General features: G+C 44.4%; 1 protein-coding gene across 5 annotated transcripts; it reads right to left on the bottom strand.

The window, feature by feature from the left end:
- Positions 1-51,849: 51,849 nt before the first annotated feature.
- Positions 51,850-276,562, bottom strand: LOC309557535 (neurabin-1-like). Of its 5 annotated transcripts, none has more exons than XM_082260296.1 (19): positions 276,279-276,562; positions 268,107-269,846; positions 210,407-210,539; positions 208,980-209,100; positions 194,115-194,219; positions 190,376-190,505; positions 186,781-186,930; positions 184,189-184,242; positions 182,858-183,087; positions 170,020-170,116; positions 147,151-147,322; positions 140,683-140,834; positions 122,497-122,641; positions 113,956-114,034; positions 102,685-102,756; positions 93,711-93,897; positions 81,963-82,079; positions 59,649-59,837; positions 51,850-52,549 (listed from the first exon to the last, which is right to left on the bottom strand). In XM_082260296.1, the coding sequence occupies exons 2-19, from the start codon at positions 269,664-269,666 to the stop codon at positions 52,385-52,387; spliced, it is 3,858 nt and encodes a 1,285-aa protein (XP_082116422.1). In that variant the 5' UTR covers positions 269,667-269,846; positions 276,279-276,562; the 3' UTR covers positions 51,850-52,384. The 5 variants fall into 5 exon arrangements, with proteins under 5 accessions (XP_082116422.1, XP_082116418.1, XP_082116420.1 ...); XM_082260292.1 differs by having other exon boundaries at positions 122,311-122,641; positions 276,279-276,559; XM_082260294.1 differs by having other exon boundaries at positions 122,311-122,641; positions 268,107-269,843; positions 276,279-276,559.
- Between the last annotated feature and the right edge of the window lie 11,796 nt (positions 276,563-288,358).

Genomic DNA, 288,358 nt, shown 5'->3' with positions numbered 1-288,358 from the left:
TAGCCCAAATTGATTACACTCACAAAGTTCATAAAACATTAGCCCATGATATAAAAAGAAGGGGTCTGGGGTGTTCTCCCAGTCTCCGCCACCTCCACAGTGGTATACCGGACCTCAGAGAAACACCGCTGCTCACCCGTTCGCCTCTTCCGGTATGCCATGTAGCCACGAACTGACGCGTTTCGTCACATCCGGCTTTGTCAAAGGGGGGTGGCTACACTGCACGGCAAGCCGGTTTATCAATCCTCTCATCATCCATCTCATCAGTAACCCCTTCTGAGCTTAAATTGGAGACACCGCTGTATAGTAAAATCACTATGGAGCGCTTCAGCACTTGGCTTATCCATCCATCTGTGCAATTAACCCTTTTACAACCCCCGCCATCCAACATGACAGAGATCACTAGACGGTACAGGGTAATAAACCCCTGCTCACAGCAATTACTCGATAATAGACATAAAGAGCAAACGCGCTCCAGAACTTGGCTTATTCATCCATCTGTGTAATTAACCCTTTAACAACCCACGCCATCCAACATGACAGAGATGAATGGACGGTACAGGGTAATATACCTCACAGCAATCACACGAGCAAAAGACCTACTAGCTACTTGAGTGATATCAATTGACAATAGCGCTCCTACTACCAAAAGAAATTATAATCCCATATTATCGCGGCTCAAAGTAAGCTCAGAACAGCTTTTACAATTAAAACACAAACTATTAAATTATCAATGGGCAGATACTAATCCACCAATATACGGGCTTACTCCCTTTATAAACAAACAAGATGACATTATATAAATACACATAATAATAAAATATATTATATCCACCCAAATATAACTCAGTTTTGGGTGCATGCTATTGGATTCAGTCACCTAACACCCCAGTAAGGAAACCTTTTACAAGAATCTATCTGTTAGAGAAGTATTATTCTGCACTTTTCCTATAACATGCAATGATGGGATCAAACCCTGCCATAATCTGCCTAAAATGGAATCCTTCACTTGGTTTTGTAATTTGTTTACTTGTATACCAGATCTGCACATAGCCCCCCAGTGTAGATTTTTTTTTTTTATGACTCCATAATGCATCCATAAATGCTGTGTCAGTTTTGAGGTTTGGGATTCTCTTGATCGGCACTCCTATCATTGTGACAGGACAGTGCTGCTGATTTCAGCCTTTAGAACATTTTCTTCTTTTGTAGCCTCCAAGTCATGGGTTCAGTAAGTGTTTCTAAAATCTTTGCACTGTGCAGTGCTATGCTGCTATAGCTGCTATTTCAAGATATGGTAACTGGACAATTCACAACCTCTTCCCGACTCCCACCCCCCCCCCCCAACCAATAGAGTTTTGGGGAAAGTCTAGCCCCATTATTAAATACTCAGTTGGTCTTTTCCCCCTTCTGTCAGAACTTTTTGTACTCCTAATAACTTAAGGTCATCTCTGAATAAGGGGTAATTGCTAGAGTCGCTGTCCATTTACTGTTTCTTTGTGTTCTACAAATAATACATCTTTGGGATGGTGTACTGTGCTACAAAATCAGAGAGAGCAATTTGTAGAAAAGCCATAGAAGTAACTGCAAAGTGATTTGTCGCTGGTGATCTTTTCACTAACAATGTAATGCTGCTCAATCTCAATCACTGAGCTACTGAGTTACAAATTACTGTAAAGTTAGAAAATAATTGAAGGAAAAAAAGATTGCTGCAAATAAATTGTCTGACATGACTTTTAGATCTGTTAGTTTATTTTCAAATATGTCACCACCCACAATAGTCTCCACCCAGAATAGGTAAAATTTGTGGGGTTCCTTATTAATTAGTGCAGTGTGTTTTTGGTTTTTGATTGTATAACTTTCATAGTAGATGTTAATTTGCTTTGGTTTATAACTGTCATTCATGGTGCCTTTTCTTTCGTTTATTGACAGACACCGCTCCAGAATCTTCTTAACTATTGGGTTATGTTGCCTCCTACAGGAGTAGGACACTAGGCAGAAAAAAGCTTTACCACGCCTATAGGGCAGTCCCAGGGGGGTATACTCCCACTTCCTGCTACAGGCATTCAGCTTTTTTTCTGCCTAGTCAGGACCTATTTCCTTGCTGGGATCTCTGGTCCTACAATCAACTGCTGGACTGGGCAACGGACTGGATATTCTAGATCTTTAAAGTATCCCCAGTCCAGCCAGCGAGCGCGCACAGGCTTCAGCTCCTCGCTAGGTCGGCCGCGACGTAGCCCCACTGGATGGGGGCTGGCCTGAGAGTTAAACGGCCTGAGTCACAGCTTTCCTCCTGACCAACAGCACCCATATTTTGATGGAGAGGTGACATGTCCCAGAGTGGTGCCCACCTGGTTCCATGGTATGGTAAGTAGTCCCCCCCCCCCCCCCTCTCCGCCTCCTCCCTGGTGGTTGTGAGCTGGCTTTTGCCTTGTGCTCTAAAGGGAGGCTTTCTTTGGGGCTGCTGCTGGCCGGTTTTCTCCGGGCGCACACCTGGGGTTACAACAGAGTCCTTCGTCACCCTGGGGGTTAGCGGATAGGTTCACACCCGCGGGTCCACGGCTGAAAATTTAGGCCGTGGTGCAGACAGCTTGGCGTCTTCCCTGGGGGGCGTTATGGGGGTCGTCACCTTATTTGATGACCGCATGCTGCCATTATTGCGTAAGTCACCCCCCTTTAGCGCTGCGGACCATCTGGGTACCTTTTCCAGACCTTTAGGGGGCTATTTATTTTCATGCGAGCCTCTGTGGAAGGGCTCAGCGGGTGACCCCTTCTTTTTTTTTTTTTTTTCTGCGGGGTCCAGCAGGTGGTCCATTCGTGGACCCTGGGTCGGCTTCCCCTTGCGGGATCGCAGTCGGCGACCATCACCTGCCTGTTTTGTGTCTGTGACAATCCTGATTGTTATGTTTTGGGGTGTGCTTGGTACGTAGCATCCCTACTGCATTTATGCACTTCAAGTGCTCTGATAGTGAGGATGATTCCTCTTCTACTGCAGCCACGCATGAAACGGTGCTGGTGGATGTATCAGTCCGGGCAACTTTAAAAATTGGAGGCTGCTGCTGCTGCTGCATCGAAGATGCTGATCCCCTTTGGTACGCGTAGCTCCCCAAAAGTGGCAAAAGGTATCCCCATTTTCCACCTACGTTGACAAAATGTCACGAGTCAGTGAGCTAAACGTAATATGTCGGTGCCTCATCGATTTTGCTAGACGGAATCCCTTTTGAAGAGTCCCGGGTAAAAAAAAAAAAAAAGTGGACAGTCCCACCTGTGGTGGATTCTTAGATTTTCAGGCTGAATAACTCCACTCTAATCCCGGGGAGGAGTCTCCGGCTTTTAAAGACCCCTTTGAGAGGAGAGCCGAGACTTTTGTCCGCCACATGTTTACTGTAGCCGGTTCGGTCCTTAGGCTGGTGTTCACCATAGCATTGGTGTCCCCGACTTTAACAGAGTGGGAAAAGCTTTTTGCACTAGGATTTGGAGGGGAAACAGCTTCTTCCTGCCCTTGCGAGCTGGCGGACCAGTTGGTCCAGGAGTTGCAGTTTGTCTGTGGTGCCTTTCTGGATACGACTCCCTTACTGTCTGTACTGTCCGTGATGGCAGTGGTCCTTCGGCACATGACATGGCTGAAATGCTGGTCTGTGGACCAGTCTTCCAAGATGGCCTTATCTGTTCTCCCCTTTTTTGGGGGATCACCTGTTTGGATCTTCCTGGATGATATTATTAAGGGTGTTAAAGAGGGGGGAGAGTACTCTTTTTCCACAGGCTGCCAGGGGTGAGGAGTCTCGTCACAAAGAGCTGGTTCCTCCAGACCTGCAAACAAGCTCTCTTCTGCCTGAAGGGGCGCCTCACCCGTGTCTGAGGTGAGGGGACATCTTTGCTTCTTTCTGGATCCATGGACCTCCGCTTATTCAAGACAGGTGGGTCCACAAGCTGATCCGATCTGGCTACAAGATCGAGTTTTGGTCTAATCCTTCAGTGAGGTTCTTTCCTTCCAATTTATGTTTGTCCCCAGACCACCTGCGGGGTATCTTTGGGGCGGTGTAAGACTTTCTCCTACTAGGGATGATTGTTCCACTTCTAAAATTGGAACATTTTCAAGGTTTCTAGTCAAACCTGTTTACAGTTACCAGGAAGGAAGGCAAGGTACGTCCAATCCTGGACCGCAAGGCTTTGAACAGCTTGTGCGGATACAGAAGTTCCGAATGGAGTCCATTCGTACAGTAGTGGCATCTCCACATCAAAGGAGGCTTAACTTCATATTCCAATATATATCGGTCATCAGCGTTTCCTCCGCTTGCCGTGGGTGAGGAGCATGATCAATTCATGGCATTACCCTTTGGTCTCGCCTCAGCTCCTCGGGTATTCACAAAAGTGTTTGGCATTGTAGCGGCAGTGGGGAATTGTGGTACTGGGTATCTGGACTATCTTCTTCTGCGAGCAGAGTCTCCAACTGCTCTAAAGGACAACCTGGAAATTAGTAAAAAAAGTATGGACTTTGCAGGAGTTCGGTTGAAAATTGAACTTCTAAAAATCTGCTCTGGTTCTGTCCACGAAGTTAGACTAACTGGGTCTGACTGTGAATTCGGCTTCAGCCAGGGTGTTTTTTCCAGGGGAAAAATAATCCAAAGCTGCAGGATGCGACTCGGCTCCTGTTGTTCAGCAGTTGGTCTTCTTTCAGGACTTGCATACGGGCGCTGTGCCTGATGGCGTTTACCTTTTGAGGCGTTTGCATTTGCACAATTCCACTGGAGCCTCTGCAAAGGAAGATTTTTGCCAAGTGGGACAAAAAACCACAGTCTCTAGATAATCTGATCCTGTTGAACCGGGATTGGAGAGCGTACCTGATATGGTGGCTTTGCTCTCCGGCACTTCGACAGAGCAAATCCTTCCTTCCACTGTACTGGACAGTGGTCCCCGCGGTTGGCAGCCTGTCCAGGTGGGGAGGCATTTTTGGCACTGATGTGCTCAAGGGGTCTGGACTCTGGGGGAGTCAAGACTACTGATCAATATACTGGAACTTCAGACGATAAGATTTGTGTGGCTCATTGGACAAATCACCTTCAGGAGTGCCAGGTAAGGATTTAATCAGACAATTCTGACACTGCTTGCAACTAAACTGAATGCCTGTAGCAGGAAGTGGGAGTATACCCCCTGGAACTGCCCCAAAGGGATGGTAAAGCTTTTTCCTGCCTAGTATCCTACTCCTATAGGGGGCAGCATAACCCAATGGTCAAGAAGATTCTGGAGCGGTGTCCGTCAAACATCAGAGAAAGGGATTTTACTGTAAGACAAAAATCCAATTTTTTTTATTCTGTATGTAAAAAAGTAAATTGTTATTAAAAGGATAAATAGGGTTTTAGCCTACGTTCACACTGAATGCGGGTTTGAACTCGTGCAATTTCAAACCTGCATTTCAGTACGAGTTCAGGGGAGATTTGAGACACATCTGTGCGGGTTCATGCACAGATACCTATTGAAATCGCCCCCAAAGTCACCAAAAGTAGTGCAGGAACTATTTTTGGGAATTGGTGCAGCGCCGCAAAGTCGGCATCACACCGTCGGACGGTGCCTTTGCCAGCAATAGGCTCCGATTTGGCATGCGATTTGACATGTCAAATCGGCCCGATTGTGAACAGGGGCTAAAGAAAAGCTCAAAAAGGTTTCACTGTATAGATTTTGTGTGCTGGTTGGATCCTCTTATCAGCCCATATGATGAATTCACTAGCAGGTGACAGAAAATGTTAAGTTAACCAGCCAGTTCCTTGGTTGAGGGGTTATCTGCTAGCAAGGGACAGTAGGCTGTCCAACTCCCCTCAGTGATCAAATCCTTTCTTATGTAGAGGTTTTAAATATATAATGGAAATTGTGTTGTCAGATGTCATGCTCCTGTTGTCCATGTTGCTGCTGTGCACAATGGGGGGAATAAACAAAAGCTAGTGTAAGACTTCTTGCCAGTGGCACTCTTCGAAGCTGAAACAGAAGATCCTGTTACTAATTAACAAAAGGGGCTCAAGCCCACTGGCTAATTAGGAGTGATTTGTTTTATGCTGTGTCTGTAACAGACATGACACAGACCAGTTCAGCTAGAGCTGCACACCCTGATTCCCTTTCCCTCCCCACTCAGCAAAGTGTGGGAGGAAGGAGGATTGTTAACCTTGTATGTTCTGCTTGTGCAGTGTAACCACTGCACGTGCAGAGAGAGGAATGTGAGCTGTCTGCAGACTGTTCACATCCCATATTCCAGGTCTGATTTAGGGGAGGTCTGCGGCAGTTTTCTATACAGTAATCTGCCACAATCCCTTTTACATTGAGAGTACCAGTTTCTGTTTCAATCTGAAATGGAAACTGACGTGGGTGGCGCAGAGAGACCTGAAATGGGCCGCTACAATAGCCAGTTTCCTGTGCCATTATAATGATGCAGGAACCTTTTTATTAATTCCCCATATTGCCTTGTGGAATTTAGAATTGCTTCACCTGCAAACCAGGCAGGTTGGTAACAATTCCATATTTTCAAAACAACTTGGACATATAGAGAGGTTTTGGTAAGCTCCGATGCATTGAAAGATTGGTCAGAGAGCCGTGATGTGCACTAACTTTTGGCAGCCAATCCGAATTTAACGTTAGTCGGAATGGTCTGAACCTGTTTCAGATCGTCTTTTATTTTGGGGGGGGGGGGGCGAGAGGGTTACTGTATACCAGAGCCCCCTTCAGACTTGTGCTCAGTGTTTTTAGTTTTTGATAGTGTTCATATTTTTCATTGTAAACATATATTTTGTTGTTATCATGTGTGCAGGGAATTTCAGTCACATACTGTTTGCTTATTTTCTTAAATTAAGGTGAATAACTGTCCTATAATTTTTATTTTTGAAACAAGTCCAGTGTGAATAGCAATATCTTGCTTGCTTGAAATTTTGTTCCAGTAAATTTTTATCAATCTGTGAAAACTGTCTTTATTTTCTTCACCTCTCTTTTATACATGTATATGGACATTTCATTTTATTGACCGTATTAAGGCTTACCTATAGGTACTGTAAATATCTTTAGGAGATATTTACTGTACGTGCAACCAGTGACGTCACTGGCGCATGCGCTCTGAAGGAGCTGGGCCATTCCTTTTAGAGTCCTGTGCCATAAGCGGGAGCTCCCGCGTGCTTGCAATGGGATCATGTCATTGCGGCTCCGGCACTCACACACCTGGAGTCCACAAACCCGAAAGGAAGATTGGGGGAAGATGGAAGCCCTCTCAGCGGTGACAGCGTGGAGCTGGAGGGTTTCATTGTAAGTCTCACATAATCGCACACTAGCACATTATGGCTTTACCTTGCAGGGAGCAAAGAAAAGGAATAAAAACGATCAGTGTAAACGTTTCCTAATGCTGTACATCTTTCATTTTCATGGAAAATCTTAAGCGGGCTGCCGGTGCCACTGCAACTTACTTTACATTCAGCTACTTATTCCCCAGAAGTCATGAGATTCAATAAAATTTCTGGTTGGAGATGGTCAGCACACCTATGTTATTTTTTATCTAGCTGAATGTACAATGCCCCCCAATCTAGTATCTAATGGTATATGCCATTTTCCAAAAAAAAGAGAAAAAATATTTACTCTTCTTGGCAACTATTTTTGATTAATTTATAGAGACAGAAAGCTAAATATTATGCACTGTAATCAGTCCTACTTCCTGATGTTACTCAGCATAAATGTTTTTGGGGTGTGTGTATACCTAATTTCTGAACTTATTTGTTTTGGTTTCTTTGTATGTATGGATTGCATTTGTTGTTACCGACATGTGGTGAAAATTTGATGTCAATAGCACCTATTTACCCAGAAAAATGGTGACGTATTCAATACTTATTTCTCTTTCGTTCATCGACAGACACAGCGCTCCATAAATCATAATTAGTGGGTTATATTGCCACCTCAAGGAGTAGGACTAAGCAGAACAAAAAACACCTGACTGCGCCCATGGGCCGTGCTCAGCTGGTATATAACCCCCTCTCTGCTCTAGGTAATCCGTTTTAATCTGTCTAATCAGGGGTAAGGACCTAGGCTCCCGGCTCGGATCTCTGGTCCTAGCAATTTTCTTCCTCCTTACATCTTTTTTTGTTTTTTCTCCCAGGAGATCTACAATCAAGTGTCAGGCTGGATTATCTAGATCCAGTGGTCCCCCCAGCCCAGCCAGCGAGCGAGTGCAGACCGCAGCTACACGCTAGGTCGGCCGTGACATAGCCTAACGGACAGAGGCTGGCCCGCAAGTTAAATGTCTCGCGGGGTCGCATCCGACCGGGCTTGGGTCTTGAGTTGCAGCGGTCCCTTGGCCGACAGCTCCCCTACTTCGGTGGCGAGGAATTCTGTCTGGAGCGTTACCCACACCATGGAAGGGTAATTACAATCCCCCCCCCCCTTCCCTTTCGATGGTTTTCTTTGGGGTGGACGCAGGTAACCTCCAGGGACCAGCGGACCTGCCTGCACCTTCCCTTCTCCCATCCTTAAATCCCTCACTGAGCTGGGCTTCCCCCACTTCCACCCCCCCCTGTCTGGACCTAGAGTCTGGTAGGGGTCTCAGGGCAGAGAATGCAGCAGAGACCCCTGGGGTCTCCCCCACTATCCCCACTCTGAGGGTCCGGGGATAGTGTGTGTCCCACCCTGGTAGTCTGGAGAGGTCCCAGTGTGGAAGACCCCTAGGTGCATGCCCTACTATTTGCAGTGTGGGTATAGTGCAGGGGGTCCCAGTGTAGAGATCACAGCAGAGTCTCGCTTAAGCATGTGTGCTACCTTCACGGGGAGTCCCCTTGCAGAGGGTGCAGGAAAGATCCTGGCAGCATGCTTCAGTGTTTGTAAGGGCCATTTTCCCTTAGCCTGGCTGGTCTCTGGTTGGCGGCCATGTTTGTGTAGCCGGATGATGTCACGGGGGCCATTTCCTAGTCTGGCTGGTCTCGGGTTGGTGGCCAGGTTTGTGTAGCCGGATGATGTCACAGGGGCCATTTCCCCTTAGTCTGGGAGATGCTGAAGACAACTGAAGCCCTGTGGGGATGCCAACGCTCTTCCTTCTTAGTTTCCTCTTGCTGTGCCCAGGACATATGAACAGGGATAGCATCCATGATGATGCTGGGTTCGAATTCTCGGCACTCCTCCGGTCAGTAGGGTCTTTGGGGGTCCCTGTTATCTTTCTGCTGATAAGTACCCTGAGCCTTGAGAGGATCCTTTTTGTGGTGCTAACAGATTTTTTTTGTACTGCAAGGTTTTCCTTTTCCTTATGGAGTCTCAGGGTCACATCTTCACCACTGACCCCCTCGTAGAGGTGGCAGGTCCCTTGGAACCCCAGCTTCCCATGGTTGCACTGACCTTGGTCATGCAGTCCTCAGTGTCCTGGGTGGAAGTGGCGTGTGGGCAAAGGCCCAGGAGGAAGCATCCCCCGCCTTCCCCTGCTCATGCTGTCTCATTTGATTCTGAGCCCGAAGCTGCTGTGTACGCAGCCTGTCCAGAGGGATTTAATATCACACCCCCTAATCCATCCGATAGTGAGGAGGATTCCTCCATGGACACAGAAATGAATGAAAAAGCGCTGGTAGATGCACTTATCACTGTGGTGCGTGAGACTTTAAAAATGGAGGATGCAGCTGATATAGCCATGGACGTGGCTGTGTCGTTTGGTACGCACAAGCCGTACCATACTCCAAAGGGGTTTTCCTTATGTGCCTTATTTTAACAGGATTTCCTATAAGGAATGGGAACAATCAAAATTACCCTTTGTGGTCCCCAAACGTTTTAATGTACATTTCCCTTTTGAGGAGTCCTTTTTAAAAAAGTGGGCTAGTCCAGTGGGTTCCAGGTTGAATAAAGCAACCATGATCCCAGTAGAGGAATCCCCATCCTTTAAGGACCCGGGTAACAGGAAAGCGGAGGCTGTGACACGCAGTATGTTTACTATTGCTGGTTTGGGATTGCAGCCAATCTTTGACTCAGCCCTGGTTGTCTCAGACCCTAACTGAATGGGCCAAGCTTTTCTGCCAGGGCCTGGGGAGTGAGCAGGTCCCCGCTGCTTATGTTGATTTAGCCAACCAGTTGGTCTACGGGCTGCAGTTTATTTGTGATGCAGCTATGGATACAGCTTCTGTGCTGTCCACACTTTGTTTCAATGGTAGTGATTAGGAGCATGCTGTGGCTTAAGAATTGGTCCGCAGACCAAGCCTCTAAGAAAGCTCTCCTTGATCTGCCCTTTCAAGGGGATTGCTTGTTTGGGGCAACCCTGGATGATATTAAGGGTATCACTGGGGGGGAAGAGTACCTTCCTGCCACAGTCGAGGAAAGGGAAAGAGCCTCGCCGCAGACGGAGGCCCTCCTTCTCAGCCCATAGAAAATTATTTTGTGCTTCCGGGATGGAGAATAAGGGAAATAGTACTTTTAAATCTTCCCCAGGAGGTTCCAAGCAACCTTGATCTGGTAGGCCTAGAGCTAGCTTACCCGGACCAGCAGACAAGACTCCTTCAGCGTGAAGGTCAGCCCTCACCCATTATTGGGGCAGGGGGACATCTTCCCTGGTTTCTGGCCCTGTGGACTTCTTTGGTGAGCGTCAAGGAGATTTGTGAAATTTTTCTTTTGGGGGTACCCAGAAAGGGGGACAAAGCTTGTCCTTTACAAGTTTTTAGGGTCCTGAGTCTCCTTGTGCGAATTTAATTCCCGCAAAGGTTCAGGTGATGGCTGAACTACCTAAGGTCCCCCCTTTCCCTGTGCAGGAAATTGATTTACCTAGGTCTGATTCTATTTCTGACCAGGGTGGTCCTTCCTCTGCACAAACTTCAGGGACCACAGGCCGTGATTCAACGGCTGCTGTCACGCAGATATTTCTCTCCCATTTTGCATACAGGTTCTGAGTCTGGTGGTATCCACCTTCAAGACCGTTCTTTTTGCACAGTCTTACATGCATCTCCTTTAGCAGGTTTGGCTCCACAGGAGGATACCGAGGTTTTTGATGAGGTCACGGGGTCCTCTGACAGACGCCGCGGGCGTCCAAGGGCCAGGGTAAGGCCAGTATCATCCACGGCTAAGGCTTCTTCCGCTGTTCCTGTGAGGAATCAAGAGCAAGCATCTTACAATCCTCTTGGGGGGGGGGGGGGCTTCCTCTCAGAGAAGACCAGTTGTTCCAAGGGCTGATCTACCGTCCTGCTTTACAGTCACTGGTTTTAATGACTTAGCTGCTGAAAGCCAGGTACTGAGGGATACAGGTCTGCCTGGATCAGTGATCCCTACTATGGTGAAGGCGAGGAAGTCTTCTTCCAGCAAGATATACCATTGTATGTGGAAAGCGTAAATTTTTTGGTGTGAGTCGTTTGGCGCTCATCGTCGATCCTTTTCTTTGGCTCGGATCTTAACCTTTGTTTAACAGGGCATTGATCAGAAGTTGGCCTTGAGTACCATCAAGGGCCAGCTGTCTGCCTTGGCAATCTTCTTTCAGTGACCCCCAGCCACGCACTCTTTAGTTCATACCTTCATTCAGGGGGTTTGACATGTGGCTCCACCTGTGTGGTCTCTTTTGCTGCCATGGGATTTAAATTTAGTGTTTTCGGTTCTCCAGAAACCTCCTTTTGAGTTTATTCGAGAGATTCCCTTGCTTACATTATCCCTGAAGGTGACATTCTTGGTGGCTATTACCTCGGCCAGCAGGGTATCGGAATTGGCGGCATTATCCTGTCGCAGTCCCTATTTATTGGTTCATAGGGATAAAGTGGTTCTTCGTCTCTGACTTCCATTTGAATGAGGACATTGTGTTGGCTTCCTTGTGTCCCAAGCCGGCTCATCCCAAAGAATTTGCCTTGCATACCTTGGGTGTGGTTTGTGCGATTTGGGTGTATCTGGCAGCTACTGAGTCCTTTCGGATGTCAGACTCGCTTTTTGTGGTTACGGATGGACCAAGAAAGGGGCTGGCCGCTTCTTCTGATGGATCAGACAGACAGTGACTCAGGCCTATTCTATTAAAGGTCAGGTTCCACTTTTCCCTGTCACGGCGCATTCTACTCGGGCACTGAGTGCTTCTTGGGCCTTCCTTCGTCAGGCTTAAATATCGCAAGTTTGCAAGGCGGCCACTTGGTTGTCCGTGCATACCTTCACAAAATTCTATAAGGTAGATACGTTAGCATCTGCAGATGCTTCTTTTGGCTGCAAAGTTTTGCAGGCTGCTGTTTTGTTTAAGGAGGGCTGTTCTCTCTTGAGGGGTGTTTTTTCTTTAAACATTTATTTTTTCAGACGGGGCTCCTGTGACCCGGTTAAAGCTTCCGTGTCCTGGTTAAGGACACTTATGTTTAGCCTTGGGTTATTTTCCCCACCCCTCATTTTTCCTTTTGGCACTGCTTTTGGGCGTCCCACTAGTTATGATTTATGGAGCGCTGTGTCCGTCGAACAAAGGAGAAAATCGGATTTTTGTACTTACCGTAAAATCCATTTCTCTGAGTTTGACGGACACAACACCCACCCCTTTATGAAGTTCTGATACTTCTAATACTGCTACTAAACCGATTACCTAGAGCAGAGAGGGGGGTTATATACCAGCTGAGGACAGCTCATGGGCGTAGACAGGTGTTTTTATTCTGCCTAGGCCTACGCCTGGAGGAGGCAATATAACCTAGTAGTTATAATTTATGGAGTGCTGTGTCCGCCGGGAAACTCGGAGAAATGTTTTTTACGGCAGGTACAAAAATTCTATTTTTACCCTCAAATATGTATAGCTGTAGCACCCTTTGTCTACCTACCTGTTATTTCTTACCTCTCTGTTTCAGCAGCATGTCATTTAGTGGAGGAAAACTACAAGCCAATACCGCCTCCACTAATACTTGGCTATACTGCACTAAAATGCTGCAGTCATGGAGCAGAGCTGCTCTGTTCTATCATTAGATAAGAAAGAGTTCTCTACCTTTTTTTTATATGGAAGCTTCTACCTGATCCCAGAACACGATGGTCACTGAAAGCGAAGCCTGTGGACAAAATTGAGCAGGGTTTTCCTTTTTAAGAATTTTCTACTTTGTACAGTGACTTTGGAAAACCTTATACTGGTGCTTGCTACCTGAATATTACAGGATTTGTTTACATATGAATGTTTCCAGCAGTTCATTATATACAATTTTATACAGAACATTTGAAGAGAGGTGATGCAAAGATGATATACTTTTGTATTGTATATCCTATTATTATGGAAATGAGCAATGCGTAAAGCCTAAAGTGGTATTAAACCCAAAGCAAACATTTTTTATATTGCAGCTTACCAATTCTTAGACTTTATGGCTACATTCGTTTTCTTATATAGGCATTCTTTCTTTTATTGTCATATGACCATTAAGTCTGTTTTTCAAAAGAACAAGCTATCCTGCAGAATATATCTGTTACAGGGAATAGCCAAACTATTTAACACTAGCAGGGGTGTTTACAATGCTCAGCCTTTATTCATGTAAAACCTTTATCTGAAAAGGAAAAAAACAGTTTGCTGTTGCTGCTTATAAAATGTTAGCTGGAGTTTAGCTTTAATGTGTTGGTGTCTCTAAATCTGCTAGTCTATCTAACACTCCCCTTCTCCCAGACTGACCATGCATGCTGTCCAAAGGTGCCCCCTGTGCTCCTTAATCCAGAGCAGGAGCACTCTGAGAGCCGGTTCACATGCAGGCGACCTGACTTGCCGGGGCGACCAGTGAAGTTGCGGTGCACAGCGCGCACCGCGACCTCGGAGCGACATGCACGGACTTCATATCATTGAAGTCAATGCAGGTCACCCCAAAGTAGTACAGGACCCTTTTTCTAAGTCGGAGCGACTTGTGTTGCTCCTATTAGAATGGGTCTTGTGCTAATCTATGACAGGCGACTTGTCAGGCGACCAAGTCGCCTGACAAGTCGCCCCAGTGTGAACCGGCTCTAATAAGGGCATGTGTTACTGGCCAGATTCCCAGGTGAAAACAGAGGGAAAGAGGCTAAAGAAAAATGCATCCAACACATCTGATGATTGGTAAGCTGCAATATATCACATTTTTGGTTTTGAGTTTAAAGAGGAAGTAAACCCTCCTCTGACACTTTTACCTATAGGTGATCCTATGATAAGGCTTACCTCTAGGTACTGTAAATATCTCCTAAACATGTACTGTTTAGGAGATATTTACCTTACATGTAGCCAGTGACGTCACTGGCGCATGCGCTCTGAAGGAACGGCCGCTGGTGCCGTTCCTTCAGAGTCCCGTGCCGTGACCGTCGGCTTTCGTGTGCGGGAGTGACGTCACCGCGGCTCCGGCCAATCAGATGGCCGGATGTCGCGATCCCGGAAGATGGGCGACTGGACATGTTGCCCGTCATACAGGTAAGCTTGTTCTAAGGTAAGTATTTCATAATGAGCTAGTATGCGGTGCATACTAGCTCATTATGTGTTTGTCTTACAGGTTGCAAAAAGAAGAATTTTTTTTTTTTTTTCAGGTTTACAACCTCTTTAATACAGCTTTAATTGCCTTATAATGTTTATTCATGTTGGGCTGTTCGTAAATCATTCAGTCAGGTGTTGGTTCTTAATATTTCCAAGTAAGTAATTTTCCCATGTTCAGATATTTTACTTTTTAACTTAAAACTGCATATTGTACATATATATACATAAACAAAATCTAGAAGCAGCTAAACTCTGTTGCATGGTAAGTGACTGAAAACCCCCTTTTTTGTAAAAAGTGCAACAACGCCCAGACAGATTTAGGTTGAGTGAGGCTGGAATCCATTTTGCAACTTGGAAAGTTTGCAGTCCTCTGAACTTTGCATAACTGTGGCCCGGGGCTGCTGGGAAGCTGTTCTTAATCATTTCTGTGTGGGTACACTAGAGAGCAGTAGAGTGCTGGAGCATGGTATTTTTTTTTTTTTGCTTTTATAGCAGTCAACAAGTATGCCTAAGGCACATGAGCATAAAAAATAAAAAAAAGTCCAACTTTTTTTTTTTGCCTTTGCAGTTTGAAAGGCCTATGTGGCCATGCACATTAGGAGTTTAGATCTGTATTTTAAGAGCAGTGTAGCATATAAAAAAAGAAGCTTATGAGCATAATTTATTCACCTAAGCGCACATAATTGCACATGAAGATCTGCATATGCATGTAAATGTATTCTAGAATAAATTTATATTCTGGCTAGTAGGAGTTTACGCTTATATGTTTCTACATTTCATATGGCTATAAACACGCTTAATTAACTATGCACCAAAACAAGCATTTTTTACACTTTCCTGGCAGAAAGATCCAGTGTAAATATTTTTTTTTGTTCTCTTTTTTAATATGCCTGTATGCATGTAGCCTTCTTGTATATGATTCTGCTATGTATTAGTATATTGCCTTGATTTAAAGCTTGTCAAGGCAAACAAAAAAAAAACATGCAGTACATCTCTACAATACATGGAACGTTGCTGGTGTTTTGTTCCTGTTGATCTGCCAGAAATGCACTTTGCGGCTCTTAAGCCACTCTTGTAAAGAAACACACAGCATATTTTTTGTGGACTGAGTGCTGTCCGTCCTGTCTAGTGCCTTTTACTAAACTACTCAACAGTTCCTATACTTAAACACTTTAAAAACCTTAGGGTTTATTATTCTTGAGTCCTAAATAAGAACCGGAAGAGCTAAACAGCCTCTTTGATATAAGATAGGAAATGCGTAGAGAACAACTCTGAATTTCTTCCAAAATTAAGATGCATTTTTTTTCTTTCTTGAACGTAATAAACAGATAAAACAAAATGTGTCCAATGGTCTATTTAACATTCTAAAGGAGGGATGGCGATCCTTGGCACCCCAGATGTTGTGGAACTACATTTCCCATAATGCTCAAATACACTACAGAGTGCATGAGCATCATGGGAAATGTGGTTCCAAAAGATCTGGGTTGCCAAGGTTCACCATCACTGTTCTAAGGAGAGCAAATAAGAGTTCATTGTTAAGGATTGCATACACTTTATAACATTCTACATGTGCAAACAATTTACTTGGCAATCTCTTCCAACAGGCACAGACACTAATAATAACTTAACATATGTTAACTTTAATCCCTTCCCCTCTATAAATGATGTGTTATAAAATTTGGTTTGATTGTTGACTGTGTCCTTTTTTCAAGTGATTCCCCCCCCCCCCCCCTCCTCATCATTTCTGGTTCCAGTGATCAGTCATCATTATGGGTAGTGATGGGTAAGTCCAATTGAGACACAGTTGACAATAAAAAATGATAAAGGTTCCAATTTTTCCCTATTTTATCCTTGACAAAAAAAAAAGAAAAATAAACAAAAAACAGGAAGTGACAACGCAAAGGTGCTGCCAGACTATGTTCACACTGATCTGACACAAAAGTCATATGACTTCCGCTCCGACTTTGCCCTGCGACTTCATATCCGACTTCCATGCGACTTCAATGACTGGGATCTGACCATACCAGGTCTGGTATCAATTATGAGGGGGAAACTCATGCCAAAATGGAAAAAAAAAAACCGGGTGGGGTCCCCCCCCCCAAAATCCATTCCAGACCCTTTTCCGAATGCAGCCCAGCAGGTAAGGAATGAGGGGGGGGGGATGTGAGCGAACACCAAAGCATATCGGGCCTTTTCCTGACAACAATGGGTGGTGGTTATGGGGTCTGTGGGAAGGGGGCTTATAGGAATATGGAAGCCCCCCCCATGTGAATGAGTATGGGGTACATTGTACCCCTACCCATTCACTCCTAAAAAAAAAAAGACGGTTTTTGAGTCCTTGTTAAAAGTGAAGAATGTCTCCTGTCGTAGCTCTAACGTGTCTTCTTTCTCCAGTTCTGCCAGCGATTTGTTCTTCCTCTGGTCTCCCCCCTCCGGTGCTGTGTTCTTCCTCTGGTCTTTTTCCTCCACTGCTGTGTTCTCTGCCGCCGACCCGGTCCACCTCCGACGCTGGCCCCCGCCTTTGTCCTCTCTTAAGTCTGCCAGTTTTTAAATAGCCATGGGACGTGGCCATCGTGTGAATACACCATGAGACTCCGCCCTTGTGGGGCACATGCCGATACAAGGGGCAGAGTCACATGGTGATGTCACCGAATGGCCACGCCCCATGGCTATACACACTGAACAAAATTATAAAAGCAACACTTTTGTTTGCACCATTTTTCATGAGCTGAACTCAAAAGATCTAAGACTTTTTCTATGTACACAAAAGGCTTATTTCTCTCGAATATTGTTCACAAGTCTAAATCTGTGTTCGTGAGCACTTCTCCTTTGCCGAGCTAATCCATACACCTCACAGGTGTGGCATACCAAGATGTCAAGATGCTGATTAGACAGCATGATTTTTGCACAGGTGTGCCTTAGGCTGGCCACAATAAAAGGCCTCTCTAAAATGTGCAGTTTTATCACACAGCACAGCCACAGATGTCGCAAGGTTTGAGGGGGCGTGCTGACTGCAGGAATGTCCACCAGAGCTGGTGCCCTTGAAATAAATGTTAATTTCTCTACCATAAGCCGTCTCTAAAGGCATTCCAGAGAATTTGGCAGTACATCCAACCGGCCTCACAACCGCAGACCACGTGTAACTACACCAGCCCAGGACCTCCACATCCAGCATCTTCACCTTCAAGATCGTTTGGTATTAGTCACCTGGACAGCTGCTGCAACAATTGGTTTACAAAATCAAAGAATTTATGCAGAAACTGTCTCAGGGAAGCTCATCTGCATGCTCGTCGTCCTCATCGGGCTCTCGACCTGACTGCAGTTCTTCGTTGTAACTGACTTGATTGGGCAAATGCTCACATTAGATGACGTCTGACATTTTGGAGAGTTTTCTCGTCACGGATGAATACCGGTTTTCACTGTACAGAGTAGAGGGTAGATGGCAGACAAAGTGTATGGCGTCATGTGGTTGAGCAGTTTACTGATGTCAGTTTTGTGGATTGAGTGGCCCATGGTGGGGTTATGGTATGGGTAGGCGTATGTTATGGACAACGAACACCAGTGCATTTTATTGATGGCATTTTGAATTCACAGAGATACCTTGACAGGATCCTGAGGCCCATTGTTGTGTGATTCATCCACGACCATCACCTCACGTTGCAGCATCATAATGCACGGCCCCATGTTGCAAGTATCTGTACACAGTTCCTGGAAGCTGAAAACATCCCAGTTCTTGCAGGGCTAGCATACTCACCGGACATGTCACCCATTGAGCATGTTTAGGATGATCTGCATCGGCGTATACGGCAGTGTGTTCCAGATCCTGCCAATATCCAGCAACTTCGCACAGCCATTGAAGAGGAGTGGACCAACATTCCACAGGCCACAATCAACAACCTGATCAACTCTATGTGAAGGAGATGTGTTGCACTGCATGGTCACACCAGATACTGACTGGTTTTTGGACCCCCCAATACAGTAAAACTGCACATTTTAGAGTGGCCTTTTATTGTGGCCAGCCTAAGGCACACCTGTGCAATAATCATGCTGTCTAATCAGCATCTTGATATGCCACACCTGTGAGGTGGATGGATTAGTTTGGCAAAGGAAAAGTGCTCACTAACACAGATTTAGACAGATTTGTGAACAATATTTGAGAGAAATGGGCCTTTTGTCTACATAGAAAGTCTTAGATCTTTGAGTTCAGCTTCTGAAAAATGGGGGCAAAAACAAAAGTGTTGCGTTTATAATTTTGTTCAGTGTAAGAACTGGCAGACAGCGGAGAGAACACAAAGGCAGAAGCCAGCATCGGAGGAGGACTGGGTCAGCGAGTGGGAAGACCGGAGAAAGAACAAATCAGCGGCGGAAACAGAGAAAGAAGACACGTTGGAGCTACGACGGGGGATATTCTTCACTATTCGTCTCTTATTTTTATTTACACTACACTGATTTTTATTAGGGGTGAATGGGTAGGGGTACAGTGTACCCCATACTCATTCACATAGGGGGAAGAGGCACAGAGCCCGCCTGCCCCAAAGCACCCACCCCCCATGTTGAGGGCATGTGGCCTGGTGTGGTCCAGGAGGGGGGCACTTGCTCATCCTCCCCCTTTTCTGACCTGCTGGGCTTCATGCTTGGATATAGGTCTGTTATGGATTTATTGGGGGGGGGCACGCCTTTGTTTGGCGTGGGGTTTCCCCTCAAAAGTCATACCAGACCCTTGGTTTTGGGAAGAGGGGTTTCAATTTTGGCGTGAGGTTTCCTCTCAAGATCCTCGGAGCACAAGTCACATGCCACAAGTGGGATCAGGTAAAATGATGATTCCTACTTCCATTTAAATCAATGGGCTGAAATTGTGTCCAAGTCAGATCAAAGTAGTGCAGGAAGCATTTTCAAAGTCGGACCAACACAAGTTGGACCAGTTTAAGACAGCTCTTTTATTTTGACATTTCATGCGACTTGTGCTCTGGAAGTCGGAGCACATGCTGGACCAGTGTGAACTGGCCCTTAGGGTTTGTCCTCACTGCTGCTGAAGTTCGATCTGTGCCAAAAACTGAGGTTGTGGTCAATATTTTTTTGATGGAGCACCTGGATTTTGGGGGATCGTTGAAGATAATTCAAGCATAGGAGGGACTTGGGACCACTTTGAAGGTAACCCTACAGGTTTATTTTCACTTTGTTTCATATATATATATATATATATATATATATATATATATAACCACTTTATCTAAGGGTGGCTTCACACCGATCTGCTGCGCTTTAGCAACAGCGCAGGTGCAGAGCGATGTACCCCCCGTTTTCGTGCAGGTTAGCTGTGCTTTCCCCTAGACTTCTATTATATCCCATGGATTTGGTGCCATTTCAGAAAACTTGAAAACAAAAATCGCGAACATACTGCGCTGTGGCCAAAGCACAGGGGATCAGTGTAAAGCTGTCCTAAGCGAAAACTGCTTTATGGTAAACCTATGATGACAGAAATATGAGGCAGATGGGGGGGGAGCTCTGGCGTGATAATGTGCACGCCCGCTCTGGAGTTAGCCGCTCGCCGATTCGCCCCGCTGCATCGGCTTCCCTGCTAACAAGCGGGGCCGCCGGTGGCGTGCGCTCGCCCCCTACACTCCCGAGAGTACGGCGATTTGCCTGGGAGCAGCTGTCTGCCGCAGTACATCTGCAGCGGGCGGTCGTAAACTGGTTAAATACATAACCGATCCCATCTGTGATTAAAGATGAGGTAAATCTCAAACTAGTAAAGCAAACCAACCTGCCCCCAGCCTGGGCGGCATTCTGCATTATATGTCAGCAGAGACTAGTATGGTGGAAGAAGGGCCTGACCATCCTAAACAAGGGGCCCCAGGGCGGCATGAGATGGGAAATCAAAGACCCATAATGGAAGAGCCTCCAGTAAGGAGGATTAGTGGCCCAGGGGTAACTAGACCCAAAAATATCTGTCGGCTGAGACTCTGGCAAGAAGAAGACTTCTTAAACCCCTGACAGACCTCCTGCGGGCTTCCAATACTCCCTATCGGTGGGGTTTTCCGGCTTGCCTTAAAGTAAAAAGAGAGGTCCGCACAGTGGTTTTGAGATTTCCAGAAGAGCTGGGAGAATTCTGCAACAAATTGAACTGACCACTGCCGGGGTGGGAGGGGACCCTGGACATTCCAATGACACAGAGGGAGGGGGGGTGGTCTTGGGTGGGGAGGGGGTAAGCGGGGGGGATCATGAGGTTATCTCCTGTCCTCCATCCCCGATCCCCACTTCCCTCGCCTCTGCTGCCGTCTTTTTCCTTAATGGGGGGGGTTGGGGGGCTGTTGCTCCGATGGGTAGGGTTAGACTGCCAGAGTGGTTTCCTCACAGGAAGGTATGGATGGGAGGTGGTTCATAGAGGTGGGTCACCAGGTTCATACAAGGAACAAGATCTGGACATTTGTCCAGCCCTCTGAGGGGTTATCTCTCGGGAAAGGTGTTGGGGATGGTTGGGTTCCCCCTTTTTTTTTTTTTCCCCCCCTTACTCTATACGGGACCTCGCTCTGGCTAAGGATATGCTAGTTGCTCCGGTGGATGCCCATGAGTTTGGTTAATTTAGTATCATATATAATGTTAGGGGCCTAAATACACCTAGTAAAAGGCATAAGGTTACAGGAGAACTGCTCCACTATGGGGTAGGAGTGGCTTGCCTACAAAAAACACACATCACATATGCCTTTAGGGATTAAATCATCTCGTCCCTTCCCAATGTGGTTTTATGGGGACGTGGTCTCAAGCCACTCACGATGAGTGGCGATTGGATTTGATAGAAGTATCATATTTATGCTCCAGATCCCGAAGGAAGGTATCTGTTTATTAAGGAAAAACTATTTGATATGGAGTGTACTCTTGCAAACATCTATGCACCCCATAGAGAGCCAAATACGTTTTTGAGGAAAATTTTGAAAACATTGATATTTAAAAAAGGGAGGCTCATTGTAGCGGGAGACTTTAATAGGGGGTTAGACCCACGTATGGATTCATCGACGGGATTCTCTTGTCTCCCTCTGCAATAGCAGAATGAAATTAAAAGCTTACAGGGGGAATGTCAGATGGTCGATGCTCGAAGGATTAGACACCCAAAACTGAGAGATTATACTTCTTATTCCTCTGTACATGGGTCTTATTCAAGGTTTGATTATATCCTAATAGAACAATTATTAACTTCCCTCAAGGATGTGACTATTTTGCCTATTACACTCTCTTAATTATCAACAGTAGCACCCAGAGAAAGGGCCAGGAAATTGAAGTCCCACTGAGATTCCACTCATATTATAGCCAGTTGTATAACGTCAGACAGAATAAGGAAGGCAGTAAAGGTGAAAAGGAAGATCTGAAGGTGAGGGAATACCTGTGGGAACTTGATCTCCCAAGGCTGCCCAAGGAGAAGCTATAGGACTCCCATTACACATGAAGAGGTGGGATGGGCAATAAAGAATATTGCCCTGGGGAAGACCAATATTCTATCATATACTATAAAAGGTTTCAAAAAATGTTATTCCCTAAATTATGTATGTAATTTAATACAGTTGGGAAAGGAGAGAATCTAAGAGAAGAGTCTCTGCTTGCTTATATAACGCTCATTCTGAAGGAAGAGAAAGACCTGTCGTAACCGACAAGCTATAGACCAATCTCCCTTTTAAACAGTGATATAAAAATATAAAATTATAGCAGAAAGGCTAAAACTCTTATTGCCAAGATGGATACACAATGATCAGGTAGGCTTTGTTTCTGGACGAGAGGGGAGGGATAACTGCCTTAAGTCACTTCTTTTGATCCATGTCTAGGTATTGGAGATAGGATGATGCGTTGGATCTCTGCTTTTTATCATCACCCAAGGGTGAGAATAAGCATGAATGGCAGCCTGTCCTGCCCCTTTGAACTATATAATGGAACTAGGCAAGGATGCCCCCTTTCCCCTATGCTGTTTGTTTTAGCTTTAGAACCCCTATTGGCAGCAGTTTGTAAAAATACAGACATCAAAGGGGTGCGAGTGGGGAATAGAGAGTACAAAGTGGCAGCAAATGTGGATGATGTATTATTTTATATAACCAACCCTAGGTTCATTCTCCCATTGGTGCTAGGGGAAGTGGGGAGATATGGGGAATTATTAAATATTAAAGTTATTAAAACGAAATCAGAAATTTTGAATATCACAATATCAAAGAAATAACAAGCAATCCAGCCCAAATTCCCCTTTATATTGTGTAGAGAGAAACTGGGATACCTCAGAATTAAACTAAATCCTTAGCAACCCTATTTAAGGCCAATTACACACCCATATTGAAAAAGGTGAATGAACAGTTGAACCTCTTGAGATATAGCCCCCTCTCATGGTTGGGCAGTTAATGCAGTAAAAATAAATATTCTCCCCAAACTTATATATATATATATATATATATATATATATTTCAAATGGTCCCAATCACCCTCCTCCAGGCTTATTTCAGAAAATTCAGAGCAATGACATTAAAATATTTATGGGCACATAAACATCCTAGAATTGCTTATGCAGCATTAATAAAGGGGAAAAGGGGGGTTTCAGCAACCGATTTTCAGAAATATTATTAGGCAATTTCTATAGCACGAATAGCAGATTGGACTCATAATAAGGAGGGTAAGAGTTGGGTGGGAATTGAAGGTATACAAAGTAGGACAGATTCGGGAAAGATGATTTGGATTCGATGGGCATATCGGGATTTGGGTGGGAATTGAAGGTATACAAAGTAGGACAGATTCGGGAAAGATGATTTGGATTCGATGGGCATATCGGGATTTGGCTAATGGCACAAGTATGTTGACTAGAAACACGTTAAGAATATGGGACAGATTATGTAGAAAAGCGCACTGGGATTATAATGCACCTTTGAGCTCATTAATAGACAGAAATTATTTTAAACCAGGGAAAGAATTTTTTTTTTTTTTTTGTTAGATGGTTAAAGTTTTTTTTAAGCAGTGCTTGAATATGATTGGTAATTTTTGTAACAAATTTAATTGTTATACATGCTTTTTGAAAAACGAATAAAACATGCATATACAAAAAAGAAATATGGGGCAGTCATTGCTAACCTTCTAATAACATTTTCTTGCTTCAGCACTGAGGTCATCGTCATAATGGTGATCCTTTGATGGGGACATCTGGGCAATGACAGAATCAGTGAAGTGCATCCACATAGGGCTGCAAGAAGCGCACATTTCTCTTTCATTAATTGACAGACACAGCTCCTTATCTTCTTGAAAGTTGGGTTATGCTGCCCCCTACTGGAGTAGGACACTAAGCAGGAAAAATATTGACTACGCCTATGGGGCAGTCCCAGGGGGTATACTTCCACTCTCAGCTATAGGCATTTCGTTTTTTTCTGCCTAGTCAGGAGTAAGGGCCTAGTTCTTTGTTGGCATATCGGGTCCTGGCTATTTTTTTCCTTTTAATTTAGATTTTTTCCTATCTTTGCAATTTTTTCCTGTGAGAATCTACTATCAACTGCTGGACTGGGCAATGGACTGGATAATCTAGATCCAGAGGGTCCCCCCCAGTCTGGCCACTGAGCGCTCGCAGGTCTCAGCTCCGTGCTAGGTCGGCTGTGACATAGCCATCAACCAAAAGTGCAGCGCAATTTAAAAATAATAGTAAAGTCAAAAAAATCCCAAAAGATCCAAGAGGTGCACGTGGGAATGGAAATCAAAAGGAACCCTCCACCAGTGTGATATGCACCGCGCTCAATCAATCAATAAGCGCCTGAATGAAAGATATCCAGATGGCAGAAAGGACTCCCACATTAAGTTCCAGATAGCCACTTCCTGATACAGAAATCTCCTCATAGAAAGGACTCCGAAAATAAGGTTCCAGACAGCCACTTCCCGATACAGGAATCTCCTCACAGAATGCACACTCCAGCCAAGACCATATAGCATAAAAAGAACAGGGGCAGGATCTAAGTGCTGACTGTTTAAAAACTTTTATTTAAGAACACATAAAAGCCACTCACATTAAGAAGATGAAATCCAGCATAAAAAGAACGGGCAGGATCTAAGTGCTCACTGTTTAAAAACTTTTATTTAAGAACACATAAAAGCCACTCGCATTAAGAAGATGAAATCCAGCATGTAACAATGAATCGGATGGCACGAGCGGTGCAGACACACTAGCTGCGGCTTCCGGCTTCATAGACGTATGAGGATGGCAGAGGGAGACAGGCAGCTCCACATCCCCTACGCATATCGTCCAATTGGGACTGTGACATAGCCCCATTGGACGGGGGCTGGCCTGTGCGTTAAACATCTCACGAGAGTACATACGACCTGGCCTCGGCCTAAGTGGCAGGGCTCCTCTTGGCCGACAGCCGCCCACATTTCGATGGAGCAGTAGTCTGTCAGGAGCGGTGCCCACCCTGTTCCTGGTATGGTAAGTAGCTGTGGACATGGGTCCCTCTCTGGGACGGTTGGACCCCCAGCCCCTCTAAAATCTTGGTGGTCACTGTGGGTTTTCAGGTACTTACTATTGTGAGGAAAGGGGAGGTAATATGGCGCTGTCAGGCTAATAAATAGGAAAAAATAAATAAATATGTCTTAAAGTGCACTGGTGATAAGGTGAATATAAATCAAAGTGTATAAAACTTCATATGGTGAATCCTTAAAAAGTGTAAATAAGTTTGAAGAATTTGGTAAAAAAATGTGTATCTAGTTATTTATAGTTTGGCCCACTAGCACAATATATATCTGATTAATTAGCACTTTAAGTATATATGGAGGATATTTATAACACCACTTTATAATTTTTTATATAGTCATACATATATCTTTAAGATTACACATTGATTTTAATAATTTATCACTTATATCTTAATTTTCCTATCTATTTATCATTATATAGATACACATTTTTTTACCAAATTCTTCAAACTTATTTACACTTTTTAAGGATTCACCATATGAAGTTTTATACACCTTGATTTATATTCACCTTATCACCAGTGCACTTTAAGACATATTTATTTATTTTTACCAAATTCTTCAAACTTATTTACACTTTTTAAGGATTCACCATATGAAGTTTTATACACTTTGATTTATATTCACCTTATCACCAGTGCACTTTAAGACATATTTATTTATTTTTTCCTATTTATTAGCCTGACAGCGCCATATTACCTCCCCTTTCCTCACATTTACCAAATATAGTTATCTATATTTTTGAGGTAGGCTGCAGTCATTTATTTACTTAATTTCCTCCAATAGCGCGGAAACTTTCCCCCTATATTCAGGTACTTACTATTGCCCTGGTGTCGCAAAATCTGACCTAGTGGGCTAAACATTCAGGCTGGGACCTGGAGGGGAAACAGCTTCCCCCTGCCATTGCGGAGCTGGTGGATCAGTTGGTCCAGGGACTACAGTTTATCTGTGATGCCTCTTTGGATGTGGCTCCTTTTGATTTCTAGGCTGTCTGTATCAGCAGTGGTCCTTTGGCATATTATCTGGCTGAAATGCTGGTCTGCGGACCAGACTTCTAAGAAGGACTTATCTGATCTCCCCTTAGTAGGGGATCACCTCTTCTTCCGCAGGCTACCAAGGGCAAGGAGCCCCATTGTAGACGTGGGCCATTCTTCTCCGCTCATAAGAGGCCTTTTAGTCTCAAGTCAAGGGATCTAAGCCCTTCAGGGCCTCCACCAGAGGTTCCAAAAGGACCTGGTCTGGCAAGCCACGAGTGGGCTCTTCCAGACCTGTGGACATGGCTTCCTCTGCATGAAGGGGCGCCCTCACCCATATCTGGGGTGGGGGGACGTCTTCGCTGGTTTCAGGATCCGTAGACCTCCCTGGTACAGGACAAGTGGGTCCACAAAGTCATTTGGTCCGGCTACAAGATCGAGTTTTGGGCTTATCCTCCGGAAAGGTTCTTTCCTTCCAACCTGCACTTGTCCTCTGGCTGCTTACGGGGTCCCTTTGGGACAGTGCAAGACTTGTTACTTCAAGGGGTGATTGTCCCAGTTCCGACTTTGGAACGTTTTCAGGGGTTTTACTCATACCTTTGTACAGTTCCCAGGAAGGTAGGCAAGGTACATCCAATTCTGGACCTCAAGGTGCTAAACTGCCTTGTGCGGGTACAGAAGTTTTGAATGGTGTCCGTTAACACGGTAGTGGCATCCCTACATCAGGGGGATTTTCTTGCTTCTATCGACATCAAGGACGCCTACATTCACTTTCCAATATGTGCCGATCACCAGCGCTTCCTCCGCTTTGCCGTGGGTGAGGAGCATTATCAGTTTGTGGCGTTACCCTCCACTCCTCGGGTCTTCACAAAAGTGTTGGCCCCGGTGCTAGCATTGTTGCGTCAGCGGGGTATCGCGGTACTGGGGTAACTGGACGATCTTCTTCTGCGAGCGGAGTCTCCGACTGCTCTGATGGACAACTTGGAGATTACTCTGCAAACTCTGAAGGAGTTTGGTTGGATTCTGAACCCTTCGAAAGTCTGCTCTGGTTCCGTCCACAAAACTGGACTATCTGGGTCTGATTCTGGACTCGGCCTAAGCCAAAGTGTTTCTTCCTCTGGAAAAACTCCATCAGCTTCTGTTGTCCAGCAGATGGTCATCCCTCCGGGCTTGCATGTGGGTGCTGGGCCTGATGGTGTCTACCTTCAAGGCGGTTCTGGTTGCACAGTTCCACATGGGATCTCTGCAAAAAGAGATTCTGGTGAAATGATAGAATAATCCACAGTCTCTAGAGGTGGCTTCCTTCTCCGGCACTTGGACAGGGAAAATTCTTTCTCCCCCCTGTACTGGACGGTTGTCCCCACAGATACCAGTCTGTCCGGGTGTGGAGGCGTCCTCAGCACAGATTGTACCCATGTACCGGAACTTCGAGCGTTCAAATTCAATTGGACAATGCCACAGCCATGGCCCATGTCAATCACCAAGGGGGCACAAGAAGTTTCCTGGTGGCTCGGGAAGTAGCTGGCATTCTAAAGTGGGCAGAATGATCGTTCTATCCCTCTCTGCTGTACACTTTCCATGGAAGGTACAGAGGTTTGTGGCACGATCTCGGGATCCTCTGGCCGATGCCACACACGCATTAGTGGCTTCTTGGAGTAAGTATAGAGTAAAAAAGGTGTATATACCGTGCTAACCATAAAAAAAAAGTTGCTAGCACTACCAACTGACAAAATGATTGGTGAAAAAAGTAAGGATATAAAAAGTGCAGCGCTAATATAAAATGAACAAACTAAATGTTCATATATTAAGTGAAAAAACCTAGAATGGACATATCCATAAGAAAGTCCTAGAGAAAAGTGAATGGAATAAGTCCCATATGAAAAATAAAGTCCATATGTGGAAGTGTTAAGTCAAATCAGTCCAAGAATGAACTTAATCTGTATTGGATAAACATAGTGAATCTAAAATAACTTAAAATTCCAGAAGAGGTGTTATATTAGAAATATTATGAAAAATGTGAAAAAATAAGAAAGTCCAAATAAATCTGTAGCAAATTGAAGAAGATGTAGATATCTTGCCCTCCGTTATGGTGGTAGATAAGTGCGCTTACCAGAACAAGTGCACTTACGCTATCCTACGGTACGCAAGTCAATTGGGCCAAAAAGTTGATGTAGGATGACTCTGAAGAAGGTGTCGTCAGGCCTTATTTCCAGGATATACAATCTTCAAGAGGTAAAAGAGAAGGGGTCCCTCATCCAGACCGGGCTGTTGTAAGCCGTAAATAAAGAAAAATATATAGTGTGATACCGCTAACAACAATGTATCACATACGTGTATGCATATGTCACCCAAACACCAGGTAGAAGTGTAGGGTAATGTGAATAATGGAATAAAGACTATTCACAAAAACCAATTAACCGAGGTGAAGTGCAGTAATTAGACCAACCGTCACCAGGTATGGAGGTTAAGATATGCATTTACCAGAAATAATAAATGATATGACTCAATAGCATATAAATATAGCAGCCAAGCGGAATTACTCATCCAAGGAAGATGCTAAATCCACCAACGAATCCTTAACCCTTTGGATCCCACAACCCAACTGTCAAGAAGATAAGGAGCTGTGGCCATCCATGAACATCAGAGAAATGGATTTTAAGGTAAGTAAAAAAAACATTTTTCATAATGGATTAGTTGGCTGATTGTTTGTTTGTTTCTTTTAACCAGCTAAAAAACCCCAAAAGGTTTTGTGTATAATTTAGTTAATATGTAAAGTTTAAATAAAGACAATTTATTCCTACCTTTAAATATACAGTAGTGAATATAACTAACCAGTTATATGGTTGGGGAACAAAATATCTAATCTAAGAATAACAGACAGATCAGATGTACAGGTGCATCTCAAAAAATTAGAACCTCATCAAAAAGTTAATTTATTTTAGTAATTCAATTCAAAAAGTGAAACTCCTATATTATACAGTCAGGTCCATAAATATTGGGACCTCAACACAATTCTAATCTTTTTGGCTCTATACGCCACCACAATGGATTTGAAATGAAACAAACAAGACGTGCTTTAACTGTAGACTTTCTGCTTTAATTTGAGGGTATTTACATCCAAATCAGGTGAACGGTGTAGGAATTACAACAGTTTGTATATGAGCCTCCCACTTTTTAAGGGACCAAAAGTAATGGGACAGATTAACAATCATAAATCAAACTTTCACTTTTTAATACTCTGTTGCAAATCCTTTGCAGTCAATTACAGCCTGAAGTCTGGAATGCATAGACATCACCAGACGCTGGGTTTCATACTTGGTGATGCTCTGCCATGCCTCTACTGCAACTGTCTTCAGTTCCTGCTTGTTCTTGGGGCATTTTCCTTTGAGCATGGTCTTCAGCAAGTGAAATGCATGCTCAATCGGATTCGGGTCAGGTGATTGACTTGGCCGTTGCATAACATTCCACTTCTTTCCCTAAACTCTTTGGTTGGTTTCGCAGTATGCTTCGGGTCATTGTCTACCTGCACTGTGAAGCGCCATCCAATGAGTTCTGAAGCATTTGGCTGAATATGAGCAGATAATATTGCTGGAAACCTTCAGAATTCATCCTGCTGCTTTTGTCAGTAGTCACATCATCATCATCAATACATACAAGAGAACCAGTTCCATTGGCAGAGATACATTCCCACGCCATGACACTACCACCACCATGCTTCACTGATGAGGTGGTATGCTTTGGATCATGAGCAGTTCCTTTCCTACTCCATACTCTTCTCTTCCCATCACTCTGGTACAAGTTGATCTTGGTCTCATCTGTCCATAGGATGTTGTTCCAGAACTGTGAAGGCTTTTTTAGATGTTGTTTGGCAAACTCTAATCTGGCCTTCCTGTTTTTGAGGCTCACCAATGGTTTACATCTTGTGCTGAACCCTCTGTATTCACTCTGGTGAAGTCTTCTTGATTGTTGACTTTGACACACATACACCTACCTCCTGGAGAGTGTTCTTGATCTGGCCAACTGTTGTGAAGGGTGTTTTCTTCACCAGGGAAAGAATTCTTTGGTCATCCACCACAGTTGTTTTCCGTGGTCTTCCGCGTCTTTTGGTGTTGCTGAGCTCACCGGTACGTTCTTTCTTTTTAAGGATGTTCCAAACAGTTGATTTGGCCACACCTAATGTTTTTGCTATCTCTCTGATGGGTTTGTTTAGTTTTTTTCAACCTAATGATGGCTTGCTTCACTGATAGTGACAGCTCTTTAAATCTCATATTGAGAGTTGACAGCAACAGATTCCAAATGCAAATAGCACACTTGAAATGAACTCTGGACCTTTTTATCTGCTCCTTGTTAATGGGATAATGAGGGAATAACACACACATGGCCATGGAACAGCTGAGCAGCCAATTGTCCCATTACTTTTGGTCCCTTAAAAAGTGGGAGGCACATATAAAGACTGCTATAATTCCTACACCGTACACCTGATTTGGATGTAAATACCCTCAAATTAAAGCTGAAAGTCTGCAGTTAAAGCACATCTTGTTTGTTTAATTTTAAATCCATTGTGGTGGTGTATAGAGCCAAAAAGATTAGAATAGTGTTGATGTCCCAATATTTATGGACCCGACTGTATATGGTTTGCTTGTGTGTTTCTGTGCTATGGATGTTGACAATGTGTGTAGTGACTGCCCCTACTTAAACTAGCTCCCGTAGTAGCATCTGGTAAGTATGCAACAAAGAGTGGGTTTGGCGCTGCTCTGTTCGTACTTCTATAATGTTGTACCAAGATAATCAGAACGTGCTAAAATTCATATACAGTGTCTCATGATTTAAAGACATAATAAAGAAATATATAGAACAAAATATGTGTGTATGTATATATATATATATATATATATATAAAATAAAATATGTGAAAAAAACAAATGCCAAGTGAAAGTGGCCAGTGCTACAATTCATGCAAATCAATATTGCCATAAATATATTTAAAGTTTGCAAAATCATGTAGAGTTACCAGTGCTCCCAGTCATAAGTCCAATTTACCGTCTGGGGAGGCATATCCATGGAGGGATGCACAGACCTCTACAGGTTAGACAATGGCACTCTGACTGTCATGGGTTCCTCCTGGTGCACAACATTGCCTGGCCTAACGTATGCAGGAAGTTCCTGGAGAATGAAGGAATTAATACCATTGAAAGGCCGCCATGCTCGCCTGACCTAAATCCAACAGAACACCTCTGGGACATTATGTTTTGGTCAATCCGATGCCGCCAGGTTGCACCTTAGTCTGTTCAGGAGCTCAGTGATGCCCTGGTCAAGATCTGGAAGGAAATACCCCACGCCATACAAACTACCATTCTGAGTTGCTGCAAGAAAATTTCAACAAAATTGACTAGCTTGGTAAAATATTTTTTCACTTTAAATTTTGGGGTGTATTTGAATTCAGCCCTCTGTAGGTTAATAATTCTTATTTCCATCAAACGATGTGGCATCCTTTCGTTCCTAATACATTACCCAATCCATATAGATATCCAGCATGATATTTTTCCCCATTGAAATCTGATGTGTTTTCAACGTGTGCTTTTCATTTTTTTTAAACTGTATCTGTGTGTGTGTATATTGTGATAGGAAGTCAGGTAAATCTGTGGGTGTTGTCACAGACGGGAGATACATTTCTGCCTTGTTTAGACAATTCACCAATTACTATCAGGTGTCGGCTGCGGAGGTAGCCAGAAAGGTTTAGGACGTTGGAAAGTTTCAGCTATTCAGAATGAGGCAATTAAGGCCTCTATAAGTTATCCAGAGGATGACTACTGATTGCTGCATCCTGAGGCTTTTTGCGTTAAGGAGAGCAGTGAGCTGAGAGACTTCTGAAGGTGAGGTGGTGTTGACTTTTTCTGTGTGAAAAGAAAAACAAATAGACTATTGGTTTTTCTGCTGTATGATCAGCAGTGTCTGCCCAGAAGTAGGTTGTGACAGACTCCATAGGTAGGTTCCTGTGTTGTGAAGGTAGACGCCCCAAGTGGCCAGGGTTTAGTTTATGTTTTGTTTGATTTATGCTGTTTGGATGCTTGCACTTGTTTCCAGCAAATTGGAAGAATAAACCATAGACCATTATTTTCAACCACTCCGCGGCTGTCTCTCTGTGTAGCAAACCCACCCAGGGGGTCACCCACACCCGCTACCGAGCCAACCCCTTACAATATATATATATATATATATATATATATATATATATACACACCCACACCGTTACCAAAAGTATCGGGACGCCTGCCTTTACATGCACATGAACTTTAATCGCATTCCAGTCTTAGTCCGCAGGGTTCCATATTGAGTTGGCCAGCCCACCCTTTGCAGCTATAACAGCTTCAACTTTTCTGGGAAAGCTGTCCGCAAGGTTTAGGAGTGTGTCTATGGAAATGTTTGACCATTCTACTAAAAGTGCATTTGTGAGGTCAGGCACTGATGTTGGACAAGAAGGCCTGGCTCGCAGTCTCCGCTCTAAATCATCCCAAAAGTGTTCCATCAGGTTTAGGTCAGGACTGTGCAGGCCAGTCAAGTTCCTTTACCCCAAACTCCCTCATCCATGTCTTTATGGACCTTGCTTTGTGCACTGGTCCAAATCATTTGGTGGAGGGGGGATTATGGTGTGGGGTTGTTTTTCAGGGTTTGGGCTTGGCCCCTTAGTTCCAGTGAAGGGAGCCCTTAAGGCCTCAGCATACCAAGACATTTTGGACAATTTCATGCTCCCAACTTTGTGGGAACAGTTTTGGGATGGCCCCTTCCTGTCCCAAAATGACTGCGCACCAATACACAAAGCAAGGTCCATAAAGATATGGATGAGTGTGCAGACCAATCAAGTTCCTCCACCCCGAACTCACTCATCCATATCTTTATGGACCTTGCTTTGCGCACTGGTGCACAGTCATTTTGGGACAGGAAGGGGCCATCCCAAAACTGTTCCCACAAAGTTGGGAGCATGAAATTGTCCAAAATGTCTTGGTATGCTGATGCCTTAAGAGTTCCCTTTACTGGATCTAAGGGGCCAAGCCCAAACCACCTCAATACCAGGCCTAGTCTGACACTTCTCACATACATGTAAAAATCTTTTTTTTTTGCTAGAAAATGACTTAGAACCCCAAACAGTCTATATATTTTTTAAGCAGATGCCCTAGAGAATAAAATGATGGGTCTTACAATTTTTTATGTCACACAGTTTTTGTGCAGCACTTTTTTAATTGCGATTTAAAAAAAAAATTAAAAAATAAAACATATACCCCAATTTTTTTTGTATAATATACATTTTTTGTATAATATGAAAGATGTTACGCCGAGTAAATAGGTACCTGACATGTCATGCTTTAAAATTGCGCGCACTCATGGAATTGCAACAAGCTACAGTACTTTAAATTATCCATAGGTGACACTTTAAAAGCCTTTGCAGGTTACCAGTTTAGATTTACACAGGAGGTCTGGTGCTAGATGTACTGCTTTCGCTCTTATGTTCGCAGTGATACCTCACGTGTGTGCTGCGATCACTGTTTACATATGCATGCAGGACAGACGTGTACGTTTGCCACTGCATGAGCAAGAAGGGGACTGGGGTGCTTTAAATAAAAAAAAAAAAAAAAAAGTTTTATTTTAATTTTTTAGTGTTTTTAATTTTGGTTGCTTTTATTGCTGTGAAAAGGAATGTAAACATCCCTTTTTACAGCAATAGCAAGGGCAGGTACTCTTTATGGAAAGTTGGGGGTCTATTAGACCCTCCATCTCTCCTTTGGGCTCCTATGCAGCTGATCAGATGCAGATCGGTCTAATCAGCTGCTTCATGGGTCAATGTGGGCCAGTAAACAAAGAGCCAGAAACAATAGTGACAAAATAATCGTTGTTTGCTGGTTCTGACATCACACAGTGGGAGGAACAGCTTTAGTTTCTCTCACTGTGAGGCCGTACCTGGATGCCGCCGGCCGAATCGTTACCAGGCTTCCCGATCGTTCAGGAGAGCCTGGTAATGGCGGCGGTGGGACCCCTTCCGCCACCTGTAAAAGTATTCCAGTGACTGCCCAGTTGCTGGGAGTACTTTTATATGGCAAAAAAATCGCCAGCCCTATTAAAAAAAAAAAAAAGATACTGGGATTATCCCAATAAAACTGCTTCCCTACCACTATATGTATGTATGTATGTGTGTATATATATATATATATATATATATATATATATGTATAGTGCCTTGCGAAAGTATTCGGCCCCCTTGAACTTTGCGACCTTTTGCCACATTTCAGGCTTCAAACCTAAAGATATAAAACTGTAATTTTTTGTGAAGAATCAACAACAAGTGGGACACAATCATGAAGTGGAACAAAATTTATTGGACATTTCAAACTTTTTTAACAAATAAAAAACTGAAAGATTGGGCGTGCAAAATTATTCAGCCCCTTTACTTTCAGTGCAGCAAACTCTCTCCAGAAGTTCAGTGAGGATCTCTGAATGATCCAATGTTGACCTAAATGACTAATGATGATAAATGGCATCCACCTGTGTGTAATCAAGTCTCCGTATAAATGCACCTGCACTGTGATAGTCTCAGAGGTCCGTTTAAAGCGCAGAGAGCATCATGAAGAACAAGGAACACACCAGGCAGGTCCGAGATACTGTTGTGGAGAAGTTTAAAGCCGGATTTGGATACAAAAAGATTTTCCTAGCTTTAAACATCCCAAGGAGCACTGTGCAAGCGATAATATTGAAATGGAAGGAGTATCAGACCACTGCAAAACTACGAAGACCTGGCCGTCCCTCTAAACTTTCAGCTCATACAAGGAGAAGACTGATCAGAGATGCAGCCAAGAGGCCCATGATCACTCTGGATGAACTGCAGAGATCTACAGCTGAGGTGGGAGACTCTGTCCATAGGAGAACAATCAGTCGTATACTGCACAAATCTGGCCTTTATGGAAGAGTGGCAAGAAGAAAGCCATTTCTTAAAGATATCCATAAAAAGTGTCGTTTAAAGTTTGCCACAAGCCACCTGGGAGACACCAAACGTGGAAGAAGGTGCTCTGGTCAGATGAAACCAAAATCGAACTTTTTGGCAACAATGCAAAACGTTATGTTTAGCATAAAAGCAACACAGCTCATCACCCTGAACACACCATCCCCACTTTCAAACACGGTGGTGGCAGCATCATGGTTTGGGCCTGCTTTTCTTCAGCAGGGACAGGGAAGATGGTTAAAATTGATGGGAAGATGGATGGAGCCAAATACAGGACCATTCTGGAAGAAAACCTGATGGAGTCTGCAAAAGACCTGAGACTGGGACGGAGATTTGTCTTCCAACAAGACAATGATCCCAAACATAAAGCAAAATCTACAATGGAATGGTTCACAAATAAACATATCCAGGTGTTAGAATGGCCAAGTCAAAGTCCAGACCTGAATCCAATCGAGAATCTGTGGAAAAACTGAAAACTGCTGTTCAGACGCTCTCCATCCAACCTCACTGAGCTTGAGCTGTTTTGCAAGGAGGAATGGGCAATCATTTCAGTCTCTCGATGTGCAAAACTGATAGAGACATACCCCAAGCGACTTACAGCTGTAATCGCAGCAAAAGGTGGCGCTACAAAGTATTAACTTAAGGGGGCCGAATAATTTTGCACGCCCAATTTTTCAGTTTTTTATTTGTTAAAGTTTGAAATATCCAATAAATTTTGTTCCACTTCATGATTGTGTCCCACTTGTTGATTCTTCACAAAAAATTACAGTTTTATATCTTTATGTTTGAAGCCTGAAATGTGGCAAAAGGTCTCAAAGGTCAAGGGGGCTGAATATTTTCGCAAGGCACTGTGTGTGTGTGTGTGTATGTGTATATATATATATATATAATATAAAATCGTGGCCAGTAGGGAATCAGTTAAACTTAACATATTAACCAATTAACCACTTCTGGACCCAACAAACAGAGCTTTCTTTTGGTGGTATTTGATCACCTGTGTATTTTTTGCACTATAAACAAAAAAAAATAGTGACAATTCTGGAAAAAAAAAAAAAAAAACAATATTTTTCAGTTTCTACTATATAACATTCCCCCTCAAAAATTGAAAAATCTATTTTTTTCATAATTTTAGGCCAATTTATTCAAATAAATAAAAAATCAAAATATGACCTGGCTTACGCGTTTCAAGGGAGAACCCTCATCGGTGACGATTTTGGTTCTGAGGAAGAGGGTTCTCCCTCGAAACGTGTAAGCCAGGTCATTGTGGACGCCATCACGCCATCCAGCAGTATAGAAGTGGTCTGGAGGCAACTTGTTCCCAATTCCTACATGCATGTATACATCTTATGTTTGTGAGTATAATGTATGCTACCTATTTAGATTTTAATAAACTTTTTTAGCGGTAATGCACAAGGTCGGTGCGCCCGTCTCCTGTTGTTGCCTTTCAGGGAAGGGGTTAACACAGGGACAATCAAAGGGTTAAGTGTGAGCCTAGGGGGTGTTTTCTAACTGGGAGGGGGGATGGGTTAATGGAATCAATAAGAGACCTGTGTTCCTAAATAGCAGTAACACAGGAGCTCTGCATTAATACCAGAGAGAACAACGGTCTGCCGTGTTTACAAAAGCAGACCGCTGTTCTCTCCTCACGGGGAGCGATCGCGGGTGCCTGGCAGCAATTGCGGCCGTCAGGCCTGTTGATCGGCTTCCCCGCAGGCAAGTGGGCACTCCCCCAGGATTGCTTCCATGGAACCGCTGTACAGGTACTGGGATTCGCAGGAACCTGCCGCTGGTCGGCAAATGGTTAAGTAAACTATACACCAAACTTTTTTTTTTAAGTTTTTATCTGATTAATTAAAACAATCAGCCAACTAATCTGTTTTGAAAATAAGTGTTAGTTGCAGCCCTAGTTATAAGTAAAGTAGCTGGTTGCTGGAATTTTGCTTTATGCAATGTGACCTGGTACAGTCTATATCCTTGAAACCAATTTCAACTTTCAGTTTAAATGGGCTGGATACATTCCCGGTATGTCAAATCAACAATTTCCCTTTGGGATTAATAAAGTATTCTGTAAATCAAAGGTATGCAGTTTGTTTTCTTTATAAAGCTTCCCCTTAGCAGCATGCTGCAGACATTGGACCCTGTGTGGTAGCAGTAGTCACTGCAGAGGTCCAGCACACTGAGCCAGATATATAACCCTGCAAGCAGAGAAACTCATGCCCTCTGCTGATTGGAGAGCTCTAGCTCTGAGACAGCAGGGGTTGTGTTGAACCTCTGCAGAGAGGCCACTGTTTCCACAGAGAGCAATGGTTCTCCTTCGTAGCATGCTGATAGGGGACAAGCTATTGTAACTAGACTGTGGCTGTTTTATTTTAAGAAAGCAATGACTCATACATTGAACACCTTGTGTTTTAAAAACCTAGGTTACAGTTCATATAGCTGATGTAAACAAAGTTTGATTCAGCTGGATTCCTACATGTCTCTTCCAGGAGGGGGTTACATTAATGTGTGGTTTTGTGTGTGTTAACATGCATTGCATTAGGGCAGCACATTTAAATAGATTGGGAAAAAAAGCACAATTTTTTCCCCTGACAGCACATAATGTGATGGTGGTATACTACAACGCACATGCGTCAGGTTCTGGGGGTTAATTTAACACGGATTAATGTTCAATCCTAAGCCTTTTTCTGGCATATGTTGCTTACAAGTTAATATCAGTATTTCTCTATCATTCATTGATGAGCACAGCTCCTGATTCTTCTTAACCATTGGGTTATGCTGCCCCCCTACAAGAATAGGACACTAGGCAGGAAAAAGCTTGACTATGCCTATGGGCAGTCCCTCTCTCTGCTATAGGCAGTCACTCAGTTTTTTTTCTGCCTTGTCAGAAGTAAGGATCTATAGTTCCTTGCTGGGATCTCTGGTCCTGGCGATTTTTTTTTTCTTTTTTAATTGAATTTTTTCCCTATCTTTGTAGATTCTCACAGGAAGAAAATAACAATCGTTTGCTGGACTGAGCGACGGACTGGATAATCTAGATCCAGAGAGTCCCCCCAGTCTGGCCAGCGAGCGCGTGCAGACCGTAGCTCTGCGCTAAGTCAGCCACGATATAGCCCCACTGGACGGGAGCTGGCCTGCGAGTTAAACATCTCGTGAGGATGAATACGACCTGGCCTCAGCGGTTCTCCTGGCCGACAGCACCCACATTACGATGGAGGGGTGGTCTGTCTGGAGCGGTGCCCACCCTGTTCCTGGTATGGTAAGTAGCTGCCCCCCCTTTACTCCTGAAGAATTTTGGGGTGGACGTGGGCCCCTCCCTGGGACGGTGGCATCCCCGGGTTCCCCTCCTTTCCCCCCAGCCCCTCTAAAATTTCGGTGGTCACTGTGGGTCTTTTGCCCCCCTCCCCAGGTGAGGTTATGAGCTGGCTTTTGCCACATGCTCTTAGGGGAGCTGGTTGGAGTTGCTGCTGACCAGGATTTCCCTGGTGCGCAATGGCGGGTTAGTGACTGGGGCAGGGATGTCCTCTGGGTTCCCTGCAGTAGTTGTTGGGCTGGGGGAGTGGATAATAGAGCATCCGCAGGTACGCGCCTCATGCGGCCGGATTCGGCTAAAAATTTAGGCCATGGCTTACTAGTCGGAGACTACACAAGGCAGCCCCTGTGGGGGTGGCTGAAGCCACTGCCTCCAGTTTTGGCATCAGCCCTCCCCTCCCCTGCACCTGGGTGGTCGGCTGCGCAGGGTCTCACGTCCAATCGGCTGGGTGCCCACAAAAATTTAGGCCACAGCTTGCAGCCTACAAGGCCATGCAGCCGAGTCGGGCGCCACCATTGGGGGAGCGGTCCCAGTGCTTTTAGCTGAAGCCCCCCACTCTTCCTTTGGGCATCTGCCAAGCTGGGATCTGTGCACTCATAGCTGGGCCTCCACAAAAATTTAGGCCGCGGCTTGCCACCTGATAGGCCATGTGGTCAGCTTTGGAAAGGGTGGCGCTTAATTTTTCAATGACAGCCTTGCCACCATTATTGTGTGGGGTACCTGCACCTTTTAGCGCTGCAGGACCATCAGGGTACCCTGCCTGGGCGTCTGTGTCACGGCGGACGGGCGGCCCCCTTTTAAGGGGGCTATTTCCTACTATGCCTCTATGGAGGGCGACCCCCTTGTTTTTTGCGGGGTACAGTAGGTGGTCCATTTGTGGGCCCTTGGTCATCGTCCTCTTTGCGGGATGGCAGTTGGCAGCCTCCCCTGATTATGTTTTCCAGGTGAACTTAGGGTGCGTGGATACAGACCCAGGAGGGTCGCTATATACTGAGTGCTCAGATAATGAGGATGAATCCTCTGCTCCTCTAGGCATGCATGAAAAGGTGCTGGTGGATGCACTGTTTGTGTCAATGCGTGTCACTTTAATAATGGAGGCTGCGGCTGAAGCTGCATTGGAGGCGTCGGTCCCTTTTGACACCCACAGGCCCTCCAAAGCGGCGAGGGTGTTCCCTTTTCCACTTACTTTGACAACATTGTCACAAAACAGTGGGGTTGTCCAAAACACAGTGGTTCCTAATGAGGATTAGCTGCTTTAAAAGTGGACGGTCCCACCTGTAGTGGACTCCTCGGTTTCCAGGTTAAATAAAGCTACCTTCATTCCAGTTGAGGAGTCCCTGACCTTTAAATATCCAGCTGATAGGGCGCGTCAGAGCCTATGCCCTCCTATGTTCACCGTGACTGGTTCGGCACTTAGGCCGGTATTTACTATTGCCCTGGTGTAGCAAGTTCTGACCAAGTGGGCTAAACTTTTACGCCGGGACCTGGAGGGGAAACAGCTTCGCCCCTGTCTTTGCGGAGCTGACGGAGCAGTTGGCCCGGGGACTAGTTTATCTGTGATGCCTCTTTGGATGTGGCTCCTTTGATTTCTAGGCTGTCTCTATCAGCAGTGGTCCTTCGGCGTATTATCTGGCTGAAATACTGGTCTGAGAACCAGACATCTAAGAAGGCATTATCTAATCTCCCCTTGTAGGGTATTGCCTGTTTGGAGCGTTCTTGGAAGACATTGTTAAGGGTCTCAGGAGGGGAAGAGTACTCTTCTTCCGCAGGCTGCCAAGGAGCACCGTCATACATGTGACATGTGGGCCATTCTCCTCGGCTCATAAGAGGTTTTTTTTTGTCCCTCAGGGTCTCAAGACAAGGGATCAAAAGTCAGGGCCTCCATCGGAGGTTCCAAGGGGACCTGATCGCACAAGCCACAAGCAGGTTCTTCCAGACCTGCGGTCCAGACTGCCTCTGCATGAAGGGGCGCCCTCATCGGTATCTGGGGTGGGGGGGGGACATCTTCGCTGGTTTCCGGATCCATGGACCTCCCTGGTATAGGACACGTGGGTCCACAAAGTTATTCGGTCAGGCTGCGAGATCGAGTTCGTTCTTAAGCCCCGTACACACGTAGCGATTGTCGGCCGAACGATCGGCCGTCTTTTGTCCGGTGCTGTCCTGTCGGTTGAAAAATGCTAAAGACTGCACACGAATTTTGTCGGCCAACAACAGCCGACTGCAGAAGTGATGTCATGTGATAGTTAACTTTCCGTGTGTTTTTTCTTGTCTGAGCATGCCCAGTCTTGCTCATCTGCTGTTTGTCGGCCGAATTCTGTACTGACTGAGGAACAATCGGCCGTTCTGGTGTTGGCCAACAAAAATTTTAAAGCCTGCACACCAGATTCTGTTCGGCCGAAAAGTCGGTCGGTTGTCTGAAGCATCATACTAACAAGCCGACAAACGGCCGATCGGAGGTTGGCCGAATATTTACGGCCGACAATCGCTACGTGTGTACGGGCCTTTATCCTCTGGAAAGGTTCTTCCCTTCCAACCTGCACTTGTCGCCAGATCAGTTACTGGTCTCTTTTGGGTAGTGCAAGCCTTCAAGTGGTGGTTGTTCCGGTTTCAGAACATTGCCAGGGGGTTTTTAATTCAAACCTCTTAACAGTTCCCAGCAAGGAAGGCAAGGTACGCCCAATTCTAGATTCTGAACCTTCAGGAGTCTGCTTTGGTTCTGTCCACCAAAACTAGACTATCTGAGCCTGACTCTGGATTCAGTCTCAGCCAGCGTGTCTTCTGGAAAAACTCAGGGCTTGAATGCGGGTGCTGGGCCTGATGTCGTCCTCTCCAGGCAGTCTGTTTGCACAGTTCCACACAAGATCTCTGCTAAAGACATTCTGGTGAAATGGGACAAGGATCCACGGTTTTAAGGTGGCTTCGTTCTCTGGCACTTCGACAAGGAAAATCCTTTATCTCCCCTGTACGGTTGTCACTACAGATGCCAGCATGTCTGGGTGGGGAGGCGTCTCTGGCAGAGTCCAGACTGCTGATTAATGTTCTGGAAATCTGAGCGATCAGCCTTTGTCTGGCTCATTGGACAATTCGTCTTCAGTGGTGTCTGGTACAAATTAATTTGGACAATGCCACGTCGGTGGTCTATGTCAATCACCAACGGGGCACAAGTAGTGTCCTGGCGGCTCGGTAAGTAGCCGGCTAAGGTGGGCTGATCGATTCGTTCCAGCCCTCCCAAATTTCTGCCACGACTCCTGTGCAGGATCAGAGCAGAAGGGATGTCGTCTAGACTGACCTCGCTGGTCTTGGTACGCCGATCGGGTACGGCTGGTCGCCGATGCTCCTTGGGGACTTCCTCCCAGGGAGGATCGGCTGTCCCAAGGATTGATCTTCCATCCTGCTTTACAGTCACTGGCTTTGATGGCTTGGCTGTTGAACGCCAGGTGCTGAAGGATGGAGGTTTGTTTGAGTCAGGGATTCTTACACTGTTGAAAGCTAGGAAATCTACTTCTAGTAAGATCTACCATCGTACGTGGAAGATGTACATTGCGTAGCGTGAGTCTCTTGGGGTTCATCTTCGCTCCTTCTCGGTGGATCGGATCTTACACTGCCTTCAATAGGGGGTTGAACAGAAATTGACCTTGAGTACCATCAAGGGCCAGGTATCGGCTTTGTTGTTTTTTTTTTTTCCAATGACCTTTGGTCTCATATTCCCTGGTGCGTACCTTTCTTCAGGGTGTCTGACATTTTGTTCCTCCAGTGCGGCCACCCTGGGTTAATGCTTTCAGCTCTACAGAAGCCTCCCTTTGACAATATTCGGGAGGTTTCCCTGCTTGCACTGCCCCAGAAGGTGGCCTTTTTTGGTGGCTATCACCTCTGTGCGCAGTGTGTCGGAGCTGGCGGCGTTATCCTGTCGTTCACCTTATTGGCGATTCAAAAGGATAAGGTGGTGCTTCGCCCCGGTATTCCTTCCTTAGGTCGTCTCTGACTGTCATTTGAATGAAGACATTGTGTTGCCTTCCCTGTGTCCCAGGCAAAACATCCAAAGGAAATTGCCTTGGATGTGGTATGGGCAATTAGGTTGCACCTGACAACTATGGAGTCTTTTAGGAAGTCAGACTCTCTATTTGTGCTCACAGTCAGACCTCACAAAGGGTTGTTCACGTCTTCCGCGACCATTTCCAGATAGATCAGACAGACGGTGGTTCAGGCCCATTGCATCGGGGGTCAGGTTCCTAATTTGCCTGTCAAGGAGCAATCTACTAGGGTGCTTAGTGTCTCTTGGTCTTCTGTCATTACGCGTCAGTGATGCAGGTTTGCAAGGTGGCCATCTGGTTGTTGGTGCACACTTTTTGGCATCTGCAGATGCTTCTTTTAGCTGCAAGGTTTTCCCAGCTGCTGCTTTGAGGACCTCATCCTCTTTGAGGGTGCATGTTTTTTTTTTGCAGGTGAGATCCAGTTGTTTACGATTGTGCTACATGTTACCTGGTCACCTATGTTAGCCTTGGAAATGTTTTTCTGCTTTTTTTCCCCACACCTCATGTTTAACACTGCTTTGGGACATCCCAATGATTAATATGATTTAGGAGCTGTGTCTGTCGATAAACAAAAGAGAAAATGGGATTTTTGACTTACTGTAAAATCCCCCTTTGCTGATGTTTGACAGACACAGCAGCACCCACCCCTCTGGGGAGTTGGCTTTCTTTTGACACGGTTTGTAACAAAACTGAGTGCCTACAACTGAGAGTGGGTGTATACCCCCTGGGACTGCCCAAAGACATAGTCAAGCTTTTTCCTGCTTAGTGTCCTACTCCTGTAGGGGGCAGTATAACCCAATGGTTAAGAATTAGGAGCTGTGTCAGTCAATGAACATCAGAGAAATTAATTTTACGGTAATTCAAAAATCCCATATTTTTTTTAATAACTTTGAACCCCCAAACATTATATATATTTTTGTTAGCAGAGACCCTAGAGAATAAAATGGTGATCATTGCAATACGGTATTTGCGCAGCGGTCTTTCAAATGCAATATTTTGGGAAGAAATACACTTTCATGAATTAAAAAACAAACAAAAACCAGTGAAGTTAGCCCAATTTTTCTTCATAATGTGAAAGATGTTACATTGAGTAAATAGATACCTAACATGTTATGCTTTAAAAATTGCGCACACTCGTGAAATGGATACAAACTTCGGTACCTAAAATCTTTTTAAAGCGTCGCCTATGGAGATTTATGACGGTTACTGGTTTAGAGTTACAGAGGTCTTGTGCTCGAATTATTGCTCTCACTTTAACGATTGCAACAATACCGCACGTGTGGTTTGAACATTGTTTACATATTCGGGCGTGACTACATATGCGGGGTGCTTTAAAATGTATTTAACCACTTAAGCCCCAGCCCTATTTCAGACACTTTTTGTTTACAAGTTAAAACCAGTATATTTTCCTAGAAAACTACTTATAACCCCCAAACATTATATATATATTTTTAGCAAAGACTCTGGAGAATAAAATGTCGGTCATTGCAAAATTTTTTGCCACGCGGTATTTGCGCAGCGGTCTTTAAAACGCCATTTTTTGGGGAAAAAAAATTAGAAAAATCACATTTCACTGCATTTAAAAAAATACTAAACAGTAAAGTTAGCCCATTTTTTTTTATATTGTGAAAGATGATGTCACGCCGAGTAAATAGATACCCAACATGTTACGGTTTAAAATTGCGCCCCCCCCGTGGGATGGCGACAAACTACGGTCAATAGAGATCTCAATCGGCGAAGCTTTAAATTTATTTAACGGTTACCAGCTTAGAGTTAGAGTGTAGCTCTTTTTTTTTTTTTTTTAATTATTGCCCACGCTCTGGCGATCGCGGCGATACCTCACATGTGTGGTTTGAACAGCGATTTCATTTGCGGCTCAACTTGCGTATATACGTTTTTTTGTGCACGAGCCAACGGTGATGGGGGCGGCTACATTTTTTTTTTTTCCTATTTATTTATTTTTACTTTTTATTACAGGTTTAAAAAAAAAATCTGATCACTTTTATTGCTGTCACAAGCAATGTAAACATCCCTTGTGACACCAATATGTAGTGACAGGTACACTTTATGGAGGGATCAAGGGTCTAAAAGACCCTAGACCCCTCCACTACACTTCCATGTATGCAAAACGCCGAAAACTGCATTTTTGTATACAGCCGTTTTTTAAATTTGCGGCCTTTTGCAGCACAATAACCCGGAAGTGAGTGGCTCCCGAGCCGCATCGGTCGTTACAGACGGAAAGCCGACCGTCGGCTTCAAACCACGGTACCGGGATAATGCCTCTAGCTAGAGGCACCATCCCGGTATAACCCCGCAAAGTCTGCCGACGTATGGGCACGTCCGTATGCGGTAAGTGGTTAATTACTTTATTTTTACACTTCATTTTAAAAAAAAATCTGATCACTTTTATTGCTGTTACAAGGAATGTAAACATTCCTTGTGACAGTAATAGGCAGACAGGTGCTTTTTATGGAAGGATCCGAATCCCTCCTTCTCATTGAAAATAGCCAAATTTTTGAATGATTTTAAGAGCAGTTTTGTTTTTTTGTTTTTAAATCTGGCCCCTTTAAGGCTCCAGTACCTGGTACCTCATGACATCGCATACCCGAATTCGGCTTTGTTGGGGTCTTCAGCCAGGCAGCGGACGTGCCAGCTGGTCGCTCGGTTCTCCCAGTGGGACGCGGAGACACAGGTGAGCTGCAGCGGGTGGGGGTGGGAAAGTCCCCTCCTGCTCCTTGTAATGACAACCGAGCAGCTGCTCAGCGGCATCAGTTGTCATTATAAGAAAGCTGACCATCGGCGCTAAACAACTGTACCGGGGTGATGCCACTAGCTGCAGGCATCACCTCGGTACAACCCCCTGAAGCCAAGGCCACATATTTGCACTCCGTCAGAGCTAAGGGGTAACACAAGTGTTTCGATAAAGCACTGGAAAGGTGGAAAGAATGGACCCTGAAGGTAATCTGGCAAATAACAAACACCTCCTATCTTAGGGAGATCATGCTTATTCCTCCACCAATATCTATGAAGGCCCAAAAAGGCCTTCCTTGGGGCAGCAGCAATGTAGAGTGTTAGATAGACTTGTAAGTATTCGACTTTAATTTGTTTAGTCACCTAATTGGTTAGCCCAACTAACACTTTAAGCAGTTACATTTTTTTTTTTTTTCCCCCCTTTTGGGATAACATTTTGAATTATAATAAATGCCTACCATTGTAAGTGCTGTTAATTGGTTTGTCTCACCCTTCCGTCACTTTTTCTGGACAGCTTGGTCTGGTAAAGCTGGAAACTGAAAAATTAGAGACTTCCTGGCAGGATTAACTGGTAATAAAACTGTTACAAGATGATTGCTGTACTAAAAGGGAGTATAGTTTTTTTTTTTTTTCAATCATACTTGCCTAGGTGGATGCATCTGTCCCCCACCAGCAATAAGACCGACAACTGAGCGATAAAACACTGCTGATCGCTCAGTTCTCAGAGCTCCCTGTGCAGAAAGCTGCTGACTGTTAGTCACTGTCCAAGCTTTGGCTGTACTTCTCCTTTAATACTACTGCCAGATTGCATCATCTGTATAATAATTATCACTTGCCTTTTCTTTTTTTTGCCCTTTGTTCTACTTTACAAAATGAGACACACAAACAGAAAAGAGTCAGTTTTATTATATAAAACGCTTTTTTTTTTTTTACAAAAATGTTTCCATGTTTTGTTTTAAACATTTAGTGAACGAAAACCAGAAATTGTCAAGAAATGGTCCACAGTTAATGCAAAGAACACTATAATAATAAAAAAAAAAAAAAAATTGCATGTGAGAAAGTTTTGGTGAAATAGAAAGGTAGTTCATTCCTCTGCTGAATGGATCTCCAGTCTTTAAAAAGAATATCATGCACAATAAACACCTGACCCTCAAGAGGAAGTCAAGTCATGGAAATGTACAGCTGCCTTTACACTCATTCGCCATTGAAACTGAAGGAAAAAATGGAAATGTGCATTATAACCCAAGCTGAAGCAGACTTTGTATTGTGTTGACAAGCTGGTATGAATGGGATTCTAAGGGAAGGCTGCTGCTGGATATTATTCAGCCAAAGCATTACTTCAGGGCCTAGGATACAATGCAACAAAAGCTTTGAGGCACAATGCCTCATGTCTCAGTAAGAGACTAGGCTTGGGAGAAATGAGGTGGGTTGTATGAAGCTTTAATTACACAAACTGCTAACAGGGATGGGCTCAGGCGTGTTCGGATCCTAATCCCAACCCACCTGAGCAATCCCACCAGGAAGCACTTACTGCACAGCACCAATCATAAGCAGTAAGACATTTCCCAGCCCGCAGCTGCACATTCACACGCTACATACGACTGGCAGTGTGCAGTGGAGGCTTCCTGGCAGGATTGCTCAGGTGGGTTGGAACTACGATCTTGACATGCCTGAGCCCATCCCTACGTATAAGATATAGGTCAGTAAATCTCAGCTTTAAACACTCAAGTATTCCAACAGGCCATGTTTTCAGCATCTATAAGAACAGCTGCAGTGATTTCTGAGGCAGTAACACATAAACCTGTCACAAAGGAAACACAGGGGCTCCTACTGAAAATTCCAACTGCCTGAGCCGACCCTTCCGGGTATATACTGTACCCAAGTCACTGACCTAGAACAATCATGCAGAAAAGCCTTTGGACTTTTCTGGTTTTGGGTCAGCAACTTACAATGTATTAATGCCAAATTATGAACATAACAGCCCAGCAAGTGGCACTCTCAGAAAGTAGTCAGCAATGGGCGTCCCCACTTTACTGCTAGGACAGGTCTACTTTAAATTGCGAGGATGAAAACAAACAAAAATTGGAGCATTGGTGTTTTAATGTGTAGGCAACAGTTTAAAGAACACTGCTAATGGGGGTAATATGGGAACTGCCACTAAGCCTCCTAAATATGGCAGTTGCCTGGCTGTGTTTAGTTTCAATACTTCTAAATTCCAGCTCTGAAACTAGCACAGAGTATGTGATAGCGTTCTGTGAAGGTTCCCATTCAACCATATGGCCAAGGGGTAGGCAACCTCAGCAGAGATAAAAAAAAAAAAAATACAAATCCCAGGAGCCATGGACCAGATGACTGCTTCTAGGAATCATGCTTGTGGCTGTTGGAGGCATAATGGGATTTGGTTGCCTACTCTGGGTATATCTAGTAATAGTAAGTTGCATTCCACTGAACTTTTTCTAGACCGCTGAATTCAAAGCTTATGCAAGGCACTTCTTCAGTTCTATTTAATGTTGGGAAGATACCCCTGCACTTACATCCACACATGTACACAGCATGGACACCTTAAAGTGGTTCTAAAGGCCAGACACTTTTTTTTTTTAACAATGTATTCCCTGCATTAAGGTAAAAAATAAGATACATAGTAGTTGCATGACCCCTTTACCCACCCCCCCCCCCTTTATACGTACCCAGGTCTTCGCTCGATCCAAAGATGTGCCCATCTGCACTGGTCTCTCTCACCTCACTAGTAGGAGCAGGAAGCCAGTGGTTCCTGCTGCTGTCAAATCAAATCCTGTGAGGAAGGGAGCAGTGCCAAGCCACACAGTGTGTGCCAATGGACGCACACAGATGCTTCCTATGGTGGCATACAGAAGAGGAGGACCCAAGAACGCAGGCACGTCCCCTGAAGTGGAGGTTCCAGGCTGACTTTACAATACCATTGTAAAGAGCGGGTAAATAGAAAATCTTTATTATTTTAATTTAAAAAAAATACCATTTAATCCAACTCTTATAGCAAGGCAGTTGTTGATTTACAACAACAGGATAAAGGTAATGTAAGGTGGCTCTACAACTTTCACACCTTCCATCCTATTCGTGGACAATAAAATTTGCCTTTGCAGCGATTGGAATAAGGTAACTTTGCTACCTCTGTGGATAAACACTGATCAGCCATAACTTTACGACCACTGACAGATTAGGTAAACAACATTGATTATCTTGTTACCATGGCATCTGAAAGGAGGTGATATATTAGGCAGCAAATAAATATGTCCCTGAAAATTAGGTTTTGAAAACAGAAAAAAAAAAAAAAAAGATCATCTCAGGTTGATATGGATGGGACTATGTAGCTGCAGACCAGTCAGGGTGCCCATGCTGACCTAGGCCTACGGCCAGAAGTACCTACAATGGGCACATAAGCATCAGAACTTGATCACAGAGCAAAGCAAGAAGGTGGCCAAGTCTGATGAATGTTTTCTTTTATTCCAGATGGATGGCCTGGCGCGTGTGCATTGCTTAGCAGGGGGGAGAGATGGGACCAAGATGCAACATAAAATAAGTCAAGCCAGTGGCAGCAGTGTGATGCTTTCATAAATCTTAGGTCCTGCCATTCATTTGGATGTACTTTTCCTGTGGAGAAGTTCTGTTCGTTCTGCACTCCTGTGACCCATTTTCAGCAGACAGCTAAAGCCCACTGACATCACAGAGCTGGTTCAGGCTCAGGCAAGATCGCGACAAAGTTGGGATCTGCCCACATGCATCGAGCAGAACCCAGGCTCAGAGAGTAGCTGAGAGCCTGAGTGGGCCCCTCCTGCCCATCTTTAGTGAGCGCGGGGGGGGGTGAAGAGAAGATAGCTGACGACTGACAGTCACCAGCTCTCTGAAAGCAGAGCAATCAGCTGGGTTTGAACGCTTGGTTCTCAGTCTTCGAGGCATTGGGGGACCAATTCTGCATCAACCTAGGTTTTTTTTTTTTTTTTCAAAAAAATCGAAACAGCACAGCTTCTCTTTCAACATATACCAGCTACCTAAAGATTGCTGCTGACCAAGAACACTCCTTCACCAGAAACTGTATTCCCTGACGGCAGTGGCCTCTTTCAGCAGTATAATGGCCCCTGTCACACTGCAAAAATGGTTCAAGAGTGGTTTTGAGGAACATGACAAGTTTTCATGCTCTCAATCCATTAAGCACCCATGAAATGTGCTGGAAAACCAAGTCTGATCCATTGAGGTCCCACCTTGCAGGATCGGATACGGACAGCTTGGTGCCAGTTACCACAGCATACCTTCAGAGGTCTAGTGGTGTCAACAGGTCAGGTCTGTTTTGGCAGCAAAAGGGGGACTTACTCAATATTGTGTGGGTGGTCATTAAAGTGGTTGTAAACCCACTTTGTTGACATTTACCTATAGGTAAGCCTATATTAAGGTTTACCTATAGGTGCTATAAATATCTCCTAAACATGCACCGTTTAGGAGATATTTACAGTGCATGCAGCAGATGACGTCATCTGCGCATGCGCTCTGAAGGAACGGCCACCTTGCCGTTCCTTCAGAGACCAGTGCCGTGTAATTGCACCTCCGGCCAATCAGATGGCCGGTGGACGCGATCCAGGAAGCAGGACATGTCGGCTTTGCGGGGGGCTTTGTTTTTAAGTACTTCATAATGAGCTTTATAGGTTTTTTTTTTTTTTTCCCCCCCACATTGTTTTCAGCAGGTTTACTTCCTCTAAGTATGACTGATCGGTGTAAATGCTGGGGTATTGTCTGGACACCCTTTAGAACTGATGATGTGCATGGAATGAGCTACAAAACATCTTCAATATTACAGAACAAGTCCAGTTATATGTGACTACCAATAGGAAATTGACTACTGGGTAAGAAACCCAAATTGTTAAGTTTTATCATCAGAATTTTAGCCAACCAAATGCTATTCTCAAAAGATTATTTGGCAGCCTACATTTCTCCCATGACATTTTTTTCCATAAAAAGGATCAAGATCTTTATTCAAAATGTGTGTATACACCTACCCTCTTTAAATGGTACAGTCCCTCAACACTATTTCCATAGAAGGTCTATACTATAAGCTGTACAAAAAAACAAACACGTTTCTGATAAAATACAAAAATCGTACTTTACATAAAATGTTGCCACATGGCCATTTCAGTCTCTCAGATATGATCTCACCATACTGCATCAGTGCTTTATACTTCGACATCTCCACAGTAGAATGTTTATAAGAACACTATTTAAAAGTTCTGTAGTGGTTAGTGAATACACCCGACAATGGAAGGTGGTAGAAGTGCATTCTGAATACAATTCTTTAAAATCAGACACACTGTAGACTGCTGCAAATGCCTCTTCTGATTCTTTTACCTTTAACATTGTATCAATGTGCTAGGTAACAAGTTCTCACTGTACCATCTTAGAAAAGACTTTGCACGGTTTTATGTACCTCCAAACCTAATTAGAAGGCAAACTTCACAACAGATTACATTGGGAAAAAAAAAAAAAAAAAGTCAGATAATATTGTGTGCACTAGTTGAGGCCACAACTAAATCCTTAAAAGAGGCTCTCCATACAGCAAGAGCTTTCTTTAGAAAGTTTGTTTTTCCGCCCCCATCAGATAAAGCCCTACTTTAAACGAGATCTGTCTTGGCTATGTCTCACCATAAATTAGGCCTGCACAAGACCAGGAGGAGAGGCAGTGACATCTGTACCATAGAAAAAGTTGTGAAAGTTATCAGAGGCAACTTTAAAGACAAAAAGGGCTGAAAAGTCAGCTGGTGGAAAATCCCTTTAAGGAAAGGCTGTATCAAATGGACCAATACCTCAGAGTCCACAGTGTGTCAGATTACAATAGTAAAGAAACAAAAAAACATCCCAATCATAATCCAACAGACAAATCAATAGCAAAAAATACACACACATACGACTGGTCTTGGTGCCACAGATTAGTACCATTATTTAAAATCAGTAACACTATGAGAGGAAACAATGCCGTACAACAATTGGATTACCATTACTCTCTTGAAATGGAAGTTCCCATTAGGATTTAACAAGTGCATAGACAAGAAAGGAGATGCAGTTCATAGAAGATTTGTTCATTCTCACCAGAAGACACCAACAGCTAACATTCTGTACATGATCAAAGATTTCCAACTCTCATACTAACATACAGGACACCCGCTATTCTTCCCCCCAAAGACATTTCCAACATCCCACCAGCACACGTTAAAATACTTTCCTTCACAGGAGGATTGTTATAACATCTTGGTCACTTATCTGGGAGAAAAGCTCATGTCGCTTAAAGTTAGCAGCTTTAGATCATAAAAAAAACCTGATTGTTTGCGGCACTGGGCAGACATTAAAGTGGTTGTAAAGGCAGGTGTTTTTTTTTTTTACCTTACCGTATTCTATGCAGTAAGGTAAAAAATCTTCTGCATGCAGCCCCCGAAATACAAACCTGATCCGGATCTAGAGATGTGCACAAGAGCTGAGGCTCACTCCTCATCGGCTCAGATACAGCAACAAGAGCCATTGACTCCCCTTGATGTCAATCAGAGCCAGTAAGGAGGGAATGGGCACTCTTGCCCCCATAGCAAGTGGCTTGCTATGGGGCACTCTGCATAGGGTACTTAAGAGGACGACGATGGGGGGCTGCTTTCTAGAACATGTTTATTTCAATAAAAAAAAATTTACAATCAATAGAGATGTAAAAACCACCAGTACATTCTTTACCATCAACTACTGATGATGTGATTGAGGGTGAACAGAAAGGGTGGGTTATGCATTTCAAAACCACCAGCTCAAACTGCCTTGTTTTATACACTAGGGGTAGGAAGTACTTGGGCAGGCACTCAGAATTTAGGAATGTTCCAAGAAGTGGGGTTTAAAAAAAAAAAAAAAAAAAAACAACAATAGGCATAAAATTTGCTGGTAAGTGCTTGAAACTAAAGTAGCCATACAGAAGAGTGATACTGACAAGAACTGCACAGTAAAACTATTTTACCACTCGGCACAGACATTATACCTGCTTAGAAAGGATTTTGTTTTCACCGGAGTTCCCCTTTAAACAACCAGGGGTTAAGTAGAAAACTATACACAAGAATCATCTTTTCTTACAAAAAGTCAGAAAGCCTGCATTTTACTGGCTGTGCGTAGAGGGTTTAAACACGAACATACTATATTATTAAGTGGTTGTTGGAGAGAGAAAATGTTCAGCATTAAAATATCCACAACCTTATACACTAAAAATTACACTTCAAGAAATCATTACAAATATAGTAGCTATTTTTTTTAATAAAAATGCTAAATAAAAATGTTGATCCTTAGGTGACGTACATTTTAGATGCTAGTAGGCATTAAGTAATAATCTAAATATGTTATAGATTTCCCATCATCTCATTTTAATTGTACACCTATTTACATATACAACACATGGGCTGGAAGGGATTGTAATGTAGTGTTTTAGCAGCTCGATTCCACTGTTGCAGCGACTTTCCCAGTTCTTCTTTGTACTTCTTTTTTCGAACTTTTTTCTTTATTTTTTTCCAGTTTTTCTTGTGCTTTTTTTATTTCTTTGATTTTCTTCTTAATAGTGGCTCTGTCTGTCTGGCTTGAAACACCCAGGGCCTTTACATGTAAAGGAAAGAACAGTGAATATACATCTGTGTTAATACAGTTGGAAAATCATTAAATAACCAAATGGTATACTTCATTGGTCCTAAAACTAAGGCCCATTGACTGGATATGCTGCTGTTAGTGTGTCTATTTGGCCCATGGGGCTCTATTCCTCCCACTGACCCCAACAATCAGGCATAAATCTTCTTGCTGATATAAACAATGGGACACTATTCTTCCCAGGGACACCAAAGCTTCTTTCCACTGACTACAAGGATTGGACAGAATTCTTTCCACTGATACCAATGATAGGGGCACTATTGTACTCACTGATACCAACAATAGGACACTACTCGTCCCATTGACACCAATGATGGGACACGCTTTCTCACTAACACCAATCAAGGGCACTATTCTTCCTCCTACTGACCAGGTCGTCAGTCAGGAGGTACTGAGGCACAATGTAATTTTTTTTTTATGTTTTTTTTACTCCCACTGACCACCAAGCCTAAGTCATTTTCTATTCCTAATGGCCAGTCTGGCCCCCTAATGTCTGAAAGACAGTAAACTGGCCCTTTGTGTAGAAAGTTTGGGGACCCCCAGTATACATGGATCATACAGGAACTACACATTTTAGCCCATCTACAGTCAAAACACTCTTTTGCAGTTTGAATAGAGTGTGGAAGGGGTAGAATGTCCATATACTTTTTATTGTTTTACCAGGAATATAGGACAGAGCATCAGACTGGTTTTAGGAGCTCTGGACTCCTAAAACCAGTGACTAGAGCAAGCTTTCTTTTCGTATATAAAATTGTTCTCTCAAGATACCTACATCCCATTATCCAGCTCTTCACTGTATCTGGACAGTAATACTGGTTCGATGTCCTAGATTACTGGTTTGCTGTTCCAAGTGCCCAGTCATGGTCTCCACGTACCAGAAAAATCTGTCCAGGGAATCCAGCACTCCACAATCCTGTTTCTCCATCAAAATTACTTTCCCTTCTATCTGTGTCAACATATGGGAAATTGGTTTACCTTCTGATAGGAAGTGAGGTAAACTTCCTAGGAAGTGAGGTAAACTTCCTACCAATAGGGATAAAGGGAGAAATACAAAGTATAGTACAGCAAGGAATGGCAAGCACCTCCCTCTTAGCTCCCATGAGGGAATCTTCCTCTCACCTCCTGTAATGGTGATGGGTATCAGACAGAAGGAGAGATTAGACCCAAAATTGTTGGGATGCAGTGTAAAATTTTCATAAAAACAGACTGCAATGGTTTGCAAATGTCCTACATCCATATTTTATTCACAATAGAAAATATAAAAACGTCAAACACTGAGAAAATGTATAATTAAGAAAAAAAAATGTCATTTTTAAATGGATGGCAGCAACATGTCTCAAAGTTTGGACAGGGTAACAAGAACCTGGCAAAGTGGTACTATAAAGGAAGAGCATTTTGCAACTAATTAGGTGAATTGGCAACTGACTCTCTAAGATGCTCTATTTATACCCAATTACGTTACTGACCAGTGTGTCTAAGATGTAACGATGGGCAGATGTTCACCAATCTGTGAAAAGCTGCATCTAAAAATTGTCAATTTCAGAATAATTTTTCACTATGTAAAATTGCATTGACTTTAAATATCAGTAGAGATTCCAAGAACCTGTAGAAATCTCTGTACGCAAGGGACAAAGTCAAAACACAATATTGGATGCCCGTGATCTTCGGGCCATCAGATGGCACTGCATTAAGCATGATTCTGTGATGGACATCACTGCATGGGCTCAGGATTACTTCCAAAAATCAGTGTCTGTAAACAGTTCGCTGTGCCATCCAAAAATGCAAGTTAAAGATTTATCCTGCAAAGCAATAGCTAAATCTCAAAATGATCCAGAAAACGCCATCTTCTGTGGGTGAAAGCTCAGTAAAATGGTCTGTTACAAAGTGGAAAACAGTTCTGTGGAAACAAATCAAAATTTGACATTTTTGGCAACCATGGGCGCCGCATACTACAGAGCAAAGGGACAATCCAACTTGTTATCAGTGCTCAGTTAAAAAGCCTGCATCTCTGATGGTATGGGGGTGCATAAAGAATGGGCAGCTTGCACATCTGAAAAGGAAACCATTAATGCTGAAAAGATAGATCCAGGTTTAGAAGCAGCATATAATCCCATCCAGATGATGTTTTTTCAGGGAAGGCCTTGCAAATTTTAGCAGTGCTGAACCAGATACTGCATCTATGACAACAGCATGGCTTTGAAGTAGAAGAGTCCGGACGCTTAAGTCCAGTCCAGACCTTTAACCAACTGAAAATATTTAATGTATTAGGGAAGAATGGGACAACATTCCTGTCTCAAATCTCCAGCAACATTTACTGAGTGTTGCTAATAGAAAAGAGGATGCTACACCGTAGTAAAGATGGCCCTGTCCCAACTTTTGCTAATTTTTTTTTGCTACCATCAATTTCAAAATTAGCTTACTTTTTTCTTGGCACATTATCTCAGTTTAAAACAAATGCATTTTCTTTTTTTCTATGGTTAATAAAATATAGGTTTGAGATTTGCAATTTATTGCATTCTGTTTTTATGTAGATTTTACACAGCGTCCCAACGTTTTTGGAATTGGGGTTGTAGACTCCAATGTTTTTGGAATTGGGGTTGTAGAAAAATCTCTTCAGGGTCACACATTTTAAAGACACTATTTTCAGATTATAGTTTAAATGCTTTGTAACTGAGTTCAAGCAGTGGGGAGAGATCATTATAAACATGTAAGCTTTCTAAAGGACTTACAATTGACTAAGCGCCATTATGCTTTGCTTTTAACAGAGCAGCAAATTAGTTATTTCACCAGCAGATGGGGCCATTTAACTTAAGGCTGTCTAAAATATCACGCGTTTAATTTTCTTTGGCTTATACTTCATACAGTGCAAATACACACAGCATGCAAAATATTCCTTCCAACAACACAAAGGATGGTGAAACTAGAAACCAAAGTTTAGTGAAAATGGAGAAAGCGGCAACATGGCTTCATTTAAAAATTGATCACAAGGCACCATTTGTTACTTCTAAAACCAAATACAATAATGATGCAATCGTTTTTTAATAAACACGGCAAAAAATGTGGCCTCTTCACATCAAGAATATGAAAGAAAGACTGGCTGAGTATATTTGAGCCATAATGCCAACAGCATGAGGGATGGGCAGACACATAGCTTGCAGAGGTGTCAGGTACTGGCTATAGAATGGAACGTTTACTATAATGAGAGAACCGCTAAATAAGAGAAACATGGAGGCTAGCCATTGGCCGGTTATGCTGACCCATTGGTTTCAGTATTTTTTGAGTCCCTAGTCAGTCCTTACCTGCATAGTTATTCTGGGTTAAACCCTGATCTTCCAAACCCCAACCAGAGAATGCAAGGCAAGCTCCTTCGGACACTTAGGCCACAGGGAAAGCAACACAATGTGTTAATTCGGATGGAAACCAGAGACAACCTTAGGAAGGAACGACTGACAAGGATGAAGCACCACTTTCTCTCTGTGAACCACCAGATAAACGACAAGACAAGGCTGCCAGCTCTGACATTTGGAAGAAATTGCCACCAAGAAGGCTACCTTCTGGGACAAGGTTCTTCAGAAACCGCCTATTGAAAATATTCACGAGATTCCTCTGCTGACAAACAGTACTTAACTGAGATCCCACAGAGGCAACGGAGACAGCACAGGTGTAGCCAAGTGGCGAATCCCATAAACAAAAGGTGCGAACCAAGGAATGTGTAGCCAAAAGGAAGTTTAAAGAAAAATCGCCAAGGCCAAAACCTGGCCCTTGATGGTACCCAGGGCCAGGTGCTGATCCACACCTCTTTGGAGGAATGCCAAAATGCGAGCCACCGAAAAAGAACAGGGAGAAACCCCCAGAGATTCACACCATGCAATGCATGCTTTCCAAACCTGATGGTAAATCTTCCTAGAGGTAGATTTCCTAGCCTTTAACAGCCTGGGAATCACTGAGTCAGACAACCCCCTACTCTTCACACCAGGCTTTCAACAGCCAAGCCGTTAAAGCCAGCGACTGTAAAGCAGGATGAAAGATCGGCCCTTGGGCCAACAGGTCTTCTCTGAGAGGGAGTCCCCAAGTGAAAGCAGCCACCAGCTGTACTAGACCTGCGTACCAAGACTGGCGAGGCTACAAGAATTCCTTCTGCCTCGATCCTCTGTAGAAGTTTGAGAGGAAAGGCGTATATCATACGGTACTAGCCCCAAGGAGCCACCAGTGCATCTGTGGCATCGGCTAGAGGATCTCGAAACCTTGCCACGAATCTCTGCACCTTCCTGTTGAGACGAAAGGCCAACAGGTCCACCACGGGAGTTCCCCACCAGAGAGGCAGCTGGTGAAACACCTCCGGAGGAAGAGACCACTCCCCGTGGTCCAATGCCTGTCGACAGGTAATAATCCTGCCAATTTACCACGCTCGGAAAATGCACAGCAGAGAGCTGTAACTAAACGTTCCGCCCACCTTAGAATGCCGGCTACTTCTCAACCTGCCAGGACAAGTCTTGTGCCTCCTTGGTGACTGACATGCCACGGCCATGGCATTGTCCAATTGCACTTGTACTGGACACCCGAGGACTAACCTTCTAATGGACCAGACAAAGTCTGATCGCCTGAAGTTCCAGTACTTTGATTGGTAGTATGGAGTCCAGACCCCCCTGAGCACAATCTGTGCCCAAAACACCTCCCGAACTGGACAGGCTGGCATCAGTGGTGACCACCGTCCAGTACAGGGGAAGGAAAGCTTTTCCTCGAAGAGCCGGAGAGACTCCAGATCAGGGACTCTCTCATAACCCGACTCCGCAAGATCAGATTGTCTAGAGACTGTAGATTCTTGTCCCACTTGGCAAGAATCTCTTTCTGCAGAGGTCTAGTGTGGAACTGTGCAAACAGAACCGCCTCGAAGGTAGACACCATCAGGCCCAGCACCCGCATGCAAGTCCTGAGAGACAACCGACTGCTGGACAACAGAAGTTGAACAGCGTCCTGCAGCTTCTGGAGCTTATCCAGTGGAAGAAAAACACCCTGGCTGAGGCAGAGTCAGACCCAGATAGTCCAACTTGGTGGACGGAACCAGAGCAGACTTCTGGAATTTTAAAAGTCCAACCAAATGCCTGCAGAGTCCGCACAGTGATGTCCAGGTTGTCCTGTAGAGCAGTGGGAGACTCTGCTCACAATAGATAGTCCAGGTACCCCAGCACCGCAATCCCCCGCTGTCGCAACAATGCTAGCACCAGGGCCAAAACTTTTGGGGCTGCTGCTGACCTAGGTGAATGCGGCATCAATCCCTTGCCCCCTCTGCACTGAGAAATGAGCAATTAAACACCACTGATCGCTCAGTTCTCCTCTGCTCTGGCCCTCCAGCACTCACTGAGTGTCAAGCTGAGCAGGGGGCGGGAGCAGCTGGCTCAGTTTCCCAGTGGCTCTCAGAGGCTAAGCCAACTGCCAGTCCAGGCTGTTGGCTGGATGCCGACAATAAAGTCAGGATTGAGCCTGGGCCGACTGAGTGCCTCAGCCGACAGAGGACTGTAGCCCACTGTCGGCTGAAAATGGGACAACAATTAACCAAAAAACAGATGGAAAAACCCAACCAGATGAGGAGAAAACTGGAACAAGATGTGGTCACCAGCAAAATAAATCTGGTGGGCCAAGCCCCAGGAAACAAGGTCCCCCAAGGGAAGTTTGGACAAACAAAACACGTCCAAAAGAGAAGACCAGCTGGTCAACAGCAGAAGGCTCAAGCTTAAAGCCTGGTACACACAGTACATTTTTTTTTCGATTAACCCAGCAGGCTAAAGGGAAAAAAAAAACCCACCTCGGAGGAGCTTGCTAAAGTAGCCAAGCGATGTTCTGTGCTATTGTGTTCTGACAGGGGGAGAGGGGGTAGGGTGAGTGAGCAACACCCACAAAAAGAGTAGGCAGGGCTGAAGGTGTGCTGTAGGACTAGACTAGTGGAGACCAGCTAACACATCAATGTGGTAATCCCAACTGAAGTCACCAACGAAAAAAAAATATCAGCGGTGCATCAAGAATCTTGACTGAAGTAAATCAAGGAAAATATACCACAAAGGTAGAAGGCTAGCAAAATATTAAAATTAGGACACTGCTAAACAAGTGAGACACACTAGGGAAAGGAGTTATATGGAGCCTGGCTTACAAGTTTTTCTGTTTGCCAGTGTCCTGAACTTTTTCTGATCTCCTTTGTCCCTCACAACAGTTTTTGGGGGGGGGGGGGGAGATGAGATGTGAAACAAAGCTTTGTTGCAATACTCCACTCAACCCAAAGCCTTCTCCCACAGTAATTCCTTAACTCTTGTCTCAGGTCTTCTGGGTTGAATGATGGCCTATATCATTCAATCTACTTTCTCTAAACCCAGGCTGTCATGGAAGTTCCCCCAGCCTGGACAATGAAGGAATGAAGGAGAAGCAGCACAATGAACTCTTTCCTGCATACAGGCATGCTCCTTCCTAGCACAAACAAATTGACTCCTAATGTTGCCTTGTCTCCAAGTCTGAGCTCTGATGTATTGGAACTTAAAGAGGCAGATATCAAGTCAAATTTAGGCAATTACAAAGCTTGCACTGAAAAAAAAAAACATTTAATAATAAATACACAGCTGCATTACATTTTTTCTTATATTTCTTATATTTTTTTTGTTTTGAATAGATTTGAGATGGATTAGAACACCCAATATGTTTTTATTGCTGACTGCGTCCTAGTTAGGGAAATTCACCCTCCCTATTTGTCCTGTTTTATTTTCACCAAGATTGTACCAAGAAAAGTAAGAGGGGAATATTCCAATGGGGACACTAGATTCAGATTTTCCTATTTTGCATGGATTTCCTCTTACTTCCGGTTTGTGAAGATTTTACCATTGTTTCCTGTCCCATAGCCAATGAGACACAGCTGAAAAAAATCTGACAAGTGAAAAAAGTTTTACCTATAATGCTACTTTAAACCAGCTATAAATATAGTTTCCCTTAAACATCCTATACAAAAACTGTCAGTCGTGGACATTTTCCATTTGTGATTAGTGCGGATGCAGAAAATAGTGGCTCTTACCTTTAGTCTATCACTATCCAGTAGCATTAATTGCTGTCCATCAATGTTCTTTGCTGTGAACTCTGTGATGTATTGCTCCATATTCATTCCTATTAACCAGTGACACACCTGCTGAGCACTCCAGTCAGACACTGGCCGGCTGTGCCATTGGTTTTGCTTCCCACTGGCTGTGACATCTTCATCCAACGCCTGCAAAAAGAGAAGAGCTCTGTAACTCTGGCTAATATCTCAGAGGCTGCTCGATATTGCTATCTGGATGGCCTCCAGAGCCAAAAAGAGAAATCCCACCACAGCCATGACACTATAAAACCGTCATTTCTTCATCATCTAGTAAACTCCTGGCCCCAGTCCCACTAGTCACCCGGCTGAGCTTATTTTGTCATTTTCCTCATCTATGCCAATTTTAGATAGGACTTCAGACTATACTTTGATAAGGGAACAATATGCCTCACTTGACATTTTGTAGATTTGACACTATAAAGTCACAAGGACTGTAATTTATTATTTAGCTGGTCTAAGCCAGTCCTACTTGTATAACATTACAGACAGCCAAGTCAGAAATACACCCCCAAAACACTCCTTTGAAATAACCCAAATAAATGTGTGTATATATATATATATATATATATATATACACACACACACATACATACACACACACACACACACACAGTATCTCACAAAGGTGAGTACACCCCTCACATTTTTTGTAAATTATATCTTTTCAGGTGACAACACTAAAGAAATTACACTTTGCGTTGTTATTTTGAGGGGACGGCAAATTTACACTGTTATTCAAGCTGTACACTCACTACTTTATGTTGTAGCAGTCATTAATGTCTAAACCACTGCCAACAAAAGCGAGTACACCCCTAAGTGAAAATTTACAAATTGGGCCCAAAGTGTCAATATTTTGTGTAGCCGCCGTTATTTTCCAGCGCTGCCTTAACCCACTTGGGCATGGAGTTCACCAGAGCTTCATAAGTTGCCACTGGAGTCCTTTTCCACTCCTCCGTGACATCATGGAGCTGGTGGATGTTCGAGACCTTGTGCTCCTCCACCTTCCGTTTGAGGATGCCTCACAGATGCTCAGTAGGGTTTAGGTCTAGAGATATGCTTGGCCAGTTCATCACCTTTACCCTCCGCTTCTTTAGCAAGGCATTGGTCGTCTTGGAGATGTGCTTGGGGTCGTTATGTTGGAATACTGCCCTGTGGCCCAGTCTCCGAAGGGATGGGATCAAGCTCTTCTTCAGTATGTCACAGTACATGTTGGCATTCATGGTTCCTCAATGAACTGTAGTTCCCCAGTGCCAGCAGCACTCATGCAGCCCCAGACCATGACACTCCACTTCCACAACCATGCTTGACTAGGTAGGACAAACTCGTCCTTGTACTCTTCACGTGGTTGCTGACACACACGCTTGACACCATCTAAAACAAATACGTTTACCTTTCTCTCATCAGGCCACAGAACATGGTTCCAGTAATCTATGTCCTTAGTCTGCTTGTCTTCAGCAAACTGTTTGTGGGCTTTCTTGTGCATCATCTTTAGAAGAGGCTTCCTTCTGGGATGACAGCCATGCAGACCAATTTGATGCAGTGTGCAGCATATGGTCTGAGCACTAACAGGCTCACCCCCCACCTCTTCAACCTCTGCAGCAATGCTGGCAGCACTCATATGTCTATTTCCCAAAGATAACCTCTGGATATGACGCTGAGCATGTGCACTCAACGTCTTTGGTCAACCATGGCGAAGCCTTTTCTGAGCGGAAACCTGTCCTGTTAAACCGCTGTATGGTCTTGGCCACTGTGCTGCAGCTCAGTTTCAGGGTCTTGGCAATCTTCCTATAGCCTAGGCCATCTTTATGTAGAGCAACAATTCTTTTTTTCACACTCAGAGTTCTTGAGGTGCCATGAGAGAGAGGGAGAGCGATAACACCAAATGTAACACACCTGCTCCCCATTCTGTGTGAATGAGACCTTGTAACACTAGCGAGTCACATGACACCGAGGAGGGAAAATGGCTAATTGGGCCCAATTTTGACATTTTCAGTTAGGGGTGTACTCACTTTTGTTGCCAGCGGTTTAGACATCAACGGCTGTGTGTGGTTATTTTGAGGGGACAGCAAATTTACACTGTTATACAAGCTGTACACTCACTACTTTACATTGTAGCAAAGTGTAATTTCTTCAGTTTTGTCACATGAAAAGATATAATAAAATATTTACCAAAAATGCGAGGGCGGCACTTTTGTGAGATACTGTATATGTGTATACACACACACACGCATTATATCTTTCTATCTGAAAATTAATCAATCCTGATGTACTGACAGCCTATCATTTCTGGAGGCACTAAGATGTCAGGAAATATCCCCCAAATTCCCCCTTTTTTGGATAGTAGACAGTCCAAGGTAGTTAGTAGGCTGCACAATGAGTTTTTTGAAGCTGTAATTTTTTGTCACTTTTTTGGGAAAATAAAGAAATTAAATAAAAATGTTTTTTTTTTTCCTTCAGAAAGGAGTAGATTATATATCACACACAGCATATGCATACTTCTAATTACACACCAAAATATATTCCGTTATACCTCTCCAGTATGGGGATACCACATGGGAGGCATTCACAGCTTAAATGCATTGATGGGCCCATAACCCAAAGAGCAGCTTTGAACCCTCGAGTAGAACTCAGTAAATTATGCAGCTAATTTCCTGCCTACCTATTTTCGGAGGCCCTGGAGCACCAGGACAGTCGAATAACCCAAAAAATTACCACATTTTGGAAAACACCAAAAGTATTTTCTAACGGGCATAATTAGTTTTTTTGAAAATGTAATGTTTTACAAGTTTTTGGAAAATGCAGAAAATAGAATATTTTTTTCTTTTTTAACACAAAGTTGCCAATTAATACCATATTTTCAACACCCATCATAGGCATACTTAGGAGTAGCAGAATGGGTTTTGGGTTGTACCTATAGTATGACTTTTTCCCAGCCTAGCCCCACAGAGGGCCCCAAAATCCAAGGAGCACCTTTAGACTTTCTAGGGGCATAAATTGCACATCAAATTTCCTGACTACGCATCACATTTTTGCAGGCCGTGGAACACGAGGACATCGGAAACACCCATCAAAATGACCACATTTTGGAAAGCAAACATCCCCAGGTATCTTCTAAGAGGCATGGTGAGTCTTTTGAAGACTGCATTTTGTTTGCCACAAGTTTTTGGAAAATGGGGAATGACCACAATTTTTTTTTTTTAAGCTTATAAGATTTATTTCACATATAGCAGAGGGACATGTGGAGTGTCCTTTGGAGTATGGTGATTCAACAAGTGTGAGACTTAGGTCCCTGGACTGTGTACCAGACATTGCATCTTGTTTATTACACAAATCAACCAATTGTATCAAAACCAATATACTGCATTATAGGGCTGAAACAACTAATCGACAACTAATAGATTATGAAAATAGTTGTCAAATATTTTCGTAATCGATTAATCGGTCAGCCGATTTGTTGTCCTGCATACAGAATGCATTATTTGTTTACTTATCATAAAATACAGTGCAACACACATACAGCTCAGTACACCATCCATACATGCATGTAGATGGCAGAGAACTTGTGAATGTGTGAGTAGCAATGCCTCATGGGAAATGTAGTCCTGGGCAAGAGAAGGAACCAAGTGATTCTAAAGGCAGAGGTTCTTTTTACCTTGCGATAGGGACGCTCTATATACAGTACTATACTTTGCTGCTTCATATAGGGGCACTTTGAAGGCAGAAGGGGCCAGAAGTGCTGTGGGGGGGGGGGGGGGGGAGGTAGAAGAGGAGAATCAGTGCTGCTCTGTGCAAAATCATTACACAGGGAGGGTAAGTATGACAAGATTTTTAGAAAGAAAAAATCCAGCGTTTACAATCACTTTAACCACCGGAGGATTTTGCTGCCTTACGTCCAGGCCACTTTTTGCGATTCGGCACTGTGCAAATTTAACTGACAATTGCGCAGACATGCAACGCCGTACCCAAATGAAATTTACATCCTTTTTTCCCACAAACAGAGCTTTCTTTTGGTGGTATTTGATCACCTCTGCGCTTTTTTATTTTTTGCAATATTAATAAAAAAATGCGAAAATTTTGAAAAAATAATATTTTTCTACTTTGACAGTTAAAAAATATCCAATATATTCAATTTTTGTCATATTTAGGCCAAAATGTATTTAGCTACATGTCCTTGACAAAAAAATTCTCAATGAGCATTTTTTTAACCGCTTTAAGACCGGAAAATTTAACCCCATTCCTGACCAGGCCATATTTTGCGATTCGGCACTGCGTTATTTTAACGGACAATTGCGTGGTCATGCAAAGCTGTACCCAAATTAAATTGATGTCTTTTTTTCCCCCACAAATAGAGATTTCTTTTGGTGGTATTTAATCACCTGTGTGATTTTCACTTTTACGCTATAAAAACAAACAAAAAAAAAAATAGCGACAATTTTGAAAAAATAATATTTTTCACATTTTTTATATGAAATTCCCCTCCCAAAAAAATGTAAAAATCAAAATTTTTAACATTTTAGGCCAATTAGTTTTTGCTAGATATTTTTGGTAATAAAAAAAAAAAAAAAAAACGCAATAAGCGTATTTGGATTGGTTTGCGCAAAAGTTATCGCAGCTACTAACTACGGGAAATTTATGTCATTTTTATTGTTTTTTTTAAAATTAGTAATGGCGGTGATCTGGCGGCAATCTGCGATTTTTTTTCGGGACTGCGACATTGCGGCTGACAGATCAGACCCTTGACTGACATTTGACACTTTTGGGGTTACCAGTGACATTTACTACAGTAATAAGTGCTATAAATATGCACTGTTACTGTAAAAATGACACTGGCAGGGAAGGGGTTAATTTTATTGGAGAGGGAGGGGTTAATGTATGCCTGGTGCTTACTGACGTATGTGGGGGGAGGGGACTGAGTGACACAGGGACAGATCGCAGGTTTAGCTATGCTGAATCCTGCAATCTGACCCTGTCTGTCACTTAGGAGATTTGCCCGCTTTGTTTACACAAGCGGGCGGATTTCCACACTCGATCCCAGACGATCGGGGAAGAGCGGCGGTGATCACCACCTCTTCCCCTGGCCAGACTCCCGCTGTGACTGAAAACAGCGGGAGCACGCCGCCCACAAGGGGAGGAGTCTAGCGACGTAGGTCTACATCGCTGGACGATATCGGGCCACTCTGCCACAGTACGGTCAACGTGACCGGTCGGCAAGTGGTTAAGGACTCTGTGCTGGGAAGATAAGCATCTTAACCCAGAGAAGGTTGAGGCCGATAGACTAGAGGTGATGTAAGGCATTACAATTAAATTTAAAGTTTGCTAATATTGTGCATTATATTTTAAATTATTATATCCATGAAAAAAAAAAAAAAAGTCTCAGCTGTTAGTACTACTTAAATATAAAAATGTTATTTTCCCCCCTCCACCCTTCATATAGCTTCATGTCTGACTCCCAGTTAAAATATCCTGCATATCCGACTTCTGGGCATATTTTTTTTTATATACATACACATGATACAAGATATAATACTTTCACTGTTTCACAGTAGAAATTATAATTATATTACAGTAGCGATATCTGCTTTTTTTTTTACTATAAAGGGCAAATTTTTTTTTTTTTTTTTAACACCATCATGTCAGGTGAAAAAAAAAAAAAAAAAGCATGCTGCTGCTACTAATTGTCTTTTGCTGCCCATACACGTGTTGGATTTTTGGACCAATAATATTTGCACAAAAATTGGATGAATGTTTTTTTTAAAAATGTTCTAAAAAATGTAGTTTGCGTATGACCAGCATAAGTGACAGCAGATGCAGAGAGCTTGTATCAAGCTACCTGCCTATTATTAAGGGAGTCTGTCATGAATATTGTATAACAATCCGGTCTGAAAATTTGCAAAACAGTGTTTTAGGTCTTTTAAAAATATTGATCTCAGAGGTTTAAATGTGGTACATATCAGACTCAAATAATACATATATCTGTCTCAGAGTGAATTATCCAACCAAATACCACTGCATAAAGATATTCAAGAATATTAACTAAATTATACACCAACTTTTTTTTAGGTTTTTATCCGATTAATCGAAACCATAATCGACCAACTAATAGATTATGAAAATAATCGTTAGTTGCAGCCCTACTGCATTAGTCATCTCTATACAAGTGGTCAGGGAACATAGCTTAGTGTGCTTGGTCACCTACAGCAGTCCCTGTTCCTATTAGCTAAGCAAGCCTAGCCTAACGGTACATAGCTGCCCCCAAAAATGCCATGTTCACTGGCCAGAAAGTACAGGAAACTGAGGATAGGAAGAATAAGAGTTCCTGTGGTTCCAGGAGTGCAGTTGTCCGCAGGGGATGGCTGGGACTGATATCTTGCAGGAACTTAGACACCTGATCAGCAAAGGGTCCGTCCAGGCAGCAGGCAGAAGTGTGGTCAATAAACAGGAAAATCAGGAACACCGACTCTAGCTACACTGGTCTGGTGACACTGGCTGGTGATTGGAGAACTGTGACTGGTTGCGGCATTAGGGCTCATCCACATGAGGTTGGGAGGTGGTGGAAGGAATTATACCCCCTGTGCACCTGCCAATCGTGACCCATCCAACTGAATAAGGTTGCTTATGCGGGTTCAAGAGGTTAAAGCAGTTGGCGACGCTCGCTGCCTGTCAAATGCTCTCTGACAAGCAACCCCAACAAGAATGGCCCTTCAGAGAGCATCGCACATGTGAACAAGTCCTTATTGTGATACAATGACTGATGTGGCTGTGATCAGGGACACTAAGCGGGATGCTGGCGAGTAGGGACAATTTTACTGGTATGGTGGCAATCAGGGACACTGACTGGCGACAATATGTATGAAAAAAAAAAACTTTTTTTTTTTACATACTGTCACCAGAGTGCCACAGTCTCACTGTGGTAAAGGTGCTTTGGATTTTTATTTCACACTGCTACTGCCTATTACAGTGATGATTACTGTAAAAGCAATTGTTTTAGCAGTCTAAAATGGCTCATTGTTTACTATTGTTATTGCAGTGATTGGCTACAGGGCCGTTGCGATTGGCTCTGTACCACTTAATCTCTGTGACTAATCACAGATCACAAGTAAACTGTCATGAATGGCTTTCATTCATGCCAGCTTGGCTTAATATTGTGATCATGTGATTGGTCACAGAGATCACATGGTACCTGGAGCAATCACAGAAGCCTGGTACGGAGTACTGTGATCTGCTGTGTCAGCACCAGACAAAATTGTCACAGATTGCACCTCTGGGACATCCTCCCTGAACTGGAGAGTACCGGCTCGGCCATATATGTATACATTGGTTAAGTTAAGGTTTGACGTTTACCAACATGAAACTTATCAGTCAGACCTCCATAATTAAGACAAAAAGCACCATGCCAAGTGAAGCAATAGCAGCTGAACATAAAGTAACCTCTTATAAAGAAAACATTAGGCTCAATCCACAAAGTTAAAAACACACCAGGAGAAGATTTTTTTTTTTTTTGAAAATAAGTTTCAGCTGAGCTCAATGCGATTTGAAAACGAAAGTCACATGGCTGAGAACTGCGTGCCTCTTTGCCTGGTTAATTCTTGTAGGGGTGTTTATGATCTCCTCCAAAGAGCAATCCACTGTGGATTGCTTTTCAAAGAAGATTTGTTGCTTCTCGAATGTCCGTCTTAACCAGTGAAAAATCCCAGCACCGGGATAGAACCATGAGCATTATGCACTGCTGCGGTGCGATCCCATGTACTTAAATGGGGCATGTTTGGTACATATTTTCACATTTGGCAGACAGACCATCCCCCATTCTCACCGCGGCACAACAGCAACACTGTACTAAGTCATTGGCCACTTAGATTTACTGCCCCTCGCGTAAACGAGGCCTTAGGCGGGTGTTAAAGCAATATTAAATCCAAAAGCAAACATTTATCATAATGCAGCTTACCAATTCTTCGATGTGACAGTTGTATTACATTGTTTTTTAGTCTCTTTCTTCAATTTTCATCTGGCAATTCAGCCAGCCCAGCAAGTCTATTTTTCACAAGCTCAAGTTCTCCAGCAGAAAGTAACAGTTTACATAAATGAGCTAAACCACTTAACACTGGAAGTGGTGAATAAAAAGATCAGCTTTTATTTATTCATGTAAAACCTTTATCCCAAAAGGAAAAAAAATGTTTGCTTTAATTGATTACAAAGTGTGAGCGGGAGTTTGGCTTCAATTTGTTAGTATGTCTAAATCCAATACATTTAACACTAACCTCTCCCCCAGACTGACAATGCTGCTGTTGCCGTGCCTCCTGTGCTTGTGCATCCAGAGTGGTGTCTCATTAATACATGAGGTGTGTTACTGGCCAGATGACCAGGTGAAAATAGAAGGAGGGGGGGGGGGAAGCAAAGAAAGAAATTTCATGCAGCTACCACATCTAATGATTGGTAAGCGACAATATAATACATTTTTGGTTTTGGGTTTAATGCAGCTTTAAAGCTTTGTGTGTGAATGGTTACTTTAAAAACAGCACCGAGCACTTAGCAGGGGCTCTGCTACCTGTATGTACTTGTAAGGTTTGTATATACAGGTAAGCAGATCCCCTAAGTGCTGGTTTTCCAGCCGATTGCCTTCAATACACAGATTGATCTCTTTCTAAAATGCATTTTTTTAGCATACTCAACACATTTTTCGAACAAAAAGCAGTAACCTCTTGCATTCCAGAACACTTGATTATATATCTATATCTGCTTACTACCCAAACACCGAAAATGTATAATGGACCTAAATCTCGTATTGGAAAACAACTTGTACTACCTAAGGCCCAGCACATGACTGCCATCTGGTACCCTGCAGTCTAGCAGTGAGGGTATACAAGGTCGTGGGTTTCTGACTAGTGGATTTTCAGTGTATCCTTACGGACATTATATAAATCCTACGATCAAGTCTGGCATAAGCAGGCTTCTAGGGCAGGAGCACCCAGTAATTTCAGGTCAGTAAAGATGTTTAAGATCAAACATGACTGATATTCTTCCAAAGGGTCAGCTTTACACCAGAATTTTTGTGATCTGGCAAAGCTCCAACCTTTGAGAAAATAGACAAAAGCATTAATCCTTCCAACGATGTTGCTCACAAAATGAAAAGAAACAGAATAATGCTTAATTCAGAGATAATGAAAGAACGATCAGTTAATGCATTTAAATTCCTTTCCAAGCCTATCCCAACGCTGCTTTTTTTTTTTTTTTTTTTACTGAAAGCACATACACACTTTTTTCACACACACACACACACACACACACACATTTTAATTATATATATATATAAAAATAAATGATATGATTTACTTTGTATTATCTTTAGCCACAAAACCTTTCATAAAGCTGATTGGGCGCTACGTGTGAGGTGGGTGGTGATGTAATCACGCTGGGACTAGGTGGAGTTGTGTAGGCTGAGGATTGTATTGTGAAATGCCTGTTTTTTTGCTTCTGAAATGCATGTGGATTTTTTATATGGTAATAAATACTTTTATTAGCAATTTGCACCATGGTTCTTTTCTCCTATACGATTGACACCATGCTGAGAGCCATGGATTTGGAGTGTACAGTCAGTGGGAGCAGTGCCACTTACAACACTGCAAAGCCCTCCTTTAAATAGTGAGGCCCATTTAAGCAGGTGAGAAGACCCCCATAGGTGGGGTGAAGGGCACTGTGGTGATCAGAGGTAATTACTGAAGAGTTTCTGGTGTATGGGACTGCACTTTTTTTCACGGACATTGAATCATTAAAGGACTAGTCACTATATATTTAATACATTTACTAGTCCATCTTTTCTTTTATATATATATATATATATATATATATATATATATATGATTTTTACACAGTTTTTAGATATTTATGCACTATAATTTGAATGCACTTTATTGAAGGAGAGTGCAGCACTTTTTTTGTGAATATATATATATATATATATATATATATATATATACACATATACACACACACACACATACATATATACACACACACACACACACACACACACACATATATATATATATATATATACACACACACATATATATATATATATATTTTTTTTTATTGTATTTTTACAGGTAGTTGGATGCATAGTGGTGCTAGCTGTTTCCTGTAGTATATAGAGTTGAGGAATAGGTGGTCTATACACAGGATTAGCACGGAAAGTTTTTTCACATTTGTTTTATCTTTGCCTTTCTCCATCCACACATCTGTCACCCTCGCTATTTATGCATCCATCTCCTACCACCCCCCCTCTCCTTTCTTGTATATCTATTGGTGTGCGCGCACACACACACACACACACACACACACACACACACACACACACACACACACACACACACACACACACACACACACACACACCTAGAAAAAGTATTCATACCCCTTGAAATTTTCCTCGTTTTGTCATATTACACCCAAAAATGTAAATGTATTTTATTGGGATTTTATGTGATAGACCAACACAAAGTGGCACACAATTGTGAAGTGGAAGGAAAATGATAAATCGTTTTCAACATTTTTTTTTACAAATGTTTGAAAACTGATGTGAATTTGGAGGAGCTGCAGACATCCACAGCTCAGGTGGGAGAATCTGTCCACAGGACATTAGTCGTGCACTCCACAAATCTGGCTTTTATGGAAGACTGGCAAGAAGGAAGCCATTGTTGAAAGAAAGTCATAAGAACTTTCCTTTGCAGTTTGCAAGAAGCCATGTGGGGGACAACGCAAACATGAGGAAGAAGTTGCTCGTCAGATGAGACAAAAATTGAACTTATTGGTTTAAAAGCAAAACGCTACGTGTGGCGGAAAACTAACACTGCGCATCACCATGAACACGCCACCCCCACCGGGAAAAATGTTGGTGGCAGCATGTCGTTGGGATGCTTTTCTTTAGCAGTGACAGGGAAGCTGGTCAGAGTTGATGGGAAGATGGATGGAGCCAAATACAGGGCAATCTTAGAAGAAAACCTGTTAAGAGTTGAGATTAAGGAAGAAGTTCACCTTTCATCAGGACAACGACCCCAAACATACAGCCAGAGCTACAATGGAATAGTTTTGATCAAAGCATTTTCATTTTAGAATGACCCAATCAGAGTCCAGACCTAGATTCAATTTAGCATCTGTGGCAAGACTTGAAAATTGTTCAGACGCTCTGAATACAACCTGACAGAGTTAGAGCTATTTTGCAAAGAAGAATGGGCAAAAATTTACTCTAGATGTGTAAAGCTGGTAGAGACATCCCCAAATAGACTTGCAATTGCAGCAAAAGGTGGTTCTACAAATTGACTCGGGGGAGCTAAATACCAATGTAAGCCACACTTTTCACATATTTATAAAACATTTTGAAAAGCATTTATCATTTTCCTTCCACTTCACAATTATGTGCCTTGTGTTGGACTGTCACATAAAATGTTACATTTTTGGCTGTAACATAACAAAATGTGTGTACACACATACACCACCCCCCCCCCCCCCCCACATGCAAATTACTGTGCAGTTGTTTTAGGCAGGTGTAATAAATGCAGAGAATTAAAAAAAAAACTTTCAAAAAATCCAAGTGTTAATTTATATTAACAGAATGAGTAAAAAAAAAAAAGAAAAAAAAAAAGGGTAGATGAGTAAAAGAAATCCTAATCCATACTTGGTGTGACCACCTTTTGCCTTCAACACAGCATCAATTCTAGGTACACTTGCACACAGTTTTTGAAGGAACTTGGCAGCTAGGTTGTTCCAAACATCTTGGGAGAACAAACCTTAGATCTTGTGGCTGTGGGTTACCTCATATCCTGTCTCTTCATGTAATCCCAGACAGACTTGATAATATTGAGATCATGGCTCCGTGGGGGCCAAACCATCACTTCTAGGACTCCTTGCCAGTGGCGGCTGGTGCTCAAAATTTTTTGGGGGGGGGGGGGGGGCGCAAACAGAAGAATGTAATAGGCATTGCTTCGCGGCAAAAAACGCAGTAAAAAATTGCGTGACTTATGAACAAAAACACTCAAGGTGAGCATACACTATATAATCTGATTGTACAATCTCTGCACAATCTCCTTTAGATTTAGTAAAGCGTTGTAACAGATGGAAAAAAATAAAAAATAATTTAAGTAGTATCAAATCAGACATGCCTTAGTTGGTGGTAGATCCAAAAGATATTGTACAATCAGATTGTATAATAAATGGTAAGCTGGAGGCCGGCCATAGATGGATCAGTGTGATCAAAAAAAAAACTGAGCAGATCCTACCATCCACACAACTAAGGTGGATGAGGGAATCCTTTCTGCGGAGACATCTATGCCAGTGTAAAGATTGAAGGAAAAATAACTGCTGCTTTGAGAGATGTTGATCTTTAAATTTACTTCTTTTTAGCAGGAATGACCATAGATGGATTGAAACTCACCCGGTCCTTGCAGGATCAGTGTAAAATCCATGTTTTCTTATACCTAGGAAGATCACTAAGCCTCCATATACATGGGTTCTTTAGGGCCCATTTATATGCAGCGCGGATATTCGTGTCCTGTGCAGGGCGCTGTTATCAGCACAGGGATGTACAGGTGCTATGTGCGTCCCTGTGCCAGTGTCTCATTCTTTTCTTTTGGAACCCGCTCCTGCGTGTCATTAGGATACAGAGGCTGTGTCAATGCAGCCTCATGTCCCAGTAGATATGAATGGGATGCTGGCATAGGGATGCGGACAACACCTATGTACCCCCTGTGCTGATCAAAGACAGCCCTGCATGGGAGACACATTGCTTGCACCTCTTGTGAATAGGCCCTTACTAAAAATAAAATGTAAAAGAACAGTGGTCTCCACAGCTATATCACTAATACCAAGTGTGAAAGTGTGTTACCTGTTAGCTGAGTAGTTAGTGGCATTACTCAGCAGCACAGACACACAGAGGGGAGAGGGCACCACTCAGCAGCACAGACACAGAGGGGAGAGGGCACCACTCAGCAGCACAGACACAGAGGGGAGAGGGCACCACTCAGCAGCACAGACACAGAGGGGAGAGGGCACCACTCAGCAGCACAGACACAGAGGGGAGAGGGCATCACTCAGCAGCACAGACACAGATGGGAGAGGGCATCACTCAGCTTGACAGTAGGGCTGGAGAGGAGGGGGGGGGGGGGTGAGCGGAAAAGAGCACAGGAGGAGGGGTCACTACATAGACAAGGAATGGGCTCCTACATCGTCCAGAGCAGTGAAAGAAAAAAAAAAAAATATAAAAGAAAAAAAAAAAAAAAGGAGGCGGGGGGACGCTGGTAATGTCCCACGGACATCAGGACACTCTGAAAGACAGACAAAATAGAAGTGACAGAAATGAAGTGAGAGGGGAGGGAGAAGCCACTGTTCAGGCAAACAGAGAAGCAGGAAAGTTATCTACAATGCATATTAATCAGGAAACATTTATAACCGATGCCATCCCCACCTCATGTGCTCCACCTAATCCACTCTATTGCTGAGGGAATAGTACAGTGTGCACAGTGCAGGCAGGGGGCGGGTACTAAGATCTAGCCTACATGCAGGACAAAGCCGCTCTGTCAACTATGTAGCAGCATATTCCTTAATGGGCATGGTTGTACCTGGCAAACTGCGTCCTCTTCCCACATTACCCGAGTCCTGTCCCGCTCCGCTCAGCAGCAGTACAACATGCAAGGATGACACTGCAGGTGACGCTAGAGGAAGGGAGGTGTTGTCATAAACGATGTGCCCGCCCCCACAACACTAGTGATCCTTACACTGAACTCTCCAAAACACTGCCCCTATGACGTCGGACATCCTTATTGGTCCAGGCTGGACCAATCACAGCACGGAAATCATAAATGGGAGTGTTCGGGGCGCATCGCTCTGCGCCCAGAGTACACTCTAAATGGCCACCAATCACCTTACAAGCAAAGAGGCACATGATCAAAAGCCCCCACTCCTCCCATAGCCAGCAATGTGTCCGGCGCCCCGCTGCCATATCAAAGGTACACTTTTTTTTAATGCTGATTTCACATGGTGACTAGCCTGGGGGGGCGGCGCCCCTGCGCCCCCTACTGACCAGCCGCCACTGCTTCTTGTTCTTCTTTACACTGAAGAGGTCTTACTGACATTAGCTTTATATTTGGGGATGTTATCCTGCTGCAGAATACATTTGGGGCCAATCCTATGCCTCCCTGATGGTATCACATGATGGCTAAGTATCTGCCTGTATTTCTCAGCATTGAGGACACCATTGATCCTTACCAAATCCTCAACCCCATTTGCAAAAATGTAGCCCCAACCTGCAAGGAACCTCCATCACACTTCACTGTTGCCTGCAAACACTCATATCGCTCTCCATCCTTTTGTGAACAAACTGCCTCCTGCTAAAGCCAAATATTTCACATTTTGACTTGTCAGTCCAGTGCACCTGCTGCCATTTTTCTGCACCCCAGTTCCTATGTTTTTTGTGCATAGTTGAGGTGCTTAGCCTTGTTTTCACGTCAGAGGTATGGCTTTTTGGCTGCAATTCTTCCAAGAAGCCCACTTCTGGCCAAACTTCTCCAAACAGTAGATGTGTACCTGGGTCCCACGGATTTCCCACAGTTCTGTGCTGATGGCACTGCTGAACATCTTCGGATGTCAAAGGGAAGCATGATGGGTCTCATCTGCTGAATTAAGTTTTCTTGGCTGACCACTGCGTCTACGGTCCTCGCCTTTGCCTGCTTCTTTGGGAGTCTTCAAGAGAGCTTAAAACAGCACATCTTGAAACCCCAGTCCGCTTTGAAATCTTTCCCTGGGAGAGACCTTGCTGAGGCAGTATATCTACCTTGTGTCTTCTTGTGCTCAATATTGCCATGGTGTATGACCTGCGACATGAAACAGTCTTTTTCAACCTCAACTTAGTAGCAGAGTTTGGCTCTTCCTCGCCTAGTTTTAAGCCTCCTTTGTTTTAGCTTCTATATGCAATTTATGATTAGCACCTGCTTGGTATGATTACTTAATCACTTCCATACAGGGCAGTTACACCCCCTTCCTGCCCAGGCCAATTTTCAGCTTTTAGCGCTGTTGCATTTTAAATGACAATTGCAGTGGCGGCTGGTGAAGTTTTAAGATGGTGGGGCGCAAGACCCCGCCCTTCCATTTTGACCCCTCCCATTTCTCAGAAGCCCCGCCCCTTATAGACTCCACCCATTTTGTCCCCTGTATTTTGCTTGCGTGAACAAATTCTCCCAATATATCACATATTAAGGGGTCCATTAGTACTAACAAAAAAGGAAAAAAGTGGAAAGCCACAAGCACAAATAGCAGTACCACGGACACAGAATTAGGAAATTATGTAAATAGAGGTGTCAATTGTACAGCGCAAATGAGTGATACTCTTAATGGTAAAAGGCATATAGAAAAAACAGGGACAACCAGAACCAAAGAGGGGGAAGGCCCTAAAGCACCATATAAGAGTAAACGGGGTATGAATGAAATAGTTCCCTAACAAAAAATACTGACACAGAAATATATCAAAATGACAATAATTTATTAGAAATATACAATGTAATCCAATGGATTACATTGTATATTTCTAATAAATTGTCATTTTGATATATTTCTGTGTCAGTATTTTTTGTTAGGGAACCATTTCATTTATACCCCGTTTACTATTATATTGTGCTTTAGGGCCTTCCCCCTCTTTGGTTCTGGTTCTCCCTGTTTTTTTCTATATGTCCATCAGTACTAGTATATCCCATAATAGGGAGCAGGGGCCCTATTATGGGATATACTGTGAGAGACACCCTATTTTGGAATACACTGACAGAGTGGCACAAACCCCACAGTACAGACCCCCCTAGCACAAACCGCACAGTACAGGCCCCCTAGCACAAACCCCACAGTACAGACCCCCTAGCACTAATCCAACAGTGCAGGCCCCCTAGCACTAATCCAACAGTGCAGGCCCCCTAGCACAAACCCCACAGTACAGACCCCCTAGCACAAACCCCACAGTACAGACCCCCTAGCACTAATCCAACAGTACAGACCCCCTAGCACAAACCCCACAGTACAGACCCCCTAGCACTAATCCCACAGTACAGGCCCCCTAGCACAAACTCCACAGTACAGACCCCCTAGCACTAATCCCACAGTACAGGACTCCTAGCACAAACCCCACAGTACATGCCCCCTTTCAATGCAGTGACCAGCGTACATGCCCCTTTCAATGCAGTGACCAGTGTACACAGTTCTTAGGTCTGTACACCCACTGTGCCTATTATCAGGGGTTCCCACCATTCTTGCTTGGTGTTTCTGGGTATGTACTCCTGGTGTGCCGATTTTGAGTGGTTCTCACCATTCTTGCTTTAAATTTTTGAGTCTGCATCTGCTGTGCCCATTATTAGGGGTTCCCACCGTCCATGCACATCATTCCCAGGTCTGTACACCCACTGTGCCCATTATGAGGGGGTTTCCACCATCCGTGCACAGAGTTCCCCGGTCTGTACACCCACTGTGCCTATTATCAGGGGTTCCCACCATTCTTGCTTGGCGTTTCTGGGTATGTACTCCTGGTGTGCCGATTTTGAGTGGTTCACACAATTTTTGCTTTGAGTTTTAAAATCGACACACCTGCTGTACCCATTATAAGGGCTTCCAACCATTCCTGCACAAAGTTACCAGGTCTGTACATCCACTGTACCGATTAAGAGGGGTTTTCTACCATTATTCCTCTGCGTTTTTGAATCTGCATACCTGCTGTGCCCACTATGAGGGGGCTCCTGCTGTGCCCACTATGAGGGGGCTCCAACTATCCCTGCTGGATTTGTATCTATTTTATATTATGGAGAACGCAACAGAATGTACTGGAACACAAATAGGGTGGGAATGCAGAAAACATCTAGGTGAGCAGCGAGAGAGTTGAGAAGTTTAGCAAGGAGATCCCTCTACCAGAGTATCCAAGGCAAATAAGGAAGCCAGGTGATGACCCCTCTATAGCTATATCACTTTTTTGTGCACCAACCATTTAATGATGATTGGCGCATCTGAAAGAGCTGTAATTAACAAAATGCACAGTTGCCAACGGCGTTCCAGGGATGTCCCTGCTTGCTCCAAGAATCGTATAGTATTCATAGAAAAGGTTCAGTCCACAAAGCTAAAACACCACACACACCTCCTTATTTTCACAAAGTGACAGTTCTATTCAGAGCGATGAGAATTGAAAATGACAGTCACATGACTTAAAATAACAATCAATGCATTAAAGCTTTGTGAATAAACCTATTGTGGTGTATAAATGTGATTCTGGGTATTGTGGAGCCTCACATTCACAGGCTCATGATTTTAACATGTTGGCCACTGTGAGAGCAAAGTCTTGAGGTATACGCTGCTCTCCAATCGCTGATCCTGGCTTTGAATGCACCTGATTTTGCTGTGATGAGGATGAAGAGATGCTGCAGGCTCCCCCAGCCTCCTAACACATCTCTCCCAGCCTGGTCCTCTGTAAAGTGGTATGAAGCTTGCACAGATGAGCCTGCTGGACGGTATATGGCCCCCTCTGCCTGCACTGTGATTGCCCCTTGCAGAGGTGCCTGGGATGCAATGTGTGTGACCCAGCCGCTTACCTTATTATTAATGCTTCCTGCGGCGGCGGGAACCAGCGGGCGGGAAGGTGAGCGGGCGGCTTCTTCGTTCTACGGCGGCTGCTCCTCTCCTCTTCGTTCTACGGTGGCGGCGGGCGGGGAGGTGAGCGGAGCGGCTTCTCCTCTCCTCGAGACTCTTCGGCGGGAAGGTGACCGAGCGGTGACGGTGAGTGACTGATGCACGCACCGGCACCGCCCCCAACGAGGTCAGCATGGATGTCCTGAATCATGATTGGTCCAGGCTGGAGTCTGGACCAATCATGATCCAAGACATCACAAAAGGGGGGTGGTGTAGCGCCGTGCTCTGCGCTACAGTTATGCCCCAGAAAGCTGCCAATCGGCGCCTCTGCGGCTGGAAAACCCCACCCCCCCCATAGGCACCAATGGAGCGGGCTCCAAAAGGGGGTGGGTGTAGCGCAGTGCTCTGCGCTACAGTTACGCCCCAGAAGGCCGCCTCTCGGCGCCTCTGCGGGTGAAAACCCCACCCCCCATAGGCACCAATGAGGCGGGCGCCCCATGTGGGCAAAAATTATTTTTTTTTAATCTTTTTTTTTTTTCTTTTCTTTCCAGTGACCGGCCGCCACTGGACAATTGCGCAGTCATGCAACACCTAAACCTAAACCAAATTTATGTAATTTTTTTCCCCACAGAGCTTTCTTTTGGTAGTATTAGATCACCGCAAGGTTTTTTATTTTTTGCTAAACAAATAGACCAAAAAGTTTGAAAAGTTTTTTTTTGTTTAGGTTATAACATTTTGTAAATAACTTTCTTGCACTGACGAGCACTAATGAGGCTGCACCGACGTTGAGACACTAATATGCGGCACTGATAGGTAGCACTGATATGCAGAATTGATGGGCACTACTGATGGGCGGCACTGATAGATGGCAATGATGGGCACTGGTGGGCGGTACTGATAGATGGCTATGATGGGCAGCACTGATGAGGGCATTAACAGGCTCCCTGAGCACAAATTGGCATCCCTGGTGGCCATGGGTGGGCAATCCCTGGTGGCCATGGGTGGGCAATCCCTGGTGGCTCTAGTGGCATCCCCCATGGGTCTGCACTGGTAATCAATGCTCTGATTACCAGCACAGACCCCCCGCCCCCCCCGTCAGCAGAGCCACCGATCAGCTCTCCTCTACTCGCGCCTGTTAGGTGCAAACTGAGGAAAGCCGATCAATGGCACTTCCTATTTACTATGTGACCAGCTGTGATTGGACACAGCTTATCACATGGTAAAGAGCTTACGTCATAGGTTCTTTACTGGGATTGGAGATGTGGTGTGTCAGAGTGACACACCACACCACTGATCGCCGCTCTGCGCGCCCCCTGGAGGCACGCTGAGCAGCCAATCCCCCTGGACATCATAGGACGCCCAGCCGGGATGGGACAGCCACTTTACGGCCGTCACTTTACTATACGATGGTCGGGAAGTGGTTAATCATATACCTGACTAAAATCCTACAAAATCCCTGACTTTGTGCAAGAATTGATGCGGCTTGAACCTAAAAAAGGTAGTCACACCAAATACTGATTCGATGTATATTATTCTTCCATTTGCTTACTTTGCATTTTGTAAAGTAATAAAAATAAACAATGAAAAAAATATATTTTTGAAAGCATTTTTACTTTACAGAATTTCATCACACCTGCCTAAAACGTTTGTATAATATTGTGTGCGGAAGAATGGACTCCACTAGACTTCTGAAGATAAGCTGTGATAGCTGTAATATCTGGCACCAAGCTATCAGTAGCAGATCCTTTAACGAGGAGCTCCAATCTGTCCAAAAAAAAAAAAATTACAAGTTAGCAGCTACAAGTACTGTAGCTGCTGACTTTTACTATAAAGGACACTTGCCTGTCCAGGGATCCAACCCCGAGCCAATTCTTCAATCCACTCTGGGTCCAGGCGCCAGCAACTTCACTCAAAATTTCAAAGCTGGTTTCGTGCTGCGCTGCTGTCTCCTGGGACCTGTGTCTCCCAGGAAGGCGCGGGTGGGGGTGGGGGGCAGAAATACTTGGGAGATCGCCGCAGCAATCTCTCCCCCCCCCCCCAAGTGCCAAATGTGGCAGTGGAGTGTGCGAACAAGCGGAGCTTCCCCTATTGGGTGGAGCTCCACTTTAAGTCTTGTAAGTTGTAAGGTGGTGCCTCCATGGATCAGACTTGTTTTTTAGGCATATCCTAAAGATGCTTGATTGGATTGAATTTGGAGGCCAAGTCAACACCTAGAAGACACCTTCATCCATTGCTCTGTGTAGTTCTAATGCTCATGTGCTCATTGTAGGCGCTTTTGGCTGTGGACATGGATCGGCATGGGCACCTTGACTAGTTTTCCTTCCTTGGACCACTTTTGGTAGGTCCTGACCACTGCAGACCAGGAACATCCCAAAAGAGCTGAGGTTTTGCAGTTGCTCTAACCCAGTCTTCTAGCCATTACAATTTGGCCCTTGTCAAAGTTACTCAAATCCTTTTTTGTTTACCCATTTTTTTGGCTTTTAACTTCACATGTTCACTTGCTGCCTAATTTATGCTATCCACTTTCGAGTGCCACTGTCACAAGATAATCAATGTTATTCACTTTCTTGGTCAGTGGTCTTAACATGATCTGTGTAAACAGACACTTTTTTTCTGGCTGACACAAGCACTCCATAAATAGTAGATACAAGTACACGGATGTCAGAAACAAAAGATAGCCAAAGTATCCCACAGACCACACTATGAATGGGAGGTCTAACAACAGATTTACTGACTATGCATACACAAGCTTTAAGCACACAAGTCAGTCAAAAGTGCAGCAGAATGTCTGAAAAAGCAAGTTTTACAGGGCCAATTTACATGCCAACAGTGTTCATCGGAGTTCTCCTTTAAATGACACATATAGGTCAATTCATTGATAAATAAAAGCTCATCTTTGATGCAGTATTACTTCTTCCTTTGATCGATAGATAGGTTCACTTCTGGGTTTCCTAGCAGCCACTGCTAGTCAAGAGTAAAGTTAAACCAATATACAGAGTGGTATAGCTCAGTCTTGTGAGTGGGTCACTTAGCCAAAGCTGCCTAAAATCCAATATCCTTTGATACAAAGAAAACCTTTGAAGTCTGAGGCCTAAGCCAGATTAATCTGCTGCCCTTTAACCCCTGTCACTGGAAACACCAAGGCAGTGATGAAGTAGGTTTTTAATTAATATGTGCAAAACACAATGGAAAAAATGACTCCACAGAGGGTGAAGTAATACCACTAATGATAATTGTAATATCGTCATCTCCATGTGGCCAAATCAACTAGATTAAGGGCTCTTTCACACGGCCGCTCCGTGTGTCCGCAAATCATCCTATTTTTTTGCGGATGATTTGCGGACATAATGTAAGTCTATGGCATTGTGGATGTCAGCGGAATACCATCCGCTGACATCCGATTTTCTTCCTTTCAGTTCTGTTCCGTTTTTTGGAACGGAACAGAACCCTATTTTTTTATCCGTTCAAAAAACGGAAAGGAAGGAAAATCGGATGTCAGCGGTGTCACCCGCTGACATCCGCAATGCCATAGACTTACATTATGTCCGCATATCATCCGCAAACGGATGGGATGATATGCAGACTTACGGAGCAGATGACACAAATGTCATCCACTCCGTGAAAAAAAAAAAAAAAGTCCCGCAGCGGAGCTTTCACACGGAGCGGCCGTGTGAAAGAGCCCAATGGGAATGTATCATTTTTTTTTTTTTGGTACAAAATACAAACATTCTACCTCTGCACAGGAAGCAGAAGAGGCGCAATATGCATCTATAGCTCTAGCCAAAAATGCCTAATCTGTTTTACCCTCTGATTCTGGTTTACTTTGTTACCGAGTGATGCAGAATTTCTATGAGGAAGTTATAAGCATAATAATGGAATTCTAGGTCTCAGACGCCTATTTTTTTGTAATATAATCAGAAATGAAGTTGGGACCCCATAAATATCATGTAAAATGTGCAACTTCTAAAAGGCTAAATCTCTGAAGCAAGCTATGATCACGGACAAAAAAATAAATAAAAAAAATTCAACATTTTCAGTGCCTGCTTAATTTCAGATGAAGCAAAACTTTTTAATTACAGGTGTTCTCTATCTAATCATCCCAATGTGGTTTACCACTATTAAGTCCTAATTTTTTTTTTTTACTTTACTAGGCACTGAAAATGTTTTATGAATACATACACAAGGCTTGTCAAGAGCCTCTACATGTAAAATACAAGTTCTTATAAAGAGGCTATTAATAACATTACCATGTGTCCAAGTGTACACACCTGTGCACAAGATTATTTGCCCTTTGCATTGATATCTGCAATGCAAGATATCAGCCATGTTAGGCTGGGGAAAGGCTCAGCACGGGCTGACTGCAAAGTATTTTCATGGGACTATTGGACAGGTCAGCCATGTTTGGGAAACCATCTTACAAAAATATTTTCAGCTTAAAACAAATGTTGGTGCATGTTATTAATAAAGCTCTTTAGGCCACCTTGTAGTTTCGTTTTATTTGGTCTAGTAGTACACTAGCACGGCTCAAGCATTTTCTCCATCTGATAGATTAGGACTGCACAACAGACATGCGGTTACACCAACACAACATCACGAAGAGCACACCAAGAAACTCACCTCATTGGAGGAGAAGGTGAAAGTGTGTGAGCGCCCCGATAGGGAGGGCTCTGCCACCAACCCTGACAGGTCAGAGCAGGGGCTGTAACTGTATGAATCATCTATGACAATTCTACTCTGAAAACAAGTAGAAATAAAAATGGATTATCCATGCGCAAGCTTCACCACAACAATATGTTAATGCATCTCTGCTTTTGCCTTCTATATGAAAACCCACACACCAGCAAGAGCTGTACAGAGATGGCTGTCTTGTTACATTTATTGCAACAAGCTAGATTTGAATAACTCCTCCAGAAAATTATAGAGCAAAAAACTTCTGTATTTCTTCAAAAGATGTGTACTCATCACACAATTTAAATACCTGAAAATTGTTTCCTACCAACACAAAAGAACATTCCTACTGCAGAGGCGCCACAGTGCCCATTCATTCTTGCTTAGTTCTTAGTAGTTGTAAAGGCAGACTTATTTTTATCCTAATGCATTCTATGTATTAAAATAAAAAGCCTTCTGTGTGAAGCAGCCTCCCCCGCACCCCCCCTAATACTTACCCGAACCCCATCTCTGTCCAGCGATGTCCACGAGTCCCTCGGCCGTCGGGGACTCTCCTGATTACCTGGGACACAGCAGCAGCGCCACTGGCCCCTGGCCGCTGTCAAAGTCAGTTAGCCAATCAGGAGAGAAGAGGGCGGGGCTGAATGGCAGCTCTTTGTCTAAATGGACACAAGGAGCTGCAGCTTGGCTCAGGTGCCCCATAGCAAGCTGCTTGCTGTGGGGGCACTTGACAGGAGGGGGTGGGCCAGAAGCAGCGAAGAGGTACTCGAGAAGAGGAGGATCCAAGCTGCTCTGTGCAAAACTACTTCACAGGGCAGGTAAGTATAACAAGTTTATTAAAAAACAAAAAAACATGAGACTTTACAATAACTTTAATGACACCCCGAGCACCTTGCTAACAGACACAAAAATGCATGGCAACAAAGTACAGTAAAGCCTTGGATTCCATGCATAATTCATTCCGGAAACATGCTTGCAATCCAAAGCACTCATATCAAATTTCCCCATAAGAAATAATGGAAACTCAGATGATTTGCTCCACAACTATTTATTCAGAAGATTTCTCGTAAGTGAGCATGAAAGGAGAGGGCTGAGGGATGGCTGTCACCAGTTTGGTGATCTGTAAGCATGGTTTACATAGCGTGCAGGGTTTGGGGCAGTGGGATATCACAACAGTATATGCATCGATTTAGAAATTGGTTTCATAAAGCAGCTCCTAAGCATTTTATGGCTGTTCATTCAGCCATTTCTGCTTACTGCAGACATCAAAACCAAATATCCGGAATTCCCACATCAGCATGTAATCTGAGGCAGACTGGTCCTGGAAAAGTATAGCTACGACTGAAGAACAGAGGCCCTTGGTAGGAATAACGTATCCTGTTCACATTCGGTCTTTTTTTCACTATGAGCAGAGTATACCTTTGACAGAACAAGGCAACAATTGTACAAGATATGTGTTACCTTTCACTTATACCAACTATATAAAGCCAGTTTTAGTTTAATGGCTAGATCACATTTAAAGTAGAACTGTGACCATGCTATAGACATTCCACTATTGAAATGTTAAGCAGTAAAAATCCTTTTAAAAAAGCCTTCTGTTTCTGCAGGCACAATTAAGTAATTCATTCTTAAAGGCTTAGACCACGTTTGGAACCACGTTTCATATTACATGTTTAGGGTGCAATATGACGCATGGTCACATATACTAGCCCCCTAAACTGCTCCCACTTCATCTCAAATCACAGGGTGCTTCTTACTCCTGGTTATTTGAATTCAGAATGGCTGTGCATGGCTCTATCCTTACAGCCACATCATCCATTCATAGGCTTCTGCAAATGGGCATACTACAAGTCCTGTCTGCCACGACAGCAGATCACTGATGTCCCTGTAGTCCAATAAATAACTTACCTCTGTACAGACCTGCAGCTAGGGTTAAACAATGCAGGAGCCTGTGCATTGCACTTATGATCACTGATCACAGTTGCAATGCTCTAAGCTTGAATGTAAAACGCTATCAAGTACATATTTTTAAAGAAGTATGGTAAAAGCTCATTTGGTCATACGTCTCATGTTGGTCACAGGAGTGCATTTACTTTTTGGCATCAGATGCATTCCAGTCTTTGAATGTATCCTGACAATGTCAGAATCCACCCAGATTGCCAGCTCTCAGAGAGCCACTAACAGCCTGAGCCAGAGTTGCTTCCACCCACTGTACAGCCCACTGACCAATGAGCGCTGGAGGGGCAGAGCACAGAGCAGTGACGGTCAGTCACCACCCTGTTCAGAACAGACCCGAGAAATGAGAGACCAAACAGTTACGTCAGTTCTTAGAGCTGGTGGGGAACTTTCCACACTTCTTGAATTACTTCATAGTTGGTGTATTTATTGCTTACTTGCTGGAATATAACTTCTGAGAAAAAAAAATAAAAAATACTTGATTTTCTCTCTGTAAATAGTTTCTCTCCCCCCGTCAGCAGTGAGGTGGCAGCCTGTTCGCTTTCTAATCTCGAACATAGTTTCTAATGTAATCACAGAGCAGGTGCCCTGACAAGGGGCAGAAAGTAGTGCAGAGACCCAACTTTAATGACTCCACTCTAGCTCTTGTGAATTTTGAGGCTGTATTGCTCCAGTGTTTTCCGCTACACAAGTCGGCGAGGACTAGATATAAAGATGGCAACAATTTAAACTGACTGACTCAACCCAGTGACCTAGTGAAGTTCAGGTAGATAAATGGAGGTTGGAAAGCAGGCAGCATGCACCACCATTTTAACTCATTAGCTAACACACATAGTGCTCTGGGAATTCTTTGGGATCGGGTATTTGACACACCTGGAAGTGTCAAAGAGTTCAGTGGCACCTGTAGCTCTTCAAGAGTGAAGAAGAGATTTGCCACCTCCTGGAAAGATAAGAATTAAACATGCTGTTTTACAGGATGGCTTAAAGCGATCGGATCGCCTTTAAATACTTTATATTGCTATTCAAGTATAATAGCTCACCAAGCCCTCACTCTCACATGTATATGAGAAATATTGGTGATTATTACGCTCTCCTAAAATAAGTCAGTTAGCAAGTCATCATTAATGGAAAGTTAGCTGCTTGGAATGAAGTTTCTCTAGTTACTATTTTTCAGTAAATGACTTGGTTTAGAGTTATAAATACATGCTATAATTATCATGTGAGGAAAGTTAGACGTAAAAACCAGACTGTGATTTCACGTTGAAGTCACCCTGTGTCAGCTCTACATAAGATTCCATACACATTCTGACAATTTGCTAGTGGATATTTATTTCCCTACTTGAAGCAACCAGAGAATGGATTTATACTCTTTAATGAAATAAAGTAGGAGACAGTGAAATTTCAGCTTTTCCTGATGCACAGACTAGTGTATAAAGCATTTAGTAATAAAAGGTAAATAAAAGGATGCGCTGGCCTACAAACAGACTGCTGCACCCGAGACTCCCAGAATACCAGGAGATAAAGTAAAAAAATATCCAAATTGTGCTGCGCGGTCATAAAAAGTAAAGATCACAAAAGGAAAAAAACATATGTGAGTGTATAGGGCATAAAATCAGGAAATCATGTGCACCAAAACCCAATACACATCAAATTGTAGTGTATAACATGATATATCCAAAGTGCATATAAAAATGCACAAAACTAAAATAGAGGAAAAGTTCCAAGTAAATGCCAAACAATTTCTGTAATCCAACAAAGTCTACAGAAGGTGATTCTAAAAAGACTTCAATGGTGCTTAGGTCCTTATCCTTAAAAGTGATGCATACATCTCCACTGTGCTCTAATATTGAAATGGCTGCTTACCAGACCCATTAGGGTCAATAGGCATGTAAGCTGTTCTCAGCTTGGGGATGTCATGTGTTGAATTGTTTTGTATGTGTTCTTTCGTTTCTGAGCATGCCTAGTCTTGCTCTTACTATTTTTTTCGGCCGAAAACTGTACTAATTAAACGAAAATCGGAAGTTGTGTTGACTACGATAAAAATTTTATAGCCTGCACATGCAGTTTTTGTCGTCCGAAAATCCGTATATCGGAATCCGTAGTGGAAAGCACTATACTAAATCCGAAAATCAGAAAATCGGCAGACAAAATTTTTCTTCCGATTTTCGTATCGTGTGTACGGGCCTTTAGTCTCCAGGATCACAGATGGATATATGGAATAAAGGAGGACTTATTGTGCATTATCGCTAAAAACGGTGTTTATTAAAAAAGAGATACACTTACAAGTAGAAGTCGAGATAAAAGCACTGATACTCATGATGGCACGGTTGCCTGCAGTGCAGTCCATGCGCGCGGTTGTCGCAGGTGTCAGAAGGCGTCACATGGGATTGGAGCTCAGCCTGTGCAGTCATTACCATATCTTAAATAGCAAAAAGGAAAACCGGAACTCTATGTGACCTGAAACGGAGCCCCTAGGCCAGGAAAAAGATACTTCCTGTTGGGATACTATGGGACAACTTGTATTTAAACTGATTAAAATTAGACAAAAAATGTGTAAAAAAAATTTGTAAAGAACAGGCTAATCCCAGGAGATCAAAAGCTCCCACAGAGAAAAGCACAGGAAAAAAAGCCTACACATTCATTCATATTGTGGATGTGCAAAAAGATTTTATGAACATTTGAACCTTAAAATATTATCCAAAATAGACATCAAAAGTGCATGAGGTGCAGACAAAATAAAAAAACAAATAATAATTCACACCCCTATGCAAAATGAATTGATAAAGGATGTTTGAAAAATACATTGATATTGATATATATATCAATATTGATATATTGATCGGTAGTGTTGACTCCTCCGGAGTTCAGACCCCTTGAGCACATCCGTGCCCAAAACGCCTCCCCATCCAGACAGACTGGCAAACGTGGAGACCACTGTCCAGTACAGGGGAAGGAAGGATTTGCCCTGTCGAAGCGCCGGAGAGCGAAGCCACCATATCAGGGACCCTCTCGTATCCTGGCTTAACAGGATCAGATTGCCTAGTGACTTTGGATTCTTGTCCCACTTGGCAAGAATCTCTTTGCAGAGGTCTCGAGTGGAACTGTGCAAACCAAACCGCTTCGAAGGCACACACCATCAGGCACAGTACTCGTATGCAAGTCCTGAAAGCTGACCGACTGCTGGACCACAGGAGCCAAATCTCATCCTGCAGCTTTTGGAGTTTTTTTTTACCCTGGAAGAAACACCATGGCTGCTCGCAGAAGAGCGTCCAGGTACCAAGTACCACAATTCCTGCTGCCGCTAAAATACTAACACAGGCCAACAATTTTGTGAATACTCGAGGAGCTGAGGCAAGACCAAAGGGTAATGCCATGCTCCTAGCTCACGGCAAAGCGGAGGAAACGCTGATGACCGACATATATTGGAATATGAAAGTAAGCGTCCTTTGATGTGGGGGGGCCACTACTCAGTAACGGTACAAGGTGGTTCAAAGCCCTGAGGTCCAGGATTGGACGTACCTTGCCTTCCTGGGTACTGTAAACCGGTTTGACTAGAAAACATTGAAAACTTTCAGGTTTTGGAACCGGAACAATCACCCCTTGTAGTAGAAAGTCTTGTACCGCCCCAAAGTGACCCCGCAGGTGGTCTGGGGACAAACGCAGATTGGATTTATTAATAAATTATCAATTATTTTATTAATAAGTAAATGAGATTAATTTAGGAGGAGGATTTCCCTCTTTGGGATATTCATCCTTTTCTTGTTTGCTTCTCTTCTTGTTTGCTTTTGTTCTTTTTATGATTTTGTGCTTATTTAATTAGATTATAATCTGTTAAAAATATAATAGAGCTTATTCGAGCTATACACCTTTTAGGTCCATACATTAAGTTACTTGCCAATGGCTGAATAACTCTCTTTCGTATGTTAGTCAGCATGCGTTCATGGTAGTATTTTCAAATTTTTTTCTAATAAAATAATAAATATTTTTGTATGTAGATTATATTCTTAATATTTGTTAGTAATTTGTGTTGATATAATGCAGTTTTTTTTTAGATAATTTTGTAATTGCTCCTGTGCAAGGAGCCTTTAACATTTAATATTCATCAATGTATTTTTCAAACATCCTTTATCAATTTTGCGAAGGGATGTAAATGATGGTTTTTATTTTAGGTCTGCACCCATGCACTTTTGATGCCTATTTTGGATAATATTTAACCACTTCCATACCGAGTCATGTAAAATGACGTCGGCAAAGTGGTTGTTCTAGCTGCTACTGCGCGCCCCCGGCGGCGCGCAGCGGCGCGATCAGGGATGAGGCTCGTCCCTCGGACATAGCCCATCCCTGATCAAGGTAAACAGCCAATAGAAATTGGCTGTTTACCACGTGATCGGCTGTGTCAATCACAGCCGATCACATGAGCGGCTCCAGCACGAGCCGCTCGTTCTCTCTGCAATGCGCGCCCCCGGGGGCGCGCAGAGCAGCGATCGGGGACGAGGCTCGTCCCTCGGACAGAGTCGATCCCCGATCTAGGTAAAGAGCCAATGAAATTGGCTCTTTACCACGTGACCCCGGCTGTGTCCAATCACAGCCGGTCACAAATGTCAACAGAGAACACGGTAACTAGCTGTCACCGTGTTCTCCTCCTCACACACTGATCCTGTGTGAGGAGGAGATTGTGGTAACAGCTAGCTACCAATTACAGTGCACCCTAAACACATTGATTTGCCCCCCCCCCCCCAATAAAGAGCACCTGTCACTAGCCCATTAAAGTACCCGAGTACCTGTCACCAGCCCATTAGGTACTCAGATGACAGGTGCTTGGGTACTCTGATGGGCTGGTGACAGGTGCTTGGGTACTCTGATGGGCTGGTGACAGGTGCTTGGGTACTCTGATGACAGGTGCTCGGGTACTCTGATGACAGGTGCTCGGGTACTCTGATGACAGGTGCTCGGGTACTCTGATGACAGGTGCTCGGGTACTCTGATGACAGGTGCTCGGGTACTCTGATGACAGGTGCTCGGGTACTCTGATGACAGGTGCTCGGGTACTCTGATGACAGGTGCTCGGGTACTCTGATGACAGGTGCTCGGGTACTCTGATGACAGGTGCTCGGGTACTCTGATGACAGGTGCTCGGGTACTCTGATGACAGGTGCTCGGGTACTCTGATGACAGGTGCTCGGGTACTCTGATGACAGGTGCTCGGGTACTCTGATGACAGGTGCTCGGGTACTCTGATGACAGGTGCTCGGGTACTTTGAGTACCTGTCAACGGAGTACCCGTCATCAGAGTACCTGAGTACCTGTCACCTACCCATCAGAGTACCCGAGTACCTTCCACCTGCTCATCAGAGTACCTGACGCCTGAAGTACCCAAGTACTTGCCGCCTGCTCATCAGTACTCATCAGTACCTATCACGTATCAGTACTGATCATCAGTACCCATCAGTACAGTATCACCTATCAGTCAGTGAGTACTACTCATCAGTACCTATCACCTGCCTGTCACCTGCCTATCGGAGTACCCGAGTACCTGCCACCTGCTCATCAGTACCAGAGTACCTGTCACCTGCCCAACAAAGTACCCGAGTACCTGTCACCCTTCATACAGCCACCATGTCCAAGTCCAAAAAGGTTTATATACGTCCTCCGTTTAAACCTAAATACCGGTGTTATGGCAGCAGATAGCTGCCATAACCATGGTATTTTTTTTAAACGGTGGACGGTTGGCTTTCCGATAAGGGTGGTCCCAGCGGCGGATTCGCCGTGGGATCACCCTTCCGGGGTGGCGGAACAGGCAAACCCCCCTCCCAACGCGTTCCGGTCCTTTTCCCCGCTTACCGGACCCGCCGGCAGCGGGGAAAACGATCCGGTCCCGAATCCTCACAGACAGGATGTCGAGTGAGGGCAAGCTTGCCCTCACTTGACTCTATGGTCTTGGAGGACCGGAGCTACGGAAAATGTTGTTGCCTAGCAACCGGTTTAAAGGTCCTTTTTTTTTTTTTTCTTCATTTTATATTATAATTATTTTTTTTTTTTCTATCTTTTAGTGTACTTGTGAGATCTGAGGACTTTTTGACCCCAGATCTCACAAAAAAGAGGTCCTGTCGTGCCTATTTCTATTATGAGGAATATTTACATTTCTTTTAATAGAAATAAAAATTATCAATTTTTTTTTTTTTAAACGGTGTAAAAATAAAAAATAATAAATAAAATAAATAGTAAAAAAAAAAAAAATTAAAGCGCCCTGTCCCTGTTAGCTCGCGCGCAGAAGCGAATGCATACAGAAACCCCGCCCACATATGTAAACGGTGTTCAAACCACACATGTGAGGTATCGCCGCGATCGTTAGAGCAAGGGGAATAATTTGAGCCCTAGACCTCCTCTGTAACTCAAAGATGGCAACCTGTAGAAATTTTTAAATTGTCGCCTATGGGGATTTTTAAGTACCAAAGTTTGTCACCATTCCGTGAGCGTGCGCAATTTTGAAACATGACATGTTGGGTATCTATTTACTCGGCGTAACATTATCTTTCACATTATGGAAAAAAATTGGGCTAACTTTACTGGTTTCTTATTTTTTAATTAAAAAAAGTGAATTTTTTCCAAAAAAATTGCGTTTGGAAGACCGCTACGCAAATACGGTGTGATAAAAAAATATTGCAATAATCTCCATTTTATTCTCTAGGGTCTCTGCTAAAAAAAAATATATAATGTTTGGGGGTTCTAAGCAGTTTTCTAGCAAAACAACTGATTTTAGCTTGTAAACACCAAATGTCAAAAATAGGCCTAGGCAAGTGGCTAGGATGCATGATGATGCTCCTTGGATGTTAGGCCCCTCTATATGGCTAGGCTGTGAAAAAGTCTCACACATGTGGTATTGCCATACTCAGGAGGAGTGGCAGAATGTATTTTGGGGTGTCATTTTTGCTGTGTACATGCTATGTGTTAGGAATATCCTATAAATTGACAACTTTGTGTAAAAAAAAAAAAGTTTTCATTTTTTTCCCACATTTTCCAAAAACCTGTGGAAAAAAAATGATATGTTCAAACGACCCATAATGCCTCATAGAATATACGTTGGAGTGTTTGCTTTCCAAAATGGGGTCATTTTGTGGACTTTTCCATTGTATTGGTGCTCTAGGGCCTTGAAAAGTGTGATGGGTAGTAAGAAAGTTTTATGTGTATTTATGCTCCTAGAACGCCTGAATGTGCTTCTTGGACGTGGAGTCTTTTTGTGGCCAGGCTGTGTAAAAGTCTCACACATGTGGTATCGCCATACTCGGAAGGAGTAGCAGAATGTATTTTTGGGTGTAATTTTTGCTGTGTACATGCTATGTGTTAGAAATAGCTTATAAAATTGACAACTTTGTGGGAAAAAAAAGAAAAAAAAAATGTTTTCTTCATTTTCCCAAGAATTGTGGGAAAAAATTACAACTTCAAAAAACTCACCATGCCTCTTACTAAATACCTTGGACTGTCTACTTTACAAAAAGGGGTCATTTGGTCGGTATTTGTACTGTCCTGACATTTCAGGGCCTCAAGAAAGGAGATAGGCAGTCAGTACATCTGGTGTGATCAATTTTCAGTAATTGGTACCATAGCTTCTAGACTCAATAACTTTCACACAGACTAAATAATATACACTAATTTGGGTTAATTTTACCAGAGACATGTAGCAGTATACATTTTGGCCCAAATGTATGAAGAAAAATTTATTTTTTGCAAAATTTCATAATTGAAACTAAAAAAAAGTGTTTTTTTTTCCAAAATTTTTGCTCTTTTTTTGCATATATCACGAAAAAAAAAAACCCCAGTTGTGATCAAATACCACCAAAAGAAAGCTCTTTTTGTGTGAAAAAAATGATAAAAATTTTGTTTGGTTACAGTGTAGCATGACTGAGCAATTGTCATTCAAAGTGTGAGAGTGCTGAAAGCTGAAAATTGGTCTGGGCAGGAAGGGTGTCTAACTGCTCTGTATGGAAGCGGTTAAAGTTCAGATGTTCATAAAATCTTTTTTCCACATCCACAATACGATTGAACGTGTAGGCTTTTTTCCTGTGGTTTTCTCTGTGGGAGCCTATGATCCCCCGGGGATTAGCCTGTTCTAAAATTTTTTTTTTTTTAAACACATTTTTTTGTCTAATTTAATATCTCAATATACATAAAAGTTGTCCCGTGGTATTTAAAGTAACAGGAAGAATCTTTTTTCTGGCCCAGGGGCTCCGTTGCAGGTCACGGAGTTCCGTTTTTCTTTTTCGCTATATAAGATATGGTGATGGCGGCGCGGGTTGAGCTCCAATCCAAGTTGATGCCTTCTGAGGGGAAATGAGTCGGGTGGAGACAGCCATGACGTCGGCATGCACGGACAGCAGTGCAGGCGGCTGTGCCACCAGGGTTATCAGTGCTTTTATGTCTATGACTATCTTTTTTGTTTTTAGCGATAATGCACTTGTATACAAGCTCTCTTTTATTCCATATGTCCATCTGTGATCCCGGAGACGGAGTCCATTCGCAGTTTTACAGATCGATCCCCAAGCTGAGAACAGCTTACATGCCTATTGACCCTAATGGGTCTGGTAAGCACTAAGCAGCCATTTCAATATTAGAGCACCGTGGTGAAGCATGCAGCACTTTGAAGGATAAGAACCTAAGCACCATTTAAATCTTTTTAATATCACATTATCTGGACTTTGTTGGATTACAGAAATTGTTTGGCACTTACTTGGAACTTTTTTTCTATTGTAGTTATGTGTATTTTTATATGCACTTTGGTTATATCATGTTGCTATACACTAGAATCTGATGTGTATTGGGTTTGGGTGCACATGATTTCATGCACTATACACTCACATTTTTTCCTTTGTGATATTTACTTTTATGACAGCGCACTATTATATATATATATATATATATATATATATATATATATATATATATATATATATATAAAGCATTTAGTATTTTGAACAAGGAGCTGCATACATGCAAGATATAGTTATCCTTTAAAGCTCAGCTTCTTGTACCGCTCTGGGCCCCAGAGCAAAATCTCTGCGCAAGCATTCCCAGCTACGGTATTTTGCTACTAGATCAAAGGAGGTCTGAAGTAGGTTTGAAAAAGTTATCTAAAGTGGAAAATCTCCTAAAAAAGTTCAAAGATTTGTTTTTTTTTTTTTCTTTTTGAAGTGGCCAGGGCTCAAAGCTTAGTCCTTTGTGCGATTTTCCTAGGCAATCCAGGAACCCAATGGGTTTACCCTAGCCTACAAAGAAACACTGAATTAATCATTATTAGCCAATAAAAAAGAACATTTGATTGCACAATAAACTTGTCTTAGGCAGCCTGGTATTGCATAATCGATTACATAAACAGTTTATTTTAAAATGCATTCATTTATAGGTCAAACAGCACTTACAAACTCATTTAAAATGTCTTCATAAGATTTTCTGATTAACGAGGTGTCTCAAAGCAATGAAAGCATTGTACTAAACTAGAATAAAATAGCAAAGTGAAAGTTAACTATACAGCACTGGTCATGCACCTTGCAAAAAAAAAAGTACATACAGTTACATTTAGACCTTGTATTATTCCATTCATATGTGTAGCGAATAGACCTGCATAACGTAAACAACAGGAATGGTAACAAAGGGACTCGTGTGATACACAGGATCCTAAAAAATTGCTCTGTACAATAAAGAGCAGACAGTGAACTTCTAGGGAATATTACATATTTCAATGTTTACCTTGTTTCTGCTTCTCTCTTGTTCTGTAGACAGCTCAGAGCCACTATGTGGGAAGCTAAGGCTTCCGCTTGAGGCAGATTCTTTATGGCTCTCACCAAACCAGGAGAAGGGCATGCATGTAGGAACCGGCGAATCGGAGTCAGACAGTGACTGGTTACCACCTTCATCCAGTAATTCTCGAGATCCACTGGAAATATTTATTGAAGACGGTATTAGGAAAACCTTACTGTTATCATGCATCACACTAAACCGAAAGACAACTGCTATTTAAAATGCTTTGCTTAATTTTGGCTAGATTCACAGCATGTGTATCGCATTTAGCGCACACTGATGTGCACTAAATGCATTTGTGCCAACGTGTATGTTATGGCAAATTCCTCACCCCCCAACAGCAGGAACCAAAATTACAATTTCCTAAATGCTAAATGTGTGTTGTGATGCATTGCAGCACATTACATTGGATTTAAATGTACTATTTTCACAAAGAGCACATTAACGTGTTGCATTGATGTGAGCAGGGCTTATAGGAAAATGTATTCTTTCTTCCTGTCCCCATAGGCAAAACAGGAATCTCTGGCTGTTACTAGAACTAGTGTGCTCATTGGAAGTTTTCCCCCTATATCCCTGCTCTGGGGACAACACAAAAATAATTTAATTTACTTTACTTTTATTTTAAATGGTAAACAGAACAAAGCGAAGCAAGGAGCAAATTTCCATAAGGGGGCACAGACCGCAACAAAAGCCTGACAGGGGTTCTGAACTCTTACCAATCTATCCAAAAGTAAAAAAGAAAACGATTTGCCTTTAGTTATACTTTAAAATCTTTAAACATGTCTGCATGAATTATTCTAATCTCATCTTCTCCACTTCTTTACAGGTACAGTGAATTAGACCGCTTTATTGGGTGTCTCTAAAAACTAATCCAAGGTTTATTTTTGTATCCATACTATAGAAATAGATGTACTTCCTGTTTGTCTGATGTTCTTTACAGCCTGTCTTACCTTGGGCATTGGTGAGCTTGAGCGCGTTTGGACTAGGATTTAAAACCACATGTGTGAGCTCACCAGAAAAGATCACCTGTATGTGCCAATCATCTGCAACCAAGGAATTCCCTTCCCAGCAAGTATACATGCCCCTTGTATGCGTGCGGCTGTGGGAATGCTCTGGCTGCAGATTATTGGCCCGCACAGGTGACATTTTCCTCACTGGCTTCTCATGTGCCCTCTGGAATGTCTAACAAGCTCAACTCTACCATTTTTATGTTTATTAAACTCAGCAGCTACAAAAAAAGTGTAGCTACTGACTTTTAATAAACACACACTTACCTGTCCCACGATCCAGCAATGCGGCCGCCCAAACCCTCAGCTCTCTCAGTTGCCATATTGCATGTGAGGGCACCCGGTTATGACAACTTGCGGCTTCAAAGCCAGGTGTGTGCTGTGCCACGCCTCAATGGCCAGGCAATCTTCTGGGATCTGTGGGGTGTCCCAGAAAATAGCAAGGAGGGGGGTTGGGGAGACCTAGGCGGCTGGAGTGGAAGTGGGAGCAGGTACCTGTCAAAACTAGGTACCTGCTTCCCCCCCACCGCCCCAAAAAATGACATGCCAAATGTGGCATAGAAAGGGGTAAGGAGTGCTTAAAGCAGAACTTCCAATTTTGGGTGGAACTATACGGTCACCTTTTATTTTGTAAAGTGCTCTGCAAACTGTTGGGAGAAATGGATAATATTAAGATAGGCCTGGTATTCTACGATTTTAGGCCATTAACCACTTGCCGACCGCTTACTAATATCTATCTATCTAACACACACACACACACACACACACACACACACACATATATATATAATATAATATAGATACATATAGTGGCAGCTAGGGGGCGAGCGCGCGCCGCCCCCGTCCCTGATTGTCAGCAGGGAAGCCGATGCCTGTGTCAGGCGGCTCTGATTGCCGCCTGACACCCGCGATCATTCCCCGCTGAGAGAGGACGACGGTTGGCTGTTGTAAACACAGCCGACTGTTCTTCTCCATGGAATGGTCATAGAGCCCATGTGATCCTTCTATATAGGATGACAAGTCTCTATGGTCATTTCAGAAGCCATGCGCCCCCCACAGTTAGAATCACTCCCCTAGGCTCACATTGATCACCCACAGGGTTAACCCCTTCCCTGCCAGTGTCATTATTACAGTAACAGTGCATATTTTTAGCACTGATTATTGTAGTAATGTCACCGATATCCCAAAAGTGTCAAAAATGTCAGTTAGGGGTCCGATCTGTCCGCCGCAATGTCGCAGTCCCGTAAAAAAATGGATTTTTGTAAGATCTTACCGTAAAATCCTTTTCTCTTAAGCTCATTGACAGACGTAGTCTTCTTGATTCTCAAGAGCTGGGTTATGTTGTCTCCGCAGGAGTAGGACTAGGCAGAAAGACAAAACGTTCTGGCTCCACCTTAGGGGCAGTCCCTGAGGGTATATCCTCCCTCTCTCTGCTACAGGGAATCAGTTCTGTTCTAAAGCAGTAACAGAGAATTTAACCCAACCCAACTCAATGATAGAGGGGCGGGTACTACGTCTGTCAATGAGCTTAAGAGAAAAGGATTTTACGGTAAGATCTTACAAAAATCCATTTTTCTCTATCGCTCATTGACAGACGTAGTCTTCTTGATTCTCAAGAGCTGGGACATCCAGAAGCAGTGCCACAAAATGAGGGGTGGGATTGACAGAATCAAAATCCAATCTAGAAGGCCCAACCGGAGCCAACCAGAAGTATCAAAGGACTCATCGAGTAAACAGATGAGACCTACCCCACAAATCCTCGAGGTAGACCAACAGTCTCCTCAAACAGTGGCCTGCAGGAACCTTGCGGCCAGAAGAGGCATCTGACGATGCCATCACATAAACCTTATACAATATTGTAAAGGTATGAACCGACTACTAAACAGTCGCCTTGAAAACCTGAACCACTGACGCCTGATGGCGGAAGGTCCAGGAAACTCTAAGCGCCCGAGTAGAATGCGCCTTAACAGGGAACGGGGGATCCCGACCCTTAGATAAAATAAGCCTATACCACCGTCTGTCTGATCCATCTAAAGATGGTCGCAGCAGAACAGGCAACCCCTTCTTAGGGCCATCCGTGATCACAAACAGTGAATCCGTCTTACAAATTGAATCCGTAGTATTCAAGTATATCCTGATCGCCCGAACTACATCCAAGGAATGCCATGCAAATTCTCGAGGATGATTGGGCTAAGGACATAGGAAGGACAATACACTGTCCTTATTCAATGAAACTTTGAAACCACCTTAGAAGGAAGGATGGATTCGGATGAAGAACAACCTTATCCCTATGAACCACCAGATCTGGGGAACAACAGGATAATGCAGCCAGTTCTGACACCCTGCGTGCAGAAGTGATAGCCACCAAGAAGACCACCTTCTGGGATAAAGTAAGCAAGGGAATCTCCCTGATATTTTCAAAGGGAGGTGTCTGAAGAACCGACAGCACCAAATTAAGATCCCAGGATGGTAACGGCGCGTGCACTGGCAGAGCCAGGTGTCGCACCCCCTGGATGAAATTCCGCACCAAGGAATGAGTAGACAAAAGCTTCTGAAAGAAGATAGCAAATGCTGAAACCAGACCCTTGATAACACTCAAGGCCAGCTTCTGCTCAACTCCCTGTTGCAGAAAGCCAATATTCGGACTACCGAATAAAGATGTAGATGGAACCCAAGGGATTCACACCACACAATATAAGACTTCCATGTACGATGATAATCTTTCTGGAAGTCGCTTTCCTTGTTTTAACTAGAGTAGGAATAACTGAAGCTGACAATCCCTTGTCCTTCAGCACCTGGGTCTCAATAACCAGGCCGTTTAAAACCAGCGATCGTAAAGCAGGATGGAAGATCGGTCCATGAGACAGTAGATCCTCCCTGAGAGGAAGTCTCCACGGGACGTCCGCCATCAGTCTGACCAAGTCGGCGTAACAAGCTCGACGAGGCCAGTCCGGAGCTGCCAGGATTACTGGAATTCCTTCCTCCTCTATCCTGCGAAGAAGTCTTGGCAGTAACCCAAGAGGAGGGAAGGCATACATTAGCTGGTATTACCCCCATGGGGCGATCAGTGCGTCTGCGGTTTCTGCTAGAGGATCGCGGGAGCGAGCCACGAATCTCTGAACTTTCCTGTTGAATCGAGATGCCAACAGATCCATATCCGGGGTGCCCCATCGTAGGCACAACTGGTGGAAAACGTCTGGATGGAGGGACCATTCCAGAGTCTGACGGCTGAGATAATCTGCCTGCCAATTCTCCACCCCCGGAATGAACACCGCAGAGATTGCTGGAACAAATCGTTCCGCCCAGCGAAGAATGCAAGCCACTTCTTTGGCCGCTCGGACACTCTTGGTGCCCCCCTGGTGATTGACATAAGCCACGGCCGTGGCGTTGTCCGACTGGATCCGAACCGGGCTGCCCTGGAGCTGCTCGGTCCAGTGAATCAGACAAAGTCTGATCGCTCTCAGTTCCAATACATTTATCGGTAACCTGGATTCTTCCGGGGACCAAAGTCCCTGGACAGATAACTGACCGAGAATTCCTCCCCATCCGGATAGACTGGCATCCGTGGTCACTGTCGTCCAATATATTGGCAGAAATGACTTTCCCTGGGACCGAAGCCACCAGACCAGAGACTCTCTGGTCTGTTTGCTCAATCGGATCTGATTGTCCAGGGATTCCGGATTCCGATTCCATCTGAGAAGAATCTCTTGCTGAAGAATTCGGGTATGGGACTGGGCAAATGGGACTGCTTCGAAGGAAGCCACCATCAACCCCAGAACCCTCATGCAAGTCCGAAGGGAAGACCAGCTGTTGGATAGTAACAACTGGACTGCTGATTGAATCTTTCGGAGTTTCCCTACCGGAAGAAAAAAACTCTTGTCCTGACTGTGTCTAGAATTAGACCCAGATATTCGAGCCTTTGGGTGGGAACCAGAAATGACTTTTGCTGGTTCACCAGCCACCCGAATTCCTGTAAAGAAATCATAGTAATTTCTATGTTTTGTAGCAAGGTCTGAGGAGACTCTGCATGAAGCAGAAGATCGTCTAGGTAACCTAGAATCGATATGCCTCTTTGGCGCAGAAGTGCCAACATTGGGGCCAACACCTTCGTGAAGACCCGCGGAGCCGTGGCGAGACCGAAAGGTAACGCCACAAACTGATAGTGGTTCTCTTCTATGGAAAAGCGTAGAAACCGCTGATGTCCTGCGAAAATGGGAATGTGAAGATATGCGTCCTAGATGTCTATGGACGCTAGGACATCCCCTGGATGCAGAAAGGCTGCTACTGTGCGAATGGACTCCATTCTGAATCTTCTTATGTTGACAAAAGAATTGAGTGCCCTTAAGTCCAGAATTGGACGCACTTTGCCCTCTTTCCTGGGTATTGTAAATAGGTTTGAATAAAACCCTTGAAACCGTTCTGTCCAAGGAACGTGGACTACCACTCCCTGTTGTAGTAAATCTGTGACTGCTCTCCGCAGATCGTCTAAACGATCCGGGGATAGTCGGCTATTGGAAGGGAAGAATCGCGCCGGTGGGAGAGATCGAAACTCGATCTTGTACCCTGACCTTATGACTTCGCAAACCCATCTGTCCGGGATTCTGGAAAGCCATGGATCCGGGAACCGGCGAAGACGTCCCCCCACCCCAGTTATGGGTGGGGGCGCACCTTCAGGCTTTGGACGGTTTATCTTCAGGTCTAGAGGGGGCGGGCTTTTGCTTGCCCGACCAACGACCCCTGACGCCTCCTGCAGGAGCTTTGGAGGACTTAATTTTTTCACCCGCGGGACGAAAAAACCTCTTGTGAGCAGAAAAAGAAGGCCCTCGTCTTAGACGAGTTCCTTTACCTATAAAATTTTGCGGTAAAAAGGTGCTCTTTCCACCCGTGAGATCCTTAATGATCTCATCTAAGTTGGCTCCAAATAGACGCTCTCCTAAAAAAGGGGATATTAGCCAATGCTTTTTTGGAACCTTGGTCGGCTAACCAACCTTTTAGCCACAGTGTACGCCTGAGAACCACCGCTGAGACAGATGCTCGCGCCAATAATGAAGTGGCGTCTAACGCCGCATCACACACAAACTGTAACCCCTGTATCATTTGTTCCAACGAATCTGATACCGCCTGAGGGACCTCTTCTAGGTCCCGGCGTAACCACTTGGTCCATACAGTTACAGCCTGCGAAACCAGACCAATAGCAATTATTGGTCTGAAAGCTGATCCAATCAAGGTAAACATGGTGCGAGACATAGCTTCTATCTTGCGATCCACTGGATCTTTAAAAGACGGAGCGTCTTCTAGAGGAATAACAGTGGCTTTATTCAATCTAGCAATTGGTGAATCCACCACAGGTGGTTCTGTCCATTTCTTAATGAGGGTTTCCTCAAACGGATAACGCCTGTTAATGCGTTTAGAAATAGTAGAAATGCGTTTTGGCAGACTCCATTCTTCTTTGATTGGATTGCCAAAACATTTGGGCAATGGAAAAACCTTCGCCACTTTGATGCGTTTTTTAGTCCCAAAAGGGATTTCAGTTTCAGCTATTTCTGACGGAATACCCTGTAATCTTAAGGTTTCTTGAACAGATACAATGAGTGCGTTTACCAACGCTTCCTCTCTGGCTATGGCTGATGCCGAAACATCCTCCTCACTGTCTGAAAAGACAGTACACGAGACACCAATACCAGATGAAGTACCTGCAACTGCAGAAATAGACTCAGAGTCTGAATCCGAGGTTTCAGATAATAAGGGGTTAGGCGGGGGTCGCTTACTTGCGCCCTGTCCCTGACAAGCCACTTCCACCCGGGACACAAAAGTTTCCATAATAGCGGACAATGATTCAATTGTCAGTGGGGTGCTGGAGGATCCCGCAGACCCCTCGAGGGGATCCGGAGGAGATACATGAGTGGCAGGGTCCATGTTAATTCAGGACACCTTTGCCAGAAAACACAAAAAAACTTTTTTTTTTTTTTTTTTTAATGTGTCTCCCCCTAGCGCAATAGCGCCCCTCAGAGTACCTGCTTCTCGATCCCACAGAGAGAGAGAGAGACCCCCAAGGCTCACCAACCGATGCAGTGAAGTTTCCAACCAACTGCAGTCAGCGTCTGTCTTTTACAGACTGGAAGGAGCTGTTGCTTTTTCCCGGGTAGAAGGACGTGGCTCCGCCCCCTGTGTACGCCTTCCGGCGTTCCCAGCTCTCCACGAGGTAGCTGGGCTCATGAAACATGGCCGCCCCCATACAGGAGACATTAGACTCCAAAAACATGGCGGCCGGCGTGACCTGAGGACATGCATGCACCTGGTCTACGGCAAAATGGCGGCAGACCGCCGAAATAGTTTTTCCCAGCACATCCACCTGCATCTCTGCTGAGTGGCGATTGATTGATCTACAGGAGATACACTACAAATAAGGTAGGATTATACCTCCTATCTCGTAGGCCGGCTGGGGTGACCACTAGTGTCGCCCAGTCCGGCGTTTTTGCTTGAAGATCTCACAGGAAAAACACTGGAGAAAAAACTACTTAAAAAATATTTCTTCTAAAGAAAAAATCTTGCCAGGACCAAAAAGATCCCAGCAAGGAACTTAGGTCCTTACTCCTGACTAGACAGAAAAAAACTGATTCCCTGTAGCAGAGAGAGGGAGGATATACCCTCAGGGACTGCCCCTAAGGTGGAGCCAGAACGTTTTGTCTTTCTGCCTAGTCCTACTCCTGCGGAGACAACATAACCCAGCTCTTGAGAATCAAGAAGACTACGTCTGTCAATGAGCGATAGAGAAAAATAAATTAAAAAAAAAAATAAATAAATTCGCAGATCGCTGCCATTACTGGTTAAATAAAATAAAATAAAAAAAACTGACAAATCTTTCCCGTTGTTAGGAGACGTGATAAATTTTGCGCAAACAAATCAAAATACGTTTATTGCGATTTTTTTTGCCAAAGATATGTAGCAGAAAACAAATTGGCCTAAAATGTTAAAAAAATTTTGATTTTTCAATTTTTTTTTTTTAAGAATGTCATAGAATGTGAAAAATATATATTTTTTATTTGAAAATTGCTGCACTTTTTTTGTGCAGCCAAAAAAAAAAAAAAAAAAAAAAAAAAAAAAAAAAAAAAAAAAAAAAAAAAAAAAAAAAAAATCGCACAGGTGATCAAATACCACCAAAAGAAAGCTCTATTTGTGGAAACAAAAGGACGTCCATTTTATATGGGTACAGCACAGCACGCGCAATTGTCCCTTAAAGTAACGCAATGCCGAATTGCAAAATAGGGCCTGGTCATTAAGGGGGCAAATCCTTCCGGTCTTAAAGAGGTTGTAAACCCATATATATTTTTTTTTTTTTTTGCAACCTGAAAGAAACGCATAATGAGCTAGTATGCATACTAGCTCATTATGAAATACTTACCTTAGAACGAGCCCCCGCCTTGCCGCCCGCTTACCTGTATGACGGGCGACATGTCCAGTCGCCCGTCTTCCGGGATCGCGGCATTCGGCCATCTGATTGGCCGGAGCCACGGTGACGTCACTCCCGCGGGAGCCGACGGTCGCGGCACAGGGCTCTGAAGGAACGGTACCAGCGGCCGTTCCTTCAGAGCGCATGCGCCAGTGACGTCACTGGCTGCATGTAAGGTAAATATCTCCTAAACGGTTTTAAGTGTAGGAGATATTTACAGTACCTATAGGTAAGCCTTATCATAGGCTTACCTATAGGTAAAAGTGGCAGAGGAGGGTTTACTTCCTCTTTAAAGTGGTTAACCGCTAAAAGACTGCAGGTCATTTTGTTAATTCATCCTACACAAAACTTGACGATTTAAAGTTGTAAGAGGCAAAATTAAATAATATCCTAAAGCTACAGACACTTGGAATTTGCTGCAATTATTAAAAAAAAAAAAAAAAAAAAAAAACAACCAAACATTTACCGACTGTCCAAGGATCCTCTCTGGCTATCCCGATCCTGTTTTTTGCCTTTGCCTCCAGACTTTCGCAGTCCCCTAAAGAAACAAAATTAGATTCATGAAATGGAGTTTAATGTAACCTCTGATCTTCGGGTCACATAATGCTGACCACTCTAATTGTAGGCAGCTGTAATCATGCATTTATCATCGGTTATATAATACTGAATATAAAAATGAGGACATTAATACAGGATTTGGAGACTTCATGTTGGTCACTGCAATCTTTAAGAGTTTTACAAACAATGTTTTTAAACCATTCTCAAAGGGGATAGCCGTTCATGGAGAACTTACATTTTAGGTGACTTGTCTGTATGAAACCAGGTTGCTCTTAAATTATTCCTTATATTCCCCATTTATAGATCACCAAAATCAAAAAGACTTGCATAACATGCTTTACATTACACAATTCACTTCCAGTCCTTGCACCAGTGGTACTTAAAGCAACTTAAAACCCAAATGCTAAAATCTCACATACGCTCTAACACGTAAATGTAATCTCGAAAGTTGTGCTTTAGATCTGGTTCACACTATAACCCGCACATGAATCATACAGGAATCGCAACACATTCGTGTTCAATTCAGTGTGGTGCGATGTGCAGACATGTTTTTGGAGCCGCACCACAACCACATTTCACGGCCGTTTTGTACCATGTGATCTGGTGCAGGGCAACCCGTAGAGTGTTTGATCTTTTTGGGGTGTCATTAACCACTTAAGCCCCCGCGCCGGCTGGGTGCTCGGGGCTCCCTGTGGGTTGGGAGCCCCGAGCAAAGTCGCGGAAGGCGGCGGGGGGGGGGGGGGGATCGAACGGCTCCCGAGCCGCATCGGTTGTTACAGACGGAAAGCCGACCGTCGGCTGTTAATCACGGTACCGGGATGGTGCCTCTAGCTAGAGGCATCATCCCAGTATACCCCTGAAAAGTCTGCCGACGTAGATCTACGTCAGTTTGCGATAAGTGGTTAACTTTGTATTGACACCCGCAGCAGATCGCAAACAGTGTGATTGCAATGCGGTGTGGGAAAGGTGCAGGGATCGCTGCATTTCCCGGAGGTCTGTGAACCTAGGCTTAATCCTATCCTCCTCCTTGGCCGCTCCAGATGATGTCGATGTGATGAAACGCTTGGAGCAGAGAATACAGCGTCACACATCACATCCGGTTAAGGGGACTCTGACCGTGGAACGCTGAAGTGTCCCGCGTCCTCCAACTGATGGTGAAATACTGTTAGTTTATCTGCACTTGTCTTACAAATATACAGAACGTACTACACTATGGGGCATTGTCTACTTCCATTTTGAGTCTGCCAGACCCAGTGGATCCTCAGAAGGGGACTCGCAGCCGTAGCAGCCAAAGATAGCCCGGACATCCAGGACCCAGTGGAACAAACTTTGTACAAAAAGCTAGCACCCCTGTTGCAAAGGGACGTCTGTGGGGTGAGCGCGGTACCTATTGGGGGGCCACGGGTGATAGCACAACAGCACCTGCACGGGTACCTGGCTTGTTCCAACTACGGACCAATTGGCACACTGCACTGCCTTACACCAAGCACTATTCATATGTGTTTTTAACTGGCTAGCACCACAGCACTCATTGAATCACTATACCCCCATATACATAGGAGGTATCACCCAATACTGGTGGATAAGTATGTAGTAAATGTGATTTCCCTTTATCAGTGAGCACGAGTTATTTGTTCATTTTTTATTTTATGCATTTATAATTAAATTGTATTGAACACCACAGTATATGAGCACAAGTCAAAACCTTTATCAATTGCACAGCTGCACTTGCACTCAGCACTTTTAAACAGGGTACCATTAAATACCCAGAAAGTTTTTACTTAGCACAGTGCAGTCTATATGTTTATTTTCACTTCATATAATCAAATTACTGGATGGTATTTAGTATATGCACTAGGAATGTATTAGGACTGGTATAAACCATATGGCATATGGTTCTGACACACATATACACTATATATATATATATATATATATATATATATATATATATATTATATATTATATTATATAATATATAGTGCACTCTATTGAAAATTCCCCTTGAGCAGGTAGCGCCACATACCAACTTTTCTTTGCACTTATTTAATCCTCCTAAATCTGTTGCTTTAAATACTTGATAATCCTGCCATGAAATTCTCTTTCAGGTCCTTCTTGTTTATGGGGTGACAGCTGTCCCCCAAATATGCTCTTGTGTCACTATCACATGCGCCACTGCTTAAGACTACAAGCAGCTGTGCCAACACACATCCTGCAGGCACAGTCCACTATTATTACTCTGGAAATTTGACCACAGCAAGGATGAGGGCTGCTCTCCAGGATTTAGACTGGGAGGGAATATTGGCATCGATTAGCACAGAACAGAAATGGGAAATTCTCAAAAAGACTTTAAAGCAAACTCACTGCAAAGTATATTCCCATGGGTAATCAGTTTAAAAGGCTAAAAATAAAATCTATGTGGCTCACGGCCAAAGTTAAAAAAGCTATAAATAAAAAGAAGAGACCTTTTAAAAAAAAAATACAAAAATGAAGGAACACTATCGTTGTATAATTGTTACAAAGAACATAAACAGAATAGGTTAAAAGGAAGTCAAGGATGCAAACATTCAAAATGGACAGATTGCAAAAGATAGGACAAACCCCCAAAAATTCTTCAAATATATTAATAGTAAAAAGGTTAGGTCTGAGCATGTAGGCCCTTTACAAAATAATCAGGAGTGGGTGACTTGGGACAAAGAGAAGGCAAATTAAATACTTTCTTCAGCTCTGTGTATACAAAGGAGCATGGGGTAGCTCATGACCATAATGAGGATGGTATTGACAGCCCCAAATGATCCACAATGGCTCAACAGTGATATGGTCCAGAAATATTTAGACAGAATAAGGGTGGATAAAGCGCCTGGACCAGATGGCATCCACCCACGCACTCTAAGAATTGAGCGCTGCAATTTCAAAGCCTTTATTTCAAATTTTTAGGGAGTCGGTAAGGACTGGAATAATACCACTGGATTGGCGTAGGGCCAATGTGGTGCCTATATTTAAAAAGGGATCAAAGTCTTTGCCAAGTAACTATAGACCAGTTAGTTTAACTTCTATACAGGGAGTGCAGAATTATTAGGCAAATGAGTATTTTGACCACATCATCCTCTTTATGCATGTTGTCTTACTCCAAGCTGTATAGGCTCGAAAGCCTACTACCAATTAAGCATATTAGGTGATGTGCATCTCTGTAATGAGAAGGGGTGTGGTCTAATGACATCAACAGCCTATATCAGGTGTGCATAATTATTAGGCAACTTCCTTTCCTTGGGCAAAATGGGTCAAAAGAAGGACTTGACGGGCTCAGAAAAGTCAAAAATAGTGAGATATCTTGCAGAGGGATGCAGCACTCTTAAAATTGCAAAGCTTCTGAAGCGTGATCATCGAACAATCAAGCATTTCATTCAAAATAGTCAACAGGGTCGCAAGAAGCGTGTGGAAAAACCAAGGCGCAAATTAACAGCCCATGAACTGAGAAAAGTTAAGCGTGCAGCTGCCAAGATGCCACTTGCCACCAGTTTGGCCATATTTCAGAGCTGCAACATCACTGGAGTGCCCAAAAGCACAAGGTGTGCAATACTCAGACATGGCCAAGGTAAGAAAGGCTGAAAGACGACCACCACTGAACAAGACACACAAGCTGAAACGTCAAGACTGGGCCAAGAAATATCTCAAGACTGATTTTTCAAAGGTTTTATGGACTGATGAAATGAGAGTGAGTCTTGATGGGCCAGATGGATGGGCCCGTGGCTGGATTGGTAAAGGGCAGAGAGCTCCAGTCCGACTCAGACGCCAGCAAGGTGGAGGTGGAGTACTGGTTTGGGCTGGTATCAAAGATGAGCTTGTGGGGCCTTTTCGGGTTGAGGATGGAGTCAAGCTCAACTCCCAGTCCTACTGCCAGTTTCTGGAAGACACCTTCAAGCAGTGGTACAGGAAGAAGTCTGCATCCTTCAAGAAAAACATGATTTTCATGCAGGACAATGCTCCATCACACGCGTCCAAGTACTCCACAGCGTGGCTGGCAAGAAAGGGTATAAAAGAAGAAAAGCTAATTACATGGCCTCCTTGTTCACCTGATCTGAACCCCATTGAGAACCTGTGGTCCATCATCAAATGTGAGATTTACAAGGAGGGAAAATAGTACACCTCTCTGAACAGTGTCTGGGAGGCTGTGGTTGCTGCTGCACGCAATGTTGATGGTGAACAGATCAAAACACTGACAGAATCCATGGATGGCAGGCTTTTGAGTGTCCTTGCAAAGAAAGGTGGCTATATTGGTCACTGATTTGTTTTTGTTTTGTTTTTGAATGTCAGAAATGTATATTTGTGAATGTTGAGATGTTATATTGGTTTCACTAGTAAAAATAAATAATTGAAATGGGTATACTGTATATTTGATTTTTGTTAAGTTGCCTAATAATTATGCACAGTAATAGTCACCTGCACACACAGATATCCCCCTAAAATAGCTAAAACTAAAAACAAACTAAAAACTACTTCCAAAAATAGTCAGCTTTGATATGAATGAGTTTTTTGGGTTCATGGAGAACATGGTTGTTCAATAATAAAATTAATCCTCAAAAATACTCATTTGCCTAATAATTCTGTACTTCCTGTAGTCGGTAAGATACTGGAGAGTTTAATAAAAAAGACCACAGATGAGTTCTTGCTGGAAAAAAAATATTTTAAGCAACAGACAGCATAGATTCATTGTTATCATTAGTTGTCAAACAAAACTGATTTCTTTTTAGGAGGAGCTAAGTAAAACCTTGGACAGAAGGGTGGCTGTGGATGTAGTATACTTGGATTTTGCAAAAGCGTTTGACACCATTCCCCACACACAGCTAAATGTGTAAGGTAAAGTCTACCGGCTTCGAAAGATCCGTAAATGGATAGAAAAATTGCTAAAAAATAGAATTCAGAGAGTAGTTGTTAATGATTCTTACTCTGAATGGCCTAAGGTTATCAGTGGTGTACCCCAAGGGTCAGTGTTGGGACCCTTACTTTTTAATATCTTTATAAATGATATAGAGTCTGGGATTAAAAGTACCATTTCAAACTTTGCAGATGACACCAAGCTTTGCAGTGGAATAACTTCTTTACAGGATGTCTCCAACTTACAAGCTGACCTCAATGCACAGTTTCATAGGCCAACTATGTGGCAAATGAGGTTTAATGTTGCTAAATGTAAAGTTATGCACTTGGGGGGCTAAGAATATGCATGTATTATACATACTAGGCGGAGTAGAACTGAGGGAATCCATAGCGGAGGAGGATCTGGGTGTTCTGGTAGATCATAAGCTTAATAATCGCATGCAATGCCAAGCTGCGGTTTCCAAAGCAAGCAAAGTCCTTTCTTGTATTAACAGAGGCATGGACTCCAGAGAGAGAGATATATAATTTTGCCCCTGTACAAATTAGTAAGACCTCATCTGGAATATGCAGTTCAGTTTTGGGCACCAGTTCTTAAAAAGGATATCGGGGAAAAGGAGAAAGTGCAGAGAAGGGCAAGAAAACTGATAAGAGGCATGGAGGAACTCCGCTATAAGAAAAGATTAGAGGAACTGAATTTATTTGCTCTTAAGAGGAGATTAAAGGGGGATATGATAAACATGTATTAATACATAAGGGGTCCATATAGTGAACTTGGTGTTGAGTTGTTCACTTTAAGGTCAACCCAGAGGACAAGGGGGCACTCTTTATGTCTAGAGGAAAACCGATTTAGTCTCCAAATAGGGAAAGGTTTCTTCACCATAAGAGCTGTGAAAATGTGGAATAGACTCCCTCCAGAGGTGGTTCTGGCTAGCTCACTAGATTTTTTTTTTTTTAAAAAAAGGCCTGGATTCTTTCCTGGGTGTACTTAACATAAGTGGGTATTAAAATTTATAGGTAAAGTTGATCCAGGGAATATTTGATTACCTCCCGGGGGATCAGGAAGGAATTTTTTCCCCCTGCTGCGGCAAATTGGATCATGCTTTGCTGGGGTTTTTTTCGTCTTCCTCTGGACCAACTGCTGGTATAGGATTGTGTAAATGGGATTGTATGGTTGGGTTTTCATTACCGTTTTTTTTTTTTTTTATTGGTTGAGCCAGATGGACCTTTTTCAACCTGACTATGTAATGGTGTGCCTATGCTGGAGCTTATGCTTGTAGGTAGGAATGTGTTTAGAAAAAGCTGCAGGAGATCAGCAGTTCCAAGATGCCAAAAAAAAGGCAAAAAAAATTGAAAAGCTACTTTAAGGAAAAAAAACATTGTGGCAATGGGTTACGATACACAGTGCAACTACATTTTCCAGTTCGTGTTTAGATCGATTTTACTTTTCCTATCACAAAAGCAGACAGACTCCAATGAAAACTTGGGCAGACACAAATTAACCTACTAATTAGGTTTTGACTTTTGTAACACGCTGTACATCAGGTAGAGGTAAAAACCAAGAAGAGAAAGTTATGGTGGAATCTATTCCCAGGACACCTGAGCAGCAAAGTACAAGTAATAACCAATGAGCTATTCTGATCATTAAAGCGGAGTTCTACTCGGAAGTGTAACTTCAGCTCATCAGTCTACTCCCTCCCTCCGGTGCCACGTTTGGCACCTTTTGGGGAGGGGGGGGGGGGGGGAGCAGTGTGTAGCTGCTGACTTAGTTTTTAGAGGGGGAGGCCGGAACACCGCTTTGAAGAGTAGGTAAACGCATTTTGTTTTTATCCCCGTTTTGGATAGAGTGGAAAGGGATTAGAACACCAGTCAGTTTTTATTGCCGTCTGTGCCTTCATTAGGGAGATTCACCCTCTATATTTGTTCTCTTTACGGTTATCAACTAAAATTAACTTGAAAGAAAACCCCAAATTTTGGGCTGTCCCCAGAACAGTAAGAGGGGAAATCTTCCAATGAGAGCGCTAGTTTAGGTGACAATCAAGGATTCCCTCACTTTGGAGTGATTTCCCCTCACTCACTTGTTTTGCCTATGAAACACAGATGGTGAAATTTTTTTTTTTTTTTTTTTGCCACGTCTGATCTTACCACTGCCTCCTCAAAAACTCAGCTTGGACACTTCAGGACTACTTTACAGCACACGTCTGATCTATCCTATTCCTCCTCGATGGAATATTTATGCAGGTTTTTCGATAAGCATACAGGTCACATATCAAAATCGTATTCTATTTTGACCTTTGGATAAATGGGAGCCAGATATAGATGAAACATTTAAGCAGCTGAATAGTTCAAAATGGCGCAATACACCTCTAAATCTTTCATTAATGCCTCACTGATCAAAGCAAATTATAAAATGCTGCTAATGTGGTACATAGTACCGGTAAGGGTGGCTGCGTGTGTTCTGGGGGATTCCCCCATGTGTTTTTCGGGAGTGTAGCATAAAAGGGCCAGTGTGTGCCACACAAGTCCAAAGTCAAACGATTTTGGATCCACATTTATAATTTTATATATTCCCTGACTCAGGAAAATCTTATTAAAATCACAAGAGCAAGCATTGCTGGGACACCCAGTTGGGGAGGAGATAGGACATGCCAGGAAACAAATCGCTTTCATATTTACTGCAGCGAGGATTGCAATAGCCAGGTCCTAGAAGTCCCCTACAATCTCCCTTGACCTTGTGAAAATAAAATTAGGGATGCACCGAAATGAAATTCTTGGCCGAAGCCGAATAATAATGAAATGTTTGGCCGAAGGCCGAATACCGAACGCGGTGTTTCGCATTTTTTCCATTTATTTTGCCAATTTTTTGTCCTCTTGTCCTCTCAGGTCTCTCTCCCTAAATGTTACTGTAGGGAATGGGATTCAGTGCACACTGCAGCCTTGTACCATAGGGTTAATGTTAGTGACACTGTAGGGATTGGGAAGGATGCTGGGAATGGAAATCAGGAAGCATGCAGGCAGCCTTGTAAATTTTAATTGCAGATACAGGGCACTGGGCAGGTCAGGGTTAATGTGGTAACATCAATTACTCAGTGACAGTCAGTCAGTGTGGACTCGATCAGATTATACAGTAACTGACAGTCTCTCATAGTGGTGGTAGTAGGAGGCTGGAGGTGGACTAGTAGGAGCCTGGAAAGGAGCACAGCCGCATACATACATTACTCACTCGTGCACTGCAGCCCGCCCCACACATTCAGTGAGTCTTACTCTCCTCCCTAGTTTTTTCAATGGCACATTCAGGAAGCCAATCACGCCGTGAGTAGCGGCACAGGGGAACCAATCAGGTGTGCAGGCACGCGTGATTGGTTCGCTGTGCAGCTAATCACGGCGTGATTGGCTTCCTGAATGTGCCATTGAAAAAACTAGGGAGGAGAGTAAGACTCACTGAATGTGTGGGGCGGGCTGCAGTGCACGAGTGAGTAATGTATGTATGCTCACCACTGAAGTGTCCCGGCTTCCCCTGCCTAACACGGAAGTCTGTGAGGCCTCCTGTCCTCCTCCGAGTCCCTTCCCCCTGTAAATATCGTGACCTCGGCGATATGAATATCGCCTACGGCCACAGAACGATAGTCGATATCATATCGACTATCGTTCAGCCCTATTGTTCGGCACAAAATTATTCGGCCTTTTGACTTATTCGGCCGAACACCGAAAGTGCTATTTTTTCTATTTTCGGCCGAATAATGTTCGGCCGCCGAATATTCGGTGCATCCCTAAAATAAATGATCTTGGATTATGGTCAAGGAATGCCACCTTTCGGTAGCATTACTTATCAAACAGGCCTACTTTGACAAAGTGTAGAGGCACTGGATTAATTACTTGTCGGATGCCCTATGATGTACTGTTAACCAGTTGTGTACTGATTGGATAGGGTGCACGTCTTCCTTCACTTTACTCTTTTTTTTTTTTTACTCCACTTCATTTCTTTCCTATCTGGCTTCTTCCCCCTCCCCTTTTTTGTCAAAGACCTCTTCTATTATGTGGGTTTCTTTGGATCAGCCAGTAAGCTGTACATTGAGACATTAAGCAATGTAGGAAGTGTGGGAGGAGAGGTGGCAGAATCCTGGTCGTTGTAGTGGCTTCCATCTATGCCCCCTCACCCCCGTTGGGTGCTTAACCCCCTGGGATTAATAGGATGGTTTATGGTCATGTTATCCCAGTTTCCTATTCTCTCCATACTGCATTTAAAAAAGTGACAGGGAAAACGACCAAAGACCTTCCCTGTTTTTTGTTTTTTTTTTACACACAAGAAGTGTTCATAGTTACATAGTAACATGGCAGTTGAGGTTGAATAAAGACAACAGTCCATCCAGTTCAACCTGTACAGGGGTGTGTGTGTGTGTGTGAGATCATTTCCCATAACCCTGAATGTTGTGATCTGCAAGATAAAACGTCCAAGAGTCTTTTAAAAGTAGCCATACTCCCCGCAGCTATCACTTCCACATTCTTACTGCCCTTACAGTGAAGAACCTCTTACACAGCTTAAGGTTAAACCGTCTCTCCTCTAATCCAATTGTGTGGCCACGTGCACTCCTTGAGACCAAATAGTTTTTTCCTATGCTGGGATCACCACTGAGGTATTTGTAAATCGCCATCATGTTCCCTCTCAGGCGTCTCCTCTCAAAGGAGATTAAAATAAGCGCTTGTAATCGCTCCTCGTAATAAAGGTCTTTCAATCCCCTAATTCGTTTAGTTGCCCTTCTTTGGACTCTCTCCAGTTCCAGCACATCCCTTCTGAGGATTGGCGACCAGAACTGGACAGAGTACTCCAGATGTGGACAGGGTTTTATAAAGTGGCAGGATTACAGCTTTATCTCTGGAATATATTCCCTTCCTTATGCATGCTAATATTCTGCCGGCTTTGGCAGCTGCAGCTTGAACTTGCATGCTATTGCTTAGTCGATCTTTTACTAGAACCCCCAAATCCTTCTCCATCCTGGATTCCCCCAGAGGTTCCCCCCCTAGAGCATAATTTGCGTTTATAATTTTTGCCCCCATGCACAATACCTTACATTTCTCTATATTAAACCTCATTTGCCATGTAGTTGCCCACTCTGTTATATTGTCCAGGTCATTCTGTAAGATGTTTATATCTTGAAGGGAAGTTACTGCCCTGCCTATTTTTGTGTAATCCGTGAAAACGGAGATTGAGCTAATGATTCCATCCTCTAGGTTATTATTGATGAATAAATTGAACACAATTGGTCCCAGGACTGAGCCTTGGGGGACCCCACTCACCACTCCAGACCAGTTTGAGTAAGCATTCTTTATCACCACCCTTTTGACACACCCATGTAACCAGTTTTCTATCCAAGAACAAACGTTGTGGTCGATGCCTGCAGACCTTAGTTTGTAGATTAAGCGTTTGTGGGGAACTGTGTCGAATTCCTTAGCAAAATCCAGATACACCACATCCACAAGTCTCCCCCTATCTAGCTCACCTCCTCGTAAAATGTTAACAGATTGGTTTGGCAAGAATGTCCTTTTGTGAACCCGTGCGGATTACTGATGATACTGTTGACCTTCGCAAATTCTTGGATATAGTCCCTTATCATCCCTTTCGCAAATTCTTGGATATAGTCCCTTATCATCCCTTCCAAGAATTAAGATACAATTTAGGTCAGGCTGACCGGCCTATAGTTTCCCGGAATATCCCTCTGCCCTTTTTTTTTTATATTGGTGTCACATTCGCTTTCCTCCAGTCACCTGGTACAGTTCTGGTCAATTTACTTTCTGCGAAGATTAGGAACAACGGTCTAGATATAACCCTACTGAGTTCCTTGAGTACTCTCGGGTGTAAGCCATGCGGTCCTGGTGATTTATTAGTGTTAATGTTATCAAGACTTTCTTTGATTTCTCCCTCTGTTAGCCACTGCGGCAAGTCTTGTGATGATGTGCTAACCATACAGTCCTGGTCAGTATACCCCTACTTTTTGTGTTTAACATATTTATGGGTATCACCTCAAAAAGTTCCTGAACTTTAATGTATCTTTATATAACATGTTGGCATACCCCTTTCTGCTTTTACTATGTTTATGAGGAATGTAAATCTGTACTACTTCTCTGGAAATTTCAATAAAAACTATTAGAGGGAAAAAAAAAAAAAAAAAAAAAGCTCAGTTCCAACCACCTTACTCAAGCCAAAACAGTTCACAAAGCTAAAAAAGAAAAATGTGACTAAAGCCCAGTAAAACACTTTATAATATTAGAAAACTAATCAAAAGAATAAGGGGCTCAGGTACACACTTACCCAAAGTCAGGAAACCTCCTCCTGTGCTTCCCAGTGGCTTCATTTGCGTCAGTGGTTTTGTCATCACTTCTCTTCTCCTCTATGTAATGAAACAAGGCTTACATCAACAAAACTGACAGCAAACAAATTATTTCTGCACAAGAACAGATGGGTCATCCAAATACAACTCCGGTCTACATCTTCGGTACTCTGTGTAGTAAATCTCTGGATTTCAAATAATCAAAGTGAGAGCCCCCCATGTCACTGGCCCCTCTAGGTAAGCATTTACATTTTAGTTAGCAATTTTCAGGAGAAGCTAGCAGTAAAGCGGGCCCTCTCCCATCTACCCCCCCCCCTCCTTCTCTTTGACAGCCAGATCATGTCCTATGCACCCCACTATCAAACATTTACAGCTGGCCTTTACACTTTAACTCACCATTTCTACCATTATGCTTTCTAATACTTTCCCCATGTAACCTTAAATACTGCTGCTAGTGGGGACGTGCAGCCATATTGCTCCGTCTAAAGCTGTAGGATTGCTCTTGTTCAGCCCTGCGGGTTGAATTTGAGAAATCCCCTAAATTACCCATACACGATAAACAGCATGGATGGACAAATCTCTTCTTCCTTCAACAGGAACCAGACAAAAATCGCTACATGTACGGTGAGCTTAAAGCAGAGCTACCCCCAAAAACATTTTGCACCTTTTATTTTTTTTGGGGGGGGTGAAAGGTACCCACTCCCGGCTCATTTCACTGTGGCCCCCCCCCCCTGCACCTTTCTGGAGGCACTTTGCAAGACCCAGACGACTGTGGCCTATTCACGAAGCGCAGCGCGCTTTACGCATGCGCAGAAGGAAACCGGCGGTGGCCACTCCTGCTATCTATCCTGTTTACCCCATATTAAAAAAATTAAAAAAAGGTGTGTATACCTACATTTTTTTTAGTTCACTCTGGTTTGGTCATACCACACACCACAGCTCCATTTGCTCTACATCATGACGCAGCAGTTGCAGGGAAGTTGCAGGGAAGAGGAGAGAGCCACCAACAGATGGGCTATAGGAGGCGTTGTCAAGTGCTTCACGGCACAGGGAAGCTGGAGCTATCACATGACCAGACCAGAGTGGACTGAAAAATGGTCAAGTATTCAGATCTTTTTGCATAGGGTAGGCAGATTAGAGGGGACATTTTTAAAAATAGTGTAGAGACCTGAATTCCACTTTGAGGACACCTACACTTGGTGATCGTTATGGCAGGAATCTTGAGCCAAGGATGATCTTGCTGTTGAAATCCAAGAAAGGTTTGAGAATCTATGGGTTGATTCAACCCTTGCAAATCTACTTAGGATTAAATTGCCAGTACGGTTTTTTTTTTTTTTAACCAAACAAAAAAATGTGCTCACTGCTTTCTCAAACTGGGGTTTATTATCCCCAATAAAAAAAAAATAATATGGTTCAAATAGAAGGTAAAAAGGTAAACAACACACAGTACCATTTCAATAACAATGGTTATTTTTAACTTACCGTAAAATCCATTTCTCTGATGTTTATTGACAGACACAGCTCTTGACCATTGGGATATACTGTCCTCCACAGGAGAAGGACACTAGGCAGGAAAAAGCTTGAGTACACCTATGGGGCGTCCTAGGGGGTATACTCCCTTCCTCAGCTATGGGCATTCAGATTTGTTACAAGCAGTATAAGAATTACAACTCCATGTAGGGGTGGGTGCTGTGTCAGTCAATGAACATCAGAGAAATGGATTTAACGGCAAGTCAAAAATCCCATTTTCTCTGTCGTTCATGGACGGACACAGTTCCTTAACTTCTTGACCATTGGGATGTCTCAAACATGAGGAGTGAGAACAGGAAGAAAAAAATTCCCAAGACTAAACTGTAGCCAACCAGGTAACATGGAGCTCAACCATAAACTGGAGCTCATCTGAAAAACAAAACAAAAAAAAACAAAAAAACAAATACACCCTAAAAGAGGACCAGGTCCTCTAAAAACAGCAGCCTGGAAAACGTTGCGGCCAAAGGAAGCATCCGCAGATCCACGTTATAAAACTTTGTGAAAGTGAGCACAGACGACCAGGTGGCAGCCTTGCAAACCTGTATCACTAATGCCTAATGACGGAAGGCCCAGGAGGCACTAAGCGCCCCAGTAGAGTGCACCTTACTAGGGAAAGGAGGAACTTGACCCTTAACTGAATAGCCCTGAATCACTATCTGATCCATTTGGAAATGGTCACAGCAGAAGCAGCCAACACTGAGGCCCATCCGAGAGTACAATTAGGGAGTCTTGACTTCCTAAAAGACTCCGTAGCTGCCAGGTACACCCTGATTGCCCAAACCACATCAAGGGAATGCAAGGCAATTTCCATAGAAGGTTTAGGCCTGAGACATCGGGAAGGCAACAAGATCTTCATCCAAATGGAAATCAGATACGACCCTTGGAAGGAACGACTGACGGGGACGAAGAACCACCAGGTAAGGTGAATGACAACGCCACCAGCTCTGACACCCTGCGCGCAGAAGTAATAGCCACCAAAAAGGCCACCTTCTGGGACAACGTAAGCAGGGAAACCTCCCCAAAACTTTCGAAAGGAGGCTTCTGAAGAACTGACACAGCACCACATTGAGGTCCCACAGCAGCAATAGAGTCCGCACTGGAGGAGCCAAGTGTTGAAGTCCCTTTATAAAAAGGTAAGCACCAAGGAACGTGTGGCTAATGGATGTTGAAAGAAAACCGCTAATGCCGAAACCTGGCCCTTGACAGTACTCAAGGCCAGACGCTTCTCAACCCCTTCTTGGGAGGTAGGCCAATATCCGAGCCACCGAAAGGGAGTGAGGGTGAACCCTAAGAGACTCACACCACGCAATGTATGTCTTCCACATACGATGTTAGATCTTCCTAGAGGTAGATTTTCTAGCCTTTAACAGCATAGGAATCACAGATTCAGACAAACCTCTATCCTTCAGCACCTGGCTTTGAAAGCCAAGCCGTTAAAGCAAGCGACTGTAAAGCAGGATGGAAGATTAGATCTTTGCTGAGAGGAAGCAGATCGGCGTACCAAGACCGAGGAGCCCAGTCTGGAGCCACTAGGAATCCCTTAAGCCTCGATCTTGCACAGGAATCTTGGCAGAAGTTTGAGGGAGGAGGCGTAACTGACTCCAAGGAGCCACTAAGACGTCTGTAGCGTCAGCTAGAGGATACCGAGACTGTGCCACAAACCTCTGTACCTTCCTGTTGAGATGAGAGGCCAACAGGCCCACCTCGGGAGTACCCCCCACCTGGGACAACTGATGAAACCCCTCCGGATGAAGCGACCATTTCCCCTGGTCCAACGCCTGTCGACTTGAGGTAATCTGCTTGCCAATATTCCACCCCTGGAATGTGTACAGCAGAGAGGGCTGGAACGAATCGTTCTGCCCACCTTAGAATACAGGCTACTTCCAGAGCCGCGAGGGCACTTCTTGTGCACCCTTGGCGATTGTCATAAGCCACGGCATTGTCCGATTGAATGCGTACCAGACACCCTTGAAGACGAATTGTCCAATAATCCAGAAAGTCTAATCACTCAGAGTTCCAGTACATTGATCGGCAGTCTGGACTCTGCCTAAATCCAGACCCACTGAGCACAACCAGTGGTGAGGATGCCTCCCCACCTGGACAGGCTGGCATTCATGGTGACAACTGTCCAGTACAGGGGGAGAAAGTATTTTCCCTGTCGAAGTGCCGGAGAACAAAGCCACCAGATCAGGGACCCTCTTGTACCCTGGCTCGACAGGATCAGATTGTCTAGAGACTGAGGATTCTTGTCCCATTTTACCAGGATCTCTTTTTGCAGAGATCTCGCGTGGAACCCGGAGGGTTGACCGTCTGCTGGATAACCGAAGCGGAAATGCCTCCTGCAATTTCTTGAGTTTTTCCAGAGGAAGAAACACTCTGGCTGAGTCCAGAGTCAGACTAAGATAGTCCAGTCTTGTGGACGGATCCAAAGCAGACTTCTGAAGGTTCAGAATCCAACCAAACTCTTTCAGAGTTTGCAGTGTAATCTCCAAGTTGTCCATCACAGCAGTCGGACACTCCGCCCGCAGAACATCGTCCAGGTACCCCAGTACCGCGATGTCCCCCCCTGATGCAACAATGCTAGTACCAGTGCATTTTTCGTAAAGACCCAAGGAGCAGAGACCAAAAGGGTAACGCCGCAAACTGATAATGCTCCTTGCCCACGGCAAAGCAGAGGAAGCGCTGGTGACCGGCACATATTGGAATGTGAAGGTAGGCTTCCTTGATGTCGATAAAGGCGAGAAAATCCCCCTGATGTAGGGACGCCACTACCGTGCAAATGGACTCCATTCGGAACTTCTGTACCTGCACAAAGCAGTTCAGCACCTTAAAGACTAGAATTGGATGTACCTTGCCTTCCCTCTTGAGAACTGTAAACAGGTTTGAGAAAAGTCTTGCACTGCCCCAAAAAGACCCCGTAAGGGATCTGGGGACAAGCGAAGGTTGGAAGGGAAGAACCTTTCCGGAGGATAAGACTCAATCTTGTAGCCAGACCGAATGACTTTGTGGACCCACTTGTCCTGTACCAGGGAGGTCCACGGATCCGGAAACCAGCGAAGACATCCCCCACCCCAGATACAGGTGAGGGCGCCCTTTTATACATGAGGAAGCCTTGTCCGCAGTTCTGGAAGAGCCCACTCATGGCTTGCTTGGCCATGTCCTCTTGGAGCCTCTGGTGGAGACCCTGAAAGGCTTAGATCCCTTGTCTTGAGACCCAGGGACAAAGGCCTCTTATGAGCCGAGAAGTATGGCCCCAGTCTACGACAGGGCTCATAGCCCCTGGAAGCTAGCGGAAGATGAGTACTCTTCTCTGTGAGGCCCTTAATGTCATCCAAGGAAGCTCCAAACAGGTGATCCCTCACAAACAGGATATCAGATGAGGCCTTCTTAGAAGTCTGGTCCACAGACCAACATTTCAGCCAGATAATACAGACAGAAGGACGACTGCTGAGACAGACCATCTAGAAAGCAAAGGAGCTGCATCCAAAGAGGAATCACAGACAAACTGTATTCCCTGGACCAACTGATAACCAGCCACAGCGAACATATGGCGGGACAGAGCCTCCAACCTCCTATCAGCTGGATTTTTAAAGGCCGGGGACTCCTCAACCGTAATTAAGGTGGCTTTATTTAAACTAGAAACCAGCGAGTGCACTACTGGTGGGGCGGTCCACTTTTCAAGCAGGGAATCCTCATAAGGATACCGCATCACAAAACACTTAGGGACTGCAAAAGTGCGTTTTGGACAACCCCACTGTTTGTGACAATATTACCCAAGTAAGCGGGAAAGGGGAACATTGCCACCTTGGAGGGCCTGAGGGTTCCAAAAGGGACCGGTGCCTCCAAAAGCAGCATCAGCCGCATCCTCCATTTTTAAAGTTTCACACACTGACACAATCAGCGCATTAATCAGCGCCTTTTCATGGGCGGCTAGAATCATCCTCACTATCTGAGCACGCAGGGTGCATGAACGCAGACCCAGAAAGGTAACCCCTAGGGATGCACCGAAATGAAATTCTTGGCCGAAGGCCGAATAACGAACGCGGTGTTTCGCATTTTTTTCCATTTATTTCGCCAATTTTTAGGGGGCACGCTGATGGGCACATTTTATGTTAGGGGGCACACTGATGGGCACATTTTATGTTAGGGGGCACTCTGATGGGCAAAACAAAACATTTAAATCAGCGTTGCTCTTAACATAAAATATGCCCATTAGCGTGCCCCTTAACATAAAATATGCCCATCAGAGTGCCCCTTAAGATAAAATATGCTCATCAGAGTGCCCCTTAACATAAAATATGCTCATCAGTATGTCCCTTAGCATAAAATAAGGGGCACTCTGATGGGCACATTTTATGTTAGGGGGCACGCTGATGGGCGCATTTTATGTTAGGGGGCACGCTGATGGGCACATTTTATGTTAGGGGGCACGCTGATGGGCACATTTTATGTTAGGGGGCACGCTGATGGGCACATTTTATGTTAGGGGGCACGCTGATGGGCACATTTTATGTTAGGGGGCACGCTGATGGGCAAAACAAAACATTTAAATCAGTGTTGCTCTTAACATAAAATATGCCCATTAGCGTGCCCCTTAACATAAAATATGCCCATCAGAGTGCCCCTTAGCATAAAATAAGGGGCACGCTGATGGCCACATTTTATGTCAAGGGAGCACTCTGTTGGGCACATTTTTTTTCTTTTTTTTTTTTTTAAGGGGCACTTTATAGGGCACTCTAATGTAATGAGCATGGCAAGTGGCAACAACATATGGCAGTCTGCACACTAATGCTTGTGCAGCTACCGTATTCTCCCCCAAATGTGCTCAGCTCCACATACCTGAACTGCAACCAGGTCGGAGCCAAAAGCCGCGAACAGGGGGGCGGGGCGTGCACAGTGTGAGAAGGGAGCCGGGAGCCGCAATGAGGAAGGGGAGCGGTCCGGGCGGAAGCTGACATTGTTCGGCACAAAATTATTCGGCCTTTTGACTTATTCGGCCGAACACCGAAAGTGCTATTTTCTCTATTTTCGGCCGAATAATGTTCGGCCGCCAAATATTCGGTGCATCCCTAGTAACCTCGCATCCGCGGCTGCCGAACCAGATTCAAGATCAGATGGGACAGATGAAGGCATGGGATGCTTTTTGCTAGCCTTTTTTACCAGAACCAAAATAAACCCTGAACACTAAGGACTCCAGGACCACCATCAGTGCAGTCAGGGGTTACTGGGACCTGCCAGCCTCTGAGAGGAGATCAGGTGGGGAAATGTGCTCCAGAACTCCATTAGTGAAGAGGGGGACCCACAAAAAAAAAGGTGCATGAACTGCTAGGGACACCCCTACCGTGCTTGCGGCACCACAGGGCCCAGCACAGAGCACTACCACTGCTATAGCAGAGAGAAGGAGAAAAAAAACACACAAAGACTCACCACCACAGATCAGGCACTTACAGCACCAAGCTAACTGCACACCATGCGGCGATCAGGAAGATAAAGATCCTGGAGTCAGCACTAGGGGATGAGGAGGGGCTGCCACTGCCGATTCACAGTCATATAGCTTCAAAAACATGGCCGCTGCTTATTTTCAATGGAAACATGGCCGCCGAGGCTACGCAAACCTGGCCGGTGATCTACAGCTTAAAAGGCTACAAGAAAATGGCCGGCCCACGCGGTTCCCGGGGGCCCTCAGAAGCTTCGAACAAGATCCCAGCAGGAATAAGGGCCCTGGCAGGAGCCCCCACCAGTTACTGCTCGCACCCAAAAGTCGATAGTTCGATAGCCGGCGGCGCGCTCCCCCTCAATCCCCAGCTCGACACCACCGGTCTGACCTAAACAGTATGGCCACCCGATGGTAAAGGGGGGGGTAACAAGTTCACAGAGGACTACCAAGAAAGAAGGGGAGGGAACCCGGAGGTTCAACCGTTACAGGGGGGGGGGGGGGCATCCCCTCCAGAGGTAGAGAGGGGACAGCTACTTACCATACCAGGAACAGGGTGGGCAACGCTCCTGACAAGCCAACGCTTCATCAGAATGGGGGGCTGTCGGCCAGAAAAAAGGCTGCGACTCAGGCCGAGGCCAGGTCGTATGTGTCCTCGCCTACAGTCCTTTTCCTGTAGGGGGCAGTATAACCCAATGGTCATGAAGATAAGGAGCTGTGTCAGTCAATGAACGAAAGAGAAATACTGCCTGTTTTAGGAAAATTACATCCGGCGACATTCTGATTAGTAAGGGAGCCAATAAATGCAAACCTGTTAGCTGAGTTATTGAGATAATGGCCTACTTATTGTATATATTAGACATACATTGCAACACATGCATTCAGCTACGTGAAACAAATAGTACATGTACTCTATGAGAGAAAAGACAAACTTAGGTTTTAAGTCTCCTTTTAATTCACTGCCCTTAATTATGCTGAACCTGCCAAATATTACAAATGTTTCAATATAGACCTCTGTAAATATGTATTTCATCTCTCGTACCAGGGCACAACAGAGAGGTACATGAGAAATGCCTCACCCCGTCGACTGTCATACGGCACGCAGTTCAGACAGATTTGTTTTGCCTGTGCAGTTTCTAGGTTGGATAAACAAAGCACTGAAGTATTTGGTCTGCATATGGAAACAATGAAACTCTGTAGTAGAGAGCTGCCTCCTGATACAAGCTGCATAGTCCTACACTTCAGTAGATATCCTCTGACCATGAACCATAATTAGGAAAAAAAAAAAAAAAAAATCTGAGATCACTTATTCTTTTCAGATCTTATTGCCACTTACTTTTTTCTGTACACAGCCTTAAATACCTAAGCTTACCTTTGGCGACTTTGCCTTTGCCTTTAGATTCTCTCACTTTGGTATTCCTAGTGTATCCGCCTGAGGAACTCTGAGCTAGCCCTTCCTCAGTGGGAGACTGACTGGAGGTTAGAATGGTTTCAGTGTTAGTCCTGTGTGCTGGGGAGGAGGAAGTGGAAATGGAGGGGATTGACTCCAAGAGAGTACCTAAACTCTCGGCCGCTTGAGGCTTTTCAATCCTTTGATCATCATCTTGGGCAGCTGCCAACACCAACCGCTCTTCTGTCTCTTCTCTTACTTTCTCACAAGGGCTCACTGCCTCTTCCAGAATAGCATCTTCAATATCTTCCTCCTGTAGAATAAATTAAAAGCAAAATTTTACAAAACCTCAACACACACACACACACACACACACGTTATTTTTCTTTAGAGCACCCAGGCATTTGCTCACAACAGTGTGCCAGTACCCCATTTACTATATATAATACATACACACATGCTTTTTGTATGTATGTGTGATTGTGACTAGCTTAACAAAATATATTGCACTGGCAGACTTCCATTGTAACTTTAAATTATGAATATATTTACATAATCAATTTTTTGCCAAAACAAAAATGTAAAAAAAAAAAAAAAAAAAAATGTATGTACCTAAAATCTGCATTATTTAAATGAAGTCTCAGGTTAACACTGTCCGCAGTCCCTAGACCAGGGGTCCTCAAACTACGGCCCGCGGGCCACATGCGGCCCGCCAAGGACATTTATCCGGCCCGCCGGGTGTTTTTGCCGCCGCTGCCTGTCATTTTTTTTTTTTTTTCAACATAAGAGACGGACGGTCCGGCAGCCGGCCTATCATTGGTGGAGGGAGAGGGGGCGGAGACCGCCGATTGGCTGGCCGGCTGAAGCTCAGGATCATGGGAATTGCAGTCCGGCTGCAATCAAGCTCCTGGCAGTGAGAGGAGCCGCTCGGTCTTGTCAAAATTATAGGTACCGGGGCTGGCAGCGGTGAGGGACATGGGAGGCTGAGAGACCCTGGACTCCTGGAGCGGGAATCCACAGGGGACAGTCCAGTCTCACTAGATGAGTGAAGCCGCCGGCATGAAACCCAGACCTGCGGGCAGAGGATTGGGGAGCTGTGGAGGGTGTGGAGCGCAAATCAGTGGAGGGGCCTGAGAGACAGCGTTTGCAGGGTAAAAGGAGTGTAAAACTATCAGTAAAAGGAGTGTAAAACTATCAGTAAGTGTCACTTTTCCTAGCACCCAGCACTGCCAACCAATCCCCACCACCAAAGCTGCCACTGATGCCACCCCTACCCCCCCAGCACTGCCCCTGATCCCATCCCCTCCCCCCCACCACCACTGAATCCATCAACTCCCCAGCACTACCACTGATCAAAGTGATGATCTGTGATGGGGGGGGGGGGGTCTGTGATGGGGGGGGGGTCTGTGATAGGGTGGGGGATCTGTGATAGGGTGGGGGATCTGTGATAGGGTGGGATCTGTGATAGGTTGTATGGCTGAACTTGCATTAGATTCGGAAGAAAAAAAGTACATGTGCCTTTTTTTTCCTCACCCATGCGATCAGATTCCTGTGCGAGTTCACACAGGGCAGTGTGAACTGGAAATATGGTGCAGGAACCGGCACAATTACAGAGCCGATTCCTGCACCACACCAGTGTGAGCCTGGGGTAAAACCGGAGTTCCACCAACATGGACACTGGGGAGGCTGAAATGATGTGGACTGGTAAGGTTGGAAAAAACGAATCAAGGGCATAGGCAGACACCATAGGGAGGTCCGGCTAGGTCCCTGAAGGAGGGGGGATTTAAATGTGCCTCTATAAGTCACAAAACTATGCATATGTTTACATCAGACATGGCAACACATATATGTTAAAAGAATAACAAATCTTTATTTGTACAAATGATAAAAACAGTAAGTACGTCGTTCTATCTATATAGATGAACCATTAATATATGGTACAATGTTTAACAAACATATCAAAAGATGGCTGGTTCCAGCCATCTTTTGATATGTTTGTTAAACATTGTACCATATATTAATGGTTCATCTATATAGATAGAACGACGTACTTACTGTTTTTATCATTTGTACAAATAAAGATTTGTTATTCTTTTAACATATATGTGTTGCCATGTCTGATGTAAACATATGCATAGTTTTGTGACTTATAGAGGCACATTTAAATCCCCCCTCCTTCAGGGACCTAGCCGGACCTCCCTATGGTGTCTGCCTATGCCCTTGATTCGTTTTTTCCAATTTTGCATTTGGGGGAAGGTGCCATTATATCCTCTATTTAAATAGGCCCCCACCTCCCCTTTCACCTAATTGCTCGTGGACTGGTAAGGCTTCATTGATGGACACTGATCAGACTGCATTGATGGGCATTGCAGTCTGTATGTCTCTGTGTGGGCATTGGGTTATTGCTGGTATATTGTTTTTGTAGCGCTGTGTGTATATATTTTGGTATTTTACTAATAGCAATATGGAAGAGTTTTTTAAACTATAAAAATAGGTGCGCTAAATGATAACTACAGTGACAATAGCACAATGTAAATAAGATAAACATATACCATTTACAGTATATATAATGAAATGTGATATAAATTAGTGCAGTAACAAATAAACCACAAAGTTCAAAATGCACCAAATGTCCCAAAATAGGTGAACCGTGAAAAATAACAAAATATTCCAAAATACAAAGGTGAATATAGGTGAGTGAAAAATCAAAGTCCAATAGTGATCTTCTCCAAGTGCTGCAAAGACACCTTCAACTAAATAGTGATGTCTCCAGTGTTAAATGGGTAAAGAATCCCGCCACCAGCTAGTGTTCCTCCTTACCAGATGGGATAGGGTGGAACGCAGAGAAGACTCTGATCTTTAGATGGAAAGGAGATATCTTTAAATCACCACCCAGTGGTATTAGTGTAGATGGCTTCTTACCAAACAATGGATAAACCAAGCGCAGGTAAATCCAGTTGTGGATGCTCATCCAATGGGTTGGTTGCCAATAGTATTGTCCCGCTCCTGCTGCCAGTTGGTGCTGCTATTTACTCCCCCAGATGGACATCTATTTTGAAGCCGGTCCGGTCCCACACTGAGCTGTCATCGGTGGCTTTACTGTTAAGGAGGATGCAGAGGACACAGCCCACAACGGAAGTGGAACTTTAGTCAAAAAATGAAGTCCTACTGGATAACTTCAGGCTGGCGCCTTCTGCAGCCAGATTTCCTTCGCAGCCACTACACCGTCCGTCTTCCTAAACACACATGGCGTCACTTCCGGCCAGCAGCACCAACTGGCAGCAGGAGCGGGACAATACTATTGGCAACCAACCCATTGGATGAGCATCCACAACTGGATTTACCTGCGCTTGGTTTATCCATTGTTTGGTAAGAAGCCATCTACACTATACCACTGGGTGGTAAAGATATCTCCTTTCCATCTAAAGATCAGAGTCTTCTCTGCGTTCCACCCTATCCCATCTGGTAAGGAGGAACACTAGCTGGTGGCGGGATTCTTTACCCATTTAACACTGGAGACATCACTATTTAGTTGAAGGTGTCTTTGCAGCACTTGGAGAAGATCACTATTGGACTTTGATTTTTCACTCACCTATATTCACCTTTGTATTTTGGAATATTTTGTTATTTTTCACGGTTCACCTATTTTGGGACATTTGGTGCATTTTGAACTTTGTGTTTATTTGTTACTGCACTAATTTATATCACATTTCATTATATATACTGTAAATGGTATACGTTTATCTTATTTACATTGTGCTATTGTCACTGTAGTTATCATTTAGCGCACCTATTTTTATCACCATATCACATAACATTATTCAGGTAGCAGCTTTTATTTGTCAGCGCACCCCTTAATTCTTTATCTTTAGTTTTTTAAACTATAGTCCGGCCCTCCAATGGTCTGAGGGACAGTGAACTGTTTGAAAAAGTTTGAGGACCCCTGCCCTAGACTGTAGCTTAGTGTGCTGCCACTAATAAATCTTCAAAACGATAGACAGAACAGCTGACAGGCCCATGATGTTTGTGTGGGCCCATAATTACCACACAGTTATCGGTCACACAGATCGGCATTACACCAGCTTCATCCTCAAAGTAGGATTCAAAGATAAATCCAAATGCAGGTAAACATTGTGTATATTTTTTCTTACTTGGAGCCTGTAAAGCGTTGCACCCGTGATCAGCCGATTGCAGGTGCCATGCAGGACTCCAGCTGACTTGTCAGTGTATCTGTCTGCTAGGACCTCATACAGCCAGGAAGATACACACTGACAGGAAGAGACCATGAACTACCAAGAATGCTCTCACAGCGCCGTAGTAGTTCATTGAGAACTACCACCCGACAGCCCCAAAGGCTTTAGGTACTTGCAGTTTCCGGTTCACAGAAGTCTGAATGAATGACGCAGATGGGCCACTTTTTTTTTTTTTTTTTTTTAAGATAGTGACAGTTAGTGGGGAGAGAAGATCCCCCCCCTTGCTGTCACTAGAGGCAGTGGAGCAGGCAGGAGCGGTAAAATGGTACATGTTCCACCCTAAAAACAGGTGGAAAATGTAACGTGTTCCCAAAGATGAACTTCTCCTTTAAAACTGTCCCCTTCCCCCGCCTAACCCCTATTCTGACTAACTTGTATAGGAAAAATCTGTATACAAACTATAATATTTAAATAGTGCCGTGCAATTAACCTTTCGAAATAAAACAAACATTCTTCATATACAACTATTTTGTTACATTACTTAACGAAAGGAAAAAATAATCCATGTGCTGGAAATTATATGGGACTACCTAAATCAATATAAATCACAAATTCTATACAACAATAATTCTTGGTGTGAAGTGATAGAACATGAAAAAACCTAAAGATATAATCCACTGTCATTTTAATCAGTGTCTGTGAAAAAATCCAGTGCAGAAATTGTGACTTTCAAGTGCTCCCACATCAATCACCATATACGCTCACCTGGAGTAATGGACCTGTATGTGAAAATAGATCTGTGTGCGCCTTTGCCTTAAGAAGTTTATTTTACTTGCATCTAGGTGTCGGGCCTTAACCACTTAAGCCCCGGAAGATTTTACCCCCTTCCTGACCAGGGCCTATTTTGCGATTCGGCACTGCGTGACTTTAATGGACAATTGCGCGGTCGTGCGACGCTGTACCTAAACGAATTTGACGTCCTTTTTTCCCCACAAACAGAGCTTTCCTTTGGTGGTATTTGATCACCTGTGCGATTTTTTGATCATGCGCTATAAACAAAAAAAGAGCGTCAATTTTGCAAAAACAATATTTTTATATGAAATTCCCCCCCCCAAAAATGTAAAAATCTAAATTTAACATTTTAGGCCAATTTGTTTTATGCTACATATGTTTGGTAAAAAAAAAAAAAATCTCAAAAAGCGTATTTTGATTGGTTTGCGCAAAAGTTATTGCGTTTTCTAACTAAGGGAAAGATTTTTGTCATTTTTTTTTTTTTTTTTTTTAACGAGTAATGGCGGCGATCTGCGATTTTTGTGGGACTGCGACATTGGACACTTTTGGGGTTACCAGTGACATTACTACAGTAATCAGTGCTATACATATGCACTGTTACTGTAAAAATGACACTGGCAGGGAAGGGGTTAACTTTATTTGAGAAGGAGGGGTTAAGTGTGTCCCTAGGGGCTTGCTTCTAACAATTGGATGTGGCTTGAGGTGTAAGAAGAGATCAACGGTCCTACATAGCAGAACCGTATGATTTCAATTCTTACACAGGGGAGAATAACAGGCGGCTGTGTTTACATTAGCCGCCTGCCTTTCTCCCACTGTAACGGACAATCGCGAGTGCCCGGCGGACACTGGGTACGCCGGGCACACGCGCGGGGTGGGGTCCGTGAGCGAGCGGGAGCGCGGCGCGCGCTCACTCCCTAGAGCCTCACAGGCTAGCGACGTAGACCTACGTCGCTTTGCCTGTGAGGGGCAGACTGCCGACATAGATAGACGTTAGGCAGTCGGAAAGTGGTTAACAGGATATCTTCACCTCAAGCTGAGACTTTCCACCTCCCCCAAGTGCAGTGCCTATGACATATCGCATACTCCAAAGTGGAGGCATCAGCTATCACTCTTAAGGTCTGTACACACGATCAGAACATGGTACCAAAAAAAAAAAAAAAAAATGGGATTTCTAACTTACCGTAAAATCCACTTCTCCAATGTTGATTGAGGGGGGACAGCTCCTGATCATCTTAACCATTGGGTTATACTGCCCCCTAAAGGAGGACACTAAGCAGAAAAGTCTGGCTACGCCTATTGGCAGTCCCAGGGGGTATACTCCCTCTCCCAGCTATAGGTACTTAGTTTTGTTAAAAGCGTCAGAAGAATTATAACTCCACTGAGGGGTGGGTGCTGTGTCCGTCAATGGACACCAGAGAAATGGATTTTACAGTACACCAGAGAAATGGATTTTACAGTAAGTAAAAAATCCAATTTTTCCCTTTCGTTCATTGACCGACACAGCTCCTGATCTTCTTAACCATTAGAAGGTCCCAAAGCAGTGTTAAACATGAGGGGTGTGAACAGCAAAAAAAAAAAAAATACCAAGGCTAAACTATAGCCAACCAGGTAAACCGGAGCTCAACCAACACAACTGAAGCCCACCTGAAAACAATACACCCTCAAAGAGGACCAGGTCCTATAAACCAGTGGTCCTCACCTCTGGTCCTCAGGGCCCACTAACAGGCCAGATTTTAAGTATTACCTTGGGGAGATGCAGACTAGAGTACTGCAATCACTGAGCAGCAACTTATATCACCTGGGATGTATTTCAGTTATCTTGCAAACCTGGCCTGTTAGTGGGCCCTGTAGGCCAGGGTTGAAGACCACTGCTCTAAACTGCAGCCTGCAAAACTTTGCGGCCAAAGGAAGCATCCACAGATTCCAACACATCTGATCTCCTAAAGGACTCCATAGCTGCCAGGTACACCCTAATCGCCCAGACCACATACAAGGCATGCAAAGCAATTAATTTCCTTTGGATGTTTTGGCCTGGGACACAGGGAAAGCAACACAATGTCTTCATTTAAATGAAAATCAGACACCACCTTTGGAAGGAATGACAGACAGGGGCGAAGAACCACCAAGTAAGATGGAAGACAGGATAACGCTGCCAATTTCGACACCCTGCACGCAGAGGTGATAGCCACCAAAAAGGCCATCTTCTGGGACAACATAAGCAGGGGAATCTCTCGATTCTCAAAGGGAGGCTTCTGGAGGACTGAGCGCACCAAAAAAGTCCCAAGGCGGTAACTGAGACCGCACTGAAGGATTTAAGTGCCAAACTCCCTGAAGAAAAAAAGTACACACCAGGGACTGTGTGGCCAAGGGCCGTTGAAAGAAGACCGCTAAGGCTGACACCTGACCCTGGATAGTACTCAAGGCCAGTTTCTGCTCAACGGAAGGAAGGTCAAGATCCGAGCCACCAAAAAACAAGGATGAATCCCAAGAATCTCCTCTATCCATCAGCACATGGCGTTCCAACAGCCAAGCCGTCAAAAGCCAGCGACTAAAGCAGGATTGAAGATTGGCCCTTGGGACAGCAGATCCCCCCTGAGAGAAAGCTTCCAAGGAACGTCGGCGACCAGCTGCACCAGATTGCCATACCAAGCCCAGCGAGGCCAGTCCGGGGCCACTAAGATGACCGGAATCCCTTCTGCCTCGATCCTGCATAGAAGTCATGGCAGAAGCTTGAGAGGAGGAAAGGTGTAAATCAGACGATACTGACCCCACGGGGCAACCAGGGCGTCTGTGGCGACCGCCAGAGGATCCCATGACCGTGCCAAAAACCCTCTGAACCTTTCTGTTGAGCCGGGACGCGAACAGATCCACCTTGGAAATGCCCCACTGGAGACAACTGATAAAATATCTCTGAATGAAAGCACCACTCCCCTTGATCCAACGCCTGCCAATTGATGTAATCCGCCTGCCAGTTTTCCACCCTGGGAATGTGTACAGCGGAGGGGGCCGGAAAGAATCGTTCTGCCCACCTTAGAATGCTAGCTACCTCCAGATCCCCCTGGTAATTGACAAAAGCCACAGCCGTCGCATTGTCTGAATGAATGCGCATTGGACATCCCTGAAGATGATAGTGACCACTGTCCAATACAAAGGGAGTAAGGATTTGCCCAGTCCAAGTGCTGGAGATTGAGGGCCGCCATATCAGGGACTCTTTCGTTCCCCGGCTCAGCCAGATCTGATTGTCCAGAGACTGCGGAGTCTTGTCCCATTTGGCCAGAAGTTCCCTTTGCAGGGACCTCATATGGAATTGTGTAAAATGGAACCGCCTTGAAGGTAGACACCATTAGGCCCAGCACCCAAGTCCGGAGGGATTGACCATCTGCTGAACAGCAGGAGACAAATAGCAGCCTGCAGTTTCTGGAGTTTGTCCAGAGGAAGAAGCACTGTGGCTAAGGCCGAGTTCAGAGTCAGACCCAGATAGTCCAGCTTTGTGGACGGAACCAGAGCAGACGGAAAATTCAGAATCTGGCCAAACTCCCGCAGAGTTCGTGTGGCGATTTCCAGGTTTTCCACCAGTAGTAGGAGACTCCGCTCGCAGTAGGAGCCCAATACCGCGATCCCCCGTTGGCATAACAATGCTAGCACCGGGGCTGACACTTTTGTAAAGACCCGAGTAGCAAAGGCGAGACCAAAGGATAATGCCACAAACTGAGAAAGGTAAGCCTCCTTGAGGTTGATAGAGGCAAGAAAATCCCCCTGATGCAGGAATGCCACCACCATGCGAATGGACTCCATTCTGAACTCTGAATAATGGTTGCTTTGTTCAATCTGGAGATCGGGAGGGTCCACCACCAGTGGAAGAGTCCACTTTTTAAGAAGGGACTCCTCATAGGGGTACTGCATAGCAAAATCGCTTAGGGACCACAAGGGGACGTTTTGGCTGTTCCCACTCTTTAGCGACAATTTTGCCAAAGTAGACGTGGAAAGGAAACACCTTTGCCGCTCTGGATGGCTTGTGAATGCCAAAGGGAACCGACCCCTCCGTTGAAACGTCAGCGGTGTCCTCCATTTTTAAGGTCTCACGCACAGATACAATCCGTGCATCCTCCAGCACCTTTGCAGAAGCGGAGTAATCTTTCTCGCTATCTGATAACTCAGTTCATGTGGTCTCAGACCCAGCAGAGTGTCCTACGTCCGTAGCGGCTGAATCAGATACAGGATCTGAGGAGGCCAATGAGGCATGGGAGGCTTTTTGCTAGCCCGTCGCCCAAAATCCACCTCCACCCAGGACGCAAAGGACTCCAGGACCGCCATCAATGCAACAATGGATGGTTGGGACCCGGAGGGCCCGCAGCCTCCTGAGAGGGGATCAGGTGTGGAAATGTGCTCCAAAGACTTCATGAGTCAATAGGGGGACCCCACAAGAAAAAGGTGTAAGGACCCCACTGCTCCGGCAGCATCACTCAGTTGCCAGTAACAGAGCACCTAAATGATCCTCAGCAGAGAGGGAGGAGACGAACCCACCAGACCCACCACCCAGCAGAAACAGGCACCTGCAGCCACCAGGATAATCGTCACTCCACATGCAGCGATCAAGAACTGCAAAAAATCCAGGAGTCAGCACCAGGGGATGAGGCTCCCACAGCCAAAATCAACACCCACAGGACTCCACTGTCATGGCCACTGCTATTTTAAATGGCAAACCAACGCAAAATGGCTGTCGGACTACACAAACATGGCCACCATGCATTGAGCACACAGGCTACAGCAAAATGGTGGCACCACGAGGCTCCCTGCAACCCAGGAGAGATTCCTAGCCTCAGAAAATAAGATAGGCAGGAAGAGGGGTCCCTGGCAAGGGCACCAACAGGCACAGCTGATCGCTTGATTGCCAGCGGCAAACCGCCCGCGGCACTCTGCTATCACCCGAGGCGGTGGACCAGGCCACCCAACAGTCCCGGCATCAGTAAAAGGGGGGGGGGGCGATATGACCCATAAGGACCACCAGACCGATAAGGGCGGTGTCTAATGGGAAAGAGGGGAACCCGGGGGTCTGACCGTCCCATGGAGGGGCCCACATACACCCCAAAACTAGGGCCGAAACTAATGGATTATGAAAATAGTCAACTATTTTCATAATCGATTCGTTGGTCAGCCGATTAGTTGGCCTGCATACAAAATGCAGTATTTGTTTACATATCAGCAGACACAGTGAAGCACACATACAGCTCAGTACATCATCCATACATGTTAGTAAGTGCCTTAGAACTTGTGAATGTGTGAGGAGCAATGCCTCATGGGACATGTTGTCCTGGGCAGGAAGTGAGTGTTTCTAAAGGCAAAAGTTTTTTACCTTGCTATAGGGGCACTCTATACTATACTTTGCAGCTTGCTATTGGGAAACTGAAGAGCCAAAAGCGTCAGGGGGGACCCCAGAAGAGGTGAAGCAGAACTGCTCTGTGCAAAACCATTACACAGAACAGGTAAGTATAACATGTTTGTTGGTTGTTGTGTTTTTAATCTGCCCAACAACAAATTGGCCAAAAAAAAACAGCATAAAAAATGCATAACGCAAATCGCAGCAAAAAGTATGAAAAGCACTGCATAGGTGTGAACCGAGTGCTATGCCGGCTATACACATCGATTTTCAGACAAGAATATTCATACAAAAAATCTTCATACATTCACTGAATAAAAGACTTGTTTGAAAATTTCACTTGATTTTAACATTTAGTTTTAAAATGAATGTAATTTCTGAATGAAAACCACATTCACTGAAAGTTCAGTTGACCAAAAGTTTTCTAGTCTTCTCTTTGGAATCTTCCCATCACTGTGGTCGAAATTGAACGTCGATTTGACACCCACTAACAATTTGAAATTCAAACAAATGTTAACAAATAATTTTTTTTTTTTTTTAAAAAAAAGGAAGACATCGTTTTTGTATGGCCAGTACAAGTGACAGCAGGCACAGGTAGCTTTTATCAAGCCACCTGCCTATGACAAGGGAGTCTGTCATACATATTACAGTGCTCTCTGAGATCTTCAAATAAAAAAAATTGATTGAGTCTGATGATATTTACCAGATTCAATCTTTAATAGTATATACAGTATATCTCTTCTGTCTGCTATTCTCAGAGTGGGTTAGAGTGGGTTTTGCTCCATAACCATAGAGCTGGTTTTTTTTGTTTTTTTTTAATTTACCACTGCACATAGATATTAAGGAATAAAATTGCCTTTATTTTTTAAAGTTTACATATTAAACTAAATTATACACCACACTTTTTTTAAAATGATCCGATTAGTCGATTGAAATAATCGACCAACTAATAGATTATGAAAATAATCGGTCGTTGCAGCCCTACCTAAAACCCTCCAGGGGGAGAGGGGGGACAGTCAGTCACCACACCAGGAACCAGGCAGGCACCGCTCCAGACAGAACCTCCTCTCCATCTAAATAGGTTGGCTGTCGGCCAGGAGAAACGCTGCAACTCAGGCTGAGACCCGGTCGTATGCGACCTCGCGAGGTACTTAACTCGCAGACAAGCCCCCGTCCGGTGGGGCAATGGCGCGGTGACCTAGCGCAGGACTAAGATCTGTGCACGCTCGCTGGCCAGACTGGGGTGACCACTGGACCTAGATTATCCAGCCCGTCGCCCAGACCACCGGTGGATTGTAGATCTCACAGGGGAAAAAAAGCAGGAGAAAAGACTTGATTTTTGACTTACTGTAAAAGGCTTTTAGTTCTCTCAGGAACACTAACTAAAAAAAAAAAAAAAAAAGTCTTACAAAAAGGTTTCCAAAAAAAAAAAAAAGCTAAGACCGAAGTCCCAGCAGGGAACTAGGTCCTACTCCTAAACTAGGCAGAAACAAACTGAGGGCTATAGCAAAGTGCGTGGGTGTATGCTTGCAGGGACTGCCGCGTAGGCGTGGTAAAGTTTTTTCCTGCCTAGTGTCCTGCTCCTGTAGGAGGCATCATAACCCAATGGTCAAGATATGAAGCTGCGTCAGTCAATGAATGATAGAGAAAATACCTATAGCAGAGACAGAGGGAGTATACCTCCTAGGACTGCCCATAGGCGTAGCCAAATTTTCTGCCTAGTGTCCGGCTCCTTTAAGGGGGGGGGGGGGGGGGGGGAGTATAACCCAATGATTAAGATGATCAGGAGTTGTGTCCGACGATGAACAAAAGAGAAATGCAGTTTTGGAAGCGATCGCGGGAGACAAAACATGAACATTTTTCTCGTACAATACCAGATCATACGATTTTCATTTAATCAGTACAGTTTTGGTCAGAAAATACATTCCATCACTTTCAAATTTTTACACCTTTAGTTAACGCAGTCGTTTGATAGAGACTGGCATACAAAAAACAAACAATCATTCGTCCGATAAATGGATTTTTGTAAAATCTTACCGTAAAATCCTTTTCTCTTAGCTCATTGACAGACGTAGTCCTCGGTGATACAGCACCTTCGGGTTATGTTGCCTCCACAGGAGCAGGACTAGACAGGAAATTAAAATGCTCTGGCCACACCCTAGGGGCAGTCCCAGAGGGTATATCCTCTCTCTCTCTGCCTCAGCAAATCAGTTATGTCAAAAAGCAGTTTTTAGAGATTTTAACCCAACCCAACTCCAAAACAGAGGGGCGGGGACTACGTCTGTCAATGAGCTAAGAGAAAAGGATTTTACGGTAAGATTTTACAAAAATCCATTTTTCTCTATCGCTCATTGACAGACGTAGTCCTCGGTGATACAGCACCTTCGGGACGTCCCAGAGCAGTATCACAAATGAGGGGTGGGAAAATGGAAATCAAATCCCAATCTAGAAGGCCCAACCGGTGCCAACTAGAAGTTTACAATGCTCATCCTTAATGATGAGACTCAACAAAAAAGAAATTTTTCAAACAGAAAAAAACTCTCGAGGTAGACCACCGGTCTCCTCAAATTGCGGCCTGCAAAACCTTGCGGCCAAATGAGGCATCCGCCGATGCAGTCACATCAATTTTATAGAATTTTGTAAAGGTATGTACCGACGACCAGGTGGCCGCCTTACATACCTGGACCACTGACGCCTGATGGCGGAAGGCCCAGGAAGTACTGAGCGCTCGAGTGGAGTGCGCCCTAACAGGGAACGGAGGACTCTGACCCTTAATAGAATAAGCCTGTACCACCGTCTGTCTAATCCATTTGGCAATGGTCGCGGCAGATGCAGGCAAACCCTTTCTGGGGCCATCCGTGATCACAAAAAGTGAATCCGTCTTACGGAATGATTCCGTAGCTTTCAGGTATACCCTGATTGCCCGAACCACATCCAAGGAATGCAACGCATGTTCCCGATGATGCTTGGGCTGAGGACACAAGGAAGGTAGTACAATATCTTCATTCAGATGAAAATCTGAAACCACCTTAGGAAGAAAGGATGGCTTAGGATGAAGTACTACCTTATCCCTATGAATCACTAGGTATGGGGACTGGCATGATAATGCAGCCAGTTCTGACACCCTGCGAGCAGAAGTGATAGCCACCAAGAAGGCCACCTTCTGGGATAAAGTAAACAAGGGAAATTCCCTGATGTTTTCAAAGGGAGGTTTCTGTAGAACCGACAAAACTAAATTAAGATCCCAGGGCGGTAAGGGCGCGCGGACTGGTGGAGCCAGGTGCCGCACCCCCTGGATGAAATTCCGCACCAAGGACTTGGTAGCTAAAGGTTTCTGAAAGAAGATTGCTGATGCTGAAACTTGACCCTTGATGGTGCTCAAGGCTAGCTTCTGCTCAACCCCTTGTTGCAAAAAAGCCAATATTCGAGTCACCGAATAGGTACGTGGAGGAAATCCTAAAGATTCGCACCACGCAATATAAGTCTTCCAAGTGTGATAATAGACCTTGCTGGAAGTCGCTTTCCTTGCTTTAATAAGGGTAGGAATGACTGAAGCTGACAAACCTCTGTCCTTCAGTACTTGGGTCTCAATGGCCAGGCCATTAAAACCAGCGACTGTAAAGCACGATGGTAAATTGGTCCTTGAGACCACAGACACTCCCTGAGACGAAGTTCCCACGGAACGTCTGCGACTAGCCTGTCCAAGTCGGCCAGGCCGGCTTGACGAGGCCAGCCTAGAATTTCTAGGACCACTGGTGCTGATTGGATCTGAACCAGGCGTCCCTAGAGCTATCTGGCCCCGACCAATCCGAGCAAGTCTGGTCGTTTTCTGTTCCCACACATTTATCAGATACCTGATTGCTATCAGGAAGGGTGATCTTTTCTGGTTGAACCTCAGGGACCGAAGTCACCCGGCTAGAGGCTTCTTGGCCTGTCTGGTCAACCAGATCTGATTCCTGTGGGGAATTTAGACTAATCTTAGGAAAAGGTAAAGGAAAAGATCTATTCAGGGAACGGTGACTACCGCTCCCTGTAGTACTTAAATGTTGGAAGGGAAGAATCGCACCGGTAGTAGTAGTTGATGCTCGATCTAATGTCCTGAATACCGGTGAAAACGTCCCCCCACCCTCAAACCGGGTGGGGGCGCACCTTCAGGCTGTGTACTCCTTTGCTTCGGGTTTGGCCGAGTTGGTCCTCTGTTTGTCCGACCAGCCTTTCTTGAACCCTCCTGGAGGAGTCTTGCCTTTCCCGCTTGTTCCAGCCGGGCGTGCGAACCCTTTATGGGCGGGAAAGAAAGGTCCTCGCTTGTTGCGAGGTCCCTTAGCTTTAGCAGCCTGTGGCAAAAAAGTGCTCTTGCCCCCAGTGGCATCCTTAATGATTTCATCTAGGGTGGCCCCAAATAGACGATTCCCCTGAAAGGGGAGATTTGTCAAGGTCTTTTTGGAACCTAGGTCAGCTGACCAGCATTTTAACCACAGCACACGTCTGAGGATTACCGCTGACATAGATGCATGCCCTAATAGGGGAGTAGTGTCCAAGGCTGCGTCACAGATAAACTGTAGCCCTTGTATAATCTGTTCCATCAAATCAGATGTTTCCTGGGGAATATCTTTTCCCCTAAGGTCTTGGCGTACCAATCTCGCCCATTCCGTAAGTGTCTGGGAAACTAGACCAATAACAATTACTGGTCTAAAAGCTGACCCTATCAGAGAAGATGGTGCGGGACTCTGCTTCCATCTTCCGATCCACCGGATCCTTAAAGGACGAAGTGTCCTCCACTGGGATAACCGTGGCTTTATTCAGCCTGGAAATAGGTGGATCCATCACTGGTGGTACCGTCCATTTCTTAATGAAGGATTCCTCAAACGGATAGCGTCTAGCAATACGCTTGGAAATAGTAAAGGTACGTTTAGAATGCTCCCATTCTCCTTTAATCTTATTACCAAAACACTTGGGTACAGGAAAAACCTTCACCGTTTTGATGGGCTTGTTAGTACCAAAAGGAATCTCTGTATCAGTTGCTTCTGCCGGTAAAACCTCAAGTTTTAAGGTTTCCTGCACTGCCACAACTAGTGCGTCCACCAATGCTTCTTCCTGAATTATAGCGGGAGAAGAAACGTCCTCCTCACTGTCTGAGGGAGCTTTACCTGAGGTAACAGCCCTTGCAGAGGGACCTGCAACTGCAGTGACCATCTCTGAATCTGAATCAGAGGTGTCAGATAATATAGGGGTAGGCGGGGGTCGCTTCCTTGACCCTCGTCCCTGACAGGCCGCCTCCACCCGAGCCACCATAGACTCCAAAATTGCTGTAAACGCCTCTACACTCTGTGCACCGGCGGGTCCCGTGGCCCCCTCGAGGGAAACAGGTGGGGGAATTTGTGTGGCAGGGTCCATGATTATTCCAGTATCTTCCCGGATAATATAATTCAAAAATAAAAAACTTTTTTTTTTTCCCACAGACCCCCAGCGCCACAAAAGCCCCTTAGTGTTACCTGCTAGGGATCCCTATCGATCGATCGAGAGAGAGAGAGAGAGAGATAGACCCCCAGGCTCACCACTTGATGCTCAGAGTTTAACTGCAACAGGTTACAGCGCTGTCTTGACAAACAGGAAATCTTTTGGCTGGCTGCCCAGGAAGAAAGGAGGCGGCTCCGCCCCTCTGCACGCCTTCCGGCGCCTCCCCTAGCTCCACGAGGTGTTTGGATCACCTCAAACATGGCCGCCACCATGCTGGAGACACGAGGCTACGCCAAAATGGCGGCTCGTGCAATCCAGCAAAAAAAAAAATGGCGGCGGCCTGTACCGAATAGCGGTGTGCTGCAGGGCACACAACACTATCTCTGCATGGGGATTTTTGGCGTGGTTGGCGGTACCGGCCCTGGCGGACCTCATGGCCGTTCGGAAGGCCTGCTATAGCTGGAGATTTGACTAGGAAGGCAGTCTACATGTCCGTGGCTTCTGACTGGTAGGTACCATATTCTTATCACAGTAAGATTCCCAGACTGCCACTGATTACAATCTTTTAAACATGTATACAATTAGATTGTTAGCTCCCAAACCAAGCCTCCTGGCTTTTTGCACATAAAATCACACTCAAAGTAGGAGGATCTGTGCCATGTTATAGGATAGAGGGGGACTCTATCTTACCATACAGAGAGGGGCCCGCGTTCACCACAAGACCCGTCAGAGGGAAAAGGGGGAACATACTACTCACCATACCGGAACCAGGCGGGCACCAACTCCTGACAGTACCCCTCTCCACCGGGGCGGGAGGGCTGTCGACCAATACGGACGCCGTGACTCATGGTCTTTGGCGTTTCAGCGAGACGTTTAACTCGCGGGGTCAGTCCCTTAATGGGACTTTGTCGCGGCTGACCCAGCGCGGAGCTATGGCCTGCACGCGCTCGTGGGCTGAACTGGGGTGACCACCGGATCTCAACATCCAGCCCGTCGCCCAGTTCAGCTTTCTCGCTTGAAGATCTCACAGGAACACTGGAGAAAAAAGCTGTCTAAAAAATCTTTTTAAGAAAAAAATCTTGCCAGGACCGAAGATCCCAGCAAGGTATCTAAGGTCCTTACTCCTAACTAGACAGAAAATAACTGATTTGCTGAGGCAGAGAGAGAGAGGATATACCCTCTGGGACTGCCCCTAGGGTGTGGCCAGAGCATTTTAATTTCCTGTCTAGTCCTGCTCCTGTGGAGGCAACATAACCCGAAGGTGCTGTATCACCGAGGACTAAGTCTGTCAATGAGCGATAGAGAAAATCTCATTGCGTGTACTAGGCTTTAGCTGCAGATGTCAAATCTTAAGGGGACAACACTATTTTACATGCTTTTATACTGTGGTGCACTGTTCCAACTGTGTGTATACTGTATTTATAAGAGTAAACTAATGTAGCACTGCTCTAGATCAGCCCCTTTTAACCAAAGTGCCCAAGGGTGCCTTCAGGTGGCCTTGGCAAAATTCCTAGAAATTGCTCAAAAATTGTATACAAGCCAGTGGGTGGATCAAGCCGGACTAACATTGTGCACCATTACAACCTACTAGCCACCAGAGTCCTAACAACCAATGACGTCATTGGTTGATAGGACATTGGGCACCTGCACAGCATACTTGTTTTTCCCCTCCCCTTCAGCACTGGGGTCACATTAGTTGAGTGGAGGGAGAAAAAACGAGGAAGAAGAGAAACATTGGAATACTAGTGTGCACAGTGTGCAAAGGTGTATTGCTTTGGGAAAAAAAAAATCACCATTAATGTTGGGTGCCCTACGCATGTGAATGTTGCTACATTAGGTAAAACTATTAGTGTAACTATGTAAAAAAAATAAAAATAAAATAAAAACAATACTACAAAACAAATGCTACATTTAACATTGCGTGTCTCTTCTGCAATGCAAAGCCTGCCTGCTCACAGTATATAACAGCTTTAATGGCAGGAACACATGGATGATTTTTGGAAGGCTTATTCCATGTACAATGGGCGTAAATGTAAAATATAAATTTAAAATAATTGCGGCTTAAACCATACAGTATGCAGTGTGTAGAGGTCTACAGTATGCAGTGTGTAGAGTGTGCTTATTCTTACAGTTCGCACAGATTGAAGTGAGAATAATCAGAGGTAAAATGCCTACTCTACAGGAAAGGTGGTGAAGCAGCTCTTCCAGTGTGAAAAGCTACATTAGGTACTGTGAGGTGAACGGTATGAGGATTTTGGTAGTTTCCCTCCAAGAAGTTCTGTGCATCTCTTGCAGTATTATGAGACTTTATCAGTCAGTCAGTGCAGTGATCAGAGGGGTACCTACCACCACAGCGCAGTCATTTTAGATTGGTTTCTGCTGTGGTGTCTTGAACAGAAATAACTGGAGTAAGAAATAGTCTAGAAGGTTTAGTAGTCTGGAATGATTTTTCCAAGTAATTTTTTTTTAAACTTGGTCCTAATGCATAGTTTTCAGTAAGCTCCTAAATATTCAAATAGAAATCATAGTACATACCTCTGTATATGAGGTTTTCCCTTCAGTAGTCAAAGGCTCTTTCATTTTGTGCCGAGATGGCCGCTGGCGTTTCACTTTAAGAGCAAGCTGAGCTTTGGCTTTGTGTGCGCTGGTGTCCAAGCGTTGAATTTCTCCCACACACGCATCAAAATCTACAAACAGAGGGCACAGACTGAGTCAAGTCTAATACATGCATAGTTTTAATCAGGTGTAATCACTGTGAATGCTGTGTCTTCATGTGCTGCATCAAACAGAGCAAAAGTAAACACAATCAAGCGCAACATTCTCACCCCTCCATGTCAATTAAAATACAAAGCCCAAAGAGTCAAAGTCTCAAAGGGAGGCTTTTGAGGAACAGAAAACCAGGTTGAGATACCACAGCGGTAAAGGGGTTCTCCTCGGAGGAGCCAGATGACACACCTCCTGGATGAAAGTGCAAATCAAGCTATTAGTAGCCAATGGACGTTGGAGGTAAATCGCCAAGGCTGACACCTGGCCCCTAATAGTTCCCAACGCAAAGCGCTGCTCAACCCCTTTTGTAAAAAGGTCAAAACCCTAGTTACAGAAAACAAGTGAGGGTGCAGTTGCGTCGATTCACACCAAGAAATGTACAATTTCCACGTACGATGATAGATGTTCCTGGAAGTAGACTTCCTGGCCTTCAAAAAAGTCGGAATCACTGAGTTTAAGGATAGAGGTCTTTCTAACACCTTGCTTTCAACAGCCAGGCCGTTAAAGCCAGTGACCGTAAAGCAGGATGGAAGATCGGTCCTAGAGATAGTAGATCTTCCCGCAGAGGAAAATGCCATGTGAGGATCCACGATCATCTTTACCAGCTCTGTGTACCAAGACCGCCGAGGCTAGTCTGGTGCCACCAGAAGGACCGGAATGCCTTCCAATCGCCACCCGGCAAAGAAACCGCGGCAAGAGAATGAGCGGAGGAAAAGCATAAATCAGCCGATACTGGCTTCAAGGAGGATGTCTGTGGCATCAGTCAGAGGATCACGAGACCTGGCCACAAACCGCTGAACTTTCCTGTTGAAGCAGGGCGCAAACAGATCCACGTCCGGGGTCCCCCACCGGACACACAGGAGATGAAATACCTCCAAATGAAGGGACCATTCCCCTTGATCCCAACACCTGACGACTCAGGTAATCCCCCTGCCAATTCTCCACACCCGGAATGTTGACTGCAAAAAGAGCCTGAACATTGGCTTCCTCCCAAATCAGAATCTCAGCCACCTCCTTGGCCGCCAGAGCACTCTTGGTGCCCCCTTAATGACTGATGTGAGCCACAGCCGTGGCATTGTCCGAATAAATCCAAAACGGAGAGCCACGTAACCGACTCGTCCAGTGAAGCAGGTAGAGCTTGATCGCTCTCAGCTCCAGAATATCGGCCGGCAAAGAGGACTCTTCTGTCGCCCTGGTCCCCTGGGCACAGAGCTTCCCCAGCACCCCACCCCAGCCTGACAGGCTGGCATCCGTGGTGACTACCATCTAAAACACTGCAGAAAGGGGATGTGGGAGCTTTGGAGGACGAGGAGTGGGGCGACGCACTTGACACATGTAAACTAGTCTCCCCAAGGCTGTCAGACCGCCTCACCCAACTGTACATCCTTCACCGAGCCCATCTCACTCCTATCATGATGGCCAAGTACAGAATTGACGCCTCCGAACTCTGCCCCATGTGTCGGTTGGAACGGGGCACCTTTTATCACCTCCTTTGGAGCTGCCCAGACTTGCAGGGATTTTGGACGCAAGTGGTTAGATTTCTACATGACACTATGGGCTCCCCGCTGACGTTGACCCCCTAAGCCGTGCTTGCTGGGGATATTTCCCGACACCAGTGTAGACAGAGCCATTACCCTCTTCTTACATGAGACACTATTTCTAGCTAGGAAATGCATTGCATGGCAATGGATGTGCGACAAAACCCCCCACCTTTCATGACTGGCTCCGAGGTTAACACAACGCTACCCTATAAAAAGCTAATATAAGCCCACCGAGGGTGCCCCTCCAAGTTTAATAAGATATGGGACAGAGGGGTACAGGCTTCGGAGACGTGTATTTAAATTTTGCACTGTTTATGCTGAAATTTCTATTCACCACATCTCTTGCTTTCATTCACTGTTGGGGACATAGAGCTATTGCAGATAGAGGTTTGGCAATTTTCACACTCCATACATGTCCTTAATGTACCTAGGTATTCCCTTCTTTTTTGACGGTTTCTTGATATGTACTTGTATTTTTTGTAACTGAGTTTTTTTTTTATCAATAAAGACCTTGTTTAATAAAAAAAAAAAAATGTCAGAAAGGACTTGCCCCGGCATAGGACAGGAGACTGGAGCCACCAAGAAAGAGCTGCCTTTGTAAGATGGCTCAAGCGAATCTTCTGGTCCAATGACCGAGGATCTCTGTTCCATTTCACCAGAATCTCCTTTTGCAAAGGTCTCGAGTGAGACTGAGCAAACGGGACAGCTTCGAAGATTGACACCATCAGACCCAGGGCCCGCATGCAAGCCTGCAAGGAGGATTGATCTGTCTCCAGCAGCAACCTGACTGCTTTTTGCAGCTTCTGAAGTTTGTCCAGGGGAAGAAGATAAGTAGAGAGTCAACCCCAGATAAGTGACCCGTACTGAAGGCGCAAGAGCAGATTTTTTTTAAATTCATCGTCCCCCCGAATTGTTGAAGGGTGTGAATCGTGATAGAGACGTTGCCCAGCAGATCTGGAATGGGAGTCTGCTCACAACAGGAGATCGTCCAGATATCCCACAAAATGAGGTACCTTGCTGACGTCACAAGGCCAGCACTGGGGCCAGGACCTTGGAAAATACTCTGGGAGTCGAGGCAAGACCAAAAGCCTACAAATTGAAAGTGCTCCTATGCCACTGCAAAGCGGAGGAATCGCTGGTGTCCCTCGAAAATGGGGATGTGGAGATCCGCATCTTTGAGATCGATGGAGGCCAGAAAATCCCCCTGGTTCAATGATGCCACCCTTGACTGAATGGACTCCATTCAAATCTTCTGCACCCGCACAAAGCGATTCAGAGCTTTGAGGTCCAGAATTGGGTGCACCTTGCCCTCTTTTCTGGGCACCGTGAACAGGTTTGAATAGAAACCTTGAGAGCGTTCCTGCAGAGGAACTGGCACAATCACCCCTTGAGCCAGGAGATCTTGCACAGCCTTCCGCAGAGCCTTCAAACACTCTGAAGATTTGACTGAAAAAAACATGTCCCCTGGCAGGGACCAGAATTCGATCTTGTACCTAGAACAAATCAGTTTGTGAACCTATTCGTCCTGAATGAAGGATGTCCAGGATTCCCGAAAGAAGCACAGGCGTCCCCCCACCTCTGAACCGGGTGAGGGCGCCCATTCATGCTGAAGGAGGACTTGTCAGCAGCACCTGACTGACTGGCCTTGGGTTTGCCCCAATGCTTTTTAGCCCCTGAACGGCTTACCTTTTTCTTGCGCCCCGGAGGCATGAAAAAAAATGCTTGTGAGCAGTAAAAGAAGGACCCCGCGTCTTACCCTTGAAGGATTGAGGAAAAAGAGTACTCTTCCTGCCAGTCAAGCCCTTGATCAACTTATCCAATGAGTCGCCAAAACAAACGCTCTCCCGGAAAAGGGCTAGGGCCTGCTTAAAATCTTGGTCAGCCGACCTTCTCCTCAGCCAAACCATGCTTCGCTTCTCAAGGCAATGCCCACGGCCGAGACCCTAGATACCAGGGGAGCTGCATCCATAGAGGCATCACACAGTAACACCAGAGCCTGGATCACCTGGTCCAACAGTTCCAGCTGTTCTTGAGGAACAGCCTCGGGGTCCAAAGTCTCCCGCAAACCCCTAGTCCATTACGTCACCGTCTGAGACTAAAGCAGACACAAATACCGGTTTCAAAATGGAGTCCCTTTCCCACCATCTTCACATGTTGGCGGGGAAGGGACTCCACCCACCTGTCCATCGGGTCCGTAAAGACCGGGGAATCTTCCACAGGCACAAGGGTAGATTTGTTTAATCTTGAGAAAGGATGATCCACTTTAGGTGGCACCGTCCAACGGTTTGAGACCTTTTCAGCAAAAGGATACCAGCTTTTAGAGCGGTTTGGCACAACACGTGCTTAACGCGCTGCCATTGGTCATTCACAATATCGTGAAAGTGTTGGGACAAAGGAAAACCTTCCCAGCTTTCTGAGACTTTTGGGAGCCGAAAGACACTCCCTTCCCTGCCGGCATGGGCTCAGCAGCCAATTTTAAAGGTATCCCGTACTGAAATAATCAGGGCTTCCACGAAAGCGCGCTGCAGCTGAAGACCGCTGTCCTCTTCACCATCTGACTGCAAGGACAGCGACCCCGCAGGTAGGGGAGTGTCCGGGGCAACCACTTCAGCCTCTGAATGCGAGGACACCTCCATAGATGGAGAAGGCAGCGGCCGTTTAAGGCTATCAACCTTTTTCATGCCTAAATCAACTTTAGACGCCAGGCTTACCAGAGCTGCTGAAATCGCGGCCAGCAACTGCGATCCGGTCTGTCCGGGAGTTGCACAGAGTGGGTCTGTGGGTGATAGAGTTTGGACCTCCATAGTGCAATTTGCAAAAAACAGAGTACTGTCGCTTTAAGAGTGCCGATCACGGCACCCACCACCGAGCACAGCAGTCTGTAGGGAAACCCTTTAAACCAAACTGACAGCAGAATGTGCAAGAATATGTGCGCAGGGACCCCAAAGTACTGTACCACCTCAGACAAATCTTCCTCCTAATCGCTCCAGCAGCATGGAGAGGGACAGGAAGCGACCTCAGTCAGCAGCAGGAAACAAATGCACAGAAAGTGATGTCGCCTGAGGAAAGGTCAAGCTGCTTAGCATAGGACAAGAGTTACACAAAAATGGTTGCCCATACAGATCATTAGGAAGCTCAGGGAAAATGGCTGCCCCATACAAGTCTTTGGGGGGGGGGGGGGGGGGGGGAATCACATTGCCCACGGCGAGCCATGCGGCCAGGGACCAACACATGGAGGCCTCAGGAACCACAACAGGAACCAGCAAGCCCAAGGTACCATGTTCCCCCCCCCAAGGCACTCCAGACACACACAGCCACCCGCAGGGGACAGGCTAGGGGGATAGGCCACACAGACCGGGCAGGCCAGGGGGATCTTTTGGGAGGCACAAATCACATTATCCCCAGGAGGGGGCCCACATCCCCCCAAGGCCAGCAGGGGCAAAGGGGGACACATTTACTCACCATACCATGGACTGGGTGGGCTCCGCTCCGGGCAGACTGCCTTCCACCCGAAGTGGGGGTGCTGCCAGCCGAGGGGTACACTGCGACTCAGGACGTTCTAGGCCATCACGTCCTGGCGAGGCATCCTCTCGCAGGCTCGTCCCCATCCAGAAAAGGGACACTGTCGTGGCTAGGCCTAGGTTGGGACTATAACCTGCTCATAGGCCTGGCTGAGGGGGACCATAAGGAACTAGATTATCCAGTGTGAAGCCCCAGCCGGCATCGTTGCTGGTAGATCACCAGGAAAAAACACCTAGACCAGAGTCCCAGCAGGAAACCTAGGTCCTACTCCTTCTCTAGACAGAAACAAAAAAACTGAGGTGCTGGGCTATGGGGGGTTATGTCTGGAGGGACAGCCCCGTGGGCGTGTATATGCTAAAGCTTTGTACTAACGTACTGCCTAGACTACTCCTGCAGGTGGAAGCATAACCCCACACAGCTCATGAAGATAAGGTTGCGTCTGTCAATGGACGATAGAGAAAAATGTTTTAAACATTTCTACAGGTTACCAGTTTAGAGTTGCAGAGGTGGTCTATCTATTGCTCTTGAATTATTTCTCTCGCTCTAACCATCGTGGCAATACCCCACGTGTGTGGTTTGAACACCGTTTACATATGTGGGCGCGACTTGCGTACATGTTCGCTTTTTTTTTTTTTAAACACTTTTATTCCTATTACAAGTAATCTAAACATTCCTTATAATAGAAATAAGCGGGACAGGTCCTCTTTTAAAGTGAAATCTGGGGGTCAAAAAGACCTCAGATCTGACATATACATATATATATATATATATATATAAAATATACATATATATATATATATATATATATATATATATTATACACACACACACACAATAATATATATATATACACACACACACACACACACACACATACATATACACACACACACACATATATATATATTTATATATATTATATATATTATTTGGGCCTTAAAGGCCATTGAGCGGAAGGGACATTTGACGTCGCTCTGGTGCTCCAAGAGCATAGAGTCTAGTGGGGGGTGGGCAACTCATCCGCCACCCATAAAAGTGATTTTGTGGAAAATGGAATATACAAATAGTTTATTTTGCAAATTCTTGGAAGTCTGCATACAATATGGTCATACCTGAAATGTTCTTTTATAATACATAACTATATTATTTTTATTAATAAAAACAAATCCCTTACCGGACACAGAACTTTCTAGAAGTGTAAAGCCCTCTGTCTCCAAATCTTCTGAGGTCTCCTCTGCAGCTGCGCCTGCATGTTCCTCACCATTTTCATTATCACCATCTTCACTGTGGGGGACCACCTGCATAGTATGCTCATATGCTCCGAGTCTGCGCTCGAGATCTGAAATCTATTAAAAAGGTTTACTTATTACATAATCTTACAGAGAATGATTAGACCTAGACAGGACATTCATGGAAGAATTCTAACAGCACCAGGTAAAGAGCAAGACTACTCCTATTAACTGGTCCTAAAACTTGGCTGAGCTAACAATTCGAATCCAGTGATGCCTGCAAGTAGAAGTGCATGGCTTGTTATGGGGGCACCTGCAAGTAGAAGCAGAGGACAGTGCAGATGGGGGACCGGCAAAGTAAGGAACCACTCTGGAATCCTGTTCAGGGCAGGTAAGGTAACCTCTTTTTTAAAAATGTTAAATATTAGCCTTTAGAATCCCTTTCAATTATGCACCAAAAAAAAAAAAAAAAAAAAACACACACTTTTCAAAGAGGCTGCTGCAACAATATACAGACTACAGTAAAAACGCAATAATGAACATTTCATACAGTAAGCATTTTCCTTGAACTCCTTATGGGAAGTTTCTTCACAGAGTCTTCTGCAAACCCGTCACTATTTTAATAGAGGTAGAATATCATTCTAATCTATTAGGTATAATTGTCAGTAATGATTTCTATTTTTAGACTGCAAGAAATGATCTGGAGTATTTTAAAATATATTTTGATAGCAGCATCATCTTTGTGAAGTGGTTTGAATTATTAACATTGCCACCTACACAACTGCTGTACTTCGGTAATTTAAAACTCTGAAAAAACAATTCCAAAGTTGGCACAGCAATATGTGGATTTTTAGCAGAAAAGAAAAACTACAGCAGTTTTAACAGTGCAGGCACTTGCACATACCTACAACAGCCTCCCAAAACCCACCCACCATGACAGAATCTTGACTCGTTCTGCAAAGCACCAACACTTCTGGGTGATGTAGGAGCTTCTCACTAAGCCCTGCCCAGCAAATCTTTCTACTGGTATGTCACCATGTTGGACAGCTATTTCACTTGCCTGCCTACCCATCGGGCCAATTCGGACGCTTCTCACATACATGTAATCTACATTTTTTCCTCGAAAATTACTTAGAACCCCCCAATCATCACACACACACACACACACACACACACACACACACCTTAGCATAAATGAGCCCTTTCAAAAAGTAAGATTTTAATCAATATCTCAAACACAAGAACAATTTCCAAAATGTTGACAAGAGTAAGTTTTTTTTTTTTTATAGAACATTTGTTTAGCTCATTACATGAAAGTAAGGTTAATTATAACTTCGATCACAAATTCTGCAGGATTGACTCAAAATTAGTTGATGCAAAAATGAATTCACCCCACAACAAAAATTACTACATCTAGCATTTTATAAGGACAGCACCAAGTCTTCTAGGCATGAAAAAAACAAGTTAGCTACATATTGCAACATCTTTTTCTTCAAGAACGACCTCTTTCAGAGCCCGGATGCTGGATGGAGACCGATGCTCAACTTGCCTCTTTAGAATTCCCCAGGGGTGCTCGATTGGTTCAGATCAGTAGACATACTTGGCCAATGAATCACTTTCACACTGTTCTTTAGAGATGCAACAGTGGCCTTAGATGTGTGTTTTGGATCATTGTCATGTTGGAAAAGTGCACGACGACCAAGGGCACGGAGTAATGGTAGCATCTGCTCTTTCAATAAAGAGCAAAACATCTGTGAATTCCTGATGCAATCAATAAAAAAGCAGCCCACAGGACACTGCCACCTCCATGTTTCATTGTAGACACCATGCATTTTTCTTTGTACTCCTTACCTATGGAAAGCCATACAGTTTTAAAGCCATCAGTTCGGGGAAAAAAAAAAAAATTGATATTGGTCTCATCACTCCAGAGTACAGAGTAACGGGACGCCAGAGTTCCATTAGTCTTTTTCAGCATGGGCCCTTGGCAAATTCTAGGCAGCCTTTTTTTGTGCATTGGCTTTAGGAGAGGCTTCCTTCGTGGACGACACACATGCATGGCATTCCTCTGCAGTGTACACCGTATTGTGTCAAGAGAAAACAATCACCCCAGTTTGGCTTTCTACTTCTTTAGCTAACTGCAGTGAACTTATATTGCGATTTTCTTCATTCAGAAGACGCTCCTGTCAAAGTGTTAACTTCCGTGGATGGCCTGGACGTCTGAGATGGTTGCAGTTCCATCTTTGTTAACCACTTGCCGACCAGTCACTAGGACTGTACTGCGGCAAAGTGGCTCGATTGCGTCCAGCGACGTAGACCTACGTCGCTGGACTCCTCCCCTTGTGGGCGGCGCTCGCACGCCACAGGAGGCTCGCTCCCGCTGTTTTCAGTCACAGCGGGAGTCGGGCCAGGGGAGGAGCAGCGGTGATAACCGCTGCTCTTCCCCGATCGTCGGGAATCGAGTTTGGAGATCCACCTGCTTGTGTAAACAAAGCGGGCGGATCTCCTAAGTGACAAACCGTGACAGATTGCAGGGTTCAGCATAGCTGAACATGCGATCTGTCCCTGTGTCACTCCGTCACCTCCCCCCACACACGTTAGTAAGCACCAGGCATACATTATCCCCTCCCTCTCCAATAAAATTAACCCCCTTCCCTGTCATTTTTACAGTAACAGTGCATATTTATAGCACTGATTACTGTAGAAATGTCACTGGTTAAAAAAAAAAAAAAAAAGAAGAAGGACAGCAATCTTTCCCTTAGTAAACACAATAACTTTTGCGCAAATCAATCAAAATACGCTTATTGTGATTTTTTTTTTTTACCAAACATAGGTAGCAGAAAACAAATTGGCCAAAAATTTAAAAAAATTTGGATTTTTAATTTTTGGGGGGGAATTTCATATAAAAAAAAAATGTGAATTTTTTTTTCAAAATTTACGCTTTTTTTTGTTTATAGCGCAAAAAGTAAAAATCGCACAGGTGATCAAATACCACCAAAAGAAAGCTCTGTTTGTGGGGAAAAAAGGACGTAAATTTCGTTTGGGTTAAGTGGCCTGGACGTAAGACAGCAAAATCCTCCGGTGGTAAAGTGGTTAAACTTTTGTATCACTTTTGTTACAATATTTTGTATGGTAAGTAAAGCTTTGCTGATCTTCTTGTAGCCCTAACCTTTCTTGTGTAAAGAAATACATTTTCTTTCAAAGGTCTTTTAAGAATCAATATTTTCTATGGGACACTATGCTGCAAAATACTCCCATAAATGAATTTGAACACACAAAAAACTGGATTTTTGTCTTATCGTAAAATCCTTCTCTGATGTTCATTGACGGACACAACTCCATATCTTCTTTGACCCTTGGTAATGCTGCTCTTCATATGAGTAGGACTAGGCAGAAACAAAATTTGACTACGCCCCCAGGGCAGTCCTAGGGGGTATACTTCCCACTTCCTGATACAGGACTTCAGTTTGGAACAAGCCGTGTCAGAAGAAAACATAACCCAACTCAACAGAGGGGTGGGTGCTGTGTCCGTCAATGAACATCAGAGAAAAAATGGATTTTTGTAAGATCTTACCGTAAAATCCTTTTCTCTTAGCTCATTGACAGACGTAGTCCTCGGTGATACACCACCTTCGGGTTATGTTGCCTCCACAGGAGCAGGACTAGACAGGAAATTAAAAAGCTCTGGCCACACCCCAGGGGCAGTCCCAGAGGGTATATCCTCTCTCTCTCTGCCTCAGCAAATCAGTTATGTGAAAAAGCAGTCTTTAGAGATTTTAACCCAACTCAAAAAAACAGAGGGGCGGGGACTACGTCTGTCAATGAGCTAAGAGAAAAGGATTTTACGGTAAGATCTTACAAAAATCCATTTTTCTCTAGCGCTCATTGACAGACGTAGTCCTCGGTGATACACCACCTTCGGGACGTCCCAGAGCAGTATCACAACTGAGGGGTGGGAAAATGGAAATCAAATCCCAATCTAGAAGGCCCAACCGGTGCCAACTAGAAGTTTACAATGCTCATCCTTAATGATGAGACTCAACAAAAAAAAGAGAAAACAATTTTTTTTTTTTTTTTTCAAACAGAAAAAAACCCTCGAGGTAGACCACCGGTCTCCTCAAATTGCGGCCTGCAAAACCTTGCGGCCAAATGAGGCATCCGCCGATGCCGTCACATCAATTTTATAGAATTTTGTAAAGGTATGTACTGACGACCAGGTGGCCGCCTTACATACCTGGACCACTGACGCCTGATGGCGAAAGGCCCAGGAAGTACTGAGCGCTCGAGTGGAGTGCGCCCTAACAGGGAACGGAGGACTCTGACCCTTAATAGAATAAGCCTGTACCACCGTTTGTCTAATCCATTTGGCAATGGTCGCGGCAGATGCAGGCAAACCCTTTCTGGGGCCATCCGTGATCACAAAAAGTGAATCCGTCTTACGGAATGATTCCGTAGCTTTCAGGTATACCCTGATTGCCCGAACCACATCTAAGGAATGCAACGCATGTTCCCGATGATGCTTGGGCTGAGGACACAAGGAAGGTAGTACAATATCTTCATTCAGATGAAAATCTGAAACCACCTTGGGAAGAAAAGATGGCTTAGGATGAAGTACTACCTTATCCCTATGAATCACTAGGTATGGGGACTGGCATGATAATGCAGCCAGTTCTGACACCCTGCGAGCAGAAGTAATAGCCACCAAGAAGGCCACCTTCTGGGATAAAGTAAGCAAGGGAATCTCCCTGATGTTTTCAAAGGGAGGTTTCTGTAGAACCGACAAAACCAAATTAAGATCCCAAGGCGGTAAGGGCGCGCGGACTGGAGGAGCCAGGTGCCGCACCCCCTGGATGAAATTCCGCACCAAGGATTTGGTAGCTAAAGGCTTCTGAAAGAAGATTGCTAATGCTGAAACTTGACCCTTGATGGTGCTCAAGGCTAGCTTCTGCTCAACCCCCTGTTGCAAAAAGGCCAATATTCGAGACACCGAATAGGTACGTGGAGGAAATCCTAAAGATTCGCACCACGCAATATAAGTTTTCCATGTGTGATGATAGACTTTGCTGGAAGTCACTTTCCTTGCTTTAATAAGGGTAGGAATGACTGAAGCTGACAAACCTCTGTCCTTCAGTACTTGGGTCTCAATGGCCAGGCCATTAAACCCAGCGACTGTAAAGCATGATGGTAAATTGGTCCTTGAGACCACAGACACTCCCTGAGACGAAGTTCCCACGGAACGTCTACGACTAACATGTCCAAGTCGGCCAGGCCGGCTTGAGGAGGCCAGCCTAGAATTTCTAGGACCACTGGCGCTGATTGGATCTGAACCAGGCGTCCCTAGAGGTATCTGGCCCCGACCATCCGAGAAAGTCTGGTCGTTTTCTGTTCCCACACATTTATCAGATACCTGATAGTTATCAGGAAAGGTGATCTTTTCTGGTTGAACCTCAGGGACCGAAGTCACCCGACTAGAGGCTACTTGGCCTATCTGGTCAACCAGATCCGATTCCTGTGAGGTATCGGGACTAATCTTAGGAAAAGGTAAAGGAAAAGATCTATTCAGGGAACGGTAATTACCGCTTCCTGTAGTACTTAAATGTTGGAAGGGAAGAATCGCACCGGTAGTGGTGGTTGATGCTCGATCTAATGTCCTGAATACCGGTGAAAACGTCCCCCCACCCTGAAACCGGGTGGGGGCGCACCTTCAGGCTGTGTACTCCTTTGCTTCGGGTTTGGCTGGGTTGGTCCTTTGCTTGTCCGACCAGCCCTTCTTGAACCCTCCTGGAGGAGTCTTGCCTTTCCCGCTAGTACCAGCCGGGCGCCCTTTATGGGCGGTAAAGAAAGGTCCTCGCTTGTTGCGAGGTCCCTTAGCTTTAGCAGCCTGTGGCTAAAAAAGTGCTCTTGCCCCCAGTGGCATCCTTAATGATTTCATCTAGGTTGGCCCCAAATAGACGATTCCCCTGAAAGGGGAGATTTGTCAAGGTCTTCTTGGAACCTAGGTCAGCTGACCAGCATTTTAACCACAGCACACGTCTGAGGATCACCGCTGTCTTAGATGCATGCCCTAATAAGGGAGTAGTGTCCAAGGCTGCGTCACAGATAAACTGTAGCCCTTGTATAATCTTTTCCATCAAATCAGATGTCTCCTGGGGAATATCTTTTCCCCTAAGATCTTGGCGTACCATTTTCGCCCATTCCGTAAGTGTCTGGGAAACTAGACCAATAACAATTACTGGTCTAAAAGCTGACCCTATCAGAGAAGATGGTGCGGGACTCTGCTTCCATCTTTCGATCCACCGGATCCTTAAAGGACGAAGTGTCCTCCACTGGAATAACCGTGGCTTTATTCAGCCTGGAAATAGGCGGATCCACGACTGGTGGTACCGTCCATTTCTTAATGATGGATTCCTCAAACGGATAGCGTCTAGCAATACGCTTGGAAATAGTAAAGGTACGTTTAGAATGCTCCCATTCTCCTTTAATCTGATTACCGAAACATTTAGGTACAGGAAAAGCCTTCATCGTCTTGATGGGCTTATTAGTACCAAAAGGAATCTCTGTTTCAGTTGCCTCTGCCGGTAAAGCCTCAAGTTTTAAGGTTTCCTGCACTGCCACAACTAGTGCGTCCACCAATGCTTCTTCCTGAATAATAGCAGGAGAAGAAGTGTCCTCCTCACTGTCTGAGGGGGCTTTACCTGGGATAACAGCCCTTGCAGAGGAACCTGCAACTGCCGTGACCACCTCTGAATCTGAGTCAGAGGTGTCAGATGGTATAGGGGTAGGCGGGGGTCGCTTCCTTGACCCCCGTCCCTGACAGGCCGCCTCCACCCGAGCCACCATAGACTCCAAAATTGCTGTAAATGACTCTATACTCTGTGCACCGGCGGGTCCCGTGGCCCCCTCGAGGGAAACAGGTGGGGGAATATGTGTGGCAGGGTCCATGATAACTCCAGTTACTTCCTGGATAATATAATTCAAAAATAAAACTTTTCTTTTTTTTTTTTTTTTTTTCGACCCCCAGCGCCACAAAAGCCCCTTAGTGTTACCTGCTAGGGATCCCTATCGATCGAGAGAGAGAGAGAGATAGACCCCCAGGCTCACCACTTGATGCTCAGAGTTTAACTGCAACAGGTTACAGTGCTGTCTTAACAAACAGGAAGTCTTTTGGCTGGCTGCCCAGGAAGAAAGGAGGCGGCTCCGCCCCTCTGTACGCCTTCCGGCGCCTCCCCCAAGCTCCACGAGGTGTTTGGATCACCTCAAACATGGCCGCCCCCATGCTGGAGACACGAGGCTACGCCAAAATGGCGGCTCGTGCGATCCAGCAAAAAAAAAAAAAATGGCGGTGGCCCGTACTGAATAGCGGTGTGCTGCAGGGCACACAACACTCTCACTGCATGGGGATATGGCGTGGTTGGCGGTACCGGCCCTGGCGGACCGCATGGCCGTTCGGGAGGCCTGCTAATAGCTGGAGATCTGATTAGGAAGGCAGTCTACATGTCCGTGGCTTCTGACTGGTAGGTAGCTTATTCTTAACCCATAAGATTCCCAGAATGCCACAGATTACATCTTTAAAACATGTATACAATTAGATTGTTAGCTCCCAAACCAAGCCTCCTGGCTTTTTGCACACATAAATTCACACTCAAAGTAGGAGGATCTGTGTCATGTTGTAGGATAGAAAGGGACTCTATCTTACCATACAGAGAGGGGCCCGCGTTCACCACAAAACCCGTCAGGGGGAAAGGGGGAACATACTACTCACCATACCGGAACCAGGCGGGCACCAACTCCTGACAGTACCCCTCTCCACCGGGGCGGGAGGGCTGTCGACCGATACGGACGCCGTGACTCATGGTCTTTGGCGTTTCAGCGAGACGTTTAACTCGCGTGGACAGTCCTTTTAATGGGACTTTGTCGCGGCCGACCCAGCGCGGAGCTATGGCCTGCACGCGCTCGTAGGCTGAACTGGGGTGACCACCGGATCTCAACATCCAGCCCGTCGCCCAGTTCAGCTTTCTTGCTTGAAGATCTCACAGGAACACTGGAGAAAAAAGCTGTCTAAAAAAAATCCTTTAAGAAAAAATTCTTGCCAGGACCTAAGATCCCAGCAAGGTGTCTAGGTCCTTACTCCTAACTAGACAGAAAATAACTGATTTGCTGAGGCAGAGAGAGAGAGAGGATATACCCTCTGGGACTGCCCCTGGGGTGTGGCCAGAGCTTTTTAATTTCCTGTCTAGTCCTGCTCCTGTGGAGGCAACATAACCCGAAGGTGGTGTATCACCGAGGACTACGTCTGTCAATGAGCGCTAGAGAAATAATTTTACGGTAGGGCAAAAATCCAGTTTTCTCTTTCATCGTTGATGGCTACAGCTCCATATCTTCCTTGACCCTTGGGACGAACCAAAGCAGTGTCAATATGAGGGGTGGGAAAAAACAGCAGTGGATACAATTCCCAAAAGAGGCTAAACATAGCCAACCAGGTAAACTAGGAGCTCAACCAGGAACAACTGGAGCTCACCAACCAGGAAAAAAAAAAAAAAAAAAAAAAAAAATACACCCTCAAGAGGCAGGAGGAGCCTCTGCAACGGCAGCCTGCAAAGCTTTGCGGTCAAATGCAGCATCCGCAGATGCAAGTACATCCACCTTGTGAATGTATGTACAGATGACCATGTGGCCGCCTTGCACACCTGAGCCATTGACGCCTGATGATGGAAGGCCCAGGTGGTACTAAGCGCCCTTGTAGAAAGCGTCTTAACAGGGAAAGGAGGCACCTGATGGAATAGACCTGCACCACTGTCTGCCTGATCCATCTGGAAATGGTGGCAGCAGATGCAGCCCCTTACAAGAACCATCCATAAGGACAAAAAAGGAATCAGATTTCCGAATCGAGTCGCCACCAGGTACACCCTGATTGCCCAAACCACATCCAGGGAATGTAAAGAAATTTCTTTAGGATGTTTTGGCTTAGGGCACAACGAAGGCAACACAATGTCTTCATTCAAGTGGAAACCCAAGACGACGTTAGGAAGGAACGAAGGGACGGATTCACCACTTTGTCCATGTGAACCACCAGGTAAGGTGACCAATAGGACAACGCAGCCACCTCCGACACCCTGCGTGCAGAAGTAATAGCTCCCAAAAAGGCCACCTTCTGTGACAGAGTAAGCTGAGGAAGTTCACAAAGATTTTCAAAAGGCGGTTTTTGAAGAACCAACAATACCAGATTAAGGTCCCATAGAGGTACCAGGGACCTTACCAGGGGAGCCAAGTGGCAAACCCCCTGGACGAAAGTGTGAACCAAAGAATTTGCAGCCAACGGCCATTGGGAAAAAAAAATGCAAAGGCGGAAATCTGGCCCTTGATGGTGCCCAGAGCCAAAAGCTATCTACACTATTTGTTGTAGGAACCCCAGCAGACGGGACACTGAAAAGGAACAGGGAAAAAAACCCTGAGACTCACACCAAGAAAAAGTACTCCCTCCAAACTCGATAAATCTTCCTAGAAGTAATTTTTTTTTTTTTTTTTAGCTTTTAACAATTTAGGAATCACCAAATTGGACAACCCTCCATCCATCAGTACCTGGCTTTTAATAGATAGGTCATTAAAGCCAGCGACCGTAAAGCAGGATTGATTTTATTCAGGAAGCTTGATTAATTCCTCTGTCAGGAGTCCAAACATTCCTGTGAGGGGGATACCAAACATTCCTGTGAGCGAGGAGGCACGCTGTGAGCCGGAGGTGCGGGGGATGCGCTAAGAGAAGGACCAGAAGCCGGAAACCGGAAGCTGTGTGTGTGGCAGCGTGTGCAGCACTGTGAGTGTGTGTGATTAGGAGCTGGGGGGGGGGGGGAGAGACATGCAGGGGACCACCTGTGACCACCGAACAGTAGAGGAAGCCGCGGCAGACGGCCAGTGGGGCTGAAGGACTGGGAGTGAGCTGGTGACCCGGAACAGCAGCACTTGAGTAGGTGACTGATCAGCTGTTTGGCAGCTGGTGGGGGGGAACCAGAGGGGAATAGCTAGGGACTGTAGGCAACTGTCTGTGCTCTGCGACTGAGAGGGCTGGGCGATTGACCGGGCGTTGGGCGACTGTCAAGTCAAGTGAGAGTGGCTGAGTACCAGAGGGTGAGAAGGTAGAGTTAGGAAGCTAGGAAACAGCCACACAGGACAGACTTTAATTACTAAATCCCCATTAGATTAGATTAGTAGGTACAATGCCCGGCGGGTGTGGAGATGCGACTCGGTGTACATCTTGTGATATGTATGCGTTCCTAGATCATGCGATTGAGGGCAAATACAAATGCACAAAATGTAAGCACGTTGCTTCCCTGGAAGCTCAGGTCCTAAATCTAGGGAGGCATCTGGCAACACTGAGCCGAATGTCAATACCGAAGGAGAGCTAGGATCGTACCCGTCAGGCGCAGGCAGGGGCCTGCACTGAGGTGGGCGGAGTATTGCAGGTATCAGAGCAGAGTAGAGGGGTGACAGTTAGGAGGGGTAGAAGGGGACAAGGCAAGGAGGCCGGTCCTGGGCTGGAGCACCCCAATAGATACGCCCGTTGCGTGATGTTGGGGAAACCAGTCAGGGACCAGCATTGCTGGAGCAGAGCGACACCCCTAGCTGCCAGGGGAAGAACTCCTCCAGTGAGACCCAGAGAAAGGGAAAGGAAAGACAGGTGCTGGTGGTAGAGGACTCAATCATTAGAAGGACAGAGAGGGCAATCTGTCACAAAGACAGTGAGCGCCGAACAGTCTGTTTACCGGGCGCTCAAGTTCAGCACATCGCGGATCAGGTGGACAGATTACTGGGTGAGGCTGGGGAAGACCCAGCTGTCATGGTACACGTGGGTACCAATGACATAGGCAGAGGAAGATGGAGAGTCCTAAACGATTTCAGGGACTTAGGAGCTAAGTTGAGGACTAGGACCTCCAAGGTAGTAATTTCAGAAATACTACCTGTACCTCGAGCCACACCAGAGAGGCATCGGGAGATCAGGGAAGTTAACAAGTGTCTGAGGAGCAGGTGTAGTAAGGAGGGTTTTGGGTTCCTAGAGAACTGGGCCGACTTCTCAGTCAGCCACTGGCTCTTTGGTAGGGATGGATTGCACCTAAATGGGGAGGGTGCAGCCGTACTGGGTGAGAGGATGGCCACAAAGTTAGAGGGGCTTTTAAACTAGGTGATTAGGGGGGAGGGTACAGATGTAGAATTAGCCAGTAGAAAGCAAGATTCAGAGAGCAGAAATGGGGGCATTAGCGGTAGGGTGTTCGGAGCTCCTAAACCCAGGGTGGGTATGGGGAAAAAATCAAGAGCAGCCTAAAAACATCAAATGAGGATATATGTAACCGGTCAAAATTACGAGGCTTGTATACCAATGCCAAAAGCCTGGCTAACAAGATGGGAGAGCTGGAGCTACTGATGTTTGAGGAGGACTTAGATTTTGTGGGGATAACAGAGACTTGGTTTGACAGCTCTCATGACTGGATGGCGACCATTCAGGGGTTTTCCTTTTGTCGCAGAGATAGAGAAGGTAAAAAAGGGGGAGGGGTATGTCTGTATATTAAGAACAGTGTACAGGTAAATATGAGCTATGGACGAGGCAGAATCCCTATGGGTAGAACTTCAAAGGGACGGCACTGTGGGGAAGGTAATATTGGGCGTATGCTATATGCCCCCCAACCAGAGGGAGGAGGGTGAGGCGGACCTCCTTTTACAGATAGGATTGGCAGCAAGGATGGGAAATGTCATTATAATGGGGGACTTTAATTATCCAGATATAGACTGGGCAGAAGGAACCAAGCATTCAGCCAAGGCTCGGCAGTTCCTAAATGTTTTGCAGGACAATTTCATGGGTCAGATGGTGAATGCACCGACAAGAAACAATGCGGTACTTGACCTACTGATTACCAACAATCCAGACCTGCTCACGGATATAGAAATACAGGGCAACTTAACAAACAGTGACCATAGGCCAATTAGTTTCGGTATTAATTATAGTAATAGGAAACACAAGGGCAAAATAAGAACACTGAATTTCAAAAGAGCAAATTTCCCAAAACTGCGCTCTCTGCTAAAAAATATCAAATGGGATAGAATCCTGGGAACAAAGAACACGGAGGAAAAATGGGAGTGCTTCAAGAGCATACTTAAAAGGGATTGACCAGTGCATTCCAAAGGGAAATAAATTTAAAAGAGCAAAACTAAACCCTGGGTGGCTAAACTCCAAAATAAAAATGCATATTAATGCTAAAGGAAAGGCCTTCAAAAAATACAAGACTGAGGGGTCATTGGCAGCATTCAAGCATTACAAAGAGTGCAATAAGAAATGTAAAGTCGAAATCAGGGCGGCTAAAACAGAACACGAGAGACATATAGCGGAAGAGAGTAAAAAGAACCCCAAAAAATTATTTAAGTATATAAACAGTAAGAAATTGAGGCCAGTTTGGCCCCATAAAAGACGATAAGGGAGATTTAGCCACAGAGGACCGGGAAAAGGCGGTAGTGTTAAATAATTTCTTTTCTTCAGTCTTCACAAAAGAATTGGGGGGCTACACTTACCCAGCTTGTAATGCCAAACTAAACAACACACCTCAGGAAATACCGCATGGCTAACAGAAGATAGACTTAAATCTAAACTAGAGAAACTTATCATAAATAAATCACCAGGACCGGATGGCTTGCACCCGAGGGTTCTTAAGAGCTCAGCCAGGTGATTGCCAGACCATTATTCTTGATCTTTAAGGATAGTTTACAGACGGGTATGGTGCCAGCTGATTGGAAAAAAGTCAACGTGGTACCAATATTTAAAAAAGGGGCCGAGATATATCCCGGGTAACTATAGGCCAGTCAGCCTAACATCAGTAGTCTGCAAGATTTTGGAGGGGATGTTAGGGACCACATACAAGACTTTAGTAATGAAAACGGCATTAGTAGTAATCAGCATGGATTCAAGAAAAATCGTTCTTGCCAAACCAATATATTAACCTTCTATGATAAGTGAGCTGCCACCTAGATAAAGGTAAGTCTGTGGATGTGGTGTATCTGGAGTTTGCAAAGGCCTTTGACACCGTTCCCCACAAACGCTTACTGTACAAACTAAGGAAGGTAGGTATGGACCATAAGGCGAGTACCTGGATAGAAAACTGGCTCCAGGGGAGGTTGCAAAGGGTGGTGATTAATGGGGAGTACTCAGATTGGGCAGGTGTGGAAAGCGGGTCCCTCAGGGTTCTGTCCTGGGGCGAATCCCGTTTAATTTATTCATAAATGATCTAGAGGAGGGGATATTGAGTAAAATCTCAGTATTTGCGGATGATACTAAACTAAGCATGCCAATATCTTCTGGGCAGGATGTGGAAACCTTACAAGCGGACCTGAACAAAATAATGGGGTGGGCAACTACATGGCAGATGAGGTTTAATGTTGAAAAATGTAAAGTAATGCACTTGGGTGCCAGAAACCAAGCTACTCATTAGGGGGGGGGGGGGGGGGGGCTCTGGGTGAGTCTAGGATGGAAAAGGACCTGGGGGTACTGGTAGACAACAGGCTTGGCAGTGGCATGCAATGCCAAGCCACTGCAAGCAAAGCCAACAGAATACTGGGATGTAAAAAAAAAAAAGGGGGATTCACTCCAGAAATAAAGAGATTATTCTCCCACGCTACAAGACTCTGGTCCGGCCACATCTGGAGTATGCTGTCCAGTTCTGGGCATCGGTCCTCAGGAAGGATGTGCTGGAACTGGAGAGAGTCCAGAGAAGGGCAACAAAAATAATTAGGGGAATGGAGGACATCAGCTAGGAGGAAAGACTACAACAAGCACTGAACCTAGACTCTCTGGAGAAGAGACGATTGAGGGGGGATATGATATTAATGTACAAATACTGTACTGGCAACCCTAGCATATGGAAAAACCTATTCAGAGAAAGGGAATACAATAAGACACGTGGCCACTCACTAAAACTAGAGGAAAGGCGGTTTAACCTTAAAATACGCAGGGGGTTCTTCACTGTAAGCGCTGTAAGGATGTGGAATTCTCTTCCCCAAACAGTTGTATCAGCAGGGAGCATTGATAGTTTCAAAAAACTATTAGATGGGCACCTTAAAGACCACAACATACAGGGGTATACAATGTACGGTTAACAGCAAACACACACACACACACACACACACACCATAGGTGGAACTGGATGGACTGATGTCTTTTTTCAACCTCACCAACTATGTAACTAAGGATGGAAGATCGGCCCTTGAGACAAAAGATCTGATCTGAGAGGGAATCTCCCAGGAGCATCGACTACCAGCCTTACGAGGCCAGCTTACCAAGACCGGCAAGGCCAGTCTTGAGCCACCAGAATGACTGGAATCGCTTCTGCCTCGATTCCTCACAGAAGTCTCGGCAGAAGCTGTAATGGAGAAAAGGTGTAAATCAGACGATACTGACCCCAAGGGGCCACCAGAGCTTAGGCGGCATCTGCCAAAGGATCCCGAGATCTTGCCACAAACCTCTGAATCTTCCAGTTGAGACGACAGGCCAACAGGTCCACATCGGGAGTCCCCCACCGGAGACAGTTGTTGAAACACTTCCAGGTTAAGAAACCATTTGCCTGGCTCCAACACCGATTGACTGAGGTAGTCCGCCTGCCAAAGTTTTCACCCCTGGAATGTGGACAGCAGAGAGGGCTGGAACATATAGTTCTGCCTACCGTAGAATGCCGGCTACCTCTGACCGCTAGGGCACTTTTGGTGCCCCCTTGATGATCGACATATGCCACAACCATGGCATTGTCCGATTGAATCCTTACACCCCTTGAATCCAGGCACCCTTGCAGATGATATGTCCACAGGGACAGCCTGACTGCCCGAATCTCCAGGATATTGAGCGGCATACTCGACTCCTCCCGAGTCCAAACTCCCTGAGCCGAATCTGTGCCCAAGACATCTCCCCACCCAGACAGGTTGGCGTCCATGGAAACCACTGCCCAATAAAGGGGGAAAAAAATAACTTCTCCTGTTGAAGCACCTGTGGGGAACGGAGCCACCAAATCAAGAATCCCCTCGCACCCTGGCTTAACAGGATCAGATTGTCTAGAGATTGACGATTCTTGTCCCATTTGGCAAGAATCTCCTTTTGCAGATGCCTGGTATGGAACTGAGCAAGGGGAACCACCTTGAAGGTGGAGACCATCAAGCCCAGCATCTGCATGCAAGTCCTGAGAGACAACCAACGGTTGGACAACAGGAGCCAAAATCGCATGCTGCAACTTCAGCAGTTTCGCCTCCGGAAGAAACACCCTGGCTGAGGCTGAATCCAAAGTCAGGTCCAGGTAGTCCAGGTTGTTGGGTGGAGTCAAAGCCGATTTCTGAAAATTCAGTTTCCAGCCGAACTCTTGCGGAGTTCGCACAGTGAGGTCCAGATCATCTTAAGACAGATGGAGACTCGCACAAGGAGATCGTCCAGGTACCCCAGTACCGCGGTCCCCCTCTGCCTGAGCAAGGCTAACACCAGGGCCAACACTTTTGTAAACATCCGAGGAGCTGAGGCGAGACCTAAGGGTAACACCACAAATTGATAATGCTCCTCTCCCACGGCAAAGCGAAGAAAATGCTGGTGCCGGACACATATTGGGATAGAAATGTAAGCATCCTTGAGATTGACGGTGGCCAGAAAATCCCCTTGATGAAGGGATGCCACCTTCGTGCGAATGGACTCCATCCGAAATTTCTGAACCCCCAGAAAGCGATTCAGGGCCTTGAGGTCCAAGATTGGACGGACCTTGCCTTCCTTCCTGGGAACAGTAAACATATTTGAATAAAATCCCTGAAAACGTACCAATTCTGGAATCGGCACAATTACTCCCTGTGAGAGCAGATCCTGCACCCGATCCGGGGACAGGCGCAAATTGGAAGGGAAGAACTGGAGGCAAGGACCGAAACTCGATCTTGTAACCAGACCAAATCAACTTATGGACCCATTTGTCTTGAATAAAAGATCTAAGGGTCTGGAAAGAAGCAAAGACGTCCCTCCACCCCAGATATGGGTAAGGGCGCTCCTTCAGGCAGAGGAGGGCTTGTCTGCAGGACCAGTGCAACCCGCTTTCGACTTACCAGCCCAAGGCCTCTTGGAACCTTCTGCGAAGTTACGGGTGGATTTTTGCCCCTTGTCCTGCGAGCCTGCGGGAGGAAAGGGCCGTTTGTGAGCCAAGAAGAAAGGACCATGTTTACGACGAGGCTCTTTGCAACCTGTGGAAGCAGAGTACTCTTACCACCTGTAAAACCTTTTGATGATCTCTTCCATAGAAACTCCCAACAGGCGGTCTCCTACAAAAGGGGGATCAGTCAATACCTTTTTGGAATCCTGGTCCTCAGACCAGTATTTCAGCCAAATCATGCGGCGAAGGATCACAGCTGTCAGACACACTGCAGGCTGCAGAGACCGCATCCAGAGAGGCATCACAGATTTACTGTATGCCCCTGTATCAACTGACCCGCCAGCTCAGGAGGATGTTGACCCCCCTTTCAAATCCTGGCGAGAAGTTTTGCCAATTCCGTTAGGGTCTGGAAGACCAAGGTGATGGCAAACGCCGGCCTCAAAATCAAACCTGCCACGGTAAAAAGGTATCAGGCCAGAGCCTCAGCTCTCTTGTCCACAGGGTCTTTAAAAGACAGGGAATCCTCCACCAGAAGAAGCGTGGCTTTATTCCATCTGGAAACCTGAGAATTCACCACAAGTGGAACTGTCAGTTTCTTCAAAAGGGGCTCTTCAAAAACATACCTCCTAGCGAAACGCTTCTGTATCCCAACAATGCGTTTCGGGGATCCCCCCTTACTTGCGACAATCTCGTTGAAATAGGCAGGAAAGGCGAACACCTTAGTCACCTTGGATGGTATGCGGGTACCAAATTGCACCGATGCAGCATTAGCTGTGGCCTCCAATTTTAAAGTTTTCCACACTGATACAATCAGTGTCTCCACAAGCGCCTTTTCATGCGTGGCTGCAGTGGAAGAGGATTCATCTTACAGTCAGAGCACTCAGGGTGCATGGACGTAGACTTGGTGGGTTGACTCGTGTCCGCAGCCGCCAAATCCACCTCAGAATCTGAGGAGGCAGAGGATACAGGTGAAGGCAGGGGGCGCTTCTTGCTAGGCAGCTTTTGAAGGGCCATATCAACTTTAAACCCTAGTGACTGCAGGACAGCCAGGGCAGACCGAGACCCAGGGGGTCCCGCAGCTTCTGAGAGGGGGTCAGGTGGTGACACATGCTCCAGGGACTCCATAGTTAACCCACAGGCCGCCCGCAAATTGTGAAAAAATTTCAATAAAAACCCCCCTCACCACTGCAGCTGTAGTACTACAAGTCCCAGCGCACCAGCGGCGCTGCTATAGCAGAAAGAAGGAGCTGTACACCCGCAGAGACTCGCCACCTATGTAGGGAAGGATACAGAGTGCCGAGCTGCTTGCCATGCAGCATTTAGAGAGCTGGAGGAAGCGCCGTCACCATCACCACTCCACAGGCTACAAGAAAAGGATTTCAACGGGAAACTCTAAAATCATGGGTGCCAGACTACACAAACATGGCCGCTGAAGCTTCAGAACAGCCATCCACAGTAAAATGGCAGCACCCAGGACCCCCAACGACCCTCCAAGTACTTGTAGTCCACCAGGGGGGCCCTAACAGGGATCCCCACCCTGACATTGCCACTTAAATTTTTTTTTGTGAGCCACCGTCGGCGCACTCCCTCCCCCTTCAGCCCAGCACCGAATGACCCCATACCTGAAAGTAGCCAGGCCAGGGGACTAAGGGGGGTAGGTGAGGGTGACATATGCAGGGGAACCCCGCTAGTTGGAGGGGTGGGGGTTGGGGACACTGGGCGGAGAAGGAAAGGCACATAGGGGGTCTGCCAACCTGAGAAAAGGGCCCGCATCCACCCCAACATTTTCCCAGAGGAGAGGGGGGGACACTGCTCACACCTGGGAACCGAACGGGCACCGATTTGGGCAGTTCGCCACACCATCTTGGAATAGGGGTGCTGCGGGCCAGAGGTACGCTGCGACTCAGGTTGTGACCAGGGCTATGCATCCTAGCGAGCAGTTTCACTCGCTGGCCAGCCCCCGTCCAGTGGGGATATGTCATGGCCAACCTAGCGCGGGGCTAAAGTTGGGTTGCGCTCGCTGGCCAGACTGGGAAAACCATAGGGATCTAGGATATCCAGTGCGTCGCCCACTCAGGCAGTTGACTGTAGTTCTCACAGGAACAGAAAATAAGAAAAACATTCCATTAAAAAAAAAAAAAGGAAAAATGGCAGGACCAGAGATCCCAGCAAAGAACCAGGTCCTTACTCCCGACTAGGCAGAAAAAACATAAGTCCTATAGCAGGAGGAGGCAAGTATAACCCCCTGGTACTGCCCTAGGGGCGTAGTCAAATTTTTGTTTCCGCCTTTTCCTGTGGAGAGCAGCATAACCCAAGGGTCAAAGAAGATATGGTGCTGTGTCCGTCAGTGAACAAAAGAGAAACTGGATTTTTGTCTTACCGTAAAATCCTTTTCTCTGAGGTTCACTAACGGACACAGCTCCATGTCTTCTAGACCATTGGGCTTATGCTGCTCTCTTCAGGAGTAGGACTAGGTGGAAAACTTTTTGGTTACGCCCCTGAGGCAGTCCCAGAGGGTATACCATCACTTTATGCTATAGGACTTCAGTTTGTAACAAACAGTGTCAGAAGAACACACTGTGTCCATCAGTGAACCTCAGAGAAAAGGATTTTATGGTAAGACAAAAATCCAGTTCTTTCGTTTACTGACAGACACAGCTCCATGTCTTCTAGACCATTGGGATGTCTCAAAGCCGTGTCAACATGAGGCGTGGGAAAAACACAGCAATACGCAGAATTCCCAACAAGGCTAAACATAGCCAACTAGGTAAAAACAGGAGCAACTAGGAACAACTGGAGCTCATCACCAGGAAAAAACACCCTCAAGAAGTGGACGCCTCTGCAACTGCAGCCTGCAAAATTTTGCAGCCAAACGCTGCATTCGAAGATGCAAGTACATCCACCATATAACATTTTGTGAATGTGTGTACAGACAACCACGTAGCTGCCTTGCACACATGAACCACTGACGCGTGATGACAGAAGGCCCAGGAGGCACTGAGCGCCCTTGTAGAATTCGCCCAAACGGAGAAAGGAGGAACCTGACCCTTAAAAGAATAGGCCTGCACCAGCGTCTGCCTGATCCATTTGGAAATGGTCACAGCAGACGGGGCCTGCCCCTTACGAGATCCATCTGTAAGAACAAAGAGTCGGATTTCCGAATCGGCTCAGTCACCGCCAGGTACACACGAATCGCCCTGACCACATCCAAGGAATGTAAATCAATTTCCTTAGAATGTTTAGGTTTAGGACACAAGGATGGTAACACAATATCTTCATTTAAATGAAACCCAGAGACAACCTTAGGAAGGAATGTCTGACAGGGTCGCAACACCACTTTGTCCCTATGAATCACCAGGTAAGGCGATCGACAGGACAACGCTGCCAACTCCGACACCCTACTTGCGGAAGTATTAGCGACTAAAAAGCCCATCTGCGACAGTGAGCAGAGGAAGTTCGAATATTTTCAAAGGGAGGCTTTTGAAGCACCGACAGTACCAAACAGATCCCACGGAGGCACCAGGGATCTCACAGGAGGAGCCAGATGGCGAACTCACTGCACAAAAGTGTGAACCAAGGACTTCGCCAACGGCCCTTGGAAAAATATAGCCAAAGCGTAAATCTGGCCCTTGATGGTTCCCAATCTACACCCAGTTGTAGAAACTCCAACAGGCGTGACACAGAAAAAGGAATGGGAAGAAACCCCCAGGGACTCACACCAAAGTAATGTACACCTTCCAAACTACACGATAAAAACTAGGAAATCTACTTCCAGGAAGAACCCTGAGAGGAAGTTTCCAAGGGACGTCTGCTAGCAGCCTTACCAGACCTGTGTACCAAGACTGACGAGGCCAGTCTTGTGCCACCAGAATGACTGGAATCCCTTCTACCTCGACTCTGCGTAGCAGTCTCGACAGAAGTTGTATTGGAGGAAAGGCGTAAATTTAGATGATATTGACCCCAAGGGGCCACCAGGGCGTCTGCCAGAGGATCCCGAGACCTTGACACGAACCTCTGCACCTTCCTGTTGAGACAAGAGGCCAACAGGTCTACCTCAGAAGTTCCCCACAGAAGACATTTGATGAAACCCCTCAGGGTGAACAGACCATTCTCCTGGATCCAACGTCACCCGACTGAGATAGTCCGCTTGCCAATTCTCTACCCCCGGAACACGCACAGCAGAGAGGGCCGGAACATATAGTTCTGCCCACTTCAAGATACCGGCCACTTCCCGGCCTCTCCTTGTAACCCTTGATGATAGACTTATGCCACAGTCGTAGCATTGTCCAATTGTATCCTCACAGGGCAGAAGATCTGTCCATCAAGACAAAGCCTGTTCACCAGAATCTCCAGGATGTGGATTGGCAGACTGGACTCCTCGAGTCAAAACACCTTGGGCTGAGTACACTCCCAAGACACCTCCCCTCCCGGACAAGTTGGCATCCATGGCAACTACAGTCCAACACAGGGGAAGAAAGGATTTTCTCAGGCGAAGCGCCAGGAGCAGAGCCACCGTAACAGACTCCCTCGAACCCCGACTCAACAGGATCAGATTGCCCAGTAACAGCGGATCCTTGTTCCATTTGGACAGGATCTCCCTTTGCAGAGGTCTGGTATGGAACTCAGCAAACTGAACTGCCTCGAAGGTGGAAACCATCAGGCCCAGCACTTACATGCAAGTACTGAGCGATGACCCGACAGTTGAACAGGAGCCGAACCGCATCCTGTAGCTTCAGAAGTTTCACTTGAGGAAGAAACACCCAGGCTGATGCTGATTCCAGCATCAGACCCAAGTAGTCCAGCTTGGTGGACTAAGTCGAGGAAGACTGCAAGCAGAAGCATATCATCCAAGTAACCCAGTACCGTGATCCCTTTCTGCCGTAGCAAGGCCAGAACTGGGGACAAAAACCTTTGTGAACATCCGAGGAGCTGTGGCAAGACCAAAAAGTTAACACCACGAATTGACAGTGCTCCTCGTACACGGCAAAAAGAAGAAAACACTGATGCCTGACATATATTGGAATATGAAAGTAAGCGTCCTTGAGATCAATAGAAGCTAAAAGATCCTGTGTGGATGTGGATGGACTCCATCCAAAATTTCTGAACCCGCACAAAGTGGTTCAGAGCCTTCAGATCCAAGATTGGACGAACCTTACCTTCTTTCTAGGGAACTGTAAACCGATTTTAATAAAAAAAAAAAAAAACACAAAAAACAAAACAAAAAAAAAAAACTTTAAAACGTTCCGACTCTGGAACGGGCACAATGACTCCTTGTGCTAACAGGTCATGCACTGCCCCGTAGAGGCCCTGTAGCCGATTGTGAGACAGGCGCAATTTGGAAGGAAAGAACCTTGCTGGAGGCAAGGCCTGAGACTCGATCTTGTAACCGAACTGAATCAACTCTTTGACCCATCTGTCCTGAATGAGCAAAGTATACGGATCCGGAAAAAGGCGAAGACGTCCCCCCACCCCAGATGTGGGTGAGGGCACCCCTTCAGGCCGGGGGGGGGGGGGGGGGGGGGGAAGGCTTGTCTGCGGAACCAGAAGTGCCCGCTTTTGACTTATTCCAGGGTCTCTTGGAGCCTCCAGCAAAGGTACGGGTGGATCTCAAACCCTTTTCCTGCGATCCAGACAAACAAGAGGGCCGCTTGTGAGCCGAGAAGAAAGAACCATGTTTATGACGAGGTTCCTTGCCCTTAGCAACCTGCGGAAGTAATGTACTCTTAGACCCTGAGGAGGCAGAAGATACAGGTGAAAGTGGGGGGCGCTTCTTGTTAGGCCTCCTTTGCAGGGCCATATCTACCTTGGACACAAGTGACTGCAAGGCTGCCGTCATGTCCGTCAGGGCAGACTGAGACAGAGGGTTCCCACAGCTTTCAGGAGTGGGTCAGGTGGTGATACACGCTCCAGAGGCTCTATTGCCAACAAGGGGTTAATCGGAGCCACACCACGCACAACAGAAAACACCCTGCAAAAACTTGCCAAAAAAAGGGGACCCCCCCAACTGGAGCACCATAAGAATCAGCGTACCAGCGGCACTGTATAGCAGAAGAAGGATCGTATACCCCCAGAGACTGACCCCAGAGTTGGAGAGCGCAGAACAGCTTGCCACACTGCCATGGAAGAGGAAAAGGAAGCGCTGACACTTACACTAGAGGCCCCCGCAGCACATCACCACACTCAGACTACAAGAAAATGGCTGCCGGCATTATCTACGGATAAAAACCAAAACATGAACAACATCCCTTGTGACAGCATGGGCCGTGACAGATTTTCCTTATGGAGAAATTTGGTGTCCATTAGATCCCAGATCTCTCCTCTGGCCTCAAATGCAGCGGGTCAGACAGATCGATCTGATCGGCTGCTTTCCTGGTCGCTGCTCATGGCTAGGTAAACAAGCCAAAACCAGAAGTGACAGAGGGAGGAACAATGTCAGTTCCTCCCTCTATACTGTGCAGTGCAGTCGCCGCTGGCTGCAGTGCTCCCAGGCTCTGCGATCAGATGGGAGAGCCCAGGAAAGGCAGCACGAGTGTGTGTGTGTGTGTGTGTGTGTGTGTGTGTGTCATCAGCCCCTGCAAATTATGCTTCTATTCCTTTCAGAGATGTGTCCAGCAGATCAATAAGCTACTGCAAAAAAAAAAACAAAAAAAAAAAAAAAAAACAAACACAAACACTTACCCTTCCTTTTAGCAAATTCATTTGATCGGTATGCCGTCTGTCCTTTACTTTTAAAAGCTCTTGGTGCTCCTCCTCTCTCTTTTCAAATTCTATTTCTCTAAAAGTAAAATAAACAATGATATGAAAGCAACAAACTAATAGACCTAGTAACCAGTTTTTACCCAAGATACACACATCTTTCATCCAAAATTCAGGTTTTTCAAATTTAATCTCATGTGGAAAAATGTGTAAATCAATGGTAAAAAGGTATGTGAATCTAAAAAGGATATTGAAGTCAAAAAAGCATATTGATACAGAGGCCCTTACGAAAATATTTGAAAGTATTTTTAAGTACCAGCAGTGAACTGCTAAGGACTCTGCGGCTATGATTCTAACAGGTACGCAGAGACTCGTCCATTGACCTAGATGCAGACAGTGTGTGTCCAGGTCCGTGCACCAAATCCTGTATACCTGTCAAAATCAGAGCTACATGCAAGTCTGTTCACCTGCTCTGTCCCCATTCATGAGAAGCCTGCGTGCAGATCCACATAGCTCAGAATGGATAAGCAAATGGTTCTTCAGGCTGTACAGGCCAACAATACCGTGTGCATGAGCCCTTGACATGGATTTCTTTTGACCAATGGTCAGTTATCAAAATGTAACCTATATAACATTTTTACTCTGATGACAAACTAAATCTCATCTTACTATAACTCAGTTGTCTTCATGTTACAGTCCTATTGAAACAGTTTTTCTTGGTTGTGAATATATCCTCATTATTGACTTACATCTAAGTGGGTCAACTACTATATCCTGTGAGCTGCTTGCACCTTGGGTTATGCGCTTGCTTCAACCACGGGATGTACACAAATTACATGAGACCAGTGTCTAAAGTGATTGTAAAGTTTTTTTTTCTTAAAATAAAAGACTACACTTGCCTTCAATGTCCAATGGTTTTTCACAGAACGGCCCCAACATCCTCTTCTGGGGTCCCCCGCTAGCACACTCTGAGTCTGCGCCATATCACAGAGTTACAGTATAAGACACTTTCGAGGACATGCCCCCTCGATGCCTAGCCTCCAACTCTACCCCACTCAGTGCATCCTCAATTTTGTAGCATACAGTGCAGAGTAACCATGAAATAGAAGGGAGGGGTCCTGCACTGTACTTCAAAATATGGATTTTATCTTAATCATACAGTACAAGACATGTAAAGAAAATCAGGAAGTACCGCGCTAATAACCTTAATGCAAAAATCATGTATGAGCAGCCGACAGTCTGTACATACAAAAACAATAAGTGCGGCGCTAATACTGATTAAAACAAACAGTGAATCATAAGTCCACCTTTAACTGCAAAAGAATCCTTGCTTCTAATTTGCTCAATGGTAATCTATGCTGCTTTCAAAATCTTTAACTCCATCCATAGAACACTGATGTTTATTTTGCTTTCTCTTGTCTATACCTAAATTATGAGCTGTCCTTAGCTTTATTACTCTGCCATTCTGCTCTCTTGCCATTTCTTGTAGTCTGTCTTTGGTGCGAGAAGTTTGTTAGCCATGTGTCCCTCCTATGCAATCCTGATTAATTGGCAATATCTCCACCCAACTCCGTATAAAATCGAAGCCCTTTCTAGGGGATGCACAGGCGGGGGGGGGGGGGGGGGGTCGCACAGGCAGGGATTGCATTGGCAACTATCATCTTGGATAAAGTATTAATATTGAATTAGGTATTACACTTCGGCTCAGCACTTCAGCGAATGCACAAAGCGAACATCCAAAGCATACAACTACAAACCAACAGACAGTCTACAGGTGACCTGAGTCTATACAACTTTTCCATCTCACATTCAGTGTACTTATCAATCTCACCACCCTGTATTATGCAATCCCTAATTCTCCTCATGTTTGCATCCTCTCTCCTTTACCCCTCTTCTCCGTCCCACAGCTTGTATATATCACCCTCACTCGTATCCTCACCTTTATACTGCACTCATCAACTCCTGCTGATTCTGAACCCACACCAATAAAACCTCCAGGACACAGATGTGTCCCCCCCTCATAAATCATACTCTCATATCACCTCCCTCACCCTTCTGCTTCTCCTAACCTCTGGAGATATTTACCCAAATCCTGGACCGCCATCATTTACCTTTGGCCAACATACCCGTCACCCCCTATCGTCTGACACCAGCCGAAATCCACACAATCTGGTTTCTATTCCTCTTCTGCCTAGAACCAACCTCCCCTTTTCCTGCACCCTCTGGAATGCCCGCTCTGTTTGCAACAAACTCACCTCTGTCCATGACCTATTTATCACAAACTCCTTCAACCTGCTTGCAATTACTGAGACCTGGCTTCAAGAATCTGACTCTCCTTCTCCTGCTGCCCTCTCCCATGGTGGCCTCCCGTGGACTCACTCTCCCAGGCCTAGTGGACGGAAAGAAGGTGGGGTTGGAATTCTGCTTTCCCCTCAAAGCACTTTTCAGGTTCTTCATCCACCCCCTCTCTGTCCCTCTCCTCATTTGAAGCTCACTGTTTTGTCTATTTTCTCCAATTTGAAGCTCTCTGTTTTGTCTATTTTCTCCAGTTTCGTTGAGAATTGCAGTGATCTATCGGCCTCCTGGACCGCTATCAGGCTTCCTTGATGACTTCTCTGCCTGGCTACCCTACTTTCTTCTGAAATTCCCACAATCTTTCTTGGAGACTTCAACATCCCTATTAATCTTAACACTCCTGCTACTTTAAACTTTTGAGCTTAACCTCTTTTGACCTAAAACAATGGACACATGCTTTTACTCACTCTAATGGCAACAACCTTGACCTCATGTTCTCCTACCTATGCACTCCTCTCCAACATTCCATTCCCTCTTTCTGATCACCGCCTCATTAGTTTCAGTCTCTCCTTGTCCTCCTCCTTACCTTCCAATGACCGAACAATTACCTGTAGAAACCTTCGCCATCTTAACCCTTCACTTTTTTCTGCTACAGATCGTCTCTTTAACACAATCTCATTCATCCCTTTCCTGCCCCAACATGGCCACTTCTGACTACAACAGTTCACGGTCATCTACCCTGGATGCCTTGGCCCCCCTCACTACACACAGAATCAGGCCCCTAACGCTACAACCCTGGCAGACAGACCATACCAGAAGCCTCAAAAAACGTAGTCGCGCTCTTGAGCGTCTGTGCTGTAAGAGTAAGTCACAGAAGGATTTCAGCCAATATAAATCTTCCCTCCAAAAATACAGTTCCTGCCTCCACACTGCCAAACAGACCTATTTTTTCACTCATTAACATCCTCTCACACAGTCCCCTTAAACTCTTTTCTACCTTCAACACTCTACTTCGTCCTCCATTACTTCCACCCACTAACTTACTCACTACCCAAGAGATTGCCAATCACTTTAAAAATAAAATTGATACAATTCGTGAATAGATCTTTACACTACAGATATCTCCCTCACCTTACACACCTTGCCCTCCTGCACAATCAATACTTCCCTTGTTTAACCCAAACTACTGTAGAGGAAGTCACTAAAAAAATTTCTAATGCCCACCTAACTTCCTGCACCCTGTTCCTTCTCAAATACTATGGTCACCCTCGGGCTCGATCCTACACTCTTTAACTCAGGGCTTGACATTTTTGCCTGAAATCTAGGAGCCAGCTAAAAAAGTTAGGAGCCAGTTTTTTTTTTTTTTAAACACCCAAGCTTTATTTAGTAAAACGGACACTAAACTTACACATAAATACGACTAGAACCCCACTCTCCTCTATAGCGCAATTGGATGGAAACAAGACTCTGTCTCTTTCCATCCGATGCCATCTGATCCGATCCACGGGGTGGATAGAAAATATAACCAATATCTGTCTGTTTTTGGTGGACAGGATCAGATGGCGGCAGATTACTGCTGCATAGAGGAGAATGAAGGGTTCGATCAGGTCTGCCTGAAAAACTGACAGGTGGACCTGATCAGACAGCCCGTGTGAAAGGGGCCTTCGGCTGTGGCATGGCGATGAGGGGAAAAAAGAAAAAAAAAAATTATATATTATAATATATATATATATATATATATATATATATATATATATATATATATATACACACACACATACACACACATACATATACATATATATATATATATATATATAGATATATATATATATATATATATATATATATATATATATATATATATATATATATATATATATATATAAATAAAATTTTTAATAATTGAAAAAAAAAAATTTATTTTTTTTAAATTTAAAAAATAAAATAACCACACTTCCAGGGAGATGAAACCTGCAAAAACTTCCCTCTCATCTGTTCCCATTAACAGGCAGTGGAAACAGTCATTACTACCGGCCACCACAAGAGGGCGCCAGTTCCCTATTGGAAGCCTCATCTCACAGAAGAAGGCAGAAAAGCCGGGGCCTCAATTTTCAGGCAGCACGGAAGTCCGTGCACTCCAGGAGGAGGTGGGGGCGCAAAAGGGACAGGACACCTCCTGCAGGGCACCCCAGGCGCCAGGTCGCCAATTCTAGTCACAAATGCAACCTGGCGCCCGGGGTTTGTCGCGCCCTGATTTAACTCATATCTTCAACCTCTCCACCTGCATCTTCCCCAACTCTCTAAAACATGCGCCACAAACTCCCATACCAAAGAAAGCCTCACTAGACCCCACCAATCTTAACTTCTTAAGACCCATCTCCTTACTCATAGAAACATAGAATGTGTCGGCAGATAAGAACCATTTGGCCCATCTAGTCTGCCCAATATATCTGAATCTTATGAATAGTCCCTGGCCCTATCTTATATGAAGGATAGCCTTATGCCTATCCCATGCATGCTTAAACTCCTTCACTGTATTTGCAGCTACCACTTCTGCAGGAAGGTTATTCCATGCATCCACTACTCTCTCAGTAAAGTAATACTTCCTCATATTACTTTTAAACCTTTGCCCCTCTAATTTAAAACTGTGTCCTCTTGTGGTAGTTTTTCTTCTTTTAAATATGCTCTCCTCCTTTACAGAGTTGATTCCCTTTATGTATTTAAAAGTTTCTATCATATCCCCTCTGTCTCTTTCTTCCAAGCTATACATGTTAAGGTCCTTTAACCTTTCCTGGTAAGTTTTTTCCTGCAATCCATGTACTAGTTTAGTAGCTCTTTTCTGAACTCTCTCTAGAGTATCTATATCCTTCTGGAGATATGGCCTCCAGTACTGCGCACAATACTCCAAGTGAGGTCTCACCAGTGTTCTGTACAGCGGCATAAGCACTTCTCTCTTTCTACTGCTTATACCTCTCCCTATACAGCCAAGCATTCTGCTGGCATTTCGTGCTGCTCTATTACATTGTCTTCCCACCTTTAGGTCTTCTGAAATAATTACTCCTAAATCCCTTTCCTCAGATACTGAGGTCAGGACTGTCAAATATTCTATATTCTGCCCTTGGGTTTTTACATCCCAGGTGCATTATCTTGCACTTATCCACATTAAATTTCAGTTGCCAGAGTTCTGACCATTCTTCTAGTTTTCCTAAATCCTTTTCCATTTGGCGTTTCCCTCCAGGAACATCAACCCTGTTACATATCTTTGTGTCATCAGCAAAAAGACAAACCTTACCAGAGGCCTTTTGCAATATCACTTATGAAGATATTAAACAAAATTGGTCCCAGTACAAATCCCTGAGGTACCCCACTGGTAACATGACCTTGTTCTGAATGTTCTCCATTGACTACAACCCTCTGTTGTCTGTCACTCAGCCACTGCCTAATCCACTCAACAATATGGGAGTCCATGCTCAATGACTGCAGTTTATTGATAAGTCTTCTATGTGGGACAGTGTCAAAAGCCTTACTAAAATCTAGATATACAATGTCTACTGCACCTCCACCGTCTATTATTTTAGTCACCCAGTCAAAAAAATCTATAAGATTTGTTTGACATGATCTCCCTGAAGTAAACCCATGATGTTTTTCATCTTGCAATCCATGGGATTTAAGATGTTCCACAATCCTATCCTTTAATAGGGTTTCCATTAATTTGCCTACTATTGATGTCAGACTCTCTGGTCTATAGTTGCTCGATTCCTCCCTACTACCTTTCTTGTGAATGGGCACGACATTTGCCAATTTCCAATCTTCCGGGACGACTCCTGTTACTAATGATTGGTTAAATAAATCTGTTAATGGTTTTGCCAGCTCACCACTAAGCTCTTTTAATAATTTTGGGTGTATCTCATCAGGACCCTGTGACTTATTTGTCTTCACTTTAGACAGCAATCTTAGAACGTCTTCCTCTGTAAAGACACATGCATCAAACGATTCATTAGTCATCCTTTCAAGTGGAGGTCCTTCTTTTTCTTCTGTAAAAACTGAACAGAAGTATTCATTAAGGCAGTCGGCTAGCCCTTTATTCTATTCTACATACCTTCTGTCCTTTGTTTTTAATTTAGTTATTCCTTGTTTTAATTTCCTTTTTTCATTTATATATCTGAAGAATGTCTTATGCCCCTTTTTCATAGACTGAGCTAGTTTTTCTTCTGCCTGTGCTTTAGAAGTTCTTATAACTTGCTTGGCCTCTTTCTGCCTAATCTTGTAGATTTCCTTATCTTCATTGCTCTGGGTTTTTTTATAATTACAAAATGCTAGCTTTTTATTTTTAATGATTTGGGCCACTTCTGCTGAGTACCACAGTGGTCTCTTCCTTTTTTTGCTTTTACTGACAAGTCTAATGCAATTTTCTGTTGCCTTCAATAATGCACCTTTTAAGTAGTCCCATTTCTCCTGGACTCCATGTAATCCGTACCAGTCTGATAAGGACTCATTTATGACTAATTTCATTTTTGAAAAGTCTGTTTTTCTAAAATCTAAAACTTTTGTTTTTGTGTGGTGTGACTCTTTCACAGTTCTTATATTAAACCACACTGACTGGTGATCACTGGATCCCAAGGTTTCGCCTACAATGACATATACCGAATCCCCATTTGTGAATACCAGATCCAAAATGGCCTCCCTCCGGGTTGGCTCCTCAACCACTTGTTGCAGAGACAACCCCAGTAGGGAATTTAGAATATCTGTACTCCTGGTAGAACTTGCTATTTTGGTTTTCCAGTTTATATCTGGAAGATTGAAATCTCCCATAATGATAACTTCTCCTTTCATTGTCATTTTAGCTATTTCTTCAACTAGTAGATCATCTAGTTCTTTGACTTGACCAGGTGGTCTATATATCACACCTACACGAGTTACTGCATGATTAGCAAACTGCAACGTAGCCCAAACTGACTATGTTGGCCTCACCAACTTGTATTAGGTTAGATTTAATGCTATCTTTCACATACAGGGCCACTCCTCCTCCTTTCTTGCCTTCTCTGTCTCTTCTGTATAAAAAGAGTACCCTGGTATGGTTATGTCCCAGTCATTTCTTTCATTAAACCATGTCTCCGTAACAGCCACTAAATCTACATTCTCAGATGCCATTATTGACCCAAGTTCATTGATTTTTTTTACCTAAACTGCAAGCATTTGTAGACAGGACTCTGAGCTTATCATTTCTTAACCTCTGTGCTTCTGACCTGTTCTGGCATTGTTTCGGGGGGCAAATGGACTCTTGTAATTCCACTCTTTTGCCCCCCCTTCCTAGTTTAAATACTCTTTCGCAAATTCTTGGAGTTGTTCACTAAGTACATTTGTTCCTTTGAGAGAAAGATGCAAACCATCTTTTTTGTACAGTTCCTTTCTATTCCAAGTAGAGCTATCATGAGAAACAAAGCCAAATCCTTGCTCTTGACATCATTTACTAAGCCATATGTTGAACTCCTTTATGCGCCTCTGCCTATCATTCTGAACATTATGCACAGGCAGAACTTCAGAAAATGAAATGGGATGCAAAATCCTGTACGTCATTACCAAGTGTGATAAAAGATTTTTTCACCTCTGACACTTCATTCATTACTCCCTTTTGCTTCCAAACTCCTTGAACGTTTAGTCTACAACCGCCTGAGCAAGCACCTCATTGAGAATAACCACCTTGATCCCCTTCAGTCTGGATTTCGCCGGCAGCACTCCAGAGAAACTTTTCTCCTAAAACTTACAAATGACTTGCTAACAGCTAAAACCAATGGTCACTACTCAGTACTCTTGGACCTCTCTGCTGCCTTTGATACTGTTGACCACTCCCCTGCAACTCCTCTTACCGTTGGGGTCCCCCAAGGTTCTGTCCTTGGCCTGCTACTATTCTCAATCTATACCTCCTCCCTGGGTCAGCTAATAGCTTCCCATGGCTTCCACTACCATTTCTATGCCGATGACACACAAATCTACCTCTCAGCTCACCCCATCAGTCTCCTCCCTCATCACTAATCTACTAACAGACATATCAGCCTGGATGTCACACCACTTCCTCAAACTGAATCCATCTATAACCGAGCTCATAATAATATTTCCTTCTCCACGTGCCCCTTCCCCTGAATTCTCTGTCAAGATCAATGGAACAACTATCAAATCAGTCCTTCCACACATGCCAGGGTTCTAGGGGTAACCCTGGATTCTGCACTGTCCTTTCAGGCTCACGTCCAATCCCTGTCCAACTCATGCCGCTTTAACCTCTGTAACATCGCTAGAATATGGCCCTTTTTAACCAACGACACCACCAAGCTTTTAATTCGCACCCTGGTTATCTCTCGCCTCAACTAATGCAACTCCCTCCTCATTGGATTACCCTTACATAGATTATTCCCCCTTCAATCCATAATGAATGCTGCTGCAAGACTTGTCCACCTTACCAACCATTCAGTGTCCTCCACCCCTCTCTGCCAATCCCTTCACTGACTTCCACTCACCCAACGAATAAAATTCAAAGTGCTAACAATAGTTTACAATGCCATCCACAACTCTGCCCCCAGCTACATCACTAACCTGATCTCAAAATATCAACCAAGCCACTACAGTCCTCCCAAGACTTCCTGCTCTCTAGCTCCCTTGTCGCCTCTTCCCATGCTCGCCTCCAGGATTTCGCTCTCTACCCCAATCTGTCCGACTGTCCCCTAATCTAACCAGAATAGAAAGAGAAGTGGGAGGCACCGGTGCATAACTAAGCAAGAGGACAAATACATTAGAGTCTCTAGTTTGAGAAATAGACGCCTCACAGGTCCTTAACTGGCAGCTTCATTAAATGGTACCCACAAAACATACCATATTTTTATCTACCCAATCGTAAGTGTTCTTAACCTTTAATACACCTCTTTATTATATGGTTTAATACACCTCTTTATTATATGGTTTTACACTACGTGGAGACTTTTTTTTTTTTTGTCTCCAGTACTTATCTATATACCGAGCTTAACTGGAGAAGATTTTATCCATGCCCAAATGTGATTCCATGGATCCCTTATTGAGTTTATTCCATTGAGGGTGGTTGTGGAGCATTCCGGTGTGTAGAGAACAGAGTGGAAAGTGGTGGGAGAGATTTCAACTACTTTCTTCCCTTCTCTACTGGGGGTATATATACACACCACGGCTTCTGCTGATCCATTTTGGCCTATGCTATATTGGGTCCACTTGATCCGGTAAGCCGCCTTGATGTTGAGGGTTGGTTATTCACTCACAATCCTGTTTAATATTCACTTGGTCCCTCATTGAAGATTCACTTTTTTATGGTTTTTGACACGGGTTTGGTTTTTTTGTATCCATGGATTTTATTACACAGATTTTTTTATTATTGTCACGGTATTCTATGTACCATCACATGGTTTTGTAATTTTATTTATTGCATGCACTAAGTCATACCTTCATAATTATAGTATTTTGTGATGTCAACAATCATTTACATGTACTTCTTATGATTTACTGTTTGTTTTAATCACTATTAGCACCGCACTTGTTTTAATTAGTACAAGACATGGGCTGATTATCCATAAACCCTGGGATGTCCCCAAGCAAAAAGTGAAAAGGCGCGCAAAATGATTTTGAAATAACTGTTCCAACAGGTCAAACCACCACAAAAGGGTCCACAGACAACTCAGACTGCCACTGCAAGAAACTTGGTCGAAAGAACAAATAAAATTAACAGAAAACCAGGTGAAGGACTTAGAGCTGGGCTAAAAAAAAACTGATGCTGGGACGTCCAGGAAACACTCACTGATCTGATGGCATGGGCGCATAAAAGGACGTTGGTCTGTTAAAGTGTAAGCTTTAGCGATCAATTGTCTGATCCAGTAAGCAATTGTTGATTTGGAAGCAGGGTGTTTCTGCTAAGACCTGAGGGCAGGGTAGAGAGTGTTTCCCCGACAGAAGCTGTTGCTCTGGGAGAGACTTGGATTGATCTGACTTTCTTCCAGGCAATGAAGAGCAATCGCAATTGGGTGCACTGGAGCAGGTCACAGATGGAAGAACAATGTCTTCATGGAGGTGAAAGTCTGACACCACCTTAGATAAGGACCACCACATCCTTCTGAAAGTTAAGCAATGTGTCCTTGTGAGAGACACGATGGTAACCAGAAAGGCCACCTTGTGGAAAGGTCAACTAAGGCTGGCCATTCATGGTTTGAATCTCGGACACTTCAGCAGAGACCAGCCAAGATGCAAAACCTGTATGGGCAAGCTGAATGTACCCATCTATCAACTTGGGTACAACCAGCCAGTCGGATTTTACATGCAATAATTGCTAGCAGTGTTCTCCCAGTTTCAGACAGTGTCAGGGAGAAAAATCTTCCGCAACCAATTATAACACTTCGTTGTCTGAGAAATTGTGACATGGCTGCAGAAAAATTAGCTTTTGTTAGGCTACTTGCTGAATTTTAGCGCCAAGTTTGAAACATTTGCACTGTAAATTAAATACATTCCAAACCAGCCCTCATTTTTACAATAATGGTCAGAGATACAGGTTAACACCAGTTCGGGACCAGAAGGATTTGCCTCCCTAATGACAAGGCCATTTTTTGCGATTAGTCATACAACGCTGTACCCAAAAAAAAAAAAAAAAAAAAAAAAAAAACACACAAATTATGTCTCCTTTTTCCCCACAAATAGAGCTTTCTTGGTGGTATTTGATCACCTGTGCGATTTTTATTTTTGCGCAAAAAAAACAATATTTTTTTACATCCTGCTATATAAAGTTATCACGTCTACAAACTTACTAGTAGTGGTGGCGATCTGAAATTTTTAGCGGGACTGCGACATTGCAGCGGACAGATCGGACCCCTGACATTTGACATTACTACAGTAATCAGTGCTAAAAATATGCACTGTTACTATAAGGACATTGGCAGGGAAGGGGTTAAATGTAAGCCTAGGGAAGTGATTAACTGTGGGGGCTTTTGAAATGACCATAGAGACCTGTGATCCTATAAGGATTACAGGCGCTCTGATCATTTCAGAGAGAAGAACGGTCAGCTGTGTTTACAACAGCTGCCCGTTCACGCTCAGCGGGGAGCGAAAGCGGGTGGCTGGGCCCGTATATCGGCATCCCCGTTTCCTGACACCAGGCGCATGACCGACGCACCCCTACGTGGGTTCACGCAGGAGGGACAGCCTGCTGCATTATATCTGTGGGGGCGGTCCAGATCTGGTTAACCTTTTTTACCAGTCCAAGATGCTGGTCTCTAGATAGGGTTCAGGCTTGGCCCATCACAGTGGGAATACCCTAAAAGGAATCTTTGGGGTCTAAGTTACATAGTGATGGACCATAACCTGCAACAATACCAAATTCCAATTGGTATTTGAGACGTTGTGTAAAATTGACAAAAATAGAATGCAATGATTTGCAAATCTAATAAACCCATATTTTATTCACAATAGAAAACATCAAATGTACCATATTAAAAAGGACATTTTGAAACTGAAGGGAGCAACAAGACTCCAAAAAGTTGGGACAGGGCCAACTCAGACCCAAGCCGGTCGTATGAGACTCTGCGAGACGTTAAACTTGCGGGCCTGCATCTATCCATGAGAGCACATAGCTGCGGTCTGTTCGCGATCTCTAGTTGGGCTGGGGGGACCACTGGATCTAGATTATCCAGCTCGTCACCCAGCCCGGCAGTTGATTGTAGATTTCCAGAGAGGGGAAAAAAAACAAAAAAGATGCAAGGAAGGAGAAAAAATGCTAGGACCAGACATCCCAGCCAGGAGCCTAGGTGCTTACACCTGACTAGACAGATTAAAACAGATTACCTGGAGCAGAGAGGGGGGTTATATACCAAGCTATATATCAAGCTGAGGACGGCCCCTCTGCCTAGCCTGGTATTTTTTTTATTCTGCCTAGTCCTCCTAATCCTGGAGAAGGCAATATAACCCAGTAGTTAGGATTTTTGGAGCGTTATGTCCGTTGGTGAACGAAAGAGAAATTTGGGTTTTGCAAATCATTGCATTCTGTTTTTATGTAGATTTTACACAAGGTCCCAACTTTTGTAATTGCGGTTGTACATGGGTTGCACTAAGTGCGACTCGGATGCAATGCTTCCATTGTAGTATTTAGAAGACAGTTAGAAGTTGACTGAAGAATCTGAATATAAAATAAACTAGTCAAGTTTAGATGGATTTCTCTGTAAGGAAGAAAAGGTCCATCCCCTTAAGACACCAGCACAAAACTGAGAACTCAGGGAGCGGGGTAGGATTATAGGGGAGGCACCAAGTGGGACGTGTCCTCAAAAGCTTTGTCAGTGTCCAATCATCTGAAGGTACAAGCCAGGGGCTTTGAACACTCAGCTTGTGTCCTGTGCTGTTCAATTAAGAGGACTTAATTTTTTCATCTGCGGAGTGTTACACTGACTTAGGTGATGAATTTTCATTTTAAAATATTTTTTTCTGAAACATGTGGATGTAAAAATTACATGATTATACAGAGATGACCTACTTCAGCTGAAATTCCTTCAGTAATTTCTTGGCCTTGGTGTACTTCTTCTCCAGTGTATCATACTGCTCCTGGGTTTCCTTTAGATGTTCATTAACCGTTTTACACAGTGCCTGAGCCTCCAGCCAGTAGGTTTCCAGCTTCTTAATCTTCTCCTTGTTTTCCTCTACAGACTGCAGATATTTTGACCGGTTTGTCTCCCAATCCAGTTTCTCAGCCTCAGCAGTTTTTATCTTTAAAATAAATAAGATAGACAAGCCAAAGTGAACTTCCTGCCCTTTAAAGTAAAAAGGTTATTATATATTCACTACATGAAAGAAAATCTGTTGATCCGACTTCGTAATGGAAGATGCAAATGCAAAAATTCACTAATATACTCATTCTCTATATACTAACCACCCGTATAACCATTTCTTAGACCCATATTCCACAGGTGAGAAAGCTAATGCTGAACTCCAGCCTTACACAGTTTCACAGGCTATTCTCCTGTAATAAATAGGTTGCTCTGATTTTACGTCACACCATATTTCAGTGTGCATTGAAAATTGCAGAAAGTCAAATAAAGCCTAACCCATGTCCTTCCTAGAGGACTTCAAGCATCATCTATCTTTGTTCTCCTTAGTCTTACTGTTCCTGGCCCACGCATTTCATTCGACATGAGTTACCTAGGGCGATCTCCAAGCATATGCAGGAGCCTAGGAAATCCCACTTCTCACAGCATCTACCCATCAAAGCATTTTGAAATTTGCATAATAGCCTACTGCTTGCATCATCATTGAGGGTTCTTAAGAGGAGTACTAAGACAGGGTGCTGTGATTTTTTCAGTAAGTTATGTACACCTCCCTGCTGGCCCCTCCCACCAGCCATGATCTGCCTTCATTGCATAAGTAAACAGAGAACCCCAATGGTGACACCACTTGGTCTAAAATAAGGCATGTAATGAAAATGGAGCATTTTTACGTAAAATTCACATTAGCATGTGGACGAAGGACTGGGGGGTGAAGGAGCCATCAAAGGCAAAATACAAGCAGATTAAGCTATAGCCATGTTGCCCATAGTAAAACAAGCACATAATTGCTTTTATTGTCTAGGCTCACCCAATGATCGAATTGTTCTGGGCAACACCTTTGTTTGGAAAACAGACAATAGGGAACGCTGTGTGTGCACAGCGTTCCCTAGTGTGTGCACTTTAGTGAATCATGCCAATAGTACAACTAATGCAAGAGTAGAGCGGAAGAAACGTCCCGTGTTATAAATATTTTCACTAGCTTAGACCTGTACAGCTATGAGCAGAAAGTGAAAACTACATCTAATGAAATGGTAAAATGACTTACCCTGTCCTTCAGCTGATTTACCTCGGCAGTTGTGACAGCATGCTTCAGTTGCAGCTAAAGAAAAGGAAAGCATCTGTCAGCTTACATGTACAACCTTACTGCTTTTAATATATAAAAGATAATTAACAGTTTTAAACACATTTACATTTTAATGTTCTTCAGAATACCTAGAGGTTGATAAATAATTGTGCCCAATGATAAATTTATAATTAAAAAGGATAGCAAGCATCTAGCACATGTTTTATTTTACAAACAGTATCAGATTGTGTCAACCTTCGTGACAGACTGAAAATGCCAATGTGGCCCAAAAAAGGACGTGGAGCAATACACTCAAAAAAAAAAAAAAAAAAAAAAAGGTACAGCCAAAACAGATGAAGCCATAAGAAAAGGTTTGTGTAGTTTTTCTGTGAAAGATTCACCTGTGTCACTACCACTACTAATCAGTGAAAAGAAACTTATTGGGAGAAAAATGGAAACCCTTTCTTCACTAAATAGCAGTGCCGTTTATTTGAGAAACTTGCATGCAACCGTGGGAAAGCAGGTTACAATCTCCTGCCCCGATTAACTTATCTGACCTGAACCAATAATCACTATTTTAGTCATATCAAGTAAATGGCAAACTTTAAAATTACTACAATTTCTGATATGTTTAACATAGAGCACAGGTAATGCTGTTCCTTCAAATGATTGTAAAGGTTTTTTTTTTTTTACAGAGCAGCCCCGATCCTCCATTTCTGGGGTGCCCCAGTGTCGCTCCTGGCTCCTTCTCTTCATCAGATGCCCCCACAGAGAGCCGCTTTCCATGGGGGAACCAGTGTCGGCACGCTCACAAGTCCCGCTGCTGCGTCCATTGACAGACAGCAGGATTAGGCCCCACCCCCATGTCTCTGGATTTGATTGACAGCAGCGGGAGCCAATGGCTCCTGCTGCTATCAATCTATCCAATAAAGGGACCTGAGACAGCAGCTGGAGCCGCTCTGCTCGTCGCTGGAACGATCGGATTCAGGTAAGAAAAAGGAGGGGGCTCTGGGGGCAGTTGAAGCAGAAAAGGTTTTTCACCTTGATGCATAGAATGCATCAAGGTGAAAAACCATAGGACTTTATAACTCCTTTCAGAGCGCATGTGACTGATGTCACCGGCTGCTGCTCACTGGAATAACTCTCAAACCATGCACATTTAGGAGATATTAATTTTACCTACCGGTAAGCTTTATCATAAGCTTACCTGTAGGTAAAAATAAAATTCAGGAGTTACTTCCACTTTAGGTGTATTGGACCCATCAATACAATATGGTAATTAATGACATTTTATAGACCGGCCAGTGAAACCCCTTCAGACAGAAGCAGCACAAGCAGGATACAATGTGACTGGGCTGCAGGGCATATTCCATGTTGCTAAGATGAAATCTCAAAACACAGGCATTCACCCTGGGACACGTGACTGTACATGGCAATGTAGAGATCCTGCAATATACAGTCTCTAACAGGAAGAAAAGACATTAAGTTAGAGGAACTGCAGTCTGCTCACATAATCTGTAATAAAAACATATTTGCCATTTTGCATATTTTATATATACTGCGATTCTGTACTTGCCAAATATGCTGCAGAAATCTCCCTCCACGAAGTCTGGCTGCAGCCATTTTAACTGTGGGCAGCTGAAGCTGCTGACTGTTCACTTCCTGGATTTACACAGACACAGACACACACACTGCTTGCCTGCACATTTCTCCTGTCTCAATGACTACACATGGATCTCTGCCCTCATCCACCCCTCTCCAGCTCTGCAGTTCCCCTATGACGCATCCCCTCCCTCCCTGGCAAACTCTCACTAGAGAGAGCTGTGCATGATGTCATTAGCCTAGGGCTAGGCTAATGACCAGAAAAGAAAGAGGAAGTGGGCTGTAGAAGGTATTCACTGACAGTAAAAAAAAAAAAAAAAAAGAAGTTTTACTATCCACAGATAAAACAACAAGGGCAGAGGATTTAATAGATGGAATGATGAAAAAATGACCAAAGAGATTCTTTAAATGCTGTTAAAAGACAAGGTAAATATTCCCAAGTACAACTTGTGTTTCACCTGCATAATCAGGTAGTTCCATGCTGTAATTTGTTGCCCGTTACATGAGGCATTCAGCATGACACTGCACAGATTAATGCATGACTCCGTTCTATAGTGTGAGATTTAACACTTCCCGTGATGAAACTACATATCCACAATCCCTGAGTCTTATTCTAGTGTAGATGAGAACTAAACAGTCATTAGATCTGACACAGAAATAAGCAGGCAGAGCATTCATAGACACACACCTAGCTCACTCATGAAGTTTCATCAGATTAGCACTTTCATATTTGTGGTGCAATACAGAGGAGATGGTGAAACCTTCACTGGACGCTGTGTGACCCAGAGCAGAAAGTGGTCTTGTCCCATTAAGGCATGGGGAAAAACTAGTTAAAAGCAATACATAGACATAGGGGAACCGATCAGTAGATACAAATTCCCAGCTGCTGAAGGCTCATTAGATAAAGAGGAAGAAAAAAAAAAAAAAAAAAAAAAAAAAAAAAAAAAAGGAAAAATATTCAGATCCAAGTACCTCTTTAAACTTTAATGCCATCTGTGACGTGTCCATATCTAATGAGAAACTGATGTCATTTTCTGGCAGCTCAAAAACTTCCACAGAATTGCCATGCAACTGGGACTCTAGATGATCATCATCGTCATCGTCCTCCTCAAAGTCTTCTTCCTGCAGACAAGATAAATATATATGTGAGGCAACCCACAGATACAAGCATGAGAAAAAAAAAAATAAAAATATTTCCCAGTTTGTTAGTTCACAATGTACAGTTGTTCATATGAATGCTGCCCATTGCTGACTTCAGGAGTGTGGTTATTCAAGTTTAGTTTCATTTGGTTTAAGTCCTGAATACACACAAAATGCTTGTAATATAGTATAGCTTTTTGCAATACAAAGCATTCCAAAACATAAACATGCAAGCAGCCATATGCAATGCTCATCTATTAAAGAAGCTGAAATGCATTATGTTTTACCTGAAGAGCTCTTCGGGCTCATTCACATGAGCTTTGGTCTTTGAAGAGTGATCAAACATGGATTTGACATTGCTTGCATTACCCCTTGATTGCCATGGTTTAGGGGCAGTTGCCGAGAGGTTTACCTGAATGGGTTGTGATCAGCACGTGGAAAGCAACGGGTGTAATTTCTGCCGCAGCTGTGAAGCAAAGCATCACAGCCGCAGCATGTGTACACCTCCAGCTATTGCCTCTGCAGCTTAACAGGGTGGGGGTTCCGTAAAAGCATGGCCTACTGCCCCCCCCCCAACCTCTAGCGTAAACCAACCCCTAAAAAAGGAAGAAAAAAAAAGTTTGGAACTATACAAATATCAAATCATACATAGTCAGTTCCATGCTTCAGCATGTGTGAGACGCTGAAGTCATTGCTCATCTCTTTCAGTGCTCACTGGCCCGCTAGGCTGGGAAAGGCATAGCAGGCTCTGGCTCTCAGCTACGTGATGAAAGGCAGAGCCACCCATCAACCAGGTGGATCTCAACAATATTAGTTTGCCATCAGCTGACATTGGGTCACAGGAGAACAAAAGTCAAATGTACTCATGTGAGCCTCAAGAGTAGTCAAAGCAAAGCTTTGGCCATTCTAAAATGTACAAGAAAGTTTACACACCCAACAAACTGGCTGCTTTTGATGGTCAAAACCAACAACTTAAGTTATACAAAGAAATGTGAATGCAGGTAATACTTCTGTCAGCTACTTAGATGTGCTAAAGTTACAACATGGCTATAAGGTTGGCATCTAGCTTTACGTGAAGAGACCCTCAACAAGATTATGATTTTTTTTTTTACCTGTAAAATCCTTTTCTTAGGAGGAGTATAACAGGACACAGAGCAGTTAATTATTATTACAGGGGTTAAAAGGTGCCACCTTCAAGTAAACAGACAGGGACCAGCAAAAAAAAAAAAAAAAAAAAATTCCCACCCAGCTCATCGAAGGCTCAGCTTTGTAGAATTGTAGCAAGCAATGAGGAACACAAGCCAAAAAGAGGAGTGATCTCTGTGCCCTGTAAAGTAACCCCCCCCCCCTCCCCCAATGCAAAAAGAGGATGAAAGTCTCAACATCATCTTATCCTGGTGAAGAACCAGGAAAGGCTCCTTGCAGGAAAGCACAGCCAACTCCAGAGACCTGTGAGCAAAGGTAATGGCTGCCAAAAAATACAACCTTGCGTGTAAGAAGTGGCAAGGAAATTTCGCTTACAGGCTTAAGAGGAAGACGACTGCAAAAATACCCAAAGGTCAAGTTAAGGTTATGGCTTGGCATGGCCAAGGCTGAGATGGTCCCTTAATGGTACTCAAAAGCCAATGAAATTTCCAGCCCAGTCTTCGAAAAAGTTAGGATCTGCCCAACTGCATACTGTTCAGGAGGAGGGAACTTCTGAATTTCCCAAGTGAAATAAGTTATCCAAGCACAATGGCACACCAACCTGGAGGACAATTTTCTAGCGTTAAGAAAAGTAGGAATCACAAAGTTTGCTTCTTAGGACTTGGGCTTCAGCAGCCACACGATCCAAATCAATGACTGTAAAGGATGAAATATCAGACTCAGACAGCAGGTCTGAACAGTATGGAATAGCCCATGGTTCGGCTGCCAAGGAGGTCTACGATGCTTACACGTGGTTCTTGTCCAGGCCGGTGTGGTCAGGATCACTGCAATGGTCTGCACCTTTACCCTGCGTAACAGGTGAGGAAGGAGATGTGGTCAAGGGAGGGCTTATATCAGAGAAAACTGATCCCAGGGAGTCAACCAATGCATCCACAGCAATGGCTAAAGGACCCCTGTTGAGGGACACAAATGCCGACAGCTCCATTCCAAACTGCCGCTTTACAAAAGCTGGGTACTTCCACATCAAAGCATTAGTGGAGCAGCAGTCTGTGCATGGCACGGAACAACTGGCCAATTGTTTAAATGCAGCTGAGAAGCGTGGGTTACCAGCTTGAAATAAACAGCATTTCCATACCTTTTGTGTTCCATACAGAGCTTTTGGGAGTAGATCTTCATTTGTTTAATAAAATACTAGTGATATACTACACTATGTGGGTTTCTTTTCTCCTGATGGTTCCATTTGATCTGGCTACTGAGAGCTTAAGAGTGTTTATCTAGAAAGTAGTGCCCTGGATAATCTGTGGTTTTACATCGATGATCTTATTTGTTTTTCTTGGAAAATCGGTGAGTGCGGTTGATGCACAGGTGGAAGGGCAGCACACGTAGATCTCACTATAAAAAGAGGACGAGCACTTGAGTGTTAACTATTCAATTTATGTTTACAAACACAAATGGACACTTTGTATTTATATGGACACAAGGCATACCGTATTTTTCGCCGTATAAGACGCACCGGCGTATAAGACGCACCCAATTTTAAAGAAGGAAAATCTAGAAAAAAAAGATTCTGAACCAAATACTGTAGTAAAATATTTTATATAAACTGTATAAAGTTAACAGCAGTTTAAGAACAATTTTGAAAGGAGCCTTCAGTAATCAAGGTATAGCGTGCCCCCTTTCAATGCAGAGTGCCCACAGCGTGCCCCCTTTCAATGCAGAGTGCCCACAGCGTGCCCCCTTTCAATGCGGAGTGCCCCCTTTCAATGCGGAGTGCCCCCTTTCAATGCGGAGTGCCCCCTTTCAAAGTTTTGGGGAAGAAAAAGTGCGTCTTATACGGCGAAAAATACGGTAATTTATATTTCTAAATGTTTCAACTGTTTGAGTTCAGTATAATTGTACAGTGGGATACTTTGCATGGTGTTTTATATGTAGCATTTTTTCACTGTTAGGCTTATAGGGATTCTCTATTCACTGTAATATTCTCAGCGCTGGGCTTAATATGAGGTGATATTTGGCTTCAGATTGGTTTCTCAATAGGGGTTTATTTAGATCAGCAGGAGTACTCTTTTTATTAAAATTTTTGTCTATTTCAGGGTTTAATAGCACAGAGTGGAGAGAAACATTTAGAATTACAAACTGCATGCCAGTTCTGTGACAATGTCATGAAAGCCAAGTACCATTTCTACTGGTCAGCTATGGTGGCCTCCATGCTTCCTCAGTACTGAATTCTTTAAAGTGAATGATGTACTTTAAAAAGGCATATGCAAGTCCTTCATATTACCTGCCCAGTACTGCCCTCAGAGTAGTGCTGCTCGTACATCTGCTGCTGACATCTCTCCTGTTCCAGGGTTTCACTGATAAGACGTGCCACTTCACTCTGTGTTCCAGGCTTCTCTCTCCCAATAAGAAATCTAAGGAAGGGGGGAGGGAAAGAGCAAAAACAGAAACTAAAGCACGGACACATTTTCTCATGCTACAGATTCATGATTCATAACATGTAAAACTTCACCGAGAACAAATATTACAAAAAGTTAACATATTAGGCCAATTTTATCAAGCTTTTTTTTTTTTCTTTAAAGTAAACTTGTGCATTGACACTACGGACAATACCGGTAAATCACAGTCATTCTTACCTACTTACAACTCAGTAACTGTGTCTGGGAAGGACCCTGTAAACTAGGCACATGCACTAGCACTAAGCAGGGGAACCTCTCTCCAAGCTACCAACCTCAGCTCCATCCTAATGACAAGCCTGACAAACCATCAAATGCCAAAACTTAGCAACTAACAGAGGCTCTGATACTTTACAGCTAAATAATTGCTGGGCTTAGGAAAGGCGGGGGAGTCAAGGCCCTGTGTATAGTATCTCTTAGCAAAGTAAGGCGTAACAAATGCTGGCATGTTCACTTTCTATCACCAACAACATTTTACCTGACTGGGAGAAACTGTATACTTAAGGAAAGAGTTAAAAAAAAAAAAAAAAAAAAAAAGCACAAGATTATCTTAAGGTATTGATGTTGATGTAGGTAATCTGGTTCCCAAGCAGGCAGCTTCTACACCCAGAGGATCTCCACGAGGTCTGCTTTAAGTAGATGTAAACACTAGGTGATCCTCAGCAGAGAGGGAGAGGACCCCACCAGACTCACCACCCAGCAGAAACAGGCACCCGCAGCCACCAGCATAATCTGCACTCCACGTGCATCGATCAGGAATTGAGAGGATCCAGAAGTCAGCACCAGGGGATGAGGAGGGGCTCCCACCGCTGAAATTCCCCACCCACAGGGCTCCACAGTCATGGCCGCTGCTTTTTTTAATGGCAAACCACCGCAATACGGCCAGACTACACAACCTACAACAAACAAAATGGTGGCCCCCACGAGGCTTACAGGGACACAGGAGGAAACCCACGCCTCAAGGACAGACCCAGGCAGGACGGGGGAGCCCTGGCAGGAGCCCCCCCACTTCTCCGGCACAGTCCATCTTCCAGTCGACGGTGGCGCACCCCCACACCAGGAGGTGGACCAGACCACCCAAACAAGGGGGGGTGCCTGACAGGAAGGAGGGGAATCCAGGGGTCCGACTGTCCCAAGGACGTCTTGGGGATTTTAAACTCGCAGGCCAGCCCTCGTCTAGTGGGGTTATGTCGTGGCCAAACTATGCGCAAAGCTGAGGTCTGCACGCGCTCGCTGGCCAGACTAGGGTGACCACTGGATCTAGATTATCCAGCCCGTTGCCCAGTCCGGCAGTTGATTGTAGATCTCACAGGAAAAATCTAGGAGAAAAAAAATTCTATCCAAAGAAAAATTTGCCTGGAAAAATCCCAGCAAGGAACCAGGAATCTTCCGGAGGTCATGTGGTTAAGTCACATCTGCCAGCTTTACGTTGTTTGCTTTATCCATATAAACGGATACATTCTGCTGCAGAGCTTGAGCTAGTTAGTGATAAAAGAGACTTACTGTCCAGGTCACCAGTTAAAAAGCTGTAATTTAATCAAGGTTAGCTTTTGGGTTTAACACCTATCAAAAACACTAAAATGTCATACAAGCTTTAAATACTTTAACCACTTCCATACTGGGACAATTCTGGCAATCCACGCCTACATGAAAAAAAAAAAATCATTTTTTTGCTAAAAAGAACCCCTAAACATTATATACGTTTTTTTTTTTTAGCAGAGACCCTAGGGAATAAAATGATTTCATGCTTACCAACCTGTAGAAGAGATCTGAGATCTTATTGACCCCAGATCTCCATAAAGAGGACCTGTCATGCACTATTCCTATTACAAGGGATGTTTATTCCTGTTACAAGGAATGTAAAGGTGACCAAAGGAAAAAATTTAAGGGAAAGTGTAAAAATAAAATAAACCATAATTAAAAAAAAAAAAAAAAAATTGAAAGTGCTCCCGCGTCCCCACACGCAGACAACGCATACGTATGTCGTGCCCATACGTATACGGGCAACATGTAAAAAAATTTTAAGCGTTGCCTTTGGAGACTTAAGTACCAAAGTTCGGCGCCATTCCACAAGTGTGTGCAATTTTAAAGCGTGACGTTCGGTATCCAATTACTCGGCCTAACATTATCTTTCACATTATACATAAATAATAGGGCTAAATTTTGTGTTTTTTTTTTTTCATGAAACCTGTTTTTTTTCCCCAAAAAATACACACGTTTGAAAAATTACCCAGCTGAGATCATGGCAGTTTTTATAACTGCCAGGCCAGGTGTGACGTCATAACGTCGTGCCCGGGTCTCCTAGTATCAGAGACTGCTGGACTAAACAGCCGCTAGGATTGATCTTATGGTGAAGTAAATTGCAAAAAAAAAAAAAAAAAAGGAGAGATATCTGAAAAATGCCTGCAGCTGCAGACATTAAGATATCCCCACTTAAAGCCCAGGACATCATAATGTCCAACGTTACGGAAGTGGTTAATTGATATGTTTTATACCTGCCTGAAGATTTAATCTGCTTTCTCATTTCAAAATATCAATTGTATTTTTGCCATAAACCAAAGGGGTGTAAAAAGGTGATTTTAGAATTACTTTCAGGAATATTTTTTGGTTTTGGATGTAGTAGATGTTGTAGATGTAAATAAGGCTCGGGGTTCAGCAAGGCTTGGCATAGGAGGCCCGAGTGGAATAAGTTTGATAACCGCTGCTGAATAATTGCATGTAATTCGAGCTCAGAGAGAAATACAATCATTTGCAAGCTAGGACTGCCTGCTTAGTCCAGCCTTTATTCTACCTTGGCAAGCTTACAATTGGCCATTCACCAGGCACATTTCATCTGTCTGAGGACTATTAAGGAAATTCTACATCAAGAAAGCCAAAGAGCAGGAAGCAAACTATGCAAGGTTACACGTCACATAACAGAAGTCCGTTTTGCTCTGTTGTGCCAAGCTGCTTACCCCAAAAATAGATGACAGCGGCAATACGTTTTTTTTTTTTTTTTTTTTTTTTTTAATAAATGCAGATAGCAAAGAGCACTGGACATGCCAAAGAAAATGCTGTACATTAGCTTTAAGGCTAAAAGAGTCCGGAGTGAATCAGATTACAACTAGCCGTCCCTAATGTGAGCTGGGGAAAACAAATAATCTGCTTCGCTAAGAGCAGCTATTCACTTTTCTTCAGACAGATCCCTTACATCAACAATTAAGCTTCTGATTAAGAAAAGCAACACACTAAGCTAATATGTAGTTCTTTTGGGCCTTGCAGTCAAACGGTATAAGAATACGAGTGTGTGGGGAATCCATCCCCTGTTTTTATGAAGGGGATTGTTTAGAACTTCTGTCAGGCTTTACATAAACTTAAATGATTTTTATTTAAGTAGCACCTCATTTACAACAACCAGTCTAGTGTCATACATAAAGATGTGACAATTTGCAGCATGCAAGTTGTAAATTACTCTAGAAACAGGCAAAACACTGCAAGAATGCGTCTAACTAGGACACGTTTACAATCCTTTTAAAGGTTCAGCAGAAAACAAAATAATTAAAAAAAAAAAAAAAAAACTTCACCCACCTGACTGTACCTTTGGTGTTCTTCAGTACCGTGGCTGCAAAGAGTTGCGTTACTCCAACTAAACTAGTACCGTCTACCTCCACAATTTGGTCATTGACTTGAATCCTTAGAGATAAAAAGACAAAAATTAAAATGTGCAGTGAGAACTGTAAAGATCAGTTCATGTTTAAGAATGCATCAAAATAAAAAAGGTCGCCACCAGCCTAAAAACCTACAGCAGTTTCGTCATTTCAATCATTAACAGGTTTCATGATTAGGCAATAAAAATAAATATTGACAAAGCAAAAAAAAAAAAAAAAAACTGCTTCATTGTCCCACGTTGGACAATCTTAAAAAAAAAAATCTAAATATAGTGACTGAACATGATGAACCAGTACTAGAACAGTAATTTATTAATCTCATCTTATTTTTATTTTATTTTTTTTCCAAAAATGGTATATTTGTGATATGGGGGGGGGGGGGGGGGATATGGTTTATAAAGTTTGACTAACTGTTCCAGCCCCAGATGCCATTTTACCATGTGCCCAGTGATGTGGCCTTCATAGAACTATGGTAATGTGAACTATGAAGAACACTATGGCAATCCTCTGTTACAGCATTCTTCCTTGTTGTCCTGTGATTGTGCCACTGCCAGCATTTCCCATACAGAAAAAGGAACATCTAGAGTTTGTTGTTTCTTCGAGAATAATGGACATTCTCCTAGCTGTGTGCACACTAGCCTTATTTTTAAGCACCAGCTAATTTGAGCATTTTTTCCTGCCCCTAGAGGCAAATCGGGTTATTCTATGTGTCAAATCACAATATTGTAAGCTAGGATCGTTTTTCCAGCTGCAGCAAAATAAATATAAAACAAATATAATTTTATATATATATATATATATATATATATATATATATATATATATATATATATATATATATATATATATATATATATATATATATATATATATATATATATTTTTTTTTTTCCTAAAATGCTGCTGCCGGTTTCCAGCACTTTTTTTTTAGCAAGCATCCCGCTAGCATCCTTAACCACTTAAGGACCAAGCCTATTTCTGACACATTCTGCCGCTCTACTTGAGAGGAAGAGGGGAGAACATTTAGCAGTGGATGAGAGCGCTGCATGGCAGAGGACAAGCACGATTCCAGCTGATCTCTCTGCGGCCCCTGTGGGCGCTCTCAGACATACTTTGGCCCTCCTCGACTCCCCGTGGCGTTCCCCGCCTCTCCTTTGCTTTTTTGGTCCCCTCCGGGCTTCTGACTGTCCCTTCCCCGACTCTTGGAGAAACTGTGCATTAGACTACCTGAAAATCCATTTGGGCTGCTATTAGCCCCCTATTGGCCCTTCGCTGGACTGTAAAATGCTTATTCCACGCTTTTTCCTGATGGTCCGATTGGCTCCCGGACAGACGCATCTACACAGATAAGTTTTTTTTTTTTCCCCTATATTCTTTGGAGTGGGGCAATACATTTACCAACAAGTCCCTTATCTAGTATATATCTGGAACACAAGGTTAAAAGAAATGACAAGAAAAAAAAAAAAAAAAAAAAGAAAAAAAGTACATCAAGGCTACAGGAGGTCCCTTGCTCACAGTCCCAGCGAACAGTAAAGGAAAAAAGTAAGGAAACCGCAGCCAAATTGGAACTGTTTGCACATAAGCCGTCAAAAAAAATGTGAAAAGGGTAACAATCTAAGCTATCGGTCCCCTTCTTCAGCTTCTAAAAGTCTTAATAGCAAACCCTCTAAAACAGCCTCCGGTCCCTCTACCCCGATCGCAGTGGGATCACTTGACCTTTCTGCTTTAGAGGCCTCATTAAGGAGCCATCCTTAAGAGAGGTATTAATGGCAGTAAGTGGATGTAACTCTGCCTTGTCAGAAATGACGGATCAGCTGAAAGGTATAAAAAGAGAAAATATTCTTTAGACATGATTTACAAAAAGTATGGAAGCGCACTATGGAGCTGGAAGGGAGAGTCAGTGGAGTGGAGGATGAAATAATATCTATGAAACAAGAAAATTGAGCTCTTCAAAAAGGGAACAGTCGAGAAACAGAGTGATAAATTAGAAGATTTGGAAAATAGATTGTGGAGGAACAACATACACAAGTGGACTGCCAGAGAAAAGTGAAGGGACCAAAATGAGAATTTGGAAAATTGGCTTCTGGAGGCATTTGAGAAGGAAGAACTGTCCCCTTATTTGCCATAGAAAGGGCACATAGAGACCCGATAAGAACCCCTGTCTTAAGAACCCCTGTCTTGGGAGGGATCCCAAGACCAGTGATCATGAAACTCCTTTTCTTTAAAGACAGAAAAAATATAGCAAAAAGCAAGAGAAATTAAAGAAATCCGGTTCATTGGGGTTAAAATCCAATTTTTTCCAGATTTCTCTGCAGAAGTACAGAGAAGGGTGAGGTTTATGGATATCAAAAGGCGGCTGTGGCAGTTAAACATGCAACATGCCATTTCCGGCACGACTGAGGGTCGCAGCACAAGTGGTTAATTTCTTTGATTAACCCCGCAACTTGTTTAGAAAGAAATGAGCAGCCTATATGAATTTAGAGACGAGAAGTAAAAATCTCAACATGGGGATACAAGGGTCTTTATATCTAGTAACACTTTTTGTATAAAGGAGCATTGGAATTGAGTTAGGATTTAGGAGTGTAGTTGTTTATAAAGTCATAGGTGTTTTTACACTGACAAGTATTTGTTATAAAAAAGGAATTCTGATAGTTACACGAGTAGTGTATGGGACCAGAATTACTACCCTAAGGGGATTTCGGGGCGGGGGGGGGGGGAGGGGGGGATAATGGGAAGGGGTGGAGTCCCTTTTTTGGAATTCGAACAGAAAAAATAGATGCACGTATTGGTTGGGTATAGAAAAATATATTAGATATGAGCCAGGCACATTGGAATTTAAAGCGGAGTTCCGGGCACAGAAGTCATTTTTAACAAACATACCCCCGGGACAGTCAGGGCTAGCACATTCCACAATGGCTAGCCTCTGATCTGTCCCGGTTCGCACTTACCTTTTAGAAGAAATACTTACTTATAAAATTTCTTCCACAGCGTTTCCATCTCTCTTGTGGGCAGCTGAAGCCGGCGCGGTCCTCTTCTGTGTCTTCTTCCGTGTCTTCTTGTCCCAGAATGCGCCTGCACCGGCCCCTCTTGTCACTTCCGGTGCGGCGCCGCATTCCTAAACAGCTTCTGGGCTTCCTGGGAGCGATGACGTTCAGCTCCCAGGAATCATAGCGAGACAGGAAGTGACGGGGTGAGCCGCGGCTCCGAGGGAGGAAGTACTCTGAGGTGAGTATTTACGATCTTCAATTAAAAGGTAAGTAAACAAAAAAAAAATAACTATCCAATTCCTTTTCAGGTAATGTCGAACTAGCCCGGAACTCCGCTTTAATCACAAGATTCTCTCCCACATATACATATATGTATGGGGTTCACATGTTACACACATAGAAAATTTCTTATTTAGAATTAGGATGGGAGGTGAGGTGACGGTTTGCTCATGGAATGTGAGGGAAATGGGAGACCCATTAAAAAAAAAAAAAAAAAAAAAAAAAAGAAGGATAGGCCTCCCATGTGATTTGAACACCATTCATTTGCGGGTGCGACTTTATGTATGCAATGTTTTGCAAATGCAAATGCAAAAAAAAAAAAAAAAAAAAACACAAGCATGGCGTCCGCCCCACGCACCTTGCCCCATTGTGCCCCAAAGCACCCCCCATGTTGAGGGCATATGGCCTGGCTTGGTAGATCTTCCTAGATTTTAACAGTGTTGGAATCACCAATGCAGACAAACCTCTATCCATCAGCACCTGGCGTTCAACAGCCAGGCCATCAAAGCTAGCGACTAAGGCCCCTTTGACATGGGCGAACTGATCCGCCTGTCAGTTATTCAGGCGGACCGGATCGGATGCTCCATGCATCCCTGTGGGGCAGCGGAGACATCTCCGCTGACACCCGCTGCTATCTGATTCTGATCTTGTCTGTGAAATCCGGATGGAAACCCTATTTTCCATCCATCAGGCAGTCCGTTATCAGATCTCCCCATAGAGAACAGCGGGGATCTGACAGCGCCGTCTCCACACACAGAGCGGAGACAGCTGTCATGCACCCACTCAGCGGGATCGGCAGATCGATTGCCCCCCCCGCTGAGAACGGACTTCGTTCCGTGTAAAAGGACCCTAAAGGACCCTAAAGCAGGATGGAAGATCGGTCTTTGGGACAGTAGATCCTTCTCTAGAGGAAGCTTCCAAGGAATATTGGAAACCATCCGCACCAGATCGGCGTACCAAGCCCGGCAAGGCAAGTCCGAAGCCACTAAGTTGACTGGAATCCCTTCTGCCTCTATACTGCATATAAGTCTTGGCAGAAGCTTAAGAGGAGGGAAGGCGTAAATCAGACAATACAGATCCCACGGGGCCACCAGCGCATCTGCCAGGGGATACCGTGAGTGAGCCACAAACCTCTGCAACTTTGTTGAGCCGAGACGCCCACAGATCCACCTCGGGGATGCCCCTTGGTCCAACGCCTGCAGACTAAGGTAATCTGCCTGCCAGTTTTCCACCCCGGGAATGAGTACGGCGGGGAGGGCTGGAATGAACCATTCTGCCCATCTTAGAAAGCCATCTACCTCCAGAGCCGCCAGGACACTTCTTGTGCCCCCCTGGTGATTGACATAAGCCATGGCCGTGGCATTATCTGATTGAATGCGCACTGGCCATCCCTGAAGATGATCCATCCAATGGTCCAGACACAGTCTGATTGCTCAAGAGTTCTAAGACATTGATTGGTAGTCTGGACCAGTCCAGTGTCCAAAGTCCCTGAGCAGAAGGAGGAAGGATTTGCCCAGCCGAAGCACCGGAGAACGAAGCCACTATTTTAGAGACTCCTTCACTCCCCGGCTCAGTCGGATCTGATTGTCCAGAGACTGCGGAGTCTTGTCACATTTGGCCAGGATATGCCTTTGCAGGGACCTCGTACAGAAATGTGCAAATGGAATCGCCTGGAAGGTAGACACCATCAGGCCCAGCACCCAAGTCCAGAGGATGACCATCTGCTGGACAGAAGGAGACAAATTGCAGCCTGCAGTTTCTTGAGTTTGTCCAGAGGAAGGAGCACTCTGGCTAAGGCCAATTTCCAGAGTCAGACCCAGATAGTCCAGCTTTGTGGACGGAACCTGAGCAGACTTCTGAAAATTCAGAATCCAGCTGAACTCCCTCAGAGTTCGTATGGTGATTTCCAGGTTTTCCACCAGAACAGTAGTTACATAGTTAGGTTGAAAAAAAACACATCTGGCTCAACCAATAAAAAACAGTAAAGAAAACCGAACCGTACAATCCCATATACACAATCCTATACCCGCAGTTGATCCTGAGGAAGGTGAAAAACCCCAGCAAAGCCTGATCCAATTTGCTACAGCAGGGGAAAAAATTCCTTACTGATCCCCCGAGAGGCAATTGCATATTCCCTGGATCAACTTTACCTATAAATAGATTAGTACCCATCTATATTATGTACACCTAGGAAAGAATCCAGGCCTTTTTTTAAAGCAGTTTGGTGAGCTGGCCAGAACCACCTCTGGAGGAAGTCTATTCCACATTTTCACAGCTCTTACGGTGAAGAAACATGTTCATATTTGGACATTAAATTTCTTCCTCTACACGTAAAGCGTGCACCCTTGTCCTCTGTGTTGACCTTAAAGTAAACAAACACCAAGTTCACTTTATGGACCCCTTATGCATTTATACATGATCATATCCCCCCTTAATCTCCTATTCTCAAGAGAGAATAAATTCAGTTCTGATTTTTTCTCATAGCGGAGCTCCTCCATGCCTCTTATCAGTTTGGTTGCCTTCGACACTTTCTCCAGTTCCGGATATCCTTTTTGAGAACTGGTGCCCAAAACTGAACCTCATATTTCAGGTGAGGTCTTACTAATGATTTGTACAAGTCAAAATGATATCTCTCTCTGGAGTCCATGCCTCTGTTAATACATGAAGGGACTTTGCTTGCTTTGGAAACCGCAGCTTGGCATTGCATTCTATTATTAAGATTACGATCTACCAGGACACCCAGATCCTTCTTCGCTATGGATAGGCGGGGAAAGGAAACACCTTTGCCACTCTAGATGGCTTGTGAGTGCCAAAGGGAACCTGCACCTCCATCGCAACTGTGTCCATCATTAGGGTTTAAAGCACAGATACAATCAGTGCTTCCACCAGCGCCTTTTTGTTGTGCAGGTGCAGATGTGGAGGAATCATCCTCACTATGTGAGGATTCCAGGCGCATGGTTGCACACCCAGCAGGGTGACCCATGTCCGCGGTGGCCGAATCAGATGAGAAAGATGAGGCGGGGCGCTTTTTACTAGCCCATCGCCGGAAAACCACCTCCACCCAGGACACAAAGGACTCCAGGACCACTGTCAGTGCATCAATGGATGGTTGTGACCCGGAGGGCCCTGTAGCCTTAGAGAGGGGATCAGGTGGGGAGATGTGCTCTAAAGACTACATGAGTCACCAGCGGGACCCCATAAAAAGTATAAAACCCTGCAGGGGACAACCCCCACTGCACTGGCAGCACCACCCAGTTGCCAGGCATAAAGCACTAAGCGATCCTCAGCAGAGGGAGAGGACCCCACCAGACTCCCCACCCAGCAGAAACAGGCACCTGCAGCCACCAGCATAATCTGCACTCCACGTGCAGCGATGAGGAAGTGAAAAGATCCAGGAGTCAGCACCAGGGGATGAGGGGCTCCCACTGCCAAAACTGCTGCCGCCATTTTCAATGGCAAACCTCCAAAAAATGGCCGCCGGACTACACAAACATGGTCGCCGGACTACACAAACATGGTCGCCGGACTACACAAACATGGTCGCCGTGCACTGAGCACACAAAGCTACAGCAAATTGGCGGCACCAGGAGGGATCCCTAGGCCTCAAGGACAGGCCCAGGCAGTACAGGGGGGCCCTAGCAGGATCCCCCACCAGGTACAACCCCCCCCACAATCGCCAGCACAGCCCCCTGCCCCAACCCCAGCAGACCACCCAAACAGCCCCATCATAAGTTAAGGGGGTAGGATGGGGGTACAGATGGAGGGGGGGTGTCTGATGGGAACCTGCAGGTCCGACCGTCTCGAGGGGCCCCCCCATCCACCCCAAAACCCTCCAGGGGGAGGGGTTTAACTTGCAGGCCAGCCCCCATCTGGTGGGGCTATGTTGCGGCTGGCCCATCGCAGAGCCGAGGTCTGTGCACCCTCGCTGGCCAGACTGGGGTGACCACTGGATCTAGATTATCTAGCCTGTCGCCCAGTCCGGCAGTAGATTATAGATCTTACAGGAAAAAAAAAAAAAAACCAGGAGAAAAATATCTAAAAAGAAAAAAAAATTGCCAGGACCAGAGACCCTAGCAAGGAACTAGGTCCTTACTCCTGACTAGGCAGGGGAAAAAAACAAAAAAAAAAAAACCTAGAGCAGAGAGGGAGTATACCACCACCTGGGACTGCCCATAGGCATAGCCAGACTTTCTGCCTAGTGTCCTACTCCTGTAGGGGGCAGTATAATCCAATGGTTAAGATGATCAGGAGTTGTGTCCGTCAATGAACGAAAGAGAAAATGGGATTTTTGTACTTGAAAATCCATTTCAGGTCATTAACAGACAGCCCTCCATAAATCATAACTACTAGGTTATATTGTCTCCTCCAGGAGTACCACTAGGCAAATCAAAAACACACCTGGCTACGCCCATGGGCCGCCCTCAGCTGGTATATAACCCCCCTCTGCTCTAGGTATTCAGTTTATTAGCAAGCAGTATTAGAAGTATCAAACCTTAGAGGAGTGGGTGCTGTGTCCGTCAATGAATTTAGAGAAATGGATTTTACGGTAAATACAAAAATCCCATTTTCTCTTTCGTTCATCGATGGACACAGCGTTTCGTAAATGATAACTACTGGGATGTCCAAAAGCAGCGCCAAAAGGAAAATATTTGGTGGGGAAAATAACCCAAGGCTAAACATGAGTGCCCTTAACCAGGACACAGAAGCTTTAACTGGGTCACAGGAGCCCCATCTGAAACAAAAAATGTAACGAAAAACAAGCCTCCAGGAGGGAACAACCTCTCTTTAAAACAGCAGCCTGCAAAACTTTGTGGCCCAAAGAAGCACCCGTAGATACCAAAGTATTTACCTTGTAGAATTTTGTAAAGGTATGCACCAACGACCAAGTGGGCGCCTTGCAAACTTATGATATTGATGCATGATGAAGGAAAGCCCAAGAAGTACTCAGCGTCCAAGTAGAATGCGCCTTGACAGGGAAAGGTGGAACCGGACCTTAATAAAATAGGCCTGAGTCACTGTCTGATCCATCTGGAGATGGTAGCTGAAGACCCGGCCAGCCCTTTTCTTGGTCTGTCCGTAACCACAAAATGCAAGTCTGATCTCCGAAAGGACTCCGCAGCTGTCATACACCCAAATCGCACTGACCACGTCCAAGGTATGCAAGGCAAATTCCTTGGGATGAGCTGGCTTGGGACACAAGGAAGGCAACACAATGTCCCAATTCAAATGGAAGTCAGACAACTTTGGGAAGGAATGATGGACAGGGACGAAGAACCACTTTATCGATATTGACCACTAAATATGGACTAAGACAGGACAATGCCGCCAACTCGGATACCCTGCGTACCACCATGAATGCCACCTTCTGGGATAACCTAGGCAAGGGAATATCCTGAATATTCTCAAATGGAGATTTCAGAAGAACCGAAAGTACTAAATTTAAATCCCATGGCAGTAAAAGAGATCGTACAGGTGGACCCACATGTTGAACCCCCTGAATGAAGGTACGAATTAAAGAGTGCATGGCTAGGGGTTGCTGAAATAAGATTGCCAAGACAGACACCTGGCCCTTGATGGTACTCATCTGATCAACGCCCGTTGAAGAAAGGTTAAGATCCAAGACACAAAAAAGGATCGAGGATGAATGCCAACCGACTCAAACCAAGAAATGAACGCTTTCCACATAAAATGGTATATCTTGCTGGAAGAATTCTTCCTCGCCTTTACCGTAGTAGGAATCACTGATTGCAGACAGACTTCTATCCCTCAGTACCTGGCTTTTAATAGCTAAATCATTAAAACCAGCAACTGTAAAGAAGGATGGTAGATCAGCCCTTGGGACAACTGATCTTCTCTGAGAGGAAGCCCCCAAGCGGTGTTTATGACCACCAGAATGATCGGAAGATCCTCACCCTTGATTTCTCGCAGGAACCGTAGAAGAAGCCTGAGCCGAGGAGGATACTGGCCTTACCGTGGCCCTTGGACGTCTGCAGCATCTGCCAGAGGAATCTGCGACCTTGGTATCCTCTTGTGGAGCCGAACCTGCTTGTAGGACTGTGCACACAGAACTCTCCTGAAGATGGAGACCATCATACTCAGAACCTGCATGCAAATCGGGAAAGAGCTGTCTATGGGACAGCAGCCGGTGAATCAGGGCCTGTGGTTCCTGACATTTGTCCAGAGGAAGGACCACCCTGGCCAGAATTAAAATCATACCCAAGTAATTCAATTCCCTGGACAGGAATAGGGGCGACCTTAGGTAGTTCGGATGTCACCCAAACCCTTGCAGGAATTAAATCCACACAAGGAGACTCCAGACCTAAAAAAAAAAGACAAACGTTGTCCAACCGGGTAGGTCCTTACTCCTGACTAGATAGATTAAAACTGATTACCTAGAGCAGAGAAGGGGGTTATATATTAGCTGAAGGCAGCCCATGGGCGTAGCCAGGTATGTTTTGCCAAGTTCTCCTGCTGGAGGAGGCAATATAACCCAGTAGTTATGATGGAGCACTGGGTGCGTCGAATGAAAAACATTTATCCTGGATTTCTGCTTTAGCGTTTCCGTGTCCCCCCTAACATCGTGTAGCCCCCGAGTAAAAACTATGTAAGCTATGCTTTGGTCAGTGCCAGAATTTAGTCCCCTACCCCACATGACGGGGGGCCTAGCAAGTGGCTGCCTAGGTCCGAGCACTGCATTTTGCAAAGAAAAAGAGGAAATCAGATGCTTTCCGTTCCCAGATGCACTAGAAATTTTTGAGGGCTCCAAAAAGAATTAGGTGCCAGGTGAAAATCTATTAACGTGGGGGTGTCATTTCCCTGAACAGGCAAATGACAGGTTCTTTTAACAAATGAGACACTCCTTTGCAATAAATGCAGTTACACATACAAAAACACACACGCAAATAAAAACAATATTTAAGGTTACAACAACAACAACATTAGCATTTCTTTCAAATTTTTGACATTGGTGAAATACTCCGCACACCCTTAAATGCAATTACACATTTTTCAGTATGCATGCACATTACTTAGCACACTGGCGGTAATGTTTAGACACCTGTATCTTGACACAAAAAAGGTTGGGTAAATATTACACATCATCTAGGTCACACAATGTGCATCACATTGCAGAGGCAATCTGCAAGGAATCAGAGGCAAAAGGCATCAGAGATGACCTTCACTAAAAACAGCATGTCAAAACAAGCAGTTCATCCAGAGATATTGGCAGCTGGTTAATGGGGTTATTGGCGTACAAAGACCAGTGAGGCCAGTCTGGAGCCACTAGGATGACCAGATCCCTTCTGCCTCGATCCTTCGCAGAAGACTCGGCAGAAGTTTTAGCGGGGAAAGTGTATATCAGAAGATACTGATCCGATAGATCCTTACCTGGCACTCCTGAAGGCGATTTGTCCAGCGAGCCAGACAAATATCTTTGTCTCTCTCTTTGGAACTCTTAAGGCGTTCGCATACCAAGACATTTTGGATGATTTCATGCTCCCAACCTTGTGGGAACAGTTTGGAGATTGCCCCTTCCCGTTTCAACATTACTGCACAACAGTGCAAAAACAAGGTCCATAAAGACAAGGATGAACGAGGGAAAGAGGGACATGGATGGCATTTTGATATCAAAAGAGGGACTTTGTAATTAATTGCAAATCATCCGAACACTCTTTAGAACATTCTGGAGTAGATGCAAATTGCCATCATAAAAACTGAGGCAGCAGACTTTGTAAAAATTAATATTTGTGTAATTCTCAAAACTTTTGGCCACGACTGTGCAAACTATGCATTGCAAGAGACTGATTTGGATATAAAAATTTACTGTATAGGTTAGGTAGGTCCTTATTATACATGGTTTTAGTAAATCTAAAGTTGATTGTAGAAACATTGCGTGGTCATATTGTAACGTGTTGCGATTCTTAGCAACAGCAGAATCTACCTTTATCTCCGGTTACCTTTACGTTTCCTGGATAAAAAAAAAAAAAAAGGCAAAATTCTGCACTTGGGTAATGAATCGCAAAATAGGCAGCAGTGCTCACAATATCCTCATATCCGATAAAGTGTCTAATGATAACAAAAGTGCTTGGTCTGTGCCACAAATAGTTCATAAATCAAACACAACAAAACAATATTGTAATATTTGTATTGCACATGCAACTATATTTATGACTGTTTACAGACACTTTTCACTGAAAATCTCTAGAATTTTTCATGCTCCGGTGACCATTGCTGTAATAGCTGCATCTAACTTCACAACCTGGCTGTGAATGTAGAAAACTATAATCTCCAACCCCCCCCCCCCCCCCTCCCTTACTTCTAATGTACCCAAGTGGTGAGATTACCTCCTTGTAGTTTGTGCCTCTTTTCCACCTCACAACAAAACAATAAAGTATTACCCCCCTTTCACAAGGGCTTCCCAATGAAGATGAAATGGCAGGGTAATATTTTTAGGTTTTGGATAGAAAGAGTAAGGAACAAAACCTCCCCTAAGTTTTTATTTCTGTGATATGAGTAGAAAACGTCCCAAACACAAAGACCAAAATATAAAGACCTGGCAGGGAAAACAAAATAAATAAATCAGGTGTCACTATAATATTTATTCTACACTATGGGACAGTCCATCAGAGTGGATCAATGCCATTATTTAGCTTTGTAATGTTACAGCAGTTGGGCAGAACTAGAATTTTTTTGTAGCTATTTTACCACTAAAAATCCCAAAGAGATATGAAGTCAGCATGTGATGTGCTCTGCAAAACTAAAATGTCATTGGACAAAATGAGAAAAAGGGATGGCTGCACTTCCCATACTATGCAATGTCAAAGCACAAAGCACACTAGTCATGTGAAACAAGTCACCTTTGTTCCCCTGCTTTATGCCTGTACATCATCTGTGTTTGCTTTTATGTCATCTGAATAAATGACATTGCATCGTATGGGAAGTGCAGCCATCCTTTTTCTCGTTTGTCCACGTTTTCCTGCAGCAGTGACAGGGCGTGCACCCAATTCTAGGAGCTGGTAATTCATTTCCAGCCCAGTCCACTCACCTGGAGCAATGGAATTTGTCTCTTGTAAAATGTCATTGGGTTATAAGATACAGTACTATTTCTGTCTAGGCAATCAAGTTACAGACATAGGCACCTGACATCTTATATAAAACTAATTTTGTATGGGCTATAAAACAAAATATGAAAAAAACTTTCCAATCTGGAGGTGCTCCAATTATAATCCCACACTAAAATTTGATGAATGTCTAGGGAATCAAAGAAGGAGTGTATGGGCTTTTACCTATGATGCATCGCAGATTGATTCAAGATATGCAAATAAAGGTGCGTATCAAAGGTCTTAATCAATATGCACAAGCAGCGCTATGACCATATTAAAACATAGTCTAAAAGATATAAATAACTCTAAAATCACATGTGTCACACATAAAATAGAGCAAAAGTCCAATTATGGAAAAGTCCGTCACTAACAGAGTTCTTGCGGGGTCCCAGTGGGGGGTATGTCTCCGGTACGGAACATAAGTAGTCAGTATGGCCCTCCACCTCTCCACGTGTAAAACACCAAAAGTATACACGCTTACCAGATCCCTCTGCAATATAGGCCTGTAAGGATAATGAAATCACGTCCGGACCATCCAGATAATCCGAGCTCTGTGAGCCCTACTCACAGCTGCGATATCCTCATAGACGTAGTGCATAGGAGGGAGTAAAAAATGCACATAGACGCTCTCCGTTGAAGTCCTCTGACAAATTGCGTTAGGTCGGTGACTTGCGCGGTCACCCAGGCAACTGTACGCTGTACGGCAACTTCGGCTAAGATCGGGAACTTCCGGAACGCTGACGATCAGGCAGGAGACCGGTAAGCGGCCGACAGACCGTGGTGCCGACACTGTTTGACTACATGCTGTGTTTTAACCTTTTTGATATGAGTGTAATGGGTGAGGGGGAGAGAACGTAATAAGAAATGCATATTGTATCAAGCGGTACTTCTCTTTCTCTATGTGCATTTTTTACTCCCTCCTATGCACTACGTCTATGAGGATATCGCAGCCGTGAGTAGGGCTCACAGAGCTCGGATTATCTGGATGGTCCAGACGTGATTTCATTATCCTTACAGGCCTATATTGCAGAGGGATCTGGTAAGCGTGTATACTTTGGGTGTTTTACACGTGGTGAGGTGGAGGGACATACTGACTACTTATGTTCCATACCGGAGACATACCCCCCACTGGGAACCCCGCAAGAACTCTAGTGACTGACTTTTCCATAATTGGACTTTTGCTCTATTTTATGTGTGACATGTGATTTTAGAGTTATTTATATCTTTTAGACTATGTTTTAATATGGTCATAGCGCTGCTTGTGCATATTGATTAAGACCTTTATGATTGATACGCACCTTTATTTATTCTTTGAGTTGTTTTGGGCGGCAGCTGTTTGAGTCAAATTGTTTCTGTGTTATTGCACACCATCTATTGGGAGTGCAGAGCGCTGGGTGATTTGAGTTTTAAGCTTAGCTTGGTGCTCAGTCCTTTTATACAAGATATGCAAATATTGCGCTATGCTAGTACCCTTTTCTTCATTTAAAAACATGATGATGGAGCAAAGGAAAGAAGTGATTTGCTGTCTGGCTTGCTTGAAGAAAGGCGGGAAGCCCCCATAACCTACATAAGCAATTTATGCAGCTCATTTTATGAGAGGCATATGTATTTGGTGAGTGCAATATATACAGGGAGTGGTGAACACACATTTACACAAGTGGTGATGTGAGAAACCACTTGGTATACGATGACTTGAATTCAATAGCGGATAATAATGTGAAAGACTTTTTGAACTTTGGTTTATTTATATTTTGGACTTTCAGCTTCTTTATTCATTTTAGATCACTTTATTGGCACTTGATATACATTTAAGGTGTATATTTAATTTATTTTTTTTGTAGGTCAGGAGATAGTGACCAGCTCTCTATGGAGCCAGTTCACATATCCCCAGAGCAGCTCTGATGCAAATTACACAGAAGTCATGTGTGTCTTTTGGTCTGTTTCAGGTCTGAATTCAGCCGAAAATTCAGACTTGAATCAGACCCCCTGCTGTGAGCCGCTCTGTGCGGCAGTGTGAACCCAGCCTTATAGGAATAAGTCCGGTCAGAGTTGACACCTGTCAGATGATCTTTCCTAGTTGATATTGGTCAGCCAGGACTGACACCTGGTTTCAAAGACATTATTGTACAGGATTTATATAGCGCCAACAGTTTGTGCAGCGCTTTACAATATGGTTGCTGATTTTTCATTAACAATGGAGAAAAAAAAAAAAAAAAAAAAAAGGGGGGGGACGGGGACGCTTGCTGTTCATCTCAAATCTATGGTAAGACTTTTTGGGCACCCAGAAGGTATCACAGCTTTTGTGCTTGTACAAAGGGTACAAAATAAAAATTGAACATGCACAAAATAAATCATAAAATATCTACTGTATATCCATCTATATAGATTAGACAATTACATAAATTAAATTTTACGTACCGTCCATCCCTTTGAGCTGCTCCTGCTTCTGTAATAGTTTTTACAAAGATTCCCAATTTCTCCAAGCCCTGATCTGCACCAACCCCCATTCCAATGATACTGATGCCAAGGCCACAGTCCCCTGAACATAAAAGACACAGGAAAAAAAAAAAAAACACAACATGAGAAAACTGTCCACTGCTAGAAAATGCATGTTTTATATACTCTAGACCAGCTTTTCTCTCAACCTTTTTTCAGTTGATGCACCCCTTTTAAAATGTTACTTATCAGTAGGAAAACAGAGCATGGGACAATGCATGCAACCACCTTGCTGAAAACACAGAGACCCCAAATCACAGCAGAGCCCTATCTTTTGGCACCCGCAGCATGGCAGAGGGCAGGAGGTGGAGGATGTGGACTTCAGTGTTCTCCTGGATGCTGTGGGGGACCCTGCATGGCATCTGCCCTGGATCAGTTATGCGTTCCTTTGGTGCGTGGGAGCAGTCAACCATTACCATAGCAACAAATGACACTCTGGGTCCTGGTTCTAGAGCATCATTGCTTGTTAGAATGCTGGAGACTAGCCCGTCTGCCCAGGATCAACATCTTGTGTTGCCATGGTGCAAACTGGGTCCCCTGCTTGCGGCACCTGAGACAACCCAGATGGCACCCTGGCTGAGAAACACTGCTCTAGCATAAATAGACCACACTGTCATAATTACAAACTGGCTTTTTAAATGGAAAAGTTAGAACCTTTGTTAGGTTTTTGTAGCCATCTTTGTTCCCGACAGGAAGGATTGTTCTTTCCTCTTGTCCCAGTGATGGGGACAGATACAGCAAGTGAAGGGAAATATGTCCAACAACGACATATACCAAAATAAACACCACATAAAAAAGGTAAAGTGTAAGGCAAGGACATTTTTTCTCCTAAAATATTGTGTGCAATTTTGCATATTAAGCAGACCATGCATTTTCATAAGGGGTGTGCTTTAAAGACAAAGCCTTTCATTGCATGCGTGCACTGCAAAGAAGGATCAGTTAAGACAGGAGGACGAGCCTGTTGGGTCCCAGAGCAACCACGCTCAGATCTACTAATGTTAATATTTCCTTTCAGGTATGCACATACATGGCTGCCCTAAATGATGGCATAGTCTCTTTGTCATCAAAGTAATTGGCAACCATCACACATACATCTTTGCTAGCCAACATATCCACCAAATATGCAAGCAACATTGGGGTATCAGTCGAAAACACGTTTGGAAAGTCGCCATCTGTTGGTTTACCAATTTTTCTGTGTACGGTCATTGATACAAACTACACAAAAGCAGAGGATTAACAGTTCCATCCTCCAGACCAATTTAGGCACCAAGGATATGTCTATACCGCTTGCTTGATGTTTGTATTAAAAGGCAGAATATAAGGAGGTGTATGTAAGCTAGCACTGTTACCTTTTTCGATTTCCACAGGGAAAACATCCATTTTCTCCACCCTCTTCTCCAGTTCATACTCTGCAGATGCTGCCACCGGATCCACCTCGTCATTACGTCGGTCATAGTCTTCATTGGAAAACGTGGAGTATACCTGAACAAGAAACAAAATGCATGAAGGAAAACGAACTGCAGATAGAAGATTTGTTCTTATTTACTGTAAATTGATGCTTAAAGAGGAGTTCGTCATCTGTGGTTAAAAAAAAAAAAAAAAAAAGCAGCCGCAACAAAAAAAAAAAAAAAAAAAAAAGTGTACTTTTAAAAAAAAAAAAACAGCCACTTGCCTATCCCAGGATCCAGCGGTGAGCTCAGCCCAGTCGGTCTCAACCACTGTCTTTGGTCCCCGGCATCTTTACCATGGGTGCCAGGCTGTGACAGCTTGCAGCTTCACAGCCAGGTGCCCACTGTGCATGCGCGAGTTGCGCTGTGCATCGCGAGTGGTGGATGCAGTCTTCTGGGACCTGTCAGTGTCCAAGACTGCAGGGGGAAGAGAGGAAGGAGAACTTCCGTTGCAGAGTACCGCGGCGCTCGGAACGAAAGCGAGAAGCGGGTACCCGCTCCTCAAAAGTGCCAATTGTTTAAGAGGAGTGGGAGAACAAGTTCTTAAAGCGCAATTTCCCCTTTTGGGTGGAGCTCCACTTTGCCACCAGATTGTATGTGATTTTTAAATGGTTAAAGGCATCCGAAAAGTAAAAAAAAAAAAAAAAAATATATATATATATATATATATATATATATATATATATATATATATATATATATATATATATATATATATATATATATATATATATCTATATCTATATCTATATCTATATATCTCTCTTTTAAACTATTTTCCCTTGACAAACAGGTATGCTACACAGCAGGCTTCCTTTGCAGCTGGTACTTGGTTTCTATTCACTCAAATTCTATGTGCCAGCACTCCGGACTTCCAACTGCCTGCTCAGGAGCAGTACATTGCATTGTGGGAGGAGACCACGTGTTCCCTGGAAGCAGTGTTTCTAAGGACTCTGGTGAAGAAACGAAGCAGCAAGGGAGTAACTGGAAGGTAAGTACCAGGAGCAAAAAGAGGGGCTGTTACATGGTAAAGCAATTACTCTGCATTCAATGGGCAAGTATGGCTCATCTTTAAAATCAGAACTTTAAGCACATTGCCGTTTGTCTAGCTACAAATTGAAAGCAACTAACTGTATTTAATAATAATGCCTCAAATATGGGTTATGTATTATACTACTAGTCCTGCTCTGCACATATCAAACAGAGTGGAAGGAAGTGCCGAATGAGCCAGTCAGCTTATTTCAGATAAAGTACAGTAGTAGTATTTTACGCATGACATGTTTAAAAACTACAAGCTGTAAGAGGAGGTGATCAGGCAGCTTACAGGAGATGGGAGCACATGAAGGTGTCCCCAGTCAGGCTGTGTACTCTTTCATACAGCAATGAAAAGATACAGTGGGGTCACTGAGGCTCCGTTCACATCTTGGTGTAACCGGATCGCGATCCGGGACACCAAGATGTGAATGGAGACTGAAGGTTCTGTAGTTATTGCATCTAAAGTAGAACGATAAAAAAAAAAAAAAAACACCATTGGAGCAGAGATGCACATATGACCATTGGGATGATGGCTATATTTTTATGGCTTATACACACAATGAGAATATCGAATGATGACCTTTTTCTGATTTTTGCATGCTAGTCTCATATCAAAAATGAAGGTTCCCAAATTTACAAAAACTTGGTCCGACAGAATACATTTTCTAAAGTGATGTAGAGGCGGTCCCGGGGTTACAAACAAGATAGGGTCTGAAGGTTTGTTCTTAAGACCCGGTTCACACTCATGCGAGTGCCGGGTTCGCATGTAATGTCGGAGCGCACTGCTCCGACATTACATGCGATCAGCTGTGCGGTGCGAGTTTAGCCATACAGTTTGTATGGCTAAATTCGCATCGCACCCGGTGCAAACACGCACAGGAGGCATTTTTGCAGCCGCATCAGGATCGGATTGCACAGCGGTTCACACTTGTGCGATCCCATCCTGTGCGAACTGCACGATCGCACTGCGATATGCGATCAAACTGGGGGTGTCGTTAAGATTGCATTGACACCCCCAGCGTATCGCATATGGCAGTGTGAACTGCCGGGGGTGCGTGTGCGATGCGGGAAAAGGCTGCGAATTCGCAGCCTTCCCGCATCGCAATAGTGTGACCCGAGCCTTAGTTGAATGTGTTTGTAAGTCACAACAGGTACATTTTTTAAGTGTAGCTCCAGCCAAAAGAATATGGTTTAAGTTTTTTGGATAGCATAGGGAAGGGTTATCACCCCCTGTAATGTTTGTTTTGCTGTGTGCACCCTTGTTCAGAAGAAGATTTTACCTCACTGTCACAATTGGATTTTGAAAATTCTGGGTTTTTGTGGAAACAAGGATGGGTGATAAAGCTTCAGTGGAGACACCTTTTTCCCATGAGAACTCTTACAGGAGTGACTTTCCTTCCTAGAGGTAGATTTCCCCTCACTTCCGGTTGTCTCCCTCCGTTTGAAGGTAGGAGTGGTTTGTAATGGCCGGAATACACGATAAGAAAATCGTCCGAAAATTTCCGTTCAGCGAAGGATCGGCCGATGTTCTACTCGTTAATGCCCAGCCATCAGTGACCGATATCGATATTGTGAACGAAAAATCCCGTTTGAAAAAAACGAAAAATTCTGTCTCGTTTGCGAACGAACGATATTCTATACGTTGGTGTTAAGGTCGTTCATTTGAAATCTGTAGAACATCATCACGCATGCACTGTTTCGATGGTCGGCGGTCAAACGGTCGGGTGATATTCGGCCTGTGTATGTTGGCAACGTTTTTGACCAAGGAACACTTTTTCATAAGTCGGTAGTCGAATGATCGGGCGATATTCAGCCCGTGTATTCCAGCCATTAGTCAGATGTTTGTAACCCGGGGACCGCCTGTAATGTGTTATGTAATTTATTCTTTCATCTCCAAGTAAGCATGGTCTCGCTCCTCCGATTTTTTTTTTTTGGACAAATACTGTACTGATAAAAATCTGGTATCACACAAGAATAATTAGTTTGTGTACTAACAATAAGATTATCGTTCGATCGTTTTGAAAGTGGTATTTTACTTCTGGTTGTGTGTACTAGACTTTAGGGCTGGTTCACAACAGTGGCTGTGTTCGAACGCAGCGGCTTGTGTGCTGTAGGAAGACAGCAGTGCTAACATTATTTTTTTGTTATTTTTAAAAACAAAATTTAAATGTCACACTGACATTCAATACATTGGCCGCATTGCAAGGGGGTGGAAAAAAAAGGAAAAAAAAAAAACAAAAAAAAAAAAAAAACTTCATGTTGTCCTTTTCAACATACAACATCGCAATGGTGGTGTGAACTGGCCAGGTAGGAGACGAGACATTTTGCCTTGTCATGTGGCAAGACTGGAATGGCCTCCTAATGCAGTCCTATCACACTTGGGTGTGAATAGGTCCTCAAACTGAGGTATTCATGCATCTCTGCTTACAACAGCAGCATAAAGGTACCCACAGGCAGAGGGTTAACATTCAGCAGCCACAAACTATTTGTTGATAGAACAATTATTTCATCAAATACCAGCACAATGAGCATGCCAGACATCAGCTGCCGATTACACCATCCAACAGATCTGTCTGTACAACACATTAAACATGAAGTGATAAATACAGAACACAGATGTACCCAACTAAAGAAAAGAAAATGTAAAAAATGCAGTTCTAATTTTGAAGAACAGTTGTGCCAAGTGGGTGGAACCAGGGCTGAGCGAGGAACACAGCATCCAATACTTCCAGAAATGTCAGATACCAGCGGATGATCTTTAGCTCTGCACGAGAGTAAAAATTGAAGTCGCTGCCCACAGGACAAGAAAGTATTAAAGTGGTTATAAAAGGCAAAGGGTTTTTAAGATGAATGCATTTTCTGCATCCAGGTAAAAAACCTTCCAAAAGCTGCTACCCCCAGCCCCTCCTAAACACTTACCTCCGTTCGCGATCCAACATTGTGCCCGTCTGCAGCAGCTCTTCTCCCCTCGTCTCACAGAAGACTCCACAGCAGGAGCCATTGGCTGTCCATAAAATCTTGTGAAGAGAGCAGGGTCCAGTCATGCTACATGGGTTTATGGATGCACACAGCCCAGCACATCGGGGGCCTCCAGGAGAGGGGGTTAAGTGCCACTCTATACAAAACCACTGCACACAGCAAGAAAGATGCATACTAGCACATTATACTATTGTCTTGCAGGGTTTACAACCACTTTAATCCGCCCGATTCTGGTTCAGGATTTTCCTTCTAGCAACAGGGATGCTTTTAGTAGGTACTTCACATCGACAGCCTTCAGTATTTGGGGCACGGACACCGAAGACAACTACAAGTGGTCCAGACACCCAATTCATGCAGAGTTTCCTGGGGGGGTGGGGGAGAGAATCTCTATATGGGATGTAAATTCCATAAATTAACTTTTTTTACTTGTATGAAAATACAAAAACTCTGGAGCTTACAGAACCCAGAATATCAGCATTATTTTGACAAAGGGAGCTGAAGACTTCCAAAATGCATTGATCAGGTGATCAGAACATGTTAGTGGCAGCACACATACATGTGTCGTCCTTTAGGATTCGAATAGCCACAGCCTTATTTATGGCAGGAAATCTTTGTTGGTTTGTGCACCAGCTGTGCAGAAATCTGTAGTTATTCTGTTACTGTAAGAAATGGGAGTGGTCTGATTGGGGCCACCCTCTACTTTTCATCATTGGTTTCTTCAGCCTCTGTGGGAGGTGCTGGTTTTGGCTTTATTTTCCAACTGCATGATCACACCTATGGATAAAGCCATTTTGTCGTTTTTCTGCTTCAGGCTACATGGGGCATAGTGTATTCAGGTGAGACTTATTATGGGAAGGCCTGAGAAACCGGTGTAACAAGCGCTTCTGTGCATTTTTCAGGCTCTCACACAGAAGTCTATGGGGTGAACAATTCTCAAATCTGTCTGAAAATACGCCATTGCCCGACAGGCACCTGAGCCTTGTGTGAACAAAACCATTTCAAGGTGATTTTTAATGTTTAACATATTGCAGCTTCAAGCTACAAAAACACAGGAGGTGTCAATGGGGCATCAGGGCCAGATTACATCTATCCCTGTGCATACTTTGATGGTACCAAAAATCTCCAGAGGCGATGCTTTAATAAAATCTTTATAGCTCATCAGTTTATAAGTTAACTGATCTATGGTGCTGGAATTCTTGTTCTCATGCTGACATTTTTTGAAGATACCTTTACATACATTTGTATTTTCAAATTGTAACTGACACCCATTTGTTTTCATTTTTAAATTGAGATTTTAATTTTTTTTCTTTTAATTTTTTTATTTAAACATTATTGCTATCACAATAACAAACCCCTCTAGGTTAGCATTGGGCAGGTGACATGTACTCTTTATGGAGACACTGGGGGTCTTTTTGGCCCCAACACCCTCCAAAGCAGCTAACTAAACAGACCGTTCCATCTTCACCTGGTCTTCTGGGTTCGTGGGCTCCAGAAGCTTAAATGGCCAAGCTGTGAAGAGGTCAATCATGCCGCTCTCTCAATGGGTGGCATGCCAGCATGAGCTGGTGACATCACTAGCTGCTACCAAAGTAAATTGTGCACCACTTAGGCATACCCGTAGGTACAGTATAGGTCTCCTCATTATAGACTTACGTGCAGGTATAAATCAAAAGAAGCGGAAGTGGACTTGTCTTCCGTTTTAACCCTTCACTCTTTGGATGTACTATATACACACCCAAAAAGATGAACTGGTTAAGAACGATCATTATTGGCTACTTAGGCACGGTTCACACAAGTGCAGGCAGTGCATTCCCCATTTGCTCGGGCACGGAAGCCCATTAATTTGAATGGTCTTCTGTGCCGCATTAAACACACACAAAAAGTGCATGCACCTTTTTAAAAACGCGGACACAGGGAAACCACGTGGTCTTTTTAATCCTGTGGTTTCCGCACCCTCAATCACGCTGCGGGCTGAGATGCATGAGGGTGCGAATCAGAATGAATGACAGCCCCATGCGTCTCGCAAAAGCAGTGCGATTCGGGCTGCGGATGGTTGCAGGTATCAATGCGATTCCCATATCCACAACTGCTGAACGCACGGCCTGCAAAGATGTGAACCGAGCCTTCGGGTCCTTTCACGCAGACATAATCAGATCAACGAAATCTGAACAATTCAAACACTCAGAGCGCCAAAAAGGTAAAAAATGTTGGCCCTTTTGAAGACCCAAAGGCTGCATTTACTCATTCTATAATTATTTAGATTTATGCTCAGTTACGATTTTTGGCTTTAAATTTTGTTCCTATTTTTAACAAAGTGCTGGCACTATGGGTATTGAATACTCATTTGTTGAAGTGCAAAAAACGTATTCTCTTTATATACTGTATATTAAGCCAAGTGTTCTTGACCCAATATATTTGGTCCCTTTTGTTCTGTTAATGTACAACTAAAGTACCGTCCAATCCAACTACCAAATAAAGTTACCGTACTTCACCTTCATGACTAATGTTGGCTATACACGTATAAAATTTTCCATACGCATGCTCACATTTTCTAATTGTTATTGGGGTCAAATCTATGTTGAATTTCAGCAGCAGTGACAGGAAAATTCAAAAGGAACAGAATAGAAAATTTTCCTTGATCAAACAATTTCCAGACAGTCTGTGGTTTTTGTTCAGAAATTACATTTTAAAAATGGAATGGAATGTCAACGGCAAGTAAAATTATTGGAGCGACAGTCGTAAATTCATGGAATCTACAAAAGAATTTTTGTATGAATATTCTGGTCTGAAAATCTACTAGTGTATGGCCAGCATAGGCCAAATCCTCCTTTGTGCCCCAAATGCTACCACAAGAGGGGTTTCAACAACAGAAGCAGCAGTGCTATGAATCCAGAAAGCAGTAGGCTTGTGCAATGCTGACAGCCATGACCCCTGCAACATGTTTTCATTCCACTGTAGTGCAACCATCACAGCCTACATTAGAGTGGCTACCCTCAATTCAGGAGCAGTGCTGCATCATAGCGACACCATCACAGGAAGCTGCATTAGCAGGTCACTGGCAGGTTCAACAAGTATTTTTGTGTGGGGATTTAAGAGAGCAATGTACCTTCCTAGCAGCATAGGATCTGTCTGCTGATCGGAGCAGAGTGGGGAAGTTTTGTGATGGCTCAGTTTATGCAGAGCGGACACGGAGAGACCCTGCTCTGCTCTATGGGTAGCGGGGAGTAAACAGACATCGCTGTCAGTTTACTCTGTCTTCCTCCAATGCAGTCCGCCCAAGAGGACGCAGCCCTGCATATATTTTTTTTTAGCGGGCCCGATTGGACCTTGAGGTAGGCGGGTGTAAATGGATACAAGTCCCATTTACACCCGATCGTCCAAAGGAATGGATAGACCTTCTGATCTGGTCCGTCTGAAAAGGCGGACCTGAATCCTGATCAGATCGCCCGTGTGAAAGGGTTTTGCCCACACTCCAAGGGTTAACTGCTCGTTATGTCTAGGAAGCCGCAAAAGCACATTTACCTAAATACAGTGGAAATTACTACACTAGTGACCTATAGATACATCTGCAAACACTACAATAGAAAAAATATTGTGTTAGGAATCTGTGTGATAAATTGCTGCGCTCAAAAGTCAGCGGTTCAATAAAGGGAACCACATCAATGTGATCAAAATGAACATGCTGACTTTATAAATGCTATCTTGGGTTACATATATCACATATGAACCAATATACCAAGCAAAATCAACAGATTGTGAAAAAAAAAAAAAAAAATCAAATGCAGCCACCACATCTAAAGGCTGGTAAATTGCATAATTTTTTTGTGCTCGAGCTTAGATACCTTTTACAATTACCGTAGACGTTACATTACTCAGATTTGTTCTATGAATCTGTAAGCAAAGATGCTGTCTGTACACGTGCCAGACAATTCCGCTGGCATCTAGTCATACTGGAGTATGAAAAGCACGAAGAATAAGTTTGTTTCAACACAGCCGCAGTCTCAAACATGTCAAAACAAAGATGTACAGATATTGCAAAAGACACAACCCTGCGAAAACATGAAAGTGCTCTTCTCATACAAATCAGAGCCTACAGAAATGAAGGTTTGTTTTTACAAGGACTTGATATGAAATGTGGAAATCCTTTAAGTTTTTGCAGTTACCTGCCAGACATGCATGACAATAGGAATGTTTTCAGACTGCAGCTTCATCCTACCACCAAACAGGTTATCCGTAATCAGATATAGGTGCAGCTCTAGGTATAAGTAAATCCCACTAAGCGCAAAAAAAAAAAAAAAAAAAAACACACGTCTGTTTATCGATCAGTAATTTACCGGTTTGGAAAGAATCCAACATTCTCTAAGGGCCCGTGCTCACCAGTGACCTGCACTGAACGCACAAGCCACTGGTTTGTGCCATGCTCATCCATCGCACCATTTACCTTTTTGTTTCTTTCACAGAACTTTACAGAAAAATAATTTTAACAGTTTTATGCACTGCAGCAGCATTGGGATGCAGTGCTTTGTGATACAACCTGCCTGCTGAAACAAAAAAGTTACTGCATTCAGTAAAGCTGTGGTGTGACCTGACAACTGAAAACAAAGCATTTTGCCTTGAATATGAATTGGAGCTGCACTGGAAGCATCTGCCAGCACAACCCCACTGCATCATGAGCCAACAGACCCTAAAAACTGGATTTTTCCCTGTAAAATCCTTTTCTCTGAAGTTTGAGAGACGCAGCTTCATATCTTCTTGACCATTGGGTTATGCTGCCCCCTACAGGAGTAGGACACTAGGCAGGAAAATTTCACCACACCTATGGGGCAATTCCTTCAGGCATAACCCCGCACTCTGCTACAGCCCTCAATTTCGTTGCAAGCAGTGTTTAAAAAACAACCACATTCCACTCATAATTAGAGGGGCGGGTGCTGCGTCTGTCAATGAACTTCAGAGAGAAAAGGATTTTACTGCAAGTTAAAAATCCAGTTCTCTCTATCATTCATTGACAGACGCAGCTTCTTATCTTCTTGACCATTGGGACGTCCCAAAGCAGTATTTGCATGAGAGATGAGACAACAACACAGAAAAAGAACGTAATTAACCAAAGGCTAAACATAGCCAACCAGGTAACAAGGAGCTCGACCAAGAACAACTAAAGCTCACCTGGAAAAAAAAAAAAAAAGTTCTTTTAGACCGCAGCCTGCAAAACCTTGTGGCCAAAAGAGGCACCCGAAGATGCCAACACACCTACCTTGTAGAATTTTGTGAATGTGTGCACGGACGACCAAGTTGCCACCTTGCAAACTTGTATCACTGACGCCTGATGGTGAAAAGTCCAAGAGGCACTCAGCGCTCCAAGTAAAATGCGCCTTCACCGGGAAGGGAGGAGCCTGACCCTTTAGTGAATAAGCCCAAACCACTGTCTGCCTGATCCATCTGGATATAGTCGCAGCAGACGCAGCCAATCCTTTACAAGGTCCTTCGGGAAGGACAAAAAGTCTGATTTTCTGTAAGATTCAGTAGCCGCCAGGTAGACTCCAATTGCCCGAACCACATCCAAAGAATGCAAAGCAATTTCCTTGGGATGCTTGGGCTTAGGACAGAGTGAAGGCAGCACAATGTCTTCATTAACTACCTCCCACCCGGGCCATAGTACATATACGGCCGGGAGTCTCGTCCTTCTGAATGGACGTTCCGGAACGTCCTCGGGCACACACAGCGGCGCGATCTCGATGTGCCTGTGTCCCTCGGACACAGAGCAACATCATTCGGCAGGAGGGCCCTGTGATTGGCCCTCCTGATCACATGACGGCTGTGTCCAATCACAGCCATCATGTAATGTAAATAGAGCCATTGTAACGGCTTCGATCTCTTCTCCTCCTGACAGATCCTGTCAGTGAGGAGAAGAGGGATGATCGGTGCTGCTGCGGGGGTGATCAGTGAGTATTTCTAATTACTCACTGATCACAGGGGGGGTTCTGTGCTGGTAATCAGAACATTGATTACCAGTGCAACCCTGGGGGGGGGGGGATAGGTGCCACTAAGCCACCAGGGATGCCCACCCATGACGACCAGGGATGCCCACTATGGCCACCAGGGATGGCAAGCAGGGCTCAGAGAGCCCCCCCCCCAGTGCCCTCCCTATCAGTGTTGCCCACCAATGCCATCTATCAGTGCTGCCCACCAGTGCCGTTGTTGCCATCTATCAGTGCCGCCCACCAGTGCCCATTATTGCCCACCAGTGCTGCCTATCAGTGCCCATCAGTGCCCCCCCATCAGTGCCCCCCCATCAGTGCCCACCAATGCTGCATATCAGTGCTATCAGTGCCACATATCAGTGTTGCATATCAGTGCCACCCCATCAGTGCCTCCTCATCAGTGCAGGAAAAAACATCTATTTACAAAATTTTATAACCTAAACAAAAAAAAATTTTTTTTCAAACTTTTCAGTCTTTTTTTATTTGTGCACCAAAAAAAGAAAAAACCTGACGGTGATCAAATACCACCAAAAGAAAGCTCTATTTGTGGGGGAAAAAAAAAATGACACAAATTTGGTTTAGGTACAGCGTTACATGACCGCAATTCAAATTGCAACAGCGCTAAAAGCTGAAAATTGGTCTGGGAAGGAAGGGGGTTTAAGTGCCCTGTATTGAGGTGGTTAAAAAGGGAAATCAGAAACCACCTTAGGAAGAAACAACGGATTAGGTCAAAGTACCACCTTATCTTTGTCGACCACCAGATAATGGGAACGGGAGGACAATGCCGCCAATTCAGACACCCTGTGGGTAAAAGGGATAGCCACCAAAAAGGCAACCTTCTGAGATAACATGACCAGGGAAATCTCCAATGTTCTCAAACTGAGGTTTTTAAAGAAGATAACCCCAAATTCAGATCCCACAGAGGCAGAGGGGGATCGCCTCGGAGGAGCCAGATGACGCACCCCCTAAATAAAAGTGTAAATCAGGGTATGCGTAGCTAAAAGGACGTTGGAAATAAATAGCCAGAGCCGACACTTGGCCTTTGATTATAATCAAACACCGGTGAATACGCAGGGTATTCGCATGGTTGGGAGTAGCAGTCTTTGTCCATGCAGACTCATCTGCCATTTTTAAAGAATCTCGCACAGAAACTATAAGCGCTTCCACCAATGCGCTTTCCCGCGCGGCGGCTGATGAGGACATGTCCTCTACGCCCTCAGAATGCGATGACAGATCCATCAAGATGGGGCGCGATTGCGGCGGCCATATCTGCCTCAGAATCTGAGGATACTACAGATGGAGGTGAAGGCAAAGGGCGCTTATGGCTAGCAGCGCTTTTTAGCACCAAATCAACTTTTGACACCAGGCTTTCCAAAACTGCTGTAAAAACAAACAGGGGCTGGAGACCCAGAGGGTCCCGCAGCCGCACTGAGGGGGTCTGTAGGTGAAAATTATGTCTGGGGACTCCCATTTACACTGAAAATAAAAAGGATTTAGTGTCACTTTAAAAGGGTCGCAAAAAACGTGATTGCACCGCTGCACTAGCGGTATGCAAGTCCCAGCAGAGCGAGTGAAGAATACCTACAAGAGACCCCAAACACATTACCAAACCGCTCAGGAGGCTTGCAGGAACGTTCTGTGCATCAGAAAGGAAAAACGATCTGACACAGGCAGTAGAAAAAACACTTGGGTCATAGCTAGAGTCCAATGTCTGCCTTGCTTGTCCAGCGATCGTGGACTACAAGACAACGAATGCAATTTACAATGAGAAAAAGCTGAGCCAGAATCTACAGGAAAATGGTGGCCCCTACGGAAACGACCGTAATATATCCCCCCCCCCCCTGAGGTAGGAACATGCAATGGAGGGGGGAGGGGACAGCTGAGGGGGGCCTGGTAGGTCCAAAAAACCAGGGGAGCCTAGGGTCTGACTATTTCATGGAGGGGGCCCACGTCCACCCAGAGACCGCCATAGAGTTTGGGGGGGGGGTGACATTTTACTCACCATACCACGGTATCAGGTGGTTGCCACTCCAAACAGATTACCTCCCACCCGGGGTGGAGGTGATGCCAGCCAGGGGGTACGCTGCGACTCAGGGTGGAACTAGGCCCCTACTCCTGACTAGGCATAAAAAAAACTGAGTACCTATAGCAGAGAGAGGGACTATACCCCCTAGAACTGACCATAGGCATAGCCAGACTGTTTCTGCCTAGTGTCTTACTCCTGTAGACCAGGGGTGGTGGTGGGGGGCAGGGAGTATAAACCAATGGTTAAGAAGATCAGGAGTTGTGTCCCTCAATGAAGGAAAGACAAATGTATATATTTTAGCTTTTAAACTCGGAACAAGAGTTTAAAAGGTCTGTAGGCAAATGAAGGATGGAAACATTCCAAATGTTAACCACTTTACCACTAGAGGATTTTGCTGTCTTACGTCTGGGCCACTTTTTGCGATTCGGCGCTGTGCGACTTTAACTGACAATTGCACGGTTGTGCGACGCCATACCCAAACGAAATTTACGACCTTTTTTCCCCACAAACAGAGCTTTCTTTTTGTGGTATTTGTTCACCTGTGCGATTTTTACTTTTTGTGCTATAAACCAAAAAAGAGCGTTTATTTTGAAAAAATAACATTTAACATTTTTTTATATGAAATTCCCCCCAAAAAAGATGTAAAAACCAATTTTTTTAAAAATTTTTGGCCAATTTGTTTTCTGCTACCTATGTTTGGTAAAAAAAAAAAAAAAGAAATCACAATAAGCGTATTTTGATTGGTTTGCGCAAAAGTTATTGCGTTTACTAACAAAGGGAAAGATTTGTCATTTTTGGTGTTTTTTTTTTAACGCGTAATGGCGGCGATCTGCGATTTTTTTTGCGGGATTGCGACATTGCGGCGGACAGATCGGACCCTTGACTGACATTTTTGACACTTTTGGGGGTACCAGTGACATTAGTGCAGTAATCAGTGCTATATATATGCACTGTTACTGTAAAAATGACACTGGCAGGGAAGGGGTTAATTTTATTGGAGAGGGAGGGGTTAATGTATGCCTGGTGCTTACTGACGTGTGTGTGCGTGTGGGGGGGGGGGGGGTGACTGTGTGACACAAGGACAGATCCAGGGTTAAGCTATGCTGAACCCTGCAATCTGACCCTGCCTGTCACTTGGGAGATCCGCCCGCTTGTGTTTACACAAGCGGGCGGATCTCCACACTAGATCCCCGAAGATCGGGGGAAGAGCAGAGGCGATCGCCGCTGCTCCTCCCCTGGCCCGACTCCCGCTGTGACTGAAAACAGCGTCGTCAGACGATAACGAGCCACTTTGCCGCAGTAGTACTACGGTACTCAGCAGTAAAGTGGTTAAAGGTTTTATCACTTAAGGCACAACTGCAGTAAAAAATAAAAATAAAGATACATTTAAAAAAACAGCCAGCCAATCAAAACCTACAAAAAGCAGTTTTTGCAAATGTAAAATGTTAATCCAGAGTAGTTACCTGCAGTACTGTCCCTCTGCCATTAAATGTCCTCAGTCTTCTGGATTAAACCGCCATCATTCAAATCACTCCCTCGGAGCCCAACCTGTCTTGGACCCACTCCCAGTCTGCACTTAAAGAGGAAGTAAACCCTCCTCTACAACTTGTACCTATAGGTAAGCCTATGATAAGGCTTACCTATAGGTACTGTAAATATCTCCTAAACATGTACCGTTTAGGAGATATTTACCTTACATGTCGCCAGTGACGTCACTGGCGCATGCGCTCTGAAGGAACGGCCGATCGTGCCGTTCCTTCAGAGCCCCGTGCCGTGACTGTCGGCTCTAGCGCGCGTGCGCGGGAGTGACGTCACCGCGGCTCCGGCCAATCAGATGGCCGGATGCCGCGATCCCGGAAGACGGGCGACTAGACATGTCGCCCGTCATAGAGGTGAGTGAGCGGCACGGCGGGGGCTCGTTCTGAGGTAAGTATTGCATAATGAGCTAATATGCGATGCATACTAGCTCATTATGTCTTTCTTTTGCAGGGTGTAAAAAAAAAAAAAATAACTCAAACGAGTTTACAACCTCTTTAACAGCAAAGGAGATGCAGAACAGTGATGAGCTCATCTGTATGTCACTGCTTTCTTTTTCATCTGCATGCTCCTCGACAGCACATGAACCGATTGGCTCCTTGTCCTGCTTCTTTCTTTCCTACTCTGAGCTCTGCTGTACAGGAACTTCAGTAGGCTGATATGCAAGTCAAATACAGACCCTAAACACTGCTTGCATTAAAAAGAAAAATAAATTTGACACTTCAAGAGAACCTTACTTACTTGCACCTTATATCTGCCTATAGTTCAGCTAAAAAGACAAGCAGAAGTAAAACCCTCCAATCCTTTTTCAGAAGATGGAACCATCATAACCTCTATTTCAGTGGTTCTTACCTGGGTTCGATCGAACCCCAGGGGTTCGGTGGGTCAGTTTCGAGGGTTCGGCACACCCTCCGCTACTACCACTTCGCTGTCAGGGACTATTTCTCCAGTTTCGGCATGTCCTTCCGCTCCGTGCCGTAATCATGGAAATACAGAACATCCCCACAGTACAGAGCCCGGTCCTGGCGGAGTGATTCACATGCAGGGCCAGATTAAGGTAGGGGCTATTGGAGCTGCATCTCCAGGCCCCTACCACTATTTAGGCCCAATGTAAAGTCAGCAGGGAGGCTACATTTTACATCAGCGGCCGCCGGCCGGCTACCTAAGTCCAGACACAACAGACAATCATAATCCCTGTCGGCATCCTCCCCCCCCCCCCCCCGAAAGGACACTGCCTCCATGACTGATGCTTATGTGCACTGCACTAGGCTACTATGCAGCGCGGTGTGCCAAGGCTGCGCGCTCCTCCCCTACACTTGGGCGGAGATTCATCCCGAGCGCGACGTGACGTCATCCAGAGACCGGCCCGGGCGTTGGTAAAGTGCAGTGGCCGTCGCCGTGGCGGGGGGAAGGAAGGTCTGGGTCCTGAGACTGGAAGCAGATACTGGCACTTTCTGGGCTCTGGCGCTTAATTGTAAAGCTTCAAGGTAAGCTATATGAAATTAATATGTGAACTGCAGAATTGGCTAATCTGAAATGTAACTAGTTTGGGAGGGGTGGTGGAAGAAGATGGTGATCTAGTGGGGGGCGGGGGGGGGGGGGGGGGATGGTGGTCTAGTGATGAGGCCTACCCACTAGGCACCTAGCAGTGCCCACCATGCAGCTCATCAATGCCACTCTTCAGTCCTGCCTATCAGTGCAGCTCATTAGTGCCGCCTAACAGTGCCCCCATTCAGTGCCCATCAGTGTAGCTCACCAGTCCCACCTATCAGTGCAGCTCATTGGTGCCACCTATTAATGCCCCATTCAGTGCTCATCAGTGCAGCTCACCAGTGCTGTCTATCAGTGCAGCTCATCAATGCCCATCTATGTCACCTATAAGTGTGCCCATCAGGGCCACCTATCTGTGCCCATCAGTGCATCTCACCAGTTCAACCTATCAGTGCTGCCTATCAGTGCCCATCAGTGCAGCTCACCAGTTCCACCCATCAGTGCAGCTCATCAGTCCTGCCTATCACTGATTTGCAGTAAATATTCATTATTATGTTTTTGTGTGAAAATCATGTTTTAATGGTTTTGTTCATTTTGTGCACCTATGTATAAATATACATCTAAAATAATATATAACTATGTTTTGAATTTGAAAAAATCATATTTTATTTTTCCAATTAAGAAGGGTTCGGTGAATGCGCATATGAAACTGGTGGGGTTCAGTACCTCCAACAAGGTTAAGAACCAATGCTCTATTTAGATGTGCAGTTGCCATTGTGCTACACATCTGATCTATGACACCAGCTACTCCAGGACTTGAAAGTTTGGTTGGGAACAGACATAAGCACACTGGCAATTGTGAGAGCCATCACCAGAGGCATATGCGCCTTGAATGTAACATGCACCAGTAGACAGTATAAATGAAAGACATTTCAGGAAACGTTGGAAGGTTTAAAATGAGCGATTTGATAACATTTACTAAGAATTTCTAACTTAAGCTTTGAGAAATTATTAAAAGGATAAAAAGGTCACCTTTTGTAACCAACAGGTTACACCCATATTCAGGGATTAACATGTTACCGCTGCTGCAGCCCCTGCCGATCCTCTGTTGTGACAGCTTCGCCCACCCAGCCACATCATTCATTCACAGAGTTCTGTGAATGGGAGAACTACAATGACCGACAGCCTTTGGCAGCTGTTGGCTTGTAGTTCTCAAACTACCAGGGTGCTGTTGAGCGCCTTGCTAGTTCATTGGGTCTTCCCATTATTGTGGAACTGCGTACCCGTATGATGTACGAGCAGAGTGCAAAGACAGTCTGAAGGAGTTCTGCATTGCATCCCCAATGCGCTTTTCGCAGGTGCAATGCTTTGCAGGCTTCTATAAGAAAAGAAAAAATGATAAAATGCACATTTATTGTACCTGCAAATGTGCATTTATTTTATTTAGTTTTTTGTACACAGGTGATCTTATCCTTTAAGTTGTTCAGTTCTGCTTTAATTGTGTATCTTCAATAACATTATGAACCATGGGACACCTAGCTATGATCTATAAAAAGGAGGTATATAATAAGTTGCTTAGATAAACCCTGACAGGGTAAAGCAGAGTTGCCCTGACATCAAGGGCTCCATAGGTTGCTGAAACAGTATCAAATGAGGCTGTTGCACTAGAAATTAACAGCTGACTCATAACTTTATTGCAATGATTTTTATAAGATCCGGATGTACACCCGGATAGGGCTTAAACAACATATCGATTAATTGATTATGAAAATAGTGGTCAACTATTTTAATAATCGATTAGTTGGCCTGCATACAGAATGATTTATTTACACATCATAAAAATGTAGTGAAGCACACAATACAACTCAGTAAGTGCCTGAGAACCTGTGAATGTGTGAGGAGCAATATCTCATGGGACATGTAGTCCTGGACAGGAAGCGAGTGGTTATAAAAGGCAGATTTTTTTTTTTTTTTAACCTTACTATAGGGGCATTCTATAATACTATAAGTTTGCAGCTTGCTATTGGGGCAGCATTCTGAAGGCAAGAGTAGGCAGAAGTGTCTGTGGGGGGACCCCAAAAGAGGAGAATCAGGGCTGCTCTGTGCAAAACCATTACACAGAGCAGGTAAGTAGAACACTTTTTTTTTTTTAAACAACAAAAGACTGCAGGGAAGATCAGCATCTGAACCCTGAGAAGGTGGAGGTTGATAGACTGGAGGTAATATAAGGCATTACAATTACATATTATAGTAAGCTTTTACCAGTATTGTGCATGTTATTAAAAAATGATTATATCCATATAAAAAAAAAAAAAAAAAAAAGTCTCAGCTTTTAGTGCCGGTTCACACATGCGATGCGGGAACCCTGCGAATCCACTGCGGGTTCCCACATGACTCGACTTGCAGGCAGTTCACAATGCCATATGCGAATCGCTGGGGGTGTCAATACAAGGTTAACGACACCCCCCAGATCAGTTTTCATATCGCATTGCGAACTGTCAATTCGGACATGAATCAGATCGCATAGGTGTAAACACCCATGAGATTTGATTCTGGTGAGGACTCAAAAGGGTCCTGTGAGACTGTTCCAAATGCAATGCAAATTCAGCTATACAATCTGTATGGCTGAATTAGCATCGAACAGACATAGCATGTGATTTGCAGTGCAGTGCGCTGCGAATCACATGCGATGTCTGACATCGCTGAAAGCTGAACCGGCACTTAGTACTACTTTAATATAAAAAGATTTTATCTCCCTTCCACCCTTCAGCCTCATGTCGGACTCCTAGTTAAAATGCCTGTATATCCTACTTCTGTTTGAATGTTTTTATACGTTTCAGAAAAAGGGTATAAAAAAAAAAAAAAAAAAAAAGGTACAAACAATCCATGATTAAAGAAAGTCAAAATCATTTTTAAAACATGCATCATGGTACATACATTCATAAAACTTCAACGTTAACAGCTGCAAATGGCAGGGCTCCTCCGTTTTGACTGCAACTCTGCTGGCCAGCCTGGGCCGCTTCACCCTCCCCTCCGATACCTTAACCACTTTACCACCGCCCACAGTAATATTACTGCGGCAGAGTGGCTCGTTATCGTCTGACGACGTAGTACTACGTCGTCAGACACTCCCCCTTCTGGGGAAGGCTCGCTCCCGCTGTTTTCAGTCACAGCGGGAGTCGGGCCAGGGGAGGAGCAGCGGCGATCGCCGCTGCTCTGCCCCGATCGTCGGGGATCTAGTGTGGAGATCCGCCCGCCTGTGTAAACACAAGCGGGCGGATCTCCATAGTGACAGGGAGTGACAGATCGGACTGTTCAGTATAGCTGGACATCCGATCTGTCCATGACTCACTCAGTCCCCTCCCCCCCCACACGTCAGGAAGCACCAGGCATACATTAACCCCTCCCTCTCCAATAAAATTAACCCCTTCCCTGCCAGTGTCATTTTTACAGTAACAGTGCATATATATATAGCACTGATTACTGCAGTAATGTCACTGGTACCCCCAAAAGTGTCAAAAATGTCAGTCAAGGGTCCGATCTGTCCGCCGCAATGTCGCAGTCCCGCAAAAAAAAAAAAAAAAGACAGAAATCTTTCCCTTTGTTAGTAAACGCAATAACTTTTGCGCAAACCAATCAAAATACGCTTATTGTGATTTTTTTTTTTACCAAACATAGGTAGCAGAAAACAAATTGGCCAAAATTTTTTAAAAAAAATTGGTTTTTACATTTTTTGGGGGGGGAATTTCATATAAAAAAAAATGTTAAAAATAGTTATTTTTTCAAAATAAACGCTCTTTTTTTGTTTATAGCGCAAAAAGTAAAAAAAAAAAAAAAACAGGTGATCAAATCCCACCAAAAGAAAGCTCGGTTTGTGGGAAAAAAAAGGACGTAAATTTAGTTTGGGTACGGCGTCGCACGACCGCGCAACTGTCAGTTAAAGTCGCACAGCGCCGAATCGCAAAAAGTGGCCTGGACGGAAGACAGCAAAATCCTCCGGTGGTAAAGTGGTTAATGGGAGCAAACTGCGTCACAAGGAAGAGAGCAACCCGCCCGACCCCAAGTCTATTTCCATAGCAATCCGTGGTGGTGCCCACCTTCTCCATTCTAAGCAGGAATAATGCTAGGTTGTAAGCTATAAGCGATAACAAAAATTTAGCAGCAGAGGACCAGTATTGGTCCATTATCAAATTCAGTAGTATATATCCTACTTCTGGGTGTATTTATTACAGGATACAAGTTATATATATTATTATTACTTTTACGGTTTCATCAGTTTTAAAATAAATGTAGTTTCTGAACGAAAACCACCTACACCGTCTGAAAATTCCTTTGACCAAGAAGTTTTCTATTCTGCTCCTTCGAATTAACTGTCACTGTGGTCAAAAACGAACGTAGATTTGACCCCACTAGCGATTAGAAAAATCGAACAAAACGTTCTTAACCACTTAAGCCCCAGAAGATTTTACCCCCATTCCGACCAGGGGGTATTTTGCGATTCGGCACTGCGTGACTTTAACGGACAATTGCGCGGTCGTGCAATGCTGTACCTAAACAAATTTGGCGTCTTTTTTCCCACAAACAGAGCTTTCTTTTGGTGGTATTTGATCACCTGTGCGATTTTTTGATCATGCGCTATAAACAAAAAAAGCGTCAATTTTGCAAAAATAATATTTTTCACATTTTTTTTTTTATAGGAAATTCCCCCCCCAAAAAAAATGTAAAAATCAAAATTTAACATTTTCGGCCAATTTGTTTAATGCTACCTAGGTTTGGTAAAAAAAAAAAAAAAAGCGTATTTTGATTGGTTTGCGCAAAAGTTATCGCGTTTACTAACAAAAGGGAAAGATTTTTGTCATTTTTGTTTTAACGCGTAATGGCGGCGATCTGCGATTTTTTTGCGGTACTGCGACATTGGGGCGGACAGATCGGACCCTTGACTGACATTTGTGACACTTTTGGGGTTACCAGTGACATTTCTACAGTAATCAGTGCTATACATATGCACTGTTACTGTAAAAATACTGGTAGTGAAGGGGTTTACTTTATTTGGGAGGGAGGGGCTGTGTGTATCCCTAGGGGTGTGCTTTCTACTGTGATTGGCTGTGGCTTGAGCTGTAAGGACACTGATCAACGGATCTACATACTAGATCCGTGTGATCAGTGTCTTTACAGCGAGGAGAATGACAGGTGGCTTGTTTACACAAGCTGCCTGACATTCTCCCTCTCCCCCGCCGATCGCCGAGTGACCGGCGGACATCGGGTCCGCTGGTCACACGCACTCGCTCCCTAGACCCTCACAAGCTAGTGACGTAGCCCTACGTCACTTTGCCTGTGAGGGGCTGACTGCCGACGTAGATCGGCGTTAGGCAGTCGGCAAGTGGTTAAAAATTTACTTTTTTTTGTAGTAAGAGTGTTTTTGTATGGCCAGTATAAGTGACAGCAGGCACAGGCAGCCTTTATCAAGCCACCTGTCTATGACAAAGGAGTCTGCCTCACATAATTTATTTCAGTTCTGTCTTAAGAACAGTCTTCTTTCTTTAAATAAAAAAATGTTATCTCCAAGTCTGATAATATTTACCAGATTCAACCTCTACTAGTATATACTGTATATCGCTCTTCTGTCTGGTATTCTCAGAGTGGAATACAGATTTTGCTCCCTAACCATATAGTTGATTATTTTTACCACTGCATATAGATCTTTAAGAATAAATTGCCTTTTTTTTTTTTTTTTAAAACCTTACACATTGACTAAATCATACACGACACTGTAAAAAGGTTATTATCCGATTAATCGAAGCAATAAAAAAAAAAAAAAAAAAAAAAAAAAAATCGGCAAACTAATCGATTATGAAAATTATTGTTAGTTGCAGCCCTACATCTTACTAGCTTCTATTTCCACAGACCAAGCTGTTGAATGGTTTCATGTTTAAACCATAGCTTACATTTTACAAGTAACAAGATGGAAAACCGTATCAGATCTGTTGTATAAATCCTCCAAAGTTTATTTTAAAACAACAAAACACTACTTCAATATCTGAGCACAAGAAGATCATATAATAACAAACAAGCCAGACGAAAGCAACTGACCAAAGGAAGCTCTCACCTGTTGTACAAACTAAAGGGTGTGTACAATATTGTGAGCCTGAACCCAGGAATGTAGACAGAAGGAGGAGCACATTCCACAGGTATGACATTTCTGCTACAAGGGAGAACTGTTTGCCTGCAGTATGAACGCTGCTCAGGTAGTTTGCTGCTTTGAGCTAGATCTCATTTCCTGTGATAACAAAGATGGGTGTCACCGCTGTGCGCCCGGGCCCCACAGCTGTCATCCTGATCCCGGCTCATTACCTAGAACTGCATTTCTTAACCTTTTCAGTTGTGGCCCACTAAAGTATGCAAAATCTAAAAAAAATAAAAAAAAAAAAAAATGTATCAATGGGAAACCCTAGCCTGGGACAATGCACACAACTGCCTCAATGAAATTAACTTTAATTCACATACTGCATAAGGAATTTATGTAACATTCTTTTTGTATCACCCTGTTGGGAACCCTTTTTACCATGTCAAATGTACCCATCTCATTGTTGAACTAATGTGTCAATTTTCTTGTTTGCAATAAAGTTTTAATTCAGAAGCCCCCCTTGATATCAGAAGCTCCCCCATCACATCAGAGGCCCCCCCCCCCAACTTATCAGCGGCCCCCAAATCACAAAGCCCACTCTTCACATCAGAGGCCTAACTTTTGGCACCAGCAGCAGGGCATAGTGTGGGAGGTGGTGCAGGTCTGAAGGAGGTGGCCTTCTGTCTTCTGCTGAATGCATGGCATCTGGCGTGAAACATGTTGCCACGGTGTGGGTAAGCCGGCTGGCATCATAGCAATGAATGACATTGCATGTCTTGGCCCTAGAGCGTCACTGGTTGTTTTTGTGGCCGTGACCAGTTTGCCCGCACCATGGCAACTTATCACAATGATCCCAGGCAAGCTGGGTTCAAAGCTCATGGCACCCAGAGGGAATCCAGACTGAACACCACCAGGGTGCCGTGATTGAAAAACACTGACTTAGGGTTTTACACTTGCTCAAAACACTGACTTAGGGTTGGCTTATACTTGCTCAAAACACTGCCCGCTTATCAAATGCACCTAGAACGTTAACAGGTGCGGTTGATAAGCGTTTAACGAGCAATAAAAAAGCTTCCCAAAAGACATGAGGCTTCAGTTTTGAAGCGAAGCAACGGTGAGGCTTCATGTTTTGTGTGCCGTCCATAGAATCATTTGCACAGGCGTTTTAACACCCCTCAAACGCCTGCTTAATGCCAGTGTGAACTTAGCCTTAGAGAGAGTCAACCTGGAACAAGCATGTAGCAGAGGTAAGAGATATTCTAGACTTTAGTGGTTAAACCTGTGTCCCGGTTCAGTGGCTCCGAAGATATTGTAGGCTCAATAAGGCAGCCCTGAATGAAAATAGAGGGCAGGATAAATAGAGGGCAGCTTTCATATACCTGAACTCACAGGTTCATGTTAAACACATGCAGAGCAAAATTGGCCTGATGTAAGCAGGAGGGAGAAAGACTCAAATCAGAGACAGACAGACAGACAGACAGACAGACAGACAATGTAAATCCACAGTAATAAGCTTTAGACAGAATACACGATTTTATTTATTTTATGTTGGCAGTCTAATCCAAGCGAAAGACCATCAATTGTGCAAAATAAGCATCCATTGAAACATTGTGTGACTTAAACATGGTCATACACTGCCCATCTACTTTTATACATTAATTTATGGTGCTGGAGGCTGCCAAAATTTCTATAAAACTGGTCAATAATGATGGGCCAAACACCCCCCTGTTCGGGTCACACCAGAACTTTCCAATAGGGAAATAAGTTCTAGCGAACATGCTAACTATTAAAGTCTATGAGACACGAACATGAAAAATCAAGAGTCATCATTTTAAAAGGATAATATGCAAGTTATTACCATAAAAAAAAAAAAAGAAGTGTATGGGGGACCCAGGTACTACCCTGGGGGACATGTATACATTCTTAAAACAATCGTTTTTGCAGCAGCAATGATTTTAATGCTTAAAGTGAAACAAAAACTGAAAAATATCGTGCTTGGGGTGTCCCCTTATGTGGCTGCAAAGTGGCGCATTTGTACGATGTATAGACCTTGCTGCAGCAATACCGACATTTCTAAAAGGGAAAAAATGTAATTTAAACTTGCTCGCGGCTGTAATGTATGGTCGGCTCCCGGCAATACAGATAAAAAAACGGAGTAAGGTTCCCCCCTACTCTTGGGTCTGGTAAGGGGAACTCCGTGCCAAAATTAAAAAGATGGCGTGGGATTCCCCCCCCCCCCCCCTCCCCAAAAATCCATTCTAGACCCTTATCCGAGCATGCAGCCTGGATGGAGGGGGGAGGGGGGGGGTAAGACGGTTAAGCACCCCCTCTCTCTGACCCATACCAGACCACTTGCCCTCAACCTGAGGAGGGTGCTTTGGGGTTCCCCCAAAGCACCTTGTCCCCATGTTGATGGGGACAGGGGCCTCTTCCCGACAACCCTGGGCTGTGGTTGTGGGGGTCTGTGGGTGGGTGCTTATCAGAATCTGGAAGCACCCTCTGACATCAGAGGGGGCGGTGTCAATGGGTGACGTAACCAGGTGGCCCCGCCCCTTGCCTATAAAACCGTTGTCAATGCTGAAGAACGGCATACAGCGGGACGTCTCAGAAGAGGTGAAGCATTTTTGAATTTTTTTTCTATTTTTCGGGTTGGCGGGCGTCGTGATGGACGATGGATTTACATTGAGGGACACAATTTTTTTTTTTTTCTTTTTAATAAAGGACTTTTCAAAAACTGTCTTATGTGGTTTTTCCTTTTTTACAACTTTTGGTGAACGAGTAGGGGTACAATGTATTTTGGTGAATGGGTAAGCGGCCTGGTATGGTTCAGGAGGGGGGGGGGGGGGGAGGTGCTTGCTCGTCCCCCCTCCCTCACCCATCCTGCCTGCCAGGTTGCATGCTGGAATAAGGGTCTGGTATGGATTTTTGGGGGGACCCCATGTCTTTTTTTATTCTGTCATAGGGTTCCCCTTAACCACCTAAATACAGGTGACTCCCCCCACCCTTCCTGCCTAGACCAATTCTCAGCTTTCAGTGCTTTTTGGCATCTATGGGAAATCTAGGTCACAAACAAACTGTGACGGACACAATTTGGGGAGCACCGAGAGGGGACCCAGGACAACATATCTATATTTTAAAAGTGGGGTATGCCTGTACACTACACTGACTGCACTAAACTAACTCACTGCCTAATCTCGGTTGTCACACACTATACACGGCTGCTGTGTAAGCAGCAGCCTTATATAGTGTGGGGCGTGGACTTGCACCAGGCCTTTGGCCAATCATGGCTTTGACAGGACATTGTGCTATGATTGTCCAAAGCATACAGATCAGGAGCATGCTTTGGCCAATCACAAGCACTTAATGCACTGCAATCGCGCAGTGCTTCATGGGGCGCTCATTGGGGGCGAACTTGCCTCCGAGCGCATCGGATGTTCATGTGTTCGGCGAACACCCAATGGTCAAGTCTAACTTACATTTGACTCGAATATCAAGCCCATCTCTACTTGTCAAGAAGTAGAGTCATGCCAGAAACAAAAACATGAAATCACAAGTAAAAGAATAAAGCAGAGAGAACATGATGTAAGGAACCTGTCACGACATTTAAACTTCTCATTAGACATGTGGTAAAAGCCTCCCCATAGCCTAGTTTGGATGGATACAATCAAATCAAGATAAGCCTTCTAAAACAGTAACATGCTTTCCAAGGCCTCCCAGTTGCCACCACCCCCTCAAACATACCATACAAATTCAGCAACAAAAGCTTTTCACTCTCATCTGGGTTAGCACCAGACCAAGGGTTAACAAATCTATCTCCTTAGGCAGGCCATAGACTGTGCGAATTTTGAAAAAAAATAGCATGTATCCTCCATCAACAGACAGTGCTGACCAGGGAATCCCTTCTGCTGAGCAATTGTCTTCTCCCGCCGGGGGAAGCAGTCCCCACTGAGAGAAGACCGTGATTATTGCTAGCAGCTGCTAGTAATAATAGCAATTAAATCCGCAGGCTGGTTTTACCCAAAATTTATCGACTAATCAACTTGCTCACACACAGTTAGAATCTCTGCTGGTTCCTGCTGAATCAACCCAAGATTTGAACCGTCTATGGTCGGCCTTAGCCTCTAAGGTGTCTGGGGGACTAGCATTTCCAAACGTTATTACCTGGCCGCTAAAAACTCTGATCACACCCCTCCATGCCACTAGTGACCTTTATCAACTTGCCCACACACAGTTAGAATCTCTGCTGGTTCCTGCTGAATCAACCCAAGATTTGAACAGTCTATGGTCGGCCTTAGCCTCTAAGGTGTCTGGGGGACTAGCATTTCCAAACGTTATTACCTGGCCGCTAAAAACTCTGATCACACACCTCCATGCCACTAGTGACCTTTCTTTATGGGCCTATATAGGCATTTCTGACTCCTACCCTATCTATCCATATACTCTTCCTGGCTTCTACTACACCTTTATTTCCTCAATCTGGTCCTATCCTTAACACTCAAGATCTGGGACTCCATTAAACACTCCTCTGGCCTGGTCTCCCCATTTATTCCTGTACTGTCTTCATGCAATTGTCCATTATTCCCCCTGGGCCGGGAAAAATGCTGTGTATTTTCTATGGTGGTCTGAACATAGCTTACAGGACATCTTTTAATTTCTCAACAAAAACAGGCATTATGTCCCTTCAACAACTGCATACCAGCCATAATATATACCTGCATGTAGAGCTGCACAATTATGGATAAAATGAGAATCACTATTTTTTTCCAAAATGCCTGAAGCTCAAAAATGTACATGAGCTTCTTTTTTGGCTAATTACCAGTGTTTTTGTTAGATGTCAATGCCTGCCTCCCAACACCTGCAAAAACGCCCAAAGCTAAGCCTGAAAACGATACGCTCAGGTGTGAATGGAGCCTTACAGACGGAAGTTCATTCCTTTGATCTAAAAGAACAAAATGATACATTGTAAAGCATTGTGTTTATAGTTATCTAGCAGCCTTAATGTTGATAAACATTTGGAGGCTTTTTTTTTTTTTTTGACAGCTGTGAGTGAGCAGAGAACAGCTCTAAGAATCAGGACATGCCGTTTCGCGAGGGGTGAATGCAATCTCCAACTGCTGGGAAGAGGATTCACCAGGGTGACTGATGGGCTGCATGAGACCAAGCCATGCAGTGCTGATAAAGAAAACCTTGCAAGGGCTATAACAGCGTAGGAACAAGACTGCTTGCTCTGTGAAGAGAGGTCTTTATTAAGGGAAATTGCTGCCGAACAGCACAATTACATACAACCTGGAGTTCTCCATTAGTTTGTTATTGCAAGAAAATTAAAGCTGGAAGAAAGCAAAGAGATAATTACTGAAATGGTGTTAGATATGCTTTGATCAGGGTTCAGCTTTAAGCCTAGGTTCACATTAAATGCTGAACTCGCACGATTTTAAACCAGCATTTGTCTGATTTCAGAGGCAATTTGCGAGACAAATGTGCGGGCTCATAGAAATAGCCCCCAAAGTCACCAAAAGTAGTGCAGGAACTACTTTTGGGAATAGGTGCAGCAACCCAAAGTCAGCATCACATTGGTTCGAACGGTTCTGCTAGCGGCAATAAGCAGCGATTTGGCATGTGAAATCGCCCTGTGAACGGCAGCTCGTGCATGCTTGTTCTGAGTGACATACTGAGGCTACCAATGCCAGTTCCCACATATGATGAATAAACTTGAGAAAGTAATACTTTGTTCTTGTCTAGAATTTACAAAAAAAAAACTTTTAGGAACTGCACAGATCTCCATTACACATTATAGTGGCAGCTTCTCTACATGCAGATTTACACCAGCTACTAAATTCTACAGCTTGTGTTTTCCAGCAAGAATGTGAGGCGTTGCTAAGGAATACCTCAGCTATGGCATTACAATGCCTCTTTCTTTACGAAAAGAGACTTAGTAAAGAGAAGCCAAGCAAATTCCAAAAGACATGCTCTCACAGCCAGCATGCTTATTCAAGTATAGAAAATCAGGCCTAATTAAAAAAAAATAAAAAAATTAACAGCACAGATGTCCTCTGAAGTCTCAGTGATATAGCTGGGAATACGGCACGAGGAGGGAATACAAACCTTCACAAATTCCACATGTCCATATTCATGATTATATCTCTGTCCACCTCCACCATCATAACAGGGAAAGTCTTTGTGAGGCTCCTGTGTTATGCTGGAACACTGAGCACCTCCATGACAACCACATGCATTAAAGGCATGCGTGACCTACACAGTTCACTGCAACACAAAGACCTGCAAGATGGTGTGTGGAGTGTTAAAATGTTTGCCACTGTGGCACTTTTAGAGTTCTTGGAATGGCTTATTCGGCGTGTTCAGGAGTCTTTTCATACAGTGATGTGCCAGTACTGGAGTGGTGACTTCAGTGTCTTAGGTCATGAGGCAGATAAAAAGCACTAATTGTATTTCCAGAGAGTGGTATGTCAGAGGACAGCAGGTGGCTAGGAAAGAGTACTTGTATTAATACCGTGTAACTAGTAAACAAATCAAATATGTATTTATAGCTAGAAGTAGTTTTACACACAAAAGCTCAAAGCTGAACCCTAGAAACATAGGGGTTGATTTACTAAAGGCAAATCCACTGGGCACTACAGTCGCTGGAGAAATGGGGGGGGGGGGGGGAGCGCTTCTCATTTCTATCATCCAATCATCTGCAAGCAAAAATGCTGTTTTTTTTTTTACTTTCCTTGCATATCCCCCTCCGATCTACAGCAAATGCACTTATAAGTGCACTTTTATTGTACAGTAGATTTGCCTTTAGTAAATAAACTCCTATTTGTCTAGGGTTCAGCTTTTAGCTTTTGTGTGTAAAAATAGTTTTACAAATACTTAGTTTTTGGCAGAGGCGTTTTCTGCCTGGAAAAAAAATCCCCAGAACTAGTGGGTTTTAAAGAGGAAGTCAAAAAAAAAAAACAAAACGAGAAAAAAAAAAACCCCTGTAAAGAGAAAGGCATAATGAGCTAGTATGCATCGCATACTAGCTCATTATGTAGTACTTACCTTAAAACGAAGCCCCCGCCACGCCGCCACCTCAGCGACAGGACGGCGACATGTCCTGCCGTCCCGCTTCCGGGTTCGCGTCCTCCGGCCATCTGATTGGCCGGAGGCGCGATTACATCACTCCCGCGCATGCGCGCGGGAGCCGCCGTTCACGGCACTGAGCTCTGAAGGAACGGCACGGGTGGCCGTTCCCTCAGAGCGCCTGCGCCGATGACGTCATCGGCAGTTTGCGCTGTAAATATCTCCTAAACGGTGCAAGTTTGGGAGATATTTATAGCACCTATAGGTAAGCCTTAATATAGGCTTACCTATAGGTAAAAGTTATACAAGAGGGTTTACAACCTCTTTAAGAGGCGTTTTTCAGCTGTCAAAACGTTCTAACTCCGATAAAAGCTAAAAACAAAAAATGCCAAAAAACACCGGATACACCTATTTCGGCATTTATCAACTTTTTTAAACCATAAGATTTGGAGGGAATTTTTTTTTTTTTAAAGCAAAACTAAAGCTACAGCTGAAAAAAAGCTAGAAAAAACGCTGAAAAACGCTACTGCAAAAAAGCTGAAAGAACTCCTTCTACAGCTTTGTGCTGATGTTTGGATAACCTCCAGTGTGCATGAGGCCTTCAGGTACCAGATTCTTTTTTTTTTTTTAAAGTTAGTATTCAAAAAGCCAAACTTGCACCCCGGATCCCTCTACAAATTACACGTGACTATTGCTCTCACAAGGGATGTCCATTACCATTTACCACCAAACAAAAGTCCAATTTGTCAAGGAAAAAAGCGAAGGTATAATCCACCTAGATGCACAAAGTAGTTGTGATAAGTACAGTTTTAACAACATGTCAAAGTTGCAGAATTGTGCTTCGGCATGAACTTTTTACCCTTAGGCGTGAAGGGGTTAAAGAGGGCCTCTAAACAATAGTTGTATGTACATGTTTGATACAATTTATCAGGCCTCCTCTTCCTGAATTTGTGTAGCAAGTCATGCGATAAACAAGACTTCAGGAAAACCACCTCTGTGTGGCCTTGTCCTTCCCAGATCTGTACTGCTCCTATGGAATGCCACCAAGAGATTAAAAGGAATTTGAGAAAAGAAAAAAAAAAAAAAGAAGAAGTAGGATTTCCCAGAACACTTCATCTTTAATTAACCATTTTGAGATTCTCTACAAGACAACATAGTATCCTGTTACCAACACATAAAATTATAGTATTCAAAATATTCTAGTAGAAAACTTTCCTCTCCTTGAAGTGACAGGGGTTAGGAGAAAGGATATTACTGCCAGTTGTACAATATTTTCTTTTTAAAGCAGAACTAAACCCATTGGTTTACCATTTTCCCAAAACAATTGAACTCAAGGCATACTATGAATGATAAATTGTCACATTGGCTTTTGCCCTCAACCAAACTGTCCAGCTATAAAATGGTTGGTGTTAAAACTGATCACGTGTAGCACCATGCCAACTATGGATCAAACAGAGGCTAAGACAGCAGTCATCACTGTAAACTATAGAAAAGTTTAGTTCACCATTACAACACATACCACTTGGTGTCAATGGGCTGTTTGACTGGGTTGTCACTGGCAGCTCCAGGAACAGGAAACAGAGTGGCTACTTATGTAAACATGGTCAGATATGGCAATTATCACATGGCAGACTTCTCAAAAAAGGTATCCTACAGCTTGCAGCTAACACAGCAGCCCTAAGATGGCAGTCTGCTTCTGTTTAATACTGTAATTGTGATACAGTTACAGTATTAAAAAATTGAAATAAAAAATATTGCTTTAACACATTTTTACCCATTTAAATAGCCCAAAAAAATTACAAACTTCAAAGACATAAGCAGGAACTTACAGATAAAGGCCTTATCGGTTCTAAATAATAAACGTTATCTAGGTAAACGAATTATTAACCGAGTTTTACACAAGTTAAACTGAAGCATACGGATACTGCTAAATTTAACTGGAACATCCAAAGCCTGGTACACACGATAAGATTATCGGACGAATGATTGTCCAGTTTCTTTTTTGCATGCTGGTCTTGTATCAAAAATGGAGAGGTTACTAAAGTATGAAAACTTTCGTACGACCGAATAAAAATTTGGAAAGGGATGTAATGTAATGCAGTGTACTACGTTTTCAAATGAAAAAAAAAAACTGTACTGCACAAAAACAAAAATCATCCAATTTATCGTATAATATAAATGTTAGGGTTTGTCCCTTTAGATAATTTCAAACTAAAGTGGTGTACCAAGGATCAGATTATCATATGATCGCTTCGAAAGCGGTATTTTTCATCTGATTTTACAGGCCTTAGGGCTTTAACAACCATCAGTGTTGAAAGTGTTAACTGATCCCGCTGTAGTAAAAGTAAAATCGAATTGCTTTGGTTTATTGTACTTTGCACACGGAGAGTGCCCTTTACAAGATAAGCTTCAGTTGGGTTATAAACATTTCTTGTGATTTAGGGTAAAAATTATACCTCATATGAAAGTCAATATCTGCAGAATAACCTTATTAAGCAAAAGTACAGTATACCCGACTCACTGGACTATGGCTCCGATCCGGCTTCAAATAACACAAACAGTCAGACAATGGGCTTGCTGTCATTTGTTATCCAATACAGGCAGAGGCCCTGCTCTGCAAAAGAGAAAGCTCAGAAGAAAAGAACTATTGAATCATGCAGCCAGCTTAAAAGCTTCTCTCCCACTTTGTAATGTAGATGGAAAGGTGGTACAGAAGTCGGACCAGGCAGACAGGTGCATTCGTTTTGTAATTACTGCAATAGTGTGTTTAGAAACCTCTCCACTGGTACACAAGCATAACATTTTCAGTGGTGCCTGCTATTTGCACGGCTGCGAATGGACAGTCATACATATTCAAAAAAAGTAGTGCAAATGTCAATGTGCCAGGTCCGCTAAACTATAGCCAACAATGAGTGGAGCCATTCAGAAGCACTGCAGAATCAGATACTATTTACATTTCAGAACAAAGCCAATGCTAGTGCGCATGGAGTGTTTGTGGGCTGCTAAAGGGCATAATAAACAAAAAAAATAAAAATAATAAATGGAAAGAAGCAGACATTTATGACAACATAGTGGCAATACAAATGGTCATGCATTACACTGCAACAACACTATAGGAGTGCTAAAAATGTGTGTCATGCTTGCATAGCCAGTCTGTTAATGGCACCCCAAACGCTGCAAGTGGTCTCACTTTTGTGTAAAAGAGCACAGCAAAATGGTGGTCATAAAGAGGCATGAGCCATTGAACCAAGTTTGTTGCACGCAGGACAATGGGCTGCCCTAAGCATATAGTGCAACACCACAAATACGCACTACGCAAAACATATCGTGAATGGGGATTCAGCCACAATGACTGACATAATGCGGTCAACTGTGGGGCTGATTTACTAAGTCTGGAGATGAGAAAAGAAATCTGGTGCAGCTGTGCACATTAGCCAATTAGACTGGCCATACATTATACAATTTGTGTGTCTACATTTGCTTTACATTTACCAAAACCATATAACAGGAGGCCAAGCCAAAACACTTTCAATTTGTATGCAATCAGGCAGGCCCTTGCACTACATGGTTGGAGGTCAATCTAAAAGGCAATTGAACAAGATTGTATACTGTATGGCCAGCCTTAGCGTCTGACTTCAGCTTGTTCAACTAAAGCTCTGTGACTGTGTGCAGAGACAGAGCTGTCAGATCCCCGCTCTCTTCTATGGGAAGATTGGATGAGAACGGACCGTCTGTCCTTTCTCATCCGATCCTTCAGACGGATGGAAAATAGGATTTCCATCCATACGGATTTCACGGACAGGATTGGATCAGATAGCAGCGGGTGTCAGCGGAAACATCCACTGCTCCATACGGCCGCATGGAGCATCCGATCCGGTCCGCCTAAAAAACAGATAGGGGGATCCGGAAAGACTGAAAGGGGCCTTAAAGGCATAACTTTTTTTTTTATAGTTTTGAATAGAGTGGAAGGGGATTAAAACAGAGGTCCCCCAGCCACAGATCAGGGCCAGTCTGTGACTTGGCTGTGGGGACAGTCAGTGTGAGCGAGTCATCACAAATTCCACTTCCACCTTCCAACCACCAGAGCACCCACTCACCTTCTCCCAGCACTACTTCCTAACCTCTATGTGGTCATGTGAGGAAGAAGAGGAACAGAGATGAGGAGTAGGGGAGAAGACCCGGGCTCAGGAAATGATAGTCACTGGCATAGAGCACTGGTGAGGCCAAAGAACTAACTTCAGGTGACAGGCTGCACCCTACCCAACCCCCCCCCCCCCCCGAGGTGACAGGCCCCAACACCAAACCCCAGTCTGTGGATAGGTTGTCTTCTGCAAGACCATGGTGCTGGGGAGCTTGGGGACTGCTAGATTAGAACTTCTATTAGGTTTTTAATGAGGTCTGTGCCCCAATTAGAGAGATTGACTCTTCATTCATTATTATCACTGAAAGTGAAAGCAAAAGAAAACCTCAAATTTTGGGATATCCCCAGAAAAATAATAGAGGGGAAACCTTACAATGTGGAAACTAGTTCTGGTGGCCTAAGGGGATTCCCTTAAAGGCTAAGTTCACCTTCCGGAACATGTTACACCCGTATTTAAAGGTGTAAAATACATACCAAGTTTAGGAACCTTCCCCCCACACTGCTGATTTCCCCTCTCTTTAAGACAGTGGGCGAGGGATCATCTCCCTGCACCCGCTATGACAATTTGAAACAGCACAGGGCTCTGCCAACATGGCCACCTCATTCATTCACAAATAAAACAAACAAATGCCTTTTTGTGAACTTATCCTTTATTTGCAGGGATTTCCTCAGATTTCTCTTCTTGGCTATGGGGCAAAAAGTGAAGATAAATCTCCCCAATGGGACACAGATGGCACAAAAAGTAGGGCTGCAACTAACAATTATTTTTATAAACAAATTGTTGGCTAATTGTTTTGATTAAGTGATTATTCATTAAAAAAGTGGTGTATAATTTAGTTAAGGGGTGTACTCATTTTGTTGCCAGCGGTTTAGACATTGGCTGCGTGTTATTTTGAGGGGACAGCAAATTTACACTAAAGCTGTACACTCACTACTTTACATTGTAAAGTTTACTGGCCGATATTTTTGTGACGTCATTCTGCCTTTTTAGGCCGCCTCCCTCGCCTTGGAAAGTCTCGTCTGGAGTCGGAACTAGTCTCACAGGAGTGTATCACAGCCATACACCCACCCACAGCAACCCAGTGCCAGCCAGCCACCCACATCCACAGGCCCTGTACCAGCAAGCCAGCCAGCCACAGGCCCTCTACCAGCAAGCCACCCACAGGCCCTGTGCCAGCCACCCATCACAGGGTGCCAGCCAGCCACCCACAGGGTGCCAGCAAGCCAGCCACCCACCATAGGGTGCCAGAAAGTCAGCCATTAAGCATTAAACAAAAATGAACATGTTCAGTACCAGATTGGTGTCAAAAATTCTCTTTATTTAAAAAAAAAAAAAAAAAACACACACTTTAAATGTACAAAATATCGGCCAATACCGATACGTTGTGACCAAAATATCAGTATCGGCCCTGAAAAAAAAAAAAAAACCATATCGGTCTATCCCATATAATATTTCTCATATGGAAAATATATGTAGGCTCCCCCAACCTCCAGAGGCCTAATGGTGACCCCCAGAGAGAGGGCTGACATTCCTCCTCAGGGTGCAGGTTACTAGGCATTGTGGGTGGTGTACAAGGTAGAAAGATGGTTGCCAGTCACTTTTATTCTTAAACAAAAGAGAAGTTGATTTCTCACAATAGGAAAAATACGGGAGAGAGAGGTAGGGCACAGGAGACCCTTAGTCAAAAACAGCAGATTGGCAGACTCCTTAGACAAAAATGTAGAATAGGTAGACAGCGGTACAGAAAAAAGCCTTTAAGCTGAAACCAGCAGTCTGTACTTTGTAGCATAAGTGGTCTCCTGTAGCAACTGTATTCAACTCCTAGCATGTGCAGGAACTCTGTGGAGGATTCCATCTTGATGCTTTTCCAGGCTCTCCATGGTTCCCCCCGCTTAATGGCAGAGTAAACTCTGGTACTTCATTTCAGGTCTCCATCCCTTCCTTCATGCTTCCAGGTAGTGAGCAGGCTCTACTGTACAGAGCCCTGAGCACATGGCAAGGCCTTAGGCTTCAGACCTATCCAGCATCAGCTTTTTCTCACACCCCCACCCAGAGATCACCCAACTTCCTCCAAATAAATACCTTCTCCCAGCATGTTCAGCAACCAGTATGCTTGGCTGAGAAAAAAAAAGTATACATATTCATAACCTGATTTACTGTAATTCACCACACTAATGCCAAATATGTAACAGTGCCACCTATTGACAAAAGGGAGAAACCATAGCTAAACCAGACTTAGGAGGAAATCCAGTGATCAGAAAGACTACAAAATTAGCCAGACTAGCTACCACCTAAATTTATTAGCAATCCTATTTAGGACAAAAAGGTGCAACATGCATATACATACATACAAAAAAATACACCCAGAAGTGGGATTGATGGGCGTTTTAACTAGGAGTCAGACATGAAGCTATATGAAGGGTGGAAGCGAGATAATTCTTTTATATTAAAATAGTACTAAAAGCTGAGACTTTTTTTTTTATGGATACGATTTTAAATCTAATTCACAATACTGGTAAAGGTTTACTTTAAAGAGGTTGTAAACCCAAAATGTTTTTTTTTTTACCCTGAAAGAGAAAACACATAATGAGCTAGTATGCATCGCATACTAACTCATTATGAAATACTTACCTTAGAACGAGCCCCCGCTTACCTCTATGACGGGCGACATGTTCAGTCGTCCGTCTTCCGGGATCGCGGCACCCGGCCATCTGATTGGCCCGAGCCGATGGTCAAGGCACGGGGCTCTGAAGGAACGGCACCAGCGGCATGCGCCAGTGACGTCACTGGCTGCATGTAAGGTAAATCTCTCCTAAACGGTAGATGTTTAGGAGACATTTACAGTACCTATAGGTAAGCCTTATCATAGGCTTACCTATAGGTACAACTTGAAGAGGAGGGTTTACTTCCTCTTTAAACGTAATACCTTATATTACCTCCAGTCTATCAGCCGCCACCTTCTCTGGGACTGCACAGAGTCTTTAAAGTGATTTTTTTTTTTTTTAAAAACATACACTATTACCTGCTCTGTGCTAAGGTTTTGCACAGAGCAGCCCCGATTATCCTTCAGAGTGCCCTAATAGCAAGCTGCAAGGTATAGTATAGAGTGCCCCTATAGCAAGGTTAAAAAAAAAAAAAAAAAAAAAAAAAAAAAAACACACACACCTTCTGCCTTTAGAACCACTCACTTCCTGCCCAGGACTACATGTCCCAGGAGGCATTGCTCCTCACACATTCACAAGTTCTCAGGCACTTACTGACCAGTATGGATGGTGTACTGAGCTGTATGTGTGCTTCACTGTATTCCCTGATATACAAACAAATAATGCATTCTGTATGCAGGCCAACTAATCGGCCGACCAACTGACTGATTATGAAAATAGTGGACAACTTTCGATTCATTGTTTCAGCCCTAGACCACAGTGGCTCTTATGTGATCCCAATGGACAGTAATTAACTAAAGTGAATGTTGGCATGAAAAACAAAAAACACACACGCACACAAAAAGCAAAAGTGATAAGTTAAAAAAAAAAAAAAAAAAAAAAAGCCTGAATAAGAAAAAAAAAGTTGTCTTTAGATCATAAGCACACATCAAAATGTTTAGCAAGCTAATAAATGCTAGACTATAAAAATTGTTCAAAGAAAAACTAGACCTGTAACAAATCACTGATGTTAAAAAGGACTTTTCCCCTCATAAAAGAGAAGAAAGTTTCCCTGACTAAAATAAAGAGCCACAAATGAGGAGGATCACGCAGGGCAAAATCTTCTGAAACCATATACTCCGACTGATGTGTGCTGAAACCACTTTCAGGACAAAATACCAAAATTAGAGGGGAGTTTACAGAGTTTCCAAGCCTACTACAGGTCCCTACTCCTATTACTACCAATACCTTGTATTGTCTTACAGAAGTTGCATTTGACTGTCAACAGTAAAACCACCAATTCCTATTAGCAAGAATGTAAAAAGAACGCAAGCTTTAAATCATTTTCTCATGCATGAGGAGGTGTTAGTTAAGCTTTTTAAACAATGTATTGATAAAATCACTGTATACAAATGAATAGATCCAATGAACACAACTCAGTGTTATGCATCCTGTACTGCAAAGACGAATGCTGGCCATAGACAGATTGAAATACGGCCAATTCAACAGGGACTTCAATGTGTGGCCGTCTCCATTTCAAAAGATGTCAATCAGTAGGTTTTCTTCATTTGAACAGATTACCTGGAAAACTTTGTATTCTGACAGCAGGATCAACAATGTGTCAGCAGAAGGAGATTCCTCAAATCCACCTCCTTTGTATGGATGGAGGGATCTATTCAAAAACACACAAACCTATAGCCAGCCTTTTATGCATACAGAAAACCCCAACATTTACCTCCAATAAGGACAGCAATTGGTCAGAGATTGAACTCAAACCAACCCAAGAAAGTATGACTAGGTGAGTCAATAAAAGCCACAGAAGTACATACTACTGCAACTGCTCTGCAAACCTGCTAAAGTCCATCAACCACCACCTAATGTTTACAATATCCAGGGTTCATACACATTTTAACCAAATAAAATTCCATGACTTTTCCATGACTTCACGTAAATATTCATGACCTAAAGTTTAATGAAATGTCTATGTATACACGTTAAATAAGAAGAAAATCCATGTCACACCCAGCATATTTTTACTAAAATAAATGACAATCATTGTAGTGTACAGTACCTCTGCAGTTAGGGTTTAGTTTCTGGATACAGCGCTACTCAAAATGGTCCCTTGTTTTACAGTGGATGAGATGGAAGCACCACTGCCGCAGCTGGGAGCGGGTGTTACTTCGAGCGCACGGGTGAAAAAGCTGAGAACTCTGATGTAAGGGGGGGGGGGGAACTCTGGTGACCAAAGACCACTTTCCACAGAATGAATGCACTAAGGAAGGGAGGGGGGGGGGTCCTGATACAAGGAGGAACATTTATAACAGTGCCCCCTTACATCAGTGACCCCCCCCCCCCCCCAGACTGGCCGGGCAGCACAGTCACTGACCTCCTCTTAGGTGCACAATGCTCTGGTTTTATCCTGTAGTCTCCTCTCCCCAGTCCACACATGTCTGACTTCTCCTGTGATCCCCATCCCGACATCACTCCCACTTTTGACTCCTCTCCAGACCCCCTCACAGACTGCAGATATGGTACAGGAGGTGGTCAGAGGCTGCCGACCTGGTACAGGAGGTGGTCAGAGGCTGCCGACCTGGTACAGGAGGTGGTCAGAGGCTGCCGACCTGGTACAGGAGGTGGTCAGAGGCTGCCGACCTGGTACAGGAGGTGGTCAGAGGCTTGCAGGGGGGTTGGAAGGCGCAGGGGAGTGGAGAGCACTGGGGGGGGGGCGGCAGGGAAAACCAGGGGGGGGGGATGTAGAGCACAGGGGGAGGGGGGGGAACTGGAGAGCACTGTCTGGGGGGGGGGGGGGGGGACAGGAAATCACTGAGGGGGAGCCAGGGAGCACAGGGGGGGTGGAGATCACTGGGGGAGCCAGACTAAGAGCACGGAGGGGGCTAAAAGAGCAGTGACATGAGGAATATGAAAGTTCAATTCCTCTCTATGCAGCTGTCCCATCCCCCTCCTATCCAGCACACGAGACTCCTCACTGACATTCCAAACGAGACTCCTCACTGACCTTCCTTCTGCCGCTGCCTTCTTCACACAGATGGACACCGGCCTGACACCCCCTCCCCCCCCCCCAGTGCGGAGATGCGGGCGGCCCCGCGGACACCGGCCTGACACCCCCCAGTGCAGGCGCCCCCCCTCGCTGGTACGTCCCTGAGAGCGGGACAGTATATGCACGATTTCTTAGTTTCAGCGGATCAATCCGCCGCAGAGTTCCCAGCCTGTCACAGTCTATTCATATTGAAGAGACCAGTGATCAGGCTTCAGCTGTGCGCTGCAGCTGATTAATCAGCCTAAACCTGAAACAGAGAAAATAGTCCACATACTGTCCCCCGCTCCCACAGAATACAGGGGGCCCCGAGACAAAAATAAATAGTTGCACAACACTTTTCCATGACTTTTCCAAAACTTAGTAAGTTTACTCATTTTCCAGGACTTTTCCAGGCCTGGAAAGTGTCATGTCAAAATCCCATGACTTTTCCAGGATTTTCATGACCGTACGAACCCTGAATATCTAAACCCAAGAACAAAGATATTAAGTGCTGGTTCACATTTCTGCAATCACAGAGATCGCATGTAATTCGGAGCGCACTGCTCCTAAAATTACATGCGATCTCTGTGCGGTGCAAATTCAGCCATACAGTATGGCTGAATTCGCACCACAATCGCACCCAACCCTTTTTTGGTCCGCAGCAGAATCAGATCGCATGGTGGTTCACACCAGTGCGATCTGATTATATGCAAACTTTCAGATCGCATTGAGATATGCGATCTGATCTGGGGGTGTCGTTAACTTTTAATTGACACCCCCAGCATAATCGCATACAGCAGTGTGAACAGCCAGGGGTGCGGATGCGATGCGGGAACACGGTGTATATTCGCAGGGTTCCCGCATTGTAGAAATGTGAACCGACACTGAAAAAGGGATTGTAAATTCTATAAAAAAAAAAAAAAAACACCACACAACATGTTCTACTTACCTGTCCTGTGCAGTTGGTTTTGCGCAGAGCAGCCCAGATCCTCCTTCTCGGGTAACTTTTCAGTGCTTTGGGCCCCTCCCCCCGTTAAGTGCCCCCACAGCAAGCAGCTTGCTATGGGGGCACCCGAGCAGAGCCACAGCTCTCCATTCAGACACAGAACCCTGGCCCAGCCCCTTTCTCTCCTCATTGGTTGACTGGCTTTAACAGAAGCAGGAGCCAATGGCGCCGTGCTGCTGTCTCAGCCAAAGAGGGACGGGGGCGCGGAGAGTCCAGGGCAGCAGAGATGCTCCTGCAACAGCGCTGGATCTAGAGGGTCCTCCGGTAAGTATTAGGGGGCTGCTGCACACTGAAGTCTTTTTATCCTAATGTATTTCAAAAAAACCATCTGCCTTTAAAAATCACTTTAAATACTGCTGCTTACCAGCTTTCCTTTATTTTCACCCAGTGATCCTACCTAGGGATGCACCAAAATTTTGGCAACCAAAATTTTCGGCCGAAAATGGGCTTATTCCATTTCGGCCGAAAATGGGTTAAAGATGCCGATATTAAAGATGGCCGCCGCAAGCGCAGCGCAGGTTTCAAAAGACCCGCCTCTGGCCGGCGGCCAGCCTCCCGGTGATGTCACTACAACTGCGATCTGTGCATGAATGAACACACCGGGTGGGCGGGCGGCCGCTAATAGCTAAAACTATGTGAGCGCTTCACTTCCCTGTCAGGCATGTATCTCCTCTGAAAGGGAAGTGAAGCGCTCACAGTTATAGCCATTAGCGGCCGCTTGCCCGCCCGGTGTGTTAGTTCATTCATGGACAGATCGTAGTAGTAGTGACATCACCGGGAGGCGGGCCACCGGCCAGAGGCGCGTCTTTTGAAAGGAAGGACACCGGAGGAGCAGAGTAAGGAGATTGCATCCTTGGGATGGGGGAGGGACGCTGTACTGCCAAAAGGGATGCTGAGGCAGGGGGGGGGGGGGGAGCTGAGGCGAGCTTACCAATGGTATTAGTATTATGCAGCATGAGGGGGTTAATGTATTGTCACTGCTGGTCACTGATGCATTAGTGACCGACCAGTGGCAGTTAATTAACCCCTTTGTGCTGCATCAGTGCAACCAGTGTTAATTAACACTGATACACACAGCACAGCCCAACACATCTGGTGTGCATGCGTTACAGCCCGTTAACCAAAGAAGTAAATACAGGCAAGAAATACAGGGTCAATGTTTAAGATCCCTCTAATGGAGTCACAGAAGTCACAATACTGGTAAAAGAAATGTCCTTTCTTGATCTTCCTTTTGACAACTTAAAATTTAAAGACCATGTTCAAGGAGCAACCAGGAGTGAACTTGTCAAAAGAAAGGCTGGCAAAGTCATCTAGAAATCATCTTATTAGCAAAGCAATGGAGATTTGCTAACAGACGAATATATTGGCTCGATCCAAGATAGAAGCACTTCCATCTAGCAAAATCTTCAGAAAGCAAAAACTATCCTGCCATCGCTAGAAGGCCTTTTTTGGGTTCTTACCCAGGGGCTATTATTGGCTCTGACCTCCTAGTAGCGGACGTAGCAAAAACTAAGATGAAGGGGGATTTTTTTTCCTCTTTATATTATTTGTGTGGTGGTTGCTAACCATTTTTCAGTAGAAGACGCAATATTCTTGTCAAGGCAGTTAGCCACCACAGAAGGATTTAGAATTACCAACATTTCTAAAAGTAAAAAACATCTCCCATATACAGCAGCCATGTCATCAGACTGTTATGATCCATAATCCAAGCCGACAGTCTCATTCAACATAAGAAGCTGCTATATAAACATTACACCGACATCAAAGGTGGGAATCTAGATTATTGTTGTGAACAGACAATGCAAGGAGGACAAACACACAAAAGGCCTCTGTGAGCTACAATATCACAGCACACAATTAAATGCTTAGTTCTCAGTTTACAAGCAAATCATAAGGTTTGTTCTCAACCATTTATATTTGCAGATGAGATGCTCTGCCCAAACAGTAAAAACAATTTCATGGGATTGCCACAGAATCTGTACAGAAACAAATATTTGCCCAGGCACTGTTGCCATGTAAATTTGAATAGATGGTCATAGGTTGGTAATACTTAAAGCAGCATTTGACCCAAAACCAAACATTTTACATTCTGCAGCTTACAAAAAATTAGATGCGGTGGCTGCATTGGTTTCCTTTTGGCTTTTTTTCCGCCTTGCCAGTAAGGCGGCTCCCGTATTAGAGCGCCCCCACTCTAGATGAAGGAGCAACAGAGGAGACCTTTGGACAGTAGCTTTATTTTTCTGGGGGAGGGGAATGCTTTGTCGTCTCAAACCTCTAACTGCTACATGGACAGGACAGCTTACGCTGTTAAAAAATAAATAGACTTAGTCCCGGTTCACACTGGGGTGACTTGTCAGGGGACTTAGTCGCCTGATAAGTCGCGCTCCATTCAGTGCAATGGAACTGTTATAATCAGAGCGACTCAAGTCATCAGGTGAAAACAGAAAGCCTAAAAAGTAAACAAAGCAGCGATCACATCTAAGACTTGATAAGCTGCAATATAAAAAAAAAAAAAAAGTTTGCCTTTTGGTTTAGTACCACTTTAAGAACCCCACCAAGCATGAGCATGTGACCAAGATCGTCATGATCCAAAGTTGAAACTCCTTGTATGAGGTTTTGGACATGCTTTTAGCCCCCCGTCTACAATCAATGCACCTTTGAAATCATGCATTGAGATTTCACGCACAGATGTCAATGTAAGCCACACATGAAATCACAAAAATAGTGCAAGAACGATTTTTCAAATGGTGTTACTTCAAATCAAACCCATTAAGACAGTGCCATAGAAAGACATTAGATGCGACTTCAGGTGCTATTTCTAAATCGCCTGTCGCAAGGGTGTGAACGGGGGCTTAATGTATGAACATAAGTTATCTCCTTTAACTGAAGTGAGATTTTCTTATGAATTCCAACTCCTGACTAGGTGTCTTGCGGCCCGCAGGACATAAACCAAAGTCAATTTCTTACTTTTCTCAATTAGAGCACTATGACCAGCCACTGTAAGGCATAATACACAGTTTTTGCTGTGGGAGGGGTAAAACCATAAAAGTCACATCAAAGCCACATCATTGCCGCTTCTCTGCCTTCTGAGCTGATCCCTAGACTTTGGTAAATGCACATCATATTTGTAAGCAGTCCTTAAACCTTCCCAGAGAGCTGTGCTCAGGGCCGCTGATAAGGCAGTACAGCCAGCCCTCCTGTACTGGGCCCAGGCTCCATCAGTTCAAAAGGAGGGCCCGGGCACCCGCTGAGCAGAAGGGCCGGCTGTACCCTCTAATTGCAGACACCGATCCTCTTCTGCCTCCCCTTGCAGGGCTACCAGCATGTCCCATTACCCCCCCCCCCTTCCACCTGCACTGTTGGGGGCTTGGTTTTAGCACATTCGCACCTTCAGTCTGCTGTCCAGGCCCCTCTTTAGCACTGCCAGCTTCCCTCCTCTCTCGCTGGCGTCTGCTGTGGGCACACAGGGCAATGTTTAGGGATGAAGAGCGGGGGGGAAGGTGGCCGGTATATATGAAGTTTGCTGACCCCTTTTCTTGAACAAACACAGAGCGATCGGTACAAATTATTTCACGGTCCATTCATCACTGAAGCATAATAAACTGTTTACTATGCTTCAGTTTGTGAATCAGCAGGAAGCCTTCAGAGTGCTTCTTATTTATTCATATGTGCAGCTGAGGCTACAGAGAAAGGGACTGAAATCTATGTCCTTCGTTACTTTTGCCAAGGGGAAGGGGGCCCTGTCAGGTAGGCTGTATGTGGCCCTGTGATTTCGAACAGCTGCCCTGACTGTGCTCTCTATTGAAAGCCAATAACTTTTTTTTTTTTTTTGATTTTACAAAAAAAGTCTTGGTCCAGCTCCTTTATTACATCACACCAACTGACAACAGCTTGCAGGGAGCAGAGAAGACATTCATACTGGAGCAAGGCTTTTTCCTGACCCACACTTGTGCAGCTCTGAAAGAAGTTTTTTGCCACGAAGAGGTCTTATTTTACCCATGTCAGTGGGTCATAGAAATTATAGGAACCCCATAAAGTAAACAAAAAAAACTTTGTTTCACTAAAACTGCAAAGACATTTCTGTTTGACAGACAGCCAATGCACAAAAAATAAAAGGTTGTCTTTTCTCCTGCTGTACGGCAGAAACAAGCACTGTACACTAGCACATTTATTATACATTCATTTCTCTATCCTTGTGCTATGTGGCCAGCCCAGGGGCTTTGGGATGTTCTTCTTTATTGTTACTTACTCAGATAAATGTGTAGTCATAGTTTCCAAATTGAACTGCCATCAAGTCTGATCGTTTGCCACCAAGCTCAGTTGGTGTTTAAAATGGACTTGTCAAGCGGAGTAGTGCTTGCAGGGCCACCTACAGCTCGCATTTTGGCCAATTCAACAACAAGAAACAGACAATTCGCACCGGCTCACCAAAATTGGACAATAGAAGATTGGAAAACTGTTGCCTGGTCTGAGGAGTCTCCATTTCAGCTGCAACATTCAGATGGTGGGGTCAGAATGTGTCGTAAACAAAGTATGGATCCATCCTGCCTTGTTTCAAAGGTTCAGGCTGGTGGTGGTGTTATGGTGTGGGGGATATTTTCTTGGCACACTTTGGACCCCTTAGTACCAATTGAACATTGTTTAAATGCCACGGTCTACCCGAGTATTCTTGCTGACCATGTCCATCTCTTTATGACTACAGTGTACCCATCTTCTGATGGCTCCTTCCAGCATGTCACAAAGCTCAAATTATCTCACCACTGGTTTCTTGAAAATGACAATGAGGTCACTGTACTCCAATGGCCTCCACAGTCACCAGATCTCAATCCAATAGAGCACCTTTGGGATGTGGAGGAACAGGAGATTCACATCATGGATGTGCAGCCGACAAATCATCAGCAACTGCCTGATGTGATCATGTCAATTTGGACCAATATCTGAGGAATTTTTACAACACATGGGTGACTATGCCATGAAGAATTAAGGCAGTTCTGAAGGCCAAGAGGGTCCAACCCCATACTAGCAAGGTGTACCTAATAAAGTGGCGAGTATAATATACATCTCCAGCTCTCATAAACAAAGACCTTTTAGCAAATATAAAGTAGGTATTTAAATTGGTACCAGTCCGTGGCCTGTCAGACACCGGGCCACACTGCCACCAGGAGCAGAGAGGCTGTTTGTTTACATATTGGTGCTCGTATGTCAGACTCTGAGTCGGGTCGCCTCCTGTGAGATCAGCTGCACATTAGATGCTAATAGGAGGGGGAAACTTACTGTCAACTGCTTATGTGCCGGTTGTAAGTTTCCTGCTCTTCGAAAAATCTAATGGCAGACGCCTGCTGATCTGGCTGAGACGGAAGCGCAGAGTAGAGGCTGGGAAGAGGCTGCATTGACATATGAAGACAGAGGTTTCACTCACTAAACCCTAGAAAAGCTGCATCTAGTGGCAGGCTTTACACATGGGTGACCATTAGTGGTGACCTTATTCTCATGGTGTCGGGATGACTGAAGCCCTAACACCATATTCTCCCACCACCCCCACCAGGGTCTTGGGGGGGGGGGGGGGGGAGAATGATCCTCCACAAAACTGGTCACCGATGCCAAAAAGTTTGGGGGATGCTGCACTAAAAGGAGAGATTATAAAACCCATTCCACCCAAAAGGCAGTGCGAGTTTTAGATTGAGATTCTGGGCAGAGGTAATCCTCTAGCTTGCAAGTCTTGGATGCTTCAAAAGCTCCTTGCAATAATTCCTAAACCTGTGCCTGTCCACCCAGGAGTTCTGAATGTTGTGGCCCACCTTTACATATGTTCCATAGTCTCCTTCTGCATGCTCTATAATAAAAAAAAATATCCAATAGGGTGAATTGGAACCCCTGAATTGTGACAGCAGGTGTGCAGATCAAAGTAGTCAAGGGCAGATACCTCAACAATCTCCAGGGAGAAAATATATGATCAGGGGTTTAACAGCGACAAACTATACCACAGCAAGTTACAGAATACACTCAAAGAATTTACATCAGCCCTCGCCACTGTCCAAATCACATCTGGGGAAAAATAAATATATAAATAAAAAGTCTCAGCGCCAACTCCTGAGCATCCTGGTTGGTTATCCTCTTGCCAATCACAATGCCAAGCCACTGCACATATGTGTCCACAGTGGCATGAGATCAGTGTGCGGAGAGCACGCTCTTCATACACTGACCGAGCTACGGCCACACTGCAAGGATTGACCACTTGTTTAGTCTTGGGGATAGAAAAGCACTTTATTACCCCGAAAGACACTGCTCCCCCATGCTCTGGTGGAAGGTTTCTCATGATTCTCATGTACAATGCAGAGCTATGGGAGTCAGAGGACCTTAGAATGCAGGGGAGATAATGCTGCCAGGACTGGTTTAGGAGCCACCACATTTATATGAAATGATTAAGTAGGGCATTGTTCCTAGTTTCTCCCATTACCCACACTGGAAAAACACAAAAATTACTAAACCCAGTTACTTTATAAGGGTTCTGAACACGAACAGTCCAGCCCCATAGTGAGCACGCTCACAGTTTTAATTTAGACACATTTCAACACATTTGACACAATTTAGTCAGTTTGACTAAAATGCCATTTGAGTTTTAGTCGTATTTTAGTCATCTGAATCAAACGGGGTTAAAATTGTAATGCTTTATTTAAAATGGCTGAAGAGGCTCAAGGTTTTTTGCCTGAATGAATTCTATACATGAAGGTCAAATAACTTCTCTGTGCAGAAGCCCCCCTCCCACTTACCTGAGCCTGATCTTTCTCCAGCGCTGTGCAGGGGAGCCTTGGCTCCACTGGGTCTCTCCCTCACCGGCTGAGACCGCAGCAGGCGCCATTGCCTCCCACTGCTGTTAATCACAGCCAGTGAGCCAATGAGGAAAGAGGGGCGGAGCAGCACCACAGCTCTTTAAGTTAATTGGGACAGTGCAGCAGCTCAGGGAGGGGGGGGGGGGGGGGCTGAGAGACTCAAGAAGAAGAGAATCAGGACGGCTCTGTGCAAAACCACTGCACAGAGCAGGTAAGTAGAACATAACATGTTTGTTATTTTTATTATTTATTTTTCTTAAAATAGGGCCTTATTACTTTAAGCATTTCTCTAGACTTGACAAACTCATTATATACCCTGAGTAAAAACCTAATAACAGGTTATTCATGGTATGGAGGTTTGAACGTGCACTACAGACACAGATTTAGCCATGATATATAAACGTCTTTATAAATGAAATCAAGTTCTCAAAAAAAAAAAAAAAAAAAAACTGTTTTGAAAAAAGAGAAAATAAAATAATTTTATTGGCTGCCATTGCAAATATTTTAACAAAATTAAAAGAAAAATGCTTTTTCCTAATTTTACTTAAGCAGTTTAGTAGATACCCCCTACTTATTCTTATGTTGTAATGTAGTGTTAATTTTGACATCAAATTTCGATTTTGTTTCAGTCATAGTCTTGACTAAAATGCCATTTTAGTTTTAGTTCTATTTAATCGACTAAAATAGTGATGAAAAGATTTTTAGGTAGACTAAATTAACACTGTGGCTAGCTAAGGGGCCACACAAAAGGAGGAGCAGACAGGGCTGACAATGGATCCCAGAAGAGAAGGTAAGGGTGTGCAATACTGTTGCTCAGAGCAGGCAAGCATAAATCGGTTTAATACAATAAAAAAAATTTGGCTTTACAATCAGTTTAGGCACAGGTGATGTAGTCAGCGCCTTATACATGTTCCCTGTGAAGGCTACATCACCAGTGCCTTCCAGGGAGAGCCTGCATCTGAAAACGCTAAATCTTGGGAGATCGATGAACAACAAAAAAAAAAAAAAACTATTGGTTAAAGCCATGGCATTGTACATACAATGTGTTGACTTGCACAACAACGCTTACATTGTACATATAAACAAACCATGCCAAATCTTATACAGATCTGCCCCAGACATCTTCAGTGGGCTGGCTGATAACTGCTGACTTTTTACACATGCTAAGTTTGAACAGCCCAGGTTTGTGACAAGTTTACTTTAAGCAACCAGAGAAGTATCTTAGCAATACAAAAATAAACAAACAAAAAAAAGGCCAAATAAAATAGGGTTACCATAGTAACTATCCCTGCCAGTTTATGTGTGCGTGGTAAGAGAATGCACTGTTCTTTCCAATCCTAGATTGAATTTTATAAAGTTTCCCAGCAGCTTGCATGCTCAAGGTTTCTAATAAGTTAATGTAAAAAACAACGCTCAAAAAAAAAAAAAAAAATTAAAATAATGTTTTAAGTTAACCCAAATCACAAAAAAAAAACCGAATTTATAAATCCCCGTCATCTGTGCCCTTGCATTAGGTGTCCTATTGAGAAGTTCCTTCACTTCCTGTCCCGTTGCCAGAAGAGGAAGGGAGTGAAAATCCCTCCGAGTGAGGGAATTCCTGGTATCTACCTGGGACACCAGAGGCCATGGCGTCCCCTTTGGAAGGTTTCCCCTATTTTTAGATTGTAAGCTCTAAAGGAGCAGGGCCTTCAGATTCCTTTTGTACAAAATTGTATTGTAACTGTAATGCCTGCCTTCATCTTGTTAAATGCTGCGCAAACTGTTGGCAATAAATAAATCCTGTATAATATACCTATTCTGATAACTTCCCAAAATCTGAGATTATTTTTTTCACTTTTGGTGCTAATAGTCTCCAGGACAAATCGAGGGGGAATACAGTAATAAAAGGGTGAGGTTATCTAATCCCTCTCCACAATACAAAAGCAAAAAAAAAAAATGGGGAGGGCATTTTTGACTTACCGTAGAACCCATTTCTCATTGGGTTATACTGCCCCCTACAGGAGTAGGACGCTAGGCAGAAAATAATTCTGGCTGCACCCATGGGGAGTCCCAGGGGGTATACTCCCTCTCTCTGCTGTAGCCACTCAGTTTTGTTACAAGGAGTGTCGGGAGAATTCTAACTCCACAGGAGGGGTGGGTGTCTAATGAACATCAAAGAAATGGATTTTATGGTAAGTCAAAAATACAATTTTCTCCCATCGACAGACAGCTCCTGATCTTCATAACCATTGGGACATCCCAAAGCAGTGTTAAACATAAGGGGTGGGAACAAAAAATAAAAATCCCAAGGCTAAAACATTAGCCAACCAGGCAACATGAGCTCAACCAAACAACTGAAGCCCACCTCAAAAAAAAAAAAAAAATTATATATATATATATATAATACACCCTCAAAGAGGATCAAGTCCTCCAAGCAGCCTGCAAAACCTTGCGGCCAAAAGAAGCATCCGCAGATGCCAACACATCCACTTTATAAAAAATTTTTTTTACAAAAAGTGTTCATCAACGACCAGGTGGCCATCTTGCAAACCTGCATCACTGACGCCTCATGACAGAAAGCCCAGGAGGCACTAAGCCCCCTACCTTAGAAGAGTGCGCTTTGACATGGAAAAAGGAGGAACCTGACCCCTGATGGATCAGAGACAGTAGTTCAGCCTATTGCCTCTGGAAATGGTAACAGAGGAAGCAGACATCCCTTTGGAGGTCCATCCGCGAGCACAAAGTTGGACTTCCTGAAAGACTACATATCTGCAAGGGACACCCCAATTCCCGGGACCACATCCAAGACATCAAGTCATGCAAGGCAATTTCCTTCGGATGTTTAGGCCTGGGACACAGGGAAGGCAACACAATGTCTTCATTCAAATGAAAATCAGAGACAACCTTTGGAAGGAACAACAACTGGCTAAGAACCACCATATCCCTGAATCACCGGGTAAGGTGAAAGACAGGATAAGGCCGCCAGTTGATACCCTGTGCGCAGAAGTGATAGCCACTAAAAAAAGGCCACCTTCTGGGACAGCTTAATCTTCCTAGAGGTAGATTTCCTATCTTTCAACAGTGTAGGAATCACAGACTCAGATAAACCCCCTATCCCTCAGCACCTGGCGTTCAACAGCCAAGCTGTCAAAGCCAGCAACTAAAGCAGGATGGAAGATCGGTCCTTAGGACAGCAGATCCTCCCTGAGAAGAAGCTACCAAGGAAAGTCGGTGACCAGCTGCACCAGATTGGCGTACCAAGCCCGACGAGGCCAGTCCAGAGCCACGTAATCTCTTCTGCCTCGATCCTGCGTAGAAATCTGGGCAGAAGCTTGAAAGGAGGGAAGGCGCAAGTCAGGCGATACTGACCCCACAGGGCCACCAGCGCGTCTGGGGCATCCACCAGAGGATCCCTTGACCAAGCCACAAACCTCTGCACCTTTCTGTTGAGCCAAGAGGCCAAAAGATCCACCTCGGCGGTGCCCCACCGGAGACAACTGATGAAACGCCTCCGGATGAAGGGACCACTCCCCTTGGTCCAATGCCTGCCGACTGAGATAATTCACCTGCCATTTTTCCACCCCGGGAATGTGTGCGGCGGAGATGGATGGAACGAACCGTTCTGCCCACCTTAGAATGCCGGGTACCTCCAGAGCGAGGCCCCAGGACATTCCTTGTGCCCCCTTGATGATTGACATAAGCCACGGTCGTGGCATTTTCCGATTGAATGCGCACTGGACAACCCTAAAGATGATCCATCCAATGACCCAGACACAGCCTATTCGCTCAAAGTTTCAAAACATTGATGGAGAGTCTGGAGATCCCCAGAATGCTTGCTGAGGATGCCTCCCCAGCCAGACAGGCTGGCACCCATGGTGACCACTGTCCAATACAAGGGGAGGAAGGATTTGCCCAGCCGAAGCGCAGGAGAACGAACTCCTTCGTGCCCCGACGCAGCCGGATCTGATTGCTCAGAGACTGCGGAGTCTTGTCCGAATTGGTCAGAATTTCCCTTTGCAGGGACCTCGTATAGAACTGTGCAAACCAAACCGCCTCGAAGGTAGGCCATCAGGCCCAGCACCCACATGCAATCCTGGAGGGATGACCATTTGTTGGACAGCAGGAGGCGAATTGCAACCTGCACTTTCTGGAGTTTTTCCAAAAAGGAGCACTCTGGCTAAGGCCAAGTCGAGAGTCAGGCCCAGATAGTCAAGCTTTGTGGACGGAACCAGGGCAGACTTCTAAAAATTCAGAATCCAGCCGAACTCCCGCAGAGTTCGTATTGGGATATCCAGGTTCTCCACCAGAGCAGAGGGGGGACTTTGCTCGCAGAAGGAGATCGTCCAAGTAGGCCAGTACCGCGATCCCCCGTTGGTGTAGCAAAGCTAGCACCCAAGCCAACTTTCATGAAGACCTGAGGAGTGGATGCGAGACCAAAAAGGTAACGCCACAAACTGATAACGCTCCTCTCCCATGGCAAACCGGACAAAAAAAAAAAAAAAACACTGGTGACCGGCACATATTGGAATGTGAAGGTTAAGCATCCTTGATAAATCGCTAAAGGAGAGGAAATCCCCCTGATGCAGGGATGCCACCACAGTACGAATGGACTCCATTCTGAACTTCTGCACCCACACAAAGCAGTTTAGCACCTTGAGGCCCAGATAGGACGCAACTTGCCTTTCTTCCTGGGAACTGTGAACAGGTTTGAGTAAAAACCCTGAAAACCTTCCAAGGTCGGAACCAGGACAATAATCCTTTGAAGGAACAGGTCTTGTAACGCCCCAAACAGGCCCTGTAAGCAGTCTGGGGACAGGCGCAAGTCAGAAGGAAAAAACCTTGCCAGGGGACAAGAGCGAAAGTCTATCTTGTAGCCGGACTGAATAGCTTTGTGGACCACTTGTCTCGTACCCAGGAAGTCCACGGGGACGGAAAGAAGCAAAGACGTCCCCCCACCCCCGATACAGGTCAGCCTTGTCCACGGGTCTGGATAAGCCTGATCTTGGCTTGCCAGACCAGGTTTGTTTGGATCCTCCAGAAGAGGCCCTGAAAGGCTTTGAGCCCTTGTCAGTCCACACTGAGGGACGAAAAAAACAACTTATGAGCTGAAAAGGAAGGCCCACGTCTACAATGAGGTTCCTTGACCTTAGAAGCCTGCATAAGAAAAGTACTCTTCCCCCTGTGAGACCTTTAAATGATGTCCTCCAGGGTAGCACCAAACAGGCAATATCCTTGAAAAGGAAGATCAGTCCAGGCATTTTTTGAAGTCTGATCCGCAGACCAGCATTTAAGCCAAAAGACACGCCGAAGAACCACTGCCAAAACAGAGCCAGGCCACTAGGGAAGCCGCATCCAAAGAGGCATCACAGAAACTGCAGCCCCTGGACTAGCTGGTCCAGCAACTCGGCAAAGACAGAATGGAATTGTTCTCCCTCCAGGTCACAGTGTAAGAACTTAGCCCAGTCAGTTTGCGACACTAGGGTAATGGCGAATACCGACCTCATTGCCAAACCAGCCAGAGTATACATAGTACAGGCCACAGCCTCCGCTTTCCAGTTAGCCAGATCCTTAAAGGCTGGGGACTCTTCAACCGGAATCATGGTTACCTTGTTTAATCTGGAAACCAGAGGGTCCACCAGCAGTGGCACAGTCCACTTCTTAGGAAGGGACTCGTCATAGGGGTAATGCCTAGTAAAGTGCTTAGGGACTCCATGGGGACGCTTTGGTAGTCCAAACTCTTTAGTGACAATTCTGTCAAAATAGGCAGGGAAAGAACGCCTTTGCCGCTTTGGATGGTTGCGAGTGCCAAAAGGTCATCTTCGCCTCAGTCGCAGCTTCAGCTGTATCCTCCATCTTCAGGGTCTCACGCACAGATATAATCAGCGCTTCCACCAACGCCTTTAGGTACACAGACATGGAGGAATCATCCTATCAGAGGATTTCAAGCGCATGGTTGCAGACCCAGCAGGGTGACCCACGTCCGCAGCGGCCGAATCAGATTCAGGATCTGAGGAGGCAGGGGGGCACTTTTTGCTAGCCCGTCGCCCGCAAACCAGTTCCACCAAACCACCTCCACCCAGGACACAAGGGACTCCAGGACCACCGTTAGCGCATGGATGGATGGTTGGGACCCGGAGGGCCCCGCAGCCCCAGAGAGGGGGGGGGGGGGGGATCAGGTGGGGAAACGTGCTCCAGGGGGACACCAAAGAGTAAAACACTGCTAAGGGACAACCCCCACCACACACACACACACACACACACACACGTGTGTATATTATACTATGTATGTATGTATTATCTCACATGAGTACACTCCTCACGTTTTTGTAAATATTTTATCTTTTCATGTGACAACACTGAAGAAATTACACTTTGCTACAATGTAATGTAGCGAGTGTACAGCTTGAATAAGAGTGTAAATTTGCTGTCCTCTCAAAATAACCCAACACACAGCTATTAATGTCTAAACCGCTGGCACAAGTGAGTACACCCCTAAGTAGCAATGTCCAAATTGGGCCCATTTAGCCATTTTTCCTCCCCAGTGTCACGTGACTCGTTAAGTGTTACAAGGTCTCAGGTGTGAGTAGGGAGCAGGTGTGTTAAATTTGGGGTTATTTTCTCATACTGGTCACTGGAACTTCAACATGGCACCTAATGGCAAAGAAGTTGCCAAGACCATACAGGACAGGTTCCACTGAGAACAGGCCTCGCCATGGTCGACCAAAGAAGTTGAGTGCACGTGGGAAATAGACGTATGAGTGCTGCCAGCATTGCTGCAGAGGTTGGGGGGGGGGGGGGGGGGTCAGCCTGTCAGTGCTCAGACCATACACTGCATCAAAATTGGTCTGCATGGCCGTCATCCCAGGAGGAAGCCTCCTCTAAAGAGGATGCACAAAAAAGCCCACAAACAGTTTGCTGAAGACAAGCAGACTAAGGACATGGATTACTGGAACCATATCCCGTGGTCCGACGAGACCAAGATAAAACGTATTTGGTTTAGATGGTGTCAAGCATGTGTGGCGGCAACCAAGTGAGGAGTACAAAGACAAGTGTGTAACAGTCAAGCATGGTGGTGGAAGTGTCATGGTCTGGGGCTGCATGAGTGCTGCCGCCACTGTAAAGCTACAGTTCATTGAGGGAACCATGAATGTCAACATGTACTTTGACATACTGAAGCAGAGCATTATACCCTGCATTTAGAGACTGGGCCCCAGGGCAGTATTCAAACATGATAATGACCACAAACACACCTGCAAGACCACTGCCTTGCTAAAGAAGCTGAGGGTAAAGGTGATGTACTGTCCAAGCATGTCTCCAGACCTAAATCCTATTGAGCATCTGTGGGGTAACCTCAAACGGAAGGTGGAGGAGCGCAAGGTCTCCAACAGCCACCAGCTCCGTGATGGCATCAAGGCGGAGTGGAAGAGGACTACAGTGGAAGACCTGTGAAGCTCTGGTGAACTACATGCCCAAGAGGGTTAAGGCACTGCTGGAAAATGGTGGCCACACAAAATATTGACATTTTGGGCCCAATTTAGACATTTTAACTTAGGGGTGTACTCACTTTTGTTGCCAGCTGTTTAGACATTAATGGCTGTGTGTTGAGTTATTTTGAGGGCACAGCAAATTTACACTGTTATACAAGCTGTACACTCACTACTTTACATTGTAGAAAAGTGTCATTTCTTCAGTGTTGTCACATGAAAAGATAAAATAATTTACCAAAAAAATATATGAGGGGTGTACTCACTTGTGAGGTACTGTATTTATGTACATCTTTATCTATCTTTCCTCCATTTGAGAACCTTGGAAAACTCTTGGCACTAGACACTTCTGGGGCCATCAGATGTCTGCACCCCCCAGCTGCATGCCGCTTTCTACTGGAAGTGTGAATGCCACTTTTTGGGACTGTAGTGCTGCAACAAAGGAGAGGTTGGGGAAAGCGGCTGTGAGAGTCAAGTACAAACTTTGATTTATTGAAGGAGGGCAAAGGTTTTTAAACTTTAGAGATCTGAGAGGGGGTCTTTATGCTGAAATGGGACCTATAAGGAACCTGCAAGATTGCCTGATGGGCACATCAGCCAAGGCTTAATACTGCACCAGAGAGCTATCACCAGTCTGCTGGCAATTCCAACATAGGCACAGCAAAGTGCAAAGGGTGATATAGGAGTACGCTCCTGGAACTCTTAGCAATCACAGCAGTACCACAATGGCAGCTTCCAGAACTATAGAGGAATGTGGTTAAAAAATAAAATGTGATCTGACAGGGTTCCCTGGCTATGCAGGAAATTAGTAAACCTTGGTTCAGATGTTGATCAAGACAAATGGCAAAGCCTTTTAACCTTCCTGGCGGTATGATTTCAGGTGCTGAAAGCAGTACATTGTTTTGCATTTTAAAACTCACCTTCCCTGCGATCCCCCGCCATGTGCTCGGCCGATGCCGGCACCTGTCTTACGGTTCCCCTTCCCTGCGAGCGTTGCAACGCAGGGGGTGGAACCGGCAGCAAATTCAAAAGTGTAAATACAGTAAATTACATGATACAAAGCTGTGATCCTAAGGGATTACACTGTATCATGCCATTTCACCATAGGATTTCACCTGGTGGCCTTTTCAATGCCCTGCCTGTGCTTTTCCAGTCCTTTGTGCCTGGAAAATAGAGAACGACCATGGTGTCCAAAAAGCATTTCTGTGCAAAAGCGCTTTTAGACGAACTGGAAGACAGCGACAGCGAAACTGAGTTACTTAAAGAATTGAGCGATAGCGATTCGTGGGAAAATTCGTCATCAGGTACAGAAAGTGACGACAGCGACAATTCTGATGTGTCTTTCTAGCACATAGCTCCATTGGAAATTGTGAAGAATCATTTGATATACTTCCCAAATTCCACAAGCTATATGCCAGAAAGACACAGTAAAAAACATACCTGTGCCCCCTATAGGACACCAGCAGCTAACTCAAACACTGGAAGGTTTAAGCTCCCTGAAGACGTCGTAGTGACGAAACGCATCTGAGGGGGCTTGCCAAGCGTCACCTACGTCACACCCAGAAGTCGGCCATGTTTTTGTTGTAACCCAAGGCTGGACAATGTTCCTATGTTCTCATGCTTATACGCTTTTGATGCCTTCTTTTTATGGTGAGTGCATGTCTAGCTTTTATAATAAAAGTGTTTTGAGATACTACGCAATGGGCGGTTTCCTCTTGGTTTCTCTTCACATGTATGAGGTTAATCATTAACCGGAGGTTCAGGTCCCATATTATACCAATTTGTGAAGTATCATTACTCAGGATTAGTGGAGATTTTGTACTGTGGATGTCCATTATACCATTTGTGGAGTTATCATTACTCAGGATTGGTGGCGATTTCGTACTGTGGAAGTCCCTAGCTGCTTAGTCCATGTGAATGGGGTTTTAACCGCTTACTGCTGTGTACACCTTTACCCGTTGGTAAGAGTCAGTGTGTGGTGGCTGGGTTGGATCACATTTATGCCCTATCAAGCACCTGGGTTAAGAATGCACAGCCTTACATCTAATGCCTAAAACCAACAAAACTGGAATTTTTGATGGACACTATTAAATGTAGCATCAATTATTTACTAGCATTATTTTTTTACTAGTGCTGCTCATGTGTGTATCCATGTGCCAGAAAGACCTCAGAATCGTCGCTGTCGTCACTTTCCGTACCGGTTGATGAATTTTCCCACGAATTGCTAAGTTCTTCAAGTAACTCAGTTTCGGCGACGCTGTTTTCCAGTTCGTCTAAAAGCACTTTTGCCCAAAAAAAAAAAAAAAATACGCTTTTTGGATACCATGATCATTCAAAATTTTCCAGGCACAAAGCACAAGCAGGGCACTGGAAAAGTCACCAGGTGCAATCATGTGCTGAAATGGCATGATACAGTGTTATCCGTTAGGATCATAGCTTTGTATCATGTCATTTAGTGTTTTTACACTTTTGAATTTGCCGCCGGTTCCACCCCCTGCGTCGCAACGCTCGCAGGGAGGGAACCGGAAAGGCATCATCCGGCAATCGGCCGTGCACAGAGCGGGGAGAGACTAAGGACGGCAGGGAAGATGGCAGGCAAGCGCAGGTAAGGTGAGTAACGTTCTGGAGTAATCCTAAGTGTGGCTCAGGGTTACTGCTTTTGGTACGGAAAATGAACCCCGAGCCACACTCTGTAATACCGCCAAGGAGGTGAAATAATCTCACCTTATTCAATTATTTTTCTCCTGTCAAGACCAAAAAAAAAAAAAAAAGTCTGCCGAAGTAGAAAAGAGAAATATATCTATCTCTCTCTCTCCAGGTGTAACAATCACCAGCAACTATAATGAACTGAAGGCTGATCCCTTGCAACCAAGCACACTGTGGGTGGTCACAGTCACATTCATTGCCTTCTTTCAGAGATCAATAGAAATCTTCTATTGACCTCCACGAATAGTAGGATGATAGACAAACATCCTCTGTTGTGCTAACAGTGGCAGGTGTACTGGATGTCATCTAGAAAAGCCCTCCCTTAAAAGCGGAACATTTCCTTTGTAAAAAATGCGAGCGGGCTGGCTTTTTATTGCTAAAAGAACCAAATCTAAACCTACCTGTCTGCTGGCAGTCTGGCTAAAATCCCATGTCCTGGGATGACGTAACACCTGCACATGCACAGCAGCCATGCAAGAAAAAAAAAAAAAAACCTGCAGCCTGGCACCCAGAAGCCGTGTAAAAATCATACAAGGGATGTTGGACCATTAAAGGAGAGGAGAGGTCGGTATTATAGAGTTTACTTCCACTTTGTTGGGTGCAATAAACTTCCTAGATCAGGGATTCCCAAACTACGGCCCTCCAGTTGTTCAGGAACTACAATTCCCATCATGTCTAGTAATGTATGTGAATGTCAGAGTTTTACAATGCCTCATGGGATGTGTAGTTCTGCAAGAGCTGTAGGGCCGTACTTTGGGAATCCCTGGCCTAGATGATCAAAGACTTTGCTACTTGTTTAATTATACCCAAATCAGTGCCTACTCTAAACATGTACAATTTGAATACTTTGGCAACGTCAATCTCTGTATCACAATTTTGGAACAAGTAGTCCACCCTGACTGAAATTTCTAAATTAAAATTGTTGTAAATTCTCGTACGGCAGAATTCAACTTCACAAGTGATGTCATGTGTTGAATTGTCTTGTATGTGTTAATTTCCAAACATGCGTAGCCTTGCTCTTACGATTTTTTCCAAACGAAAACTGTACTAAATTAAATGAAAATCAGACATGTTCACGTATGATAAAAATTTTATAGCCTACACATTCAGTGTGTTGTCCGAAAATTCAGAATAGGCTGTTGAAAGCACAATACCAACGATCCGAAAATTGACAGATTGTTCGGAAAAAAAAATTGTACTTTCGATGTTCTTATCGTGGGTACAAGCCTTTAGAAGGTGATTGGTTACCATGCACAGCTGCACCAGATTTTGCACTCTAGTTATAGTAAATCAAAACCCCATGCATTTTTCTACCAATGCACCTGAGTGCATTCTTATGGCTGTAATTGGTTAGCTTCAAAAGACTAAAGCCCATGGGCATAGGTCCTAACAATGTCTTGCAAAAGGACCAACCAAAACAAAAAATTTAAACACGACAAACCAAATATTTTAAAACCGTTTAAAATCAAGAATGGCTAGTGCAAAAAAAAAAAAAATATTTTTTTAAAAATAAAATAAAAAATTACTAAAATCATTAACTATACCTTTATTGGAGCTGTAGAAAACTTGACTTTTCTAACAGGTAGATCTTCCCCCTCCGAGAGACCAGGTACCTCCTCATAATCGCTGCCAAAATCATAATCCTCATCCTCGGCCCCAGATAGTTTTTTATTATCAGCTATTAGCTGCTCAGTTTCTGTATTTTGGTCATCATCAAAAGCTGCATTTTCTATACCAAAAGCTCCAGAGGAGTATCGCAGCAAATTATTTTTATTCTTGTCACTCTGTTCTTCAGACTCACTGCCTTCTTCCTCATCATCGCTATCCGCATCATCTATGGCTTCCTCTGCGGCCTTCTCAGTGATATCTGTGCCAAATTCAAATTCATCAGCTTTTTTTTCATTGATCTCTCGTTCATCTTTTAAACTATCCTCTACCTTCTGTTGATTACCATTAACACATGGCTGAGAATAGAGGGGTTTTATATCATCAAATACATCATCGTGTAGGTCAGCATCTTCCTCGCTCTCAGAGGACTCGTTTTGTAATACCACTAGCTCGGCTCTTACCATTTCAGTTTGAGTTTTGTCAGCCATGGGGCGCTCTGCGTCCCATGACTTCCTGTCTGGGAATGCATTGTTATTTTGAATGGATTCAGCATCTTCTTCAGTAACAGGACTTTCTGCGTTCTCTTCACAGTCCTGGCTCTTGGTCTTGACTAGTGATTGTTCCACAGCAGCTACAACATTTGTGGTCCCTTCGCTATTATTTACTCCTGTAACATTCAGCGAGGTCAAGTGGTTAGAGGGGACTGAAGAAGTAGTGGTATCAAATAAAATCTCATCAGTCTTGGACAGGTCTCTAGATTCTTCCCCTTCACTGTCAGCAAGGAAACTTTCCAATCTCTTGCTAATTGGTCCAGCATTTAGAGACGAGGAAGAGGACGACGAACATGTTGACCGATGACTGATCTGACTGATTTCCACTGATGAGGACTTGGTCATCTTTGAGGACTCAATATTGGGGCTCAGATCAGATGAAGAACTCTCAACATCAACAGATCCATGTCTGCGCTCCAATCGGATCCCTTTCTCTTCCTTTGTTGGGGAAGACTTGTCAAAAGTGGCTTGCTTATTAAGATTTCTTTCGAAGAGCTTCCTAGTTTCTGAAAACTTCTCTGCTAGGGCTGCTTTGTCCAAGTCTCCATCCTCGCCTGCTTTTACCACCTTGTCCTGCGCAGGTAGATCAGGGCTAACGTTTAAGGCGTTATTTTTTTGCACACTTACAACAGAAGTGTTTGTCGGAGGAGAAGGATTTTCAGCCTTTATAAGTTTACTTTCATTCTGATTATCACTTGGAGTTGAGCTCATCTGCATAAACATGTTCTTGATTTTGTGAACGCGGTTTCCATATGAGGCACGGCCTCGGGTGAGGTCAGCTGGTGCTCCATTAGCGTTAGACTTTAAAGAAGCAGGCTTCGGGGAGATCTCTGGTTTCATCCCATCAAAAGAACATTTGATAGCATGGAAATCGGACTTGTAGGCATTTCTGTGTGGAGAAGCACTTCTTAGGTTCCTCTCCCCTTTCCCCTCTGTTTTCATCATTTTCAGATCACAAAAAAGGCCTGTCTGAGAAAATGTACAAAGGTCGCTCCCCTTTTCACATGGGCCACAGGGATCATAGGAATTAGATCTGTGCAGGATTCATGGGAAATCCCAAGCAATGAATCATTCCGTCCATGCTCAGCCGTCTGTCTAATTTCATTGCCACAAGACAACCATCTGCTGAAAGAAAGAGAAGAGGGAAAAAAAAAAAAAAAAAAGTGAAAAACTGGCCAGAACATTTTCCATGATCTTTTTTTATTTTTTTTAAACACACGTGTAAGCTCCTAGGAGAACGTCACAGAGGGTTGCAGTAAAACGAATATCTGCAAGGAGGCATATTAAATGCTGTAGCTACTAGGATCAGTCCACCCAACACTACAATTTATGTGTATACACACACAGAATTGAATCACTCATTAGGTATCCTGTAGACAAGCACTAATATTTACCCAGAGCTGCTGGTGCTGCATTCCCAAGTCTTATTCCAAATGCTTAAATGTCTATAAGACACCATTCAGACAGGGGCGACACGACTTGGTGGGGCGACCTGTGAAGTAGCGGTGCACAGCGTGCACCGCGACCTCGGCGAGACTTGCAGGGACTTCATATAATTGAAGTCAATGCAAGTCGCCTCCAGGTCGCCCCAAAGTAGTACAGGACCCTTTTTCTAAGTTGGAGCGACTTGTGTCGCTCCTATTAGAACGGGTCCTGTGCTAATCAATGGCGGGCGACCCACCGCGACTTGTCAGGCGACCAAGTCGCCTGACAAGTCGCGCTAGTGTGAATGGGGTCTAAAAGTATAATGTTTAAAAAAAATAAATAATTACCTAAAGCCTCATACAATGAGAATATTGGACGAATTATGACTTTTTTTGCATGCTAGTCTCACATTGAAAACAAAAATCGGTTATTAAATTTACAAAAATTCTCGTAGGACAGAACACAACTTCGGAAGTGATGAAATGTGTTTGATTGTATTGAAATGTATTCTCTTATTTCCGAGCATGCATGGTCTTGCTCTTCAGATTTTTTTTTAGACGAATACTGTACTGATTAAATTAAAATCATTCTGTTATCGTACGAGAAAGCACTTTGCATTTGTCCCTTCAGATGCATGAACTGTTGTGATTGGCTCTCAAAAGCTCATACAGATCATACAAACGCTTCGAAAGCGGTATTTTTCATCCAATTTTCTGATTGTGTGTACTAGGCATTAAGCAGCTAAGTGAACCCAGGAACACAAGCATTAGAATCTATACTAACAGTAGTTGGTGGTAAAACCTACCTTCATCTAGTCAAAACTAAAAAATATAACCAGTGGGCAGACAGCCCTTTTCAATAGTCTAAAGTAGTCACTTACAAAAAAAAGTCACAAACCTGCATTAAAAAAAAAAAAAAAAAAAAAAAAAAAAAATTGCAAACCAAGTAACACTGACAGGATGACATACTATTAGAGACAACCAAGTCAAGTTGGAACTTCTAGTTCCGGAATAATTTAGTCTGATGGAAGCTGATCACATTACAATCAGATGGTAAATGTAAAGGAGAATGTACAAACACCTACGCAGCACAAAGGCTTATCGGATTTAAAGTAAACTACCTACTGGCCAAGTGTCCCTCATTCTGAGAGAAAGGGTCCCCACAATTAGCAATTCATCATGCACCACCCTGTCCCATCCATTTTTTCCTATAGCAGAAAAGTCTTCTTTCAATCTCCCATGAAGGTTAAGCAGATGCAATGGCTTGACCTTTACATTGCATGGCGTCTGTCAAATCAAAATAATTGTGTGCAATCAGATTGTAATGTGTGTTCCCAGCTTAAAGGATATCTGAAGCCAAGATGTTTTCCTCTTTTTTTGGATTGAGTGAGGAATGCCAAAACACCTTTAGCTTTTATGTCACCATCTGTGCCTACTGGGGAGATTTACCTTCCTTCCTGACACAGAAGAAAGCAACATGTAATCTCTTGGAAGTGAGGGAAAATCCAACTTCAGATCGTTCAGTGGAACATGTGTCCTCAGTGGAAGATTTCTCCTCTATTCCTGTTCTGGTGACAGCTCAGACTTTCCCTAAAGCCTCGTACACATGCACCGATTGTCGGCCGAACGATCGGCCGTCTTTTGTCCAGTGCTGTCATGTTGGTTGAAAAGTGCAAAAGACTGCACACAAATTTTGTTGGCCAACAGCAAGTGATGTCATGTGATGGTTTACTTTCCGTGTGTTTTTTTCTTCTCTCAGATTTTTGTCGGCCGAAATCTGTACTGACTGACGAACAATCGGCCGTTCTTTGTTGGTCTACAAATATTTTATAGCATGCACACCAGATTTTGTTCGGCCGAAAAGTCGCAGTCGGTTGTCAGAAGCATCATACTAACAAGCTGACAATCTGCCGATCGGACGTTGGCCGAATATTTACGGCCGACAATCGGTACGTGTGTACGGGCCTTCGGCCCCCTGCTTCAGTCACATATATGCGATGCGGGAAACACAGCGAATCCTGTGTGTTTACCGCAACACAAAGACATGCAACACATGCAATCTGCTGCGGGTGTCAATGTTACAATGTGACACCCCGAAACAGTTTCTAAAACGCAGTGTGGTTGCCTGAATTGGATCGCATGGGTGTTTATTCGGCAAAAAAAAAAAAGGGTCCTGCGCCATTTTGGTGCAGATGCGGTGCGATTTGCGCCATACAAAATGGCGGCTCAGATTGCACAGCACAGACATTGCATGCAATTTGCACTGGAATTCAGTGCGATTCCTGTGCATATCACATGCAATGTGCTGCATCACGGCAAGGTGAACCTAGGCTCAGTCCTACAGAAAATGGTCACCAGGACAAATATAAGGCAATCTTTATTTACACAGAGGAACCATTGAAATGTCATTCTGGCCTCAGGGAACCCCTGCTAAAAATAACTGGATCTACAACGCATGATACTTTAGTGTGATGGTCATTGGGATAAAAACCCCCTTGTAGATAACTAAAAAGATCAATAGCGTCAGTGGGAACTTATCCGAGAGGCAGAATTTACTCATTGCTCAAGTTACACCTGGTACCCTCTGGAGGAACCCTGTTTTTTCTCATCCTATATCAGACACATTTAAAGGGTTTGATAAAAATACCTGGCTGATCCTGCCTGGTTCTGCCCTTCCCCCTGTAAACTGACCACAGTTTATTATGGCTGCTGAGCCCCGACGCCGTCAATTTACGTGCCTCCGTCATCCGCAGCTCTCCTCTATCCTCAACCCCCTCCTGTCAGTGCCGGCCCCTTCCCTCCTGCTGCTAAGATTACTTTTCTTTACAATCCTCTGTTTTAGAATGTGAGGTGCCCTTGTATGTGCTAAAAAAAAATAAAGTTGCCGCTTTATACCTTATTTTAGAGCGCAGCTCTGATCTCACATGACCCACCATCTCTCCCCTCTCTCAACCTGACAGCTACAGCAGGATGGGCTGAGAATCCCCCTGCTCACATCAGGGTGGAGAGAGGCGGCCGGTTACCTGATCAGCGCTCTGAAATCAAAGTATAGAACTGCATTGTCTGTAAAAAATAAAAACACCACACACCATGCAGTTCTATACCTGATTTCAGAGCGCCGCTCACGTAACCGGCGGCCTCTCCACCTCTCCTCCTGACTGATGTCAGCAGGGGATTCTCAGCCCATCCCGCTGTAGCTATCCGATCGAGAGAGAGGCAGCCGGTCACGGGAGCACAAAGCTGCGCTCTGATACAAGGTATATAGCAGCAATTTAAAAAACAAAAAAAACGCGCTGTAACCATTTCCTGCACTATTTTTGGACAACCTTGGGGGCGATTTTAATAGACATCTGTGCATGAACTGCCACCCAAACTCACACTGAAACGCGGGTTTGAAATCGTGAGAGTTCAGCTAAATTACAAATCTGCATTCAATGTGAACGAAGGTTTATAAAAAGGTTTCATTGTCAGAAAAACAAAATGAGTTCATAGAAAGACTTGGTGCATTGTAAGCAAATTTACTGCTGCAGAACACGTGGTCAACCTGTTCTTCATGTGACATTTAGGCGACACTTTCACTACAAAGCGGTTTGGTTGCCAGAGTGACTGACAGCATTTTCCGAAGCCTCATTACCCCCAAGCCTGCGTGCTTCCAGGCATATTACTACACAAAATGGAGAAAATAAATGTCACTTTGTCAGTACCAAGCAGCTTTACAGAAACCAATAACAAAGTTCAGGCTTAGGAAAGCCAAGTAGCCTAATAACCAATAGTCCATCAAGCTTTGCCCACCAGGGATATCCGAGCCCCGTTAAAGCTGAACACCGGGGAAAAGAAATTCTCTCTTACAATGGCGCTCCCCTTACACTGCAAGGGTTAAGGCTCCTTTATAGCTAGGCTACCAGAGAAAGGGGCTTCCACTTTCCTAACACCGAGCTCCTGCAGGCTCCTTCCACACGGGGCGACCGACCCCTGCAGACACTTCTCCAAGGCACTGCAACCTCATCACATACAATGCAGGGCCAATAGCCGTGTATTATACACGGCGATGCCGAAGGGACTGACCACGATCCAGAGGAGCAAGGGATAAGTTGGGTAAAAGTCCTTACTTCTGGCACCCTAGGCAATGTTCATTTAACCCTTGCAGTGCAGGGGAAGCATCTGATTGGCTGCACACACTTAAGATGACAATTTTCCTACTTGCTCTTAATTTTCAATGGAAGGATGTCAGGCTGGAAGGAGCCACCAGTGTGTAAACTGAAGACTGTTCATCAGGGACCAGCAGACTTACTCCATGGATGGCCAGTTTAAAGCCGATGTCAGACGGACAATTCTGCTGCTAAACTGGCAGTGACGGGATCGCTGAGGCCGCCCTGCCTATCTCTTTGTAGCAGGGATGAGCTCAGGTGTGTGCAGACATGACAGCTATCCTGCTAGGTCACTGACTATAGGGACAGCCAATCATAGGTGGCAAAGGCATTCCATGCCCCTTGGAGGAGTGCAGATGCAGGGCGGGGCGTGCCTCTGCTGCCCCTTGGAGGAGTGCAGATGCAGGGCGGGGCGTGCCTCTGCTGCCCCTTGGAGGAGTGCAGATGCAGGGCGGGGCATGGCTCTGCTGACTATGATTGGCCGCTTGCCTTGACAGCTGCATGGCAGGAGGACCCAGCAGGGACTTGTGTCAAAGTAAGCCTGAGCTCATCCTTATTCTGTGGTAGGGATGAGCTCAGATTAGCTGAGTGATCCCACCAGGACACTGTCACTGTACTGAGCCAATCATAAGCGGCGGAATTATTTCCTGCCTTGAAGCACTTACCCATGGCACCCTGGGAATACCTTGGCTGCTTATGATTGGCCCAGTATAGTGACAGCGTCCTGGCAGGATCACTCAGGTGGGTTAGGATAATCCGAATACGCCTTAGCTGATCCCTACTTCTAGCTCCCACACAGAGATGTCACCGCCACTATGGATGGAAGGGGTCACTATGGATGGAAGGGTCACTATGGATGGAAGGGGTCACTATGGATGGAAGGGACCATTCCATAGTGACAGGCGGACTGCTGGCAATCCTGATGCTGGCGATTATGACAAATCCCATTGGCCGAGCCACTCTGCTGACATCAGTGGCCCCTTTCAGGCCACCCTCCTCCAGGGCCACTCCGGTGACACCATAAAACATTCCTGGTCCTATAAGGAGGGGGTGCAGTCCTCCGGTGACATAAAACATTCCTGGTCCTATAAGGAGGGGTGCAGTCCTCCAGTGACACCATAAAACATTCCTGGTCCTATAAAGGAGGGGTGCAGTCCTCCAGTGACAATATATTCCTAGTCCTATAAAGGAGGGGTGCAGTCCTCCAGTGACACCATAAAATATTCCTGGTCCTATAAGGAGGGGTGCAGTCCTCCAGTGACACCATAAAACATTCCTGGTCCTATAAAGGAGGGGTGCAGTCCTCCAGTGACACCATAAAACATTCCTGGTCCTATAAAGGAGGGGTGCAGTCCTCCAGTGACACCATAAAACATTCCTGGTCCTATAAAGGAGGGGTGCAGTCCTCCAGTGACACCATAAAACATTCCTGGTCCTATAAAGGAGGGGTGCAGTCCTCCAGTGACACCATAAAACATTCCTGGTCCTATAAAGGAGGGGTGCAGTCCTCCAGTGACACCATAAAACATTCCTGGTCCTATAAAGGAGGGGTGCAGTCCTCCAGTGACAATATATTCCTAGTCCTATAAAGGAGGGGTGCAGTCCTCCAGTGACACCATAAAATATTCCTGGTCCTATAAGGAGGGGTGCAGTCCTCCAGTGACACCATAAAATATTCCTGGTCCTATAAAGGAGGGGTGCAGTCCTCCAGTGACACCATAAAACATTCCTGGTCCTATAAGGAGGGAGGGGGTGCAGTCCTCCAGTGAAGACTCGGTCCCGGAAGCCTTCATTCAGCTCCACAAACACCCTCCAAAGCGCAGTAGAAAGTGACCCGACCGGGTGAGCTGGCACACACACCCCAATATGTGTCCCGGAGCCCGGAGAAGTAGCGGGAACCGAGCTGGGAGTCCCCCTCCTCCTCCACACACAAAGAACTCGGCGCCTCGTCCGCCTCACAACATGCGGGAAACTTCTCCAACTACCTGAACTCTCCTCTGTCCTCTCCCCCCTGCCAAGGTGCGCTCGTTGGATCCGTCCCGTACAACACCCGCCGCCTGGGAACAGTCCAACCTGTGAGCCGGGGGGAGTCTTCGGTACCAACGAGTGGTCCTTACGCTCCCTTTCACCGAGCCGCCATCACTTTTCCCTCCTCCTCCCCGGGGCTCCGTCTCCTTCTTCCTCCTCGTTCTTCCCAAATAACTGCGAAGTGCGAGCTCGGTGCGCGCGCACGCCGTTCCCAGCCAATCAAGGGCCCTTCGGATATGCGCGCTCCCGCTCCGTGGCTGCGCTGGATAGATAAGGGAGAGGGACAGTAAGGGGCGAACGCAGGACTTCCCAGGGCGCGCTCCCTAGGGAAGGCCCGGGCGCGTGCACGGAAAGCCTGAAGTTTGATCCTGGAGCTCCATGCGGCTTCTACTTAAGTACTAAAAGTAAAAAGTACCAGTAGTTTTGAAAAAAAATTTCTACTCAAGTACTGAAAGTAGAAGTACAAGTACTGTGTTATGTAGTTAATAAAGAAATAAGTCAAAAGTTTGAACATCATATTGTTTTTATTATTTCAAATGATTTATTCAAATGATTAACCTGTGTTTGTTAGTAGTTTCTTGATGCACTTTAAGCGCTGTAGCACCATTTATTTGTTTGTTTCATATTTTCTTTTTATTGGAAAGATTTGGTATAGCAGCTTTTATTATACACAGCCTTTATTTTCGTATGCGCTGATTTACAAATGACATTATACACATTTTTTTGAACTTTATGCAACCTGCCATCTACTGTTCTGGCAGTGGTAATTTTTTTAAAAGTAACGAGTAACTATGCAGTACAAAAAAAAAATACTTGAGTAGAAGTATCGAAATCATCGAAAAAATGTAGTGAAGTAAAAGTAGAAGTAGGAGAAAAAAATTCTACTCTAGGAAAGTACAGATACCGCATTTCGGTACTTAAGTACAGTACTTAAGTAGTTCTACTTCGTTACTATACATCTCTGTCTATAACCTACCGTCACACAGGTGTGATCGCATGTCATAGGTCCCCACTGGAAGATTTCACCCTGCACTGACTTACTGCAGAGTACTGTGGAGTAACTAAGTTGTGTTGAGTAAACAAGTACTGCTGTGTACTGCTGAGTGACTGGGAGTAACTGTGTACTGCATAGTAACTGAGTACTGCATAGTAACTGAGTACTGCATAGTAACTGAGTACTGCTGAGTGACTGGGAGTAACTGAGTACTGCTGAGTGACTGGGAGTAACTGAGTACTGCTGAGTGACTGGGAGTAACTGAGTACTGCTGAGTGACTGGGAGTAACTGAGTACTGCTGAGTGACTGGGAGTAACTGAGTACTGCTGAGTGACTGGGAGTAACTGAGTACTGCATAGTAACTGAGTACTGCTGAGTGACTGGGAGTAACTGAGTACTGCATAGTAACTGTGTACTGCTGAGTGACTGGGAGTAACTGTGTACTGCTGAGTGACTGGGAGTGACGGTGCACTGCAGAGTGACTGGGAGTAACTGTGTACTGCAGAGTAACTGAGTACTGCTGAGTGACTGGGAGTAACTGTGTACTGCAGAGTAACTGAGTACTGTAGAGTGACTGGGAGTAACTGTGTACTGCTGAGTGACTGGGAGTAACTGTACTGCTTAGTGACTGGGAGTAACTGAGTACTGCTGAGTGACTGGGAGTAAAGCCCCGTACACACGTACGGATCGTCGCCATACAAACGTTCGTCTTTTCTCCCCGGGATGTCGGTGTCTGTTGAAAAGTGCAAAGACAGCACAAGGACAGCACAAGAATTTTGTCCGCAGACTTCAGCTGACTGCAGAAGTGATGTCATGTAATGGTTAACTTTCCCTGTGTTTTTTATTTTCTGAGCATGCCCAGTCTTGCAAATCTGCGGTCTGTCGGCTGATTTCTGTACTGACAGGCGAACAATCGTCCGTTCTGGTGTCCGCAGACAAAAATTTTCATGTTTGCAAGAAAGACTCTTGTCCGCGGATTGTGCGCAGACAGCTGTCGGAGGCACCATACTAACGCGTACAATCGGCAGATCTTTCGTCCGCCGACGTTTGTATGACGACGATCCGTACGTGTGTACGGGCCTTAACTGAGTACTGCAGAGTGACTGGGAGTAACTGTGTACTGCAGAGTAACTGAGTACTGCTGAGTGACTGGGAGTAACTGAGTACTGCAGAGTGACTGGGAGTAACTGTGTACTGCAGAGTAACTGAGTACTGCTGAGTGACTGGGAGTAACTGAGTACTGCAGAGTGACTGGGAGTAACTGTGTACTGCAGAGTAACTGAGTACTGTAGAGTGACTGGGAGTAACTGTGTACTGCTGAGTGACTGGGAGTAACTGTGTACTGTTAAGTGACTGGGAGTAACGGTGTACTGCTGAGTGACAGTGAGTAACTGTGTACTGCTGAGTTACTGGGAGTAACTAAGTACTGCTGAGTGACTGGGAGTAACTAAGTACTGCTGAGTGACTGGGAGTAACTGTGTAATGCAGAGTGACTGGGAGTGACGGCGTACTGCTGAGTGACTGGGAGTAACTGAGTACTGCTGAGTGACTGGGAGTAACTGTGTACTGCAGAGTGACTGTGAGTAACTGAGTATTGCAAAGTGACTGAGAGTAACTGAATACTGCTGAGTAACTGAGTACTGCTGAGTGACTGGGAGTAACTGAGTACTGCTGAGTGACTGGGAGTAACTGAGTACTGCTGAGTGACTGGGAGTAACTGAGTACTGCTGAGTGACTGGGTGTAACTGAGTACTGCAGAGTGACTGGGAGTACCTGAGTACTGCTGGGTGACTGAGAGTAACTGAGTACTACTGAGTGGCTAGGAGTAATTGAGTACTGCAGAGTGACTGGGAATAACTGAGTACTGCTGAGTGACTGGGAGTACCTTAGTACTGCTAAGTGGTTGTGAGTAACTGAGTACTGCAGAGTGACTGGGAGCAACTGGGTACTGCTGAGTGACTGGGAGTAACTGAGTACTGCTAAGTGGCCATGAATAACTGAGTACTGCAGAGTGACTGGGAGTAACTGGGTACTGCTGAGTGACTGAGAGTAACTGGGTACTGCTGAGTGACGGAGAGTAACTAAGTACTGCAGAGTGACTGGGAGTAACTGAGTACTGCTAAGTGGCCATGAATAACTGAGTACTGCAGAGTGACTGGGAGTAACTGGGTACTGCTGAGTGACTGAGAGTAACTGGGTACTGCTGAGTGACGGAGAGTAACTAAGTACTGCTGAGTGACTGGGAGTACCTGAGTACTGCTAAGTGGCTGTGAGTAACTGAGTACTGCTAAGTGGCTGCAAGTAACTGAGTACTGCTAAGTGGCTGTGAGTAACTGAGTATTGCAGAGTGACTAGGAGTAACTGGGTACTGTTGAATGACTGAGAGTAACTGAGTACTGCTGAGTGACTGGGAGTACCTGAGTACTGCTGGGTGACTGAGAGTAACTGAGTACTACTGAGTGGCTAGGAGTAATTGAGTACTGCAGAGTGACTGGGAATAACTGAGTACTGCTGAGTGACTGGGAGTACCTTAGTACTGCTAAGTGGTTGTGAGTAACTGAGTACTGCAGAGTGACTGGGAGTAACTGGGTACTGTTGAATGACTGAGAGTAACTGAGTACTGCTGAGTGACTGGGAGTACCTGAGTACTGCTGAGTGGCTGAGAGTAACTAAGTACTGCTGAGTGGCTGAGATTAACTGAGTATTGCAGAGTGACTGGGAGTAACTGAGTACTGCTGAGTGGTTGGGAGTAACTGAGTACTGCTGAGTGGCTGAGATTAACTGAGTATTGCTGAGTGACTGAGTAACTGAGTACTGATGAATGACTGTGAGTAACTGAGTACTGATGAATGACTGTGAGTAACTGAGTACTGCTGAGTGGTTGGGAGTAACTGAATACTGCTGAGGGGCTGAGATTAACTGAGTATTGCAGAGTGACTGGGAGTAACTGAGTACTGCTGAGTGACTGGGAGTAACTGAGTACTGCTGAGTGACTGTGAGTAACTGAATACTGCTGAGTGGCTGAGATTAACTGAGTATTGCAGAGTGACTGGGAGTAACTGAGTACTGCTGAGTGACTGAGTACTGCTGAGTGACTGAGTACTGCTGAGTGACTGTGAGTAACTATGTACTGCTGAGTGGCTGAGAGTAACTGACTCCTGCTGTGTTACTGGGAGTAACTGAGTACTGCTGAGTGATTGAGAGTAACTGAGTAACTGTGAGTGACTTAGAATAACTGAGTTTCTGGGTGCTGAGAAATTAGAGTCAGGAAGCTAATTAACATTTAATTGGACAGAGTAACATTCCTAATCCCCTAGGAGTATCCTGATTAGAATAGTAGGTACGAAGCCCGGCGGGTGTGGAGATGCGACTCAGTGCATAGGTTGTGGTATGTATGCGTTCCCCGATCATCTGATTGAGGGCGAATACAGCTGCACAAAATGTAAGCATGTTGCTTCCTTGGAAGCTCAGGTCGTGAATCTAGGGAAGCAGCTGGCAACACTGAGGAGAATCTTCATACTAAAACAGAGTTTGGAACGTACCCGACAGGTGATGGCAGGGGCCAGCACAAAGGCGGGTGGAGATAATGCGGTGTAGACACTAGAGCAGAATAGTTGGGTGACATTTAGGAAGGGTAGAGGGGAAAGATAAAAGGAGGCTGGTCCTGGGCTGGAATATCCCAATAAATACGCCCTGTTGCATGATGTTGGAAAAACCAGTCAGAGACTAGTTAAGGGTAAGGAAAGACAGATTCTGGTGGTAACTGTCACAAAGACCATAAGCGCTGAACTGTATGCTGTTTACCGGGTGCTCGGGTTCGGCACATCACGGAACTGGTGGACAGATTATTGGGTGGGGCTGGGGTGGACCCGGCTGAAATGGTACACGTGGGTACCAATTACAAAGTTAGAGGAAGATGGAGAGTCATAAAAAAAAGACTTCAGGGACTTAGGAGCTAAATTGAGGAGTAGGATCTCAAAGGTAGTTTTCTCAGAAATACTACCGGTACCTCGAACCTCGCCAGAGAGGCAGCGGGAGAAATGGGGAGTTAAGTGGCGGAGGAGCTGGTGTAGAAAGGAGGGGTTCGGGTTGCTGGAGAACTGGGCTAACTTCTCAGTCGGTTACCGGCTCTTTAGCAGGAACGGACTGCCCCTAAATGGGGAGGGTGCAGCTCTGAGATGGACAAAAAGTTAGAGGGGCTTTTAAACTAGGGTATGGGGGGGAGGGTCAAGATGTAGAGCTAGTCAGCGGAGAGAAAGGTTCAGTGGGCAATATTGAGGGTATTACCGGTAGGATGACCAGAATTACAAAACCTAAGTTAAGTAAAATGACAAATCCAAACTGCAGCCTCATAGCATCTAACAAGGATAAAGTATACGACTGGATACAATTAAGAGGTTTGTCTGGATAACAAGATGGGAGAACTGGAACTGCTAATGTATGAGGAGGATTTTGATTTTGTTGGAATTTCAGAGACTTGGTTTGACAGTTCTCATCATTGGGTGGCAACCATTCAGGGGTATTCCCTTTATCTCAGAGATAGGGAAGGTAAAAAAGGGGGAGGGGTATGCCTTTATATCAAGAATGATGTGCAAGTGAATATGAGGGACGATATCACCAATGGATCTAGGGAGGAGGTGGAATCCCTATGGGTAGAGCTTCAAAGGGAGAAAACTAAGGGGAAAGTAATACTGGGCATATGCTATAGTCCCCCTAACCAAAGGGAGGAGGGGAAGGGGGACCTCCTGTCATAGGAAGCACCCTCATGGTTAACAGAAGACAGACTCAGAAATTTTGATGTGATCCTTTTTGCAATATAGTTTTTGGACTGCTTTTGCAAGATCCATGGTGTGCTGTCGAATATGTATCTACAGACTCAGAAAAAGACTTGAAAAATGTAACACAAAGAAGTCACCGGGAACAGATTGCTTACACCCCAGGGGCCTTAACCACTTCCTGCAAACCGAAGTACCTGTACGTCGGCTTAAAGAAGTGGTTGTACCTCTACCTGCTGGCATCACCACGGTTTCGTTAGATTCGGTTTTCATTAGATCCGGCGGTCGGCTTTCCAGGGATAACAACCAATGCGGCTCAGCAGCTGCTCAGGCCATTGTCCCAGCGAGCAGGAGGGGATGTACCCCCCCCCCTCCCGCCGCCTTCCGTCGCTCTGCCCGGGTCTCCCATCCCATCAGGAGACTCCAGCCAACTAGCCGGCACGTCCGCCGGTAACCGAAAGCGCTGGTTTACTCGGCTGCCAATGGTTCTCATTTCAGAAAGCTGTCAGTACTCAAAAATGAAGATTTCGGCGTTTTGAATACTTTGAAGAGCAGTGGAGGGGTCTGGGGGTCTCCATAAAGAGTTCAAGTTTACCCGGCAGCCAACAGCCCCAGTTTTAAAAAAATACAAAGTATTCATAAAACGCTGATCTTGACGTTTTGAATAATTTCAAGGGCAGTGAAGGGCTTTGGGATCTTTTAGACCCCAGATCCCTCCATAAAGAGTACCTGTCACTGCCTATTACTGTCACAAGAGAAGTTTACATTCCTTGTGACATCAATAAAAGTGATCAGATTTTTTATTATTTAAACTGTTAAAAATAAAATAAAATAAATAGGAAAAAAAATTAAAAAATGTTAAAGCGACCCCCATCCCCGTGAGCTCGTGCACCAAAGAAAACGCATACGTAAGTCACGCCCACAAATGTAAACAGTGTTTAAATCACACATGTGAGGTATCGCCACGATCGTCAGAGCGAGAGCATTAATTCTAGCAAAATACATCCTCTCTAAACTGTTAACCGCTAAAAAATTTTAAAGCGTCGCCTATGGAGATTTTTAAGTACCGTAGTTTGTCGCCATTACACGAGTGTGCGTAATTGTAAACTGTAACATGTTAGCTATCTATTTACAGGATAAAAGCATGCATGATACAAGGTTTACCATTATTTTCTATAGAGTCCATTTACACCCAGTGGAGTATTTAGGTTTTGTGCTGCCCTAGGCCTGACTAAACTTGTGCACCCCCTAACTGAAATATGACCCACCCCTTCCTGTAAATCAGGGCACCATATCAGTGCAGCCCCATCAGTTAACCTTATCAGTGCCACCTCGTGCCCATTAGTGCAGCCTCATCAGTACCCATCAGTGCAGCATATCAGTGCTGCCTTATCAGTGCAGCCTCATTAGTGCCCATTAGTGCTGTTTATGAGTACCTAACATTGGCAACTCATAAGTGGCCATCAGAGCAGCATATTAGTGTCCATCAGTGCAGCCTATTAGCGCCCATCAGGGCAGCATATCAGAGCATATCAGTCAGTGCCCACCAGTGCAGCATATCAGTGCTGCCTTATCAGTGCAGCCCCATCAGTTCTTTTAAGATATTTGGACTTGTGTTTGCAGCCACTGATTGTAATCATAGGATTATTTCACTTATTTGTATAATGACAAGGAAGTCCATAGTCATTATACAAATAAATTAAATAATCAGTGGCAGCAAACACAAGTCCAAATATCTTATAAGATAGGCGTAATCAGTGACATATTGGGATAGTGCATAAGAGGTGTCCAAGAGGGGTCCAAAATATTCTTGCCATCATATACAATTAAAAGTAATTGTATAGTAATTGTATATGATGCAATTCAATATGCTCACTCAAGGACAAGGATGTTTAAAGAAATCAAATTATATTATTGACATGAAGCGTGCCATACCTGGGGGCGGAGGAGGGTAGGTGGAGCATTAGGCTGCAGTGCCACACTTATTGGCATTGTGTAACGCTCTAGCGTTTTGTTTAGAGAGTTGGATTTGCAGCTGCAGAATCTCCACTCAGTAGTCATGTAGAGATGTGTTGAATCACCATGTCCAACTCTCCAGACTCATCATTGTGGCCAGCCTGCTTCAGCATACAATATACAAACACTCAATAAGATGTTCCTGGAGTGATAGGTTGTATATGATAGTATAGAGGTGATGTGCTGAAAGGACAGGCGTGAGTTGTGATAGCAATGATGAGTACTCAATAGTAATGTTCAGGAGAGTAGTAGATGATGGTAGATAGGTTAGCAATCTATGTAACAGTGCAGATGATAGAAATAGTAATGCATAGATAGTAACAGTCCTTAGTATGCAGAATTAGATAGTGTAAGTTTGATAGGAAGGAATCCCCTGTGGGGTACTTATCACTAGTTCGATTAGTAAGCTGAAGGGTCCGGTAATGAGTGAATGATCGGGTAGCGAGATACGGGATCAATAGCGAGGTTCCGGTCTATCCAGGTATGGCAATAGGTGGAGGCTCCGGCAGCGTAAGACAAGGCTGTATACCATGCGGTTTGAACGAACAATTTGTGAGAGAGAAGCCGGCGATTGAAATAGCCACTCAGAGCGGCGCTTAGTGATGACGTCATGCGGCTTAAAGGTATATGCGTTCCACCTAGCTGAAAAGGTGGGACGCAATATGAAGAAGGAAATGACCTATAAGGGTACCGAAGGTACCAGAATCTTACAGTACCCCCCCTTAAGGCCGGCTCCGGAAGGCCTATAGCACTGGTCTCTCCGGGTATTTGGAGTGAAACCTTCGTATAAGCCTGGGTGCGTGAACATCAGAAGTATCCAACCAGGTGTCGTCTTGGGGTCCATAGTTCTTCCATCTTATGAGATATTGGAGTTTTCCTCTGTGGATAAGAGAATCCAAAATCTCCCTAATCTCAAATTCCTCTCCGCCTTCAACTTGTACTGGAGGTGGAGGCGAGATGGTAGGCCTTATTCCTTGGTTGGGAACATGTGGTTTCAGTAACGACACGTGAAAGATGGGATGTATTCTAAGATCTGCCGGTAAAGTGAGTTGCACTGCAGCTCTTCCAATGAGCTTTTTAATTGGAAAAGGTCAGAGAAATAGAGGTCCAAGCTTTTTACTGGGTATCTTTAACCTCAAATTTTTTGTAGATAGCCAAACGAGATCCCCAATAGCGTATTGAGGAGAAGGTTTTCTACGAAGGTCGTAATACCTTTTTTGTTGGCTATGAGCATGTGAGATGGTGGTGTTAAGTAAACCCAGAGAGTCTTTTATTTGGGTAAGATAATCTGAGGCTACTGGGTTACTTGATGGAAGGATGCGTGGTGGAAGAAGTGTTGGATGAAACCCATAGTTTAAGTAGAACGGACTCTGCTTAGTAGTACTGTGGGTTGCATTGTTATAAGCAAATTCTGCCAGAGGGAGGAGGTCCACCCAATCATCCTGTAGGTATGAGGTGTAGCAACGTAGGTATTGTTCAATGCACTGGTTGACTCTTTCAGTTTGTCCGTTGGTCTGAGGATGGTAAGGAGAAGTGAGTTTTCGCTCAATACGTAGTATATGACATAGAGCTTGCCAGAACTTGGAGATGAACTGTGAACCTCGGTCAGATAGAAGAGTCTTTGGAATTCCATGTAGCTTGAACACATGTTTCACTAGTAATTCCGCTGTTTGTTTAGATGAAGGTAGTCTGCGAATAGAAATGAAATGTGCCATCTTTGTCAGATGGTCCACTGACACTAGAATGGTATTAAATCCCCTGGAAGGTGGTAATTCTACTATAAAGTCCAAGGATACAACTTCCCATGGAACCTGGGGTATTGGTAGACTGCAAAGTAGACCAGATGGTTTTGTAGTGTCAATTTTGGACCTTGCACAGATGTCACATGAGGAAACAAACTTTTGTACAGACGTTTTCATATCAGGCCACCAAAACTGCCTGGTGAGCAAATTAAATGTCTTAGTCATACCCATATGTCCTGCCATAGGTACGTCATGTGATAATTCCAAGATCTTGGTACGCATACTAGGAGGTATGTAGAGTTTGTCGTTAAAGTAGAGGAAGCCTTCTGCATCAGCACTTAGTTGTGGTGGAGGTGAATCCAGTCCTATACTGTGCAGAATCTCTTCCTTCAGGGAGCGAACAACACCAACAATACGATCATAGGGTATTATAGGAAATGAAGGGATTTCGGCGCAGTTATCTTCGGTTAATCGTGATAGCGCATCCGCTTTTTTGTTTTTGTCTGCAGGCGTGTAGGTCACTAGGAAGTTGAATCTTAGGAAGAATAGTGACCAACGTACCTGCCGGTGGGAAAGGGTCTTGTTAGTCTGAAGGTATTGGAGATTTTTATGATCTGTATATATGAGTATTGGCAATCGAGTACCTTCAAGTAGATGTCGCCAATTCTCTAGTGCCAGTTTTATGGCAAGCAACTCTTTTTCACCCACTGGGTAATTCACCTCTGGGTTGCTTAATGATTTAGAGAAGAAAGCAACTGGGTGAAGTGGTGAAGTATTTGTTGGTCGTTGGGAGAGAACTGCTCCTACTGCCATATTTGACGCATCTACCTCCAGTATATATTGGAGGGATGGGTCTGGATGGCGTAGTATGGGAGCGGAAGTGAAGCTTGATTTTAACAAGCGGAAAGCTCCATTGGCTTCTTCAGACCATTTAAATGGTTTCTTTACACTTGTAAGTTGTGTGAGAGGTCTCACAATAGCAGAGAAGTTCTTGATGAACTTCCTATAGAAGTTTGAGAATCCAAGGAATCGCTGTAATGCTTTACGAGTTGTTGGTACAGGCCAATCCAGAATACACGATATCTTGCTCATATCCATTTTGATTCCGTTCTTAGACATGATGTATCCTAGGAATAGTACTTCTTCTTTATGAAATAGGCATTTTTTTAATTTTACGTATAAATTGTGTGCGAGTAATCTGGACAACACAAGTCTTACATGTTTTATATGTTCAGACAAAGATTGAGAATAAATGAGTATATCATCCAGATATACCACAACACAAACATCAAGTAAGTCTCTGAAGATGTCATTTATGAATCGCTGAAAAGCTGCGGGAGCATTACACAACCCGAAAGGCATCACAAGATATTCGAATAATCCGTATCTGGTTCTGAATGCCGTTTTCCACTCATCCCCGTCACGAATTCGGATTAGGTTGTATGCCTCTTTTAGGTCCAATTTAGAGAAGTAGGTAGCTCCGCGCACTTGTTCAATGAGTTCAGGAATGAGAGGTAAAGGATAGCGATCCTTTATCGTAATGGTATTTAATTGCCTATAGTCAATAATAGGCCTAAGACTTGAATCCTTATTGCGGACAAAGAAAAGTCCTGCAGCTGTGGAAGAAGTAGAGGGTCTGATGAACCCTTTCGCTAAATTCTCATCCAAGTATTCCTTGAGATGAGAAAGTTCATCCTGAGAAAGAGGATAAACATGACCGAAAGGTAATTTGCTATTAGGGAGTAGATCAATAGAACAATCATAGTCCCTATGGGGAGGCAACACTTGAGCGTTTTTCTCAAGGAAGACTTCTGACAGATCCTGGTAGCATGGTGGTGGTGTAATTTCATCTGACACCATAGACAGGATTTTTTTATATGATTGGAGGTTACACGTGATCTCGCAATAGTGAGAAGGGAAGGTTAGAGTCCGTGTCTTCCAATCAATGGTTGGTTGATGTATGTGTAACCAGGGAAGTCCCAAAATAATGGGAAAATGTGGTGAAGGTAATACATCAAAAGTGGTTGTCTCCGCATGAGACTCGTTAGCAGTAACAAGGAGTGCTTGTGTCTGATTGGTGATTGGACCAGAAGATAACGGGATACCGTTAATGAAACTAACAGAGACAGGTTTAGGTTTTGAAATAATAGGTATTTTATTTAAGGTAACAAAACGAGTATCGATATAGTTCCCACAAGATCCTGTGTCGATCATAGCCTTGGTGGTGATCCTAATTTGGTCCCACTGTAGTGTCAAATGAATAAAGAGATAGGGATTAGAAAAGGAAGTCGTTAAACCCCTCAGCAAGACATGTGAACTCTCACCGTCTTTTTTGCGGACAAGGGGACAGACGCTTATCAAATGATCCGAGGAGGCGCAGTACATGCAGAGGTTTTCGGATCTTCTCCTGGCTCGTTCAGTAGTCGATAAAGGTGGGCGTATCGTTCCTACCTCCATAGGAGTAGGGTCAACGGGCGAAACCCGAGAAGGACTGGACAATGGCATTCCC

Source organism: Pelophylax lessonae (genome assembly GCF_965119305.1).
Source record: "Pelophylax lessonae genome assembly, chromosome: 6".
NCBI classification, from domain to species: Eukaryota; Metazoa; Chordata; class Amphibia; order Anura; family Ranidae; genus Pelophylax; species Pelophylax lessonae.
This window is presented reverse-complemented; position numbering and strand designations above follow the sequence as displayed.

Bases quoted from the DNA above. Each gene is read 5' to 3' on its own strand.
- LOC309557535 (XM_082260292.1), bottom strand. From the start codon at position 269,666: ATGATGAAAACAGAGGGGAAAGGGGAGAGGAACCTAAGAAGTGCTTCT. The intron at 184,243-186,780 runs GTACTTGGATCT...CCTTTTCTTTAG, and splicing joins TGGCATTAAAGTTTAAAGAG to CTGCAACTGAAGCATGCTGT. The intron at 82,080-93,710 runs GTAAACATTGAA...ACTTGTTTTCAG, and splicing joins AAGAGAGAAGCAGAAACAAG to AGTAGAATTGTCATAGATGA.